Source organism: Paroedura picta, chromosome 3 (genome assembly GCF_049243985.1).
Source record: "Paroedura picta isolate Pp20150507F chromosome 3, Ppicta_v3.0, whole genome shotgun sequence".
NCBI classification, from domain to species: Eukaryota; Metazoa; Chordata; class Lepidosauria; order Squamata; family Gekkonidae; genus Paroedura; species Paroedura picta.
In genome coordinates, this window is record NC_135371.1 from 170,332,191 (window position 1) to 170,579,159 (window position 246,969).

At 50.9% G+C, this 246,969-nt stretch overlaps 10 protein-coding genes, 1 long non-coding RNA gene and 1 other non-coding gene across 18 annotated transcripts; 6 read left to right on the forward strand and 6 right to left on the reverse strand.

Annotated features, from left to right (window-relative positions):
* The first annotated feature begins 737 nt into the window (after nt 1-737).
* On the forward strand, nt 738-9,588 carry LOC143833528 (RNA-binding protein 3-like). 4 transcript variants are annotated; one of them, XR_013229658.1, is made up of 9 exons: nt 738-884; nt 2,487-2,605; nt 2,767-2,873; nt 4,237-4,342; nt 4,450-4,525; nt 4,606-4,673; nt 7,493-7,582; nt 8,970-9,044; nt 9,188-9,588. XR_013229658.1 is itself a non-coding variant. In XM_077329443.1 (7 exons), exons 2-6 carry the CDS (start codon nt 2,503-2,505, stop codon nt 4,670-4,672), a joined length of 459 nt encoding a protein of 152 aa, XP_077185558.1. In that variant the 5' UTR covers nt 738-884; nt 2,487-2,502; the 3' UTR covers nt 4,673; nt 5,081-5,736. The 4 variants fall into 4 exon arrangements, 2 of the variants coding, with proteins under 2 accessions (XP_077185558.1, XP_077185561.1); XR_013229659.1 differs by having other exon boundaries at nt 4,609-4,673; XM_077329443.1 differs by lacking the exons at nt 7,493-7,582; nt 8,970-9,044; nt 9,188-9,588 and adding an exon at nt 5,081-5,736.
* Nucleotides 9,589-11,935: 2,347 nt separating this feature from the next.
* Nucleotides 11,936-23,840, forward strand: LOC143833529 (cold-inducible RNA-binding protein-like). Its single transcript, XM_077329447.1, has 7 exons — nt 11,936-12,102; nt 14,388-14,498; nt 17,639-17,745; nt 20,113-20,206; nt 20,299-20,377; nt 22,343-22,406; nt 23,053-23,840. The coding sequence occupies exons 2-6, from the start codon at nt 14,396-14,398 to the stop codon at nt 22,404-22,406; spliced, it is 447 nt and encodes a 148-aa protein (XP_077185562.1). The 5' UTR covers nt 11,936-12,102; nt 14,388-14,395; the 3' UTR covers nt 23,053-23,840.
* Nucleotides 23,841-37,506: 13,666 nt separating this feature from the next.
* On the reverse strand, nt 37,507-41,543 carry LOC143831448 (lysozyme C-like). Its single transcript, XM_077324440.1, has 4 exons — nt 41,342-41,543; nt 40,189-40,347; nt 38,424-38,502; nt 37,507-37,784 (listed from the first exon to the last, which is right to left on the reverse strand). The coding sequence occupies exons 1-4, from the start codon at nt 41,487-41,489 to the stop codon at nt 37,700-37,702; spliced, it is 471 nt and encodes a 156-aa protein (XP_077180555.1). The 5' UTR covers nt 41,490-41,543; the 3' UTR covers nt 37,507-37,699.
* Nucleotides 41,544-44,924: 3,381 nt separating this feature from the next.
* ABT1 (activator of basal transcription 1) lies at nt 44,925-49,922 on the reverse strand. The gene is made up of 4 exons (XM_077329448.1): nt 49,670-49,922; nt 48,479-48,754; nt 47,812-47,987; nt 44,925-46,607 (listed from the first exon to the last, which is right to left on the reverse strand). The coding sequence occupies exons 2-4, from the start codon at nt 48,744-48,746 to the stop codon at nt 46,269-46,271; spliced, it is 783 nt and encodes a 260-aa protein (XP_077185563.1). The 5' UTR covers nt 48,747-48,754; nt 49,670-49,922; the 3' UTR covers nt 44,925-46,268.
* A 12,175-nt stretch (nt 49,923-62,097) lies between these two features.
* On the forward strand, nt 62,098-66,786 carry LOC143831449 (uncharacterized). Its single transcript, XR_013228878.1, has 3 exons — nt 62,098-62,388; nt 64,164-64,438; nt 66,191-66,786. It is a non-coding gene; the product is annotated as an uncharacterized LOC143831449 (long non-coding RNA).
* Nucleotides 66,787-70,018: 3,232 nt separating this feature from the next.
* LOC143833531 (metabotropic glutamate receptor 6-like) lies at nt 70,019-110,962 on the forward strand. Of its 2 annotated transcripts, none has more exons than XM_077329449.1 (11): nt 70,019-70,189; nt 86,952-87,481; nt 94,319-94,535; nt 96,405-96,540; nt 96,634-96,788; nt 98,738-98,878; nt 101,690-101,890; nt 102,845-102,984; nt 105,436-106,371; nt 109,496-109,721; nt 110,876-110,962. In XM_077329449.1, the coding sequence occupies exons 1-11, from the start codon at nt 70,084-70,086 to the stop codon at nt 110,929-110,931; spliced, it is 2,844 nt and encodes a 947-aa protein (XP_077185564.1). In that variant the 5' UTR covers nt 70,019-70,083; the 3' UTR covers nt 110,932-110,962. The 2 variants fall into 2 exon arrangements, with proteins under 2 accessions (XP_077185564.1, XP_077185565.1); XM_077329450.1 differs by having other exon boundaries at nt 109,496-109,736; nt 110,876-110,954.
* On the forward strand, nt 76,081-76,152 carry TRNAA-GGC (transfer RNA alanine (anticodon GGC)). Its single transcript has one exon. It is a non-coding gene; the product is annotated as a tRNA-Ala (tRNA).
* Nucleotides 110,963-114,969: 4,007 nt separating the features above from the next.
* On the reverse strand, nt 114,970-123,343 carry LOC143833532 (outer kinetochore KNL1 complex subunit ZWINT-like). Its single transcript, XM_077329451.1, has 10 exons — nt 123,166-123,343; nt 121,724-121,823; nt 120,690-120,801; nt 119,893-120,059; nt 117,847-117,903; nt 117,584-117,735; nt 117,091-117,247; nt 116,835-116,974; nt 115,487-115,646; nt 114,970-115,234 (listed from the first exon to the last, which is right to left on the reverse strand). Exons 1-10 carry the CDS (start codon nt 123,183-123,185, stop codon nt 115,142-115,144), a joined length of 1,158 nt encoding a protein of 385 aa, XP_077185566.1. The 5' UTR covers nt 123,186-123,343; the 3' UTR covers nt 114,970-115,141.
* A 1,223-nt stretch (nt 123,344-124,566) lies between these two features.
* On the forward strand, nt 124,567-139,394 carry WDR13 (WD repeat domain 13). Of its 3 annotated transcripts, none has more exons than XM_077329453.1 (10): nt 124,567-124,728; nt 127,617-127,703; nt 129,366-129,606; nt 131,223-131,332; nt 132,539-132,669; nt 133,538-133,845; nt 135,186-135,366; nt 135,460-135,601; nt 136,042-136,160; nt 137,607-139,394. In XM_077329453.1, exons 1-10 carry the CDS (start codon nt 124,658-124,660, stop codon nt 137,789-137,791), a joined length of 1,575 nt encoding a protein of 524 aa, XP_077185568.1. In that variant the 5' UTR covers nt 124,567-124,657; the 3' UTR covers nt 137,792-139,394. The 3 variants fall into 3 exon arrangements, with proteins under 3 accessions (XP_077185568.1, XP_077185569.1, XP_077185567.1); XM_077329454.1 differs by lacking the exon at nt 124,567-124,728 and adding an exon at nt 125,740-125,850; XM_077329452.1 differs by lacking the exons at nt 124,567-124,728; nt 129,366-129,606 and adding an exon at nt 126,301-126,375.
* A 144-nt stretch (nt 139,395-139,538) lies between these two features.
* On the reverse strand, nt 139,539-156,540 carry SUV39H1 (SUV39H1 histone lysine methyltransferase). Its single transcript, XM_077329455.1, has 6 exons — nt 156,326-156,540; nt 149,338-149,483; nt 147,713-148,378; nt 145,065-145,211; nt 144,247-144,376; nt 139,539-142,885 (listed from the first exon to the last, which is right to left on the reverse strand). Exons 1-6 carry the CDS (start codon nt 156,342-156,344, stop codon nt 142,749-142,751), a joined length of 1,245 nt encoding a protein of 414 aa, XP_077185570.1. The 5' UTR covers nt 156,345-156,540; the 3' UTR covers nt 139,539-142,748.
* Nucleotides 156,541-161,411: 4,871 nt separating this feature from the next.
* Nucleotides 161,412-183,355, reverse strand: WAS (WASP actin nucleation promoting factor). Its single transcript, XM_077329457.1, is given in 13 exon segments — nt 161,412-162,151; nt 165,259-165,367; nt 167,661-168,071; nt 168,073-168,089; nt 168,631-168,784; nt 170,294-170,336; nt 170,506-170,683; nt 172,571-172,621; nt 174,395-174,436; nt 175,713-175,809; nt 176,784-176,870; nt 178,408-178,548; nt 182,836-183,355. Coding segments are annotated over 13 exon segments (1,497 nt in total). The 5' UTR covers nt 182,950-183,355; the 3' UTR covers nt 161,412-162,098.
* A 2,483-nt stretch (nt 183,356-185,838) lies between these two features.
* Nucleotides 185,839-227,014, reverse strand: SLC38A5 (solute carrier family 38 member 5). The gene is made up of 16 exons (XM_077329458.1): nt 226,785-227,014; nt 208,986-209,202; nt 207,084-207,168; nt 206,050-206,165; nt 205,509-205,582; nt 203,708-203,800; nt 203,359-203,440; nt 199,217-199,299; nt 197,175-197,233; nt 195,282-195,425; nt 193,671-193,750; nt 192,262-192,362; nt 191,905-192,029; nt 189,992-190,136; nt 189,680-189,783; nt 185,839-189,109 (listed from the first exon to the last, which is right to left on the reverse strand). Exons 2-16 carry the CDS (start codon nt 209,075-209,077, stop codon nt 189,005-189,007), a joined length of 1,488 nt encoding a protein of 495 aa, XP_077185573.1. The 5' UTR covers nt 209,078-209,202; nt 226,785-227,014; the 3' UTR covers nt 185,839-189,004.
* Between the last annotated feature and the right edge of the window lie 19,955 nt (nt 227,015-246,969).

A 246,969-nucleotide genomic window follows, 5' to 3' on the forward strand; every position in this document is an offset into this window, starting at 1 on the left:
AAGAACCAACTCTTCTTCTTCAGTAATCTCAGGGCTCTCTCAGCCTCACCTCCCTCACAGGGTGTCTGTTGTGGGGAGAGGAATGGGAAGGCGACTGTAAGCCGCTTTGAGCCTCCTTCGGGTAGGGAAAAGCAGCATATAAGAACCAACTCTTCTTCTTCAGTAATCTCAGGGCTCTCTCAGCCTCCCCTCCCTCACAGGGTGTCTGTTGTGGGGAGAGGAATGGGAAGGCGACTGTAAGCCGCTTTGAGCCTCCTTCGGGTAGGGAAAAGCGGCATATAAGAACCAACTCTTCTTCTTCTTCTTCTAATAGTAATAAAGATAATAGCCGCAACACTTCCCCTGCTGTCGGCTACGAGCCTTACCCGGGTGCCAGAGAGGAGGAGGGAGGCCCTGAGTCCTGCCCCGTCCGGCTTCCCTTCCCCAGAGGCTCCCGGGGGAGGCCGCGGGCGAGCCCTTGCAAAGCCTGGCCGGGAAAATGAGGCTCCCGCTCGGGCTCATTTCTTCACTTCCCACGTGGGCGCTTCGAACAGGAACCGGAAGCGGCGGCCACGTGGAGCTCCCTGATTCCAGGCGCCAGGGCGGAAGCTTGCGCGCGCCGAGGAAGACCCCGGATGATCACATGGTGAGAGTCTCTTGGGCGGGAGAAAGTGGAAGGTAATGATTTTTTTTTTTGTTCCCTCCCTTCTTCTCCTCCCCCCCCCACCGGCACAGCAGTTGGAACGTTGCCACGCCCCGGCGCATGCGCAGTAACAACCTTGTCGCTTGGGGCGGGCGGGTTACAGTCACGTGACCCCCGCGGTGGGCGGTCCTCTATATAAGCGTCGCGCGGGCGGTGCCTCGGCCCGCATTTCCAGCAGCTCCCGCCCGGGTAACATAGTTTGGTGAGTAGGGAGGGAAACGATCGCTAAGCCTTCCTGCCCCCCCCACCCTTTATTAGTATGCTTGCTGTTGTTGTTCCTTTCAGACCAATTTGTAAACGTTGGCCTCGGCGGCCGTTAGGGAGCAGTGACGTCGAAAGAAAAAAAAGGGGAGGGGGAAAGCGCGGGGCCCTCAGAGCGCACGCGCGGAGGCAGAGGCCGCGCGGGCGCCAACGGCTCTGCGCATGCGGCCTGGAGTAACAGCGCGGTTCCCAGCACCGAGAAAGAAGACGGTGTGTTTTTTTTTGGGGGGGGGGAGACGCCGCCCTCTGCGCGTGCGCGGTGGAGGCGCCCATAGTTTGGGGCTTGAGGCAGGGGCGAGGCGAGCGCTTCCTCCGGATTGGCGGGAAGCGCTTCTTCCTCTCGGCCGCCATCTTCGGCTCTCCAGACGCTTCCTCCGCTGCGAGCTCGGGGTGAACAAGATGGCGCTCGAGGCGGGGAAATGGAGGCGGCCTTGCTGGTGGACTCGGGCCGGTTTCTGCGGGGGCTTCCTCGCTCCGTTTCCCGCCCCAAGCAGCAGTCCCGGCTGCCTTGCCACGTGGGGTCAAATGGCACGGGGCCGCCCCCGCAGACACGAGGCTTTCTTGTCATGGGCGGATGTGGACGCAGTAGGCCCAGGCCTCAGTGCCCGCGGAACTCCCTGGAGTCCAGGGTGGCTCGTGGCACGTTGGGAAATCCTTGGAAATGTTTTTTTTTTGGGGGGGGGGATAAGCCACAGATTCTGCCTTTTAATGCAGCCACTTTCTCCTGGGGAGGTGATCCCTCAGCAGGAGATCGGGTGTAGTCCCGGGTGATTTCCAGTAGACGTCTGAGTTGGTAGTCCTATGATCTCCTGAACTGAAACTCTGGGTCACAGCTGGGATTACTTAAGAGCAAAGGGAAGAGCCTTGGAAGCCAATATCTGCATGTTGCTGTCTACATTCATAAATGTCAGGTTGCATTCTAGGTTATGTTGCATCTTTTCCCTGCCCAGTTCTGCTAAAGAGCTCTGGGCTATGTTTATGTAGTCTTACTACCCTGCGAGGTGGGCTGGCCCATAGGACTCCCAATGGAGACTTGTGTGTGTGTATATATATATATAAACTATAAGTGGAAGCACAACTTACAGCTATGTGGCCAGCCTTCCTTAGAACTCTTAATTATTGCTTAAAATGTTTTTTTGGAGGGGAAACTTCAGTAAACATTCTCCTTAATGGATCATAATGGAATGTAGACTTGTAACTTGAAGCATGACTAAAATAGAGGATCACGTATGCTGTCAATAATATGGTACCAAAACAGAGGAACCTAAATGCCTTGATGAGGCTAGGAAGTGGTCGTGGCTGCTGCTTCTGCCATGAAACACTGGAGGGCTGAGTTCTGTCCTGTGGCGGATTCAGAAGTATCATGGCAATAGCTAGCTGTAGACAAGACCAGCTTTCTTGAGTTTTTGGGGGGGCTTAGTTCCACAAAGCAATGTGGTACATGGTTCTCTAAACATCTAGACTTTAATTCTCTCATGCATAATTAGTTGGCTGAAAGAACACTGTATTTCTGATTCATATACCTTTAAAAATTGTTCTGTAGACTTCTGTTCACCATCATGTCTTCTGAAGAAGGAAAGCTGTTTGTTGGAGGGCTCAACTTTGACACTGATGAGCAAGGTCTGGAGCAGCATTTCAGCTCCTTTGGTCCTATTTCTGAAGGTAAGAATATTAAACTGCTCTATGTGACTCAAGGTTCAGTCAAAATCCTTTGACTTTGAAAAGCTAACCCTAACCTTGAAAAATGTTGTTGGTCTCTGAAGTGCTATGGGAGTCTAATCTAACTCTTCTATAAGTAATTTTTGCTACTTTTGTGTTTCTAGTTGTAGTGATCAAGGACAAAGAAACCCAGAGATCAAGAGGCTTTGGTTTTATCACTTTTGCCAATCCTGAGCATGCGTCAGATGCCATGAGAGCCATGAATGGAGAGGTAAAGGTTCTTGAAATGTCACATGTTCTATTACTCTTGATTTCTTGAGTCAGTAATGTATGACAAGCTGATTGATCAAAAATTGATTTCTCTAAAAATAACCCAGAGAAGCTCCAAATATATAAAGTAGAGATTCAGATATACAGTGGTGGCAAACCTACACATAAATTTCTATTAAAATTTCCAAGTATCTAAAAATATCATCATGTTTTTGTTGTCTATGTGCCATGCATTCAAATATTGATACCGGTCTTAAGTTTCTCAATCCATTGGTTTATTAGAGATGGGCATTTTTGTAATGCTGTAAGTCCAGTCTTTTAGCTGTAATATGGGAGGTGTAGTGTCTTTTTTCATTGTTGGTTAGCCTCCAAGGGACAAGCAAATAGTTTAAAAATACAAGAGGATCCTCAAAAACAGTGAACCATAGTATAAAATTGATAATATCTTGTGAATTAGAGCAACGACAATTCGACACTTTCCTGAACACTGCTAAAGATTCATTGGTGTCCAGTATATCCTAAATACAATCTTTTTCCTGTTTTGGATTCAGCTTGGATTCAGTGAGAGCAGATGTGTCACCTCACCCCGCTATTAATGCAAGTCTTCTGTGAAAGATAGTTTTCTTCCCAGTCTGGGTTAACCCATAATGTGAAAATGAATCTGTTTCTAAAATAGTATTTACAGTATTTAGCCCATGGAAGAAATGAGATGAGTTGCAGAATATGCATGTATGAATGTTGAGCTTCTGTTTCAGATAGAAAGACTACTTTCTTATGTCCTCATTAAAAAAGTAGAAGCATCAGATAAGTGAAAAACTAGCACAGAGCTTGCTATAGTCCTATCCTAACAGCTGGATTGTTTATTCCCTCTTCCTCTAAGTTGGATGAGTCCCGTCACTCTACCTCTGCCATCCAGCATGTGCCACTTCAGGACACTTAATTTCTCTCCATTCCCTCTACTTCTGAAATTTCATTGAGTGGCCCAAATTGTGGCATATGTTTTGCATTTTACCTAAAATCTCCCCATTTTGGCCTGTTCTGTCCCGCAAGATGAATGTTAGGCAACCCAGAAGGATTATAATGCATGCATGCTTAAAAGCAAGCCTACTAAATACTGCATTCCTTCAACGTTTTTAACCACTTTGTTCTCAAATTGAATGTGCAGATCAGCTAAGGAGGTACATAGGCATAATCTAGAGTTAACTATAGTGACGGTGGGGGTTAACTCTCACCCTTGTGCTACAGCCAGGATATAAATAAGCCAATCTTAGTCCACTTGTTGCATTTGAAGGTGATGGGAGGTTTGCGCTTAGATATCCCATGACACCCTGGAAGCCCTAATTAAAACATTTTTCTGTGGTTAGTCTGTAGATGGGCGCCAGATCAGAGTGGACCACGCAGGGAAATCGTCACGTGGATCCAGAGGTGGCTATTTCGGTGGAAGGGGGCGAGGCCGTGGCTATTCCAGAGGTGAGTATGAAAAGATAGTGATCCGTAGCTGACTGGCTGTGGATTAATTGAGGGAAAGATTGATTCATTGGTGGCTGCTCACCAGTAAGATATTTTTTTTCCTGTAGGTGGTGGAGACAGAAGCTACAGTGGTCGCTACGACAGCAGAAGTGGGGGTTACGGCGGTTCCCGGGATTACGGCAGGTAATTGTGGCAATGAGCTCTGCTTCAGAGATTTTGAATTCTCGCTGAGCAAGTGCAAAACACAGATCCTTTGCTTTCAGAAGTCAGGGAGGATATAATGACCGCTACTCTTCAGGAGGCTCTTACAGAGACAACTACGACAACTGAGGTAGGTGGCTTTTTTGGGAAGGGAATTGCAACCTTCCTACTTGTCCAAAGCACCCATAACTTGCAGTGTTCCTACTTGCCTAGGTAGTGGCTGTAGCAGTACCTGACGTAAGTGGAGCCTAGATTCAAAGACAGTTTTCGAGCACCCGATTGACCCCGTCTAAACATGGCAGGCCTCAGTTCAGATTACCGATACGTTACTTTAAATGCATGTTGGACCTTAAAGAACTGTTAGCTTCACAATTGTGCAGCCCAGCTGTGGAGTGCTAATTGGGGGAGGGCCTTGAGATTCCTAGCCTCACTAATCTAAAAAAGGAAAGGAAAAAAAAAAGTCTAGGAGTGGTGAAATTGCTGCAAACATGTCCGTATACTTGTGCCTTTATGATTGTACCTGCTTCTTGTCCTCAGCTCACACCGAGTAAAAATCCTTCCTGAATCAAGATCGTCCTTCCAATGGCCGTATTTATAAAGATTTTTGGAGCTTCGCTGAATCTTTAGTTACCTACTTGTATCTTCCCCTATATAGCTTTTTTTGTCACATGCAGCCTGAAAGCTTCCTCTACAAGATTGCCTGTTTAGACTTTGCTCAAGAGTTTTTTTTTTTTTTTTCCAAGAGTGGTTTTTAAAGCGTTTTTTGAAATCCGGTTTTATTTGTCTTTCTCAGCCCGAAGTTTTCTTTTAACTCGACTTAAAATGGGGCCCTAAAAAATTTAAGATGATAGTAACCTGGAAGCTGAGCAAAATTTCCTTTGGGAAAAAAAGTGCAATGCACTTTTTGGAATTCAACTCTTAGCATCACAAGGGAGGGTGACGAAGGCAAGCTGCTTTGGTATCACTGAAAGGGTTAAATGGTTCACATTGATCATAATAAAAGCCTGTTTTACTGTATAGTAAACATAGGACTGATGCTTGGAGAGGTTCTTGAAAATGTTTGTTTATATTGTCCTTTTTTTACTGGAAGACGCGTACATAATTCCATTGACATTGTATTTGAAGTGGATAAGGAAGTTCCTGTACTGAGTTTTTTGGCTTTACGAAGCCCATTAAAATGCCATCTGAAACAATTCTCTGCTCGTGACGTTTGACATCACATTGCACCGCACAACTTAGATAGCTGAGTGGCCAGTAAGAAACAGGCCTCATCTAGGGAATACCCAGGGTTGGTTAACAGGTAATGAGCTTGATAGGCACCCATTCCCAAAAAGCTGGTAGAAATGAAAACTGCCAGGCTGTGCAACACAAGGCAGAACCAATGGGAAGTCTGCCTGCTCTTTGAAGTATGGCCTATGCCAGGGGTGGCCAAACTGGCTCTCCAGTTGTCCATGGACTACAATTACCATGAGCCCCTGCCAGCATGGCCACCCCTGGATGCTTATTTCCATAATGTTGATTGATCTGATTGTGTCGGAGTGACCTTGTATCAAAGCCACTCATGATCCCAGTGGACACAACTAAAGATACCCCACCCATATGCATCTGCCAATAATTGATTCCCTAGAAGGTTGGGAGGTTTATCTACACCACGGTGCTGTCCTGGGGACTTGGTTTCATGTTAAATGGGCAGTGGCCGAAACAATTGAGGAAGTGGTGGTGGTTGTGTTGCAAACACAGATCTCAGCGGAGTTCCTCAAGACGGTGGCTGAAGATCTTGAGTGCCCTGGTTTGGCCTTCAATCAGTGACTTTAACTGTTGTGATTGTTGAAGGTTCATCACTCTTTTTCTGGTTTGGGAGCCGGTGCTACAGGGAATAAGACGAGGGGTGTCGAGCGCGAGTGTGTGCAAGGGCAAAAAGCCCTGCAACCACACCAGGCGCTCTTAGGATTTCAGTCAACAAACCAGCCTTGGTGTCCCTGGCCGCAATTGTAATACCATTGTATTGCTGTTGCTAGGAAGGAGAACCTGGGAAGGAAGTTGCCTCCGGGTTTATACAAACGTTTCCTAAAGTTGGGGGGCATGTCCCGCTTGGTTTGGAGATGAGCTGGTAGAGGAGGAAGCTCTCGCAACCTGGGGATCCGAGGCTTCTTCAGGGTTGAGGTGGAACTGATGTCTGGGCCTAGACGGGCCTACCTGTAGTTAGCTCTGTCCTGTTCTTACACTGTGAGAATTCTCTGCTAGCGTGTGGAAGCCAGTGTTCCTTGGAGACCCCCGAAGTGTGTTGTGCCTCCTTCAGTGCGTGATCCATGTGAGACGAAAGCTGCTCTTGGCTAGTTCATTTGTGGAAATAGTCCTGTATTTCGAGGTAACTCTTTTGCTCATGTCTGCATCTTCTCTCCCACAGAGCTCCATTCTTATGGCCACAGCAAAACTACTGGCTCTTATTGCTTTTGACCAAACTCATTGGGCTAATCCTGGGGTCTTCATAGACCCCCCAGGAGAACTCTTGTCCGAATCTGCAATTTTATCCTGGGGGAGGGCCTGGCTGGCTGCTGTGACTGACTCTGCTTTCAAAAACCAGAGGGGAAAGGCAACCAACCAAAGGATGCTTGGATTCTTCCAGCTGTCACGTCCAAGACCTTATAATTGTGCTTTGTGCAGAACTTGGACCTTTGGGGAGGTTTCTCCCAGTACAGCATGGTTTGGGTACGGGAGGCTTTTGTTCCCACTTTGATAAGCCAACTTTTCCACTGTGGTATGTGGTTTTTGGATGAGAATCTAAACCTGGGATGAAAAAAAAAAATGACCATATTAACTTGGGGAAATCTCAGGACTGGGTGAACAGCCTCACCTAGCCCTGGAGTATCCTGTTAGACATTAATCTCTAAAAAGTAAATCAAGAATTCGAATGAACTCGGGTCAGTGACACGGACTTGTTTTTGGCAGGTGAGAAGAGGCAGAGATTACTCCACCTTGCAGCGAAATGCTGGAACGGGAATGAAACCGCTTCTCCGGATCTTGAAGCCATGCTATGAAGTAAGTGGGTCTTGATTAACGGGATGAACCTACCAAGGCAGCATGGTATCTTGGCTGCAGTTGTGTCATCTGGTTCATGGAAGGGAACGTCCCAAGGTTGCCAGGGGCCTGATGCAAGCAGGTGAGCATCATAAGTAAACTTAAGGGCTCATCACTATTGAGAAGAACGGAGGCCACTGGAATTTGGCCTCATCTGTTGGAAGCTCCCTCAAGAATATTATTTGATTTACTACCTGCCACTCCCAAGCGGCTCGTGGCGGGTTACCATGTCTGAATAAAACCCCAGACATAAAAACACAATTCATTAATCAAAAACAAAAAGGACGAGGCGGGGGGGGGAGTTTCTATCTAGGAAGCTAAACAGGATCAAATTTGGCTGGTATTTGGCTGAGAGACTTCCAAATAACAGGGGTGTGACTTGGAGTCAGGCAACAGCAAATCACGTCTGCCTTGAAGAACTTAAGCAGGGTTGCCGGAAGTCAGTTGCGACCTTTTAGCACTTTCCGCTACCATGGCACAGCGGTTATGCCGTGAATAGGTATGGGGGAGAGCGAGGTTCAAATCTCCCATCCATCAATTGTGGAAATTTCTAGTTGGCCAAAGCCATGATTCTGTAGCCTTTCTCCGCCTGATCGATTTCATTTATTTATTTAAATCCCGCCCCTCCCAGCATTGGCAGCTTGCAGCAGCTTCCAGCAATAACCCTTAAAAACACGGACAATAACCAGGTTGGCTAAGATGATTTTAAAATGTCTTAAACAATTGATCCTACAGCTGTATGGGCAGACTATATCAGTCATTGTCTAGGTTATTCCAGGGAGGCGGCCCAGAGGTGTTTGGTTAAGTTGTCTAGGTGTTCATTGGACCCAACCAAATGCCTGGCGGAAGAGCTCAGTTTTAAGGCCCTTTGGGACTGGCCGAGCTCCGTAATGGCCCTCAGCTGTTCCGGGAGCTCTTTCTACCAGAACGGGTCCAGGACAGAAAAGGCCCTGGCTCTGGTTGATGTCAGATGTACACATTTAGGCCAGGGATCACTAATGTGTTCCTACTGGATGGGTGACCTTACTGTCCTTGGGAGGGCTGGGGGGGGTATAGTTAGCCAAGCGGAAGAGACGAGGCCTATGTATACGGAGCCTTAAAATCCTTGGAGAAAAGGACAGGATAGTGGTGAGCTAAATTGCATTCCCTGTGACGCTTCTGTTCCAATATTGCGAACGTTTCCCGACATGGTGCACACTGCAAACATGCTTTAGAACTGGTCCTTAAATAAGCATCACTGAAGCCATCCAAGTTTTGTCTAAAATTAGAAGCCATTGTGTGCTCCTCACAGCTGTGTGTATCTGCAGGCAGCCTCTCTGCATACTCAACAGCAATGACTTTTTTTCAGGGCTGCCTGTAGCTGCTGGCTTGGTCCGTAAGAGAAGGAAGACCTGGGAAGACACCAGCTCAGTTGCCTGAACAGGTTTGTTGCAGCTACCGTGTTGGGTCGGCGACAAGCCTTCAGTCTGCCTAGCGGATGGTCGATGTTTCCCGTATTGGAACTAGCCACAAGTGCTGTGAACAGATGCACTGAGATACCCATTTTGCTTTCTTTTTCCCTCCCAGGTTGGTTGGTCTGCTTCCCAGGACTGATGCCGCAAGAAGACTCAATAGCAGCCCGGTGCTTAGGAGACATCACGCTGCTCACGAGGCACTGGCTAAGTGTAAACAAAAGCCAGACCTCTTGTTTTGAACTCTCTTACGATTGTAAGTGCGGTTCACCAATTCGGATGATCCTAGCACCTTAGAGCAGGATTTCCAGCATTGCTTTTTCTGTAAGCCGGTCTATAATATTATAGCTAAAACTGTGCTGTCTATGAAGAATCCTAGCATCTAAAACCTTTAAAATGCAGCAAAATGCACTGTAGAATAAAATAATGCTAATTTTCAGTCATCACCTCTCCTGTGGCATTTTGCACTCCCAAGTTATTAAGTTTATGGATTCTTCTAATAAAACAATGATTTCAGTTCTGTGTTTCTTGTTTCTTATAGCAATAGGGAACGGAAAACAAAAGACTTGGAAAGGTTAGGTGTCTGTACAACTTCGACAATAGGTCATTGTCTGCACCTTTAAAAAAAAGGTTAATACACAAAGCTCATAGGTCATTACTGGAAAAATAACATGTGCATCATGCATTCCTCGGCCTTAGACATGACATATTTCAGCCCCCACTGGGGTCTTTCTCAGAAAATTAATTTTACACACAAACTGAGGAAGAAAAGCTCTGCACAAAAACGTGTATTCGTTTGGTTTCCTATTCTGAATACGTAAGTGCGTGTTACCATTCGTCAACAACACCCAGCTCCCCTGGATGGCTTGGAGGTTTTTAGCATGCATAGGTTTTAAAACCATTTAAATCTTTTCCCCACTACCAAGGTAAGGACAAAACACGAAACCCATCCCTTAACTTAAAATGCATTGGCATGAATAAAACTGGTGTCATTATCAGAGCCATCCATTACTTGTTTTGCTAAAGGTGTGTCAAAGTAATTCAATTTGGCACATCTTTCAGGACTATAGGAGCTTTCTGTGCCCGAGGTGTTCACACAGCTGCTGGAAGGGAGCATGTTGGGCCTCCTGAACACATTCAGAAGTGAGGCAATTGATAACTGTAGTTGGCACATGAAATCATGTGGGAAAACAGTTCATTAGATGAGCATGTCCCAGGCTGTTTTAGGTACATTGTAGCTGGTAGCTGTTCACCAATTGATAAAGGTGTTGCAGAGCTTTGGCATAAGCTTAATTTTGAAATCTGGAAATTCCTGAGGGATGAGTTCTGAAAATGTTCCCGTACCCATGTCATACTGGGTGAGGTTTATAGATAAAATGATTACTACTGTAATGTTCTGGATGGTATCCATTTTGATATCTAACCACTGTGCTCTTTGTTGGCCTGGTTTCCTTTTTTTCACTGACCAATCCAGTATTGCTTTCTCCAATGAATTAAAATCAGAATTGGAAGGAGCTCCAAGGTCATCTAAACCAATCCCCTGCACAATGCACAAACTCAAATGTCTGCCTACCCAGTAGCCCCAATTTCGTGTCCAAGAAGAATTGGTTCTTATATGCCAGTTTACCTGAAGGAGTCACCAAAGCAGATTACATTTGCCTTTCCGCTCCCCACAACAGACACCCTGTGAGGGAGGTGAGATTGAGAGAGCCCTGATATTGACTTTGTTGTGCCATCTGCCTAAATTCATAAAACCAGCATTTCTAATTGATCATTCACCTCCCAAGGAAGCCTGTTCCACTTAGGAACCGCTCTGGGGAGCTTCCAAATGTTTTAGCTGGATTACATGACAAGCCTAGGATAATGAAATACAGTCCCCAATTAAACCCCCCTAAAGAGTACAAAACCATACAGTGGAAATAAGTCCATCCTAGCAACCCAACAACCAGCCAGGGCAGCTAGGGGGGTATGACAACCGACCACACCGATGATGGAGCTGGTGTGGGGTCATACTGGGGGAGCACTGGCCTCATTGGTAGACCTTGCAGAAAAGCTTCATAATGCTGGCCCTGTGAAAAGCTAAAAGCTCTAAGGCCCCGTTCTGGAATGAAGATCATTGGGTGATCTTGTGTGGGGAGCTGGGAGGATAAAAAAGTGCGAACCACCGATAACCACCCTGTGCTGTTTAGAGGGATTTTTTTTTTTGAGAGACCTAGTGCAGTGCTTATGTCACAGTGCCAGTCTGGGGTTGAAGGGGGCCTGAGTTCCAAGTCCTTATTGACACAAGGTTTGTTGAGCGACCAGTCGTTTCCAGCCAATCCAACCTATTTCTCACAGCTGCTAAGGGGATAAAATACTGCCTTGCTCAGACTGCACTGTGAGCACTGTGTGGAATTATGGGGGGGGCCTCCCTTCAAATACTAAGGCCAAAATGGAGCGTGGGCAAAGGAGAGCGATGAGGAGGATCCAGTGCCTGGGGAACTTGCTTTGCGAGGAAAGGCTGAGGGGTTTGGGAATGTTCAGCCTGGAGGGTTTAAGAGGGGACAGGCTGTCACTTGGATGAGGGCAGGGAGCAGTTCCTGTTGGCAGCAGGGGACAGAACCCCCAAGGTAGACCTGGCCACCGTGCAGAGAAAGGCCTTTAGGGGGACCGCAGCCTGTGCGTTGCTGGCGACTCTCGTGTGCAAAAGGGCGACTGGTGGCAGAAGGGGGAGGGCGCCGCCGCGGGAGGGGCAGCATTCCAGGGTGGAAACGGCCGTCTCGCGCCAGAGGCAGGCGGGAAATGAGCGGGGTTGGCGCCTGCGCAGGCCAGCTCGGGGGCTGGTGGGCGGGCGTGGCCTCTATTGTGCCCTGGCCACGCCCCCTCCGCCGCCGGCCAATCGGGCGCCGAGCTCCGCGGACCGAGGCGGGGCTTAAAGCGCAGCCTCGCTTTCATTCTCTTCGCCCCTTTCTCTTGCCGCCATCGCGATAGCCTCCTGCTTCAGCCGCTAACGGGTCTGCGCGCATCTCTCCCTCCGAGCCCCCTTTGTTGGTGAGTGCCTCGCCCTTCTTTGCTTCTGGTCAGGGGGGGGTGCCGAGGCGGTTTCCAGGGGGGTCAAAAACCGGTCCTGAGGGGGGCAGAACCGATAAAAAGCCGCCCTTTTTTTGTCCCCCTCTGCCCGAAGATGGGGGAGGGGAGAAGGGAGCGACGCTACACAAAATGGCGGCGGCGGCAGGCCATAAAGAACGGGCGGGCCTCTGAGCGCATGCGCCGGTGGGTTTAAAAGGGGGAAAAAAAGGCCCACCGCGGCTCCTCGTGAGGCGCAGTGCGCGTGCGCCGGGCGGTTACTAACGCCTAGGGAAAGTTGGACGGCGGAGCGCGGAATTCTTCGCAGCGTAGGCGCTGCGGGGTGGGGGAGGGGAGCGAACAGCGCGCGCGCTCTGTGCTGCGCCTGCGCAAGGGCTCCTAGCTGGGCGCGGGCGTTCCAACGGGCCTCTTCCACGCATGTCTGCAAATTGGGAGGGGGGGCTCTCCCTCCCCCCCGCTCCAGGAACGTGAGAGCGCGGCGCGGTCGCCTTCCCGCATTCTGCTCAGGCCACGTGCTCGCGGCCATTTTATCCTGGGGAGGGCGGAAGCCGCCTTGCAGGGAGGGCAGCGTGTGTCGCGTTCCCGTCTTCGCAGCCTGCAGAAGCGTCCTTTCCCGCCCGTTTTTGGGCGCATGAAGCATTAAAAAAACAGAATCCGGGTCTCAAGGGTTCGCGTCTTCCGAAGATTGCAATAACTTCGCCTCCATTTTTTTCCCCTCATTTGAGAAATTAAGGTTTTAGCATCTTGGCCGCGGAGCGCTTTGTGTGCTTCGTTTGGCTCGATAGGCACCCATTCCCTGGCCATATAGTGGGAAATATTAAATTACGTAGGTTTTTCTGTTCCTTCCCGGTTTATAAATACGTTTCCATGGAAGGAATTTCCACCGGGATTTGTAAAATTTGGGAGTTTGTGTAAAGGATTGCCACTTTAATTTCTGAACGTTTTTGGGATGATATTGATTTAGTGATGGAGCTAAGAGCCGCAGATTTGAGGAATTCCGGAACCTTGTGTAACACAAAATGGAACTGTAATTACCCAAGCCAGTTAAGATTGGGTCTGTCCCAAGGCTCTTGTGGTGCGTGCGCCATCAAAGGCAGCTTAATGGGTGGACCCCTTCCCTTTTTTGGACTGCTCGCTTGGGCAGACCCTTCCAGATAGCCGTGGCACAATTCACTTCCCGCCTGATCATAACTCTGGGCGTTTTCATGAGTATAAATTCTCTGGCAGCTGCTGGAAAGGTGAAGAAATCTTATCCAGGTTTATTGGGGGTGGGTAATGCCCTGCGAAAGATAAGAGCCTTATTGGCAGTTACAGAGCTGAGAAGATAGTGGACGTGACTTGCGAGGGTGGCCAGCATCACTGAGAATTTCCTGTCTCTGAAAGGCCATCCTTGCAAATACACAAAAATTAGGAACCTGTCTGGGTTTTTTTTTTAAAAAGGGGATGCGGTAATTGATATTTTTAAAAACGAGTGTCCGCTTGGAACACTATGAAGGGAAGAATGCAAAATAAGGAACATTTTTATCCTGAGGTAACTCAGGGGGAGCAGTCCGCCTTTCTGTGAAAGGTTCTGTGTAGTCTGATCGTGTTCATGCTTTCACAGAAGTAACTCCTTTCGAAACAGTTGGATCATGGCCAAGAGGACTGGTTCCAATCACAAACTTGTCATGAAATGTGTCAACGATAAAATATGTGCTAATAAAGATTTTTTTTCTTGGCTGATTACTATTAGGAAAGCATGGCTAGAGCTGCAGCCAAACTGTGAGGCCCTATGCATCTTTAACTGGGACTCCCACTGATTGTACTGAGATTACAATTACAGATATATCCGCACAACCTACCCCGGCAACTAATAGATAACGGTTCACATTCTGGATGTCTCTACTGTGAAACATGTCAGAGACTGAGCAGCCTGCTGCTGGGAAAACAGATGAGGGTTCAGACATGAAAGCAAAACTGCAGATTCATTTGTTATCCCTGTGTGGGTGTGAATATACAGGGATTTTCTTTTCTTTATAAAGAAGTAGATGACTGTTGAAATTGAGCTGGGTGGGCCTTACACCAGACTTATACACTGGTCTGATCTGATATGCCAAGAGAGAGTGAAAGAAACTTGATCTCCAAAAAAGCTCTCAGATGTTGAAATGAGAGGTAAATAGTGGTCTGCTACATTGCTGGGAGTTTTAAAAAGGTATGCTGGGGTGCTGTTTAGAATGCCCGGATTTAAACGTGCAATTCTTTGTCTGCAGATTTCACAATGGCATCAGATGAAGGAAAGCTCTTCATTGGAGGGCTCAGTTTTGACACCAATGAGCAGAACCTGGAGCAGTTGTTCTCCCCCTATGGAGACATTGCAGAAGGTGAGGAAAGGTGTCATCAGTGTGGGCTGTATCTCAGGGGATTGTGACGGTGCCTCAGCTGTGTTAGCCAAGATTTCTGTATTATGACACATGGCAGGGCTTTGCCTTGCATAATTAAGCTAAGCACTACACCAGGGGTAGTCAAACTGCAGCCAGCAAGGGCTCATGGGAATTGTAGTCCACGGACATCTGGAGGGCTGCAGTTTGACTACCCCTGATTTAGGCCAATTTTTAAAAAATGTACATATAAAACCATAATTAAAGGGAAAGTTCAGATTTTCTCAACGTGCAAGGAGGCTTCTATTTTAAAAAATAGAGGAAACATTTGACCCTAAAGTGTCAGTCCTGAAGTAGTGTGTGCATACGCACACACTATGAAACAAAAATACGCTAAGTATAGTACATTGTATATTACCTCCTTTCCTAAAGTTGTACTGCTATTTATCAGTTAAGTACCCATCATGGACTCTGGGGAATGGTAGAGGACACGAAGGCCTGGAGGATCATTGTCCATCGGGTCACGATGGGTCGGACACGACTTCACACCTAACAACAACCCATCATTTGTTGGTCTTGGTTTTATATTAAAGTAGATAGGTGCAAAATAGTTGCCGTTTTCTTTCACAGTTCACAAGTGACTAAATCCCCAAGCTCACTTAAAGTGGCACCCCGTTCACCAAATGTACTCAGCCTTTGCCGCCATTCTTCTCTGATAACCTCACAAAGAAGCTACCTAGAAGAGTTGGTCACTTGTGACCGGCTGACTTTCACTTTATCAACTTGCTTTCATTTTTAGCATTAATGTTCTTTGTTGCTGTGTGTAAGAATCTCAGTCCCTTCAGCAGTATTGTCTATTATATTAATGTTTATTTAAAACAACGGTTCCCAACTTTTTTGAGCCTGTGGGAACCTGGAAATCTGACTCTACTTTGTGGGTACAGTCACAAAATGGCTGCCACAATTTACCTTCAGTCACAGTAAAGATCCTTGAATTGTAGTGGGTTCCACAGGGCCTGTAAAATGGGCCATTGCTAGTTGCTATAGGTAAGTGCTCATTATATGGCAAGCTCTGGGATATGCTTTAGAAAGTTCAAGGTAGCTTTTTAAAATCCTTGCTTCTCTGTCTAATCTATTTGAACCTCGTTGGTATTTTCTTACTGGTTGCCCTCTTTTTGAGACCAGTAGCACCTTTAAGGCCAAGAAAGTTTTATTTGAGGTATAAGCTTTCGTGTGTATATTCACTTCTTCAGGTAGAAAGATTGTATCTGCAGAAGTGTACAGGCACATGAAAGTTTATACCTTGAATAAAACTTAGTTGACCTTGAAGGTGCCACTGGACCCAAGCTTCGTTCTGCTTCAGAAAGCACAGATACCCACCTGAATCGACTCTTCCCACTCGACCTATTGCTAATTCAAGCATTGTGCAATTCCCATTCCCAAGTGTGTTCCTTCGAATACTTTACTTCTGTTGTGCCCTGCTTTCATTCTAGTGGGGAACAAAAATAGCTTACATCATTCTCCTCACAACAGCCCTGCGAGGCTTGCAAGTCTGGCCCCAAGTCACCTAGCAAGCTTCCATCTCAGATAGGGGATTCAAACCTGGGCATCACAGATCCTAATCTGACACTCTGTAAAACATTGTTCTTAACCACACTGGCTTTCCGTAGCATGATCTAACAGTCCTGACTTGCGATAATTTGGGGCTGTCTGTACATGTGAGTAGTGATTTGAATATTGCCTCTGAGGAAATTGGAAGTCTCTTTAAGGTTAATTCAGCCAGCCTGCCAGATTATGTAGAAGGTCACATGATAACCCTCCAACTGTATTTACAGCTAATTGTTTGCTTCCAGTTTGCCACTTGCTGGCATTCCATCCTTTCATGTCCAGACCTGTTGTGTCCATTCACACAGCATGTCAAACCAGACTACTATGTGGCTTAGAGCTGATGTTTCCTAAGCAGCACCTAGCTTCCTCACCAGCCGGCTTGCTCATTCTGTTTGAGAGTGACTATTGTGCTTCAGAATGTACAGGAAGCAAATGTGACTGCATCCACCTTTCTCAACATTTTTGCCATTAAGAAACACTTGAAACATTCTTCAGGCCTTGAGAAAACCCTCAGAGTGGCAGGATCATGCAGAATATGGTGGGGAAGCTTAGCTGTGTCCCTGCACACCTGGGGCCCCTCCCTTTCCCACCTCCTCCAGGCCCATCGTTGGCCATTTTGGGAGGGGGGGAAAGGGTCAGCATGACCATATATGGTCATATCACCCAATAAAATTTTATCATATATATATATATATATATATACACACACACACACACACACACACACACACACACACACACATTATATATATATATAATGTATATAATATATATATATATATATATATAATGTATATTTTATATATATATATATATATATATAATGTATATTTTATATATATATATATATATATATATATATATATATATATATATATATATATATATATATATATATATATATATAATGTATTAACTCCCACCCATTCTGGGGCCAGTAAGTAACCCCAGGGTTTCACGGTGCCCTGGTTGAGGGAGCCTGACCTAGTGTGTAAGCAACTGCATACTAAATGAGCTAATCAGTTAATTTTTTTAAAAAGCTTGCTTTGTGCATAAGTAGTGATGCCCTGTTCTGTTAATTGACCCCATCAGACTTATATATTGCAGTAATAAATATTGACTAGTGAACCTTAGTTCTTGGGTGCATCTGAAGAGTACCAAGTAGGGTTGTACATTTCAGCCACTAAAGCTGCCATTCATGCCCAAAGCAAGCCAGCGCCACAGGGGCTTGGAAGGGTGGCATGCAACCGGCGCACGCATGCAGGTGCAGAGCTCTGTGCATGTGGGCGCTGGGTTGCACGCTGCTCCTTCCCCCTGTGGCACTGGCTGCTTCAGGCATGAACGGCTGCTTCAGCGGCCGAAGTGCACAACCCTAGTACCAAGGTTCTCCAGGGACTTTAGCTCTTGATGCAAATTAGTTGCTAATTCTGACACCTGTGTACAGCGAATGGCAGCATCCAGATTCCAGATATTTACGTGCTCTTGGTTAGTTAAAATGTCTGGCTGATAACCTTGTTCCCTTTTCCTGCCAACAGTGGTTGTAGTGAAAGACCGGGAAACCCAACGGTCCAGGGGCTTTGGGTTTATAACCTATTGCCGTCCTGAGGATGCCAAGGATGCCATGAGGGCCATGAATGGAGAGGTGAGTGAGTGAGTGAGCCCCCTCTGCAGGGATGCTCACCAACGTGCATCGTGGGTTGTTTGGGCTCTTTTGTGTGTCCCCTTCCTTCCCAGTGGCACCATAACTTAAAGCAGTGTTCAGGCTTGCAGAACAGGCTTCCATGATAATGCACTCCCGAGCCATTTATTGCTGTTACCACATCACTTACGGGCCACGGGTGTTTACTTACACCTTTCTGCTCTGCTCTGCGTGGGCTGAAGAGTGACCTTATATGAAATGATTCCCCTGTGCTTTTCTGAATCTGATGGTGCCTGCCAAGCACAGCTGTTCTTGAACTGCCTCCATTGCAAGTCCGAGGGCCCAGCTAGATGGGATGGCTTCCCTAAGTCCACCATGGGGAGCAATGCCTCTGCCGTTTTAATAATGAAGTTCCTTTTGACAAAATCTGCAGGGGCCCAAATCCAGTACCACAGTGGGGTTGGAAGAGCTGACATTCTTCCCACCCACTCCCTGGTGTGTTTTCAAGAATCTGTATCCCCACCATGGGGAGAGACTCCTCCCTTGCATGCTATGGTCCCAGTAACTCCAGGGCAGTGGTTCTCAACCTCCTTACGGCCGCGACCCCAACTGCAGCGGGAGCGGCGCGCACACGGGGACAGGCACAGGAGCAGAACAGTATAGAGGCAGCATGGAGGCGGCCATTGCCATGGCTCTGCCGGGCCGCCTGCTCCCGCCGCAGCCACCAAGCTGAAGTCCCCACTGCTCCAGGGCCCTCCACAGGTTTTGTGAACGGAAAATTTCATCCCAAAATGGAAGAGACATCCCCATGGTGGACTCCGGAGTGCCATCTACTTGGGCACTTTGTTTTTACAGAAGCATGTTCATTTAGGCTGATCACCCTGTCTGTTACAGTTGCCCAGGGCTAGCAAAGTATATAAAATGTTCTGAAGTGAAGGTCTGCTAGTGGAAGTCAAATGTAAAGAAGAGAAACCTCTAAGTATAATATTTAAATATTTAAATATATATATATATATATATATATATATATATATATATATATATATATATATATATATATATATATATATATATATATATATATATATATATATATATATATATATATATATATATATATATATATATATATATATATATATATATATATATATATATATATATATATATAAAAAAAAATAAAACAGAAAAGCCCTGCAACATGTCGCACAGTGGCTAGTCAGCAGAGATGTTGCGTCTTGGCTCTGGGATTCACAGTTTAAGGCCTCTGAATATGGAGGAGGTTCCCCTCAGTCACCAGATACTTCTCCATGGATCTGTCTAATCCCATTTTAAAGCCACGTGTTCCTGTGGCCATCACTACATCCTCTAGCAGTGAATTACACTTTTTAATCATGCTCTGTGTAAAAAAAGTGTTTTATTTTGTCCATCTCGAATCTACTGGCTGGATCTGATGCCGCCGGATTCTAGGATTTTGGGAGAAGGAAAAATTTCTTTGTCTCACTCCCTCTACCCCTTGCATAACTATATAACTCTATTATCCATCCCACCTCTGTTTTTAAACCATAAAGTCCCAGACTCCACAGCTTTTCATTCTAGAGAAGGTGTTCCCACCCACCAGATGTCCCTGCCCTGCCACTCTGCCGCTGGCTCACCTTTGGTGCTCTCCAGCGGCTGCCATGGCTGGGGCTCCCCCTCGGCGTGGCACTGCACAGCTGCTGCTGGCAGCTGCTGCTAGTGGACAGCAGGAAGTCAGGGGCGCCGGCAAGAAAGCACGCGGAGCAGGGGCTCGGGCCGTGGCGGCGATGTCCCTTGGCAAAAGACTACCCCCCCTCCCCCAGGCCTCAGTAAAACTGTCAATCGTTGACCAGTCCCCAGTGATAAAAAGGTTGGGGACCACTGTCTTAAAGCACATGCCACAACTGTGACATGCCAGTTATTACAATACATAATTAAAAACTCCCATTCACCCTCAACCTAATAAAATGTCTGCAATGTAAATTTCATGGATTTCTGGTAAGTTAAAGGGCCTCCTAGAAGCTTCCAAGGGTGGCACCCCAACTCACCTTGGGGAAGCGTGGGTAGCCAAGGATAAAGTGTGAGCCCTCATCAATGCCACCTGGGCCGCCCTTAGCGAGGGAACACTTCTAGGGAGATGGCAAATGGAAGACCATTTTCTCTGTCGAGAACATTTGAGTTGCAGTTGTCCTGCTTCAAAACATCAGTCTTTAAAAGTATCCATAAGAGTTTTCACAGGTAAAGAGGAAACAGTTTTTGTTGTCTTTAACCATGGGACTTTATTTTGGAAGCATGAGGGATATTGATCCCAGTGACTAAAATTGCACTCTCCTTGACTTTTCTCTTCCTAAGTCCGTGGATGGCCGCCAGATCAGGGTCGACCAGGCTGGGAAGTCATCCCGTGGCTCTTCTGGAGGCAGAGGACGTGGGCGTGGATTCTCTAGAGGTGAGCTTGCTTTCAGCACGTGCCCTTCGGTGTGTGTTGCCCGGCTGCACAGGAACAGCAAGGCTTAATAAACCCTTGTGGCTTTGTTCCAGGAGGTGGAGGATACGGAGGTGGCCGGTACGACAACAGGAGTGGTGGTTATGGTGGATCGAGAGACTACTACGGCAGCAGGTAAGCCATCCTGGCAGACTCTACAGCCCCTCACAGTTTGGGTCTCTGGGGACTCCTCGAAAATTGCCTGATGGTTGCAGGTATCAGGCATCGCACTGCATCACGGATGTGAGATGTTTGGGAGGGGTGCTCAATTGAGCAAGTTGCAGTATCTAAGCCACTTGACTACCATTTGTGGATTTGTTTCTTAAAAATCCTGTCGGCCATGCTTTTGTTTTGAACACCTCTGTTGCCGTAAACCTTTGTATTGAAGTTCAGCCTTACCTAAGGGGGCATTTCAGCTGAGTATGCTTGGGGCATGCTCAGGCATCTCTTCATCCACTTGTCCTCTTTTAGGGTGGACCCCAGCAATAATCTCTGCTAACTGGCTTCTGTTTCTCATGTTGCTGCTGAACTGTTCCCTCATGCTCCTGTGGTCCCCCATTCCCCAGAAGCAGCATTTTAAGGAGTTTAGTGGTGGCTGGGGGGCAGCAGGGAAATCCCATTAATTTGAAGGGATTTCCATTAGCAGAAATTAGCACCCTTCATGTTGGAAGTGCTGCTGGCTTTTTAACATGGGGGAGGCACACTTCAGATTGCAGCACTGCAGTAGATCCCGTGTTTTTTGTCTACCGATCGGGCGGGAGTAATATTAATTTTAATAGATTTTTGAAATTTGTTAGACAATCATTGGTGGATAGGGCCATATAAGATTATGTCAACTCATCCCTCCTGCCGAAATGGCCAGTGATGGGCCTGGAAGGGCTGGGGAGCAGAGGTACCCAGCTGGGTGTGTACATACAAAGCTTTGCTTCCCAGCCATATTCTGCATGATTTCACCACTTCCGGGGTTTCTTGAAGCCTGGAGGATGTTTCAGGGGTTTCTCAACGGTACAAAAAGTTGAGAAAGGCTGGTCGAGGCAAATACTGTGGCCTCATTATTCTCCATCAGCGGAACATGGTATTCCTTCCGCTGGAGCATATTTTTCCCAGGGGTGCTCCTAAGGCAAGACCATGCAGGTATTTCTAAACCCATCCGCTCTGGTGGAGGGCACACCCCCTGTCTCATGTTGTGTTCTGGCCGTATGTTGCAGAATATAAGTGTTGTGTGGAAAGTTGTGCAAACCTTCTGTGCCCATGTAGCTTACAGGCTTCAAGTGGCATTTCAAAAATTCCCTGCTCATTTCTGTGGCGCTCCTTAGGATATACAAAAGCCACCTTGGAAAACCAGTGTTTCCTGTCATTTCTCTTTCCTTGCCCTGACTTGTGTTTGCTTGGCTGCTGCTGAAAGAGGGTGGCAGTGCATAAGAAGTTTGCACTCGCTGATTGGGTTCCTGATTGGGTTAGACCCCGGTTCATTGGTGCCTGAGAAACCAGGGAGAAGCTGTAAAGTTCTGCATAACCCATACAACAGGGGTAGTCAAACTGCAGCTCCCCAGATGTCCATGGACTACAATTCCCATTCCCAGCAAATGCTGGCAGGGGCTCATGGGAATTGTAGTCCATGGACAGCTGGAGGGCTGCAGTTTGACTACCCCTGCCATACAATGTTAACAAATAGTTATAAGGAATAGGGGTGTATTTGCTGCTCTTCCATCTTACAGGGGTTAATGTGAGGTACATAGACCAAGCATTTCCCCCAGAACATTTCCCCCCAAAAGTGACATAGCTAGGAATATAGATTCAAGCAGGTAGCCGTGTTGGCCTGAGGCAGCAGGATACATTTTGAGTCCAGTAGCACCTTAAACCTACGAACGCTTTTAGCTGGGAACCGATAGTAGTTTTTGATTTGCATTCTGCCAGCTTAACTGATGATATAAAGAGACAACAGAGATGAAACTGGTGTAACAACACAACGTGGCTTGTATATAAAATGATCTAATAATGTAATACCTGTGGAGGTTCTGTGTACCGTCATTTGCATATGCTAAGGAAAGTCTAGACCTCCGCGACGGCCTAAACCGATCTTCTGTGCTTTTGCTGTAGGAATCAGGGAGGCTATGGAGACCGTTACTCTGGGGGTTCCTACAGAGACAACTACGATAACTAGGTATGTGTGTGCCTTGCGGTAGGCCTGGTGGGTTTAATTGTCATCCGTTCCTGGTCCTGTGGCAGCTGCGTGCAGCGTAGTGCTCAGAGCCTCCAACCGCCTGGTCTTAACTTTGCCAGAAGGTTTCCCATCCTCATCAGCGTTTCTATTCTCAATGCATGTGGTGAGTTGGCCCGCTGCCTGAATAAAGGAAAGCTGAGACAGTTAAACCCGTCCACCAACTATTTTTTTTTAAGGGACACTGTTGGTCCTGCCTATAAAATTCATGTCTGCAGCTTTTTACGCACGGGGACCTTCTCCGAACCGTAAGTTTGTGGGAATTAAACCTCCGCATTCCTACTAGGGTTGTGCTTTAATAATAAAAATAAATAAGTGTGCAGGTGTTCACTCTGCAACAGTGCCCCGAAAGAAGAATGCAAGCCAGGAAGCAAAGTCTTGCTGTTCAGCTACGTGTTTTTGTGTTCCTTTATTTTTTCTCCACCTCACCCCTCCACCCCCCGCCCCTTGTTCAGATTAGTTGACCAGCAGCATTTCTAACGCTGAAAACGAGTTTGCCCTGGGCAGGGAGGAGGGAGACGACTTTAGTTGAAATGCTATCCATGTTCTTCAGCATGCTTTACGATTTGTACCTGCTTCTTGTCCTCAGCTTACACCGAGCATAAATCCTTCCTGAATCAAGATCGTCCTTCCAATGGCCGTATTTATAAAGATTTTTGGAGCTTCGCTGAATCTTGTTTAGTTCTCTACCTGTATTTTCTCTCTCCTCCACCCCTGCCCCCTTTTTTTTTTTCTTTTTGGGTAGTCTTTATCACATACAGCCCAACAGCTTCTGCTACAAGATGGCCTGTTAGAGCTTTCTGGAGGAAAACGTTTTAATTTGCCTTTTTTTTTTTTTTTTTTTTTTTTTTACAGGTGTGTTTCCGCTTTTTTTTTTAAGTAACTTTTATTGGGTTTTTTCTCCCCTCCACTTCCCCAGATTTCTTTTAACGAGCTAAGATTTGGGGCTCCAGCCTACGTTTCACCTACAATTTGCCCCCTCCTCCTCCCCCCCTCCCCCGAGTCTGAGCAAGGCGTAAAAGATTCTCCTTGTTTTTATAAATGCATTGATAACCTTGTAGTTTTGTAAAAGTCCTATGGTGTAGCAAGGAAGGGGTACGGTGGAAGGCAGACCCCCTTGATTGTAAAGGGAGACTCGTGTGTTTGATCTTCAGAAATCAGAATTTATACTGTATGATGTACCTAGAACTGAAGCTTGCGGATCCAGCAAGTGGTTCTTGAGAGAAAAAAAAACCAACAAAAACCCCGTTTGTTTATATTTTTTTTTAAACTGGAAGACACACATGTAACTCGATATTGTACTAAAAGTGGTTAAGGAATTCCTGTATTCAGTTCTTTGGCTTCACGAAGCCTATTAAATACCCTTCTGAAAATGAATTCTGTTCTCGCCGTTTTAACACTCCCGACGGGTTGGTTTCGTGGCACAAGGTAGAGCCACAAGGACGGTCAGATTAAACGATGGAACGTGGATCTCTTGGATGGCAGGCACCGGTTAGGCAGCCCTTGTCTTTGAGGGAGTCATTTCAGCACTGACTGGCTCACTGTATGCATTGCAGTGAATTCTGGAGCGCACCTAGTCTAGGCTGCTCTGTGTTCACACAGGACAAAAATGGGCCTGCTTGTCCACCTTGCAAACTGAATACATCTTGGGATATAGCCCCACCACCACCACCACATTTTGCAAAAGGATGTCTGTAATAGTGGGTGAGTTATTCTGGGAATCTTGTCGGCAATTTCTGCTGGCCTCGAGGGAAGAAAGCAAAAGTGTGTGAAGAGATGCTCAGAAGTACCTGGCAAAACTACCAGTTGGAGAGGTGGTTAAAGCAACCTTTGGTGGTCCAACTCCTCTCCCTATCTCAGGGGAGAACCCTGTCTGCCCATGTTATTTCTCCCAGTTTCGCTTCATCCTATTATGCCATGGTGACACTCTACGTTCAAAGGCACTATACCTCTGAATCCCAGGGCTAGGAGGCAACATAAAGGGAAAGGCCTTGGCGCCTCTCCCCTGTTGGCCCCACAGAGGAACTAGTTGGCCACTCAGACTGGACTAGGCAGAACCCTGGTCTGATCCAGCAGGGCTGATGTTCTCATGAAGGCCTCAGCCTCTGTGTCTTGTTATTGGCCTTCCAGAGGATCTGATTGAGACAGGATCCTGGACTGGATGGACCACTGGTCTGATCAAGCAGGGCTGATCTTGCATTTTTATGGAGGCCTCAGCATCTCTGCCCTGTTATTAGACCTCCAGAGGAACTGGTTGGTCACTCTGCTAGGCAGGATGCTGGACTACATGAGCCAGTGGTCTGATCCAGCAGGGCTGTTCTCATGAAGGCCTTGACCTTCCTGCCCTGTTGTTGGCCCTCCGGAGGAACTGGCTAGCCATTGTGTGAGGCAGGATGCTGGACTAGGTGGACCATTGTCTTCCTTCAGCAGGGGCCTTCTGCTGTACTTATACGGTGATTAGTTCCAGATGGAGACAAAAGCACAACACAGAAACTTGGCAGTCTGTGTGCAGTTTTTCTACTGTAGGGCAATCGCCATTTGGGAGGGAAAGGGTGAATTTGATCACAAAAATGAGATTGAAATAACTCCTTAGTGCTCCTGTTCCATTTGGTGAGTCCTTGCAATGGACTTTACAATGCAGAATGGGGATTTGGAAGCCTAACAGTAAATTTCTCCACCATTTGGGGGGGGGGGGCAAGATTTCAGAGTCCTGCAGAGCTTTCTCTGCAGTGACTAAAACCCGGAATATAAATGCATACGATGCGGGAAGCGTTGAGCCCCCCTCCTACAACACTCCAAAGCAGTCGGTTCTAACACCAGTTGCCGAACCCCGCCTTGGCACTGGATGCTTCTTTGCAAGGGGAGCAAATCCCCAGCCCTGTGTTCGGCTCTTGCCATTATAGCCCGCCTGCTCCTGTCTAGTCTACAGTAAGGCTTATTTTGTGTCAAAAGGGAGCTCTTGTGTGAACGGGGACAAAACGGTGGGTGTAGAAAGGATTTCCCGCCGTGGCTCCTGGCAGCCTGTTGCCTGCCGTAAAGAACTGTCCGCGGATGCTGGAGGGTTTGCCGTCCCTGGTTCTGCCTCAGGTAACATCTTCTGCTTGTCTGTTGCTGTTTTTTATAGTTGTTAAATGCTTTTACTGTGGCTGGCAAGAGCAATCTGACCAGCTTGCCTTGGCGTGTTCCATGTGGGTTCTGTTAAGGTTGCTTTAGTGCGGGAGCCCCTGACATTGTGCCCACTGGCACCACGGTTCGTGCTGATGTCCCTGGGTACCTACCAAGTGCTTATGTAGTAGGGCTCTTAACCCTGCAGGGCCACTGATGACCCAGCTGGCTATGGCGGGTGGAAAATGGGTTCAGAAGCATCTGCCACCACTGTGTGTTGTTTGACTCTTTCCCAGTGTGCTTTTTAAATTGTCCTCTGCATGTGTTTCCCACTTCCTGCGGCAGCCATTTTGAAGGGTGGATGCCGCTTCCTGTGACAGCTGTGGTTGCGCCCACCACTCCATTCTAAAGGCTGGGAAAGATTGGACACTTCTGCTTTTATCGGAGAGGCTTCCCGCCCCGCTGCAGCCCTGATGTCCCAAGTGCAGCATGGGCTTTCTGGCGGTCTGAAGCAAGCTTTTGCTTCCTGTCACAGCGGTGTTTTCACACAGGCTAAATAATGCGGTTTCAATCAACTTTCAGCAACTCATTTGCAAGCTCTGTTTCATGCAGCAAAAACCAGTTGCAGAAAGCATGGAATGAAAGCGTTACTTAGCATGTGAGCATTTTTAAAAACTTCCCTAGGTAGAAATAAGGAGTATTGCCAGGTAAAATCACAAGCTTGGATCCTGCCAGAAGCTTCCATTCTGTGCAGCAGCTTCCTTGCTTTGCCTTCTATAGCAGACCCAGATATCCCCTAACAGACCCCCCAAGAACAGTAGGGGGGGGAGACTAGAGGTCTGCGGCAGGAGGGGGGCAGTAAGGACAAAGTTTGCTTTCTGGGATCTTGCCCAGTAGCATGTCCCTAATCTGACAAACGTTAAAACAGTTTGCCAGTTGAGGCCTTTGGCCATGAAGTCAACAGCCAAATTGCATCAAAACACAAGGAGAGATTGGGGGGGGAGTGGACAACATAAGCGACCATGATCCGTAGTTTGCGGAAGTTCCCACAGCCCAAAGTAGCAGTTGTGAATCTTGCTAGAGGGTGGTGCATATGAGGTCTTTCAATGAGTGACAGATATCCCCAGGAGCACCTTGTGTGATCCTTTTAGCACAGTGGCACCATTGAGGCCAAACGTGGGCTCACTATGCCGTATCCACTAGTGCAGGAGTCCTCGAGGTGGTGCAGGATCAGAGCTGGCCTTGGGAAAGGCCATGTCCAGTGTACAAAGAAGAGAAGACCCCGCAGGGGGCAGCAAGACGACAGGATGTTGAGGTCAGCATCTTGCTCTCCTGTCCTCTCCTTGTCAGGTTTCCAAATTGCTACTTTTACGGTAATTTCCCTCTTGTTGGGAGCGCTCAGTCTTCCCCTCTTTCTCACCTAGAGATGTACATCCTTAGGAACTTCTCTCCCTGTCTCCCCTCTTTCCTATCAAGTATGTTAATTTCTAAATAAACCTTTATCTACTCTTTAATCAGGTTGGGCACCACTGCGGTGATCATTGCTCTGCCAGCAGTTGGAAGGGGCCGTATGGGCCATCTAATCCAATTCCCTGCTAAGTGCAGGATCAGCCTAAAGCATCCCTGGCAAGAATTCGTCCAGTCACAGCTTGGAGGTTATCGGTAAGGGCAAAGTCCACCACCTCCCTAGGTTGCTCATTCCATTGCTGAACTACTCTTAATATGGGGGGAAGAAGCCCAATATCCAGGCGGCCCCTTCCTGCCTGTAATTCAAACCCAAGTCCTTACCTGCTGCCAACAGGAACGGCTCCCTGCCCTCTTCTAAGCGACCATCTTTCAAAAACATGATCCTGGATGCTTTCGGCCCAGGAAGCCAGAACCAAGGCTTTCCTTTTGAAAATACAAAGAGACGAGTTAAATACGCCAGCTTGGTGTAGTGGTTAGGAGTGTGGACTTTAAATCTGGCGAGCCAGGTTTGATTCCGCTGTCTCCCACATGCAGCCAGAAAGGGAAGGTGAATGTAAGCTGCTTTGAGACTCCTTTGGGAAGAGAAAAAGTGGCACATAAGAACCAACTGTTATTCAGTAATATCAGGGATCTCAGCCTCACCTCCCTCACTCTCACAGGGTGTCTGTTATGGGGAGAGGAAAGGGAAGGGCAATGTAAGCCGCTTTGAGACTCCTTCAGGTAGAGAAAAGCGGTATATAAGATTTCAATAATCAGGGCTCTCTCAGCCTCACCTCCCTCACAGGGTGTCTGTTGTGAGGAGAGGAAAGGGAAGGCTAATATAAGCTGCTTTGAGAGTCCTTTGGGTGCAGAAAAGCTGCATCTAAGAACCAACTCTTCAGTAATATCCGGGCCCTCTCAGTCTCCTCTCCCTCACAGGGTGTCTGTTGTGGGGAGAGGAAAAGGAAGGCGAATGTAAGCCGCTTTGAGACTCCTTCAGGTAGAGAAAAGCAGTATACAAGAACCAATTCTCTGCGTCGTGCTGTGTGTGGCCCTGGGGCCTGTACAGCTGAGAGCAGAAGGAAAATGCTTGTAAAGCTATTGACGCAGTCCCTTTTCTCGTGAGAGGAACACATATTTTTAATAGGTGAATCGAAGGCAACTAGCTGTGTAGTCTAAGGCGAACTTCCATGTTCAGAGGCACTAAGCCTCTGAATCCCAGAGCCAGGAAGCTACATCAGGGGAGGAACGCAGCCTCTTTGCCTTGGAGTTGGTCCTTCAGAGGAACTGGTTGACTCCTACGTGGATCAGGTTGCTGGACTAGATGGATCCCTGGTCTGATGGAGCAGGGCTGTCCTTATGTCATTAAAAGTAGGATCAGAGGGATGCGTGAGCCATGTACCACAAAGGTAGAAGGCTGACCCACCCTGGTTTTGGAAAGAACCTGCTTCAGTACAGGTTAACGTTTCCCCCTCTTCCCTGTCTCTATGCTCTGTCGCCAATAGATTTTGCCGCTTCCCTGAGCTAGAATTGTAACATAACTTTATTCGACAGGTGGAAGGGGAACTCTGGATCCCAGAAGTGAATTTACTGCAAGGCTGGCGTAGAGAATGGACTTTCCCCTTCAGGTACCTTCCTGGCTTGTGCGCATATTGGGTCACCTTCAAGCTGGCATTTCTGGGCCAGGGGTCCAGCAAGGTTCATCGTGGGCTTGGGGAGGGTTTCGGTAGCAGCACCCCGCCCATGCAAGAGAAGGGAACTACTCCTGGGTAAGATCACACTGGGCTTGGTCTTCGGCGTATACAAGATACCTGTTTTCAAATGGCATCGTAAGAATGTATACAGATGGGAAACGATCCATTATATAGACCTTTCTCAACTTTTTTTTTACCGTTGAGAAACTCTTGAAGCGTTCTTCAGGCTTCAGGAAACCCCAGAAGGGGCACGATCGTGCAGAATACGGTTGGGAAGCAGAGCTGTGGACATGCCCACCCGGGGCCCCTCCCCTTCCCTCTCCCTCCAAGCCCCATCATTGCCCATTTTGGGGGGTGGGGGAAACAGGTCGACATGACCATATATAATCATTACACCGCAAATGTTTAACAAATGTAAACATTGGTGGACAAAACAGGTTTATGGATCAGAGATCAGAGCCAGAAGGTAGCTTTATATGTTCAGGGGCTAAAACAACTCCCTCCAACCACACACAAAATGAAGGAACATCCCCCAAGACGAGTCCCCAAGGAAGTGGTGCTCTGAGAGATGGCCAGCAGTTTCTCCCCCTCCTTGCCTCGTCTCCCCATGCTGGGCACCTGCTTCACTTTGCCTCTCTGGGCTTGCCTTGGCCCACACGGGGAGGAGGAGGAGAAGAAGAAGAGTTGGTTCTTATATGCCCCTTTTCTCTACCCAAAGGAGGCTCAAAGCGGCTTACAATCCCCTTTCCTCTCCCCACAACAGACACGCTGTGGGGTGGGTGAGGCTGAGAGAGTGCTGATATTTCTGCTCGGTCAAAACAGTTTTATCAGTGCCGTGGCGAGCCCAAGGTCACCCAGCTGGCTGCATGTGGGGGAGTGCAGAATCGAACCCAGCATGCCGCATTTCTAACCACTATAGGGAGGGACTGACATAACCAAAGAGAGGAAGCCGAGCAGCCCCTTCTTCCTACAAGAGGTAGGATCTGGAGGAGGGACATTCTGTCAGGGATGTTCAGGGCCTGGGTTGTCCTTTGTGAATTATAAGGTTACCAACTTCAAGATGGGGCCTGGAGTTTTTCCAGAAGAAGAGGTGTGTGCGTGTGGGCGGTGTTAATCCGCTTTTTACTACCCGAAGGAGTCCCAAATGGCTTACAAGCACCTTTCCCTTCCTCTCCCCAGTACAGACACCCTTTAGGTAGGTGTGCTACATGCACTCTGAATTATGCACTTTCTGAATGACAGATAATCGTTCCTCTGGAGGAAATGGAAGCTGCAAAGGGTGGGCAGGCTTTCTCGACTAGGGTTTCATGAAACCTTGGACTTTCATAATGGCTTTGCAAGGGTTTGCGAAATGGGTTGGAACATTTATTGGGTGATACGAACATATATATGGTCATGTTGACCTCCTTGCCCCCCCATCCCAAAATGGCTGACGATGGGCCTGGAGGTGGTGGAAAGGGAGGGGTCCCCAGTAGGCGTGGACAAAGGTCTTGCTTCCCAACCATATTCTGCCTGATCATTTCTCGATCTGGGGTTTCTCAAAGCCAGAATATTTCAGGGGTTTCTCATTGGTCTCTCTGGCTTCTTCCTGGGCCTCCAGGGAGGGTGGTATATAAATATATAATAAATAACAGTAAAATAAGTTGAGAAAGTCCGAGTTAGATGGCTCACAGAATGAGCGATCCTGCTAGGGCAGCCAAATTTACCCAAGTCCCTGAACCCCTTCTAAGTTCAGCGGCATCACGAGAACTCCAAAGGAAAGGAGGCGGGAATCTCCTTTTGGGGCTGGCTTTCAGTCGTCTTGCAGTTGGACCCCTAGCCTTTCTGTGCCTGCAGACCCCTTTGGAATCCTGACATGGTGCCAAGGTGCAAAATGGCTGCGGCAAGAGGCGGAGCCATCCCCAAACCGACATTTGTTCACACAATAAAAATCCATGCATTGTGGTGGCAGCTGCTGCCAAAGCAATGTTCTGGGTTTTTTTAATCCCCATGTCCAATCAGAAGCTGTTGCTATTATTATTATTATTATTATTATTATTATTATTATTATTATTATTATTATTATTATTATTATTCAATTTATTACCCACCATTCCCAAATGGCTCATGGCGGGTTACAAAGTCCAAATAAAATCCCCAATAAAACTCCCATTAAAGCCTCAGACATAAAACACACAGGTCTATAATCACAAATCAAGGAAAGATACGGCAGAAAAACAATTTGCGGGGCAAATGCCACAACCTGGCCCTAACTTTCTTAAAGCCCTTGGCAGGCACCAGGAGGTAGTAGGCTCGCTCTGGGGCTCCCACAGGCTCTGCCGTGGAGACCCCTGTCTACGTTACAAGACCAGTTTTCTTCCCAAGGGAAGTTCTGAGCGTCCTGCGACATTTTACCCCTTCTCTGCTTGCTCCCCGCAAAAACAACTCTCCAAGTGAGGTAGGGCAAGTGGCTCATCCAAGGCCACCAAGTGAGCTGGGTTTTTTTTTGTTAAATATGTATCAAGTCATATGACCAAACACGGGCATGTCAACCCGCTATGCCCCTCCCCTAAATGGCCAGTGATGGGCCTGGAGGAATTGTAGCCCACAGACATCTGGAGAGCCACGATTTGGACACCCCGGTTCTAGGGCAGAGGTAGTCAACCTGTGGTCCTCCAGATGTTCATGGACTACAATCCCCATGAGCCCCTGCCAGCAAATGCTGGCAGGGGCTCATGGGAATGGTAGTCCATGAACATCTGGAGGACCACAGGTTGACTACCCCTGCTCTAGGGGACCGTTTGCATTTTCCCTTGAATATTATTATTATCATTATTATCATTATTATTAATTCAATTTATATCCCGCCACTCCCCAGAAGGCCCGCGGCAGGTAACAGCAGTCTTAAAACCCATTAAAAACTCTCATTAAAAGACTCTAAAAATCACACAACATGGCGGGCAAAAACAACCCACTCCCACCCCTATGCTCAAAGGCGATGAAAATGGAGCAAAATTGATGTCCACTATGGGCTCCTATAGGCCCCGGGGGGAGGGATGCCAGTCTCCATGGGAGACCTGGGGATCCCTTGGAATCACTGCTCATCTCCATCCTATAGAAATCAGTTTTCTTGGAGAAAATAGATGGTTTGGGGGGGGGGGGGCTCTGGCGTGCCCCATTGAGGTCTGTCCTCCCCAGGCTCCATCCCTAAAGCTGAAAACCCTTCTCCCCCCTCCCAACCCCCCCCCCAGATGGCTCAAGTTGGGGAAGCTGGCACCCCTAATATGGGAACAAGTACACAAAGGCAATTAAGAAATCAGAAGCCAGGATAGGCAAAAGCTCCTCAGATAATCGCATCACCATTTTGTTTTAGCTGCTATCTTTGTATTTTAACTATTGTTTTCAGTTTGTTTTAATAATGTGTGTGGGGGGTGGGATCCTGATGTTTAAGGATTTTAAAATATTTTTCCTCACGTGTGTTTTAAGTCGCTAGCCTTGTGAGGACAGAGACAGATTTTAAATTTTGCAGATCGATGAAATAAATTGACATGCCGTTTACGCCGCACAAGAAAAACCAAGAAAAACGCTGGGGCTGGACTCCGAGGAAAGTATCTGCACTCAGTGCCCTTCCTCTGACCTCTCTTTCAGCGTCCCCGTGGTGGCGACAGGATGTAGAGAGAGCTGACCCAGCTGTGAAAACCTTGGAAGAGGAGGTGGACGGGTCGCGCGGACCACACGGAGCGGCCTTATACTGAACTAGACTCGTTGGTTCCTAACGGGGTCGGTGTTGTCCCTTCAGACTTGCAATGGCTCTCCAGCGTCTCAGCACAAGGCCGTTCACATCACCTGCCGCTTTTTAATGGGAAATGCCAGGGTTCAAACCAGGGACCTTCTGCATGCCGAGCAGACGCTCTACCACTGAGCCACAGTCCCTGCCAGGCTCAGTATCCTCCTCTGAGCTGGGTGATAAGAAGCTCAGAAGAGCCCTGCTGGATGAGACGAATAGTCCGTCTAGTCCAGCATCCTGTCTCATATGGTAGCCATCCAGTTCCTCTGGAGGACTAACAAAAGGTCAGAGAGCCTGGGGCCTTCGTAAGAACATTAGAAGAGCCCTGCTGGATCAGGCCAAGGGTCCATCCAGTCCAGCAGCCTGTGTCACACAGGGGCCAACCAGTTCTTCTGGACAGCCAGCAAGAGGGTAGAGAAGCTGAGGCCTTCCCCTGATAGAGGAACTGGAACGGCCACTGACTGGGACCGGATGCTGGATGGCCTAGATTAGGGGTAGTCGACATGTGGTCCTCCAAATGTCCATGGACTACAATTCCCATGAGCCCCTGCCAGCAAAGCTGGCAGGGGCTCATGGGAATTGTAGCCCATGGACATCTGGAGGACCACAGGTCAACTATCCCTGGCCTAGATCACTGAATTGATCCAGCAGGGTTTTTCTTACGTTCTTAGTTCTTAAGAGTTTCCGGGTATAAGCTTTGGAGAGTCAAAGTCCCTTTCATCGGACACAAGCGGAGCTCTCTGAACCCTTCTATGGACAGACGTTTATATAGTAAACCAGTATTGTACAAAAGTTAGGAACCTCTCTGGGGAGTACTTTGCCCTGGGGCAGCTCTGCCGTGGCTCACAGTGGGCAAGCTCTCCCTTCAGTAGGAGAGGCTTGGGTTTCCCCCTTGGTTTTCCCATAAGCTGGGCCACCGCACAGTGGTTGTGCATGGTTGTGCCGCTGATGGGTGTGGTTGGAGGTGCAAGGGCTCTCGTTGGAGGATGTGGCCCGGTAGTGGCTGCCAGCTCTCCCAATTTTTCCCAAGTCTCCATGGATCAGCAATCGACTCCAGGGCTTCTTCCTACAGCGTCTTTTCCTCCCTCGCTGCTTCTACTGTTACATCCACGTTACCTTTGCCAGGTATCCATTTCCCGCCTTCTCCACTTTCTCCTGGCCACTGTACATTCTGCCACACCACAAAGCCCAGGAACGTGGAGCTCCTTGGCACATGCATTGGCGATGCGTGTTATGGAGGGCAGCTCTCTCTGCCAGAGGAGGCACACATGCAAAGAAACAAAAGGAGGAGAGGATCAAAGGGCGCCAGTCTCATTCAGAGGCCATGAAAACATAACCCTGCTGCAATCCATACTCCTGGGAGCCAAGAGGCACGTACCCCTACTGCGACTGGGAAGCCAAGGTGGAAAATACCTTTTATGTGGATTCAGCTTGTCTATTCTGACAGATACTTTTGAGGAACAGCAGGGTACCAGCCCTGACAGATATCCTGAAGGGTGTAAGAACTCAAAAATAGGATGTAAAGATCCTCTTTGGTGACCTCAGTTATTGATCCACAGGAGGGCGATGAAGAATCCAGGTGACAAACGGAGCAGTCATTTGCATGCTACCTTATTTTTTCACCTGGATTTCCATATACGTCCTATGGATCAAAACCTCATGTCAAGCAGATGAACCCGGGGAATATTGTCCCTTTGTTCATTGGAAGACAATGTGCCGAACTTAAGTCAGGTAGCACAGAGGAAGACAAGGTGACCTGGCGTTAGGACGATTAATTATGTTTTCTTGAGTTGTGTTAAGAAAACCCATATGTAAGCAGCGCCCATAGAAAGTGTGTTAAAGATAACTAAAGGTAGACACCGGAATATTAAGATCTGAGAAAATGACACTAGAAGGTAACCCAGCGGCAAAGTAGGCGGTATTGGTTTCAGGAAGCAGAATCTCCTGGACCAAAAAGGAAACCGTTTGTTTTCAACTTAAGTTGATATAATTTTTGATTTACTCTTGGCAGTAAATCAACCCTGAGTTTTTGGTTGCAAATTTATTGCAGTGACAATTGCTGGAAAGTTGTATTTGTATTTGTTGAAAATCGTTTGTATTTTCTACGGCATCTTTTGTGTTTTGTTGAGGAAGATTGTGTTTGTCATGTTGCTTGTAATTGTGTTTTGGAAGCTTTTCAGAAAGCTTTTTTTTTTAAATTTAATAATAAAAATCCCCCTCCCATATGTTTCCCCACAACTTTGCGAATTTCTGTCCTCATGAAGCACTTGGCCAGGGACCAGGAAGAATTGCCATCTCAGAGAACCCACCCCCACCCCCACCCCCCAATTCTTACCTTCTCCTGCCATGAATCACATAAGAGAATAGTCCTGATTTAGGGAGACAGCTGTTCCTGAGCCAATGGAGGACCACAGGTTGACTACCCCTGGTGTAGAGGTTAAGAGCGATGACTTTGACTCTGGGGAGCCAGGCTTGATTCCCCACTCCAACACATGCAACCAGCTGGGTGATCTTGGACCAGGCATAGTCCTGATAGAGCTGTTCTCACAGATCAGTTCTCTCAGAGCTCTCTCAGTCCCACCTACCTCACAGGGTGTTTGGGAGAGAGGAAGGAAAGGCAATTGTAAGCCACTTTGATACTCCTTTGAGTAGTGAAGAGTGGGGTATAAAAACCAACTCCTCTTCTTTGTGATATCAGCAGCTGTTACAACCAATTGGGGGTGTCAGTGTCCAGGCATGATTTGAGGATCTTGAATTATAGCTCATCTCCAGACTAACGAGATCAGTTCTCCTGGAGAAAAGGGCAGCTTTGTAGTGTGGGCAACATAGCATTATACTCCACTGCGGCTAGTTCCTCCCCGATCCAAATCCGTTCTTTAGGGTTGTTGGTCTTGTGGTTTCCTGGAATTACAACCAATCTTCCAACTACAGTGATCAGTTCCCCTTGATGACAGCAGCTGCTTGGGAGGGTGGCGTCTGTGGCCGGGAACAGTGGCAAAATTCTGGCCTCCCTGCTTAAAACATCAGCCGAATTGTCACCCTGTTGCAAACCGACATCTGCACTGTCAACTAGAAAAGTAAATGGGGCTTTGAAATTATTGGACTGGTTAGGATATATTAATATATATTTTAATGTGCTTGTTATTGACATTTTATTGCTTTATATAAGTTTTTACCTACCATGAGCCTTTGAGGAACAATGGGTTATAAGTAAAATTTCATTTTTGTTATGCCCCATTGTGGCACTTCTCTTCTCTGGACTCTGCCAACTCCAAGCCCCACCCACCAAATCTCTAGGAATTTCCCAACTTTAAGTTGGCAACCCAACAGTCTCTGATTTCAGATTGTGAGTTGGTCATGGCAGCCCCTCCTGGGCAGTTCAGCTCCCCAGACAGCTCCCTTGCTTTAGGATGCTTAGGGCTGATCCTGCGTTGGGCAGGGGGTTGGACTAGATGGCCTGTATGGCCCCTTCCAACTCTATGATTCTATGAAATGATTTCCTGCAGCTGCTTGACTTGCCAAGGCAGCCAGCTTATTCAGCAAGCAGCCTGTCCGCAGGTAAGCTGCACACAGTTCCCGGTACTTTTTCCACCCTCCGTCCGTCCTTAACGTTCGTCAGATTTCTATTTTGAGGATAGTAATTGTAAAAGTTATTTTCGAGTCCTTAATATCTCAAGGCCAGGATTTTGTCACTTGATTTCAAGCTTGTTTTCAGAGTAAAATTGGACAAGTGCGACTTTGAAAAGTACCATTTTCAGGATCCTCACATATTGGCTGCAGGTGATAGAACACGCAGTAATGGGTTTAAACTACTTGTAGAACAAAATCGGCTAGATATTAGTGGTGGTGGTGGGAATTCAGAATTCAGCGGTGGGATGGGCTGCCAAAGGAGGTGGTGGTGAGCTCCCCTCACTGGCAGTCTTCAGGTGGTGGCTGGACAGAGACTTCTTCCAGATGCTCAAGGCTGATCCTACGTTGAGCAGTGGGTTGGGTCTGTAGGGCCCCTTCCAACTCTAGGATTCTATATTGTCCTCACTAGGTGGCACTGCAGGACTAAATTTAAAGTTTAAGCAGCCAGCCAGGCTGCTTCCTGGATTTTTGTTCTGGGAACCTGAGTCTGCCTTGGCCAATTTCCCCTGGGGAGAAATCTCTATGGCCTGAGATCAGCTGTAATGGTGGGAGATTGCCAGCCACTACCTGGAGGTTAAGCAGAACAAAGATCCAGAAATACAGAGGTTGGCAAGCCTAAACAATTGAGGGGCATGTAAAGATGATCTTCCTTTACGGGACTGCCAAATTCCAGGTGGAGCCTGGAGTTCTCCTAGAATTGCAAATGTGCTTAAGGCTACAGCAGATCATCCCCCAAGCAGGGGGATCTAGAAGATGAGCAGGAAATGCAATAACGGAGCCCCCCTAGCACCAATAGCAGAACCTCAGCCCAGGCTAGCCTCATCTTGTGAGATCTGGGAAGCGAAGCAAGGTCAATCCTGGATAATATTTGGATGGGGGGGCCCAAGGAATGCCAGGGTTGCTCTGGAGAGGCAGGCAAGGGCAAACCACCTTGAAACGTCTCTTAGCTTGATAACTATGCAGGTGTGGCCAGGCAGTTGTTCTTCAGATGCCGTGGACTACAATTCCCATGAGCCCCTGGCAGGGGGTCATGGGAATTGTAGTCCATGGCCATCTGAAGAGCAACTGCTTGGCCACCCCTGCGCTGTGGGGTTGCCAGAAGTCAGCTCTGAATTGACTGCAGTTTCTACTGCCACCACCGTTCTTAGCCGAACAAGAAGAACCAAAGAAAAATGTGCTTCAATTTGCAAGTTGTGAAATCTAGCCCCTTACAGAATTTTGATTTTTTTTCCCCTTGATTTTTCGATAACACCCCTTTTCTCCCATCGTGGCCTTTAAACCCTTCAAATATGCAGAGCTGGTAACTGATTACTTGCAGTTCTCTTACATGGAACTGTATCCCACGGCCTTTCCTCTCAGAAACAAACCCCCAAAAGAATAATTTCCCCCAAAAAACACAGCATTTGTGGCTTCATATTTGCTTTATTAATAAAAAATATCCTGCAAAATCATTTGGGGGGAAGATTTTCTCAAGCCACACGAACTCTACCACCTGGGGACACACAATGTTGGCGTGTTCCCATTGGCAAATCGAATCGCCAGTCCATCATTCTCTGGCAGCGGCTTCCCCAGCGTTGACCTTTGGCCTCCGGCATTTACAAGATGTTTCTAGGATCACTGTGCCAGCAGCCCTGGACGTAGACGTCAACATCTCCCTGGCAATACCGGTTCCAGGCCACCCTGCCAACAAAAGAATCTGGTTTAGAGTCTGCCATTCTTAACCTCTGTGCCACGCTGGCTCTCTGGAAGGCCAAAACTCCCTAGGCCAAAACTTGGGTTTGGGAGCACTGAATGGGCTGAGGGACCCCATCATAAACCTTTCATTTCTCTCCCCTCAGGTGTCTTCCTGGCCTTACAGAGCAGCTTTGACACTGAAAATGACACAAACTGGTCTACTTTGTTCTTTCGCCTCTATATTATAACTAATGTCATCATTTTTTAAACGTAACAGTGGTTTGTTAATATTTGGAAAGGCCTGTTACTCTTCTGTAATTTCCAGCACCTCACTGCCTGGCCATTTGATGAGAGCAGCAGGATAGGGAGAGAGTCAATCAGCAGGTAATGTAAGTGTCCAGGATGTTTTCCAACCAACAGAACTAACAGATTTTGCCACCAAGAAGATTGCATAGATAGGTTTTTGTGCACACTATTAAAGCCAATCACTGCAGTGGGTGGGAGAAGGCAAACCAAATGCTAGGAGAAAGATACTTTCAGTGGGAGAGGGAAGAGAATCAAGCGATCCTGCCACTATTCTCTTTGGGAATTTCCTGCACACTCCTGTTACCACCTCCTTCCCTTCCTGGCCTTGTTCCCTCTTACCAGGGGGTCAGGCCTCGAGCTTCCAGGGCGATCATCTTGGCACAACGGATATCATCTTCGATGTTGTCATCCAGAAGTTCTGGAATGCAAGAAAGAAATGTCGATACAGCTTGGCCATTGCACAACCTCTAGGGGGTATGGGCTACCAAACCTGGGCTCTGAAATATCTCAAGATTTTAGGGTCGGAGGTTGGAGAGGGTGGGGTTTGGAGAGAGGAGGGTCTGCAGCAAGGGATACGGCAGGGGTGGCCAGACCGTGGCTTTCCATGGCCTACAATTCCCATGAGCCCCTGCAGCACATGCTGAACCATATAATGAAATTCTATTCAAATTATTATATAAAGAAAATTACATACAGTTTATACTTTAAAATCATCTGAGAATAATAGAATCATAGAATAATAGAGTTGGAAGGGAGCTCCTGGGTCATCTAGTCCAACCCCCTGCACTATGCAGGACACTCACAGCCCTATCGCTCATCCCCTGTCACCTGCCACCCCCTTGAACCTTCACAGAATCAGCCTCTCTGTCAGATGGCTCTCCAGCCTCTGCTTAAAAATCTCCAAAGATGGAGAACCCCCACCTCCCAAGGAAGTTCCGCTGAGAAGCCGCTCTGACTGTCAGGAACTTCTTCCGGATGTTTTGCATTAATTTCATCCCCTTGGTTCTGGTCCGTCCCTCTGGGGCAAGAGAGAACAATTCTGTTCCCTCCTCCATATGGCACCCTTTTAAATACTTGAAGCGGGCTATCAGATCCCCTCTCAATCGTCTCCTCTCCAGGCTAAACAGACCAAGCTCCCCCAACCTTTCTTCATACGTCTTGGTCTCTAAACCCCTCACCCTCTTTGTTGCACTCCTCTGGACATGTTCTTAAAGGTAAAGGTATCCCCTGTGCAAGCACTGGGCCATGTCTGACCCTTGGGGTGATGCCCTCTAGCGTTTTCATGGCAGACTCAATACGGGGTGGTTTGCCATTCCCTTCCCCAGTCATTACCATTTACCCCCCAGCAAGCTGGGTACTCATTTTACTGACCTTGGAAGGATGGAAGGCTGAGTCAGCCTTGAGCCAGCTGCTGGGATCGAACTCCCAGCCTCATGCGCAAAGCTTTCAGACTGCCTGTCTGCTGCCTTACCCCTCTGCGCCACAAGAGGCTCCTGGACATGTTCTTAAAACATGTTAAAACCAAGCACGCCACCTGTACGAACAGTGGTTCCATTCACAGCATCGCAATTTTCAGGGGGTCATACCTGTATAGAGGGAACTCGGACAATATTGAATCAAGTCGTCTCGGTGTTCCTTGGCCCCAGCCAAAGGCCTGGCGGAAGAACTCTGTCTTACAAACCCTGCAGAACTGGTCCTCAGCTCTTCAGGAAGCTCATTCCAAGAGGTCGGGGCCAGGACTGAAAAGGCCGTGGCCCTGGTTGAAAGTAAGGATACTTCTTTTGGGATAACCAGTTTGTTGGAATTGGGCGATTTTAGCGTCCTTGGGGGGGCAGGTATGGTCAGCCCACGGATCTCTTTGTTCCCTACTGCAGGGGTAGTCAACCTGTGGTCCTCCAGATGTTCATGGACTACAGTTCCCATGAGCCCCTGCCCTACAGTACGTTGGCTCTCAAAACATACAGGAACTGGGCCATTGGATGGATACCAATTAAGATGAAGGAGAAAATTGGGTGGGGGGAGAGAGGATATCTTGTCCTTTGTTGACTCCAGCACGTTTGTGGTTGCAGTTGACACCTACACACACATACACACACACACTTACTGCTACAGGAAATCTGGCAGGCATTCTTTGTGCCGGGAGTCCTGCCGTCATCACACCAATACAGGCTATTGATCTGGAAGATGCCGTAGTCGCGGCTGTCGCCGTTGTCGTGCACGACGTCCGTTCTGTATCCGCTCTCGTGTTGGGCCAGGCAGACCCCTGCGGAAAGAGATGGCGGGCAGGTGATTGGGGGCAACCAAAGGAAACCCCATAGCCGACAGTAGCAAGAAGAAGTCAACACATGACACTGCCTTACACTGAACCAGGCCCCTGGACCTTCAAGTCAGTATTGTCTGCTCAGACTGGCAGCTGCTCTCCAGGGTCTCAGGTCAAGGTCCTTCCCATCTCCTATTGCTTGGTACGTTTAACTGGAGATTCCGGGGATTGAACCTGAGACTTTCTACATGCTAAAGCAGAGGCTCTGCCACTGAGCCAATGTCTTTCCATCCCTTTCTGCCTGGTCCTTTTCACTGAAGATGCCAGTGATTGAACATGGACCTTCTGCAGCCAAGCAGAGGCTCTGACACTGAGCCAAGGTCTCAGGTCAAGGTCTTTCCCATCCCCTCTTGCCTGGTCCTTCTAACTGGAGATGCCGGGGATGGAACCTGGGACCTCCTGCCTGCTAAGCAGAGACTCTACCACTGAGCCAGGGTCTCAGGTCAAGGTCTTTCCCATCCCCTCCTGCCTGGTCCTTTTAGCTAGAGATGCCGGGGATTGAACCTGGGACCTCCTGCATGCCCAGCAGAGGCTTTGCCACTGAACCGGGGTCTCAGGTCAAGGTCTTTCCCATCCCCTCCTGCCTGGTCCTTTGAAATTGAGATGCTGGGGATTGAACTGGGGTGTCCTGCATGGTGCAGAGGGTCGGACTAGATGACCCTGGAGGTACCATCCAACTCTATGATTCTATGTCCTTCTACAAGCCAAGCAGAGGTTCTGCCGCTGAGACAGAGTCTCAGATCAAGGTCTTGCTCATCCCACCTAGTCCTTTAAACTGGAGAGGCCGGGGACTGAACCTGGGACCCTCTGCACGCCAAGCAGAAACTCTACTGCTGAGCTAGTCCCTCCCCAGCTAAAGCATCATCCCCAGCCCCAGCTAGGTGAAGGATACAGAGTTGATCGTGGAGTGGACAAAGCCAGGGACGAGTCTACTCACAGTCAGCCACTTTGCGGCCTACGAACCCGCTGAAGCCATGTTGCAGTAGGACCCTCGCCAGCTCACACCTCCCAAATACTTTGCCCCTAACCCCGGGCAGTGCCAGGGCTGCCAGGAAGACAACCCCCAGGAACAGAAGACTCTTCATCTCTGCAGAACTCAGCAGATGCCTGTGGCTGTTGCCCACCTCCTGCTTTTATGTTGGCTCCCAAAGAGTTACCTCACGAGGGTGCAATGGCTCATGACTCGCCGGGTGGCATCCTTACACAATCCAGTCTCACTTCTGCCTTGGCCCAAGCCTGTGGTTTTCGATTTGGCTGCCCTTGTGAGAAAAACTCCCCGGGGCCTTCCTTCATGACACGACCCTTCCCAAAATTTGCGCCTGACAAGACTGTGCGGAATTCTCTTCTTGCATAAGTGAAGCCGTGGGCCGCCCTTCCCCAGCGCTAGTCGCCATTCCACGCCGACGTGTGACCTTGTAGACCAGAATTGAGTTCTAACTAGTCAGAAAGGCTGAGCACATTTGCGAAAGGTCGTGTCAAAGGTTTTAGGCCTGGAAAGGATGGTGGCCAATGTCCAGGAGATAGTGAAAGACCAGGGGGTTGCACCGTGTGTGGATATGACACCGCGGACAAGAACTCCCTGCGCAAGGAAGCCCTGTATGATTAATCCATTCGCTGTTAGTATAATAGAATCAGATTCGTAAAGTCGGAAGGGATCTCCAGGGCCATCCAGCCCAACCTCCTGCACTATGCAGGACATTCACTACTACTTGCTCACCCACAGTGACCATGCCCAGATGATGCCGCCCCCCCCCCCCCCCAAAAAAAAAAAAACATAATCCCTGGCCAATCTGGTCTGGAGGAAATTCACCTCCCGACCCCAAAGTGGTGATCGGCATTTCCCTGGGCATATAAGAAAGGACCACAAGAGACAAGCAAGGGACACGGTCCCTTCTGCCCACCCACCCACCAACTGCCTACGTTCACAAAATCAGCATTTTTGTCAGATGGCTCTCCAGCCTCTGCTTAAAAACGTCCAAGGAAGGAGAATCCACCACCTCCCGAGGAAGCCTGTTCCACTGAGGAACCGCTCTAACTGTCAGGAACTTCTTCCGGATGTTTAGCCGAAAAATCTTTTGAATTAATTTCAAGCCATTGGTTTTGGTCTGACCCTCTGGGGCAGGGGGTAGTCAAACTGCGGCCCTCCAGATGTCCATGGACTACAATTCCCAGGAGCCCCCTGCCAGCTGGCAGGGGCTCCTGGGAATTGTAGTCCATGGACATCTGGAGGGCCGCAGTTTGACTACCCCTGCTCTGGGGCAACCAAAAACAACTCCACTTCATCCACTATGGCAGGGGTAGTCAACCTGTGGTCCTCCAGTTGTCCATGGACTAGAGTTCCCATGAGCCCCTGCTACCCCTGCACTATGGGACAGCCCTTCTAGTTCTTGAAGACAGTTATCTTATCACCTCTTAGTTGTCTTCTTTCCAGGCTAAACAGGCCAAGCTCCCTGTTTACTGAAATATTGTATTCAGCTTTTAGAACCTTTGGTGACAATCCACACGAAGTTACAGAATTGCTGTAAATATCCTGTTTTAGAGGTCACTCTGCTAGCCACCCAAAGATCTGGTAAACCTCCATTTCAGAATCTCCCCTCCTCAGTATGTCAGTTGTCCCTCAGAGGCACTAGAAGTAGATCCTCCTGAGGGCAGTCTACCTTGATGGTGCACTTTCTCTCAAGGGTTCTGGGTAAGGTTGCCACCTTTGGGTTGGGAAATACCCGGCCGTTTGTGGGTTGGAACCTGGGGTGGATGGGGCTTGGGAAGGAAGTAGTCCAGCCTCCATGGGAGCTTTTTTTCCAGAGGAACTGATCTTGGTCATCAGGTCAAATGTAAAAGGAGATCATCAGGTGCCAACTTGTAGGTTGGAAACCGTAGAGCCCACTTGGTGTAATGGTTAACTGTGGTGGCCTCTATTCTAGAGAGCTGGGTTTGATTCCCCACTCCTCCACATGCAGCCAGCTGGGTGACCTTGGGCTAGTCACAGCCCTGATAGAGCTGTTCTCCCAAAGCAGTTCTATCAGACCTCTCTCAGCCTCACCTACCTCAGTGTGTCTATTATGTCTTTTGACCCTCCTTCGGGTAGTGAGAAGTGAGGCATAAAAACCAACTCTTCTTTTTCTAGTTCCCAGTGAAGTTCGGTCCCTGTTCCTAAGTATTCTAAGTGAAGTTCCGTCCCTGTTTTAGCTCATGACAATCTTAGGTCATATTTACCACCACCGTCTTGAGTGCACAGTGTGGAGCCATGTAAAGAGTTTGGCTTTAACCTCCTCGATCTCAGTCCGAAGGCTAAAGCCTGTGGCCGCCTGAGCCCTTCCCCAACTGGACAACCAGTTTTGGTACGAAAGATTCTTCTGTCCCTCATGAAGAGAGCTTTGATTCTCCAAAGCTTATAACGTGGAACTCCTGTGGATCTTTACACTGCTAGTGGACTTGAATGATGCTGTTCTGCATGCAGATATATGCCTGAAACATGACAAACAATTGCTATTTAGCTCCGATCTCCAGCTGCTAAACCAACATGGGTCTTTCGTTCCCTGGAGGGAAAGGATTATACAAACCCAAAGCTAAAAGCTTGCTGTGAAGATTATGGACAAAGGGACCTATGCTCTTGTCCGAATAGCATATGGTCACTGAACAGCACCCACAAGGATGGTGGCAATGAAACTGTCTCATTGGATTGTCTAGCAGATTCCTACGGAGGCAGAGACACAGAGATCTCATCTCCTGAGAAAAAGCAGAACATTGGGTTAGATGAGGCAGCGGTCTGCTCTCACTTCTAAAAAATATGTTCAGGCTTGAAATGTGCCCCAAATCCAACGGCAATGAATCATTAATCATCAGTTACTTAACACTCTTTTGAGCTCTTCCAACTCCGTCCTGAAATGGACCTGATTTAGGAGCGCCATCTTGAAGAAAATGGTTAACTTTGGGTGAAGGACTCCTGTTTTTAATCTGTTCTAAATCCGCTGCTCATTAATTCCGCAGAGTGCCCACAAGTTTGTCTCGTGAGAAAGGTAGAAAAGTACTTCTTTATCCCATGCATGCTTTTGTAATCCTCCCTCGCAGGGGTAGTCAAACTGCGGCCCTCCAGATTTCCATGGACTACAATTCCCATGAGCCCCTGCCAGCAAATGCTGGAGGGCCGCAGTTTGACTACCCCTGCTCGTGTCACCCTGAATAACGTCTCCAAGCTTAAAGGTTCCGAACTTCCGAGCATCTTTAACCTGTCCTCACACTCTGTTGGTTGCATACTGTGGCACACCATGCTTTGGTTGCAAGAACCAACATCAGTTTCACATGGATTGTTGATCCTCAAGCCTTTAGCTTACAATAGCTACCAATGTTCAATCTGTGCCCAGGCTACAAGACAAATGCTGAGCAGTGAAGACAACTGTACTAACGCCAGCCGCTGCCTTCATCCAACCAGTGAAACTGGAAACTACTTTAAAATCATTCATAATTTGCTCGATTTCCAGTCTTTCTGGATAACAGCACCAATGCGACAAAAGCACCCCAGCACCAATGCGACAACTGATTTTTATTGACGATTCCATGCTTATTACAAGGTTTGGACAACATCTTAAGATGTTTAACAACCCCAAACGTAACAGATTTTTAAAAAGTTATCCTTTCAACCCAGGAAAATGTAGACCAGGCAGTGTTTAAAATATTAGCCAAAATCTTATTTTCTTAAGACAGTGGTCCCCAACCTGCGGGCCGTGAAGGCCATGGCACCTGGCCGCGGCTCCCTCTCCACGCCCCCCCCCCCCCGCAGTAAAAAACTTCCCAGGCTGCAAGCTTGCGGCCCGGGAAGCTTCTTACTGCGGGAGGGCGGGAAGAAGGAATCAGGCCCGATCCACGGGCGCGGCCCGATGCGTGGGCACGGCCCGATGCCCTACTGGTCCCCAGCCTCAGAAAGGTTGGGGACCACTGTCTTAAGAGGTTCAGGTGGGCAGCTGTGTTGGGCTGAAGCAGCAGAACGAAGACTGAGTCCAGGAGCACCTTTAAGACCCACAGAGTTTTATCCAAGAAGTGAGCTTTCACGTGCAGGCACACTTTCTTGTTATTGTTGTTATGGTTTTATTTAATAGTAATAATGATGTTTATTGTTATTGGCTTTATGTTGTGACCTGTTGGGAACCCCCTCCCCCCCACGAGGCAGGGTGGTATACAAGCTGCAAAATAAACCTTGAATAAAACTTTGTTGGTCTTAAAGGTGCCCCTGGACTCAAACTCTGTTCTGTTTTCTTAAAGCCATACTTCAGAAGAATCCAAGTTTCTTACTTGATGCTTCTCACTCTGGATCAGTGGTGCATAGGAGGCTATGAGACCGAAATACTCTGACATTTCAGACTATACAAAGTTTGGGAAAAATAGAACTAGACCTGCTCTTTTACCTGGACACACCTTTGAAAGAGAAGAGTTCACACATAATATTGGCAACTGCATTCTAGAGAATGTCAGCAGATCTTCCCCCACCTGGCAAACACCCACCACCCCACAGACCAAAGGAAGAAGTGAAAAAGTTATGTTCCCCCCAGGGGAAAGATTTTATGCTGCTCATGCAAAATCACACAGCATCCTAAAGAGGGAATCTGCACAGCACAGAAAAAGCAGCATTTTTTATGTCCTCAGAATGTCTGTAAGATATGACCACATAAGCAGAGTTTTTCTGCTGGGCCTGATTGTGTCCCACATCATAGAATCATAGAGTTGGAAGGATCCCAGGGTCATCTAGTCCAACCCCCTGCAGAATGCAAGAAATTCACAACTACACTTCATGAATCTGGTATCAAAGTGTGAGAACGTCCACAATCAGACTGGCAGCCCGAGCCAGTTCTGTACTCTTGAAGGCCTAGTAGCTACTGCTTGGTGTTGAAGATCTTTGCTAGCAGTGAGCGGTTGGACTGGGATTTCTCCTGGATCTCAGCAGCCCTGGCCAGCCGCTGCTGGAGACGCTTGTTCCCCTTGCTGGTCTGGATTTCCTCCTCGGTTTGACGCTGCACGAAGCCCCAGCTCTTGTCCTCTTGCTGTCCCTGTCTGTCCTTCTTGGAAAAGTGTTTGCTCTTCTCCACGTTCTGCAGGTAGAAATTCGTCTCGCGTTTGGCCTGCGAGACCTCGGCGCGCATGCGCTGCTGCTGCACCTGGCGCTCGTACGCCAGCCGCTCACTCAGGTGCGTCCACTTGAAGCGGTGCAGATACTGGGGATCAAAAGGGAAAGGGTGTTAATACCTTATCAGACATCGAGAAAGAAGAGTTGGTTTTTACACTCCGCTTTTTACTGCCCGAAGGAGTCTCAAAGTAGCTCCCAATTGCCTTCCCTTTCCTCTCCTCACAACAGACACCCTGTGAAGTAGGTTAAGACTGAGAGAGCCCTGATATTACTGCTTAGTCAGAACAGCACTATCAGGACTGTGAGCCCAAGGTCACCCAGCTGGCTGCATGTGGAGGAGCGGGAAATCAAACCTGGCTCGCCAGACTAGAAGCTGCCACTTGTAACCCTACTGGCTCTCAGTATAGGTAAAGGTAAAGGTATCCCCTGTGCAAGCACCGAGTCATGTCTGACCCTTGGGGTGACGCCCTCTAGCGTTTTCATGGCAGACTCAATACGGGGTGGTTTGCCAGTGCCTTCCCCAGTCATTACCGTTTACCCCCCAGCAAGCTGGGTACTCATTTTACCGACCTCGGAAGGATGGAAGGCTGAGTCAACCTTGAGCCGGCTGCTGGGATTGAACTCCCAGCCTCATGGGCAAAGTTTTCAGGCGGCTGCCTTATCACTCTGCGCCACAAGAGGCGCCACAAGAGGCTCTCAGTATACCAATCCTTGTTTCCTCTTTTCTTGGACCTGAGAAATAGAAATAGAGCCAGGGAATTTTTGTGCCTTTTGAAAGATCCTTTCAAGAGCAGATTAGCAGTCAATGAGTGCATGATCTAACACAGAAGTGGCCAAACTGTGGCTCTCCAAATGTCCCTGGACTACAATTTCCATGAGCCTCTGCCAGCATGTGGCCACTCCTGGTCTAAACACATTAAAGGCACAGAGATCTGTATTCCCTTTTCAGTGTCTTAGCATGTGTTACAAGCCTACAACATGCTTCTGACTTGGGTGGCCCTATGAATTCATGACTGCCCAAACCTCCAGTGTTGGACTGGCTGGGCCATTGGCCTGATCCAACATGGCTTCTCTTCTGTTCTTAATTGTAACATACCCTCACTGTAGAGATACAGTACAAGAAATGCCATGAGGTGCCTGCCCAATTCCAAACAGCTTACCAAAACAGTTCAGCTGGGGATGAAAGATTTGAGCAGCATGGCTGGGAGGGCCCCATCTGTCCCCCTTCCTCTCTACCGCTTAGGCATCTAAGAAGCACAGCAGGAAAACCTGACTTCCTCCAGCAGGCCCACCTTCATATTCCACAGGTCATGATGGAACCGGCTCCTTTTACGCACTCCCATCGGCGTGTTGTGCAGGCTGGCAGCAACCAGCTTCGCCACACGCTTGTCCCGGAATTCCACCCAGCCTTCCGTGAAGTTCTTGGCGTTGGTTCCAGCTTTCTTCTTTTTCTTCCGTATAAATCGCTCTGAAGGACATGGAAAGAAATCTTGGCAACGATTCAAGGGCAAAAACTAAGCTGGGCCATGATCTGGGCAGCTACACAAGCAGCTCATTTTAAGAAAATGTACATCAAAATTGCAAGACGCCATAATCCCACTGTATATCGCATTGGTCAGACTGCACCTTGAGTACTTACTGTGTGCAGTTCTGGAGGTCTCACTTCAAATCAAATCTCCAATATCCACTCAGAAACCTTGCTGGGCAAATGCCCTCCCTAGCCTCACCCTCTTCCTAAAAACATGTGATGGGTGCCAGAAAGGTTGTCAGAGGATGCCATGGAGGCCAGGGGCACCATGTTGTAGAACTGCACTGCAGTATTGATCCCATCTGGCTCCTGTTGGCATAAGATTCACTACACTACCCCCCTCCCTCTGTCTGTCCATCTATTCATTTATTTGACTTCTATACTGGCCTAGACAGCAAGCCAGTTCCATCCCTTAAGGAACACACACTCACCTTCAGGCTGCAAGAAAATTCGTCCCACCTCACCGTAGCCACTCAGGAGGTTGCGGACATGCCGGGGCCTGAAACGGGGAGGGATGTGACCAAGGTAGATTATGCCAGGCACGACATTTCTGGTGACACCTTGGCTAGTAAGGTCCATCTCCACACCACCTTCTTCTTCCTTGTTCTCCACTCCTTCTCCTTCAGCATGGTCCATTACGTCACTCATCAGGGCCAATTGCTGCTTCTCTTGACCCTTGTCTTCCAAAGTGTTGGTCATTGTTAATGCTGTGCAATGTATAAGGGGGAAAAGCACAATGAAAGGACACCAGACTCAAACATCATTCTGCAGCTTCAGACCAACATGGCTACCCACCTGAATCTACCTGAAGGAGCATGCCTGCATACAGGAGCTTGTACCCAGAATTAAACTTTGCAGGCCTTAAAAGTGCCCCTGGACTCAAACTTTGTTTTGCAGCTTCAGCCCAGCTGAATCTAGAAGAAGAAGAGTTGATTCTTATATGCCGCTTTTCTCTACCCAAAGGAGTCTCAAAGTGGCTTAAGTTCGCCTTCCCTTTCCTCTCCCCACAACAGACACTCTGTGGGGTGGGTGAGGCTGAGAGAGCCCTGATGTTACTGAAGAAGGAGAAGAGTTGGTTCTTAGATGCCGCTTTCCCCTACCCGAAGGAGGCTCAAAGCGGCTTACAGTCGCCTTCCCTTTCCTCTCCCCACAACAGACACCCTGTGGGGTGGGTGAGGCTGAGAGAGCCCTGAGAGAACTGTTCTGTCAGAACAGTTTTATCAGTGCCGTGGGGAGCCCAAGGTCACCCAGCTGGCTGCATGTGGGGGAGTGCAGAATCGAATCCGGCATGCCAGATTAGAAGTCCGCACTCCTACCCACTACACCAAACTGGCTTCATCTACTTGAAGGAGCATGAATGCACACAGAAGATTCCGTTCAGAATTAAACTTCGCTGGCCTTAAAGGTGCCCCTGGACTCGACGTTTGTCCTGGTGCTTCAGCCCACCTGAATCTATCTGAAGGAACGTGCGTGCACACAGACACGTCTATCCAGAATTAAACTTGGCTGGACTCGAACTTGGTCATTCCTCCCCTCCTCCCTCCCACCCAAGCCCTGAAGGCGCCCACTGGCCCCCCATATCGCCCCCACCCTCCGAGCTCTTCCCCCTGAGCGTCACGTACGCAAAGCGGCCCCTTCCCCGCCGCCGCCGGCCTCCGAGCACCCGCTGATCTCTCCACTCTGCACGCTTCCTCCGGCCACTTCCGGCCCCAAGGAGGCAGACGACACGGGAAGGCTAGAGTGGCGCACGACTTCCGGCAGAGCAGCATAGAGTTAGGAACCCCACGGTGGAGTTTCAGCGGCCACAGGCACCCCTGCGCCTTCCCGCTTGAAAGCGCGGTTATTGTTTGCATTGCGGTTGGAGGGGAAGGGGCATTTCCGTTGTAGACCGGAAGTGGTTTCTGGCAAAAGCGTCTCTTTCTCTCGGACAGAGACCGCGTTGGGGGCGTGGTTTGGACGAGACGTTGGTGCGGGTGGGCGGGGCTACCGCGCGCCGCCCTGGCGTAACGGTAGAGCGCGAGGGCGCCTTCGTCTCGCCGCCCTGGCCCCTCACGTGATGTTGCCCGCTGAGGCGAGGGAAAAGGCGGGAAAACGCGCCCTTCCCTTAGACTTCATATGTAGACATCACATCGCAATCTGGTCGCTTCGTTGGTTTATTTGGCATTATAATAGTGAACAACTTCGACGAGTCTCTCCTTTTTTGTGTTCCCAAAATAACCTGGGTTTCTGTCAGTCACGCTTGTCCCGTGGAACACACAAATTACTCCCTAAGCGTTTTAACAAACATAAATCCCCCTTGCATTTCCTTCCAGCTACCCCAAAATTAATTTAATTCTTATTTACCTCTCCGCTTTCCCCAACGGGGACTCAGCAGCTTACATCATTCTCCTTGTTTTATCCTCACAACAACCCTGTGAGGTAGATTCAGGAAGGCAGCCCTCTTGGTTTGAAGCAACACACCGATGATTGAGTCCAGGGGCACGTGTAAAGACCAAGTTTAAATAGTTTAAATCTGGGCAAAAGCTTTCATGTGTGTGAACACAAGCTAATGTAGGAATGGCTTATATTAATACAAATATACCCCCTTCAAGGATCGCTGCCTTGTTGTGGCAAGGGGGCTTGCGTAGTTCAGTGAAGCTATGAGCTATGCCGTGCAGGGCCACCCAAGACGGACAGGTCATAGCTGAGAGCTCTGACAAAAGGTGATCCACTGGAGAAGGCAATGGCAAACCACTCCAGTATCTTTGCCATGAAAACTCTATGGACAGTTCCAATAGGCATAACGATATGACGCCGGAAGATGAGCCCCTCAGGTCGGAAGGTGTCCAATATGCTACTGGGGATGAGCAGACGGCTAGTACGAGTAGCGCCAGAATGAATGAAGCAGCTGGGCCAAAGCCGAAAGGACGCTCAGTTGTGGAAGTAACTGGTGGCGAAAAGACAGTCCGATGCTGTAAAGATTTTTATTCCATAGGAACCTGGAACGTCAGATCCATGAATCAAGGCAAGCTGGACGTGGTTAAACAAGAAATGAGAAGACTGAACATCGACATTTTAGGAATCAGTGAACTAAAATGGACAGGAATGGGTGAATTTAATTCAGATGACCATCAGGTATACTACTGTGGACAAGAATCTCGCAGAAGAAATGGAGTAGCCTTCATAATCAATAAGAGAGTAGGAAAAGCAGTCTTGGGATACAATCCCCAAAATGACAGAATGATCTCAGTTCGAATCCAAGGCAAACCATTCAACATCACAGTGATCCAGGTCTATGCCCCAACCACTGCTGCTGAAGAGGATGAAGTTGATCAGTTCTATGAAGCCCTACAACACCTTATAGAAGCAACGCCAAAAAATGATGTGCTTATCATCATGGGGGATTGGAATGCTAAAGTAGGAAGCCAAAAGATAACTGGGATAACAGGCAAGTTTGGCCTTGGAGTACAAAATGAAGCAGGGCACAGGCTGGTAGAATTTTGTCAAGAGAATACAATGGTCATAGCAAACACTCTTTTCCAACAACCCAAGAGACGACTCTACACATGGACATCACCAGACGGTCAACACAGAAATCAGATTGACTATGTACTCTGCAGCCAAAGATGGAAAAGTTCTATACAGGCAATAAAAACAAGAACAGGAGCTGATTGTGGTTCAGATCATGAGCTTCTTGTTGCAAAATTTAGGCTTAAATTGAAGAAAGTAGGGAAAAGCACTAGGCCACTCAGGTACGAACTAAATCATATCCCCGACGAATATACAGTAGAGGTGACAAACAGATTTAAGGAATTAGATCTGATAGACAGAGTGCCTGAAGAACTATGGACGGAAGTTCGCGACATTGTACAAGAGGTAGCAACTAAAACCATCCCAAAGAAAAAGAAATGCAAGAAATCAAAATGGCTGTCTGAGGAAGCTTTACAAATAGCTAAGGAGAGAAGGGAAGTGAAAGGCAAGGGAGAAAGAGAAAGATACACCCAATTGAATGCAGAATTCCAGAGAAAAGCTAGAAGAGATAAGAATGCCTTCTTAAATGAACAGTGCAAACAAATAGAAGAAAACAATAGAATGGGGAGGACCAGAGATCTTTTCAAGAAAATTGGAGATATGAAGAGAACGTTTCATGCAAAGATGGGTATGATAAGGGACCAAAATGGTAGGGACCTCACAGAAGCAGAAGAGATTAAGCAAAGGTGGCAAAATTATACAGAAGAACTATACAAGAGCGAGCTTTACATCCCTGATGACCACAGTGGGGTAGTTACTGACCTGGAGCCAGACATCCTGGAATGTGAAGTCAAATGGGCCTTAGGAAGTCTGAGCAACAATAAAGCTAGTGGTGGTGACAGCATTCCAGTTGAACTATTCAAAATCTTAAAGGACGATGCAGTAAAAGTGCTACACTCAATATGCCAGCAAATTTGGAAAACTCAGCAATGGCCACAGGATTGGAAAAGGTCAGTTTACATTCCAATCCCAAAGAAGGGCAATGCCAAAGAATGTTCAAACTACCGCACCATTGCACTCATTTCTCATGCTAGCAAAGTTATGCTCAAAATCCTACAAGCTAGGCTCCAGCAATATGTGGACCGAGAACTTCCAGAAGTACAGGCAGGATTTCGAAGAGGTAGAGGAACTAGAGATCAAATTGCCAACATACGCTGGATCATGGAAAAAGCTAGGGAGTTCCAGAAGAACATCTACTTCTGCTTCATTGACTATGCTAAAGCCTTTGATTGTGTGGAGCACAACAAATTGTGGCAAGTTCTTAAAGAGATGGGAATACCAGAGCATCTTATTTGTCTCTTGAGAAATTTATATGCAGGTCAAGAAGCAACAGTGAGAACTGAACATGGAATCACGGATTGGTTCAAAATTGAGAAAGGAGTTCGGCAAGGCTGTATACTGTCGCCTTGCCTATTTAACTTGTATGCGGAGCACATCATGAGAAAGGCGGGATTAGAGGAGTCACAAATTGGGATCAAGATTGCAGGGAGAAATATCAACAACCTCAGATATGCAGATGATACCACTCTAATGGCAGAAAGTGAAGAGGAGCTAAAGAGCCTGTTGATGCGGGTGAAGGAGGAGAGTGCAAAAGTTGGCTTGAAACTCAACATCAAGAAAACAAAGATCATGGCAGCCGGCCCTCTCAATTCCGGGCAAATAGATGGGGAAGAAATGGAGATAGTGACAGATTTTATTTTCCTCGGCTCCAAGATCACTGCAGATGGGGACTGCAGCAAAGAAATTAAAAGACGCTTGCTCCTAGGGAGGAAAGCTATGGCAAATCTAGACAGCATCCTAAAAAGCAGAGACATCACCCTACCAACAAAAGTGCGTTTAGTCAAAGCTATGGTATTCCCAGTTGCAATGTATGGCTGCGAAAGTTGGACCATAAGGAAGGCCGAGCGTCAAAGAATTGAGGCTTTTGAACTCTGGTGCTGGAGAAGACTCTTGCGAGTCCCTTGGACTGCAAGGCGAACAAACCGGTCAGTCCTAGAGGAGATCAGCCCTGACTGCTCTTTAGAAGGCCAGATCCTGAAGATGAAACTCAAATACTTTGGCCACCTCATGAGAAGGAAGGACTCCCTGGAGAAGAGCCTAATGCTGGGAGCGATCGAGGGCAAAAGAAGAAGGGGACGACAGAGAATGAGGTGGCTGGATGGAGTCACTGAAGCAGTAGGTGCAAACTTAAAAGGACTCCAGGGAATGATAGAGGACAGGAAGGCCTGGAGGATCATTGTCCATGGGGTCGCGATGGGTCGGACACGACTTCGCACATAACAACAACAATACAAATATATTAAGAGATGCTAACCTCCAGGGCTGGAGATGGCAAGCCAGGTGTTTAGAATTAATTTATATAGTAGGAAAATGCCCTGTATGTTCAACAGTGAATAGCAAAAGTAGATAGCTGCTATTTGTGTTAATTGTTTAGTTTCTTACATTAATATAAGAAATATATTAAGAGATGCTGACCTCCAGGGCTGGAGATGGCAAGCCAGGTTTTTAGAATTAATTTGTATAATAGAAGAAACATCATGAGTAACGTCCCACTAGCAACGTCCTACTAACACATTCTTGAGTTAGGTGATAAAATATATTTTAATTGGTTTGTCAGGACAAAGAGGAAATAAGTGTATACGCTTAGGAGGAGGTTGGGAAGATTTTAGGGAAATAATACTATGAATATATGTACAAATACTGGTTGCATTTTGGAATTCGGGGGCTTCTTTTTGGTGATTCTGGCAGATGCTTCTTTTATACCACAAAGATCTTTGTCTTCTCACATTCTTATTGCTTAATCAATGAATGATTCAGTTTGATGATTGAGAACATTTCTAGCACCAAGTCAGAAGTCTAGAAATTTAAAAATGATGCCAACACTTTATACCCTGAATGAAACTTTGTTGGTCTACTTAAGGTGCCACTGGACCTAAAATTTGCCCTGTGAGATAGGTTAGGTTGCACTCCCAAAATCTTCAGGTATTTTGCATCCCACAGTTGTCACCCCTAAGGAAGGCTGCGGGATCTTCCAGTCAACTTATATGACATGGGGTGGATCTGAACCTGGGTCTTTCAGCTATTCTTAATCATTACAATCACACTGGCTCAGGTAGTGGATATTGTGGAAGACTAACCCTTACTATGACTAAAATCATAGTACACTGGACAATAGTGAACATTGGCCTTCCGTGGAGATACATTTCTCTGCAGTTCTCTCCTGTAGAGAAATGCCCTCAAACTCCTACACACACACAATGTTAGACAAGCTAGCTACTTGTGATAGGGAAGGTACTCTTTAGATTCTCCTTCGTTTTGAGAGCAACTTGAATGTGAACTGAATCCACTTAAATGTTAGTTTCCCTTTCTTGCAATATAATTCCTGGGGGTTTTATTTACTGTAGCCAGTATCACACTTCTATGACTGGGCAAAACTCTGCTATATTAACCACATATCCTGATACACTTTGCATAAAATCTCCCTTAGCTTTGTTGCAAAATAAGAGTTGTCACTAAAGTTGCCAGCCTCTAGGTGGTGCCTGAAGTTAATTACAGCTGATCTCCAGATTGCTGAGTCCATACATAGGAAGCAAACAAGGAAGGAAGGATTTAATTTATGGGTTCGAAGGAAGCCAGGAGCACTGGGAGTTCAATTAGCTCTTTATTATGAGCTCAGCATGGTGGCATTAGAGGCAAAACAGAGCTGAGAACCCCCTGAAAACCCCCAAGTTATATTTATTTATTTATTTATTTATTTATTTATTTATTTATTTATTTATTTAGATTTATATACTGCCCTCCCCGAAGGCTCAGGGCGGTTTACATTAAAACTAGTCAACGATACATGAAACAGTCTTCGTTAAAACATACAGTAATTAATAACAGTGGTTGTAACCATATAACAGAATGTAACAGTATAACAATATAATAAAATAATATAACGATGGAAGTTATATACAGTAGCAAACGATGGATCTTCCCATTGTGCGCTATTGGTCAGTTTTGGTTTAAACTGACTGGATCCCGGAGATGTGATCTAGCCATGCATTGGTCAATTACACTGCCTGCTTGAAGGCAGGAAGGAAGGAAGGAAGGAAATTGATAGTGGACAAAAAAACAAGGAAGGAAGGAAGGAAGGAAGGAAAAGGAAGGAAGGAAGGAAGGAAGGAAGGAAGGAAGGAAGGAAGGAAGGAAGGAAGGAAGGAAGGAAGGAAGGAAGGAAGGAAGGAAGGGGACGGACAGACGGATGGACGGCTTTGGGAGTTGGGCTCTATAGCATTGCATCCATGCTGAGTTCTCTCCCCAGGTGTCCCCTCCAAATCCTCAAGAATCCCCCAACCTGGAGTTGGCCACCCTCATTGTATCCTGCTGCGAAAATAAGTTTTGGTTCATTTAAGAAGGGCAGGCAGTACACACCGGGGAAATAAAGAGCAGGGCTTTGGATACAGCATCTGAGTGACTTGGTGCCGATCACGCGGAGACCTAGAGCAAACTTTCTTCTTTTTAAAAAAACCTCACAAGTAAATGGCGTGTGGAACAGACGCTTTTAAGCCAAATGATGAAACTACAGAGGTCCTCATTAACTGCAGCCCTGGTGTGATTCTCTTAGAACAGGGCATGCCTATAAATAGTTCCACTCAAGGGGCTGCATGGCGGAGCTTGGGGAGCGGGGAGAAATTACTCAGGCTCCTGAAACATGAAATAGACAATGACTATTAAAAGATTTTAATGGCAGCTTTAGAGAATTAATTAGCCCTGGGCTAACCTCAGTGGTCTTTCTCTGTGTTAGATGCAATCAAATTAGCATTTTAATGAAATCGTGCCCATCAAAACGATTCTGCCAAAGAGATCTCCTCCGTTCCCGGGGATAAGTGAAGTGTAACAAGTCAAAGAACTGTTGCACGCAAATGAGTCGCGGAGGAGCGTCAACCCGCTCACTGGTTTCCGAGCCAAAAAGGATCCCCTGGGCTCTGCATTGGGAGCCAAAGTACTCCAAGGGCAAAAATTGGGGTCAAATGCCTCTGAGTCCACCTTCCAAAACAGCCTCTCTCTAGGGGGACTGATCTCTATTCCCTGGAAGAAGAAGGCTGGGGAATCCAGGAGCGGGGAATCCAATCCGGCTCTCCAGATGAGAAGCCACCGCTCTTAACCACTACACCAAGCTGGCTCTCCGGATCCGTTGTGATTCCAGGAGATCTCCAGCCAGCACCTAGAGGTTGGCAGCCCTACATTGCATCCCACGGCAGTTGTTTGCAGCTGTGCCCACCCCGTTGGGTCAGAATTCAAAAAGCCCTCGAAAATACAGGAGAACCCTTGACACAAAAGATGAATTCCCCTAACGCTGCTCATTTCTTTGCCCTCAATAGGTGGAGCCCGGCGACTGTCTTTCCTGCCGGCCATTTCCACCTGCTGAATCAAGCTGCTTGAAAAGAGGGGATCCAGCTGTGCAGCCTGTCAACAGCACCAGGGCGCTTCCACGCTTCACCAGGAGCTGGCTTCCCGGCCTGCTGGCCCGCTGCCGTAATGAGCATCATGCTCTTCTCACACGCATTCTGCCCTTTGTGAATTCGATTGCAAGACTATTGGGATGAGATATGAATGCGAGAACTTTGAAAAGGGAAAGCAAGCGGTCACTGGGCAAAGAATTATGCTGGGGGTCAGTTTATTTCTCACGATGGTGGCCAGGCCCCCAGGGGTTGGGGGGAGGGTAGGTAGGGATGCCAGCCCTGGGTTGGGAAAACTTTGAGATTTTGGGGGTGAGGAGCCTGAAGAGGGTGGGATTTGGGGAGGAGAGGGACTTCAGTGGGGTATAAAGCCACTGATTGAACTTTCCAAAGTGGTAAATTTGCGCCCAGAGATCAGTTGTAATCAGGGCCGGTTTATTCATGTAGCACATGCTAAGGGCCCCGTGCTTCCAGGGGCCCCGTGTGGTGCCTTCCCCCTCATGGATCAGGATCATAGCCTCTCTCCTCTCCCTTCTCCCCTTCTTCCACTTCAAGGACATTCAGAGTGACACCCTTTCCACTGTTAACGTCGCAATTGTACTCTGCTAGGGCCCTGCGATTCCGTAAACCAGCTCTGGTGCTACGGGCCCGGCAAATCCTTAAAGTTTGTAAAAGTGGAGGATCTCCAGTCTCCACCTGGAGGTAGTTACCAGAGATTTGGGAGTGAAGCCTACGGAGGACAGGGACCTCACTGGGCACATAGAGCCCCCCTCCCAGCCTCCATTTTCTCCAGAGGAACTGATCTCTGTAGGTCTGGGAGATCCCCAGGTCCCTCCTGAAAGTTGGCATCCCTGCTTCTCACTCAGGAGTTCCCATCTGGCTGCGCTACTTCCAGAGGTGTTAGCGTACGAAATGGGGATACTAAATGGAATGCTTCTCATGGGCTGTTTCTGCATTTGCGATAGCAATTGGCATTTTTTAAAGGTCACTGTTTTTGTCCATTTCCTTACTACAATTTGCTTCTTCAGGCACCGTCCCGGATTGCCCCCTCACTTCCCCGCATCTAAGGAATTAAAAAAAAAATGGATTTCCTCTTTCCAAGCGGCGTCTAACAGGGTCTAATTCAGGGCTGCCCAGTGGAGATATGTGTGCAATCAGGTTTTTTAGTCATTTGGGAATGCCCTTTTCCTCGTTCACCTCAGTTTGGCCACCACTGCTCTAGAGCATTTCAGCAGGCTGAGGCCCTCCCCCTTCTCCAAGCTTAATGCCCCAAATCTCCAGGTATCTCCCAACCCAGAGCTGGCAACCCTATAGAATCATAAATAATAGAGTTGGAAGGGACCTTATGGGTCATCTAGTCCAACCCCCTGCACTATGTAGGAAATTAACAACAGATCCCCAGAATGACCTGTTTTGTTCCTTCACTGTTTCATTGCTAGGCTTTAAGAAGAAAATCTGAGGCAAATTTTGAGGCAAGGCAGTGTAATGTCCAGCGGGACTCCTAGCTTCGGTCCCCCTATCATTTTTCAGCCTGTGAACACCTGAGGAATTCTGACAGAAGGTGGTGGCAGCAGCCACAAAACAGCTGTCCAAAGAGGCAGAGCCAACTGCAAAATGTCAGGGAATGAGGTTATGCATAACTCTAATAGCACCTCTGGCATTTTCCATGTTCACTTTCCAAGAAAGGTGCCTGTGAGCTTCATAGTACCCATGGGCACCGTTTTGGGGACCCCTGCTCTAGCAGATTCCACAGCGCTTTCAAATCGGATGCTACAAGTTGGCTCCCTGGCTAAACAAAATTCAGCGGCACACCAGCCGGCCATAATAGTGTGGAGAATCTCAGAGTAAATAATATTTAGCATTTATATAGGTCTTCACACACATTATCTCAGTAATCCTGACAACTGCTGTAAAATAGGTCAGTAATATTGTCCTTATGGGGCCGAAAGCCACTTAGCAAATGCATCGCTGAGGGGGAATTTAAACCGGGCTGTTTCTGGTTCACGTTCACAGCTGCTATGCTACGCCGGTTCTCAAGCCATTATTCGGTTCGGTGCCTATGAACAAACCTGTTGGTGGTGTCATCTGTATTCAAATAGCACACATCTAGCAGGGATTAAAGCAAGCTGTGGTTTCTAAAGCACAATTTAGCATGTCTTCTGGGTGTAGGCTCAGTTAAATTCATTCCCGGATCAAGTTATACATATGGCTTTACCTTATACTGAGTTAGATCAAGGCGGGGCGCCGTGTTAGTTTGCTTGCAACGGTGGAAGAGAGCAAGATTCCAGCAGCACCTTAAAGACTAACAATATTTGTGGCGGGGGAGGAGCTTTCGGGAGCTCACTGCTTTAAGAAAGCAGGTCATGGTTCTAGCGTGGATGCTAAATCCGTGGGTGCAGAGGTGGATACGGACCATGGGAGTGATTTGAGCTCTTTATTAGGAACCCAACATGGTCCAAGAAATACTGAGGGCCATTCCGCACCCAGGAAATATTGCAAAATGCTTACCTCTCGCTGATGCCATTTTGGGGGGTGTTTTGCATGACGTTGTCAACATCCAGCGTCCCAGCAGCAAACCTCAAGCAACATCCTCCATTTTAAATCATCACTTGGGGAATCACAAAAAGTGGATTCCCCAAAATATGTAGCGCAAGCAAAGAAGAGCAACCAGCAAGCTACACGTGAAGGAAATGTGTGGAGCTGAAGTAGCACTATCTCTGCCTCCAGTGCCCGCCCTTGCACCCGCCTCCCTCTCCCTTCTTCTTCTTTTTTAAACAAAACTGCCTGGAGCAACGAATAGGTGTTAAATCCTCCAGGAAGAGGGGGAAAAATCCCCACCAGTTAACACACAAAGCATGCCTCTCTAACCCCGCCCCCCCCAAATAAATTGGGATCAAGATTACTTAAAGCTTCAAAGCACATAAATCCAAAGGGGGTTGCAGTAAAATAAGCACTATGCACCTATGCTTAGATGCATAGGCATACCAACGGAGAAGTTTTACTTTAAAAAGAAATCTTTGCATCGCGGCCCCTTTAAACCATGGAGAAAGGTCATTGGCTGCCTGGATTGATTGACAGGTAGAGTAGAGTTGTGTGTATACCGTGTTCCTCTCCTCCGCCATTTCAAGCAAGCATGTGGAGTGATTAGAAGCATGAGAAGGCAGCAGAGGGAGGTGTGAAATGCAGAATTTTTTATAGAGTTACGTCATGGTGCTGGAATAACACTATTTTTTCTGATGTGCGGAATGGCCCTGAACTGAACCAACAAAAAAAACCCACATATATATACAAGCAAACAATGGATCTCCCCCCCCCCTCCAGTGCACACTATTGGTCAGTTTTGGTTTAAACTGACTGACTCCAGCAAAAGGAATCTAGCCATACATCAGTCAATTACATTGTAAGCTCAGTCCTCAGCAGGCCTACAGACATAGCCATGAACATGTGCTTTGCAGGGGATATGCTTTGGCCCCCAACATCTTCAGTTAAAAGGACCAGGAACGAAACAGGGATGTGAAGGAGTCCATGGAGCACCACTGTTGTTGTTGCTTTTAACACATGGGAGCCATCTTTAATCTTGACTACCCAACTGGTTTCATAAGACCCCTTTCAGAGTCCAAACTACGGTCCAGATTTCTTCCCCAACTCCCCAAGAGAGAGAAAGACAGGAGAGGTGCATGTATCCAAGGTACGGGGACCTAAGCACTGGTTGAGGGGGACACAGGAGGACCCTGCAAAGTAGGCCAGCTGGTGGCCCTTCCTCGGTGGTGGGTTGGCATAGGAGAGGCATGGGATGTATGGGCAGGCCAGTGAAGGAGACAGAGAAATGTGGGGTGGGCAGGCTGGTGAGATGTGTAGGGTGGATGGGAGGCGATCCATGGGGTGGGTGCAAAGGAGGAGGGCTGGAGGATATGCAGGGGGTAAGTGGATTAGATGTGCAGGACAAGGGGGGATGCATTGCCTGGGCTGACCAGTCAGCAGAGGAGATGCATGAGCAGAGCAGGCTGCCTGGCAGAGGAGATGTGCAGGGTGGGCAGAAGAGACACACAGGACAGGAGGATGGAGGAGATGTATTGGGCGTATCCGCTTGCCCCAGGTACCAAATAAGCTTGGTACACCTCTGTTCTGCAGCAGGTCGTGGGTCAGGAGTTGTCCGTAGGGCAGGGTAGCGGCTTTGGGGGCGTAGCTTTCCTTGCCAGATGTTCTCAGACAAGACCTGACTCCTGTTCCGGTCCCATTTCTGCCCTGTAGGTTTCGTTAGCCGTCACGGGTCGATTACGGGAGCAGTGGGGTATAAACTGAATTATACAATAAATAAAACATAAAAATTATAAACAAATAACCAGGGACACGTTTAGTGTATGATAGTAGAAAGATAGATGATAGCCAGGCAGGCAGGCAAGCAAATAGTCTAGTGCTGAAGGCAGGAAATTCGGACTCCCAATTGTTTATAAACCGGGAAATGTTTAGTGCACGATAGCAGATAGATTGCCAGATAAATGATAGCCGGCCAGCCAACCAACCAGCAAGAGAGAGGGAGGGAGGGAGGGAGGGATGGAGGGATGGATGGAAGGAAGGAAGGAAGGAAGGAAGGAAGGAAGGAAGGAAGGAAGGTAGGTAGGTAGGTAGGTAGGTGTGTGGAGTGAAGTGGAGAAGGAAGGGAGGGAGGGAGGGAGGGAGGGAGAGAGAGAGACAGAGAGAGAGAGAGAGAGAGAGAGGGAGACAAAGAAAGAAAGAAAGAAAGGAAGGAAGGAAGGAAGGAAGGAAGGAAGGAAGGAAGGAAGGAAGGAAGGAAGGAAGGAAGAAAGAAAGAAAGAAAGAAAGAAAGAAAGAAAGAAAGAAAGAAAGAAAGAAAGAAAGAAAGAAAGAAAGAAAGAAAGAAAGAAAGAAAGAAAGAGGTAAACCACCAGGTTTACACTGCCTCAGTTTCCTTTGCTTGGAAAAAAAAGAAACCTTATGTGCCGGCCTCATTAACATTTCTACAGTTCACCTTGATGTCTTTCATAGGAAGAGGCCCAAGGATTATTGTGACTCCAGAATTCTCCCTCCTTACCCTGGGTGAAGTCATAATCCCCTGTGACATCCCAGTATGCGACGGCGCGATATGGCAGCGATGGGACATGGGATTATGTCTGGTGCACCCACAAAGGCGCCGACGCTGGGAGGAGACGGCATGTCGAGGGAATCGTATTAACCATCCGGGGGCGGAGGATGATGCTAAGAGGAGAAATGGGAAATGGGAGTGGTGGCAGATATGGAATTGCTGTGTATATTTCATAACATGAGGCATACGGCTTTCACATTCCTGATTTGTACAGACCACACTACAGGCTCCCTTGAGCCGGCAGTTCCTCCAATTGCTGTCCCGTAGGCCTGCTAACCTCCAGGTGAGAGCCAAAAATACAAAAAGGGGTACCCCATGTGTCGCAGTTATACAAAAGGAGAAAACCCACCGTGTAGAAACCACACAACAAAAGTGCGTCAAGTCAAGGCTATGGTCTTCCCAGTTGCAATGTATGGCTGCGAAAGTTGGACCATAAGGAAGGCCGAGCGTCAAAGAATTGAGGCTTTTGAACTCTGGTGCTGGAGAAGACTCTTGCGAGTCCCTTGGACTGCAAGGCGAACAAACCGGTCAGTCCTGGAGGAGATCAGCCCTGACTGCTTCTTAGAAGGCCAGATCCTGAAGATGAAGCTCAAATACTTTGGCCACCTCATGAGAAGGAAGGGCTCCCTGGAGAAGAGCCTAATGCTGGGAGCAATTGAGGGCAAAAGAAGAAGGGGACGACAGAGAATGAGGTGGATGGATGGAGTCACTGAAGCAGTTGGTGCAAACTTAAATGGACTCCCGGGCATGGTAGAGGACAGGAAGGCCTGGAGGATCATTGTCCATGGGGTCGCAATGGGTCAGGCACGACTTCGCACCTAACAACAAAGATACCACACAACGAAGTAAGAGTTCATACAATATGAGAAAAGTGCTTTAAAAGCACCAACACAGCATTGTAACACTCCAAAAGTGTGTAAGTGTAGGAATGCCACTGGGAATCCCAAATCTAAAAGAACCAGTAAAGCCTGCATTTCACCTACCTTACAGTCTTTCGCATGTTTCATGCAATAAAATCATGAAGATTCTCATTAGGACAGTTTACGGAGATCAGAAACCCAGGGAAAATGACTGCTTTGGAGGGCAAAGTTTATGTTTTTACTAGGGACAAAGCCTGTTGCATTCAGGAATGCAAGGGGAGCTAGATTGGAGGGAGGTGGAAGAACTCTGCAGATGGCCTCTCCCTCCCCCTGGAACCAGGCAGGGAACTCACCAGCTTGGAGAGAAGTAGAAGGAGGTGGGGGTGGTCGGGGGTAGGGACGGAAGGTGATTGGCCGGCTGCTGGACAGACAGGCAAGCCGGTTGGAGGAGGAAGCACTCAGAGGCGGGACAGCTGACCTGAGTGGGTGTCAAGCGCTGAGTGGCACTTAAGCCATGAGACCAGCTCCTCCTCCTAGCCTTTACCAGAAATATTAAGTGGAACAGATTTATTTATTTATATTTATCTCCACATTTCTATGCCGGCCTTCCCTGAGGGCCCAGGCCAGCCCACAACTTATCATAATAAAACAATAATTAAAACATTATCAACATTGGAAAATTGATTGGCATTCCAAACAAGCAGAACTCATTGCCTTCTCTCTGATAGCGAGGGAGGGAGGGAGGGGGTGGTGGGGTGCTTTGCCTTTGAGGGGCCCTGCAGTTGTTTTCCTTCATGCTTCTTGCATTGTTCTTTCCCCAACCCTGGGCATCCTCCATCTCTGTCCCCAAATCTCCATGAATTCCTGAACTCGGAGCTGGCAACATAGTCACCAGCTGTGAGCTGAGAAATACATAGAGATTTTGGGGGTGAATCCTGAAGGGGGTGGGTTTTGGGGAAGGGAAGGGAGCCGCCTTCCAAAGCAGCCACGTACTCTGCCCCCTGGAGGTCTGTTCAGCAGTGGAATAGGCTGCCGAAGGAGGTGGTGAGCTCCCCCTCACTGGCAGTCTTCAAGCAAAGGTTGGATGCACACTTTTCTTGGATGCTTTAGGATGCTTTGGGCTGATCCTGCGTTGAGCAGGGGGTTGGACTAGATGGCCTGTCTGGCCCCTTCCAACTCTATGGTTCTATGATTCTAGGATTCTAAACCGAGGAGAGCTTTGTGACCTGGAGGTTGGCAACCCTCGCTGGCAAGTCTCAGATTAACGGAGGGACCGGCCAGTGCAGCCGCTCTTAAAGCCGTCTTGCTGATTTAGTCAACCCCAAACGTTTTATCTCCGCTTGGCTCCACTTGGCATCCGTCTGACCGCTCCATCTAAACGTCTTGCTCTCCGGCTGAAACGTTTACCCTGGTTATTCTTCCTTGGTTTCTTCCTAACGAAAGGATTGAAGCAGCAGCATCCGGGAGCGGCAGGTGAAATCGCCATTTTACCCCTTTCGCCAAAGGTCTTCTTAAAGCAAGGAAGACGGGACGTTGGCAATTAGGCCCCGTGATTAGGACGTCTCTGGGGCGGATCGTTTCCCCTCCTCTTCCGCACGACCCCTCCGAGTCTGATGCCAGGCGCTCCTTTTTAATCCTGCCCTCCCTCCCGCCCTGGTATCAGTAAGCGAGACAGCTGCCTCCTTCCCTGCTAATACAGCCAAATCCTTTCCCCAGCTCCCTGGCTGCAGGCAACGCCAATTTTGCGATCCTGGGCCCAGCAAATATTAATTACGTTGAGCTGGAGAAACAGTTGGCCTTTTATTGTAATTAAGCGGGATGATTTAATTGGAGGAGGGGGGAAAGGTGACGGGAGGGGAGAGGGGGATTCAGACAGGCTGGGGTGACCCAAGGTCTCCCGAGAAACCGGTCATCCACCTGGGTTGAACCTGGGTTGAACCTTTGTCCCCTGACGCCCCGGTCTGGCTCCTTGGACTCACCTTGGTCTCCTGGTTTTACCTCCATCCTTTCCCCTGCTGTTCTGTCTTTTCCTGTGGATCCTGTCCTTTTATACTAGGATAATTTCGCTCTCAACCTTTCCATGACAGCCGAAATGCCCCCCTCAGAACACCTCTGGCAGGGTTTATTTCTATTTATTTATTGATGTTTCTATTTATATGCCACCACTCACCACAGGTCGTCTCGTTGCCGATTCTCCGATGGAGAGTCCAAACAGGAGTCCAACAGGTGTAGTACAACAGGGAGTTCAAACTGAAGTCCATATGAGGATCCAGTGACACCCCATTTTGCAAAGCGGCTTCAGCCGTGGCGCCAACAGGAATAATACAACGCCTATCAAGTTCCTCAAAGCAATAATAACAAAGAAGAATTCTCCAAAATGAACAAATCTACTGCATCGGCGAATTAAGAAGAAAAAGAAGGTTGTTTTTTTTATACCCCGCTTTTCACTGCCCGAAGGAGTCTCAAAAGTGGCTTACAATCACCTTCCCATCCTCTCCCCAGAACAGACACCCTGTGAGGTAGGCGAGGCTGAGAGAGCTCTGACAGGACTGTTCAGTTGGAACAGCACTATCAGGGCTGTGACAAGCCCAAGATGGCTGGCTGCATGTGGAGGCGCGGGGAATCAAACCCGGCTCGCCAGATTCAGAGCTGGCACTCTTAACCGCATCTGCATTTCCGTACAGATGACCCTACAGAGGCTATAAAGCACTCCAATTATTATAGAAGCTCTGTATGTTGGAGTACTTAAATTGTGAATCCTGCTTAAGGTCTAGTGCAGGGGTAGTCAACCTGTGGCCCTCCAGATGTGCATGGACTACAATTCCCATGAGCCCCTGCCAGCAAACGCGTTTGCTGGCAGGGGCTCATGGGAATTGTAGTCCGCGAACATCTGGAGGGCCACAGGTTGACTACCCCTGCTCTAGAGGAATACATGGCTGTCCCTGATGAAATGGAATGAAACCAAAGTAGTGCTCATCGCAGGGTACAATCAGAAATTAAAAGAATCAGTCTACAAACCAAGATTAGTCAATCCGTTTTAACCATTTTTAGGACCCCTTATTGTGCACGGCCTGTCCCGTGCCCAGTTCTTGTATTTCGTTTTAACCCCAAACTCAAGCTCTCCTGAGCCGATCTCTGCCAGTCACACCTGTCAGCGGCACCCTTCCCGCCTCGGTTTTTCTAACAAACGTGCCCGTTTGTAACCTTTTCCGCTTCTTCCTCCAGAAAACAGGCCAAGCCAATCTCCGACAGTCAGCCTTCGTCATCTCACAGCGGAGAGCAAATCTCAAAGGCCACGGGGCGAGGAGAGAGCCGGAGAGGTTGCGAACCACCCACGGCACCTCTGTTCCATCCGCTCTCCCTCGCTCTGGACACCTCGAGAAAGAGCGCTCAGGAGAAGAGAGAGAGACAGAGCAGCACAGAATTTAAGAACGCCCAGGCAGAGGCTTGCACTTGTGCGGAAATGGCCGGGGAGGAGTCAGGGGCCACGATCCAAGTCATAGGGGAAGAACCCACGTCCCAGTTATTCACCCAGCACCATGGAGTCAAGGTTTCTGAATAGGGCATCTGGCCACTGACAAACTGTATCCCCCTAATCGTTATCTAGCAGGATTTCCTGAGGCCCAGAGAATTTAATGAAAGAGGAGAGTTGTCAAGAGATGTCCCCAGGTATTTCCCCACTGCTGAGTAAGTGGGGAACTTACACCCCAAGCAGAAGCATAAACTTCTGGATTTCTGGAACGGGGGGCACAGGGTTGAACTGGGTCCAGACCCCCACTTAGCAAACTGAATGGTTTCGAAATAAGCGTGGTGTTTCGCCATCTTTCTCTCTCTTTGCTTGTCATTCGCACAACCCCCCTGCAATGTAGATCATTGCTCTTCTAGTTTTAGACTGGAGGAACTGAGGATGAGGGAGTTTCTAAACCCTTGCTGGGAAGTCGCTGGCTGAGATTTGAATTTGCCTCTTCCAGGTGGATGCTCAGCATTTTGGAGGGGGCTTGCTTGGGGGCCTGTGAAGGCCTGGTTGGTCTAGAGATCTGGGACCATGATTGGGCCTGTGCCCCCCCCTTGCTCCACTTCTTACCCCAGATTTTGTGGGGAACGGATTTAGGCTCTGATCTTCCAGCAGCTCAGTGGGACGCGGCTTCTACGCCTCACTTCAGCAGTGGTAAAAATAACTTCACAACACGGCAGACGAGACGGAGAGCCGAGCGGATTCCTGCAGAGGTTTAGAAGTTGGGTTTAGCCGAGTTCTCATTGTCGCGCATTCAGAAGCCAGGTTGCCAGCCCCAGGTAGAGAAATACCCAGAGGTTTTGGGGTGGAGCCTAGGCAGGGCGGGGCTTGGAGAGGGGAGGGGCGGGCTTACCAGGGTGTAATGCCAAAGTCTACCCTGCAAAGCAGCTGTTTTCTCTGGGGAGACCTTCTCAGTAAGCAAAACACTCTTCTCAGATATCACGGGATGACCGCAAGAGTCTGTCCAGTCTAGGAAACCAGATGCTGGGCACCTGACATGTGTCTATAAGGGTTACCAGCCTCCAGGTGGGGCCAGGAGATCTCCTGGAATTACTGCTGATGTCTAGACAAAAGCAATCGGTTCTCCAGGAGGAAAAAGCAGCTTTAAACAGTTTTACAGCCGGTTGAGGCCCCTCCCCTCCATAAACCGTACCCTCCCAAGAACCTACCTCTAAATCTCCAGGGATGTCCCAAGTCAGAGTTGGCAACCTTAAGTCATGTCATCCCCACCTGACTTAGGGCAACGGCAGCACAGGACCCTCAAGGCAGGCGAGAAGCAGACTGGTTGGCCAGCACCTCCCTCTGCAGAGCCTTCCTTGGTGGCCTCCCACCCAAGAACTGTCCCTGCTTAGTCCCTGTCTGTGACCTGACAAGACTGGGCTATGCCATACCACTGGGGTTGCCAGCTCTGAGCTGGGAAACAGTTGGAGCTTTAAGGGATGGAGCCCAAGGAGGGCAGAATTTAGGGTGGAGAGGGACTTCAGTAGGGCATAATGCCATAGAGCTCACTTTCCAAAGTCCCAGTGAACTGGTCTCCATCACCTGTTGTAAAAGTGGGAGGTCTCCAGCCACCACCTGGAGAGATTGGCAACCTACAGGCCACTGTCCCTCTCTGCTGTGCATCTTTGCATACTTGAAGCCACAGAGCCCGGTGTGTCCTATGTCCCAGGATACAGTGTCTTCCTTTCTCGTCTCCAGCCTTTCAGTTCTCTAGCAGAACGGTGATCTTTTTCACTAAATCCTCAGTCTCCTTACTCCGGCACGGCACGCCCAGCAGCCAGCCTCTAAGTCTCTCCATCCATCCATCCATCCATCCATCCATCCATCCATCCATCCATCCATCCATCCATCCATCCATCCATCCATCTATCATACTTATATACCGCCCTCTGGGGAAGCTTCTGCATCCCATCGCCCCCAAACAGCAAGGAGAGGGGTTTGGGGGTAGCAGTGGTTTCACCTTCCATCTTCTAGGGTTGCCAACTTTGGGGTGGGAAAATTCCTAGGGATCTGGGAGGGGGCAGAGCCTGGGGGTTGTGGGGCTTGGGGAAGGAAGATCTCATCAGGATAGAAATGCCACATTTCCCGCCTCTGAAGCTGCCGTTTCCTCCAAGGAAACCTATATTGCCTGGAAATCAGTTGTAGTTACAGGATCTCTACACCTCTCGGCCCTTTCTTCCTGCTAGCATTGCCCAAATTTTACACCCATACATAGCAATGGGGGGATACTATGGCAGAGGTAGCCAGAGGGTGGCTCTTCAGATGTCCATGGACTACAATTCCCATGAGCCCCTGCCAGCATGCTCAGCTGGATTTAATTAATTAATCAATTAAAATTTCAATTTATATACACTGCTGCTCTTCCTATGGGTCCCCAGTTCTAGTCTATTCAAATGAGAGAGTGTAATTAGGATCAGTGAAGATGAAACTCAAATCCTTTGGCCCCCTCATGAGAAGGAAGGACTCCCTGGAGAAGAGCCTAATGCTGGGGGCGATTGAGGGCAAAAGAAGAAGGGGACGACAGAGAGTGAGGTGGCTGGATGGAGTCACTGAAGCAGTAGGTGCAAACTTAAATGGACTCCGGGGAATGGTAGAGGACAGGAAGGCCTGGAGGATCATTGTCCATGGGGTCGCGATGGGTCGGACACGACTTCGCACATAACAACAACAACAACAAATTAGGATCAGACTACAAAAAGTTGGGGGGGGGGCGTGTCACCGAAGGACCTTCTGTACCATTTGAGAGATCCTACAAGCCCGTTCCCCAGGGGGAAGACCTTTCCCAAAACATCGGCATACCCCAGAGCCATTGGGGAAAATATAGAGACAGGGTTACTAATTCCTGGATTGGTAATTCCTGGAGATCCGGGGGGGGGGGGGAGGTATGAGGAAGGGGACCGTGGCAGGGCGTGCGACGCTGCAACCTCTACCCTCCGAATCTGCCGTCTCCTGCAGAAGTCTGTTGTTGGAAGCGCAGCAGCAATTTTGAGACAATGATTTCAGGACCCAGAGCCCTGAAAGCGTTTTCTGCGACCCCGGGGGCTCTGAGCATGTACAGAGTGCATTCCCAACAAAAGCCAGCAAGGATCAGAGAGGGCTTCCAAATCGGAAGGACGGTCTTCCCAAGCCACTGCATGCCTTTGACTGCCTAGTAAGATCTCCCCCTACTCCCTTTAGTCACCTGGAGGTTGGCATTATGCGACGCTGCAACATTTACCCTCCGAATCTGCCGTCTCCTGCAAGGGAACAGAAGTCTGTTGTCGGAGGCGCAGCATTGATTCCGGGATATCGCCAGGCCCCACCGGGAGGTTGGCAACCCTTGGGGGCTATTCCCTCGCCCGCCCCCCGCGACCGAGGCCAGCGAGGGGGGTCGAAAGGAGCGAGCGCGGAGGGCGGCGCAGGAGGAGCTGCGGTGCGCGGCGCAGGGAGAGGGGGGCGGCCACTGGACGGAGCCGAGCGGGGCGCGGCGGGCTGTCAATCACTCAGGGCTCCTGCATGGGGAGGGAGGGAGGGGGGGGGCTGCAATCCTCTCCCCGGCCGGGCGCATTAAGGCGCGAGGATTTTGCGAGCGGATTTCCCCGCCGTCGCTTCGCTGCCGTCCCTAATGCCACCATCGGGCGCCCGGCGGGCTGGGCAGGAGGGCGCGCCGCAGAGATGCCCCGCGGAGAGTCCCCAGGGGAGGCGACGGCCGACGGGGAGCCCGCGATCAGGTAAGGCGCAGATCGGATTGGTCGCGAAGGCGGGAAGCCGGGGATCCTCTGAGCTTATGCAGAGCGCCGGCGCTCTTTCACGATTTCCCATTGGCAAAAGGGAGTAGGGGGAGATCTTACTAGGCAGTCAAAGGCATGCAATGGATTTGGAAGCCCCCTCTGATCCTTGCTGGCTTTTGTTGGGACCGCACTCTGTACATGCTCAGAACCCCCGGGGTAGCAGAAAACACTTTCAGGGCTCTGGGTCCTGAAATCATTGTCTCAAACGAGTCTCTGGGACGGGGAGAAGGAACAGCTGCACCTGTTGAACTCCCGTCTCCTGACCTGGAGCTGGCAAAGAGACTGATTTCTTCTGTCTTTGGCAAAACAGCAAAGGGAGCTGGGGGATGGGTCTGGAGGGCTCTGCTAGCTGGGACGAGGCACCACGCATGGCCTGACCCACAGTGGGTCTCGGGCATCTGGCGACGGCCAGGGTGTGTGTGTGTGTGGGGGGGGAGTGGTTCTGGGGAAATATTATGGCCAGCTGAGGAGACCCACAGGGACACGATCCATCAGGTGTAATCTTGCACAAGGTCCATCAGGGGTAGTCAAACTGCGGCCCTCCAGATGTCCATGGACTACAATTCCCAGGAGCCCCTGCCAGCATTCGCTGGCAGGGGCTCCTGGGAATTGTAGTCCATGGACATCTGGAGGGCCGCAGTTTGACTACCCCTGATGCTCTCGACCAGCTCCTGTCCCTTTCAGTGCCGTTTGCACAGCAGAACCTCCTTGTGAATCATGGCCAGTATTTTGTGTGGACGGAGGTGCAGGTAACTCAAGTCAGCCTTCAGGCAGTTGGCAACTGGGACAGCTGCCTGCTCTGCACAGTGCTGAGCCTCCTTGATGGCTGTTTCCATACCAAGGTTTGGCACCACTTGGAAATCCTAAGCAGAGTGGGGTTTGGGGCAGGATCTGTGGCCACCAGTTTTTCCTTCCTGGGCTTCTCTTTCTCAGTCTCTGTCCCTGCTCCACACAGGGGCTGTGGCTCAGTGGCAGAACCTCCGCTTGGCATGCAGGAGGTCCCAAGTTCGATCCCCGGCATCTCCAGTTAGAAGGACCAGGCAGGAGGGGATGGGAAAGACCTTGACCTGAGACCTTGGAGAACAGCTGCCAGCCTGAGCAGGCAATACTGACTTGGATGGATCGAGGGTCTGATTCAGTATCAAGAGGCTTCCTGTGTTCAGTTTGCCTGAGGGTGGCATCGGCCAACACACGGACTTTCATACTGAAGGAGAAGGAGGTCTTTCTTATGTTGTTGTTGTTGTTGTTGTTATGTGCGAAGTCGTGTCCGACCCATCGCGACCCCATGGACAATGATCCTCCAGGCCTTCCTGTCCTCTACCATTCCCCAGAGTCCATTTAAGTTTGCACCTAGTTCTGTGTGGGCTGGAGGACAGTTGCAAAGAAAACTCTCTCTTCCTCTTCCAAAAGACTAGAACTCTAGAGCATCTGACAAAGCTGATGATGGATTCGGGAGGGACAAAAGGAAAGACATCTTTACACAGAAAGGGATTAAAATGTGAAATTCACAGCCCCGGGATGGAGTGATAGCCTCAGGAACAGACAGCTTTAAAAGGGGATTAGATAGATTCATGGAGGGCAGATCTATCCATGGCTACTAGCTGGGGTGGGTGAGGGGAACGTTCAAATTCAGAGCCACCCACCCTCTGAATCCCAGAGAAAAAAGGCAACATCAGGGGAGGGTTTTTCGACCTCTCTGCTCTCTTGTTGGAACTGGTTGGCCCCTGTGTGAGATGGGATGCTGGACTAGATGGACCCCTGGTCTGACCCAGCAGGGCTCTTCTGAGGTTCTCATGAAGCCCTTGGCCCTCCTGCCCTCCAGGGGAACGGGTTGGCCACTCTGTGAGGCAAGAGGCTGGACTAGATGGACCCCTGGTCTGACCCAGCAGGGCTCTTCTGAGGTTCTCATGAAGCCCTTGGCCCTCCTGCCCTCCAGGGGAACGGGTTGGCCACTCTGTGAGGCAAGAGGCTGGACTAGATGGACCCCTGGTCTGACCCAGCAGGGCTCTTCTGAGGTTCACATGAAGCCCTTGGCCCTCCTGCCCTCCAGTGGAACGGGTTGGCCACTCTGTGAGGCAAGAGGCTGGACTAGATGGACCCCTGGTCTGACCCAGCAGGGCTCTTCTGAGGTTCTCATGAAGCCCTTGGCCCTCCTGCCCTCCAGGGGAACGGGTTGGCCACTCTGTGAGGCAAGAGGCTGGACTAGATGGACCCCTGGTGTGACCCAGCAGGGCTCTTCTGAGGTTCTCATGAAGCCCTTGGCCCTCCTGCCCTCCAGGGGAACGGGTTGGCCACTCTGTGAGGCAAGAGGCTGGACTAGATGGACCCCTGGTCTGACCCAGCAGGGCTCTTCTGAGGTTCTCATGAAGCCCTTGGCCCTCCTGCCCTCCAGGGGAAAGGGTTGGCCACTCTGTGAGGCAAGAGGCTGGACTAGATGGACCCCTGGTCTGACCCAGCAGGGCTCTTCTGAGGTTCTCATGAAGCCCTTGGCCCTCCTGCCCTCCAGGGGAACGGGTTGGCCACTCTGTGAGGCAAGAGGCTGGACTAGATGGACCCCTGGTCTGACCCAGCAGGGCTTTTCTGAGGTTCTCATGAAGCCCTTGGCCCTCCTGCCCTCCAGGGGAACGGGTTGGCCACTCTGTGAGGCAAGAGGCTGGACTAGATGGACCCCTGGTCTGACCCAGCAGGGCTCTTCTGAGGTTCTCATGAAGCCCTTGGCTCTCCTGCCCTCCAGAGGAACGGGTTGGCCACTCTGTGAGGCAAGAGGCTGGACTAGATGGACCCCTGGTCTGACCCAGCAGGGCTCTTCTGAGGTTCTCATGAAGCCCTTGGCCCTCCTGCCCTCCAGAGGAACGGGTTGGCCACTCTGTGAGGCAAGAGGCTGGACTAGATGGACCCCTGGTCTGACCCAGCAGGGCTCTTCTGAGGTTCTCATGAAGCCCTTGGCCCTCCTGCCCTCCAGGGGAACGGGTTGGCCACTCTGTGAGGCAAGAGGCTGGACTGGATGGACCCCTGGTCTGACCCAGCAGGGCTCTTCTGAGGTTCTCATGAAGCCCTTGGCCCTCCTGCCCTCCAGGGGAACGGGTTGGCCACTCTGTGAGGCAAGAGGCTGGACTGGATGGACCCCTGGTCTGACCCAGCAGGGCTCTTCTGAGGTTCTCATGAAGCCCTTGGCCCTCCTGCCCTCCAGGGGAATGGGTTGGCCACTCTGTGAGGCAAGAGGCTGGACTAGATGGACCCCTGGTCTGACCCAGCAGGGCTCTTCTGAGGTTCTCATGAAGCCCTTGGCCCTCCTGCCCTCCAGGGGAACGGGTTGGCCACTCTGTGAGGTAAGAGGCTGGACTAGATGGACCCCTGGTCTGACCCAGCAGGGCTCTTCTGAGGTTCTCATGAAGCCCTTGGCCCTCCTGCCCTCCAGGGGAACGGGTTGGCCACTCTGTGAGGCAAGAGGCTGGACTAGATGGACCCCTGGTCTGACCCAGCAGGGCTCTTCTGAGGTTCTCATGAAGCCCTTGGCCCTCCTGCCCTCCAGGGGAACGGGTTGGCCACTCTGTGAGGCAAGAGGCTGGACTAGATGGACCCCTGGTCTGACCCAGCAGGGCTCTTCTGAGGTTCTCATGAAGCCCTTGGCCCTCCTGCCCTCCAGGGGAACGGGTTGGCCACTCTGTGAGGCAAGAGGCTGGACTGGATGGACCCCTGGTCTGACCCAGCAGGGCTCTTCTGAGGTTCTCATGAAGCCCTTGGCCCTCCTGCCCTCCAGGGGAACGGGTTGGCCACTCTGTGAGGCAAGAGGCTGGACTGGATGGACCCCTGGTCTGACCCAGCAGGGCTCTTCTGAGGTTCTCATGAAGCCCTTGGCCCTCCTGCCCTCCAGGGGAATGGGTTGGCCACTCTGTGAGGCAAGAGGCTGGACTAGATGGACCCCTGGTCTGACCCAGCAGGGCTCTTCTGAGGTTCTCATGAAGCCCTTGGCCCTCCTGCCCTCCAGGGGAACGGGTTGGCCACTCTGTGAGGTAAGAGGCTGGACTAGATGGACCCCTGGTCTGACCCAGCAGGGCTCTTCTGAGGTTCTCATGAAGCCCTTGGCCCTCCTGCCCTCCAGGGGAACGGGTTGGCCACTCTGTGAGGCAAGAGGCTGGACTAGATGGACCCCTGGTCTGACCCAGCAGGGCTCTTCTGAGGTTCTCATGAAGCCCTTGGCCCTCCTGCCCTCCAGGGGAACGGGTTGGCCACTCTGTGAGGTAAGAGGCTGGACTAGATGGACCCCTGGTGTGACCCAGCAGGGCTCTTCTGAGGTTCTCATGAAGCCCTTGGCCCTCCTGCCCTCCAGGGGAACTGGTTGGCCACTCTGTGAGGCAAGAGGCTGGACTAGATGGACCCCTGGTCTGACCCAGCAGGGCTCTTCTGAGGTTCTCATGAAGCCCTTGGCCCTCCTGCCCTCCAGAGGAACGGGTTGGCCACTCTGTGAGGCAAGAGGCTGGACTGGATGGACCCCTGGTCTGACCCAGCAGGGCTCTTCTGAGGTTCTCATGAAGCCCTTGGCCCTCCTGCCCTCCAGGGGAACGGGTTGGCCACTCTGTGAGGCAAGAGGCTGGACTAGATGGACCCCTGGTCTGACCCAGCAGGGCTCTTCTGAGGTTCTCATGAAGCCCTTGGCCCTCCTGCCCTCCAGAGGAACGGGTTGGCCAGTCTGTGAGGCAAGAGGCTGGACTGGATGGACCCCTGGTCTGACCCAGCAGGGCTCTTCTGAGGTTCTCAAGAAGCCCTTGGCCCTCCTGCCCTCCAGGGGAACGGGTTGGCCACTCTGTAAGGCAAGAGGCTGGACTGGATGGACATCAAATCAGATCCGAAACCAGTCTCTTAGGCACACTTCTGAAGTTGTGCGGTAAAGTCATTGCGTGTGTTATGTGCCCTTGTATCACTTCTGACTTATGGTGATCCTATGAAGGAGCAACCTCCCCAATGTCCGATCGCTGCCAACGTCTTGGGCTGGCTGTACATTTGATCCACCTTTGAAAGCCGCAAGCAAGGTGGGAGGGAACACCCAAGGACACACGTGTGCTCTTTCTCTTCTTCTCTCTCTCACACACAAGCATCACTGGTCAGGGCACATTCGTGTTGAGAATTGTGGAGGTTTGCCCATCGTGGATGGAAGCGGTCCTGTGAATGCCAGGTGGGGGCCGTAGCTGAACTGAGAGGGGGGACAAAATCCCCTCTGGGTGTGGGGAGAGCCCGGTGGGTGGCACGTGCCAGAGGAGACCTCAGAAGACAGGACAGGACGGGGACCTGGATGCTCTTGATTGGCTGTTCGTCCAGCCATTGGAGTCATTCCATCCCAGAAGGCCCACCAAGAACCTGAAATCAGCTGCAGCAGAGTCAGAAGTGCAGGAGAAGAGAAGGTTGCCAGTTCTGGGGCAGGAAATCCTTGGAGGATTGGGGGGTGGAGCCTAAGGAAGGGGAGGGGCTTCAGCAGAATGCAATGCGATGGAGCTCACCTTCCAAAGCAACCATTTCCCCCCAGGGGAACTAATTCCTGATACCTGTAGATCAGTTGTCATGCCAGGGGATCTTCAGCTCCCTCCTGGAAGAGGTGGCGTCCAGGGAACTGAAAGATTCCGCTCCATAACTATCATCTTGGCAGTCATCTACCCAAAACAGAAATCCTTAAAGACCTGTGATATTTATTCCAATATGAGCTTTTATGAGACAGAGCTCATGTTAGCTTTTCAAGGTGTTCCGGAAGTTCTTTGGGCTGATCCTGTGTTGAGCAGGGGGTTGGACTAGATGGCCTGTATGGCCCCTTCCAACTCTATGATTCTATGATTCTGGGAGGGGTTGTGGCTCAGTGGCAGAGCCTCTGCTTGGCATGCAGAAGGTCCCAGGTTCAATCCCTGGCATCTCCAGTTAGAAGGACCAGCCAGGTGGGGATGGGAAAGACCTTAACTGAGACCCTGGCTCAGTGGCAGAGCCTCCGCTTGGCATGCAGAAGGTCCCAGGTTCAATCCCCGGCATCTCCAGTTAAAAGGACTAGGCAGGAGGGGATGGGAAAGACCTTGGCCTGAGACCCTGGCTCAGTGGCAGAGCCTCTGCTTGGCAGGCAGGAGGTCCCAGGTTCAATCCCTGGCATCTCCAGTTAGAAGGACCAGCCAGGTGGGGATGGGAAAGACCTTAACTGAGACCCTGGCTCAGTGGCAGAGCCTCTGCTTGGCATGCAGAAGGTCCCAGGTTCAATCCCCAGCATCTCCAGTGAAAAGGACCAGGCAGAAGGATCTTGACCCCAGACCCTTTGCTCTGCTGGTGCTAATCTGTAAAGCGGAGCTCTTCTGCCAGGTCTTTGGTTGAGGTCAGATCTCTCACCCTTGCCTAGTACCTCCCAGGGTGTCTGCTGTGGGGAGAGGAAGGGAAGGCATTTGTAAGCCACTTCGAGACTCCTTCGGCTAGTCAAAAGCGGGGTACAAAACAACCAGCTCTTCTTTTCTTCCCCTCCTTCCATCTAGCCGTTTTCCGGCTCTGCCCCCCAAATCCCCTCGCAATTTCCCTACCTGGAGCTCGCAGCCCTCTCCCGGTGCTTCCAGCTGTACCAAAGTGGGTAGCCGTGTTGGTCTGGAGCACCACAACAAAATGAAACCAGAGTCCAGTGGCACCTTTAAGACCAACAAAGATTCATTCAAGGCGTGAGCTTTCGAGTGCTTGCACGCCTTGAATGAATCTTTGTTGGTCTTAAAGGTGCCCCTGGACTCTGGTTTCGTTTTGTTGGCGCCGTGGCGTAAGGTCAAGGAATCCTGTGGTGCAGGGTTCAGAATTACGACCCGGTGATGACAGCCTACCTGTCAGGCTGCCGTTTTCTCACTCGCGAACTCGTGGCGCTCTGGGTCGCTGGCTTGGACTGGCAACAACTCTGGTCTTGGGGAGAAAGATCCCCGTCCGGACTCACTCCGCCAGAGATCCTTTAACTCAGAGGAGTGGAACTCATGGGTCACGTGGGCCGGATCGGAACAAAATGTCACTTTTGTTGGGCAGGCCCGTAAAACGTCATGCCAAGTACCGGAGATATAGGGGCACAGGCAAACCCAATGATTGGTGTGATATTTTACTCAAAATACCAACAAAAGCAGCTGTCAGTAAAAGCCATTAATTTACTGGGGGACCCGCAAAAGCCCCCATAAATGTATGTAATCCTATGCAAGACTAGGGCCCATTCTGCACACATAGGATAATGCACTTTCAATGCGCTTTGGAAGCTGGATTTTCCTGTGCGGAACAGGAAAATCTACTACGAAAGTGCATTGAAAGTGCATTATCTATTGTGTGCAGACTAGACCCAGGTCCCCCCCCCAAAGGATACCTTAAAAGGGAGAGTGCCTTACATTTCCATACAAGTGAATTAATTATTTTTATATACAGTGATTTTAGGAGACGAACTGTCTTCCTTGCAAGTAAATAGTTTTTCGGCAGCCCCGCCCATATATATGCTCAGCCTCAGCAGCCGCGCATGGCTACGATCCATCTCTTGCGCTTTGTTTCCTCTCTTCCCCTATCCTGCCTCTGAGGATCTTGAGGGGCCACATGGATGCCCCCCTCCAACAGCCCAACACCAACCCTGTAAGGTGGGCCAGCTTTATCAGTGCCATGGCAACCCCAAGGTCACCCAGCTGGCTTCATGTGGGGGAGCAGGCAGGTCCCACCTTTAGGCTGGCCTACCCAGTTTTATATGTGCCTCTTGTGGCGCAGAGTGGTAAGGCAGCAGACATGCAGTGTGAAAGCTCTGCGCATGAGGCTGGGAATTCGATACCAGCAGCCGGCTCAAGGTCGATTCAGCCTTCCATCCTTCCGAGGTCAGTAAAATGAGTACCCAGCTTGCTGGGGGGTAAACGGTAATGACTGGGGAAGGCACTGGCAAACCAGCCCGTACTGTGTCTGCCATGAAAACGCTGGAGGGCACCACCCCAAGGGTCAGACATGACTCAGTGCTTGCACAGGGGATACCTTTACCTTTACCCAGTTTTATAAGACATCAAACCACTCTTTAAAATCACGAAACAGTATTACAGCAACCCCCCCCCCCCATTGGCATTAGAAGCACCAGCGGACACTGTGCTGCCCATCTAACACCATGTGCTCAGATCTCCAGCCAAGGCACCCCTGCAACCTTTTGACTGTAGCCATTAAAGTGCCGTCAGATGAAAGCATCGCGTCCCCCAGAGCTTGGAATATTGTCGCTTGAATGCTTGGGAAATGGGACGTCACCATTTGAACAAAAGCCCTGCCTGGCAGGAGGACGTGTGAATCGCACAACAAAGCATTTCCACGGCCAAAATGCTCCTGAAGCCGCAAAGGGGTCCTCTTCTCTTCCTCCCTCCTCAGACAGGTTCTGGCTTTCTCAGCACATGCCCCCACACTCTGCTTACACAGCTCAGCAGTTCAGCAGCAGCACAAAATTGCCGGGTTGTTAAAGTTGCCGGCCTCCATGTGGGCTCCGTGGCTCTCCCAGAATGACAACAGATCCCTCAGTGACAGCTCCAGAGGGTAGACTGTGTAGTATTTGACCCTGCCAAGGTCCCTTCCTCACCCAAAAATCAGCCCGCTCCAGGCACCAAATCTCCAAGAATCTCCCAAGCTGGGATTGGTATTTAAAAGGCTGCCATGTAGAGGATGGAGCAGAGTTGTTCTCTCTTGCCCCGGAGGGACGGACCAGAACCAAGGGGATGAAATTAATTCAAAAGGAATTCTGTCTAAACATCCGGAAGAAGTTCCTGACAGTCAGAGCAGTTCCTCGGTGGAACAGGCTTCCTCGGGAGGTGGTGGGTTCTCCACCTTTGGAGATTTTTAAACAGAGGCTGGAGAGCCATCTGACGGAGAGGCTGATTCTGTGAAGGCTCAAGGGGGTGGCAGGTGACAGTGGATGAGCGATAGGGTGGTGAGTGTCCTACATAGTGCAGGGGGTTGGACTAGATGATCCAGGAGGTCCCTTCCAACTCTGTGCTTCTATGATTCTATGGTAGCCCAGTGTGTTGTTCTCTCCTCCCCATTTGGGGTTACGGTTGATTGATGCCCTGTCCTCTATACCCAGCCCAAGGACCGATACCTATTTGGTATGCCACCCCCTAAAACAGATATGGCAATCCCGTGTCAAATAAGGTAGCCAACCTCAAGATCTGGGGTGTCAAACATAACGCCCACAGGCCAGAATTGGCCCGGCCAGGGCTGTTATTGAACCCACAAGCAACTAGTCATGACCTTTATTGCCAGATTATGTCCCTATATAGAACATTATGCTCCTATATAGGACAGTACGATCTAGCAAGAAAAATCTGGCTCCCTGGTCTCAAGGAGATTAAACTGACCTCAACCACTGCCAGGATTTTTCAGTTTTGGCCCCTGTCCTGGTGGAACGCTCTGCTGAATGAGATCAGAGCCCCACGTACCTCTGAAATTTCCACAGGTCCTGTAAGACAGGGTTGTTCCGCCCGGCCTAGGGTTGAGGGGCCGGAAGTAACGCCCAGAACCGCTGGCCAATCTGTCCTATTCCGCCAGGCGAAAACTTTTACCGAAGCTTTCAATATGACCTCCCGCTGCCATGAGAATAAGCGCTATAAGCGGTTTTAGAAGAAGAAGAAGAAGAAGAAGAATAAGCGCTATAAGCGGTTTTAATATTTCAACATTTAATATTTAATTTGGCATTTTAGTGTTTCAAGGCTCAGATGTCAAATTTAGTACGAATAGTTGAAAGTTTATTATATATTGGAATTTAATGTGTATTTTGAGAACTTTGTAAGCCGCTTTGAGTTTTTGAAGGAAGCGCAGAATGTAAATATCAGAATAAGTAAATACACTGATCCAGTGCTAAGGTGTAATGGGCAGAGGAAGAGGGGTGGGTGGGCATCAGGGGGACACGGTAAAGACGTACTGAAAGAGCGTTAATGTTTTAAGCATGTTTGTATGTTGAGTCAGAACGTAATATCATTAATTAGGTTTCCCTGTGTCCTTGATAAAGTTTATTCCCCCATGCCTTGCATTAGGTTCTATGGCACCCCTGGCCCTTCCCAGCAAAGGGACATTTACATTGGATCTGGCCCTCATAACAAATGAATTTGACACCTCTGCTCTCGATCCTCTGGAGATGATTCGGAAACAGTAGCTGACCCAATAGGCTACCGCCAAACTCTGCCACAATCACATCTGATCTCCAGACAACAGAGATCAGTTTCCCTGGAGAAAGCGGCTGTTTAGAGCAGGGGTGGCCGAACTGTGACTCGCCAGACGCCCATGGACTACAATTCCCATGAGCCCCTACTGCTGGCAGGGGTCCATGGGAATTGTAGTTCATGGACGTTTGAGGAGCTACAGTTTTGGCCACCCCCAGTTAGAGGAAGGATTCTAACCCATGTAGGTCCCTCCTTTCCCCAGATCCTTCTGGTCCTACTCTCCAAATCTCTAGCTTCCATGTCTTCAATTATCAGTTCCAGCAGATTTCAGCTCAGCTGAGAGCCAGTTTGGTGTAGTGCTTAGGAGCGCGGACTTCTAATCTGGCGTGCCGGGTTCGATTCTGCACTCCCCCCACATGCAGCCAGCTGGGGGACCTTGGGCTCCCCACGGCACTGATAAAATTGTTCTGACCGAGCAGGAATATCAGGACTCTCTCAGCCTCACCCCCCTCACAGGGTGTCTGTTGTGGGGAGAGGAATGGGAAGGAGAATGTAAGCCAGTTTGAGCCTCCTTCGGGTAGAGAAAAGCAGCGTATAAGAACCAACTCTTCTTCTTCTTCTTCTTCTTTTCCTTGACCGCCCGCAGCCCCTCTGAGCAGCAGCCCACCAGAACTTTCCCCATAAATTGATAAGCCAGACTTCTTACCCCGTAAATTGATAGGCGTGCTCAGATTTGCACCCACTTCAGATCTGCCTCCCTTCACTTTGGCAGATGCATGTTTAAGGTGGGGCAAGCAGGGTGTGTGCCCTGGGCGTCACATAGGGGAGCACCACTGGCCCCTTTGCAGCTGGATGCCAGTTGGCACCTAGCACACTTGCTGAGTCAGCTGGGATGGCTCCTGCTGCCTAGACTCGGGAGGGCCCTGGTGCCACAGCCCCAGGAGGGCACCGGACCGAGATGGATCCTAGATCAGGAGAAGGCATCTTTCGTTGGGTATGTATGAGATGCAAAAGACACAGAATTCACAACCCAGAGACACAACTGTGAAGGTGAGCATCACGGTCTACACCAGGGGTTCCCAACCAGGGGCCCGCAACCCCCCCGGGGGTCTTTGAGAGCTCTGGGAGATGCAAGGAGATCTTCAAAACCAAGCATGATACAGGAGGAGACATACAAAGATACAAAACCAGACTGGTTGCTGAAGGATGCTCTCAGAAGCATGGAGAAGACTATGATGAAACCTTCGCACCAGGGGTTAGACATACTTCAGTGAGAATGTTCTTGAGCAGAACAGCAGCAAGGAAGTTGCATGTGGAGAATCTGGACATAAAGCAACTCCTTCTGTTGCTTTACAGGCCTAGTCTCTTTCTCCACAATGGAAAAAACGGTAAATGATCAATCAATTGTTTGACTGGCTCCTGCATGTTCTGCGCCCACTTCTCTGAAGGAGTGTGTCACCACTTCCAGGGTTTTGTGAAGCCTAGAAAATATTTCAGGGCTTCCTTCATGGTCAAAGATTTGAGAAAGGGTGGTCTGTGGGCTGAAAGAGGCTGCAAGATGTTGGAATGAGAAACTTCCTCACATGCTATCCAAAGGAGGATTTGTGCAAGGCGGGGCAGGACACTTCCTATACTCATAGAGCCAAAAAACAGACTTACATTCTGACTTATGTGGATGACCTGTTTTTAGGCTGTGACGAAGGACTGTAATGAAATAGTTCAATGTCTGAATCAAGAAGAAGTGAAACAATTAGGACACATCAACTGCTATTTTGGAATACAAATAGATTGAGAGGACGGTGGAAGCTGTCTTCTCAACCAGAAGCAGAAAATCTTTGCCTTTATGTACATGAATACAAAAGGAACTAGAGCAGCAAGTCCTCTTATGGAAACAAACTACCTGAACCAGCTGTCATGCCCCTGTCAAGTGCCCAATAAGCAGCTCCATTGCGAACAAGAAATCTCTTTATTGAAGGAAATGGTGAACAAAAGCAGGGGTTTTCCTTGCTGAAACTGGCAACCAAAGCTACAAGCATGCTTTTATGCAACCCTTGTAATCCCTCTCACCTTCCCTTTTAGCTCCCCACAACAGACACCCTGTGAGGGAGGTGAGGCTGAGAGCCCTGATATCACTGCTTGGTCAGAAGGTCAACTCCTTGCTAAAAGATTCCCCTGCCTGGGAACTTTAGTTGGAGTGGCTTTGTACAAATTGTACTCAAGCAGGAAATCTCCAATAAAACAGTGAGGACATAGCAGGAGGCTATTTGAAAAATATCAGGAATTTCCTCATCTAACTATGCTAAATACACGTCTCCTCCGATGCCCCCTGCAGGACATTCTTCATATCCTTTTGAATCATGCACAATACAGATCTTGCCAAAAACCCAACAACTGGGACCCTATCTCTGTCTCCTCTTGGCTATCCAGTAGGTCAGTTCCAAAATAAACCTACGCTTGAATTGGGCGGTGCACCTTGAACTGGGTTGTTCATTCCTCCGGCCATAAATTGGAAACAACTGGATTGCACTTCCCACACACAGAGGGGGCACAGTCTTGTGTAGCTGGTGTCTCATAAGCCACTTGTTGGGATGGGGCATGGGTCCACCTCTGGACTGTCGGTCATTCTCCAGTAACCCAATATGGGGGGGAGGCGGGGGAGAGAGAGCCATTAATGGAGGGAGCTGAACTGGAGAAGGGGGGATGATTGGATGGATGGATAGCCAGAGACAGATTTGTCCGGGATTGCCGGAGACTCCAGGGCCCCTCCCCGTGGCCTCATTTCTTCCCGGAGCGGCCCTGTCCCTCTGCTTTCTATCCTGCCACACTTTTTCTCCGGCCTTGGATGTTCCGGTCCTGAAGCCGCTGAGCGTGTGTCTTGGGTCAGGTACCAGGAAAAGCTTTCAGAAACCGATTCTGGACTGTCATTCATCTCCTCCCTCCCCTTTTCCCTCTCTTTAAGTAAAGCATTCGACATCACCGTCTTAGTCCTGGTTGATGTGTGTCTCTGTGTGTGTTGCGGGGGGGAGGGTGTCAGCTTCCTGTGGCCCAGAGGGGCACCGGACCCCCGTCGTGCTCTGGTTCTGCTGAGGCGGGATCCGGAATCCAAATCTGACGAGATGAGCCAAATAAGACTGGCCTCATACATTGCGGCACCAGAAGGGCAACCAACGACACCGGAGACGGGTGATTGTAGGTTGCCAGCTCTGGGATCGGGAATTCCTGGAGATTTGGGAGGTGGAGCTTGGGGGGGGGGATCTCAGTGTTGCATAAGACCAGAGTCCTTCATCAAACTCAGCCATTTCCTCCAGGGAAACTGATCTCTGTAGACAAGAGAGGAAGTTTTGATTCCAAGAGATTTCCGGCTCCACCGGGAGGTTGGCACCCCTAACAATTGGGATTTTCTGCCTTTAAAAAAGCCAAACAGCCACCTGTAGGAGGGGGCACGGAGATACTATGTCCCTCTCCCCATGGAATGCATTGATGCTCTCAGGAAGCAGCAGGATTGCGTTAGGAAAAGGCACAGGCAAGGGTTAGAGTGCAAGCTCTGAGTTCGAGATTTAAGGAGGTGGAGCCTGTGGAAGGCAGGGTTTGAGAAGGGGAGGGGCCTGAACAGGGTACCATGTCATAGAGTCTGCCCCCCCCCCCCAAAAAAAAACTGCTGTTTCCTCCAGGGGGACTGATCTGGGTCATCTGGAGAGGAATTGTAATAGTGGGAAATCTCCAGGTGCGACCTGGAGGGTGGCAACCCTAGGCAAGGAGTTCCGCAAGTTTGCATCCCAGTCGCTTTAAATCAATCAGTCAGTCTTGGGCGTTGCCGATAATGAATCTTCCGTATCAGAAGCCATCTGAGCCCAAAGGGGAGAATCCAAAATGGCGGCTTGAATCTGTCACAAGTAATTTAGAGGGGGGAAATCCAAAATGGCGCCACGAATCTTCCGTTTCATAAGTAATTTGGAATATTCCATTTCCCAAGTCATGTAAACCCAAAATGGCGTCCTCCAATCAATATGATGCAAGTAGAGAAGAAACCATAATCTGCCTGTATGGCTTCCCTCCATTGCAGTTGGACATATATAGATCGTTGTGGTGGATTGGGATCCGGCCAGCTATAAAAAGGGTCTTGCCGGATCAGGCACAGCGTTCTGTTTCACACCGTGGTCAACCCATTGCAGGTTCCCAACCTCCAGCCGGGGCCTGGAGATCTCCTGGCATTACAACTGAACTCCTGACTCTAAAGATTAGGTCCCCTGCAGAGAAGGGCAGCTTTGGAGGGGGGATGCTACGGCAGCATTTCCTCTGACCAAACCCGACCCTCATCAGACTCCAGCTCCCCAAATCTCCAGGAATTTCCCAACTCAGAGCTGGTAACACTTCTAGCACTGGTGTTCAGAGACGTGCTGTCTGAAGGTCTCTTTCATCACCATGACAGACCTCTTCTCCATGAATATGGGCGCTTTGACCAGCACTTTTAATGCACTTTGCAAAATCCACTTGCAAACAGCCACCAAAGTGGATTGAACCTGCAATATCGAGCATGTGTGAAAGCACCTTGAGTCTAACCCAGGAGAGGCCCATCTACTAGGCCAGTGGTCCCCAACCCCCGGTCCGGAGACCGGGACCGGGACCGGTCCATAGATCAGTTGGTACCGGTCCGCGGCTCCTCCTCAGCTGCTGCGTTGGGGGCTGCCCTGCCACTCTGCCCCCAGCTCACCTTTGGTGCTCTCCAGCGGCTGTCATGGCTGGGTCTCCCCCAAGGCATGGCACTGCACAGCTGCTGCTGGCAGCACCCCCCCGGCGGGCGGCGGGAAGTCAGGGGCACCGGCGGGAAAGCAAGCGGAGAAGGGGCTCAGGCGGCAGTGGTGACGTCCCTCCCCCCCCCGGGCCTCAGTGGTGACTCCCCCCCCCCCGGGCCTCAGTAAAATTGTCAAGTGTTGACCAGTCCCCAGTGATAAAAAGGTTGGGGACCACTGCACTAGGCTGCTCTCGGTGATCGCTGACTGTTGCCATCTCCAGGCTGAGAAATACCTGGAGATTTTGGGGGTTGGAGCCTGTGAGCAGTGGAATTTGGGGAAGGGAGGGTGTTCAGTGGGATGTCCTGCCATAAAATCCACTTTCCAAAGCTGCTGTTTGCTCCAGGTGGTCCGTTGTAATCCCAGGAGGTCTCCAGTCACCACCTGGTGGTTGGCAAGCCAGTCAAGGGGGCCCGGGATGGAGGGAGCCCCAGACAGTCCTTTCACCCACCCCATGCCAAGCCACAGCAGGGAAACTGTCCCCCCACCCCCCTTTGTGTTATGGGGCAGCCCATGTCCAGGGTAGCCCCTCCTTACGTCACCCGCCTCGTCTGACTGTGGGGGCAAAAGCTTTAAGATGGACCATGACATGTTTTGCTCTGTACAATAACAGAATTAACACGGGATTTGTCGCCATGTGGTACCACCATGTGGTATGTTTTAGGCATACGACTGCCCAAAACATGCCAATAATCTCAGGACAGACAAAAGGAAATACTACTTTACTCAAGAGGGATTAAAATGTGGATTTCGCTGCCAGAGGATGTCGTAATGGCCGCGGGGATAAACAGATTTAAAAGGGGATTAGATAGATTCATGGGGGATCAGTCCATCAGTGGCTACTGGCCAGGGTGGCTGAGGGGAACCTCCACATTCAGAGGCACTGAGCCTCTGGATCCCAGAGCCAGGAGACAACATCAGGGGAGAGCCTCTCGACCGCCCTGCCCTGTTATGGGCACTGGTTGGCCTCTGTGTGAGGCAGGATGCCGGACCAGATGGACCCCTGGTTTGGTCCAGAAAGGCTCTTCTGAGGTTCTTACAAAGGCCTCAGCCTCTCTGCCCTGTAGTTGGTCATCCAGAGGAACTGGTTGACCCCTGTGTGGGACAGGATGCTGGACTGGATGGACCCCTGGTTTGATCCGGCAGGGCTCTTCTGATGTTCTCATGAAGGCCTTCCAGCTTGGTATAATGGTCAGGAGCACAGACTTCTAATCTGGCAAGCCAGGTTTGATTCCCTGCTCCTCCTCCACATGCAGCCAGCTGGGTGACCTTGGGCTAGTCACAGTTTTGATAAAGCTGTTCTGACCAAGCAGTAATATCAGGGCTCTTTCAGCCCCACCCACCTCACAGGGTGTCTGTTGTGGGGAGAGGAAAGGGAGGCGAATGTAAGCTGATTTGAGACTCCTTCTGGTGGAGAAAAGCGGCAAATAAGAACCAACTCTTATTATTATTTTGCAACAAGAAAATATTAATAAACAATACAATTAGACCCATATGAACCTTGAACATTATGTATTATCTGTTGTGTACATTTTTATTGGCCTATGCTGACGGGTCATATTGGTCTATGTGCTAATTGCATTCTTCATTAATATATCCTCGTTGCAAAATACAATGTATGGCTGACATTATTCAGTTTGGTCGCCGGATTCACACAGACCTCCCAGTTCCTGTTTGCTTAGTGCATGGTCCGTGTTTCCTTCGTAGTTTGCTTGTTTCCCCGCCAACCCTCTCTAGATTATAAACCTATTTTCTTCCAATTCCCAGGCTGTAAGCATTGCGGGATCCCGGCAAGACGCACCATGGACTCAGCCAGCCTACCGCTGTTCTGGCTATGGTCGCTCTGGGCCTTGAGCCCTCACCCTAGCTGGGTTTGTGGCCAACAGGCAACGCAGCCCCATTCCATCAGGATCGAAGGGGACATCACGCTCGGGGGGCTCTTCCCCGTGCATGCCCGTGGCCAGGCTGGCGTGCCGTGTGGGGAAGTCAAGAAGGAAAAGGGGATCCATCGGATGGAGGCCATGCTCTACGCTCTGGACCAGATCAACAGCGACCCCGACCTCCTTCCCAACATGACCCTGGGGGCCCGCATATTGGACACTTGTTCTCGCGATACCTACGCCTTGGAGCAGTCGCTGACGTTCGTCCAGGCGCTGATCCAGAAGGACACGTCCGACGTGCGGTGCTCCAATGGCGAGCCTCCAATCATCTCCAGGCCCGAGCGGGTGGTGGCTGTCATCGGGGCCTCGGCCAGCTCTGTCTCCATCATGGTGGCCAACGTCCTTCGCCTCTTTGCTGTGAGTAGAGCGAAAGATCTTCCAAGGAGATTGTCCAGGGAATGGGGCAGAAGGGGCTGGTTGAGTGTAAGGTCGTCAGCGATGGATGGGGAGATATTTTGGAGGGTAGAGTCGGCTTGTCCGGTCCCCTCTGGTCACTGTTGGTGAGTGGGTGGGTAGGGCTACGTGTTCCAGAGGGGGAAATGTTGGAATATGCAGATCTGTAGTGGGCCTGATTCAACAGAACATGAAGAATATCCTTCAGGGGCTATCAGAGGAGACCAGGCCTCTCTGCCCTGTTGTTGGCCCTCAGGAGGAACTGGCTGGCCACTGTGTGAGACAGACTAGTTGGACCACTGGTCCGATCCAGCAGGGTTGTTTTGATGTTCTCATGAAGGCCTCTTTGCCCTGTTGTTGGCCCTCAAAAAAAAACCTGTTTGGACACTGTGAGATGGGATACTGGACTAGATGGATTACTGGTCTGATCCAGCAGGGCTCTTCTGAGGTTCTTCTGAAGGCCTCGGCCTCTCTGCCCTGTTGCTGCCCTCCAGAGGAACTGGCTGGCCCCTGTGTGAGACAGGAGACTGGATTGGATGGACCACTGATCTGATCCAGCAGGGTTCTTCTGATGTTCTTAGGAAGGCCTCGGCCTCTCTGCCCTGTTGTTGGCCCTCCAGAGGAACTGTTTGGCCACTGTGTGAGGCAGGAGGCTGGACTAGAGGGACCTTCACTGGTTTGATTTAGGAAGGGTTCTTCTGGTGATTTAGGAAGGGTTCTTCTGGTCTTGGCCTCTCCTATTAATGCCTCAGCCTCTCTGCCCTGTTGTTGGCTCTCCAGAGGAACTGGTCAGCCAGTGTATGAGATGGGATGCTGGAGGAGATGGATTACTGGTCTGACCAAGAAAGGCTCTTCTGGTGTTTTTATGGTGTATGTTTGTATGACAGAGATACACAGATGGGGCTATCCGGCAGAAGATGAATGCGAAATGGATACTAGAGAGATGAAGTTTTATTTTACTTTTCAGGTTTCGGTTTGTTGGTAAGATTTCTCTCCAAAACGAGAAAATATTCGAAACAAAATACATGCACACACACAGTTTCCTTAAAGTGTCAAAAATTCAAAATGCACTTGGCAGGGGCTCATGGGAATTGTAGTCCATGGACATCTGGAGGGCCGCAGTTTGACTACCCCTGCTTTAGAGGGTGGACTCCATGATGTCACTGAGGTCTCTCCACAAGCCCATGTGTCAGATTTGACAATGACAGGGCAGGTCAAGCGGAGACCAAAACAGGGAGAAGAAGCTGGAGGAGACTGTGGGGAGAATCATTTTTTTTGAGCGGGGACAGGACTGTAATCCTTATTCGGGTGCTGCCAGTAGGCAGTTGCCAGCTCCAGGTTGGGGAATCCCTGGCGATTTGGGGAAAGATCCTGGAAAAGGCAGAATTTGGCGAGGGGAGAGACCTCAGGAGCAGATGAGACTGTACAGGCCCCGCAGCCCTGACAAAATGGCTGTTTTCTCCCAGGGAAGTGATGCTTGGGGACCTGATGCAATTCCCAGAGGTCTGCTGCCACTATCTGTAGGATGCAAGGAACAAGAAAAGAATCGACATGGTGGCGTATCAAGAAAGTAAATGTATTATTGTTGTCTAATGTCTTCTTTCTAATATTTTCAGTTAGAATCATAGAATCATAGAGTTGGAAGGGGCCATACAGGCCATCTAGTCCAACCTCCTGCTCAACGCAGGATCGGCCCAGAGCATCCTAAAGCATCCAAGAAAAGTGTGTATCCAACCTTTGCTTGAAGACTGCCAGTGAGGGGGAGCTCACCCCCTCCTTAGGCAGCCTATTCCACTGCTGAACTACTCTGACTGTGAAAAACTTTTTCCTGATATCTAGCCTATATCGTTGTACTTGTAGTTTAAACACATTACTGCGTGTCCTCTCCTCTGCAACCAACGGGAACAGCATCCTGCCCTCCTCCAAGTGACAACCTTTCAAATACTTAAAGAGGGCTATCATGTCCCCTCTCAACCTCCTTTTCTCCAGGCTGAACATTCCCAAGTCCCTCAACCTCTTCATAGGGCTTGGTCCCTTTCAAGAATTAAGTATTCAAGAATTTTCAAGAATTAAGTATTCAAGAATTTTCAAGAATTAAGTACCCGCTTTCAAGAATTAAGTATTAGAAGCTGGTGTGATCCTCCGTGACATTTTGAGCCAACGGCCAATTTATACTATAAGATGAGTGAGAAGCCAGTACAGAAAAATTACAGTGATTCATTCTAATGCTTTAAGAGGGTTTAGCCACTGAAGAAAGCTTTGTTCTTGAAAACGGGTTTAAAATATCCGGAGCCCGTTTTGGCTACACCTAACTGAAAATATTAGAAAGAAGACATTAGACAACAATAATAAATTTATTTTATCGATACACCACCATGTCGATTATTTTGTCATTCCTTGCTGTCTCATGGAATCGACTTGCCGTCTTTTTCCGCTAGCCGGAGGATGGCAACTAGGGTTGTGCGTGGCGGCATCCAAATCAGCCATTCCAGGCCGACACAACCTGTTCCACACCTGTGTTTGTGTGGCGAGTTACGCACCGGTGCCCGCAACTCTCCCCCCCATGGCACAGCGCTGGCTGCATCGACCTGGAACAGCCGATTCGGACACCACCGCACACAACCCTAGGCAACCCTTCTCAGTAGGGCCTTGGTTCAGACTGGTCTCTTGAGGGCCCCTGCAGTGCAATCCTATGCTGAGCTCTGGTCCAGTCCCTTTAATTTTGGTGGGTTTGCACAGTCTGGTTCCACACTAGTGATATGGTTCAGTTTGCGTTTTTAAAGGGTCGACTTTTTTGTCCATTTCCGCACTGAAATCCACTTCTTCAGGCACAGACCCAAATTACCCTCTCACTTGCCCTGCAGCAAAGGAATCCCCAGAAAACCCAATTGCATCTTTTCAAACAGGGTCTAATTTGAGGCTGTTCAGTGCAGAAATGCATGCATTTTCACACTCTTTCTAAGTTTTTAAAAAAGCAGCAGCGTTATAATATTAGAACCCAGGGGGTTCTTTAAAAACTACATTCAGGACCCTTTGGAGGGAGAGGGGGAGGCGATCAAGGGCACAGAATGGTAGGATTAAGGGGCACAACGAAAGCAAAGGTACAAGCAGGCACCGGTTTGCAAAAATACGCATTTTTTGAAAAGGGGACGGGGAGCAAAGCGTGATGGGAGGCTGCCTTCATCGGACTCAGTGCAGAAAGTATATCACGAATTTCAGCCCGGGAAACGGGAGGGAAGCCCAAATGCAGAAAGGCCAGAGTCGATTTGCAGCACACAAAGGAAATTCAAAGTGAGGCTAAGGCAAGGCATGCCTCCTAATGAGAAACAGTCCCAGGGAAAACACCATTTTGTAGGATGTAGGATTGCATCTAAAAACGTCAGGGTTCCCAGGTTCTTCTCTGTATCTCACACACAAACACACACACACACACACACACACACACACATCCAGCCGATTCCCCCGCCCCCTTCCTTCACACCACCTCCCTGTTGTGAAAACCACAGGGAAGGATCCGTCCTTCCTCTCCGTCATTTGATATTATTACGTGTGACCCACTTTTTCTGAGTGCGGAGAAGTGAGGCTGGCCTCGCCTTCTCAGGAGAGAGCATTTGAGCTTTATGGTGCTTTGGTAGCCTCGGTTTTATCGTGCAATGCCCCAGCAGAGCTCAAACAGAGAGAGAGATTTTCAGAGGGGAGCCCTGTAGGTCCGCAGTAGAAGAGAGAGATTTTGAGGCCGGTAACACCTTCGAGATTTGCGGGAGTATTGACCTTCGAGAGATAAAGTTCCTTTCATCAGAGACAAAAGAAAGAGAGATGCCCACCCTACTCCCTCTCTCTCTTTCAGCCCCTAAAACAGCTTTTCTCAACTTTTTTTTTTACCATTGAGAAACCCCTGAAACATCCTTCAGGCTTCAAGAAACCCCAGAAGTGGTGTGATCATATGGCTGAGAAGCAAAGCTGTGGACACGCCCACACAGGGCCCCTCCCCTTCCCAACCCCTCCAGGCCCAACATTGGCCATTTTGGGAGGGGGAGGTTGACATGACCATATAATGGTTATATCTCCTGATAGGCAGGATTCTTACAACTACCTCCTCACCCACAGTGGACTCAATTCCATATCCAGATCACGCCCCCTCCCTGAAGACCAGAGTCCGTGGCAGCCTGGCCTGGGCCCGTTCCGCACACTTAGGATAATGCACTTTCAATGTGCTTTGGCAGCTGTATTTTCCTGTGCGGAACAGGAAAGTCGACTTCTGAAGTTCATTGAAAGTGCATTATCTATTGTGTGCAGACTAAGTTCCCCTTCTGATCCCAAAGTGGCGATCGGCATTTCCCTGGGCATGCAAGAAAGTTTCCAAAGAAACTTGCTGGCTGTAAAAAGTCCCCCTCCCCCCGTTTTTTGGATATTTATGGATGTGTGTGGATCTGTAATTGACCTCTGAAGATCTCTTTTGCATCAAAACTCATCTGGTCGTTTTGTTATGGGTGTCCCCTCATAGCGTTCTTGTGTATTTCTGACTGAGATTTTAATGTGTTGTTTTTCATGGACCTTTAGCACAGTGCAATAAAATGTGTATACACTATGTTTTTATGATAATGCTTTTGAGACTTCTCAGCCTCCTGGGTTCTTAACTTGTTTAACAGGCTGGGTTTGTTTCCTTTTCCTTTCCCTTCTTTGATTGCAACTGATCTTCTGGCAAAAGAGGTCATTTCACCGGGAGAAAACACCTGCATTGGTAGGCGGACTCATAGCCCACTGAATTCCCCCCTTCCCCAAACCTAGCCCCTCTTAGGCTCCACCCCCCAAATCTCCAGGTGTTTCCCAATCCAGATCTGGCCACAGTAATCTTATGCCAGTTTGATGTAGTGGTTAGGAGTGTGGACTTCTAATCTGCTGAACCAGGTTTGATTCCCCGCTCCCCCACATGCAGCCAGCTGGGTGACCTTGGGCTCGCCACAGTACTGATAGAGCTGTTCTGACCAAGCAGGAATATCATTGTTTTCTGTTCTTGGTTTGCTTATTCTGCTACTGAGTGGCCATCAGTTTGTCTCCCAACCTCCAAGTTAACAGTCCTAAATCAGCTCCCTGGAAAAGCTGCCCGGGTCTAGGATCTCAACCTGAACTTGGGGATTTCAGGAGATGCAGTCTGACTCAGCAGCTGAAGGGAATCCTAAAAGATTCTCAAATCACACGCGTTAGCCCATCTGCCTCTTATCCATTCCAACGTAGCTAAACTCATTTGCCTGTAGGGGTTGACTGCTTCAGGTTGGGAAATACCTGGAGATTTGAGGGGTGGAGCCAAAGGAGGGTGGAGTTTGGGGAGGGGAGGGACTTCACCATTACCATTGTGTATAATACCTAAAGTGGCCATTTCCTCTTGGTAAACCGGTTTTTATTACCTGGATATCAGTTGTAATTCCGGGAGATCTCCAGTCGCTGCCTGGAGGATGGCAAACAGACTGTGCCTGCAGACTTGTGCTGAGTGGCCACTGCCACACACACAGACACACACACAAAACACACACTCCAGCTTCAGCCGTTCCTGACCGGCGCTGCTGTTCATTTCGCTAAAACACCCCTAATCCCCGTCGCTAATCGCTCTAATGGGTCTTCTCACAGACCCAAAGAGGGAACGAAGCAGAGATTCGGGGAGGGGGGAGGAGGCAGTGGTTCGGTTCTACCCCGATGGATCTGGGTCCGAAAGGCGAACCTTGCTTTCTAAGCAGAAGAGGGGCTGGAACCCAAGATGCTCTCTTGGGTGGGGCCACCAGGAATGGAGTCGGGGAGGGGCGTCAGTCTGAAATGTAAGGAGAGGGTCACAGAGTTGTATGAGAGAGCCAAGCTGATCACTTCCATCCACTTTAATGGCTCTCTGACCTTCGTTTCCTCTCTGACCTTCTGTTCAGGGGGAATTCCTTGGGCTGGGCTGGTCCTAAAATGGAAGCAGGCAATGATGCTGGTAGAAAACAATATTCTAAGCCTCGCCTTCTTCTCAGGGAATTTCCCCCCCACACTCACTTTTCCTATGAGGTAGAGGTTCGGGCAGAGAGACAAGGGTTGCTCAAGTCCTTCCACGGACTGGGGTGTGTGCGTTGGGTCCCTGCTCATGCTCATCCAAACCCAGCACATGCCCCACTCTGATCCAAGTGGCCCCCAAAAGGTGTCGTGGATTCTCCTTGGGATCCCAGTCCTGGGATCCAGGTAGACTTTGTAACAGAAGAAGAAGAAGAAGAAGAAGAAGAAGAAGAAGAAGAAGAAGAAGAAGAAGAAGAAGAAGAAGAAGAAGAAGAAGAAGAGCAGCTGATCTCTAGTTGCTATTTCCATGATTTTTGAAGGGCTGCAGCTGCCGGCTTCTACTAGAAGAGAGCCTCATGTGGGGATTTTCTAGGATTTTTATGTTGTAAGCCGCTGCGATTCTCTGGAAAGCAGCGGGGTATAAGTCTAATTAATATGTCTAATTAATAAATACAACAACTGCTAGATAATCAGGAAGGAAGTGTGCTCAAAGGATCAGGAAGCCTCCCCCTGAGCCAATGAGGACCCTAGAGATTATTTGCAAAATACCCGGAAGTTCCTAATCTAACTATGCTAACTGCACATCTCCTCCGATGCCCCCTGGTGGATATTCTTCATATGCTTTTGAATCATGCACACTACACTACAGAGGGTGTGTAGTACTGATTCAGTATAAGGCAACCCCTTGGGTGTTTCTCCCACAGCTTGCGTTTGTGCCCTGCAGCACGCCCAGGGCGCTGCCAGTAAAACCGCCCCTGATCTTTTCACCCCCCGCCCCAGATCCCTCAGATCAGCTACGCCTCCACAGCCCCCGAGCTTAGCGACAGCAACCGCTACGACTACTTCTCCCGCGTGGTGCCTCCCGACTCCTACCAGGCCCAAGCCATGGTGGACATCGTGAAGGCCCTCGGCTGGAATTACGTCTCCACGCTGGCCTCCGAGGGGAATTACGGCGAGAGCGGGGTGGACGCCTTCGTGCAGATCTCTCGTGAGGCCGGTGAGTGGCGGGGCGGGGGGGTGACTGAGAAGGTCCGGGGAGGGGAGGGAGAGACTGGTCCTACCTGGAAATTCAGCCAGGGAATCTCACACAGGGAGGCTGACTGTTCGTGGAGGCATGGAGGAAAAGAGACTCGGATACGGCGCAATTGGGAGATTTGGTTAATACAGCTGAGTTTTGCCCAATCACGGAAGCGGGAGACTAATAAATACATCTTCCAAGAAGCGTATTGCATAAAAGGGAAATGTAGCTTTGTTCAAGTCGATTCAGTTGACGTTCAGGTTAAGTTGAAAGGAGAAAAGACTAATCTGGAGAGGACTTCAAATATCATAGATGGGCAGCTTGTCCAGCATCATTCATGTGGGAGAAAGTGGGGCATTGTCTCTATGGGAGAGACCTGCAGAGACTTGTGTCTCCAATGGAAGGCCATGTGGAGAGAGGGAGAGAGACATTCATCTCCAATGGAAGGCCATGTGGAGAGAGGGAGAGAGACCTGTGTTTCCAATGGAAGGCCATGTGGAGAGAGGGAGAGAGACCTGTGTTTCCAATGGAAGGCCATGTGGAGAGAGGGAGAGAGACCTGTGTTTCCAATGGAAGGCCATGTGGAGAGAGGGAGAGAGACCTGTGTCTCCAATGGAAGGCCATGTGGAGAGAGGGAGAGAGACCTGTGTCTCCAATGGAAGGCCATGTGGAGAGAGGGAGAGAGACCTGTGTTTCCAATGGAAGGCCATGTGGAGAGAGGGAGAGAGACCTGTGTCTCCAATGGAAGGCCATGTGGAGAGTGGGAGAGAGACCTGTGTCTCCAATGGAAGGCCACGTGGAGAGAGGGAGAGAGACCTGTGTCTCCAATGGAAGGCCACGTGGAGAGAGGGAGAGAGACCTGTGTCTCCAATGGAAGGCCATGTGGAGAGAGGGAGAGAGACCTGTGTCTCCAATGGAAGGCCATGTGGAGAGAGGGAGAGAGACCTGTGTCTCCAATGGAAGGCCATGTGGAGAGAGGGAGAGAGACCTGTGTCTCCAATGAAAGGCCACGTGGAGAGAGGGAGAGAGATCTGTGTCTCCAATGGAAGGCCACATGGACAGAGGGAGAGAGACATGTGTCTCCAATTTTTAACGTGATTTATAATTGTTTTATTAATATTGTAGGCCGCCTTAGAAAATGGATTTAGAAAACTTTCCCACACAGATACGTCATCACAGGTTCCCCGGTCAAAATCACCATCGGAAAAAATGCAACCCTCCCGTGTGCCCTGGAGCAGACGAAAAGATACAGGTTCCCCCTATGCGGGAAGAAAGTAGCTCCGGGAGAAAAAGGAAGGTTTATTGCTCCTTCCTCGTCACCTATCCAGCCATCTTTCTGCTTCCGCACATGTTGGATAATGCACTTTCAATGCACTTTAGAAAAAGATTTTTCAGTTTTACACACAAAAATCCAGCTGCGAAAACACACCGAAAGTGCATTACCCAACGTGTGCAGAACTGTATTCAGTTCAAATAAAACTGTATTATGTTCAAATAAAAGGAATCCCCTAATATGCACCCAGGACCCTGATACGCATCCCAAGAATCCCCTCGGGATTCCATTTATTTACTTATTTATTTATATTTTGATTTATCTCCTGCCGCTCTTGAGCAAGCTGGCTCATGGCGAGTTGCACATTAAAACCATCAGATCACACTAAAACAAAGTTTAAAAAAACGAGCCCCTTACAGTAATACAAACTCCAAAGTTGGCGGGACGCGGGACGTGGGGCACAGTCTGAGAAGCAAAGGTCAAGCCTGAGCTGGGAGGGAGGGGCTGGGAGGGAAGGAGTCTCTGGTCCAGGTAGGAAGGACATCGCTCCCTGAAGCTCTCTTGCCCCCTGGCAGGTGGCGTCTGCATCGCCCAGTCCATCAAGATCCCTCGAGAACCCAAACCCGGCGAGTTTGACAAGCTCATCAAACGCTTGATGGAGACCCCCAACGCCCGCGGCATCATCATCTTTGCCAATGAAGACGACATCAAGTGAGCGTGCTGCCCTCTGCGAAGCACACGGGGAGGGAGGGGTGGGGAAGGCGAGGCAAGACGCTCGCTCTCTCGTTTCTCCCAATGCCACAGGCGAGTGCTGGAAGCTTCGCGCCGTGCCAACTTGACTGGGCAGTTCCTGTGGGTGGGTTCGGACAGCTGGGGCTCCAAGCTCTCCCCCATTCTGAAGCTGGAGGACGTAGCCGAGGGAGCTGTGACCATCTTACCCAAACGAGCCTCAATCGAAGGTGAGCAAGGAGAGTGGCGCCCCCTACCCATGCAACCGGGAGGCTGGCCCAAGGAGGAGGAGAGGGAGATAGGAGAGGGGATTCGGGGTTGAGGGGGAGGGTAGAAGGAGAGGGGGGGGCAGGGAAGAGAGGGAGAGATGGAAGGAGAGGGAGGTGGAGAGAGGGGGAGAGGGAGAGTGGGAGAGACAGCAAGATGGAGAAAGAGAGGGAGAGGGAAAGGGAAGAGGGAGAGACGGAGAGAGGAGGAGGGAGAGATGGAGGGAGGAGGAGATGGGAGGTGGGAGATCCAGGAAATAAGCGAGGGGATAACCGAGAGGAAGATGGGGAAAGGAAGAGGTGGAGATGGAGAGAGAGAGGAAGGAGAGGGAGAGAACGGGGAGAAGTCATAAAGGAGACAGAGAAGAAGAAAGAGAGATGGAGAGAGGAAGAAGCAAAGATGAAGAGAAGGAGAGAAGGAGGGGAGAGGGGAGGAAGAGGAAGAGATGGAGGGAGCAGGAGATGGAGAAGGGAGACAGAAGGGAGAGCAGGGGGGGAAATGGAGAGAGAGAGATAAGAGAGGAAGAGGGAGAGAGGGAGAAGTGAAGATGGAGAGAAAGGGAGAGGAAGATAGGGAGATAGAGAGAGAGGGAGGTGGAGGGAGTGGGGAGATGAAGAGAGGGAGGGAGAGGAGGAAAGGAGGAGAGACAGGAAGACAGAAGCAGCATCCTTTAAAGCAGGGGTAGTCAACCTGTGGTCCTCCAGATGTCCATGGACTACAATTCCCATGAGCCCCTGCCAGTGCTGGCAGGGGCTCATGGGAATTGTAGTCCATGAGCATCTGGAGGACCACAGGTTACCTACCCCTGCTCTATTGTACCCGGCGGGATTGAGAACCGGGGCCGCAACAGAACCACTATTACTCCATCAGTATTTCTCACCAAAGTACACCTGTTGACAGTGTCCTTTGTAAGGAGATCATCCCGGCCTGCTGTAATCACTTCGTGATTGCTCTGTTTGCGAGCATGAGAGGATGTTGGCGGGCATCAGGGACTGTTCGCTGGACGAGCCACCCGAGTGGCCGCAGGCGTACATCAGCAGTATGGGAGGAGACGTCTGTCCCCTGCTGGGCCCACGTACCCACTGGCTCAAATCTTGCTGGTAGCAGTGGGAGCCCTAGAGGCTAAACCTTGCTTGGAGCAAGAAAAGACATTGAACTGCCCTTGAAAGACGAGAAAGAAAAGATCATCTTTCACCACTTCAAGGGATACTAAGTAAACAACCTCTTGTGGCGCAGGGTAGTAAGGCAGCAGTCATGCAGTCTGAAGCTCTGCCCATGAGGCTGGGAGTTCGATCCCAGCAGCCGGCTCAAGGTTGACTCTACTTCTCCCAGCACTTAACTGTCAACCCTATTTAAACCACCCCTGTATACCCGGGTTGACTAAAAGCCTAAAAGCCAAGTCATAGAATCATAGAGTTGGAAGGGGCTACACAGGCCATCTAGTCATACTAGCTTGGGCAAAATAATTGGTTTCTGAAGGACGGAGGTCAGGCCTACCCAGCCAGCACTTCTCATTAGGGAAAGGAAATTCTGGGAGAACAGGGTCAGGTTGCCAAAGAACCAGAAAAGCCACCTACCTGGCCTGCTCCTGTGCCTTAGAATCATAGAGTCGGAAGGGACCTCCTGGGTCATCTAATCCAACCCCCCGCACTATGAAGGACACTCACCATCCTCTTGCTCATCCACTATAACCTGCCACCCCCTTGAGCCTTCACAGAATCAGCCTCTCCATCAGATGACTCTCCAGCCTCTGTTTATAATTGTTATAATTTCTGACGGGCTGAAATCATCTGGGAGATCTGAGCTTTTTGAAGCACAGAGATAAGCATGACCCGCCAATCCAGGTACAGAGTCAGCAGCAAAAGCCACAGCGACCCCCTTTCTCACCCGCTCTCCTTCCTTTCTCCCCCAGGATTCGACCAGTACTTCACCACACGCTCCCTGGAGAACAACCGGCGCAACATCTGGTTTGCCGAATACTGGGAGGAGGATTTCAGGTGTAAACTGACCCGGCCGGGGATGCAGCCTGAAGAGGGGGCACGGAAATGCACGGGTACGGACGGCAGGGGGTGCTCAAAGCAAGGAGGGATAGATGTGGAGAAGGGCCTGCCGGTTACACGCTAGAGTTGCCACGTCTCTCTTTGGAACTTCCTGGAAATTTGGAGCAGGGTTTTGATACCATACAGCCCAGCCTCAAAAGCTGCCATTTCAAGCGTTATCATGAGGGACAGCGTGGTGTCCTGGTTAAGGATGGCGGCCTCTAATTCCCTGCTCTTCCGGTTTGGTGTAGTGGTTAGGAGTGTGGACTTCTAATCTGGCAAGCTGGGTTTGATTCCGCACTCCCCCCACATGCAGCCAGCTGGGTGACCTTGGGCTCATCATGGCACTGATAACACCCACCTCACAGGGTGTCTGTTGTGGGGAGAGGAAGGGAAGGCAACTGTAAGCCGCTTTGAGACTCCTTCGGGTAGAGAAAAGCGGCATATAAGAACCAACTCTTTTTCTTCTTCAGAAATCTCAGGGCTCTCTCAGCCTCACCTCCCTCACAGGGTGTCTGTTGTGGGGAGAGGAAAGGGAAGGGGGTTGTAAGCTGCTTGGAGTCCCATGAAGCCAGCCAGGTGACCTTGGGCCAGTCCCAGTTCTCTGAGAGCTCCCTCAGCCTCACCTACCTCACTTGGATGCATTTGTGGGGAGGTGGAAGGAAAGTGTAAGCCACTTTAGGACTCCTTATGGTACTAAAAAGCAGGATGCAAAAATGCACGTTTTTTTCTTCTCCTCTAATGGGAGGAGATTCGAGTTCAGGATCCCCTTCAAGGCTGAGGTGATTTTCAGTGTATGTGTTTCCGAGAGACACAACTCCTTTCCTCTGAAACGAGCGCTGAGGTATCTCTATTCTGACGTGTCCTTGACGCTCGAAAACTCATATCCCGAAAATCCCGTCGGCCTCGGAATTGCCACTGGAGTGGAATCTGTGCCCCTGGAGATCAACCTGTGGTCCTCCAGAGGTCCATGGACTACAATTCCCATGAGCCCCTGCCAGCAAACGCTGGCAGGGGCTCATGGGAATTGTAGTCCATGGACCTCTGGAGGACCACAGGTTGACTACCGCCTGGCTCCCACCTCTCGCTTCCCCCGGAGGACGGACTCACCCGTCTCCTGAAGATCAGCTGTGATGCCAGGAGAACGCCAGGCCCTGCCAGGAGGTTGGCAAGCTTGCCCTGCACCCTCTCGCTCACCGCTCTTCCCTCCCGCCCTGCCGTGCAGTAATCCCTGGGGCTTTGAGGCCACGGGGACGGTATCAGGGAGCTGCAGAAGCGTTGGGTTCATTTCACAGCGATACAGGAGCGGAGAGGATTAGAGCCCTCAAATCCCTCCCGATGGCAGGGCGGGAGGGAAAAAGATGCCAGCTCCTCCTCCCCATCCCCAATAACCCCCACGATCCCCCCCCAACCTGCTGCTCTCAGCCCCGCCCAAACGCACCGGGTCGCCAGGAAGATCCCCAATCAGACCCCCAATTGGTTTTTCATCAGCACTGCCAAGGCCCCAGTTCTCCTCGCCTCCTTTCCCCTCCTCTCCAGCACGCTTCCTGCAACACCCGCTGTAGCCGCTAATTGTGCAGGCCTGCCATTCACACGTCTGACGGCTGGCAGGGGAGCAGCACGCCGGGTTCCGGCCCCACACGTTGCCCGTTTAAAATGCATGAAGCGAATTGATTCCAGCAGGCCGGGAAAGAAACGCTGCAAAGATTCACCAGCGCCTTCCTGTCTAAAATAACCCTTTTGCTGAATATGCACTTGGGCTGGTTGGGGTTGAATAGGAGACTGTTTCCTGAAACGTGGCTGCTTTCTTGCAATTCAGGAGACCAGTCAAGTGGCTGATATCTTTGGGTTCCGTGAAGCGTGTCTCTGTTTCTGCGGCTTTCGAGTCTCTTTGCTTGAAAGCCGGATTGCCAGCCGCTGAGTGGAGATCTCCTGGGATTGCAGTGGAACTCCAGAGTACAAGAGATCAGTTCCCCTGGAGAAAGGGGCAGCTTTGGAGGGGGCCCTTTGGAGATCTGCCAGCTGTGGGATGAGAAATGCCCAAAGACTTTGGGCGTCAGTGGTCCCCCCTCCCAAGCAGTGGTCCCCCTTTTCTCCAGGGGAACTGATCTCTGCAGTCTGGAGAGGAGCTGGAATTCCAGGGGATCCCCAGGCCCCACCTGGAGGCTGGCATCCCTGGCCCTCAGTGGGGTCCAAGGCCACAGAGTCCCCCCTCCCAAGCAGCCCTTTCCTCCAGGGGAACTGATCTCTGCAGTCTGGAGAGGAGCTGGAATTCCGGGGGATCCCCAGGCCCCACCTGGAGGCTGGCATCCCTGACTCTCAGTGGGGTCCAAGGCCACAGAGTCCCCCCTCCCAAGCAGCCCTTTCCTCCAGGGGAACTGATCTCTGCAGTCTGGAGAGGAGCTGGAATTCCGGGGGATCCCCAGGCCCCACCTGGAGGCTGGCATCCCTGACCCTCAGTGGGGTCCGAGGCCACAGAGTCCCCCCTCCCAAGCAGCCCTTTTCTCCAGGGGAACTGATCTCTGCAGTCTGGAAATCAGAGAGCCAGTGCAGTGTAACAGCTGGAGTTCAGACTTGTGCCACAGAAGCTGGCTGGGTGACCTTGGGCCAATCACATGCTCTCGGCCTAATCTACCTCACAGGGTTGTTGTGAGAATGAAACAGAGGAGAGGAGAAGCATATAAGCTACTTGGGCGGGGGGAGTCAAAGTATAAATGAATTAAAGACATAATTACAAAATACAGTCATCGTAATACCAGGAGATCTCCAGGACGCATCCATAGGTTGGCTACCCGACGTCCGACCCCTCTCCTCTGCCCTCCCAGGGGAAGAGCGGATTGGGCGTGACTCCTCCTACGAGCAAGAGGGGAAGGTGCAGTTTGTGATCGACGCCGTCTACGCCATGGCCCACGCCCTGCACAACATGCACAGGGAGCTCTGCCCGGGCGAGATCGGGGTGTGTGACAAGATGGACCCCATTCACGGCCGCACGCTGCTGAACTACATCCTCTCCGTCAATTTCAATGGTGAGGCTAGCAGGGGCCCGCCTGGTAGGAGGGAATTCTGGTCGGTTAGCCCGCCCCCTGGCACATAGGGTAATTGGCAGAAGGGCGAAGCCAGCCAGCGTGCCCCGTTACTTGGGCCCCCATTTGTGGCCAGAGAAGCATAGAATCATAGAATCACAGAATCAAAGAGTTAGAAGGGGTCATGCAGGCCATCTAGTCCAACCCCCTGCTCAATGCAGGATCAGCCCAAAGCATCCTAAAGCATCCAAGAAAAGTGTGTATCCAACCTTTGCTTGAAGACTGCCAGTGAAGGGGAGCTCACCACCTCCTTAGGCAGCCTATTCCGCTGCTGAACTACTCTGGCTGTGAAAACCTGTGAGACCTGCAGGTAGTCATGGCATTTGCTAAATGACAGGGAATGTGCAGTTATCCCGGGTGGAGGGGGGGAATTATATAGGAAAATGTGGCCTTGTCTACTTACAGGGCCATAGAGTTCCTCGTAATTCCTAGAGTTACCCAGAAGTGATGTGGAATCTCTAGGAATCTCCAGAAACTCTATGGTAAGATGGCAACCCTAAGCATGGCCTGTAAATGGTAAAGAATTTTCCGGTCTATGCCACCGGGGGGAGTGGGAGCCTCCCGAGTGGGAGCAGAAGTGAGGGGAGGTATGCCGAAAGTGGGGACACTTCAATGCTCAAGCAGCCATTTAGAATCATAGAATCATAGAGTTGGAAGGGGCCATACAGGCCATCTAGTCCAACCCCCTGCTCTACACAGGATCAGCCCAAAGCATCCTAAAGCAGAAGTCACGTCTTAAGGAGGACAGTCTGGAGATCAGCTGTAATCCCAGGAGAACTTCCAGACCTTCCCTGCCACTACCCTCTTGGGGCAGCCAAATATCTTGCAGTGGCCAAGGACGAGGCCTGCACGGACAGACGTATCAGCGACCCGCTTGTATCCCTTCCTTTGTCATAGGTAGCGCCGGAACGCCCGTGATGTTCAACGAGAACGGGGATGCGCCCGGACGCTACGACATTTTCCAGTATCAGCTGACAAACACCACAGCCCCCGGGTACAAGGCCATTGGGCAGTGGACGGAATATCTCCGCCTGAACGTGAGTGGCCTGGCACGGTATTGGAGGGTCTTGTGCAGGGGTAGTCACACTGCGGCCCTCCAGATGTCCATGGACTACAATTCCCAGGAGCCCCTGCCAGCGAATGCTGGCAGGGGCTCGTGGGAATTGTAGTCCATGGTCATCTGGAGGGCCGCGGTTTGACTACCCCTGGTCTTGTGGAACGGGACGAAAATGTTGTGGCAGGGAAGCCCCATCCCATAGACACTTCAGTGAACTCGTAAGGTCCTGAGTCTCGTTGAAACCTGTGGGCACGGTTGGAAATTGGAGAATTACAAAATGGCTGCCATGGTGTCACTACATCACTACAAAATGGCTGCCATGGTGACTGGGATCCGAATATTTAAAAAGGCATGGAGGGGGTGGGGGGCAGAACGCAACTGCTTAAAACAAGGATGGACAAACTGTGGTTTACCAGATATCCATGGACTACAGTTACCATGAGTCCCTGACAGCACATGCTGGCAGGGGCTCATGGGACTTGTAGTCCGAGGACATCTGGAGAGCCAGTTTGGCCACCTGGGGTTAAAAGAATTAAATAGTTTTATTGAGAAGAGAGATAAACTTTGTAGAGAAATAGGAGAGAGAGAGAATCCTAATTAATTGTCTAACTGGTCTGTTAATTATGTCTATTATGGAAGCAAGATGGGACAAAGGGACAAAGGAGCAGGATTTCTCCAAAAGAGCCAATCAGGACACAGGAGGATACTATTTGACAATATAAGGAAGTTCCTATCCTATCGATGTTAAATATACATCTCCTCCAATGCTCCATGCAAGACACTTTTCATATTCTGTTCAGTCATGCACACTGCAGAGCTTGCATATTCCAATACAAAATGTTCTCACCTGGATCAAACCGTAATGCACTGGGAGGTACTAGAAAACATGAACATCTATGCTGAGAATCCTCATGTATGCCTCAGTTTCCAAGAAGAGAGTTTGGTTTCCAGCCCTGAACTTAAATGACAAAACGGACATAATTTTGTTGAGAACAAGAGCTATGGTGTTCCCAGTATTCTCCTGAAACTCACTGCTGGGATGAACAGTAGTGGGCAGTGCTTGGTCTTTTCTGACATTAGTCATCTCACAAATAAGTCCCCTGATGCATTTCCAAGGAATTGCAGAATTCCATTCAGCGAATCATTGCAGAATTTCGCTCATAGACACATTGCAGAATTCCACACATAGAATTATTGCAGAATTCTGCTCAAGGAATTCCACTCAAAGAATCATTGCAGAATTCCGCTCATAGAATCATTGCAGAATTCTGCTCATAGAATCATTGCAGAATTTCGCTCATAGAAACATTGCAGAATTCCACGTGTAGAATCATTGCAGAATTCTGCTCATATAATTCCACTCAAGGAATCATTGCAGAATTTCAGTCATAGAAACACTGCAGAATTCCACTCATAGACACATTGCAGAATTCTGCTAATTGAATTCCACTTGAAGAATCATTAAAGGATTCCACCCAAATAATCATAGAGTTGGGAGGGGTTCTACAAGTCATCTATTCCAGCCCCCTGCTCAATGCAGGATCAACCCAAAACATTGCTTACAAGCATTTGTTCAGCCATTGTTTGAAAACCACCATCTTACTAGGCAGCCAACTCCCCTGCTGAACAACTCTTACTGTTAAATTCTTTTCCTAATATCCAGTTCGTTATCTTTCCACCCATAATTTAAACCTGTTATTGAGTCCTCTCCCCTGCTGCCAACAGGAAAGACTCCCGACCCTCCTCTAAGTGACGGCCTTTCAACTGTTTCAAGAGAGCCATCACGTCCTCCCCCACAACGTCCTTTTCTCCAGACTGAACCTTCCCAAGTCCCTCAACCTTTCCTCGCCAGGCTTGGTCTCCAAACCCCTTATTATCCTCATCGCTTCCTTCTACACCTACTCCATTCTGTCCAGGTCCTTTACGTTCTTTACAGTAGCGATCCCCAACCTGTGGGCTGCGGACCACATGTGGTCCGTCGACTAATTGGAGGTGGGCCGCGAAGGATGCCTTCTCCCCCCCCCCGGCCCTTTACTTCATCCCCCCTGGTCCTTTACAACACACTTTGGGTGTCCTTGTCTCCCATCACTCCCAGATGGGACTCTCTCGTTGCAGAGAAACAAGCTCAGAGTTCCCATTGATTTGTCATTGTCATGAGTCAAAATTTCCATGAAAATAAAATGTTCCTTATGTTCATTGTTGTGGCGTGTCTGTATCTTATTTTGAAGGGAGGTTTAAACATTACCATAGCGATCAGAGAGCGTTAGGGCAGTGGTTGAGAGGAGAGGAGTAAACAACCCCCCCCCCCACCGGGCCTCAGTAAAATTGTCAAGCGTTGACCAGTCCCCGGTGATAAAAAGGTTGGGGACCACTGCTTTACAGCATAGTTGCAAAATCACCGTAGTATGGCATTCTTTCCTGTCGTTCGTAGATCGAGGAAATGCAGTGGTCTGGTGGACAGAAAGACATCCCCTCTTCGGTGTGCAGCCTCCCGTGCAACTCAGGAGAACGGAAGAAGATGGTCAAGGGGGTCTCCTGCTGCTGGCACTGCGAGCTGTGTGACGGCTACCAGTACCAGCTGGACGAGTTCACCTGCGAAATGTGCCCTTTTGACATGCGCCCCAACCTCAACCGCACGGCCTGCCGCCCGACGCCCATCGTCAAGCTGGAATGGAGCTCCCCCTGGGCCGTCCTGCCCATCTTCTTAGCCATTATGGGCATCCTCGGGACGGTCTTCATCGTCATCACCTTCATCCGATTCAACGACACGCCCATCGTCCGGGCTTCGGGCCGCGAGCTGAGCTACGTCCTCCTCACGGGGATCTTCCTCATCTACACCATCACCTTCTTGATGATCGCCGAGCCCGGGGTCACCGTCTGCGCCTTCCGCCGCCTCTTCTTAGGCCTGGGCATGGCCATCAGCTATTCGGCCCTGCTGACGAAGACCAACCGCATCTACCGGATTTTCGAGCAGGGCAAGAAGTCGGTGACGCCGCCCCGGTTCATCAGCCCCACCTCCCAGCTGGTCATCACGTTCAGCCTCATGTCGGTGCAGATCGTGAGCGTGGTCATCTGGCTGGGGGTCCAGCCCCCGCACAGCATCATTGACTACGAAGAGCAGCGCACGCCCAACCCCGAGTTCGCCCAGGGGGTGCTCAAGTGTGACATGTCGGACTTGTCCATCATCTGCTGCCTCAGCTACAGTATCCTCTTGATGGTCACCTGCACGGTCTACGCGATCAAGGCTCGCGGCGTGCCCGAGAACTTCAACGAGGCCAAGCCCATTGGCTTCACCATGTACACAACCTGCATCGTCTGGCTGGCCTTCGTGCCCATCTTCTTCGGCACGGCCCAGTCAGCAGAGAAGGTGGGAGCAACGAGGCTGAGGAGCATGATATCAGGGGAAGGGGGGTTAAGGGGCAAATTCGTTCCAATGTTGGTGATTCCCGGCTTCAGAGAGGCACGCCTGGCCTCGACCAGGGCCGGGGGCTTTTCAGTCCTGGCCCCGACCTGGTGGAATGAGCTTCCAGGTGAGTTGCAGGCCCTGCAGGAGCTCACAGGGCCTGCAAGACGGAGCTCTTCCACCAGTTCTTTGGTTGGAGCCAGGGTAGTGAGGAAGATCACTGGAAGATCATGCCCCCCCTTCCCAGGGCTGGTGTTAGCACCTGGGCAGTGCCAGCTAGGCCCCCTCTCCCTCCGATAGTGGGCATTAGTCTTGGGCGAGGGGCTTGTATTATTTATCGCCTGTTTGCTGTGTATTTTTATATTGTATTACTATGTCCTTTTAATGGGGGTTTTAATGGGATTTTTAATGAGGGCTTTGTGACCCGCCACGAGCCATTGTATGGGAGTGGCTGGATATAAATCGAATGAATGAATGAATGAATGAATGAATGAATGAATGAATGAATGAATGAATGAACAAATCAGGAAGTATCCAGGAGATAAATGAACAGTCTGTGTGTTCACAAAGTGCCAACAAGGCTGAACTGACTCATGGTGGCCCCGTAGAGTTTTCAAAGCAAGATAGACATTCAGAGTTGGTTTGTCCTTGCCTGCCTCTGTATACACCCCTGAATGGTGGGTCTCCCACGGCTGACCCTGCTTAGCTTCCAGGATCGGTGGTCTCCCAACCCAGAGCTGGCAACCTGAAGAAATACCTGGAGGCTTTGGGGATGGAGCTGGGAGTGGGCAGGAATTGGGACAAGAAGGGACCTCAGTGGAGTATAATGCTGGGGAGTCCCTCCTCAAAAGTTCTCCAGGGGAACTGCTCTCTGTAGTCTGGCGATGAGCTCTCATTCCAGGAGATCCACAGGTCCCGCCTGGAGGTTGGCATCCCGATCTGTGATCAATTGTAATTGTGGGGCATTCCCAGGTGCCACCTGGAGGCTGGCAATTCTACCCAGGCCCCCGCCCCCCGCCCCTTTGCTATTGCCAGCATGTGGCTGCCGGCCCTAATGGGAACTGTATGTGGGGAGTGGCCAATTTTGTAGGGTGAAAGTCAGGAAGGGGAAAAGGTGGAGGCAGCTCCCCCCCCTCCCCTCCCACAGCTGTTCAACCTTTACCAGGGTTTTGTGAAACTGAGGTTTCTTGAGAGCCCTGGAAGGGTTTCCCTGAATGGTTAGGAATTAAATATTTAATATATTTTTAAAAATTGTTACAACATTTATGCTTCCCAGCCATATTCAGCTCAATTGCGCCACTTCTGGGGTCTCCCGGAGCCTGAAGAGTGTTTCACGGGTTTCTCAAGGGTAGAAAAGTTGAGACAGGCCCATCGATACGCCAACCAAAATGATAATTCTCATTTTGTTAAAAAAAAAAACAACCACCACCCAAGAGGACGTTCCTGGAGAAGTCTGACTCTAAGATCTGAAGTGAACAAATGGAAGCCTTTTAGGCCAGAGGTAGTCAACCTGTGGTCCTTCAGATGTCCATGGACGACAATTCCCATGAGCACATGGGAATTGTAGTCCGTGAACATCTGGAGGACCACAGGCTGACTATCCCTGTTCTAGGCTATATTTCACACGCCAGGCCATACTGTTTCAGTTCTCAGCGTTGGGACCGGACTGAAAAAGAACTGGCACGCCGGAAGAGAAACTAGCCTAGCAGCTTCCCTTTGATGCGTTCGTTTTGGGTAAAGTCCCGGGGATTGCTTTCTTTTTTTAAATGGTCACGTCTGGTCCCCAGCCGGCAGTCAGAAAGAGGACGAGATGAGCCAGAGGCACCTCAGGTGGCTTTTCGACCGCTCTGTTCTTGGCATGAAAGGTTTGGAGAGAGATGTGAGAAGAACTGCAGATGAAGGGGACAGGGGTGCCAAAGGCAGGGGGGGGGATCGGTTTTATTCAGATCCTGCTTTCCCGACAACCGTGTCACTAAGAGGAGAGGGAGATCAGGTTGAGGTAGAGATGCCAGCTGCTTCCCCACTCGGGGCCAGCCTGGGCCTAGCTGGTTCCCACCCTGGAAACAAACCACTTGAGCTGCTTTGGGACGGTGAGGGCCATGGGCAACTTCCACAGCCAACTACCCACATACCAGAGGGACCACCTTTCGCCCTATGCCCCCCACAGGGCCTTACACTGGTCGTTCCCAGCCCCAGGGGGGCGCGCTTGGCCTCAACCAGGGCCTTTTCGGTCCTGGCCCCTCTCAGAGGAGCTGCGGGCCCTGCGGGAGCTTTCAGTTTTCTGCAGGGCCTGCAAAACGGAGCTCTTCCGCCAGGTCTATGGTTGAGGCCAGCGTGGCAATGAAGATCTGACGGGCTCCCCCCCCCCCCCAGGATTAAGACATTAAGACATTCACTTATTGAAGATCTGCGTTCCTCCTCCCAGTTCTTGGTGGGGTCGGAGGGCTTCTCCGTTATGGTTTTATTGTTGGAATCTGATATGTATATTGTTCGTCCGGATGGTTTTAATGGGGCTTTTAATGGGGTTTTTTAATTTTGGACGAATCCGCAACAAGCCAGGAGCCAGAAATGAGAATGGCGGGCAATAAGTCTAATAATTGTTGTTGTTAGTTACAAGGTCGTGCCCGATCCACCGTGACCCCAAGGGCTTCCTGTCCTCTACCATTCCCCGGAGTCCATTTAAGTTTGCACCGACTCCTTCAGTGACTCCATCCAGCCACCGAATTCTCTGTCGTCCCCTTCTTCTTTTGCCCTCGATCGCTCCCAGCATTAGGCTCTTGTCCAGGGAGTCCTTCCTTCTCATGAGGTGGCCAAAGTATTTGAGTTTCATCTTCAGGATCTGGCCTTCTAAGGAGCAGGCAGGGCTGATCTCCTCTAGGACGGACCGGTTTGTTCGCCTTGCAGTCCAAGGGACTCGCAAGAGTCTTCTCCAGCACCAGAGTTCAAAAGCCTCAATTCTTTGACGCTCGGCCTTCCTTATGGTCCAGCTTTCACAGCCATACATTGCACCTGGGAAGACCATTGCCTTGACTAGTCTAATGATAATAATGATGATGATGATGATAATACCCCTTTCTCTCCCTCTCAGATCTACATCCAGACGACGACGCTCACCGTCTCCATGAGCCTGAGCGCCTCCGTGTCCCTCGGCATGCTCTATGTGCCCAAGGTGTACATCATCATCTTCCACCCGGAGCAGAACGTGCAGAAACGCAAACGCAGCTTCAAGGCGGCCGCCACGGCGGTCAACGCCTCCACGCGGCTCTCGCAGAAGGGCGCCCAGAACGGGGAGAGCAAAGACGAAAAGCCGGACAGTAAGTAGCCAGAAAGTAGGTATCGAGGCCTTTTTTTCTTGCTCTTTGATGGTCCCACCCGCTGTGCCTCCGACTGACCTCAGCCTACCTTGTGAGTACCGTCTCCCCCCCCCCAGTCCTCCTACCTGGCCCCCAGGTACCCCCATGACCTTTCCCAATACCACCGTGCCTCCCAATTAACGCTACCAGCCCACATATTTTCATTGTTAAACATGCATATTGTCCAAATTTCAGCGTAGATATGACATATTTTAGAACAGGGGTAGTCAAAGTGCGGCCCTCCAGATGTCCATGGACTACAATTCTCATGAGCCCCTGCCAGCGTTTGCTGGCAGGGGCTCATGGGAATTGTAGTCCATGGACATCTGGAGGGCCGCACTTTGACTACCCCTGTTTTAGAACCTTAAGAAACTATAGTCCCTAATAGGAAAAGGTGTTCAAAAAAGGACGCGGACAAAAGGGAGAGGGTGAAGAGGAGGGCGGTGAGGAGGATACGGGGCCTGGGGACCAAGGCCTCTGAGGAAAGGTTGAGGGACTTGGGGATGTTCAGCCTGGGGAAGAGGAGGTGGAGAGGGGACAGGACGACTCTCTTGGATTTGAAAGTTCGTCACTCGTAGGAGCCCAATTTAAAGAGTACTTTCCGTGTCACAAATGGCCAGCTTGCCCAGCAGTATGAAAGGGGGTGTCTGAGGGCCTTGTTTCTACAGGAGACACCTGCAGAGACCTGTGTCTCCGTGGCAGGCCATGTGGAGGACATGAGAGAACAAAGTGATAGAGGAGGAATGAGAGGGCAGTCCCAAAAGGAGAAGCATCCCATTCAAAGAGATTATATACACCCTTAGACTGATGTAGCGTCCCCAAAGTCCACTCTCTCCAACAGGGGGCGCCTGGTTGGGGATGGGAGGGAGGACGGCAGGAATCTGACGTCCCACTAGGACTTCTGCGTCCCCTAAACTCTATGGAAGACCGCAGTGGCCACCCTCTGAAATATTTCTTCATGGAGATTGAATCTCTGGAGAGCTATTATACCTGGAGACGGGCAAGCCCAGAAGATCTCCATATTTCCGGTGGTCATCCCGCCCGGGGTCCCAGCGTGCCCCACCCGTCTTTCGGCCCACCCGTCTCTAACGCTGCTCCTCTTCCGTCCTTTGCAGGCCTCACAAAAGTGACCTACATCAGCTACACAGAACTGACCATGGTGCCCACATGACTGGCGACGAGGGGCACTTCCTTCGGGTGGGGGATGGGGACGGGAAAGGGGAGGGGTGGGCGGGAGAAGATTTGTGGACGGGGGGCCTCAGGGGAAGGGGACGGGAAGGCCCGCGTTGGGGAAATAAACCTGTATTTTTACAACCCTGCCTTGGTGCCTTCAATCCCTCTGGAGTGGGGAGATGTCTTGAGAATATGGTGACCAACTACTGCACTGGTGGAAAACTCAAAGGGGAAGATGAGTAAACACCTGAAGCTGCTGTCTACAGAGTCCCTTGGTCTATCAAGAGCAGCTGCAACCCTTTAGAGCAGCAGTGGTGTCCCAGGGACCCAGGCAGAGATCTTTCACATTGTCCACTACCAGGACCTTTTAGCTGGAGATGCTGGGGATTGAACCAGGGTCGTTCTGCACGCTTCACAGGACTGTATGCAGAAATCAGCGTATGATGTTTTCCCCACAGCACTAAGAGGGGGGTTATCCCACCGGCAATAGCTGCCAATTGCGCCCCTGTCAAAGCAGCAATTACAGAAGACACTTAAAACAGCAGCAACTCAACAATGGCCCAAGAGCTTTGGGAGTTCCTGGGGTGGTTGGTTAATGCAGCAGAGGCTGTAAAAGCAAATTGATTCTGTGTGAGGGGGAAAACCAAAAGACGTGGGCTCGGAAGGGTATGATTCGCACTGGCGACTCCCCAAATAATTTCAAAATGCCGAACAGCAGTAAAGAAATGCTGTTTTGCATCTACGGCGTGTTCCCAGATCCTCTAATTAAAAAATAAATAGCGTCTTTAGATTGAACCCTCAGCCAGAAATGAAATCCACATTGAATATTAGGGAAGTTCTTAATACAGAGGTATGAGGATTCTCCTCTCCTTCCCCTCCCTTTGCGGCTTTGTGTTCGCTCAGACGGGGAAAGATGTTCTAAAAAGGAAGCGGCTTTTGTGGACACATACAGAGGGAAGGTTTAAAGAACAAAATGTAAAAAGACCCCGGGGGCAAACATGAAGCGCACTATGGAAAATGCTAGAGGGGAAAAAAATTCTCAAACATTAATGCGCTGGGTATGTTTCAGGAGGCGGGTGATGTAGAATGCTGTTAAAAGCCAGTATATTGCAGGTCTCTCGTGGGCAGAAAAACAAGCTATATTTAAGAAGAAAAGATGCTGGATAATTCTTAGCCGGTCCCTTCATGTAGAACATTGGGGCTCTGCCAGCATCCCGGGAGCCTGGGGGAAAGAAATGTGTTTTTCCTTCCTCATATGCAGCAGGAACGCTTCCAGATCCTGTTGTGAGCATTGATCAAACTTACACAATGAGGATAAACCACACAATTGTTTGTTCATCGGCGTCACAAAAAAAGAGGTGCAAAGGTCATTTTTCCCTACAGACTCAAGCGACTCTGAAATTGAATAGCTAGTTTGTCCTGAACGTCTCACCTGCCAACCAGGTGTCCTCCCGGACCACAGAATCCTTCTCCCCCCCTCCCTTCTGTTGGCGGAGTTTAAATATGCAAGAGAGCCGAGCACCGAGCTGCTGAAAAGGACGAAATAGTTTTATCATGAAGAGAAACTACTTTGTATGGAAAGAGAGGGAGGAGAGAGTCCCGTCCAACTGTTCTTCTGCACTAGTTTGTTCGGTTCCCGAGGCAAACGGGGAGGAAGCGTGATCAAAGGCACAGGAAGTGAGAGCATTTGAAAAAATATAAGGAAGTTCCTAATCTAAATAAATATATTAAATATACAGCTCCTCCCGTGCCCCTGTAGGATATTCTTCGTGGGTTGTTAAATCCTGCATGCTAGAAGAAGAAGAAGAGTTGGTTCTTATATGCCGCTTTTCCCTACCCGGAGGCTCAAAGCGGCTTCCAGTCGCCTTCCCTTTCTTCTCCCCACAACAGACCCCCTGTGAGGTGGGTGAGGCTGAGAGAGCCCTGATATTCCTGCTCGGTCAGAACAGTTTTATCAGTGCTGTGGAGAGCCCAAGCTCACCCAGCTGGCTGCATGTGGGGGAGCGCAGAATCGAACCTGGCATGCCAGATTAGAAGTCCGCACGCCTAACCACTACACCAAACTGGCTCTCCTGCTACAGATCTTCCATGTCCCAACAGCCTGGAGGAGAGGGGGTTGAGAGGGAACATGATGGCTGTCTTGAAGCATCGGAAAAATTGTCCCTCGGACGACAGCAGTGTGCAGTTTCTGCTGGCCGCAGAGGACAGGACAGGACCTGCTATGGGTCTAAACCAGTGGTTCCCAACCTTTTTTTTGCCGCAACCCCAATTTCGGCCCCGAAGCCCAGTGGGGACCCAGCCGGAGGAGCTGACAACTAGCGCTGTGGAAGCACTTCTGCCAGTCCCCCCAGCCATGGGCATGGGCGACCCCCCCACAGGGCGTCCCCTGCTTAGCTTGAGATCTGAGAGGCTTGAGCTAGCCTGGGCCAGCCAGGCCAGGGAAAAGAAGCAGTGGCAATATGCAAATGTATGACTGCTCCCGTTTTTCTTATCAGTTCCCCCTTCAGAACTTGGAAATGCACCCTGAAAACTGGCTCGTCCCCAGTGTTGATGAGTAGCACCCCCCCACACACCGAAAAACAAACCACTGCCAGGAGATGCTGCCCAGCTCTTTGCTGCTGTTTAAATATTTCATCTTGTGAGCCCAAGCAGAAAATGTTCGCTTAAGGCTGCCCACTCCTGCAACTCCAGCCGATTTAATATTTCAGCAGCATTCCCTCCGCTGCTCTTTAACGCAGGGATAGTCAAACTGCGGCCCTCCAGATGTCCATGGACTACAATTCCCAGAAGCTCCTGCCAGCGTTTGCTGGCAGGGGCTTCTGGGAATTGTAGTCCATGGACATCTGGAGGGCCGCAGTTTGACTACCCCTGCTTTAACGCTTGCCGAAGCCATGTCTGACACGTGGCAGGAGGAGGGGGGAGAGACACGCTCCGGTCTGGATCTTGAGGGGCGGTTTGCAATAGCGGCTTCTGGGGAAGTGCAGCCGTTTGCAGAACTGACCCACGGGATGGGCCAAAGACGCTGGCCTTTTTTTGGGGGGGGGGGGAGGGTTGTTTTGCCTTCCTTTGGGCACAGAGCTCAGGTCCCTGGGGGAGGCGATGCAAACCGGGGAGCCATCAGCAAGGGAGAGCGTCCGACTGTTGAGAGGCAAAAAGGTGGGCCATCTTCCCGACAGGGTCAAGCTTTTCTCCTGCACAAGCTGCCGCTGGGATTCTGCAAGCAAAGGCAGTTGTGGTGAAGAAGAGGCATTGAGACAGGGGTCCCCAACACGGGCACAGTGGCACATTCCGGCTTTTGCCCAGTTGTTTTGTAGTAGTTCACTGCATCTCTGATGGCTGCCATTTTGGGCCTACACCCCTTGCATGGAGGGGGCAGGGAAGAGAGACCTCATGCATGAGAAGCTGTTTTCCTGAGCCACCAAAGCACCCCTCTTTGCTTCCAGGGGCAAGAATTTAGCCGGAGCTCTCCTTAAACTTCTGCATGCCCCAAAAAAGCCATCATGGTGAGGCTCAAACTGCAGAGTGGCCCCACAGCACCACCCTGTGGCCGCATGCAGAACTGCCACCAAAACCAGCCCCTTCTGCCCGGCTACATAAAACCTAGGCCAAGGTTTGAGTCACTTTTACAAACTGCACACTCCTTCAGAGACATTCAAACAGACGTCCTCAAGACTTACGTAGAGGTAGAGAGGGGTGGAGCTGTGAAGAACGGCCAGCCCAGGGTTGGCCAAACTGTGCCTCTCCAGATGTCCATGAACTACAATTCCCATCAGCCCCCATGGCAATTGTAGTCCATGGTCATCTAGAGCAGGGGTAGTCAAACTGCGGCCCTCCAGATGCCCGTGGACTACAATTCCCAGGAGCCCCTGCCAGCATTCGCTGGCAGGGGCTCATGGGAATTGTAGTGTACAGGCATCTGGAGGGCCGCAGTTTGACTACCCCTGCTCTAGAGAGTGCAGAACCCATCTGATCTCTGGGGAAGAGGCAGGAGCACCGAGACAAAGCTTTCCGTGCAACCCCCTAAGTCAGAACCAGCCATTCTGAACCTTGTTTTATTGAACAGATCATTAGAAACCTCCACCCCTCCAACACACTTCAGAAACTGTGCATGGTGGGGGAACGGGACAACAACAACAACAACGCCGCCACCCCCCCCCCCCAAGATCATAGCAACACATCTTTCATGTGCTGCTGGGGGGGGGCGGGTGTCAGACAGCTCCCCTTGCGAGGAAAGGAGCACTGAAGTCCACAGCACTGAGGTATTCCAGCCAGTCCTGCAGGGTCGGGCGCTCTGGAGAGGGCTGGAAGAAAGAAAAGAGGAGGGGGGCAGAGGCATCAGGGGCAAGGAAAACAGCAGGGGCTCCCAGCAACCGGACCCGGGGGCTCTTGAGCTTTCAACTGCTCCCAATTTGCTTTAGAGCAGCGCTTCTCCACGGCGGGACGGAGGGGACTGAACTGAACTGGCAAAATACCCTTTGGGTCACCTACACTGCCCCGAAGGGAAAAGCAGCTTCAGGGAACGCCGACTCTGGCCCAGCTGACCCAATACGAACCTGATAGAGGGTTACATCGATGGCACCGTGATGACACTTGATGGAAAGGAGGCAGATCCCCCCGCCGGAGGGATAGCCGGGCTCCACGCGGAGGGTGCAAGTGGACGATGGCTTCAGGTAATGCAGCAGCCTTTTCTCGGGCTCCCAGTCGATGGCAAAACTGGGGGGGGGGGGGAGATGGAGAGAAAAAAGCCAATAAGGGGATGCGTTCTTATTTATTTACTTGATTTCTATACCGCTCTTCCATATGGCTCAGGGCGGTTTACATACAGCATGGGGGATACATGGAACGAATTAATATATAACATAAACAAATAAAAGAACAACAATAATCTAAATATCACAATCACAGAATCGTAGAGTTGGAAGGGGCCATGCAGGCCATCTAGTCCAACCCCCTGCTCAACGCAGGATCAGCCCAGAGCATCCTAAATCATAGAATCATAGATTCATAGAATCATAGAGTTGGAAGGGGCCATACAGGCCATCTAGTCCAACCCCCTGCTCAACGCAGGATCAGCCCAGAGCATCCTAAATCATAGAATCATAGATTCATAGAATCATAGAGTTGGAAGGGGCCACACAGGCCATCTAGTCCAACCCCCTGCTCAACGCAGGATCAGCCCTAAGCATCCTAAAGCATCCAAGAAAAGTGTGTATCCAACCTTTGCTTGAAGACTGCCAGTGAATAAGACAATTTCAGTGATCTTAAACAATTCAACAGGAATGGAACTTAGCTAAAGCCCTTAAAGAGGTCAGACTGGTTCAGGCCATGGAGGAGATGTTGTCGGTCTCAGGCAAATGCCTGGCGGAGGAGCTCCCTTTTGCAGGCCCTGTGGAATTTTGGGAGTTCGGACAGGGCCCTGATCTCTTCAGGGAGCTCGTTCCACCAGGTGGGGGCCAGGACAGAAAAAGGTACTTCTCTCGACTCTGAGAGAACCGTGAGTGGCCTGAGGTTACCCAGCTGCCTGCATGTGTGGGAGGAGGGGGAACAGGGAATCTAGCCCGGCTCCCCAGATCAGATGGTGCCACTCTCAGCCACAACCCCACGCTGTCCCTCAAGAGCTTTGGAAGGCCAAGCAGAGGCTCTCCTTTTCAGCCACTGTCCCTCCTCATCTGGTTTCCTCATCTGCTTTAGGATGCTTTGGGCTGATCCTGCGTTGAGCAGGGGGTTGGACTAGATGGCCTCCTTCCCACTCTATGATTCTATGATAAAGGAACTAGGGGGCTGCATACAAAGCACCTGCTGTCTCCCCCATCCCTGCATGTTTAAGTTGGGGAAATCCGCCCTCCAGAGGCCTGGAGGAGAACTACAAGGGGGAGGGGGGCGCACGGCCTGAAGACTCACCAGCCCTGCAGCACCTCGATCTCAGCCAAGAGTTGTGCTTGCTGCAAATAGCTGCCCCGCAGCTCAAGGAGAATGTCCTTAACGGTGCCTGTGCTGCTGAGGGGGAGGGCGGTAGAGAGGAGGAAAAAGGGACAGTCGCTCTGCACAAGGGCGGGGGGAGGGGGGAAGGAGAGAGAAAAGATGGTCCAACTGAGCCCGCTTGGATGAGCCAGCCCAATCTCCCCACTTCCCACCGCACACAGCTCAATCCACTCACTTCCAACGCAATGGCGCCGCCCTCCCTCCAGTGTAGGCGCAGCTTCAGGCGATGGGGCACGGTGTGAGCGGTCAGCTCCAGCTCCAGGTCGTTCTCGGAAGCGTGAGTCAGCCTCACCCCCTGCAGCGTCTCCATGAAGTGCTGGAATTCAGAGATCCTGGGCGGGGGGACGGGACGAATCAGGAGGAGAAGAGAATTCTGATGGGGCACGCCCTCCAGAGCCCTGACGGTGAACTCTGCACGTGCACGGAACACACGGCCTCCTCTAGCCCTAACCCTTCACGCACCCTGCTAACTACCGGCAGACAGCACTACAGGTAATAAGTCTTCATTGCCCCCTTGACAGTTTTACAGGCGAGGGGCTACCCCAGCACCAAAGATTCTGAATAAGGAATGTGGAGGTGCGGAGCGTGCCTGCCATTTTAGGCGCTGGTGTTTTTCAAAGCCCCCCTTCGCTGGGTGATCTTGAGCAGCCCCGACCCCAGACACTCACCCCTGTGCCCTCTCCCGCCACTCAGCCGCCTGGCGCTCCTGCTCTTCCAGCGCCCCCTGCAGGCGCTGCACCTCCTCCTGGTGCTTCTGCAGCCTGCCCTGTGCTTCCGCCACCCGGCCTTCCATCTGCTCGTGCAGCTTCCGCAGACGCTCCTGCCAAGGGAACAGCATCCTGGATCAGCTGATTGCCCACCTCCCCCTACCCCACCCCACCCACCAGAGTGGGAGAGAGTTGCTTCATCTCTCTGAACAAATGCCCATCACCTCTTCTTTGAGATGCTGCTCTTGAGCAATCTTTGCTTTCTCCTCCACTTCCGCTTTCTGCAAAAGGGAACATGAAAACTGAAACAAGAGCAGGTGGAACGGAAACACCCAGGCCAGGCTAACGAGCAATTGAGAATGGTTATTTTATCTGTAATCTGTAACCATTAATAAAGCCGAGTCCAGTGGCACCTTTAAGACCCACAAAGATTTATTCAGGGCGTGAGCATTTGAGAGCCCCAAATAAATCTTTGTTGGTCTTAAAGGTGCTCCTGGACTCTGATTGTATTGTGCTACTTCAGACCAACACGGCTACCCATTTGCATCCATTAATAAAGCCGGTAAGGGGTGCTAGGAGGAGCTGGGACTCACCCCCTAATCACTGATCAGGTTGACTGTCCCGGCTGCCCCATTCGTGATTGGCTGTCAGTCCAATGAACGGCCAATCAGGAAGGATGTCCTGCCCCTTAAAAATGTTAACATTTGAACAGCACAAACGTATATTTAACAGCACAAACTTTCACAACTAATGTATAAAAGTATAGAATGTTTGGTTCCTGTCGCATTAACGTGACATTCAGCCTGGGATTCAGCTTTACTGCACGGTGGACTCAGTTTTATTTCAGGGGGAGCTGTTGGTGGTGGGAGGGGCCTCTGAGCTCCGGTTGGTGGTAAGCTCACTTACCTCCACTAAAGAGCCTGGTGGAAGAGCTCCCTTTTATAGGCCCTGCAGAACTGTTTTAGCTCTGGCTAGGCCCTGATGGTGCCTGGGAGCTCATTCCAACAGGTGAGGGCCAGGACAGAATTGGAACGGTTCATATAGAAAAAGAAGAGTTGGTTCTTATATGCCGCTTTTCCCTACCCGAAGGAGGCTCAAAGCGGCTTACAGTTGCCTTCCCATTCCTCTCCCCACAACAGACACCCTGTGGGGTGGGTGAGGCTGAGAGAGCCCTGATATTACTGCTCAGTCAGAACAGCTTTATCAGTGCCGTGACGAGCCCAAGGTCACCCAGCTGGTTGCATGTGGGGGAGCGCAGAATCGAACCTGGCATGCCAGATAAGAAGTCCACGCTCCTAACCACTACACCAAACTGGCTCTATAGGACAGGGGCAGTCAACCTGTGGTCCTCCAGATGTTCATGGACTACAATTCCCATGAGAATTCTCATGGGAATTGTAGTCCATGAACATCTGGAGGACCACAGGTTGACTACCCCTGATATAGGCCATCTAGTCCAACCCCCCTGCTCAATGCAGGATCAGCCTCATCCACCTAACCTACTAGGGCCTAGTCCTGACGAGAAAGAATTATTCTCCTGGAAAAACTTAAAGTTTCACTGAAATGCATCGGACTACTGACTATTTGTTATCCTCCCCCCTCTTCTCTAGCTTCCTGTTTCTGGGAGAAAGCGGAAGTCGATTCTGTTTTGCATGGCAAGCTCTGCAACGTCCCCTTTGAGATATTCCATGGCGACCCAAATCTCCCCCAGGGAAACTGTAGGGACGGTGCCCCTGACAGCTGCAGGGAAAACAAAGAAGGGGACCCTCTAGCCAAGTTGGGAAGAATCATAGAGTTGGAAGGGTCCACACAGGCCATCTAGTCCAACCCCCTGCTCAATCCAGATCTTAATAGATCTAAGAGCAAAGAGGGCTGTTTTATGAACTGGAAGCGACACAAGAAATATTTAAATGCAGGAACACCTTGCTTTTCTAGCCTGAGGACAACTTTTGCATTCAGACAGAAAACGTCAAGGAGTGAGGTTTTGCAGAGAGCTCGTAGTAGCTCTTTAACATTCAGGATGTCTTTTTAAATGAACATTTCAATTAAGAATATATCTTTACACACACACTGCTTATCAGAGGTTCTGCCAGGCAAAAGCCCCACCTGGTTGGCAGTCCGGCTCCCACAGGCACCACGTTGGGGACCCCTGATTTAAGGGAGGTTAGGGTATGTGGGGCGTTACTGGTTCGTTTTGGCTGCTGAACACTGGAGATCTCAGTGGGTGTTCTCTTCCCCCTCCCCATGGCCCCGAATCAAGAGGAACGGACCTTGGCTCGATAACGCCCCAGTGTCTCCTCCAAGAGCTGGGCCTTGCGGCTGCCCTCCTCTAGCTTGGCCGCGATTTGCGGCACGGCCTCCTGGATGGCCGACACCTTCTCCTGGTACTCTGCCTTCAGGGCCTTCCACTGCTGCTTGGCTTCTTGCATCTCGTTCTCTGCAACGGAGAAACCCAGGGAGAAAAGTCTGAACTTTACGCTCAATGCCAGAGGCAGGAGCCGGGAACCCTGGGCCCCAGGCCAGCCACACGACGGGGAAGCCTGACTGGGCGAGCCCAAAGTTGAGAAGTGGAGGGCTGCTGTCCCTTTAACAGGAGAACCCACCACAAGCCATTCCGGGGTGGCAGGTAAGACAATGAATGAATGAATGAATGAATGAATGAATGAATGAATGAATGAATGAATGAATGAATGAATGAATGAATGAATGAATGAATGAATGAATGATAGCCTGGTCCATCTAGGCCAGGGCAGAGACAAGCAGAGCTGGTTTGCCACTGGCTGCCTCTCCGTAGCAACACTGGACTTCCTGTGTGGTCTTCCCATCCTGATATCAACCAGGGCTTCGGAGACCTTATGAAGTCAGGCTAGCCTGGGCAACCTCCACCAAAGTATCAGACTACTTGCAAAGACAGGGAGGTGCTGGAAAAACCCACTTAGCCAACCCCACTTTGGTTCTGTTGGTTAAGAGCCACATGGGGGCGACTCCCAACCCGGAGACACAGCGCCCCTCCCATCAGATTCCGCACCCGGCCGCCAACCCCCGGCAAAGCAGCGGCAATACTCACGGACGCGCGAGAAAGAGGCGTCTTGGTTCCCGGGGCCAGCGTCCAGGAAATCCAGGAGGAACTTCACCACTTGCAGCTGGCTGAGCAGCAGCTTGTGCGTCTTCCTGGTGTTCTGGGATCCAGGCGGCAAAGGGAGGGGGGAGAGTCAACACACAGAAGGCACAAGGAGCTCCCCACCTCTTACCACCACTTGGAGCTGCCCACAGCTGAGGCCAACATCCGCCAGGGCACAGACCCCTGAACCTTCTTGAGCCTGGGGGCACCTTTGGAAGTCTGACCCAGAGTGGCAGGCACAGCCACAAGATGGCTGCAGCGAGAGGAGGAGCCACTGGGCCATAGAGAGCCAGTTTGGTGTAGTGGTTAGGAGTGCAGACTTCTAATCTGGCATGCCGAGTTCAATTGTGCACTCCCCCACATGCAGCCAGCTGGGTGACCTTGGGCTCGCCATGGCACTGATAAAGCTGTTTTGACCAGGCAGTGATATCAGCGCTCTCCCACCCCACAGGGTGTCTGATGTGGGGAGAGGAAAGGGAAGGCGACTGTAAGCCGCTTTGAGCCTCCTTCGGGTAGGGAAAAGCAGCATATAAGAACATCTTCTTCTTCTTCTTCTTCTTCTCCCTCTTCTCCCTCTTCTTCTTCCTTCTTCTTCTCTTCTTCTTCTTCCTCTTCTTCTTCTTCCTTCTTCTTCTTCCTTCTCTTCTTCTTCTTCCTTCTTCTTCTTCCTTCTCTTCTTTCTTCTCCTTCTTCTTCTTCTTCAAACATGCATGAAGAAGAAGCCCACATGCATGCAAAGAAGGGCTGCTTTTTAAAAAATACTAACTGGGAAAGAAGAGGGAGTGAATAAGACCAATACTACAGCAGCTGCTGCTGCACAGGCATTTGCGTCTACACAGACCATCGGATGCTCTGCTGGAAAGGTCCACTTTGAGGCCCCTCCAACTTCCGCAAAAACAATTGGCAGGTGCCTTGGCACCCAGGCGGCACCATGTTGGGTACCTCCTGCTCTAGGAGCTCAGAAGGGAACTGCCACTCACCACTGCATGCTCAGCCCAGACCTTGGTGGGCAGCTCAGCCCCAACTCCATTTTCGGTGCGGTCCTCAAAGGCAAGGGCGTCCTTCAGCCGAGCCAGGAGCCTGAAGAGGGTGGAAAACAGTCGGAACGTCAAGAGACACTAGACTGGCACATTTCCATCTGTGTATATATATGTTTGAGCAGCTGGCTAGAGGAGATCTCCAGAAAGGGAGGGTTGTACACAGGGACAATTTCCTAGGGCAGCGGTCTCCGCCGCATGGATCAGGGCCCTCAAGCAGGTCATGGCGCTCCTCCTGAGAAACGCCAGCTCCCATAGAGCTACTGGCTTGAGTGGATCTGCGGCACAGAGACCAAAAACTCCAAGCCTTCTCTCAGCTGTTGTAGCACACTTAGAAGAGCAGCCAAACAGCCAAGTGGGAGAATTCTGATGTAGAGCCACCCCAATGACTGGCATGCATTTCCTGGCCCTAGATCTTTGGGTCCTAGCCTCAATACCAGTGCAGACATGATCTGTTCCCTGCCCTATCGCCTACTGGCCTGTGGAAGCTAGATGCCAACAGGCGGAATTCCCGCATTTTACTCACCAGGCATTTTACACTTCTCTGTAGCCTCACATTAACAAAGCATATCTCCTAATACACATTGAATAGTGGATATAGTTGTCAACGTCAGGTGGGGCCTAGAGTCCCTCTGGAATGTCATAAGAACATCAGCCCTGCTGGGTCACCCAGTGGTCCATCTAGTCCAGCCTTCTGCCTCACACAGTGGCCAACCAGTTCCTCTGGAGGGCCAATAACAGGGCAGAGAGGCCGAGGCCTTCCTAAGAACATCAGAAGAGTCCTGCTGAGGGAGTCCAGTGGTCCATATAGCACAGCATCTCAACGCATGCAGTGGCCAAGCAGTTCCGAAGGGCCAGCAACAGGGCTGGAGATGCCAACACCTTCCCCTGACGCTGCCTCCCGGCATGGAGATTCAGAGGCTGACTGCTTCTGAACACGAAGGCATTGTATTTTTAACTTGCATGTGCTATCCTGAGCCTTTGGGGGAGGGCAGCATACACACTCAAGGATAAATAAATGGACATATAAATAGCCATGGGCCGGTCACATCCTCCCAGCATGACCCACTTTGCAGGATGTTTGCAAGGATAAGAAGAAGAGCAAGAGACAAGTCACTTTGGGCCCCCTTCAGGGATAAATAAGCCAGTCTCGTCCTGCTGCAGCATAAAAGGCCATGGCTATTCTAGGGCGGATTAATACCCCGTCCCCCCCCCGTGCTGCTTCCAGCCACATAAAGTAGTGCCCCCCACATTGCGTCTAATGGATGAGTCCATGAATCCCCACACGCTGTGCATTGGAAGATACCATTATCCCAAGAGGGGGGGAGGGAGAAAAAAATTAAACCAGCGTCCTGTTCTACAAGGCGTCGTCCCGACTAACTCACCCGACGGCCTTTTCTTCCATTTCGACGCTTCTCTCTGTATTTTCCCCGACCCCAAAAACAAGAATTGTTTCCAACCCCCGCCTTCTCCCGCTCTTTTATTCAATTCCTCCGCCCGCCCAGCGCTCCAATCCGCTCTCGCGATACCGAACAAAGCCCCGCCTTAAGGGCGCTTTGCTGCAAAGTGATTGGGCAGGAGCGATTAGACGGAAGCCGAAACGGTTACGCCGTTGGCAGCCATCTTGAGAGGGTCGGAAAGCCTCGGCTGCGGGGCTTAAGAGAAAGGAGGCCGTTAGCGAGAAGGAAGGCGGGGCCTCGGCTGTTGTCAGGGAAGCAACGGCCGGAAGTTTTGCCTTCCTCACTTCCGGCTCCTGTTAAGCCATCCCTCCCGGCTCTGGAGTGCCTGGAGGATCAGAATACCCAGAACTCCTTGCAGGAGGCGACCCTCCTGATGCAAATAAGGGGAGGGGCTGGAGAGGCGGTTGCCAACTCTGGGTTGGGGATCACTGGAAACTTTGGGGTGGGCAGGAATTGGAGCAGGAAGATATTTCAGTGGGGTGCAATGCAGGCAAATGACAATAGCAGTGAATTCACCCCCCCCCCCCGGGCCATCCGTAAGCTTTGAGTTATTCTTCTCCCCAATGTTCTGTTGTTCATAATGTTATAATTACTGTGTTATTATATACTGAGTTATTTGTACAGTGATCTCTGTTTGATGTAAACCGCCCTAAGCCTTCGGGGAGGGCGGTATATAAATGTAATAAATAAATAAATAAAATATTGTCTCACCACTATTGTCATTTGGCAACTGAGGCCACTCCGCTCTCCGAGAAGGACAGGTGGGCTCATATGCTGGACTTCTTTTTGTGCACAAGTGAGCCCTGACTCCGGAAACCTTTTCTCCTGCCTCCAATTTTAAACCTTCAGGTGCTCCTGGACTCTGGCTCTTGTCTCCTGCTGCAGACGGACTAACAGGGTGACCCATCTGCAGAAGTGACCATGGACTACACTTAATGGCAGGGGCTCATGGTAATTGTAGTCCATGCACATTTGGAAACCCAGTTTGGCTACCCCTGCAAGCCAAGGGTGGCCAAACTGTAGCTCCCCAGGTGTCCAGGGACTACAATTGCCATGAGACCCTGCCAACATGATAACTGGCCATGCTAACTGAGGCTCATGGTAATTGTAGTCCATGCACATTTAGAGAGCCTCAGGTTGGCCACCCCTTTCCGGGGCCCAGCTTCTATTCCAGGCGAACCTTCGCCTCCAGCCTCCCCTAATCAATAAAGGATGAGGCCGGCCCGGAATAGCTCCCAGCGGGCGGGCGAGCGAACTCCGGAATAACTCCGGAATAAACCGGACGGGCTGCTCCGGAGCGCGACGGCCGCCCCAGCCCGCTTCCCTTTCCACCCGCGCTCCACCCCGCGGCAGTGCAAGGCCCGCGAGAGCGGCCGGCCCAGTGGCGAGGGCTTCCCGGGCGCGGCTCGCCTCGGCCATGGCGCTGGGGCACGAGAGGCGGTCGGGGAGCTGGCACAGCACCAGCAGCCAGGACTGGAGGCGCTTCCTGTGAGTGGCTGCATGGGAGCCCGGGAGAGTTGGCACCGGCAGCGATCCCGGGGTGGAGATCCCAGTAGCCAGCCAGGCGAAAGCCACGCGTCGGCTTCCGCCGCCGGAGACTTCCAAGCCGGTGGGAAGAGAGGGTGGAAGAGCCCCAGCGAGGGGAGGGAGCCTTCCTTCCAACCGGGGTGGGATGGGATGGGGGGAGGTCGGTCTAGGCAGGGAGGGCAGGGCCAGGCCAAGCCCCTTTGCTTCTGGGATGGAAGAGGGGATTCTGGTAGATGTAGTTTTTTGTGCGCGCAGGGGGTTGGGGAGTTTTATTTTTATTATATTACTATGATTATATTGCTGCTATGAGTTGGCCCTCAAGTGAAGGCCTGTGGGGTTTTCAAGGCAAGAGGCGTTCCGAGGTGGCTTGCCGTTGCCCGCCTCCCGGAGGCAACCTTGGAGTTCCTTGGTGGTCTCCCATCCAAATGCTAAGCAAGGCTGATCCAGTTTACCTTCTGGAATGAGATGAGACCTGCTAGGCTGGGCCACCCGGGTGAAGGGGGAGATGAGCAGAGGTGGGCTCCCTTTGCCTGCCTTTGCATAGCAGTTCCCTTGACGGTGCCCCATCCAAGTACTAGTCCGGACTGACCCTTTGTGGGATCTCAAGAGTGAATAGCCTGGGCTATCCAGTTTAGGGAGAAATGGGGGCGGAACCAAAGCTGAGCTGCAGTTGGGGTGGCGAGGGGAACCTCTGCGGGGCGCAATGCCCCGGACCCCCCCCCTCCAGAGCGGTGATCTCTGTCGCCGGGAGATCTCCCGGTCCCTCCTGGAGGTTGGCAGCCCTATTCTCCTTGCCGGCCCCCTCTCCGCCAGGAAGCAAAGCGCGCTCTGGCGTTGGAAGGGAGGCTGCAAAGCCGGCGCTCAAACGCGCCGCCGCCTCCCGCTTGGCCTGGCAACGGATCGGCCTGAACGTGTGAACGCGCCGTCCGGGGATTAGGAGGAGGAGGAGACGGTGGCGGCTGTCAAAGGGCCGCATGCGCAGCTGGGCTGGGCCGGCCAGGCTCCACCTCTCCCCTTCCCCCTCCTCTTTTGGGGCTCTGCCGTCGGCCATCGCGGAGACGGAGCGCCCGGGAGCCGCCGCAGGTACCCTCCCGGCCCCTTCCCCCGAAGTCATGCCGCCCCCCGACCCCAATCCGGCCCTGAAGCCGGGAAATTGGCCAGCAGACCCTCCCCCCCCCCGCGCCCCCCTCCCGACACTCCCCCCTCCCCAGGGATGCTGTCGCCATGGCGCCCCCGCAGCGCATCCTCCCCGCGCATCTCCATCCTTGGAGGACCGCGGCCGCCCTGCCTCCCGTTGCCATGGAAACCGGCCCTCGCCACCCACCTGGCCGCCTTCCTTCCCCCTCATGGCTTTTCCCCAGAGCGGCCCTTAGGAACCCCCCCTCCACCCAGGGTTATTTGCCCCATTGGACCCCCTCCCCAAGGGCAGCGGCCTCCCACCCCCACCCCCACCCCTGCTTTGGCCCAGTTTATTCCTGGTCTGTCTGGGGAGAGTCTCTTGGCAGCCCACCCGGCAAAAGGGCCCTGCTGCTTCACTTCGGCTGCCCAATGACCCGGTCCGTGGCACCTTTCCGAGGGTCTCCAGTTGCTAGGGATGCCAGCCTCCAGGTGGGGCCTGGGGATCCCCTGGAATTCCAGCTCCTCTCCAGGCTGCAGAGATCAGTTCCCCTGGAGAAAAGGGCTGCTTGGGAGGGGGGACTCTGTGGCCTTGGACCCCACTGAGGGTCAGGGATGCCAGCCTCCAGGTGGGGCCTGGGGATCCCCTGGAATTCCAGCTCCTCTCCAGACTGCAGAGATCAGTTCCCCTGGAGAAAAGGGCTGCTTGGGAGGGGGGACTCTGTGGCCTTGGACCCCACTGAGGGTCAGGGATGCCAGCCTCCAGGTGGGGCCTGGGGATCCCCTGGAATTCCAGCTCCTCTCTGGACTGCAGAGATCAGTTCCCCTGGAGGAAAGGGCTGCTTGGGAGGGGGGACTCTGTGGCCTTGTACCCCACTGAGGGTCAGGGATGCCAGCCTCCAGGTGGGGCCTGGGGATCCCCTGGAATTCCAGCTCCTCTCTGGACTGCAGAGATCAGTTCCCCTGGAGGAAAGGGCTGCTTGGGAGGGGGCAGGCCTTGGACCCCACTGAGGGTCAGGGATGCCAGCCTCCAGGTGGGGCCTGGGGATCCCCCCAAATTGCAGCACATCTCCAGGCTACAGCCCCCCCGGAGTAAATGACTGCATTGGAGGGTGGTCTTTACAGCAATGTATCCCACTCAGGTCCCTGTCCTCCCTAGGCCCCACCCCTGAGTCACCAATTTCCCAACCTGGATCTCATGACCCTACCCTGCCATGCCCCCCCAGTAGCTAGGGAGTACCTGGCCAACAGACCCATTGTGATTCCCTTGTATGCCCAACTTTCTCAGCCCCTCTTCCAACCTGCTGGGGGCAAGGATCAGGGCAGCGATCATGGGGAAGGAACGGGCTTGGAGCCCCAAGGCTTCTCTTCGGCTGTCAGCTAGCCATCAAGCATGATGGGAGAACATTCTGGCCAGGGCATGGAGATGAGGACACCCCGGCCCGACAGGGTCACACCTTCCTCCCCCCCCCTTCAAAACAGAAGGCTACCCCAAGGTTGGGTGGTCACAGTCCCCTCAATTGAGGAGGGCCCCGGGTGCGGATTGATTCCTCGCGGCTTCTCAGAACCATGTCCAAGAAGCTGGTCTGCAGCGTAGGAGGGCAAATGGCGCCCTTTGAGTTTAGGAAGTTAACGCCTCAAACTCCACTGCCGAGGTGTGTGGCAGCAGGATGCTTTCACACTTTCTGCACAGCTCTCTGGCAGTGACTCCCCCTCTTCCTTTGCTGCTGCAGGCGCCCGCCGAACAGCCCCCCCGAGCGGCCGGCGGCAACAAGGGGCATGGCCGCGGTCTGGCAGCAAGTTTTGGCTGTAGACGCGAGGTGAGTCGGAGGACGGGGAGGGGAGGAGCGGGAAAGGTGTCGGGGATTGCCCCCCCCCCCGGGGGGATGGTTCAGAAAGTGAGCGCCCCCCTCCCCCCGATTCAAGTTTGGCGTTTGTGCTCACAGGTCCACTCTCAATCCAGGGCAAATCATTGGGCAGAGCTATTCTCCAGGCACTGTACGTTCAGCCCGTTGCAGGAATTAAAATCAGCATTCTGACATGGTTGGAGAAGCGTGCATGCATGCGAACGCTTAGATCCAGAATTAAATCTTGGTGGTCTTAAACATGGAGTAGATGGCCTTAAATTGGACTAGAAGCGTGCATGTGCAAAAAAGCTGATGCCCAAGATTAGCGATCCCCAACCTGTGGGCTTCGGACCACATGTGGTCCTTCGACTAATTGGAGGTGGGCTGCGAAGGACGCCTTCTCCCCCCCCCGGCCCTTTACTTCATCCCCCCCAGCCCTTCACAACACACTTTATTGTTGTGGTGTGTCTGTATCTTATTTTGAAGGGATGTTTAAACATTACCATAGCGATCAGAGAATGCTCGGACAGTGGTTGAGAGTAGAGGAGTAAACTACCCCCCCCCCCACCGGGCCTCAGTAAAAGGCGTTGAGTGGTTCCCTGGTGAGTGGCCACAAGGTAGGTCAATTAAACCAAAATGATGAGTCCATGCAAGGCGAAAAATGTCAATTAGGGATTTTACTAATGTAATCAAACAGCTTCTGCCTTAATGCAAACAAAACTTGTTGTCATCTAGGGAATGAATCCTCCTTAAGTCTTCATTCTCAAACATTTAAATAAATAAATGCATAATTTTTATCACGTCCACTGAGCTGCAAATAGGCAAATGCTCTCAAAAGATGTTCCAGTGTCTTTTGCAACATCTTTTGAAAGTATTTGCCTATCTGTTGCTTCGTGGACATGATAAAAAATTTTAGTTCTCCAGTCACTTTTCAATGGCGGGAAATTCAGTCCTGCCTTCGTTTCGATACAGCCCTGTAATATCATAGAATCCTAGAGTCGGAAGGGGCAAGACAGGCCATATGGTCCAGCCCCCCTGCTCAATGCAGGATCAGCCTAAAGCATCCAGGAGAAGTCTCTGTTCAGCCACTGCTTAGAATCATAGAACTATAGAGTTGGGAGGGGCCAGACAGGCCACCTGGTCCAACCCCCCTGCTCAATGTAGGATCAGCCTAAAACATCCAGGATAAGAATCTGTCCAGTTGCTACTTGAAGGCCACCAGTGAGGGCGAGCCCCCCACCTCCTTAGCCAGCCCATTCCACTACTGAACTACTCGGACGGTGCACTACTCTGACTCGCCTTGCTGCCCCTGCACGGTTACAGGCAAAAACATTTTGAACCATTATCACCCACCGCCTCGGACCACAAGGAGACGCAGGAGATAAACATTTGGGCGGGTGAAAGAACAAACGGGGCGCTGCTGCAGGGGATCTTGTACGGAAGATTCTCTCCGCTCAGTTGGCGCTAACCTAGAATAATGTTTTGATTTCAATTCGTATGACCCCCGCTCTCCAAAGCGATAGGAGCCTCCCCCCCCCCCTCCAACGTTGTCAAGCAGAGAGGTGTGGGCTTTGCCAGGTTTCTAGCTTCTTGGGCTTCCGGAAGCTGACACACCGACCCCCCCCCCCATTGCAGGTACAACGCATACCGCACCCCGAACTTCCCGCAGTTCCGCACGCAGTACATCCGCCGGCGCAGCCAGCTACTGCGGGACAACGCCCAGGCTGGCTACGACCCCACGATCCGTAAGCAGTACCTGCGTCTGCGCAGCCAGCTCTTGGCCCAACGCTACGGGCCCCTCTCTGAGCAGAGCAGTTTCCGCGCCTACAGCAACAGCATCGTCCGAAGCAGCCGCACGACGCTCGACCGCATGGAGGTAACCGCGGCTGCCGCGGCCCCGGAATCGGCGCCACGCCAGCCTGCTGCTCGGGGCAGGGAGCGCCCTGTACTTCAAGGGCGTTTGCCAGGGGGTTAATCCCAGGGGAGGAGAGGACAGCGGGCGCATGGCTGAGACGCTGCAGGTTAACGTTCACTGGGAGGAGAGAACGACCCCTCAAAGCGCACTGCTCACCGTACAGGATTCTCTAAGTGTCCGCTCCATGCAGCAAAGCATCCTTTGCCAGCGTCCTTTATTAATTTTATTTCTTAATCAGATTAGATTTGTTAACCGCCCCTCTCGGGCCAGGTGGCTTGTGGCAGTTTGCAACAAAAGAAAAGTTGTTGTTGTTGTTATGTGTGAAGTCGTGTCCGACCCATCGCGACCCCATGGACAATGATCCTCCAGGCCTTCCTGTCCTCTGCCATTCCCCGGAGTCCATTTAAGTTTGCACCGACTACTTCAGTGACTCCATCCAGCCACCTCATTCTCTGTCGTCCCCTTCTTCTTTTGCCCTCAGTCGCTCCCAGAATTAGGCTCTTCTCCAGGGAGTCCTTCCTTCTCATGAGGTGGCCAAAGTATTTGAGTAGACAAAAGAAAAGTAGACAACAGTAAAAGAACAATAATCAGTCGATAGGAAAAAACAGGCCCCCTAAAACCTACTTACGGTAACTCGATAGGCCCATCCTGACTCCATGCCTCAAGGTGCTTAGGTGGTTGGAGGAGGGTCCATACACATCTTCCTTACCCGGACCTCAACCACACTCTTGGCGGAAGTATTGCAGGCCCTGCAGAACTGAGCTCCAACAGGGCCTGTAGCTCTTCCAGGAGCTTATTCTACCAGGGAGGGGCCAGGGTCGAGAAGGCCCAGGCCCTGGTGTACTTTATGTGGGTCAGGGATCAAGACCTTGCATATCTTGTGAACGTGCAATTTACAGGTCCAAATAAAATAGACTTCAAGGACTGGCTTGCCTTAATTCTGATTCCAGTAGTCAGGTTTAAGTTTAAAAAATTTAAAAACCACTTAGGATAGGCTTGAGAAAAGGAACTAGAAAGGGAAGGTCACTGAGCAGGACAGGGAGATAATCTCTCTGCCCTCAGAGGCTTTTTAAGATGTTGCTAATGGATCAACATCATGAGGACTAGAAAACCAGCTAATGAAAAGCCCATCGGCTCCCATGCTCTTGCCCCAGGGCTAAGATCACAGGGGTCGCCACAGGGCAAGCAGCTTGGGGGGGGGGGCGCTGCAGCCACTGTTACCGCTCCTCCTGCAGGCGGAAAAATGCGAGATCGGCATGGTGGGACAAGAGGCAGAACTGAACTGAGAAACCCTGGAGAAAAAACAATTTATATACAATCATGAACAAGGGATCTTCAGGCCATTGATCAGTTTCGGTTTAATTTCTTTGAAAGAACTCTTGCATAATTTTACGGTTGGGGGTCACCACCACATGAGGAACTGGATTAAAGGATCGCTGCATTAGGAAGGTTGAGAGCCACTGGTTTGGCAGTTCCTCTCGCATAATAGCTCCCTTCCGTGAATCCCTGCCCGGCTGGGGCATTGGTCCTGCCCTGATTCCTGCACTCAAATGCCTCCGCTGTCTGTTGAATCCTAGGATTTTGATGACGACCCAAGAGCGCTGGGTGCCCGTGGCCACCGCCGCTCCGTCAGCCGGGGGTCCTATCAGCTGCAGGCTCAAATGAACCGAGCCGTCTACGATGAGAGGTAGGGGACCCCTCTCCCCCCCCCTGAGACTTGATGTGGGACAAAAGTGGCCAAGGGAAACCACCCCCTAGAGAGCCTCTTTGTTGCATGCTGTTCATTTTCTTCAAGTAGCGAAGGGGTTCCTCAATCTTTTTGAACCTGTGGCCCAGGCCCTTAGCCACAATGGCAGGTAAAGGGTGCAGGCCCCATAGAAAACTAAAAATAAAAAAATAGAAAAATAAAAAATGATGGCTGATCACCCGTGTCCTCATCTGCCTCACCCCAATAAATGTTTTCGGGTTCTGGGCCTGCTGTGGGCGCATTTGAAATTCTGAGGTGGCACAAAACAGCTGCCACAGGAGAGCCAGCCCCAAAATGCCCCCTGCAGCTGAATTCCAGTCACACTGTGAGGCCATTTGCACTGTGGTGGCAGATGCTGCCAAAAATCCACGTTGCCAAATCTTCCATGGCCCATCTGAAGCCCGCTGGGGGGTGGGGGGTATCCTCACCCGAAAAGCCAACCTGGTGTCGCAGTTCACAGCGGCAGCCTCTAATCTGGAGAGCCAACTTCGATTCCCCAGTCCTCCACATGCAGCCGGCTGGGTGACCTTGGGGCCCTCCCAGTTCTCTCTGAGCTCCCTCAGCCTCACCCATCTCACAGGGTGTCTGTTATAGGGAGAGAAAGGGAAGGCGATTGTATGGCTACATGAAACAAATGAGGCCTCCGGGGTGACTTTGGGCTAATCCCAGTTCTCTTTGATCTTTCTCAGCCTCACCCACCTCACAGGGTGTCTGTTGTGGGGAGAGAAAGGGCAGGCGATCGCAAGCCACTTTGAAACTCCTTCTGGCAGTGAAAAGCGGGAGATAAAAACAAGCCTTCTTCTTCACCCACTTTCTAAGCCAGGGGTAGTCAAACTGCGGCCCTCCAGATGTCCATGGACTACAATTCCCAGCAGCCCCTGCCAGCAAACGCTGGCAGGGGCTGCTGGGAATTGTAGTCCATGGACATCTGGAGGGCCGCAGTTTGACTACCCCTGTTCTAAGCACTTGGTGGCCACCAGGAAAGTAGTGAGCGGGCGCCCCATCAGGGACATGAATGTCGCATGTGACCTAACAGTCGTCATTCTCAAGATGCCTAAACTCAGTCCAGGAGTGCTGATCCCACCTTATCTATTAGAAATGTCGCTCGGGGCCTGCCCTCCTTTACCTTGGCGTCTGGTTTTCCAGAACCCCGGGCAGCGTCGTCCCCACTTCGGTGGCAGAAGCCAGCCGGGCCATGGCGGGGGATACCACACTCAGCGAGAACTACGCCTTTGCCGGCATGTACCACATCTTTGACCAGCACGTGGATGAGGCCGGTGAGTAGAGCAGCCGTTCTGTAGTGGGGGTGGGGGGCAGGGGGCTGGCTGCATCTCCCTTTCAGAGACTTGGGTAATGTTCGTGGCATGTGTGGGGCGAGCCAGGGGGACAGGAAGACCTTTCCTTGCAGATTGGTAGCTGACAAGGGCCCTTTGTAAGTTTTAATTTGGGATTTATATTCCACCCTGTCTTCGGGAACCTAGAAAGGCTGGGCTACCCTCATCTCATCAGATCTCGCCAGCTAAGGTTAATAATTAGAAGCCCTCTGCTTGGCTTTTTGCATGAAAGGGGTGGGGCTGATTTGATTATTTGTGGTTTTGAGGACTAAGATTCATTCATTCATTCATTCATTCATTCATTCATTCATTCATTCATTCATTCATTCATTCATTCTGGACCAGGCTTTCTCAACCACAGTTTTGTGAAATCCAGGGGTTTCTAGATGGCCCTGAACGGGTGGGCATTTTCTTTTTTTATGTATTATTAAATTTTTATTTTTATTATCTTTCTGTTTTTAAAACCATATACTTTAAAACCAATTCGACCCACCCATCCCTTCCAAAATGGCCAGTAACGGGCCTGGATGGGGTGGGAAGGGGAGGGGCCTCTGGCATGCGTGTCCGCATCTCTGCTTCCCAATCAGATTCCCGATTCTGGGGTTTCTCGAAACCTGAAGAGTGTTTCTCAATGGTGAAAAACTTGAGCAAGGATGGCTTAGACTGAATTTGTCAATAGAATTTCCTGTGATAGATTTGCAGTCATTCTTCTACTGAATATTATTTCAAATTACTTAATTGTATTTGTTTCTTGGAGGGGTGTCCTGCCCACAGCTGGCTAACTCTCCCCCCCTCCCCCCTTCCTCGCCAGTGCCCAAAGTCCAGTTCGCCAACGACGACAAGCACCTCCTAGCCTGCTGCTCGCTGGACGGCACCATCTCCGTGTGCCAGCTGGTGCCCACCCCTCCGGTGGTGCTGCGTGTCCTGAAGGGCCACAGCCGTGGCGTCTCGGATTTCGCCTGGTCGCTCTCCAACGACATCATCGTCTCCACCTCGCTGGACGCCACCATGCGCATCTGGGCCACGGAGGACGGCAAGTGCATCCGGGAGATCCCCGATCCGGACGCAGCAGAGCTGCTGTGCTGCACCTTCCAGCCCATGAACAACAACCTCACCGTGGTGAGCTGAGAAGGGGGCCTCGGTTGGAGGGAGAGGACTAGATGGCCTGCGTGGCCCCTTCCAGCTCTGCGACTCCATGATCCTACGGCCTTTTCAGCCAGCAGGCCATGAACTATAACACGTTGGGCTTTTGTTCTTCTGGATGCCCCCTCCTCACCCTCCCCTTCCATCCATGATGGGAAGCTTGATACAGTAGATCCAGCATGGTCTATTCTAGTGGTTAAGAGCCGGGGCTTCTAATCTGGAGAGCTGGGTTTGATTCCCCGTTCCTCCACATGCAGCCAGCTGGGTGACCTTGGGCTAGTCACAGTTCTGATAGGTCTTTTCTCACAGAGCCATTTTGTCAGGGCTGTCTCAGCCCCACCAACCTCACAGGGTGGCTGTCGTGGGGAGAGGAAAGGGAAAGCGATTGTAAGCCGCTTTGAGACTCCTTCAGGTAGAGAAAGGCGGGGTATTAAAAAAAAATCAGCACCTTATTTAGAGCAGCCATTCTCAACGGGGGCATATGGCCCCCTGGTGGGCCCTGGCATGTTTTAAGGGGGCCACAGACTGGAAAATCTGAATAGGGAGCTCATAGGGTTGATGGCATTAGAGATGCTAATTTAGCCTGCCATGGCTAGATTTACCAAGTGGATGAATAGAAAACCATCTGAAGAATTTCATGAAAGCTGGGGCTTTTTTCTAAAGCTTGCTGACTTGTAGTGTATTAGGTTATTAAATTATTGTTTCAACTTTTCTTCCTTTCTTCTTTTATACTGATATATAAAATAAATGTCTGGAGGGCCCTGGTAACTGAACAGTTGAAATTCCCTTTTGATCACATATGACAATATCAATTGCTAGAACGCTCAACCTTTATCAAGGAAAAGAAAAAGAAATCACGCAATCCGTCCCTTTGCGTGTGCTTGGATTAATGCATTTGAGGGGGTGGGGGAATGAATGCCCGTGCCTTCTCTTGGCTGAATGTTCTAGAAATCCGTCTTGCATGTAGTTCTCTTAGCTTAGGTGCTTCTGGCCTCAGATCTAGTTGTTCTTCTGCTGTCGGCCAACATGACTACCCTCTGAAAGAATCCAGATTGATTGGTTTTGCAGGTGTGGGAAGGGAGGTGAGAAGGAAGTACATTACCTATGAAAGCAATTCCTTTCTAGGCATTCCTGCTCCCTAGAAAAGGGCAGAAAGGAGACAGAAGGCATCAACATAAAGGCAGGGGCTCATGGGAATTGTAGTCCATGGACCTCTGGAGAGCCACCATTTGATCACCCCAACAATATGTGTTTTTGTTCTCCATCTCCTGCTTTAAGTGGTGGTACGAAACTGAGGTCTTTATCTCGCCCGCAAGGTGGGGAACGGAAAGCACAACCTCCACGTGGTCAACATCTCCACGGGCAAAAAGGTGAAAGGCGGCTCAAGCAAGCTGACGGGCCGGGTCCTCTCCCTCTCCTTTGATTCCCCCGGACGGATCCTCTGGGCGGGGGACGACCGGGGCAGCATCTTTTCTTTCATCTTCGACATGGCGACAGGTAAGCCCCGAGCGGGTCTGGCGGTGGGGGGGGAAGGGGCCTTGGAAAGGCACAGTCCGGCTATGTCGCAGCTGACCGCTTCTCCTCCTAAAGGCAAGCTGACCAAGGCCAAGCGCCTGGTGGTGAACGAGGGCAGCTCCATTACCAGCATCTCAGCCCGCTCCTGGATCAGCCGAGAAGCGCGGGACCCCTCCCTCCTGATCAACGCTTGCATCAACAAGCTGCTGCTGTATAGGTGAGAGCACAGAGAAAGCCCTGCTCTGCTGGCATGCAGCACAATGTCGCATTAACGCCTCCATGCGCGGTATAGTGGTCTTACAGGGTGGAAAACAGGAGAACTAGCCCCAGGTTCTGGTTAAGAGTGGAAGCCTCTAATTTGGAGAACTGGGTTTGATTCCCTCCTCCTTCACATGCAGAGAGCTGGGCGACCTTGGGCTAGTCGCAGTCCTGTTAGAGCTGTTCTCACAGAGCAGTTCTGTTGGAGTGCGCTTAGAGCCAGCTGCCTCACAGAATGTCTGTTGTGGGGAGATTCAAATGGGTAGCCGTGTTGGACTCTGATTTTGTTGTGGGGAGAGGAAGGAAAAGCGATTGCCAGTGCTTAGTGAAAAGCGGGGTATAAGAACCAACTCTTCCTCTGTTTGGTATCTGATTCTGCTACTCCCCCCCCCCCAACAGGGTAGTGGACAACGAAGGGACACTCCAGCTTAAGAGAAGCTTCCAAATCCAGCAGAGCTCCCATCCGGTCCGCAGCATCTTCTGCCCACTGATGTCCTTCCGGCAAGGCGCCTGTGTTGGTACGGAACTAAGAGGCCTAACTTTTAATGGCAAAGGGTTAGGGAGGGTGGTGGTTCCCATCTCCTGGGACTTGGGCAGTTGCTGTGGCTCAGTGGCAGAGCATCCACTTGGCCTGCAGAAGGTTCCCGGGTTTGATCCCCAGCCGCTCCAGGAAAGAGCAAGCTGCAAACGATGAGAAATCAGGGCTCTCTCAGCCCCACCTCCCTCACAGGGCACATGTTAAAGGGAGAGGAAGGGAAGGTGATTGTAAGCCGCTTTGAGACTCCTGGTAGAGAAAAGCGGGTTATAAAAACCAGTTCTTCAAAAAGGCACTCTCCTCAGTAGGGAGGGGCCTATGGGCACAGAAATCCCAAACCTGGATAATGAAGCACTGAGGGAGGCCAAGGTTGCTGCACAGGGGCAGGCCACCTTTGCTTGGTTATTGTAGGGATTCCCAACCAGGGCTCCTTGGAATCCTGGGACTCCGTAAGAGCTTCCCAGGGGCTCCCTGGATTTCCCCCTATATCCTAATGGAATAGGCTGCCTAAGGAGGTGGTGAGCTCCCCCTCACTGGCAGTCTTCAAGCAAAGGTTGGATACACACTTTTCTTGGATGCTTTAGGATGCTTAGGGCTGATCCTGCGTTGAGCAGGGGGTTGGACTAGATCAGTGGTCCCCAACCTGCGGGCCGCGGCCCGGCACCAGGCCGCGAAGGCCATGGCGCCGGGCCGCAGCTCCCTCTCCCTGCCCCCCCCGCAGTAAAAAACTTCCCAGGCCACAAGCTTGCGGCCCGGGAAGCTACTTACTGCGGGAGGGCGGGAAGAGGGAATCAGGGCCGGGCTGCGCCCGTGCAGGCCGCGCCCGCGGCCCGCGGGTGCGGCCCGATCCGCGGGCGTGGCTCGCGGGTGCGGCCCGATCCGCGGGTGCGGCTTCCGGGCGCGGGCCGATCCGCGGGCGCGGCTCGATGCGCGAGCGCGGCCCGCGGGCGCGGCCAGAAGCATGGGTGTGGCCCGCGCGGGCGCGGCCCGGTGCCCTGCTGGTCCCCAGCCTAATAAAGGTTGGGGACCACTGGACTAGATGGCCTGTGTGGCCCCTTCCAACTCTATGATTCTATGATTCTATGAATGGACTCGGCCACAAGCTATTCCCAAGGCAGAGAACCAGCCACTTCCACTGGCAGGGTATTGGCATTCTCCTGTGTTTACGGCACTTGAGAAAGGGGGTGGAGCCCGGATGTCTACTCCCGCCTCCAACCACCTTTCTCTCACCCCCTCAGTCCTCCTCAGGCACGGCACGGAGACGTGGCCTGCTGGCATCACTTCCGGCCTGGTTCCCGGGCTCCTCCACAGTCGAAGGGTTGGGAAAGGCTGGTCTATTGCCCGCAGGGGTTACCCTAAGCCGGCTGCAGTTTCCCTCAATGTAGTTCCAGAGAGCTCTTCTCTAATAACATTTTTCCCTTCCCCCAAGTGACTGGTAGCGAGGACATGTGCGTCTACTTCTTCGACGTGGAGCGTGCCACCAAGGCCATCGTGAACAAGCTGCAGGGCCACAGCGCCGCCGTGCTGGACGTCAGCTTTAATTGCGACGAGAGCCTTCTGGCTTCCAGCGACGCCAAAGGGATGGTCATTGTCTGGAGGAGAGAACAGAAATAGCAGCCCTGCCCTGTCCCCCTCCGGCAAGCGGAGAAGAGTAGACATACCGAACGGGTCGCGGAAGGGAGCCGCTTAGAACAGCGGCCGGGAGCCCTGAACAGGAACAGGGGGGCCTGGCTCTTCTCTTCCTCTTGATGGCAGTTTTGCACCCCCTGCACGTAGGAAGACGCCGAGTGCATCGCTACCTTGGAACAGCAGTCATTGCTTCCCTGCTTTTCAGCTAGCGGAGCTTCACGCAAGAGGAAGGGGACTCAAAAGACTACACGCTACCTTTTGTTCGCTGTTTTCTCACTCGTGACTTTCCCCGGATGTTCTCTCCTGTTGACGGCAGCTACAGTTGCCAGAGCTGTCTGAGGAAGAGGGTTGGTGGATCTGCAGCTGACGGTTAATCGACGAGATCGGATCTTGGAGGTGTGGGACTTCTCTTCTGGGGTCTGACGGCCGCAGTTCGAAAGCACAGCCTGCCCTGTGAAACAGCTTTGGTTACCCGGTCCCTCCCAGAATGGCAAGGGCTAGCATTGCATCACAATGAGGACCAGCTGCCATGCCCCGTCAGGTACCAGACTGAGCAGTCTGCTCAGAAGGATCAGCTGGCGAGATCGATCTACGTTTCGGGGCTTGCAGACTGCTGAAGCTTTAACCCACCTCCCACCCACCCACCCCTTAGCATGAGAAAATTCCAGCTGCTCGTCTCTGCCTAGGGCTTTCTTCCCCACCCCGTCTCTCGGAAACAAACTTCCAGTGATTGTATGGCTTATCCATTACTGAAAGGAGACAGTTAACATAGGGGCTAAGCGAATGCTACGTAGAAGCAAGTCCTGATGGTTTTGAATGCCGCTGCTGCTAGGGGTTGCGGGATTCACACAACCTGCGGCTGGAATACTCAAAACGCTTCTAGCAGCTGGAGCCTAAACACGGACGAGGCCAAGTTTATTAAGATGCTGCGGAAGCGGCACGAGGAAGATACAGCCGTGTGCTGTTCTGGAATGTACAGCGTTGTAATAAGGGGTCGGGGGCAAGTTGTAACGAAACTTCTCTGTCTTGTGGCTGTGTTAGTGACTTCCCTACCGTTTTGTTTTTCTCGAGTGTGAACCAGGGAAAGGGGTGTCAGTTTATGCAGCACCAGGAAAGGTGATAGATGCTGTGTCCAGGTGCTTAAAATCTAATTAAATGAGGGAGATTTCAAGATTCCCTGTTAAGCGTGAGATCAGCAGAAGGGACCAAGAACAGTTGAAATACGCGCGAATCCCACGTTTAGGCTAATGAGCAAGCTGCAGAACCTTTTGCAAGGCTGAGGTCTGTGATGCCACAGGGGATCAGAAAAATCACAACAGCTTGCTAATTGGGGTGATCCAATGTTTGCCACCGATGTTTGTAAAACAAGCAATGCAATTGTTCCAGCTCAAGGAAATTCTTTGCATGGGCGAGGGCACGAAAAACAGAGAACCAACTGTAAAGGGACGGTTTAAAATGGCATAGGAATCCCAAAACTATTTTCCCCACAGTATTTATGTAGGTGATGCAGCTGTATTTCTAATGAATTGCTAACGGCAGTTTATCTTAATTCTAATTTAGAAAAAAAATAAATTGATGATGTCTTTGACTGATACTAAAGGTTTATTCCCCCCCCCCGAAAGCATGAACCTGCACTTTCAGCAGTGTGTTCTATGGTTGCAAAACATTGAGTGCATACCAGATTGTGTGTTCCCAGTATGGGTCTACAGTTTTGGCACACTGAGATTTTGAGATACTAGCAGTCAAAGAACTAGGACCAGTTCCAGTTCACAGAAGCAGGGAAGAAGTTGACCAAAATGAAACCGGCGCACAGGATGACTTCGGAAGAACAGGAGTGTCCGAACGGTGGCTCTCCAGAGGTCCATGAACTACAATTCCCAGGAGCCCCAGGGGCTCATGGGAATTGTAGTCCATGGACCTCTGGAGAGCCACCGTTCGGACACTCGGATATATAGCCTTGCTCTCTGCCATTTTGTGGTGGCGATTGTGCCCGCTGCCCTGTGTCAGAATCCCAAAGGTGCCAGCGAGCTTGCAAAGCTAGGTTTCCCAAGTATGAACGCCCAATTTCCATTTGCTTGTAACCGATGGATAATAAAACTGGCATATAAGAAGTTCTGTTTACCCTTCCACATTGAAAATGAGCACCACTATGACCATTTATGCACTGGGAACTTCACTGCCCCAGCTTCCATGCAAGAACACAAATCGGGGGCGGATAAGGTGTACCGGGCCAAATGTTCCCCCATGTGGGTGCAGGAAGAGGTGGGGCAACCTTCCATGATTAAAACTGCAGCCCGGCATGAAACCTCCAGCGCGTAAGTCTATAAGAGCTGTTCTCTTATGTCTTGCAGCACGGAAGGAATAGCGATGTTATAAGCCCCTTCATGCGCTCTCTCCTCAAACTGAATGTCTTGTCCTCAATGGCCACAAAACTAATCTTGTTTCTAATTCAACCCCACTGAAACCTAACATAGGAGCAGCACAATCTCCATTAGCTCTCTGTTTACAGGAGCCGAATTGTCATTTCACTTATATCCTGAGATGTGGGAAGATCCGCTTCAGGGCAGAAAGGGAGAGAAATAATCTCATTGCTTCAGAAATATTCAGGGCAGCCAATTGAATGTGGGTCTGACTGAAAAAGAGATGAACGCTAGGAGATTAAAGGCCTAATGTAGCCTTTTATTATTATTCTCAAATTTTTAACCCCTGAGAACCCCCTGAAACATTCTTCAGGCTTCAAGAAACCCCAGAAGTGGAGCAATCGTATAGAATATGGTTGGGAAGCACAGCTGAATACAAGTTCACCTGGGACCCCTCCCTTTCCCACCCGCTCCAGGCCCATCACTGTCTATTTTGGGAAGGAGGGCATGTTAACATGGCCATATATGGTCACATCACCCAATAGATGTTTTAACTAATTAAAAAAAATATATATAAAAATAATCAACTCCCATTCATTCGGGAAACCCTTCCAGGACTGTCAAGGAATCCCAGGGTTTCATGAAACCCTTCTTGAGAAAGCCTGACCTGATTTATGGAAGGGGCCATGGTCAAGTGGTAGAGCGTATCCCTGGTGGGCACATGGTTCCACATCCATTCCCTGGTATCTCTAGACGCTCAGGTGGAGAAGGATGTGCTTGAGGCCCTGAAGAATCACTGCCAATTCTGAGCAGACAACCTTGACCTTGAGGGTGTCCAATTCAGTACTAGGCAACTTAGAATCATAGAATAACAGAGTTGGAAGGGACCTCCTGTGTCATCGAGTCCAACTCCCTGCACTATGCAGGACACTCACAATCCTCTCGCTCATCCACTGTCACCTGCCACCCCATTGAACCTTCACAGAAGCCTCTCTGTCAGATGGCTCTCCAGCGTCTGTTTAAAAGTCTCCAAAGATGGAGGACCCACCATCTCCTGTGGAATCCTGTTCCACTGAGAACTTCTTCCAGATGTTTAGACTGAATTTCCTTTGAATTAATTTAATCCCATTGGTTCTGGACCGTCCCTCTGGGGCAAGAGAGAACAACTCAGCTCCATTTTCTACATGACAGCCTTTTAAATACTTGAAGAGGGTTATCAGATCCCCTCTCAGTTGCCTCCTCTCAAGGCTAAACAGACCAAGCTCCCCCAACTTTTCCTCATACGTCTTGGTCTCCAAACCGCTCACCATCTTTGTTGCCCTCCTCTGAACACATTCCAGTTTGTCTACTTCCCGTGTTCTATAAATAAAGCAAAAAATGCAACACCCTTAGCAACCCTCACTCCTCTTTTCCAGTACTTGAAGACCAATAAAATACACCGCAAATCAAGCGAAAGCCCCGAAGGCTGGGTAGGACTTCATCAAAAGTTAGCCAACCTCAATGTTGCCCTTCTTGCTAGCTTGGAAACGGCTTCCGGTTTCCATTCTCCACCCGCCGTCGCACCACTCAAACCATCTGAATTTTTGTTTCGGTTTTTTTTTTTTTAAGAAACGATACAAAAAAGTGTTAAGTCGCGAACAGAATAAAAAGTCCAACAGAATAATGAATCCAACCATCTAATTAATACCATCAACCCAACAGTCGGAAGCTTCGCTGCAGCTCCCAAAATAAGCTGCCCCGAGAAGCTAGATCCTTGCCCCGACTCACCTCTGCAAATAACGTTTTAAAAAATTGTCCTTTTAGGGGAGGGGGGGGGGGGAAATACATTAGTTAAAAGAGGCGACGATGGCGTGTCTGTTTGCATAGGACAACTCTGAGAGAAGCAATAAGTGCGACTTCAAGTACAAATTACTGTGGAGACTCTCCCCTGTGCTACGCTACGCTGAGAGGAGGTTCCATGAATGAACAGAGATGGACAGCAGTCGTACGGAGCACACTGAGGTAATGCAGAGCTTGGGCCCTGCCGAATCCATTAAAAAACCAAGTGGCTGGATAGGGGTGGGGGGCGGGGGCAGTTTCCCACCCCTCTGTAAGGCAACCAGGAAATGTTTCCCATTGAGAAAGCGGGACCTTCTACCTCTTGGGAAATGGCAACGAAGAAAAGAAATGAGCCAGAGTTCTCTGCCCCGCAGCACCTGCAATCAAGCCTTCCTAATAATCAACTGAGGTGGAGAAGACGCCCGTGGCAGATTCATGGTGGGTTCCAGGCTGTTGTCCTTGCAGCCAGCATCTCAGCAGCGAGTCAGACAAGTCAATGGAATCACCTGCCCATTAAAAGTCCCTCGTACGCCGTTAGGACGCTCCTGCTCGGCCACGAGATGCCACAATGCGGAGGCAGGACGGCGCAAACGGAGGCGGGTCGTTGCCCTCCGCTGTCGTTCTCAGTCCCGATCGCCCATTTTCCTAAGCAGGGACAGTCACTCTTACCCTCCAGGCTGCCGTTTGTGCAGCAGCTGCCAGTTTGTCTCTTGCCTCCCAGTTCAAGCGTGGCCAGACGTCTCACGAGCAAATCTGCCAAGGCGCTAGAAGAGGTATTTTCGGCAGGACTCTGTGCCGCACTTACACTCGATGCGCATGCGCTTCTTCGGGGAGCCGGTCAGGCCTCCCACGAGACTGAAATTAGTGTCCATCCGTGTGCTCTCCGCATTGACCGGGTCCACTGTGCGGGGGTGGGGGGTGAGAGGAGGAGGAAACCGGGCAAAATCAATATAAAATCAAAACACTACTTTTGAAGAACTGGGTTTTGTGTACCTTGCTTTTTATGACCCGAAGGAGTCTCAAAGCGGCTTACCATCGCCTCCCTTTCCTCTCCCCACTACAGACACCCCGGGGCTGAGAGAACTCTGCGAGAAATGCTCTCTGAGAACAGCTCTTTAAGAACTGTGACTGGTCCAAGGTCACCCAGCTGGTTGCAGGTGGGGGAGTGGGAAATCAAGCCTGGTTCTCCAGATTGGGGGCTGCTGCTCTTGATCACTACATCAAGCTGGCTCTAGCATACCTGTCATCATAACTGCATAGCATAGTGATTACAGTGTTGAACTATGATGTGGGAGACTCGGGTTCAAAATGCCACTCTGCTATGGAAGCTTGCAGGACGAGAGCCAGTTTGGTGTAGTGGTTAGGAGTGCGGACTTCTAATCTGGCATGCCAGGTTCGATTCTGCGCTCCCCCACATGCAACCAGCTGGGTGACCTTGGGCTCGCCACGGCACTGATAAAACTGTTCTGACCAGGCAGTGATATCAGCGCTCTCTCAGCCTCACCTACCCCACAGGGTGTTTGTTGTGGGGAGAGGAATGGGAAGGTGACTGTAAGCCGCTTTGAGCCTCCTTCGGGTAGGGAAAAGCGGCATATAAGAAAAAAAAAATGAACGGGGGCCAGTCACACATTCTCAGCCTAACCCCTTTTGCGGGGCTGTTGTGAGGATACAAACCGGGGGGAAGGAGAATGATGTAAACCACTGGGGTTAGATTAAATAAGCAAATAAATGAAAATAAATAGTTCTTCTCCCAACACATAGTCCCAGACAGCCCGGTTGTTTATTTGCCCCAACAGACTTGTTCTTAGCAAAGCCCAGCTTTCTTGAACAGTGACTGGCAGAATGAAGAAAAAGAGCTGTTTTTTATAGCCCCCTTTACTTAGGGCAGAGAAGCAGCTTATGACCATGTTTCCCCACAACAGACCCCTTGTGAGGTAGGTGGGGCTAAGAGAGTTCAGAGAAAACGGTGACTGGCCCAAGGCTGTCCAGCCAGCTTCACACGGAAAAGAGGGCAATCAAACCTGGTCCCCCAGATCAGTCTGCTGCTCTTAACCACTACACCTCACTGGGTCTCACATCAATGCCTTCTAATTACCCGGCCTTTGCAGAGAAGCAACCACAGCTACGTTATGAATAGAGTGTTTTGAGGCAGACAGAATCAAATTGGGTTCGACAGGACTCTGGTGTCCTAATATTTGCAAGCCAATTGCATTGCGCAAACTGCACCAGGCCCTAAGGCCCTTCCCGGTTTCTGCAGGTTACCTTGCATGTTGTAGTCAAAGGTGAGCTCCTCCCCGATGCGGATCGGTCGTGTGGCGAAGAAGGCAATGCGCGGCAGCCGCTCATCCAGGTTTTCGATGAAGACGTTGTACACCTGGAGGTTGGGGTTGCACTGGAAAGCAGAGAACGAGGAGGAGAGAAATCAAGCCAAATCCTGGATTAAGGCGGCATTGTTAGCCAGCCCAATCTCATCACATCTTGGAAGATAAGCAGCCTCTCGGGAGGGCGGAATATAAATTGAATGAATGAACGAATGAACGAATGAACGAATGAATGAATTAATTAATTAAGTAGCCATGTTGGTCTGAAGTAGCACAATAAAATCAGAGTCCAGTAGCACCTTTAAGAACAACAAAGATTTATTCAAGGCGTGAGCTTTCAAGTGCAAACACTCTTCATGTCTGATGAAGAGGGCTTGCACTCGAAAGCTCACGTCTTGAATAAATCTTTGTTGGTCTTAAAGGTGCCACTGGACTCTGATTTTATTGAATGAAGGAAGGAAGGAAGGAAGGAAGGAAGGAAGGAAGGAAGGAAGGAAGGAATGAATGAATGAATGAATGGATGGATGAATGGATGGATGGATGGATGGATGGATGGATGGATGTCGGCCGTGGTTAGCGCTCCAATGGGAGCCTGCCGAGGAAATCCAAGGTTGCTCTGCAGAGGCAGGCAACAGACAGCCACCTCTTGCCTTGAAAACCCTATGGGGTTGCCCTAAATCGGATGCAACCCAACCGCACTTTCCACCTATGCCGTGCTAAGAAATACCACTCCCCCCAGTGGCGCCTCACTCTACTCACACTGTGGTTGACAAAATGCGAAATGTTGCCGTAATAGGCAGCGTCCACCGTATAGACGTCCTCTACGTAGTCCAGGTCAAACAGGTAAGTGGCACCCTGCCGGTCATAGATCTGACCCCGTCGCTCTGCCTCTTCTGAGGTGATGATCTGGGAGAGAAGAAGGACAGTGAACACCGGATGCTGAAGAGATGCTTCCGCTTCCTTGGCCCGCTTCTGTGAACTGCCCTTTCAGTTCCCTGTATTTCTGGGCCCATTGCTTCTACCATCGTTATTACTGGTGGATTTATAGACTGCCTCTATTAGATGGCCCTGTCCAACTCTATGGTTCTATGATTTCCCAGACTAGCTTTATCCCATCAGTTCCTGGCAGCTAAGCAAGGTAGACCCCTGAATCGTACTTGGATAAGAACCGCCCTGAGCCTCAGGGGAGGATGGCATATAAATATAATAAATAAATGCCTGGGGTTTTCCTGTGTAGAGACTGGCTATGGCAAGCCACCTCTGAACATCTCTTGCCTTGAAAGCCCATGGGAGTGCCATAGGTCGGCTACAATTGATGACAAAAACAGGATCTTCAGCAAGCATCTCCATTAGCATTTTATTGACAGTTCTCTACTTACAAACCTTAAGCTATTCTCACCTCACCAGAACAGAGAAGATGACAAGTGATTCCTTAAATTTCAAGGATTCTTTGAAGTGGTTCCTGCAGCGAGTCATGGTAAATTAGACCTTCTTCTGTGTGATTTTTAACCCTCCCACTCAAGTGTCTTTGTGCTGCAGATGTTCGGTGGATGGTTCAAAAGAATCGCACTATTGATGCACAAGTTTCATTTTGTGAAGCAAGCTATGTTCTAAAAAATCAACCAACAAGGATACCTCGCCCCTTATGTGGAATATCCACATAATGGGCGAGAATCTTTGCTCCCTGCTCCATCCCTCCACCTTAGCTGCTAGCATGTCTGCCCTTAGCTGCTAGCATGTCTGCTGGTGGGGGCGGGGCCAGCCCAGCGTGACACATCACTGTGCATCACTGTGCTGGCCCCACCCCCACCAGTCTCCCATGGCTGCCCCAATCTCCAGAACTTCCTTGGAAGACTGGCGGCAGCAGCGGTAGCGGTTACGCCAGAGCACTGAGTGCGCCTCAGTGCTCTGGCGCTGCTGCTGTGATCCATCTACTGGTGCGGTCCCTGGGGGCGGGACTACAGATATTATGTGTGTAGATTTCCGTTGGAGGGGACGTGACAGTAGGTGTTCCACATCAATAAACATTAGGTGGGATTTTCTCATTATGACCTCCTTATTGAGGGAAGTAATAACGTACAATGGAGGTATTGCATGCCATGGAGGTATAATAGAAGAGTATCTTAATGCTGACCACGCACAGTAATCTCTTACTCTGATATAGTAATCTCAGGACTGTCCAGCAGCAGTTCAGGACAGGAAAGGAGGAGAGAAAAAAGATTTTAAGGAGACAAAATGGGCGTATTAGATGACTATTTCAGAGTGTTAACAAGCAGATTCATCCAGTATCTTTTCTGTTCTTCCTACCCCACCTGAATTAGCAAAGAGGCCAAGCGCTTCTCTGTGTTTACATTGGGCCTGGAATGCAGAAGGCTGACTGCTATTATTTACATAAAATGAAGGATGGGATCATTCAGTGGACACATGGTTGACACCAGGGAAGCTGCCATTCGGTTAGCAGATTCCTTCATTAAGCGATAACGCAGGCTCCTTAAGAAACGCTGCCTGTCTATCCTATTATCCTCCCAATGCCCCACCAGTCTCCGATAAAGTGGCCTTATCAGCTACCATTTTATGAACACTAACATACATGGGATTCCAACCATGAACTAGGCCAGGGTTCCCAATGTGGCGCCTGTAGGTACACGCAAGCATTTCCATGTGCTTCACAAAAGTACATGAAGATAAGCATAAGCAGTCACTGGATTCCTTCAGAGAACTAAAAGAGGTTTCTGTAAACAGAATCTTCCCTTTCAACCATTGATCATCTTGTGTGTGTGTGTAACCCTTCCCCCCTTGGGCTTCACCTGTCTGTGTATTTCTATCCCCAATCCCCTTTCCTTTGGTCTGCATGTTCTTGGGTCCACCTCTGATTCTGTGATTTTAGACAGATTGTGAGTGGGTGGGCACAAGGGATTGTGTCGGTGCTTATCTCCTGTGGCCCTTTCTTGCATGCCCAGGGAAATGCCAATCGCCACTTTGGAGTTGGGAGACAAATTTCCTCCAGGCCAGACTGGCCAGGGATTCTGGTTCTGGGGGAAGTGCATAATCTGGGCACGAAATTGGGGTCACTGTGTGTGGGCAGTTAGTTGTGAATTTCCTGCATTCTGCAGGGGGTTGGACTACACCAACCCTGGAGGCCTCTTCCAACTCTTCTATGATTCTCGTGGCAGCCGCTTTACTGTGGTGCTGACTGCCCTACTTCAAAATGGCAAACGTGCCCAGACATCCAAAATATCGTCAATCCCAGATTAGACTATCTGTTATGACCACACGCTAACTGTCCTCTCGGAAGCACCTATTCTTTTACTGTGCAGAGGCAGGATGGCTTCCCTTCTTGCATCTTCACCCTTTATTCTCGCCTACGGGGTCACCGCCTGTAAACCTCTCCCGCCCGCCCTTCCTACCTCTCCTACATATTCCATGACAAAGCTGTTTTTGCGGATCTTCTCCAGCGTGCGCACGCCCCAGCCGCGCCCGTTCTCTGTCCGGAAAATGCAGAGGTCGTAACGGATGCCTTTCTGCACCACGCGGTTGGGGCACTCGAGCCCGCAGCTGCAGCGGGAATTGCACTCATAGATGGGCATGCCGGCCTTGATCTTCACTTGGCCCAGCTCGTTGTAGGCAAACCTGTGGTGCGAAGCCCCTGGGCAACAGCCCCCTGCGGCATCCAAAAGGCAGTCCCGGCATTCGCAGCCCACGGCCACCTGGTTGAGAATGATGCCGTCCCCGACCTTGTACTCGTTGATGTAAACGAAGTCCCGGGGAGGCCCATCCAAGTCCACTTCGTTCTCCACCACAATGCGCCCCTTGTGGTTGCGTTTGGCGTTGAGCTCGTACTCCCACTGCTGGAGGGCCTGCCGCTGCTTGGCCTTCTGCACCAGGTAGTTGGTGATGCCTTGGTCGAGCAGGCGCATGTTCTTTCTGACCTTGTCTCCCCGCCGGATCAACGCCTGCTCCAGGTCCCGGTGGAACTGCTTGAGGATACTGATGCAGCGCAAGTTCTTGCGGGGCTCCCAGGTGTTTTCCGATTCGGAGTAGCCCCGCCACTTCACCAGGTAGTATTCCTCGTCCTGTGCAAAAGGTAACCATGCCCCGTGTCAGCTTGAAACATGACAAAGAATCATAGAAGCATAGAGTCGGAAGGGACCTCCAGGGTCATCTAGTCCAACTGCCTGCACAATGCAGGGAATTCATAACTACCTGCCCACCCACGGTGACCCCAATCTCGTGCCCAAATGATTCCCTTCCCCCCCCCCCCAAAACAAGAATTCCTGGCCAGTCTGGCATGGGGGAAATTTGCCTTGTGACCCCAAAGTGGTGATTGGTATTTCCCTGGGCATGCAAGAAAAGGCCAACCAAGGACACAGTCCCTTCTGCCCATCCACTTACAATCTGACCAAGTTCACACAATCAGTAATTCTGCCTGATGGTTATCTAGCCTCTGCTCAAAAACTTCTAAAGAAGGAGAGCCCACCCCACCACCCAAGGAAGCCTGTTCCACTGAGGAACCGCTCTAACTGTCAGGAACGTCTTCTGGATGTTTAGCCAAATATTCTTTTGAATTGATTTCAACCCATTGATTCTGGTTGCCCTCTGGGGCAACCGAAAACAACTCCGCTCCATCCTCTGTGTGACAGCCCTTCAGATCCTTGAAGATGGCTATCCTATCACATTCTCCTCCCAGAGCAATCACGACTGAAGCCCCAAGACAAGGACAGAACCCAAGAATCCGGAGCAGAATTGAGCAATCCTAAATCTGTTTACATTAGATTTTACATAACACCTTCCCCACAATTCCAGTTCTGTAACAACTTTAGATTTCCCGCCACAAAAGGGAGACTCGTTCTTCGTTTCAATTCTGCCGATAATAATGAGAAGCGGGAAAGTGAGGGGCGTGGAAGCAGAGGCAGCCCCCCACCAAATTGCCAATACTCTGTACAGAAACCGTCAACTGAGAACTAGGAAGAAAGATGCCCAGTCACATAAAAGAAGGTAATGCAAAAGCTGCGGGAAGGCCTGAGAAACTCACCCGGACTTTCATGTAGTCACACAGATACTCCACTTCAAAATCATACAGGTTTTTCCTGGTGACGCTCAAGGATGGGCAGCATACTTTTTCCAAGCGGCACATATCCTGGAGTTGGGACCAGGTGGATTTGCAACAAACAGAGCAGGCTAGAGGGGGTGGGAAGGAGGAAAAGGGGCAGATACAAAGTGTTAGAAGAAGCACTGAAAAGATGGGTTCTCTGGCCTTATCAGGCCTCTAGCCTAGGGGTCTGTGGTGGACCCCTGCAGGCCCTGTTTCACCCAGCATCAGAACCCAACAGACCTCTCTCCCCTTGCTCCCTCTTCCTCTAACCAGGTCAGGTTGAGTGAAAGCTTTTTCTGAGGTCCCCAGAAGTTATTTTCCTGGAAACCTTCTAGCCCAGTGGTTCTCAACCTGGGGGTCGGGACCCCTTTGGTGGTCGAATGACCCTTTCACAATGGTCGTAGCAGGGCAAGCAGCTTTGCTGGGGGGGGCGCCATCCACACAACAGCCTTGCGGGGTAGATTGAGATAGAGCATTCTTCTGTCTGGAGCAGCGGAAAAGAGCGAGATCGGCATGGTGGGACAAGAGGCAGAACTGAACTGAGGAACCCCAGGAAAAAAACAATTTATCTACAATGGTGAACAATGGATCTTCACGCCATTGTTCAGTTTTGGTTTAATTTCTGTGAAAGCATAATTTTATGGTTGGAGGTCACCACAACATGAGGAACTGTATTAAAGAGTCACGGCATTAGGAAGGTTGAGAACCACTGGCTTAGCCTTTAATAACTTCACATCTCTTTTCCCTTCTAGGAAGGGGGGGGAGAAGAGACTGGACCACTCTACTGACTTTTGCTGGACCTATTAGCATTTCATAATAGATAGCTGAAGTGAGAATGGCCTGAACTGCCTTCCCTCTTTCTGCCTGTCCTCTGGACCAGGGGTAGTCAACCTGTGGTCCTCCAGATGTTCATGGACTACAATTCCCATGAGCCCCTGCCAGCAAATGCTGGCAGAGGCTCATGGGAATTGTAGTCCATGAACATCTGGAGGACCACAGGTTGACTACCCCTGCTCTGGATGCTTAGGATGCTTAGGGCTAATCCTGCGTTGAGCAGGGGGTTGGACTAGATGGCCTGTATGGCCCCTTCCAACTCTATGATTCTATGATTCTATGGACAGAGAGAAAAACTGTTTAAACCTCCTGGTAAAGGTTTCACACAGGCCAGGTCTCTATCTCAAAAATGAATTTCTTCACAGGATCGTTAGGGGAAAGGAAATCTCGGGACGTTGTGCCAGAGGCACTTTTCCAAGGCTGGTTGCAAGGAACAGCAGGTAAAACATCTATAGGAAATCATCTCAGAGGGCCTCCGTTACACGCCCAGATCTGTTTTCACATGTCAACTCCATTCCAGTTTTCCACTTATCCCAGGCATGTGCTTTCCATCTTAGCGCTTCACTTATCTGCATCTCCTGTTTGCTTTTGTCCTCTTTCACATATGCACTTGGAAGGTATGAATCCCTTGACAAGTCAACAGCCGGCCCAGTTTTATAGACCACTCACTCGTACAAATGAGGAAGAAGAAGAAAAGTTGGCTTTTATACCCCACTTTTTTCAACCACGAGGAGCCTCAAGGTGGCTGACAATCGACTTTCATCTCCCCACAACAGGCAACTTATGAGGTGTTCAAAGAGAGCTGTGTTCTGAGAGAACTGTGACTGGTCCAAGGTCACCCAGTTGGCTTTATGTGGAAGAATGGGGAATCAAATCCACTTCTCCAGATTAAGAGTCCACCACTCTTAACCACTTCTGAAAGTAGCACAGGACTTGTGCTTGTACAATTCTGATTCCCATTACGGCTCTCAGCTGGCCCATCTGGGAACCCCTACATATGCCTAATCCAGTTTATATGTATCTTTCTTTATTTAAAAAGCCTTTATTAACTGCCTTTCTACCTTACAGAACTCAAGATGGCCTACAATACAATGCAAAAACCATACAAGTACAAAAAATAGCCATGAAAGTTCTTTTCCTCCAAGAAGCTAGAGCTGTGTACAAGACTTGCTGGTTTTATCTGCACAACAGACCAGCAAGGCGGGTTAGCCTGAGAATGTATGTCAGCCTTCCAGAGTTACTCAGTTAGTTCCATGGCAGTGAGGGTGACTGAACTCATGTCTTTCAAACACACTGGTACCGAATGTTAATGGATGGGCAAACAGTTAGGGGCGGAGAGCAGGCAATCTGAACAAATACACCACCCAAATTGTATGACCGCTCTCACATCCCAAGCAAAGAGACATCCCACTTGTTCAAGCGCTAAGAAACAGCACAGTTTCCTCCATTTGCAACATGGCAAGAAAAAAATGAGGAAGCAGCTTGTTGAGAAACACCCTCCCCAAAGAATCTGCTTTTCTAGGGTAATTCATATTTAAAAACCACTGTGATTAACAAACATTGAAGTCAGGGGTCCACAAAAACTCAGGTCACCTGACACAGTTCTGCAGTTCATTCATTCTGCTATTCTATTTCCAAGAAAATCCTGATCAGAGAAGATGTAAGGTGGCAGTAAGAGATTCTTTATTCTATTCATTTATATCCTGCTTTTCTTCTGCAAAATAACTTACACTGTTCTCCTCTCCGCCCTGATATCTTGACAACAACCCTGTAAGAAAGGTTAGCCGGTGGGTGGGGAAGGTGACTGACCCAAGATTGGCCAGCATGCTTCCATAGCCGAGTGGAGATTCATACCTTTCATCTCCCAGATCCCTGTGCTATACCGCACAATTTACATGTACCCCACTAAACCACCCCATGTGGGAGAAGAGTGAGATAGCAAACAACACAGAGAAGACTAAATGAGAACTACGAATGGGGAAGCAGAAAGTTACAAGATCCCTTTTTAATGTCGTCCATCCTATTGATTATGTTCCTCCTAGAACTCTTCCAAAGGGGACAACTCCAAAACGTCACCTTTCTAACAGTTAAAAACTTTCCTGCTTAAGGCTGCAATCCCATACACACTTAACTGGTGTAAACATGCTTGAATAAAGATTTACATCTTAATAAGCATACACAGGAGTACAAGTTTATTAGTGAGCGATTTGTAGTCATTAGTTGGACCCAGTAACCTCAGAATTTCTTCTCACTTTTCAGTAAGTGCCGTGCACAAAGAGGATCTCCAGCTTCAAAACCTCCTTTAGGAATTTGATATTCTTTGGCTCAGGTGAATTAAGCCCAGGCAGACCAATAAATCAGACAGACCTGAAGCTTCATGAAGTCTCTGGGAACTAGCTTTAAAAAAATAACTTTCAAACATTCATTCTTTTAGAGCACAGAATACTGAAAGCACTAGGTGCAAGGTTAGCATGCGCATTCACATAATGGATGGGGTCAAAGGATCACAGATTACCTTTTATGACTAGCAGGTAGTAACCTGCTCAATTTCTTAGGATGGAGGTTTTAAATCAAACACAATATCAGTAGAGCCCAGCTGGATCAGACCAGGGGTCCATCCAGTCCAGCATCCTGTCTCGCACAGTGGCCAACCAGTTCCTTTACAGCAGTGGTCCCCAACCTGCGGGCCGCGGCCCGGTGCTGGGCCGTGAAGGCCATGGCGCTGGGCCGCGGCTCCCTCTCCCCGCAGTAAAAAACTTCCCAGGCCGCAAGCTTGCGGCCCGGGAAGTTTCTTACTGCGGGAGGGTGGGGAGAGGGAATCAGGGCCGGGCTGCGCATCGCGCATGCACGGCCCGCGGGTGCGACCCGATGTACGGCCGGGACCCGGGTGGGCGCGGCCTGATGCGTGGGCGCGGCCCACGGGCACAGCCCGATGCGTGGCCGTGGCCCGCGCAGGCGCGGCCCAATGCCCTGCCAGTCCCCAGCCTCAGAAAGGTTGGGGATCACTGCTTTACAGGACCAATAACAGGGCAGAGGACGAGGCCTTCATAAGACCATAAGAAAAGATCTGCTAGATCAGACCAGTGGTCCATCCAGTCCAGCATCATGTCTCACACAGGGGCCAACCAGTTCCTCTGGAGGAACAATAAAAGGGCAGAGAGATGTTGCCTCCTGATACTGGGATTCAGAGAGTACCTGCCTCTAAACGTGGAGGTTCCCTTTTATCACGAGGGCTGGTAGCCATTGATAGACGTAGAGAAGAGCTAGAGCCCAGTAGTACCCCAAAGACCAACAAAAACATAGGAGTCATAGTTACAGTGTGGTGTAGTGGTTAAGAGCAGCGGCTTCTAATCTGACAAGCCAGGTTTGATTTCATGCTCTTCCAACATGCAGCCATCTGGGTGAACTTGGGCTCATCAGAGCACTGACAGAACTGTTCTAACTGAGCAGTCCTGTCAGAATCTCTCTGAACCTCACCTACCTCCCAGGCTGTCTGTTGTGAGGAGAGGAAGGGAAGGCGATTGGTTAAGACGTTTTGAGACTGCCTCAGGCAGTGAAAAGCAGGGTATAAAAACCAACTCTTCTTTTTCATAAAGAAAACACATTAGCAATTTCCCCCCCAAAATCGACTAAAGTTATTCTGGAGGCCAAGCTGATGACAGAGGTTTGACAAAGGCCATTTAGCTGAGCCACCTCCTTAGTGCTGAAGGATCTTCCCCCTGCCCCCCAGTGATCCTAAACAGATTAGCATTAGTGGTTACAAAAAGTCAAGGCTGTCACATAGAATCATAGAATAATAGAGTTGGAAGGGACCTCCTGGAAGGGACCTACTGTAGCCTGACACCCCCTTGAACCTTCACAGAATCAGCCTCTGTGTCAGATGGCTCTCCAGCCTCTGTTCAAAAACTTCCAAAGATGGAGAACCCACCACCTCTTGAGGAAGCCTGTTCCACTGAGAAACTGCTCTGTCAGGAACTTCTTCCGGATGTTTCGACGGAATTTCTTCTGAATTAATTTCATCCCATTGGTTCTGGTCTGTCTCTCCAGGGCAAGAAAGAACAATTCTGCTCCATCCTCTGCATGCATCTGTCTCTTCTCCAGGCTAAGCAGACTAAGCTCCCCCAACCTTTCCTCATACGTCTTGGTCTCCAAACCCCTCACCCTCTTTGTTGCCCTCCTCTGGACACACTCCAGTTTGTCTACATCCCTCTACATCAAGTTAAGTCATAGAGAAACAAACTCTACATTAGTTTCAAAAGGCAACCATGTCGTTCTGCATTAGATTAGCTAGATCTGAGTACAAGATCACCTCAGAGACCAATAAGGTTTTGGGGTACAAGCTTTCAAGAGTCCAAATTCCCTTTCGTTAGGTATCTGACAAAGGCAGCTTTGTCTTTCAAAAGCTTAGTCCTTCCAAATCTTGTTGGTCTCTGAGGTGATATTGAACTCAAATCAAACTCAGCAATAGAAAGGTGGAGTCCAGTAGCACAATTAAGGCCGACAAAGATTTACCGTATTCTGGGTATAGGATTTTGTGTGCATGCACACTCCTTCCGACAGGGACAAACTTCGCGAGACTTACTTGTGAGAACTTTGATTCTGGGTATAAGCTTTCTCGTGCTTGCACACCTGTTGGCATCTGAGGAAGCATGCCTGCACACCAAATCTTATGTCCAGGACAAAACTTTGCTAGTCATAAAGGAGCCACTGGACTCAAACTTTGTCCAGCTGCTTCAGACCAACACTGATTATGACTGAGCCCTTAAGACAGAATTGTGGGCAGAATCGTATGGATGGTTTAGGGAACCAAGTTTAATGGGTCGGGCAGACAAGGCCTTGAGGGGCTAAACCACAAGTCTGAGCAGCATGTACTTCTGGTCCATGGAAAATTCACTTCAGTTAGATTCAGGCATATTAGTCTGAAGCAATAGAACAAAGTTTGAATCCAGTGGCAACTTTAAGTCCCACAAAATTTAATTCTGGGTACAAACTTGTGTGCATGCACACGTCAGATACATTCAGGTCGGTGGCCCTGTTGTTCTGAAGCAGCAAGATGAAGTTTGAGTCCAGGACCACGTTTAAGTCCAACAAAGTTTAATTCTGGGTAGAAACTTTTGTGTGATAGATTCAGGTGGGCCGCAAAAATCCAGGGGCATTTTTACGACCTACATGCTCAGTCCTTCAAATACTGCTTAGTGGGCCTGCCACCAGCAAGCTTATGCCCAGAATTAATCTTGGCTGGTCTTAAAAGCTGTCATTGGACAAAAGTCTGTCTGCTGAAGTTTGTCCCCATCAAAATTTTGTCTGGGCAACTTATGTTGCCCTGAGCCTTCGGGGAGGGCGGTATATAAATCTAAATAAATAAAAATAATAAAAAATAAAGAAGCCCGGGGGGGGGGTGTTGGATTATATGGGTCCAGGCTGGAATAGGGGAGTTTAGGGAGAACGAGTGAGGAGACCGGGGTGCGAATCCCGCGCCCTCAAGATCTTTGCATGACCTTGGTCCTCCTTCCCTCCCTCAGAGAGGGTTGTTGTGAGGCCGAAACGGGAAGAAAGTAACATTAGGCGGCTTTCCGAGAGAATCCACCCTCAACGGTAGAAACACGCGGGAGCGGCTGAGGCCAAGGAGGACAGAGTCGGCGTCCCTGAGGGACGTTTATTTTAAACGTTAATTTTATTACGGAAAAAGAGAGAGAGAAGGGGAAGAGAAAGCCGGCTTCGCCCGGAGGTTTATACAACGGGCTTTTCGGGGCCACACGCCCGTCCTTTCCCGCCTTCGCGGACAGAGAGGACGGCGGCGGCGGCCCCGCCAACGCGCCTCAGGCTCGGACTTTTCTCCCTCTCGCGCGCGCCGGCTCTGTAACGGTCGCGGCCGCCGCTGCCACCTCCCGCCCTCCGAACGTTGCGGCGACGGCCGCCGATTGGCTCCTGCGCTCGCGACGGGCAGCGCTTCTTCCCCTCTCAACCCCCCGGGCCGTCCAACTCCCCCCCCCCACCCCCACAACACACACACTCCCCGCCGCGGGGCGCGCGCGCACGTGCCCGCCGCCCTTGAACGTTCCACGCCGCGCCTTCCACTCACTCCCTCACTCACCTTTTAAATTTTCCGCCATTTTGAGTCCCCTTCTTTTAAAAAAAAAAAAAAAGAATTATTTATTTATTTCAATTTCCCTCCAGTCGCTGAGGCCGCCAGAAACTTTTCATCTCACCAGAGACGGGAGGGAGGGAGAAAAAAAAAAAAAAAGTGGGTCGGCGCCGAGCGACCCTATCGCGCCGGCCCATTGAGGCTCGCTTTTGGAGCGACGCGCTCCTCGGCCAATGGGAAGTGCGGGAGCGCGGCGGAGTCCCGCCCCCGAGCGACCCAGCAGGGCCCGCCTCCCTTGACCTCATTTGCATGGGCTCCGCGGCGCGCGGGCCGCCGACTCTTGCCGGCGGCGGGAGAGGAAGTCCCGTTGGACTCCACGTGTTTGACTTCCGTGTAAGCGGCGGCCCGTGCAAGGGAAACTGACAGCCGACCCGGCTGCCCCGCGATTGTTTTGCAAGAGTTTGCTTTTTGCAACAGTTTGCTTTTGCAAGAGTTTGGCGCAGAGAGTTGAAAAGCGGAAGGGGAAAGGGCTGACGCCTTCCCCTAAAAACTATCTCTTTCTGTCCAGGGGTGTCGAACCCGGCCCTGCCTCCCAGTTAGTGATCTGTTTGAAAATACTGATCTCTGAAATATTGTATATATGCCATCAACGATTCATCGTGTGGTTTTAAGACCGGGGAGAACAGATTGTAAAAGGGCTTTGAGATGGGGGAGGGGGCGGAGGAGTTCAAAGCCCCACTTAGGGACAAGGCACCCTATGGGATAGGGATACCAGTCTCCAGGTGGATGCTGGGGATCCTTGGTTTTACAGCTCATCTCCAGGTGATGACGCTCAGTTCCCCTGGAGAAAAGGACTGCTTGGGAGGGGGACTCTGTGGCATTGGACCTACTGAGGGTCAGGGATGCCAGCCTCCAGGTGGGGCCTGGGGATCCCCTGGAATTCCAGCTCCCCTCCAGACTGCAGAGATCAGTTCCCCTGGAGGAAAGGGCTGCTTGGGAGGGGGACTCTGTGGCCTGGGACCCCACAGGGTCAGGGATGCCAGCCTCCAGGTGGTGCCTGGGGATCCCCTGGAATTCCAGCTCCTCTCCAGACTGCAGAGATCAGTTCCCCTGGAGGAAAGGGCTGCTTGGGAGGGGGACTCTGTGGCCTTGGACCCCACTGAGGGTCAGGGATGCCAGCCTCCAGGTGGGGCCTGGGGATCCCCTGGAATTCCAGCTCCCCTCCAGACTGCAGAGATCAGTTCCCCTGGAGGAAAGGGCTGCTTGGGAGGGGGACTCTGTGGCCTGGGACCCCACAGGGTCAGGGATGCCAGCCTCCAGGTGGTGCCTGGGGATCCCCTGGAATTCCAGCTCCTCTCCAGACTGCAGAGATCAGTTCCCCTGGAGGAAAGGGCTGCTTGGGAGGGGGGATTCTGTGGCCTTGGACCCCACGGAGGGTCAGGGATGCCAGCCTCCAGGTGGTGCCTGGGGATCCCCTGGAATTCCAGCTCCTCTCCAGACTGCAGAGATCAGTTCCCCTGGAGGAAAGGGCTGGGAGGGGAGACTCGGTGGCATTATACTCTACTGAGGTCCCTCCCCATCCCAAATTCTGTCCACTCCCAAAGTCTAGAGGCATTTCCCAACCCAGAGCTGGCAACCTTGCTATGGGACTTTGGGTCAATAGCACACTCAGCCTGAGTTGGGAGGAAAAGAGAGAGGGTGAGGAAGTACTTAAGACATAAGATACGGCTGTCAGTGTCACCCAAAGTGTTAGTAGCCTGTGGCATTCACAGAACTAGGGTCGGCAGCTCTGGATTTGGAAATACCTGGAGAATTCAGAAGTGGAGCTGGGAGTGGGTGAGATTTCAGGTGGGGAGGGACCTCAATGTAGTATAATACTATGGAGACCACCCTCCAAAGCAGCCAACTTCTCAAGGCAAACTGATCTCTCTTCAGTCTGGATAAGAACTATCCTTCCTGAGGATCCCCAGGTCCCACCTGGAGACCAGCCACCCTACAGAAAAGACACAACTGTCATCTGACTTTTACACAGAGCGAGGTCCCCCAACCAATAAGCTGCCTTGTGCAAATCGTCAACAAAACTTACTTTCCGTAAAGACATAGATGACCTTTGTAGGTGGAGTAATCCTCTCTAAAGGTAAAGGTATCCCCTGTGCAAGCACCGAGTCATGTCTGACCCTTGGGGTGACGCCCTCCAGCGTTTTCGTGGCAGACTCAATATGGGGTGCTTTGCCAGTGCCTTCCCCAGTCATTACCGTTTACCCCCCAGCAAGCTGGGTACTCATTTTACCGACCTCGGAAGGATGGAAGGCTGAATCAACCTTGAGCCGGCTGCTGTTATCGAACTCCCAGCCTCATGGGCAGAGCTTTCAGACTGCATGTGTGCTGCCTTACCACTCTGCGCCACAAGAGGCTCTCTACTGTCATGTAATCCTCCCTAAGAAGATCAGAGTATGACAAAGAGTGTCTGCACTCAAAAGCTCACACCCTGAATAAATCTTTGTTGGTCTTAAAGGTGCTACTGGACTCTGATTTTATTGTGCCTCTCTACTGTAGAATCAGAAGGCTTCTGACCAGGAGGTGGCGTTATTCCAAATCTGAAAATCTCGCAGCTCTTCCAGACGGTTCATCCCAGTTTATTCATTGGACGCTATCAAGGAGAGAAAATTTTTTTCCACCGATCTTATGTTGCCTACTCCAACAGGGGGAAAGGAGTGGTGGGGCTTAACGTTAGCAAGTGGTTTCCACCTTGGAGCAATCCCCTGCTGGAGGAACAGGGGAGCTACGAGCTGCCCTGAGGTATAGACCTCAAGCCAAGGATGGAACTTAACGTGGCCCTCTCTGTTAAAGGGGATTTCTGTGAGCAGTGTACTGATCTAGATCAGGGCACCAACGCCCAAGGAACCACAAATTGGGCTCAGGAGGTATTGACAGCTACCGTTACTTGCAGTGCTCCATCATGCTTGTTTCCTGAGAAGTAAACCTTGTGGAGTTTGATGCGCACAGAAGCGTTGTTGCAAAGGGTAGTAAAATGGTACCATCTGATTTCCCCCGTTTTTTCCTGGGCCTGGGTCCCAAGCTCCACCTTGAGGCCTAGATTTTTAGCATTTCCCCCATCCTACATTCCTCATTCATGACCTTCTGGGTCCCTCCTCCCACGCACACCCCTCCAATTTTTTAAACTGACTGTTGTTATATAGAAATATAAATAAATAAATAAATATTGCTGTAGTGTTAAAATACTATAATGCTATAGCAACTTATTTGTTTCTGTTAAGGCCCGCACAAGCCCTATTAGCAGGCACAAGTGAATACCAAGAAAACCTGAGATTGGTCTTTTAAAATAGCCAGCTGCAATGTTGCTATAGTGCTAAAATTGTTGTTGTTGGGTCCGAAGTCATGTCCGACCCATCTCGACCCCATGCTAAAATACTATAACGCTATAGCGCCTTCTGTGTTTTTCTTAAATGTTGGCATCGCCAGTTGAAAGTGCCAGACAGTGGGAGATTCTGCCTGAGACCCTGGGAAAACCACTGCCAGTTTGATCTTGATGGATCAAGGTCCTGATTGAGAAGAAGGCAGCTTCACTTGTGTTCAGCCCCTTCCCCACCACCCTCATATGGATGCCCTGTGGCCACTACAAAGAAGTTAGTTTTCATACCCTCCTTTTCACTGCCAAATGGAGTCTCAAACTGGCTTACAATCTCCTTCCCTTCCTCTCCGCACAACAGACACCCTGTGGGGTAGGTGAGGCTGAGAGAGCTCTGGGAAACTGCTGTGGGAGAACAGCTCTGTCAGGACTGTGAAGAGCCCAAGGTCACCCAGCTGAATGCATATGGAGGAGGAGCAGGGAATCAAACACTGGCAGATTAGAAGCCACCGCTCTTAACCACTACACCCTGGGTTAATGATTCCTCATCTCCATGTAGTCATGGAAAACCATAGATCTCCAAGGGGATCTTTTAGGGAGAATTCTCAGCATCTTCAACAGAGTCCCTGAGATTCCTTGAGGGAAGCCATGACACTTAAACCGGTACAGAACCAATTTTACCATGTGTCTAGTCCCTTTGTGGTCACACACAGTGGCTTGGATCCCACGACTTTAGACCCCTCATGACACTCTTCAGCCATGATAGAAGCTTTCCTCTGCTGTGGTGTTCACCCCCCCTGCTGCTAGAGCTCCTGCATGCATGAGATCAGTGCTTATCAAGCCCTGATGTAGGCTGAAGTGTTAGTGGTAGAGAAATCTACTTTTTTCATAGTTTCCTCGGAATTTCCAGTGTACGGACAGAAGAAACTATGAGTGGAATAGAATCCTAGAATAGAAACAGAATTCCTGCAGAATGCAGGAAATTCACAACCAGCTGCCCACCCACAGCCACGCCAATTTCATGCCCAGATGATGCCCCCCGCCCCCCAAATAAAACAATCCTTGGCCAGTCTGCCTGGAGGAAATTTGCCTCGTGATCCCAAAGTGGCAATCGGAAGAAGAAGAGTTGATTTTTATATGCCACTTTACCCAAAGCAGCTTATAGTCACCTTCCCTTTTCTCTCCCCACAACAGACACCCTGTGAGGGAGGTGAGGCTGAGAGAGCCCTGATATTTCCTGCTCAGTCAGAGCAGTTTTATCAGTGCCGTGGCGAGCCCAAGGTCCCCCAGCTGGCTGCATGTGGGGGAGTGCAGAATCGAACCCGGCTCACCAGATTAGAAGTCTGCACTCCTAACCACTACACCAAACTGGCTCTCTGCATTTCCCTGGGCATCCAAGCAAGGGCCACAGGAGCCAAGCACTGACACAGTCCCTTCTGCCCACCCACTCACCATCTGCCTAAGTTCACAGAACCAGCATTAAAAAGGTTGACTCTCAGAAGGAGAGAGCGGTGGGTACCCAGAGCCCAAAGGAAGGGAGCTGGGATCCTTGAGACAGATGCTCAACTTTTCAACAACAGGTGGGCCCTGAATTCCCACCATAGAGCAGACAAACTGAACTTTCTCCCGTTTCTACTATACCATTCAAAAGTAATTGGGATGGCTCCCTGTTGGCTTGCCATCTTCCAAGTTACTGCTTTTGGTTTTAACGTTTCGGCCAACCGGTACATTAAAAAATACTTTAATTCACAGCGACTATTTCTTTACAACGGCACAAACCGAGTGTGACAGAAAGATCCCGCAGCTTCTTTCCTCTCAGATCGTGCCGCCATAGAAGCGTTCAGCCAGGTTCGAAGGCAAACAGGTAATCCCCCCGTCTTAAAACTGGGAGGCGGCTTTTTCCCAGGGTAGAAGCAAGAGAAAACGTTCTTAGCCAAAGAAAGGAAGGTGCAAGGAATCCAGACAGGTAGGATTTCTGGATGAATTAACAAAGCACAGGTGGTTTTCTATGACAGGGGCTTCGCTTTACATTCCGGTCTTCTTCCTACCTGGCCTCCAAAAAGGGGACCACTTAAAAAAATAAAACCCAATGATTATATGGCGAGGGGAAAGAAAAGGCAATGAAGGGGGCTGGCTGGAAGATAATACGACCTTTAGAAAGTTAGCAGCGGAAGATTATCGATGGCATTTTCGAGAACAAAGGTGTGAAAAGGGTTAGGGTTACAGCCTCGCACTCTATAACTGGCCACGGCGTCCAGGTGTGCCGAAGAGAACAAGCCGTCTGCTCCTGGATCTCTGCGCTGGATGGGGTAGGGAAACGGGTCATGGGATGCTGGGGATGATGATCAGAGTGCCTACAGCAATCCAGACAATGGCCGGATTGCAGGTAGGGATTTTCTGGTGCCGGACCCCTCAGTCTTCCCATTCATCATCGTCATCGTCGACTCCGTTATCTTCGTCTTCATCTGTGGATGCAGAAGAACCAGTCAAAAACGCAGGAGGAAGCTAAGGTGGGAGGTGGGAGGAATGTAAGGTGGAAGGAAGCGAGCGGGAGGTGGGAGGAAACTGAGGCGGAAGGCAAGAGGAAGCTAAGGCAGAAGGTGGGAGGAAACTGAGGTGGGAGGAAGCTAAGGCGGAAGGTGGAAGGAAACTAATGCGGAAGGCGGGAGGAAACTTAAGCGGAAGGTGAGAGGAAGCTAAGGCGGAAGGTGGGCGGAAACTGAGGCAGAAGGCGAGAGGTAGCTAAGGCAGAAGGCGAGAGGAAGCTAAGGCAGAAGGTGGGAGGAAACTGAGGTGGGAGGAAGCTAAGGCGGAAGGTGGAAGGAAACTAATGCGGAAGGCGGGAGGAAACTTAAGCGGAAGGCGAGAGGAAGCTAAGGCGGAAGGTGGGAGGAAACTAAGGTGGGAGGCGAGAGGAAGCTAAGGTGGAAGGTGGAAGGAAACTAATGCGGAAGGTGGGAGGAAACAGGCGGAAGGCGGGAGGAAGCTAAGGCAGAAGGTGGGAGGAAACTAAGGCAGGAGGCGGGAAGAAGCTAAGGTGGAAGGCTGTCCAAAGGAACCTTACAAATAGCGATAAACGTGCATTCTGGGTACATCCAGACAGTCTTACAGCCAGAGAATTCTTACAGGGTGGGAGGCAAATGAGTACATGGACGATCGGCCGTCAGGATTTATTTTCTTTGCTTCATTTTGTCATGATTTTCACGCGCACCTTTGCCAGCATTTCTTTTTAAGCAGGAGGACTTGTCAGCCCTAACCACTAACTCTGTTTTAGTCAACTGCACAGAGAACTCACTTCTGGAAGATTTCTGACAGGATTCGCTCGTTTTTGCCTCAGCTCCTTCCTATTCCATGCAGACAATTTACACTTGATCGACTATTGACAGATTTCCCGCCAAGCCTGAGTGCCGAGTGGAGGGACAGGACAAATAATTGGTGGGACCAGGACCCTTTTTGCACCACCGTGGCCATGAGCCTGCACCCGCACCTCCAAAATTGTTACAGATGAGGGATTTCAGCTTGATCTGGGCCCTTAGTGTCAAAGTATTGGTCTTGGATGCCTGTTGGTAGCTTCTGTTTAATCCAGGGGTAGTCAAACTGCGGCCCTCCAGATGTCCATGGACTACAATTCCTAGAAGCCCCTGCCAGCGAATGCTGGCAGGGGCTTCTTGGAATTGTAGTCCATGGACATCTGGAGGGCCGCAGTTTGACTACCCCTGGTTTAATCCATGCGGCTATGAATCATAGAATCATAGAATTATAGAATCAGAATCATAGAGTCATAGAATCAGAATTATAGAATCATAGAATCATAGAGTTAGAAGGGGCCAAACAGGCCATCTAGTCCAACCCCCTGCTCAACGCAGGATCAGCCCAATGGGCTGCTTTCATGGGTGCATGCGCATGCTGATTTAATCAGGGAAGATGCATGGAGGGTGGAAACGTTTAATCCTTGGACACAAACCTATTTCCCCCAAACATTCAGAGGACAACATTCCACGCAGCTGAAAAGTGATTCAAATATCATTCCTCTGGTTCAAACTAGAATCACTTCCTATCATGAGAAACAGGTCCGTGATCCCCTGCTCTGTACTTTATCAGTAATGATGGCTTTTAAAAGGAGCCAGTGTGTATTTCCAGATAGGAACCTGAATGGCCAGACTAGCTCAAGATCAACAGTGCTTAGGCCAGGCTCTCTCAACCAGGGTTTCGTGAAACCCTAACCCTGGGGTTTCTTGATGGCCCTGGAAGGGTTTCCCAAATGGGCGGGAGCGAATTAATATTTCATATATTTTAAAAATTTGTTAAACATTTATCAGGTGATAGGACCGGATGTGGTCATATTGGCCCGCCCTCTCGCCCTCCCCTCCCCAAATGGCCAATGAAGGGCCTTGAGGAGCTGGGAAGGGGAGGGGCCTTGGGTAGGCGTGTCCACAGCTCTGCTTCCCAGCCACATTCTGCACAATCGCACCATTTCTGGAGTTTTTTGAAGCCTGAAGAATGTTTCAGGGGTTTCTCAATGGTAAAGAAGTGGAGGAAGGCTGGCTTAGAAGCAGGGTTGGACGGGGACCGGAGAGGAAGGCCAGGCTTGCTACACAGAGGCAAACGGCAGCAATCCACCCCTGAACGTCTCTTGCCTTGAAACAACCACAAAGGATCACTCTACGCTGGGTTGTGACTTAAGGGCACTGAATTGTAATTTCCAGTTTCTGAAGAAAAATACTTGAAATGGTATATTCCCTTGTCCGGGACTGCCCTCAGCTGGAGGCCCGGCAGAAGAGCTAGATCCGCCGGGCCTGCAAGACGGCGCTCTTCCGTCAGGGTTACGGTTGAGGCCGGTCCCAGTGAATATACCCCCCCCCCCCCCCCGCAGGCTGTTTTGAAAAGGGAAAATCAATATGGATGTCCTCAACAGTTTGGTTGTTTTTAACTATTTTTAATATTTAACTGTTATGTTATTGATTGTTTTACCGACTGCTTGTAAACCAACCAGGGATGGCTGGGCCAACAGGGGCGGGTTATAAATTTGGCAAATAAATAAATGGAGCTGCCGGCACATAATAATTTTGTTTAATGTGGATTTTACTGTATGGATTTTCTTCTTATGTAACCCGCCGTGAGCCAGTTTTCAAGAGTGGTGGGCTATAAATCCGATAGATAGATGGATGGATGGATGGATGGATGGATGGATGGATGGATGGATGGATGGATGGTAGGTAGATGATAGGTAGGTAGGTAGGTAGATGATAGATAGGTAGGTAGATGATAGATATGTAGATAGGTAGGTAGATAAATAGATGATAGATAGGTAGGTAGGTATGTAGATAGGTAGGTAGGTAGATAGATACATGATAGGTAGGCAGGTATGTAGATAGATAGATAGATAGATAGATAGATAGATAGATAGATAGATAGATAGATAGATAGATAGATAGATAGATAGATAGATAGATAGATAGATAGATAGATAGATAGATAGATAGTCACTGAAGAATTTTGCTCTCTGAATAGGTTGCAGCCCCTTTTCAATTCCCGCCCCCGCTACCTGTACGCAACACTCTTCCGTGCTCACCTGAGGAGTGGATGGCTTTGCATCTCTTCTGCATCACGTGCATGAGAGCCCCAACCAGGCCTTCCTCACTCTGCGCTGGTGGCGGCGGACTGTCCAACACGTCGGGCGTCTGGAATGAACGGAGAAGGGATAAGAGAGGGTTGGCTTTGTCAGTCAGGCAGGCCCTTTGACTTCTTCTTGGATCCGGGGGTCCCCAACCCTTTGGAGTCTGCAGGCACATTGGAATTTGGACACGGGTGGGGGTGGGGCACAGCAACAAAATGGCTGCTGCAAGAGGCCGAGCTAGCCACGAAATGATTGCCACTGATTAAGGACAGTAATACAGTGTAGGTCATTCTGACTTGCTGGCAGCACAGCCAATCAAATCTCCAGTGGCCCGTCAGAAGCCTTGCTGGGCAAAAGACCCCACCTACTTCCTAATAAAGAGCCTCTTGTGGCGCAGAGTGGTAAGGCAGCCGTCTGAAAGCTTTGCCCATGAGGCTGGGAGTTCAATCCCAGCAGCCGGCTCAAGGTCGACTCAGCCTTCCATCCTTCCGAGGTCGGTAAAATGAGTACCCAGCTTGCTGGGGGGGTAAGCGATAACGACTGGGGAAGGCACTGGCAAACCACCCCGTATTGAGTCTGCCATGAAAACGCTGGAGGGCGTCACCCCAAAGGTCAGACATGACTCGGTGCTTGCACAGGGGATACCTTTACCTTACTTCCTAATAATTCTTACTGGGCATCTGGAGATCGGCAACCTTAATAGGGTGGTATAGAGTTGCAGGGGAAGGAGGTAAACTGATCAGGAGGGAGAGGGAAGAAACTGGAAACAAACAAACAAATAAATAACATTTATAAACCTGGGAGTGACATAGGTACGTTGGAGTTAGTGCTCTGGTTTGTGGGTAAAACCTCTCTGGTAGAATTAGCCTCTTACCATAGAGTTTTCCCCAAAAACCAGAGCATCTGATGTCACCAAGTAACTTAGGACAACTGGGTGTAATGGCTAAGAGCAGCAACTTCTAATCTGGCGAGCCGGGTTTGATTCCCTGCTCCTTCACATGCAGCCAGTTGGGTGAACTTGGGCCCATCTTAGTTCTGTTAGAGCTGTTCTCACAGAGCAGTTCTCTCAGCCCTACACGCTTTGCAGAGTGTCTGTTGTGGGGAGAGGAAGGGAAGACATTTGGAAGCCGCTTGGAGACTCCTTTGGGCAGTGAAAAGCGGGATATAAAAATCAATTCTCCTTCTTCTAGGCATGTCACATTTATTTCCGACTTCTTGACTGTTTGGGAGGGTGGAAAGGGCCACCCAAAACCGGGACTTCGGCCAGTGCCCGGGGGTGTGTGGGTGCGTGGGATGTAACATCCTTAGGGTGGTCCCACTCAGGGGAAGTGGTTAGTCCTCGCACTTTTTGCAAGTGGGTTATAACACTGACAATTCCTAGGCTGAAACAAGATGGGTTTCACAAACCTCCCCTTGTGAAAAAGATTCCTAAATGTTCAGTCTTTGCTGTGTTGGCCCAACCTTTGAGCTCCAGGGCAAGTACAAACTGTTCTGCACTGTCTGTCCAAGTCTCTCTCTCACTGATGTGTGGGTTGAAACTCCACTCACCTTAACCACCGCCTCTTTGGCACCATCTGATTTTGCAGAAGTCATTTTCAGCAGTTCTGTCTGGTGCCTGCCAAGTGTTTTTAGGAAATGGGCAGGGCCAGGTGGGCAGGTTTTCAAGAAACGTGTTTGGCAGCAGCTGCCACCATTGTACAAAATTTTCACTGTGTGGCTGAAGGTAAACTGTGGCAGCCATTTTGTGGCTGGTCCTGCCTCCCACATTAGACATTTTGTAGCAGCCATTTCATGGCAGCCATTTTATTTTATTTTATTTTATTTTATTTTATTTTATTTTATTTTATTTTATTTTATTTTATTTTATTTTATTTTATTTTATTTTATTTTATTTTATTTTATTTTATTTTATTTTATTTTATTTTATTTTATTTTATTTTATTTCTTCGATTTGTATCCCGCCACTCCCCAATGGGCTCGTGGCAGATAACATGGTCTTAAAACCCCCATTAAAACACCCCTATTAAAAGACTTAAAAACCCATAACATGGTGGATGATCTCCCAACCTACTTCCCCATCCCAACTGGTCCCTCCTCCTACAACAGCCATTTTGTAGCAGCCATTTTGTGGCTGCTCCTGCCTTCAATGGCAGCCATTTTGTGGCTGGTCCCGCCTCCTACAGCAGCCATATTGTGGCTGCATCACACATGCTGTAGCAGAATTCCCAAAGCATCCACAGACCGTTCCCGGCTCTCGCCAACCTGAACCTGGGAAGATGACCCCTCTCAAACCCCAATTTTGGCAGCCCAGTTCACACAGCACTATCTGTCCCCTGAGCCCCTCCATCATGTCTCACCTTATTGAGTTGTATTCCTTGGCGTATTTGATCCAACAATGCTCCACGCCCAGAGGAGGCCGGAGGAGGAAGAGGAGGTGGGGTCCCTGTGGCTCCAGGGGGAGGAGGGGGTGGAGGACAAGATCCAGAACTCTGGAAGGAAGGCGGGGGAGGTGGAGGAGGAGGAGGAGGAGGAGGTGGTGGGGCTGACCCAGAAGAAGGTGGGGGAGCTCGGGCGAAGCGGGGAGCTGATGGGGGAGTCCCCCACTGAGTGTTGGGAGGTACCCGAGCCGGTTGCGGTGGTGGGGGGACAGCTCCCCGGTTTGATATGGGGGGAGCACCAGGCAGTGGGCCTGGGACAGGTGGTAGAGGGACACTTCGGGAATGCCCAGGGGGTGGGGGGACGTAGCCGGATCGATTAGGCGGGGGGGGGCGGGGGATGCGCCGGACCTGAAAAGAAACAAAGAGGAACGCTCAGATCCCATTTCACAAGTGACTGTCTGTGTATATTAGCACCTTAGTGCCTCGTGGCACCTTTCCCAATATTTCAGAAAGTTGGTGGGGCCAGGTGGGGTTTCTGCCCAGCAAGGCTTCTGATTGGCCAGTGGAGATTGAACTGGCTGTGCAGATGTGTAAATGTTGCCTTGGCAGCAGCTGCCACCACAGTACAAAGATTGCCGCTGTGTGACCGAAGGGAAACTGCAGCAGCCATTTGCCTCCTGAGACAGCCATTGTTGGGACAGGCGCTTAATGGCTGCACCCACCACGGCGTGTCAGAATTCCAGATGTGCACACAAGCTCAAAAGGTTTTGGAAATGCCCACGCGGGCAAGCCATTTAATAGTAGGAGTGGTGCTATTGAAGCCTCCAGGGGGACACCAGACCTCATAGATGCGGGGCGGCCAAACTGTGGCTCTCCAGGTGCCCATGGACTACATTTCCCATGAGCCCTTGCCCCCCATCACAGACATTCTCCTATCCCAGTGGCTCACCCTGCCTTCTTAGCTCCTCCTTCACGGCCTCCAGCCCGCCCTGGCCTTCAATGAAGTCGTAGATAATCTTGGAGGTCTCTGCATCAGTCAGCTGGGCCTCGCTGATTCCCGCCCGGGAGAAGAGCGTCTTCAGGTCAGGGTCTAAGTTATTCACCTGAAACAGAAAGTTTGACGTACACAGAGAAGTGTGCATTTGTGCTGCAAGACCCTGTTGCCGTCGTTTGCGCTATGCCTGCCTTCTTGAGCCAAGACGCAGGAAAAGATCTTGCTACTGAAGCCCTGGTGACATCTAGATTAGACTACTCCAATGCATTCTATGTGGGGCTGCTCTTGAAGACTGTCCGGAAATTGCAATTGATGCAGAATGCTGCAGCCAGGTGATTGCAGTGGGTGAGAGGCACCATGTCATTCCAGATTTGTTCTATGTGCACTCGCTTCTGATCTGATCATTTCAGTAGACTGGGATTGATCTTTAAAGGCCTCTCCAGCCTGGGACCAACACCCCTTAAGGACCACCTTTCTCCCTATGAATCTTCTCATTTGCTCTGCTCATTTTTGGAGGCCTCTGCTATTTGGAGCCTTGGCAGGAAACAACCAGAGAACGGGATTTCTCCCTCGTGACGCCAAAATGTTGGTTTCACTTGGCATTTCCCCTATGATGGTTATTGGTCCTCCTCCCCACTTCAGATATTGCTTGCTGATCTGTTCTCATTGCATGTATTTGCATTTTTTAAAATTGCATATGTTTTTTTATCTAACTTATCTTTCAATGCATACCCTCATCCTTCCCGGCATGCCGGCTCAGGGTGGCTTCCAACATTCAAAATTCATCACAAACATGGTCCAATCAACAACATGATAAAATTAAAGGTAAAGGTATCCCCTGTGCAAGCACCGAGTCATGTCTGACCCTTGGGGTGACGCCCTCCAGTGTATTCAGGGCAGACTCAATATGGGGTAGTTTGCCAGTGCCTTCCCCAGTCATTACCATTGACCCCCCAGCAAGCTGGGTCCTCATTTTACCGACCTCGGAAGGATGGAAGGCTGAGTCAACCTTGAGCCGGCTACTGGGATCGAACTCCCAGCCTCATGGGCAGAGCTTTCAGACAGCATGTCTGCTGCCTTACCACTCTGCGCCACAAGAGGCTCTTTCTAATTCCTTAAAATTAGAAAGCTCTAAAGACCCGCTCCCTGTCCAGTGAAGAGGCATGTGAAGGGAGACCATGATGAGGAGCCTGGAGCGACAAATTTCAGGAGGGGAAACAGCTGAAGGGCCCCTGGAGCCCGTATCATGCTGGAGTAAAGGAAAACATTGAAAGATTTTCCCTGATGCGTTCTGCACTAGGAGGAATGGCGGAAGACAGTGTATTCTTCTGACTCCGCCAGCAGGCCTTTCTGTGGAGGGTTGCCAACTCTGGGTTAGAAAACACCTGGAGACTTTGGGGCTGGAGGCAGGAGTGGGTGGGATTTGGGGCAAGGGTCGCCCTCAGTGGAATATAACACTACGGAGCCCCCCCTCCAAAGCACCCATTGTCTCCGGGGGAACTGATCTCCGTCACCTGGAGGTGAGCTGTAATTTCAGGGGATCCCCAGGCGCTACCTGGAGGTTGGCACCCCTACCTCAGGCTGCCAAGTCTCCTGTATAAACCCAAGAGGTACATACATCAAATCCACTGTTGGGATCCCAACCGATGTGCTGGATATGCCTGGAAAGGAATCACAGAAGAGATCCGTTGAGCAGAGACGCCCAGCCAATAGCCAACAGCAGCCGCTCACCTGTCCATCATGGAGACGGTAGAACCGCGCTGCCTAGAGAGGCCTTGTGCCATTCAGTACCCGGCCTTCTCCATTGCTCCCTCTACTGGAGGCACTCACTTGAACCCGCTCGGAGCTCCGATGTCGGCCTTCGAAATCTTCTTTTTCCCCTTCTTCTTATCCACGGCAGTAGGGACGGGGAGGCCGCGGTAACGGGAGAAGGTGATATCTGGATTCTGGATGTCAACAGTGGCCAGGGATGGAGCCAGTGATGGGGAACTGGGCTGCCTGCCCGGACCTGTTGTGAGCATCAAATGATTGTTTGGATTATATGATGAGATTTTGAACTAAAGGCAAGGAAACCCAGGTTGAATCTGCACTTACTTTATTTATTCCGTTGTGGATGCAGCTGAATCCAGATCGATTTGAACTCGGGTCTTCCTCTATCCCGCCCCCCTCCCCATTGAAACAGAAAAGTGTTCTGCATGTGGTTAGGGAGAAGGGAGGGGAAGCCAAGCGCAGCAGGAGACACTTTCTTTTCTTGAAGGGGTGGGGGGAGAGGATTGGAGACAGCAGAGGAGGAGGGAGGAAAAAAGAGGCAAATCTCTACCAAGAGAAGTTAGGGCTTCTGGAGCTGGAGCTTCTGCTGAGAGAAGTTTGTGCTTCCCCTTTAAGGCAAGCTTGCAGCCTGGGAACAAGGAAGCCTTTGAACTGAAGCCTTGGCCAATCAGGGCTTCTCTACCACAGAGGCTCAGCAGCAAGTTCAGAACCAGCAGAGAGCTGCATGCTTTCTCATGCTGATTTTTCAAATATTGAGGGGTATATCCACTCCAGGATATTGCGAGGAAAAGGTAGGGTCACTCCGGATCAATCCTGCTTGTTGCAGAGGGAAAATTTAAATCGGACAAAATCAGAATGGAAATCGCATTCAGTGGAGACAGCAGGGACTTAATCAACCTGGGATTGGAATAAAAGCTCCATGCAGATTCAGCCCTATTCTCTTTCCCACAGGGTAATTCCTGCTCTCTCATGAATCTTTTTGGTTCTTTCCTTCCTTCTTTTAAATATGTTTTTATTTGGTTTCAGAGGCCGCATCTTTCTCCAGCACTGGAACTCACAAGCCCCTGAAAAACCAAAACCTGTTTGACTAGTTTTCCTCACAGTTGTCCCGATGCCACGTCAGCTTCCAAGCCTCTGGGTACTGAATGTGGTAGCTTTTATTGTTTTTATTAATACTTTCCGATCTGATCGTGTATCAAAATGAGCTGAACTGAATTGAACAGTCCTATCTCACATAAGAATATAAGAAGAGCCCTGCTGGACCTGGCCAGTGGTTCATCAAGTCCAACATCCTGCCTCACACAGTGACCACCCAGTTCCTCTGGCCAGCCAACAACAGGGCAGAGAGGCCAGGCCCTCGTAAGAACCTCAGAAGAGCCCTGCTGGATCAGACCAAGGGTCCATCTAGTCCAGTATCTGCTCTCACACAACCACTTCCTGTGGAGGCCCAACAACAGAGTATAGAGCTGTGATGGCGAACCTCTGGCACATGTGCCAGAGGTGGCATTCAGTGTCCTCTCTGTGGGCATGCATATTGTCACCCCAGTACAGAGTTTGCTGAGTAATTCTGCACAAGGTCCAGCTTCCTGGCGGCCAAAGGATGGGGAAGGACTCTTCTCACGTGATCCTTGGCCTGGAAAGCAATTGGCTGGTTCGGGTCGCTCAGCTGGGCTGGCGTCTGCAAGCCTTGGCAGGAGCGGGAAGGCAGCACTGAACGGAGCCTGGGGAGAGCCCAGCCTAGCCAGAAACCCGCTGGAGATGCCACACCCCACTGCCCACACGCCCGGCCCTTCCGCCTCCCCTCAACGGAGCGAAGGTGAAGAGGGAAGGGAAAAGTGCGGGAGGGGAAGAGGGGGGAAACAACCACAAAGGGATCTGTTATTGTGTTTTTCTTTTAAGACAAAAGATGTCAACGTGCGAGTTGTTTTTCCTAAACTCTTCAGGCTAAATTGCCGCGTTGGCAGTTTGCAATAAATAAGAGGGTTTGGGGTTGCAGTTTGGGCACTGGGGCTCCAAAAGGTTCCCCATCACTGGTATATAGAGGCTGAGGCTTTCTCTTGACATTGTCTCCTGGCTCTGGGATCCGGAGTGTGTCGTGCATCGGCCAGAGCTACAAGGAACTTACCGTTTGAGTTACTTCCAGAAGGCGGGCTCCGCGGAAGGGTTACTCTTCTTTCTAACAGAGGCAAAGAGGCCAGGCATTAGAGGGATTTCACCTTTAAACACCTCTAGGCTTGTGCCTGGAGGATCATTGTCCATGGGGTCGCGATGGGTCGGACACGACTTCGCACATAACAACAGGCTTGTGCTAGAGCCTCTTGTGGCGCAGAGGGGTATGGCAGCCGTCTGAAAGCTTTGCCCATGAGGCTGGGAGTTCGATCCCAGCAGCCGGCTCAAGGTCGACTCAGCCTTCCATCCTTCCGAGGTCGGTGAAATGAGTACCCAGCTTGCTTGGGGGTAAACGGTAATGACTGGGGAAGGCACTGGCAAACCACCCCGTATTGAGTCTGCCAAGAAAACGCTGGAGGGCGTCACCCCAAGGGTCAGACATGACTCGGTGCTTGCACAGGGGATACCTTTACCTTTACCTTTAGGCTTGTGCACCAGGGGCCCAATCTGGACCAATTTGGCTTTTGGCGCCCTTTAAAGTCAATGGCGCCATTGACTTTAATGGGGATTCCGGTATTCCCGCCTCTCCCAGGGCCTGGGGTGGGGTGGGGGTTTCAGTTACAGCCTCCAAACTTTCAGGGTAGCTCTGGGAGGCTCTTCCCTGACCCCCCTCTGAATTTCACAATGATTGACACACGGGGTCCATGTGCAGGGGTTCCGAAAAAGGGTGCCCCATCTGTTCCATTCTATCCAATGGGACACTCTCCAATGAATAGTATGGAGAGAAGGGGGAACCCTCTTTTAGAACCCCTGGATGTGGACCCGGTGGTCCAACTGTTCTGAAATTCGGAGGGCGGTCAGAGACGGGCCTCCATGAGCTATCCTGAAAGTTTGGAGGCTGTAACTTGAACTCCCACCACCCAGGCCCCGAGAAAGGTGGGAACGCTAGACTTCCCATTAAAGTCAATGGCGCCTTTGATTTTAATGGGTGCCGAAGCCAAATCAGTCCAGATCGGGCCCTGGTGCACAAGCCTACCGTGGATGTTTCTCTGACTACAGATCTTAACTTTTCTAGGACTAGAGCCATGGACGTAAAGCGTTGGCACCCCCCAATTGGAGCAAAGAGCACCTCCATTTCAGGACGGAAAAACAACTAGGGGGAAAAGCAGAAAAGCGGCCGCTTCCCTTCATGCAAGGGTTGCCAACCTCCAGGTAGGGCCTGGAGTTCTGTCTTGGATTGACAAGTGATCTCCAGGTGGGCGGAGATACATTTTGGGGAAGAAATGGCACCTTCAGAGAGGGAGATTTATTTATCGTATGGCACATGCAGTGTAGCCAGGAGGTTCGTGGATTACCTGGCGGCCAAGCAAGGGACGTTCAGGGCTGATTTGTCATCTCCTGTCTCTGTGTCGTGACCCCTAGTGATCCTTGGAGGAACGGCCACCCAAATTGTTGGTAGCCTCTCATCCATACACTAGTTGAGGTTGGCCCTGCTTAGCTTCTGAGATCTGATGGGATCTGTTTTACCTGGGCTATCCAGGACAGGATTTAGAGAGCAAAGAAGCAGATGCCCAGCAGGAGTGGCCAAACGGTGGATCTCCAGATGTCCATGGACTACAATTCCCATGAATCCTGCTGGCAGGGGCTCATGGGAGTTGTAGTCCATGGTCACCTGGAGAGCCACCGTTTGGGCAACCCTGAATTCTAGAGGGACATCACGTCCTGTTGAGCTCTCTACCCTCCCCAAGCTCTATTGTCCCCTGACACATACTCCCAGTTTCCAGGAATTTCCCAAGCCAGTTGGCAACGCTAAGTATGAGACGACAGAAAGGGAGCATACCTTCATTGACAGGAGGCGGTGGAGGTGGTAGCTCTCTTTTTTCTGTGACAAAAAGAGAGATTTATGAAGAGGGGAACAGGGTTCAGGCCCCTGATACACATCCCCAATTTCTCCAAGTGGCGAGGTGTTCCACAGGTAACATGTATCTACGTTGTTTCCCTTTGTATGAAGGGAGGCACTGGAGAATTTGGGGGCGAACATGCTTTCCAATAGCATCTGAGTCAAGGCAAATAGTGACCGTTCCTATGTTCCCTTTCCCCAATTTTTTATCCTTTTACGGATTACTGCCTCACCAAGGAAAGCTTCAATAACAGAAATTATGCCATCGGGTCGGGGAAGCCCTGTAGGGTTCCACCAAAACCCTGATGCGATGATGTCACTTCCTGGTTTGCCCTGTAGGTTGCCCTGTAGGGTTGCCCCGTAGGGAAGCCCTGTAGGGTTCCACCAAAACCCTGATGGGATGATGTCACTTCCTGGTTTGCACCAGAATTAATGGCAACTGTCCCTACTTCCTCCCACTGCCCTGAGCAGCAGTGGAGGTCAAGGGCTGCCAGCACAAGGAGTCCCACTAGAGCACGGTTGGCCAAATTATAGCTCTCCTGATGTCCATGAACTACAATTCCCATGAGAACTGTAGTCCATTGGCATCTGGATAGCCATGGTTTGGCCTCCCCTGCACTAGAGTGTGAGACCCAGTTGTCATTTGTAGTGAGATCCTACAACGTTGGTGATGTCACTTCCGGGTTCCTGCAGGAAGTGGCATCAATACATGACTGGCATCCTTTCCTCCCCCCATGCCCCGCCCTCAAAGTATCCTGAGAGTGGGGGAGTTCTAGACAATGAGGCGGTAAATTGGGGGTACAAATCAATGAGGTGACAGGGGAGTGATCAACTCCCTTGCTTTTTCGAGACTTAATAGCAGGGTTGGGAGGCCTGATTCACGTGGACCGTGGACACTGCGAGGGTGATGGTGGATTAACCCTTTGCCGTTTCCCCATACAAATAGTCTCCACCCCCAAGCTGTCCTTTGGCCCATGGAAGAAATAACAGAAGCAGCAAAATAGCTTAAACATCCCCTCCCATGAGTCCCTGCTCCATTAAAAAACTACCCTTTCAGCTGCTTTGAGGAGACAAGATGGCTGCTGCTGTGCCTTTGTTAGTTCGGTGAAGTTTGCCCCTCGAGTGGCCCATGCCATATCAGGACGTTCTTCTCCAGAGTGGCCATTTTGAAGGAAAAGCATTATGACACTTTCTTAAGAGTACGGGACCTCTTGGGAGCATGTGCCTCTTGTTTTTTTTCCCCCGAGTCCCCACCTACCTATCCTCTGGTTCCTTTTCTGGATCTTTTCCTCCACGGTTTGCTGAAAGTCAAGAGCCTCACCCTCATTGGCAAAGCTGAGCCCCACTTGGCAGTCCTGCAAGCAACCAGAATACAACATTATTATTATTATTATTATTATTATTATTATTATTATTATTATTATTATTATTATTATTATTATTATTATTATTATTATTATTATTATTATTATTATTATTATTACTATTATTACTATTACTATTATTATTTAATTTTTAGACCGCCCTTCTCCAAATAGGCCTCAGGGCGGTTTACAACATAACAGTTAAAACACAATAAAATCCCCATAAAAACCCCAATTAACAATCAACAACAAGTCACATATAACATATAAGTGGCTGTGGTCACAATTCTAATCATATTTACCCAACTTCCCCCAAGTTCAGCCTGGTGATGAGAATAATATTCAGAAGATGGTGGCGCCAATGCAATGGATCTAAAAATGATCTCGATGTTAGAGATCTCAGTATTGGAGGGGATCCTCTGATGGATTAGTGGGAGAGCTAAAGAACCTCTGACATCCCCCACAATGCTCCCCCATCACAGCTCAAAACACTAGTGATACTTGTTGTTGTCGGCAGCCACTCAGTTGTGTCCAACTCTTGGCAACCCCATGGCCCAGCCTCCGCCATGATCCTTGATCTCGCACCATCTCCCTTAGCCATGCAGTTTTCTGGCTGGTGTCCATTTTGATTGTGTCTAACCACCTCTTCTTTGTCGGCCTGGTTTCCTTTTTCCACTTACAGTAGATGGCAGTAATAACTGAATCCAGTCGTAGTAACAGAACCCAGCCAGGTTTTTAGGTGGCAATGCCTCCCCGGTCCAGTGTCTTCTCCCTATGGCAAGCTACAGGGGGTAGCCGGATGGTGGTTCTCCAGATATCCATGGACCACAATTCCCATGGGCCTGCTCCAGCACATGCTAGTAGAGGCTCGTGGGAATTGTAGTCCTTGGACATCTGGAGAGCCACAGTCTGGCCACCCCTTCACTCAACACGTATACATGTATACCTCCAGTGCCAATACTCACATCTCCCGGGAAGGTGTGGAAGTAAGAGGTGGTGGCATTGTAGACCAGCTGGTTGTACAGTTCCTGCTCCCAGATCATCTTCCTATCCTGCAACAGACAGTCGGCCACACAACGGACAGTTGGCAGATTGTGCTAAAGTTCTGTGGTTCTCAAGTAGATCTCCCAGTGGAGGCAGGAGTCCCCCACCCCCAGGCCCTGCCACCTATCAGCTAGCTGGCTTGGGGACTTACCCAGAAAAAGATAAGACACCCAGTCAATGATGCAGTGATGCGTCTACATTACTTCTAACTTTACTTGGAAGTGTTGTCATCACATTGGTGATGCTGAGGCGACACTCTGGTATTCGGGGAAAACTCTATGATAGTAGTCAAACTTTCCATAGAGTTTCCCCCCAGAGTGTCACTGCATGATGACATCACTTCCAGGTAACATTGGAAATGAGATACTGTCGTGTACCCACAGCTGGGATATATGTCTTCCGTCGAGGGAGCCCGCGAAGGGGCCTACATTCCTCAGGGGGGATCTCCCAGACTCCCTTCCCCATCCCTTGTTCTTTCTGCCCTCTGAAGTTGCTCCTGTTATCTTTCATGAATGGTACTGTTTAGACCTGTAAGAAATGTAAATGACCTTTCCTGGCTCTTCGTTTCCTGGTGCTAAAACATTTGAAGAATGGTTTCACTTTGTAGTTTAGATTACACTGCCTTTCCGTGGGAATGCCTTTTGGCGTGCAATCCCCAGGGAAGCGGGAGGCTAAGGGTATATCGACTCCTGGAAAACTTCATGAGATGTATTCAGCAATGTATCCTCTACAACAGGGGTAGTCCAGATGTCCATGCAAACGCTGGCATGGGCTCATGGGAATTGTAGTCCACGGACATCTGAAGGACCACAGGTTGACTACCCCTGCTCTCCAATGTCAAGTTCCTGTAGATGTTCCCCTAGATTCCCAAGAAAGCTACTTTTTACTCATCTCTTGAGTCTGCTTTGGTGTCTTTATAGGCGTGTATCCGAGGGTCATCTTGCTGCAGGTTCAACTGGGCCTCCTTGGTAAGTGCCCCCATCCCACCTATTCTAAATTTGTATTGCCCTGTCTGAAGTAATAGAAAAGTGCCAGAGTCCGGCAGCACTTTAAACCAAATTTGTGGCAGGCTTTCATGGGTCACCACTCAGTTCTTCAGATAACTGCAGTGAGCAGTGACTCCCAAAAGCTTCTCCCTCCCCACAAATTTTATTAATCTTTAAGGTGTTGCTGGACTCTTGCTCTTTTCTACCGCTACCGACAGCCTATCCAGGCTACCCATCTGGAGTATGAAGTGTTTCCATCTATTTCTGTCATGCCCTAGAGCAGGGGTGGCCAGACGGTGGCTCTCCAGATATCCATGGACTACAATTCCCATGAGCCCCTGCCGGCAGGAACTCATGGGAACTGTAGTCCATGGACATCTGGAGATCCCCCGTCTGGCCACCTCTGCCACAAAGGATTTCATTCTGTTTCAACCTAAGCAGTGCCTTGCATGAGATTGCAGAAGCACAAAACGGTGGGATAAAATCATATTAGTGAACAAGACACTAACGGTCCATCAACCTCTGATGGAGACGGGAGGCAGGGCCAGGCTGGTGGTACCTTCAGATCGTAGAAGCGGATGAAGTACGAACGCCTGGGGTTGTCCTTCACGAAGCACAGGACTCCCGAGCCTTGCTTGGACCAGATCCTGCTGCTCTGGGGCAAGGCCAAAAACAGCTGGGCTACCGTGGTGACCAGCGTCTAGGAGGAAAGAACAGAGTGCATGTTACCATGCTCCCTAGGCTCATGGCACAAAGGAAGGAAGAACCAGCAGAAAATGTTGATCCGAGAGTCACAAGCATGCATTGCCTCTGAAAACCACCAGAAAGTCTTTTTCCTTTTCCCTGCCTACTGGCTACCTTCCTTCTCCATCCCTCCACAGCTGCCTTTTTAGCATGTTCTCATCACCTGACAACTTGGGGCTCCTCCCCTCCTGGCCATTTTGGCAAGGGGGGGGCAGGTTGACATGGCCATATATGGTCAAAACCCCTGGTAAATGTTTAACGAATTTTTAAAGCATATTAAAAATTGTATTAACTCCCACCCTGGTTGAGAAAGCCTGGCATAAATGAAGATAGGATGCTATAGGATGTTCACCTGGAGATGATAGGGTTGCCAACTCCAGGAAATAGCTGGAGACTTTGGGAATGGATCTGGGAGTGGGCAGGATTTGGGGCAGGGAGGAACCTCAGGAGGGTCTGGTACCACGGAGTCCCCCCTCCCAACCAGTGTACCAGTGTGCCAATGGCCCCCTCCCATTTTCTCCAGGGGAACTGATGTCTGTTGCCCAAAGATGACTCGTAATTCCAGGAAATCTCCAGGTCCCACCTGGGGATTGGCATCCCTATATTGCAAGAGCTCTCAAGCCACCACCTGGAGGCTGGCAACCCTAGTTATCAATGAAGGAAATGGTCTTACTTTATAATCTTCAGTGTGATTTCACTGTTGTACCACACCTGTTAGACTTCTGTTTGGACGAATTCTTTGATCAACACCTGTTGAATTTCTGTATACAAATTTAGACCCCGATATTTTTATCCCCCACGTTTGCTTCATTCTGCTTTATATTACAACCTGCTTCCCACTGTTGGAGGCATTATTGTTCGATCTTTAGAGCCGCCACCCCTAAATTTGGCAACCCTAGTTAACAAGGAGACAATTTATTTTTTCCCCCAGCAGGGCCAGGCCCGGTTATGACCAGCAACTCCCACCTGGTTCTTGCGGCCTGTCATCACTGCCCGAGTCCTTTTGGGGAAGTGGTTTTGTTGTTTTTTCCCCTCCCCATTTCCTGCAAATGAAGCCGCCTAGAAGCTGTGAGCTTCTGGAATCCCCCTCCACACTTCAGGTTTCTAGTCCGATGCCCTCGGCTACTTTGGTCACAAAGATGGAGCATTCGAGAGACGTCTCAATCAAAAGCATCCCTCCTCCTGCACTGCTGGCTCTCCGGTTTTTCAAACAACTTTGCTGCTTTGGGGGGTAGACGCTATGCATTATACCAGGGGTAGTCAAACTGCGGCCCTCCAGATGTCCATGAACTACAGTTCCCAGAAGCCCCTGCCAGCATTCTCTGGCAGGGGCTTCTGGGAATTGTAGTCCATGGACATCTGGAGGGCCGCAGTTTGAGTACATCTGCATAATACCCTTCAAAGGCCCCGCCTCTTTGCCAAACCCTGCCCTCCACAGCCCCCCCCCCCCAAAAAATCTCCAGGTATTTTCCAACCCAGAGCTGGCAACCCCACCATTTAGATCTATGAGTACTTAAATCAATCAATGTCCTTCAAATTAGGTTTATAACATTATATGTGGAGCGGAAAAAATAGAGAGCTAAAATTTCTTCCCATCCCATAATACCAGAACTTGGGAGCCCCCAAATGAAATTGAGGCAGATGGGATTCTGAACAGACAAAAAAAAAAAAAGACTTTTCAAACTGAAATTGTGGGATTCATGTCCAAGGGTATAGTGATGGCACAAGGATAGATGGTTTTAAACAGAATGTAGACAAAGTCATGGAAAATAGGTTGATATTAGCCATGGTGCCAAAAAGGGAACCTCCACCTCCAGAGGCAGTAAAACTCTCAATGCCAGGAGGAAAGAGAGTTGGTTCTTATATGCCGCTTTTCTCTACCAGAAGGAGTCTCAAAGTGGCCTTCATTCGCCTTTCTTTTCCTCTCCCCACAACAGACACCCTGTGAGGGAGGGGAGGCTGAGAGAGCCCTGAGAATACTGGAGAAGAAGAGTTGGTTCTTATATGCCGCTTTTCTCTACCCAAAGGAGTCTCAAAGCGGCTTACAATCGCCTTCCCTTTCCTCTCCCCACAACAGACATCCCGTGAGGTGGGTGAGGCTGAAAGAGCCCTGATATCACTGCCCGGTCAGAACAGCTTTATCAGTGCTGTGACCAGCCCAAGGTCACCCAGCCGGCTGCATGTGGAGGAGCAGAGAACCAAACCCGGCTCGCCAGATTAGAAGTCTGCACTCCTAACCACTACACCAGGGGTAGTCAAACTGCGGCCCTCCAGATGTCCATGGACTACAATTCCCAGGAGCCCCTGCCAGCATTCGCTGGCAGGGGCTCCTGGGAATTGTAGTCCATGGACATCTGGAGGGCCGCAGTTTGACTACCCCTGCACTACACCAAGCTGGCTGAGGAGGGGATGGCCACAGCCTCTGTGATCTGTTGTTGGCCTTCTGGGTCAACTGGTGGGCCGCGATGTGACAAAGGATGCTGGTTTAGAAAGACCACTGGCCTGACTCTGCAGAGCCCCTCTTACAGACCTATGATAATCCAGCTGCTACTTCTATGGATGTATCCTGAGCTCTAGTATCACCCCTCAATTGGATGATGGCATGAGTGGGTAAAATACTGTCAAGTTGCAACCCTAGAGGCGGTGTGCCCCTGCAGAATCTTTTTGGATGGTCTCCCTTCCAAGTACAGACAAGGGTTGGCAGAGTGGGGGTGGAGGACTTACCAGGAGCAGAAGGGAAGCCCAGGCTGTGTTGCCAGTGATATGATGAGGTCACTTCCTGTGACGTCATCACATTGTGTGCCAGAAGTGACATCATCACAGTAAAAATCACTCCTATGCTAGAGTTTTTGCCCACATACCAGGTCACTGACATTATGACATCACTTCCAATATGTATGATGTCACTATGTCCCTAGTGGGCTTCTCTCTTGCTGCTGGTTAATTCCCCCACTGGTCCACTGATTGGTGGCTAAAGGTGCAGGTCTACCAGTCTGGGTGGGGGTCCCCACTCTTTCCAGACTCACCTCCAAACTTACCTTTAAGAGGAACACAACCCTTGGAAGTGACGTCCTCTGGAAAAGCCGCCGGGGTCATTGTTGTGGGAGGGATGCTCTGGTTGTTGGGCGAAACTCTATGGTCTGAGGTAAATTTTACCATAGAATTTTGAACAGAAGCCAGAGCTTCGCCCCCCGATGTTGCTGACGTGTCATCATCACTTCTGGGTGGCACCAAGTCACAGCACTCCTCCCCACTCCCGGAAAGCTCCCCCACCCCCATTGGCAGCCCTCTTGGTGGTGGAGGGAGGGCCTGGGGTCCAGGCTATACCCTTCTGCCTTCCCTCCCTACCAGCATTACTATTCCAGTATTAATAAAGGTAAAGGTGTCCCCTGTGCAAGCACCGGATTATGTCTGACCCTTGGGGTGACGCCCTCCAGCGTTTTCATGGCAGACTCAATACGGGGTGGTTTGCCAGTGCCTTCCCCAGTCATGACCGTTTACCCCCCAGCAGCAAGCTGGGTACTCATTTTACCGACCTCAGAAGGATGGAAGGCTGAGTCAACCTTGAGCCGGCTGCTGGGATCGAACTCCCAGCCTCATGGACAGAGCTTCAGACAGCATGTCGGCTGCCTTACCACCCTGCACCACAAGAGGCCTTCCAGTATTAATAGAAGCCCTCTTCTCATAGCAATTATCCTCAAAAACACACTAAGTGGGGGATCAGGCCGAGTCGCTCCCTTCCAAACCAAACCGCTCTACTTCCCCAGATTTTAGAACAACACCTTCAAGGGCCAGTTCCAGGTGTTGGGGGTCAGACGGTGCCCAGAGGGGCCCGTCTGCCCACTCCCAGGGTCCCCTACCTGTACGTTCTTCTCCCCCTCACAGGCTTTCCCTCTTCACACCACCTATGCCCCTTTCCCCGAAAACAGTGGCTGGGATTGCCCGTGTCACTGGGCACCAGGAATATCACAAGTGTGTGCCACCGACATGCCCTTAATCAATTATTATGGGCTGTCGGGAACACGGGTATAGACAGGTGGCAAGGGAGATGCGTGGGTAGGCCTCTCCAGAAGTTCTGGGCTCCGGCAGCTGCCCATAAGAGGGTATTTTGATGCCAGCCCTGGCACCTCAGCCCACAACTAGCCCCTTCCCCATTTGTAAGCTCCTGCTCCTTTACCCCGGAGCCCAGGAAAACCTCAAGGTCCTACCGAGGCCTTGCTTCCCATGATAGTGAGAGCGTTACCGTGCACTTCCTGCCCAAGAGTTCGAACACTTGCTGGTTCTCGTGGTCTTTGAGTAAGAAGGAGGGCACGTTGTCCGGCTGCCCCCGGACTGCTGGCTTGGACCTCTGGTTCATCTTTGGTCCCGTCCGATTAGTCAGGGGCTCTCGGTCGCCGCTCCACGATCTCGACTGCGGGGAACTTCCGCGTTGTGAAGTCTTTTCAACAGGAAGCTCAGAAACCACCGAGACAGAGACAGAAAGAGCTGGGTTCCCCGCCGGCTTCGAAATCCCAGTCACACCCAACCCAGAGGAGGCTGAGAGCTCAACGGATGCCAGGCCTGTGTAAGGTGCAAGCTGGTACTCTGAACCGACAACCCACTTCAACCAAGAGAAATCCGCAGGGGTCTTTTGGCCACGGAAATTTCGGTGTTCAAAATGAATTCTGGAACTCCTGGAAACATAATATTTGTTTATTCTGCATTAACACACTCTGGGCATGGGCTTTGTTCTGAAAACTCCAAACCGTGGCAGTGAAACAGTACAACACGCAAGTCGTTCGGTAGTAGAGGACTCAATGGGAAACAGGTCCGCTAGGTCTTCCCTGGCCATTGGCATGGGAGGGGAGGCAGCCTAAAACGGGAACTGCTTTGGAAATGCAGAAGTGGTTCAACATCCGAACAAGCTGTTCGAGGGGCACGTTCTTACATACGCAGGTGAATGTAGAAGAGTTGGTTCTTATATGCCGCTTTTCTCTACCCGAAGGAGTCTCAAAGCGGCTTACAATCGCCTTCCCCTTCCTCTCCCCACAACAGACACCCTGTGAGGGAGGTGAGGCTGAGAGAGAGCTGATATCACTGAAGAAGAAGAGTTGGTTCTCATATGCTGTTCTTCTCTACCTGATGGATTCTCAGTGGCTTACAGTCGCCTTCCCGTTCCTCTCCTCACAACAGACACCCTGTGAGGGAGGGGAGGCTGAGAGAGCCCTGATATTACTGAAGAAAAGTTGGTTCTTATAGGCCGCTTTTCTCTACCCGATAGATTCTCAAAGTGGCTTACAGTCACCTTCCCTTTCCTCTCCCCACAACAGACACCCTGTGAGGTGGGTGAGCCTGAGACAGCCCTGATATTACTGAAAAAGAAGAAGAGTTGGTTCTTATATGCCGCTTTTCCCTACCCGAAGGAGTCTCAAACCGGCTTACAGTCACCTTCCCGTTCCTCTCCCCACAACAGACACCCTGTGAGGTGGGTGAAGCTGAGAGAGCCCTGATATTCCTGCTCGGTCAAATCAGCTTTCTCAATGCTGTGGCGAGCCCAAGGTCACCCAGCTGGCTGCATGTGTGGGAGCAGGGAATCAAACCCAGCTTGCCAGGATAATATATCAGGGGGGAAATCTGAGGCAGTCTTCCTACCTACTCTTTAAAAAAAATTAGCCTGAGTTTCCACACATGCCTACACAAATATAAACATAGACATAACGGTTTAATACTCTGTCGTAGGTCAAAATCCAAGTCCACTAGCACCTTAAAAGATAAACAAAATGTTCCAGGTATAAACTTCCGTGAGTCAGCGGGTTTTGCTTTCTTTTTACTGAATTTTATTGAACATTATAACAAATACTGTGTCCTTACATCGACTTCACATTTGGATTCGGTGTTCCCTCCTCCCCTGAAACCCAAGCCCCCACGTCAGGCTGAAGGAGAGCCCTTGAGCAGACACCCAAAGCCATCCTGAGGTTTTTCGTAGACTGAAAAAACGAGAAAACCTAGGGGGAGAGGAAGGAACAGAGGAAATGTGTTTATGAAATATGCGCGCCATGTTGGGAAAACCTGTCTGGCTGGGCAGCAGAGGCGCGCACAGCCTATGTGCTCAGAAAATGGAACATCCATACCAGCTTTTAGCTTGGCCACCCGTCTCACCTTGAACTCCCACTGCTTCCCTTTACAGCTTCACTCAAGGATGGTGTAATTGCCCTGGTGTCTGATAGTCCAACATACTGCCTTTGAAGGTCACCTATTTGGTTCATGCAAAATAGCTGCAACCAGCAGCCAAACAGGTTTGAATCAGCCTCCCCACACACACCTGTGTGTGCTCAAACCTGCTGCTGATTCAAGCCCATTGTGTCTCTGGGGTCAACGCTGATGAACACGGAGGGTAGGATTTTATTGGCAGCGTTCGTTTGCGAGTGGTTTATGATTTGTGACTACTTTAACAGTCTACTTAAACTGCCTGCCGCAAATGGAGACATTTCACGGCGAGGAGAAGGGTGGGCAATAGAAGCCAATCCGTCTCTGTGAGAACACATGAATTTGCAAAAGGCCAGGGATGTTGAACCAGGTAGCTAGGAAGGGATACAGTGAGGCAACATGGCTCCGCTGGTGGACCTCCTGATGGCCCCTAGCATTTGGCCACTGCATGGCATCGTGGATGGCCCACTGGTCTGATCTAGCATGGCTTCTCTTATGTTCTTAAGGCTGCTGGTGGACCTCCTGATGGCTCATGGGTTTTGGCCACTGTGTGGCACAGAGTATTGGACTGGATTGGCCATTGGCCTGATCCAACATGGCTTCTCTTAAGCCTGCTGGGGGACCTCCTGATGGCCCCTGGGTTTTGGCCACTGTGTGACACAGAGTGTTGGGCTGGATGGGCCATTCGCCTAATCCAACATGGCTTCTCTTAGGTTCTTAAGACTGCTTAAGGCAAACCTCCCGATGGCATATGGGTTTGGGCCACTGTGTGACACAGAGTGGTGGACTGGATGGGCCATTGGCCTGATCCAACATGGTTTCTCTTAGGTTCTTAAGGCTGCTGGTGGACCTCCTGATGGCTCATGGGTTTTGGCCACTGTGTGGCACAGAGTATTGGACTGGATGGCCCATTGCCCTGATCCAACATAGCTTCTCTTATGTTCTTAAGGCTGCTTAAGGCAAACCTCCTGATGGCACATGGGTTTGGGCCACTGTGTGACCCAGAGTGCTGGACTGGATGGGCCATTGGCCTGATCCAGCATGGCTTCTTAAGGCTACTGGTGGTCCTCCTGATGGCACCTGAGTTTGGCCCCTGTGGGACAGAGTGTGTTGGACTGAATGAGCCTTTGTGCTGCAATTTAATGACACTCACGTATTCCGCACAACGGGGACCTACAGTGGCTTACGTCACCATGATGCTATCCCAGAGAGGGGAGCTATTATTAAAGGAAACGAGAGAGGGAGGAACCATTTTTTCCTACACCCTATTTATTTTTGTACAAAATAGGGCCAAGGGTTGCTGAGCCATACAGCTGCTAGAGTTCAGCTGAATGCTGCCTAAGTTTGGAAATATTTTAATTTGGGGAGGACACGCCTTTCTGCAAAGGAGCTCTTTTGCCTTCAGCAGTTATTTATTTACAGATTCAGTTTACGAGCTGCCCATCCTCCAATGGGCTCAGGTTGGCCGACAACAAGAATAAATAGAATGTAAAATTGTTAAAATTAACAGATTTCAGAAGACGAGCCCAATGGTCTTGCAGACACTCTGGACCTGGACTTTTAAGTGCTTTAAAGCAGTGGTCTGCAACCTTTTAAAGGCTGCGGACCAGCTGCGGTGGGGAGGGTGATCTCCTGGCGGTGCATGCGCAAAAGTGCCGCGCATGCACAATTTCGGCAACGCATGGCGCAAATGCACATGCGCGGCCGTGCTTCCCTCCCCCCCCCACAAAAAGAAGCTTGCCGGGCCGCAAGCTTTTGCGGCCGATTTGCTTGCGGCCTGGGAAGTTTCTTACTGCAGGGGGGGAGGGGGGCGGGGGGAGGGAGCCGCGGCCCGGCGGTTGGGGACCACCGCTTTAAAGGACAAGAGCCAGACCTTGAACGGATTACGTAGTCAACTCGGTGTAGTGGTCGGTGTGTAATTCTAGATCAGGTGTAATTCTAGATTGCCACATCCCTGGAGGTGGGCATCCCTAAACACACCCTTCATTTTGACTCCCTTAAATGGGAATGTGGCTATAGTTTGATGTGAACAGGCCCTGCATCTAGTGTGGATCTGGGAGCCTTTCGGTCTGGCCTTGAGGCGCAAGAAGAGGCCACATGGAGCAGAATAATCAGAGCTGCCTTAGTCCATCTTGCCTCAGAAACTGCTCAGGGAGGGCAGAAAATCTGAAAAGAGGTGGAGGCTCATGCAACTGTGCCCCAGAACCTGGAGATTCATCAACCAGCCCACATACCAGGGCCCAAAGCAGGGCACAATTTCAATCCTGACTCCTAAATAATGCTGTATTTTTTTTTGGGGGGGGGCACTAATTTCCTGTTGATGCGGCCTACTGCAACAGGCTGTGCGAAGGTAGTTTCCACATCTCTGGGCAGGGCTGGGCGCACCCGTGCTCCTCAGGGCACAGGCGCCTTACCATTAAGCATCGTGGCTCATGGAAAACATTCGTTTCACAAAGCTGTGAAGGGTTAGAGCAGGGGTCCCTAACGATGCCCGCGGTGCCTGAAGTTAGGCCGTGGCAATTGTTTTTCTGGCTGGCTCCGCCTCCTACGGCAGCCATTTTGTGACAGCCATTTTGTCGCCAGGGCAACCGTGCAGTGTCAGAATTCCAAATGTGCCCGTGGGCTCCAAAAAAGTCAGGGACTCTTGTTAGAGGACAGTTTCGCAACGGCTGTTTTGTGGCGGGCCCCTCCCCAGGGGTTTTCTGGAATTGGGTGTGTGTGTGGGGGGGGAAATACAGGTGAGATGACCATATAGACACCCCCACCTAAGTAACATGAGTCACAGTTGTCAAACAGGACAATCTGGGGATAGCTGAACAATTTCAGTCTACGGACGACGTGGGAGCCGATGGGGGAAGCCCCCGTCCCAAAGGATAGTTGTCCGCTCTGTCACAGGACGGAAAGGGGAGCACTGTAGTGTAGCAGGAAGGAAGCGTTCCTGGACAGCCCCAGGAGAGACGTAACTTCCCTCAGACAGGACAAAAAAAAAAGGACCCGCCACCAAAATAAAGGACCCTCCTCCTAGGACCTCAGAACCCGTGTTTCAAAAGTTCCTTCTGTAATCTGTGATCTGCCAGAGCTGAGAAGACAGCCCTGTGTAGTACATCCCAGACCTCTCCTCTCGGTCAGAGGAAACCCGGAATCCGGCTGAGGACTGCGTGCGAGGTTTGCACTATGATCTTTGGTCCGGTAGCCAGATCCAAATCAAGTCCTAATGAATAAATTAAATTCCGGTGGGGAGCCGTGTGGGTCTGAAGCAGCAAAACAAAGTTTGAGTCCGGCAGCACCGTGAAGACCAACAAAGTTTGATTCCGGGTATAAGCCGGGGGTGACCAAACGGTGGCTCTCCAGAGGTCCGTGGACTACAATTCCCATGAGCCTCTGCCAGTGTGGTGCTCATGGGAATTGTAGTCCACGGACCTCTGGAGAGCCACAGCTTGGACGCCCCTTTTTTGTAAGCGGATACCCAGAATTCAGCTTGTTAGTCTTAAAGGGGCGGTTGAACTATTTGGTTCTTCGACAAATACACCTTTCTCCGTGTTGGAGAGTCTAACGCTTTAGGCACAGTTGGCATTGCAGTAAGAACAAGCACATGGAAGCCAGGGCTGAGGTAACAGCAAGGGCAGAGCCCTGCTTCCATGGCGAGTGACATGGGGGAGACGGGCTGCTGTCGAGACCGAAACTGAAAATAAGGTAGGACCGGCCAGGGATTCTCTCCAGGACGGGGCAAAAAAAAAAAAAAAGAGAGAGAGAGCAAGTGCTGAGAGGCAGTCCCAAGGTGCTGGAGAGTAAACGGACCCACGTAGTTTTAGCGTGACGAGCCACGTGGCCACGGTGCCACAGATGAGAGGAAACGTGGGACACTCTGTGGACACCACAGAGGATGAAAGCGCTTGCCGGCTGACCATGTTATCATAGCACCAAAGCCGACCAATGGGGAGAGGTTATGCTGCATCTATGGCAACGGGGTAGCCTGTCGTCTGAGAAGCCGTTTCATGGACGCCCGAGCCCGGAAGGCCTCCGGAGAGGCCCCCAGTGCTGTTCCAGGGCACTTTTGCGATCGCCGTGGCAAGACAGGCTGCCATTCAATACTTCCCTCGCGGTGAGGAACTGCGGCATCTCCAGGATGAACAAGGATAAAGAGGCGGTGATGTTGCCCTCTCCCCGGCACGGAAGGGTTCTCCCTGGTTGGAACCACTGTGTCTCTTGGGGCGGGCAACAGAGGGCTAGTGCCCCCCGACACTGCTTTTTCCTGTTGTGACCCAGTCAGCAACGATGAAACTGAGACTCATCACCATGAAAATGAAGCCAAGAGTAGCAAAACAGGCAGCCTGGCGGAGGGAAGAAGAAATGATAGGTGAAGTGCTGCCTTTACACTGGCAGTTATCAAAACAGGGGTCATGATGCAGGAATCCCCAACACAGTCCCCTCTCCAAAGCAGGTACTTTCTCCAGTGGAACTTATCTCTGCAGTCTGGAGAGGAGCTGGGATTCCGGGGGATCTCCAGGCCCCACCTGGAGACTGGCATCCCTGACCTTGGGGTCCAAGGCCACTGAGTCCCCCCTCCCAAGCAGCCCTTTTCTCCAGGGGAACTGATCTCTGCAGTCTGGAGAGGAGCTGGAATTCCAGGGGATCCCCAGGCCCCACCTGGAGGCTGGCATCCCTGACCCTCAATGGAGTCCAAGGCCACTGAGTCCCCCCTCCCAAGCAGCCCTTTTCTCCAGGGGAACTGATCTCTGCAGTCTGGAGAGGAGCTGGAATTCCGGGGGATCCCCAGGCCCCACCTGGAGGCTGGCATCCCTATCCACGACTCAAGGCCCCTCCAATGGCACCAAACGTCTTTCCTATTCCCAAGCAGCCCTTCCTACAACGTTGGCCATCCTTCCCCCAGTATCCAGTACCTGGATTTTAGATTTGGAAAGCAGCGACTCTTTTTCATTGGGGACAAGACGGATGTAAAAAATGCTGGGAAGGATGAAGATGAGGCTGGGGGCGGACGTCGCTCCTGAGGGGAAGAAGAACACGAGTCAGGTAGGGTCCAGCTAAGTCACAGGGGTGGGGGTTCTTGATGTTGTTACTTTCCTTCTTTGGTGTTATTTAAATAATATTTTTCCAGGATTTTTTTGTTTGTTTCTTTGGCATGCTGCTCAACGACCCCAGCGAAGACCCGAGATAAAGAAGACTCCGTAACCAGGAATGCAGCACCCACTTACCGATGACTCCAAAGATGTCCTTGATGTTCGGCACGAAGATGACAAGGATGTTGACCAACACGAGGAGGCAGGTGGCGATGGCGATGTGACGGCTCCAGCTGAAGTCCTTCTTGGGGAAAAGTAGCTGCTGGATGGCTCGACGGATCTATAGGGGGGCAAGAGGAGGACCTAGGCTGATGGACGAATTAAAAACCCACAAATCACCAGGCCCAGACGGCATGACTCCAAGGGTTCTGAAAGAACTCCAGTGTGAACTTGTGTCTCTAAAATATGCATGGGGTGGACTAGATCAGGGGTAGTCAACCTGTGGTCCTCTACATGTTCATGGACTACAATTGTAGTCCATGGACATCTGGAGGACCACAGGTTGACTACCCCTGGCCTAGATGACCCAGGAGGTCCCTTCCAACTTTATGATTCTGTGATTCTAACATTAACACCTGCTTCAGTTCCTGAGGCATGGAAGGCAGCGAATGTAACCTCCATCTTTAAAAAAGGTTCCAGAGGAGATCTGTGAAATTACACACCAGTCAGACTAATGTTGATAGTGGGTAAAATGGTGGAATCTGTAAAGACTGAATTAGTAGGCACAGAGATGAATAAAAGCTGTTGAAGAGGAATCAGCAGGGGGCTCTTAAGGGACGATCTTGTCTAACCTGTCCTTTGAGGGAGTGAACAGGCACCTGGACAAGGGTGACCCGGTAGATGTGGTTTACCAAGAAATTCAGAAAGCTTTTGATAAAGTTCTTCATCAAGGGCCCCAGGTCTAAATAAATAAAAGAGAGTCCTTCTTGTCCCAAAGAGCCATTAACATGTGGAAATCACGGCTACAAGGGCCACTTTGGTGTAGTGGTTAGGAGTGCGGACTTCTAATCTGGTGAGCTGGGTTTGATTCCCTGCTCCCTCACATGCAGCCAGTTGGGTGACCTTGGGATCGCCACAGCACTGAGAAAGCTGTTCTGTATCAGGGCTCCCTCAGCCTCCCCTCCCTCACAGGGTGTCTGTTGTGGGGAGAGGAAGGGAAGGAGATTGTAAGCCGCTTTGAGCCTCCTTCGGGTAGAGAAAAGTGGTATACAAGAACCAACTCTTCTTCTTCTTCAGTAATATCAGGGCTCTCTCAGCTTCCCCTCCCTCACAGGGTGTCTGTTGTGGGGAGAGGAAAGGGAAGGAAAATGTAAGCCGCTTTGAGACTCCTTCGGTTAGAGAAAAACAGCATCTAAGAACCAACTCTTCTACAAGTACAGACACCTTCAAGAAGGGACTGGATCAGCCTTTCTCAGCCAGAGTTTCTTGAAACCCTGGGGTCTGTTGACGGCCTTCAAAGGTTTTCCCGAATGGATAGGAGTTAATTCATTTTTAAAAAATGTATTAAACATTTATTTGTTAGAATATGACCATATATGGGCATGTTGTCTCGCCCTCCCACCCCAAAATTGCCAGTGATGGGCCTAGAGGTGTGGGAAGGGGAGGGGCCCTGGGTGGGTGTGTCCACAGCTCTGTTCCCCATCCATATTCTGCACCATTGCCCCACTTCTGGGGGTTCTCAGAGCCTGAATCACATTTTAGGGGTATCTCGACTGTAAAAAAGGCTGGATTAGATACACCACTGGGGCTGAGACCCATCAGTGGCTATGAGCCACAAGATCTAGATCAGGGGGAGTCAACCTGTGGTCCTCCAGATGTCCATGGACTACAATTCCCATGAGCCCCCTGCCAGCGTTTGCTGGCAGGGGGCTCATGGGAATTGTCGTCCATGGACATCTGGAGGACCACAGGTTGACTACCCCTGATCTAGATACCTGGATTTTACTGTGTGAAATGAAAAATGGCGACATCCGCTTTCAAAGAGCCGCAGAAGTGGATTGGAAGGGCACCGTTGAGTCCTTGGGGGACAGAGAAGGACCGTCTCTTACCGGGAACAGAACCACCGGCACCGTGAGCGTCACCGCGAGCAGCACAGCCAGCCGCACGCTAAGGATGAGCCGATCGAGAGGGTCGACTTTGATGTACGTGTGCAGCATTTCAGCTTCCACGTTCCCTGCCAGAGAGGAGAAGAGACACGTCCGAACACTGAGGAGAGGCGGGGACTTGGCTTAAAGAGGGAGGAGTCCCTGGATTCTTTAACAACACGTCCTCTCTTCCCTCCGAGCAGAGAGGTTGGTTTATACATCCAAACAGCATTAAATAAAGAAAACAAATCATTTTAGCAAGCGAGATGTCAACAAGAACTGCCTCCCGCACTCTCACCTGCCGAAGGTTTTGCCCCTTACCGTAAAAGGTGAGGTAGCCGAAGACGGCTGTCAGCAGGTACATGACGAACATGGCCAGGATGGAGACGTTGGCTACATTCTGCATCCGACGCTTGGAGGCCCTAAGTGAGACACAGGCGGATCGTGAATGGCGTTACAGACCTGCCAGGCCTCAGCCCTGTCCTGGATGGCCCAGGCTAGCCATTTGCTCTCGGAAGCTAAACAGGGTCGGTCCTGGTTAGTACTTGGATGGGAGACCACGAGGATTATTATTCATTATTTATTGTAGAGAGAGGAATGGGAGAGGAATGGGAAGGCGACTACTGTAAGCCGCATTGAGCCTCCTTCGGGTAGAGAAAAGCGGCATATAAGAACCAACTCTTCTTCTTCTTCAGTAATCTCAGGGCTCTCTCAGCCTCCCCTCCCTCACAGGGTGTCTGTTGTGGGGAGAGGAAAGGGAAGGCGACCGTAAGCCACTTTGAGACTCCTTCGGGTAGAGAAAAGCGGCATATAAGAACCAACTTTTCTTCTTCTTCTTCTGTACGGCTTGTGTGATGTAGCAAGGAGAGCCTAAGATTGTCTGGCAGCCAGGCAAGAGACGTTCAGAGCTGGTTCTCCCTTGCCTACCTCCGCATCATGGCCCTGGTGTCCCTTGGAGGAACTGCCACCCAAATCCTTGGAGGTCTTTGATCCTAATACTAGCCAGGAACATTAGGAAGTGGTCTGTCACTGCCTGCCTCCAAGTCACGGTTACGGTATTCCTTGGAGGTTGCCCTCCCAAGAGTTAGCCAGGGCCGACCCTGTTTAGCTTCTGAGATCCAAACACCAAGAAAGTCCAGGGTCGCTATGATGTGATCAGGTTAGTGTGGGCCAACCAGATCAGGGCTTCTTTCTAAGACTATCAAACAACAGGAGGTGGTGGGGTCTCTTTGGAAATTTTTAAGCAGAGGCTGGATGGCCATCTGACGGAGAGGCTGATTCTGTGAAGGCTCAAGGGGGTGGCAGGTGACAGCGGATGAGCAATAGGGTTGTGAGTGTCCTGCACAGTGCAGGAGGTTGGACTAGATGACCCAGGAGGTCCCTTCAAACTCTAGGATTCTATTATTCTAAATTCCATCTAAACATCCAGAAGAGGTTCCTGACAGAGCGGTTTCTCAGTGGAACAGGCTTCCTCGGGAGGTGGTGGGTTCTCCATCTTTGGAGATTTTTAAGCAGAGGCTGGAGAGACATCTGACAGAGAGGCTGATTCTGTGAAGGTTCAAGGGGTGGCAGGTGACAGTGGATGAGCGACTGAGATGTGAGTGTCCTGCATAGTGCAGGGGGTTGGACTAGATGACCCAGGAGGTCCCTTCTGTGATTCTAGGATTCTAACAACAACTGGGCAACCTCTGCCTTTTTAACGTCCTTTCACACCTGCGCTGTTGACTCACCTGCGCAGCTCAGTGTAAATGGGAAGCACCTCCGGATGGCAGACGAAGGCAAACGCCAAAATGGGGATAGCATACGCCGTCTGCAAAGGAAAGGAAAGATCAGCCTGCGCTCGGTTCTGATGCCCTGCACTGCCTAAAGCCTCGGGCGAGAAACAGCATGGCTGGCACACGCCTCTTTTCTTTGGTGCCTAAATATCTCTTTGGTTAGCCATTCAGTAGTAAAAGTACCAGTTGCAGATTGCAGAAAATAAAATATTACATCCAGATTATATGTCTACATTTTTTGGGGTACTGTGGAAGAAATATATAATAAACCTAGAACCTTCTAGTAGATTAACGATATAATGTTATCTCCTATTAATCGAAATCATTGTCCTAGACAAGACTGTCCTTTATCAAAAGGTCTATTTCTAAGTACTGAATCTTATTTATTTATATTTATATTCCGCTGCTCTCAAATGTCTTGCGGCGGTTTGCGCCATCCATAAGTACAATAAACCCCATAAAAACCCATTAAAACATAATTAAAACACAATACACAATACCAAGATGGTGGATAATAACTATATAACCCACTCCCCTCCCCCTTGAGACAATAAGTTAGGGACAATCAGGCTATAAAAGGAATACAGTTTTGAAATAAGTCTATATTTGCAGTCTTCAAGCAAAGGTTGGATACACACTTTTCTTGGATGCTTTAGGATGCTTTGGGCTGATCCTGCGTTGAGCAGGGGGTTGGACTAGATGGCCTGTGTGTCCCCTCCCAACTCTGTGATTCTGTGATATATGCAGATGATGTCTTATTATTATTATCATCATCATCATTGTTTGGTGTAGTGGTTAGGAGTGTGGATTTCTAATCTGGCATGCCGGGTTCGATTCTGCGCTCCCCCACATGCAGCCAGCTGGGTGACCTTGGGCTCGCCACGGCACTGATAAAACTGTTCTGACCGAGCAGTGATATCAGGGCTCTCTCAGCCTCACCCACCTCACAGGGTGTCTGTTGTGGGGAGAGGAATGGGAAGGCGACTGTAAGCCGCTTTGAGCCTACTTCGGGGAGGGAGAAGCGGCATATAAGAACCAACCCTTCTTCTTCTTATTATTATTATTGTTTTTAATGTATCCAGCGTGTTCAATAAAAAGCTAGGTTGGAATGTTCTGAGCTTTGGAGCAGCATGTTTGGATAACATATCAATAAGCATAAAGCAGGCTTAAATTGAGATTAGTACTGATAGTTCCTTGAAACACAAGAATAAGACCCTTTGTGGCTTTGAATGGTCCCCAAAGGGAGTTGGATACTTCAAGATATCCTGCCCATCCTGCAAACACCACTTCCCTTCATAAAATAATTCTCACATCTCTAATCAACAAGCAACGTACTTTTGACAGGTCTTTCCTATATCCTCGTTTTTCTAGCTTGTAAGTTCTTTTTTCTTTGGGGGGAGGTTTGGTTCCGCATGTGTTTTACTACCCCTAGTGGTCAATTCGATATTACACCAGTTTATGTCTCCAAAATGTGTCTCTCCAGATGTCCATGGACTACAATTCCCACGAGCGCCTGCCAGTGCATGCTGGAGAGCCACAGTGTCCCCACCCCTGCCTTATGCAAACCTCGGAGCTGCCGGTGAAGATCTTGGCAACGCAGACGTCGTCTTTGCGCTCCGTGGTGGCGTTGTGACCGTTGTAATAGACGGGGGACTCTTCGTAGTATGTCCCATTGAAGGAGCAGGTGATCTGGAATTTCTTGTATATCACCTTTGGGAAGGGAATTAAAGACACTGATCATTAGGATCGGAATGGAAGAGCAGAAGAAGCAGTGATTGCAGAAACTGCTCCTGCCTACATTTTCCTTTCTACCCAAATTGATATAACATAGGCGTAGAAACGAAAATGTTGGCAAGAACCACTTCTATTTTTCCTGCTTTATTATGTTAAGTTGTATTGGTGGAGGTAAGTCAGCGTTGTCTGCCCACTCAGGGTGACCCCAAAGGGTTTTTAAAGCAAGAAATATGCAGAGGGGGTTTCTCCTTGCCTGCCTCTGCATAGCAACCCTGGACTTCTTCAGTGGTCTCTCATCCAAACGCTATTTATTTTATTTACTAGGGGCCCAGCCCGTTGCATTCAGGAATACATGGGTTGCTAGACGGGTGGGGTGGGATGGAAGAACTCTGTGGATGGCCTCTCCCTCCCCCCAGGACCTGGAAAGGCTGGAGGCCCCCGAGCAAGGAACTCACCGGCAGGGGCAGCTGTCATGCAGCAGGGATCTGCAGCCTCCGAGCCTCGGAGGGAAGTGGAAGGAGGAGGGGTGACCAAGGATGGGAGACGGAAGGTGATTGGCTGGCTTCTAGACAGACAGGCAAGCCAGTTGGAGGGGAAGGCACTCAGGGGCGGAATAGCCGCCCTGAGTGGCTGAGTGGCACTTAAGCCATGAGACACACTCTTCCTCCAAGGCCTTATACCAGAAATATGTTATGTGGAACAGATTGTAAGGTGTGTGTAGTGTAGCCAGGAGATCTGCGGATCATTCGGCAACCAGGTAAGGGACATAGGGAGGTGGGTTGCCACTGTTTGCCTCCACGTCAGGACCCCTAGCCTTCCTTGGAGGAACTCCGTCAAATCTTTGGGGATCACCCACCCAAATACTAGTCAGGGTTGGCTTTGCTTAGCTTCTGCAATCTGACAAGATCATGCTTATCTGGGCTATCTAGGTCAGAACATCCAAATACTAACCAGGGTTGAACCTGCTTAGTTAGGGCATATATTCAGATATCCAGAGCAATATTCAGGTTTTTTGGAATACTGGCAATCTGGTAGATCCAGGAATATCTCCCAGACCTGGACCCATTCCGCACATGTTGGATAATGCGCTTTCAATGCCCTTCAGAAGCAGATTTTCCTGTTCTGCACAGGAAAATCCAGCTGCAAAAGCACATTCAAAGTGCCTTATCCAACGTGTGCACATTGAGCCCAGGTTTTCCTCAATTTCACAGGATGCCTGGGCAGCAGAGAGGAGGGAGGGAGAGAGCTAACTTTCTCAAGCAACTGAATCAGATCATACCAACCCGGCTTTGTTTCCGAGATCTTACAAGATCAGGCGAAGCCTGGACCATCACACTGGGTTATACTCACTGGACAGCCAGCATGGGATAGTGGTTAAGAATGCTGGGCTAGATGACCCTGGGGGTCCCTTCCAACTCTATGATTCTCTGACTAGGATCTGGGAGATCCTGGTTCAAGTCCCTGCTCTGCCATGGAAGCTTGCTGGGTGGCTTTGGGCCAGTGACAAACCCTCTGCCCAAACCTACCTTGCAGGGTTGTTGTGAGGATAAAAGGGAGGAAAGGAGAACTTTTGTTCCCCACTGGGGTGAAAGGTGGGTATGAATGAAATAATTCATTTAAAAGCTTGGGAACTTTTATCTGCTATAAAATCTGGCAATTTGGGGGAGGGGGAATGTTTCTCCTCGAGAGTCCAGGGAGTAGGGATGGGATTCCATGTCGACTCACCGAGACGAGAAAGAAAAACATACAGGTGAGCGAAAGTCCGCTGGTGTACCCCAGGTAGCCTGTAAGGAGGAGAAAGTAAAGAAAGGGAGCTGTCGAGATTTCCTGTAGAATCTGCTGAAGGTTGAAGACAGAATCCCCAGGTTGAAGACAGAATGCCCGAGATCACTAATGGCAAACAGAGGTGGTTTGACATTGCCTACCTATTTGTAGCCATCCTGGACTTCCTCTGTGACAGGAGTGGCCAAACTGTGTCCATGGACTACAATTCCCATGAACCCCTGCTCTATGATTCCCCTTCCAAGTGGAAACCAGGGCCAGCTGGGCCATCTGCATCAGGGCCCCCTTAGCAAGGAGGAGTGAAAAAAATGTTCTCTCTCCCTCTCCCAATCTCTCTCAATCTCTCTTGTTCAGCCTCTCTTGTCTTTTCTAATATTCTCTCCTGATTTCCTGCATGGAACACCCTTTTCATAATAGGTGAGAGAGCACGGTTGACCAAACTAAAGAGTAAATAGGTAGGAACAGGCCTAACGGCCTTTTCTCCTCTGGCATCAGTACACGAATTCCCATTCTGCACATGTTGGATAATGCACTTTCAATGCAGCTGGATTTTCCCCACACAAAACAGGGCTGATTCTGCACTTACTTTGTTTATTTCTTTGTGGATCCTGCTGAATTCAGGGGGGTAGGGTAGGGGGAGAGGACTGGAGACAGCAGAGGAGGGGGAATAAATCCAAGAGGCAAATCTCTGCCAGGAGAAGTTAGGGCTTCTGGAGCCTCTGCTGAGAGAAGTTAGGGCTTCCCCTTTAAGGGAAGACTTGCAACCTGGGAACGAGGAAGCCTTTGAACTGACACCCTGGCCAATCAGGGCTTTTCTACAGCTTGGCAGCAACAAGTTATTTTGGGACAAGCAGAGAGCTGCACCTTTACTCATGCCAATGTTTCAAATATCGAGGGTTATATGCACTCCAGGATATCGCGGGGGAAAGGTAGGGCCACTCACTTGTTGCAGATGAAAAATTTTAAACGCCCCAAATCAAAATGGAAATCGCATTCAGTGTAGACAGCAGGGACTGAATCGACCTAGGATTGGAATAAAAGCTCCATGCAGATTCAGCCCAGGAAAATCTACTTATAAAGTGCATTGAAAGTGTATTTTCCGACAGGTGCAGAATGTTCACCCAGGCTAAGATGCAACAATCTCAGTTCCTTCTTTCCTTCTAACTCCTTATGCCCCTCGCAGAGCTCTTGGCTCTGCGAATCTAACTAGGTTGGTGATTCCTGGCCCACGGGAAGTGCGCTTGACCTCGCCCAGAACCAGGGCCTTTTTGGTTCTGGCCCCCACCTGGTGGAATGAACTCCCTGAAGAGCTATCACAGTTCCGCAGGGCCAGCAAGATGGAGCTCTTCCACCAGGCGTTTGGTTGAGGCCAGGGCAAGGAAGACCTTCCCCGAGGCGTTGGGTCGAAGGGACCATCGAGTCTGTTGGGGGGTGAGACAGTTGGTCTCTGGGAGTATTATCACCAATGTTGTAAACCGTTGCAAACTGGCTGGACCACGAGTGGTGATCAATAAACAAACAAACAAATAAATAAAGTTACTGCGGCTGGTAGCACCTTAATTTTCGGTGCCTTGCTTTCTCCACTCCTTTCCCTCCTGCTACCTTTGTGCAAACACGCCAGACTCTTGGTAATAGCCCCAGAGTGGAGCCAGAACAACACGCACCCCCAACGGCAGGCAAACATTCTGCGAAGGGCAGTGATGTCCGCTCTTCTACACACAAAGATTTCTAGGCACTGCTCCGAAAGGGGTCGTTCCTGGAAGTGGCAAGCTTTGTAAACAACATAGATCAAGGCCACACCCCACCTTTCCAACAGAGGGCAGCAAAGAGTCGCTAGCCAATACACTGAAAAATTATCGCGCATGGCCATGAACTCTGAGCTAGAAGGCCAGCTGCCCTACGGTGATGCAAATATCCGTGTGCACCTCCACCTGAGAGCCGAGGCGACTTCTCCCAAGCGCACCTGGGAGGCCGTTTCCGCTTACCCAAATGTTTCATCAGAGCTAGGGGCAAGATGACAGAGACGCTGACAATGATGATCAAGACGTTCCCCTCCATGTACCACTCACTGCAAAACAAACAAATAAGCTCAAGGTCACAGTGGCCAAAGGATGCTAAGGAAAAAGGGGAGCAGGGCACTAAACCGGGAAATCCTACTCGGGTGTCTGTAATAGGGTTCATGGATGCCAACCTCCAGGAGGGAGCCGGAGATCCCCTGGAATTATAGCTCCTCTCCAGACTGCAGTGATCAGTTCCCCTGGAGAAAAGGGCTGCTTAGGAGGGGGGACTCTGTGGCCTTGGACCCCACTGAGGGTCAGGGATGCCAGCCTCCAGGTGGGGCCTGGGGATCCCCTGGAATTCCAGCTCCTCTCCAGACTGCAGAGATCAGTTCCCCTGGAGAAAAGGGCTGCTTGGGAGGGGGGACTCTGTGGCCTTGGACCCCACTGAGGGTCAGGGATGCCAGCCTCCAGGTGGGGCCTGGGGATCCCCTGGAATTATAGCTCATCTCCAGGCAACAGAGATCAGTTCCCCTGGAGGAAAGGGCTGCTTGGGAGGGGGGACTCTGTGGCCTTGGACCCCACTGAGGGTCAGGGATGCCAGCCTCCAGGTGGGGCCTGGGGATCCCCTGGAATTCCAGCTCATCTCCAGACTGCAGAGATCAGTTCCCCTGGAGAAAAGGGCTGCTTGGGAGGGGGGGCTTTTCCCAACCCAGAGCCAGCATCCCTCAGCTCACCCCAAATCTGATGGACACATAAGGTGTACGTGAAAACATCCATCATTAAAACTCTGGGGTTTGGTACTTTTGTTTTTTAAAAAATGTCAATCGTTTATTTTTATGTTACATTAAAAATCTCCACTGTGGGTTTCAAAAGTTCTGAAATTGTCCAGAAAATGACGGAGATACCACGATGCAACCCTGGAGCGTTACGCTTGTGGTTGTGGCCGTACCACGCAGAGCATGGCTTGCTAGAAAAGCGCACAACTCTTCCCTGGCCTCCTGGATGTTTGCGGCTGGTGTCCCCACGTCCTTTAAATTTTGCCGCTTGACAATGACTTCCATTATGGATTTCCGTTGCATATTCCGTTGCTCATCTTAAAACATTTTCCCTATGGCTGCTGCATGAAATGTTTCCACATCGAAAATACTCGTCTGGATACCCGCAATTCTCAAGGGTTGGCCAATTCTTGTGGTCTTTGAGGTAACTTTTCCGCAGACCCAAAGATCCTGGGGGACTAGAAGACTCTTTTCCTGGACAAGCTGACCTCCCCTGAGGTGGTCTTGCTACGTAACAGGTTGAGCACCATCCAGCAGCTACGGCTTCATATATGCTCAGGCATAGCCAGGACATGACGATGTAACCTTAAACGTGGAGACTATCTTTATCTCTTTGAACTCGAAAACACTTTTCCTTATGTGGGCACCTTTTCTTTGTATACATACCCCCCCCCCCCGGGAGGTCTTGCAAGCCTCAGGAGAAAGTACCAGCCGTGAGCAAGCCTGCCTTCTTCTCTTTTATACACGTTTATCTCACTCAGGGACGCATGCAGTGGCTTGTGCCCCAAGACATCAGCCTCAGGAAGAAGCCAAATTCTGTCCCTCCCGAGGCCAAAGGCTTAAACATTGTTAAATCGTTAAAGGGGAAGTCGAACTATGAAGCCACCAGAGGAATTAATTCATTGGAGTTCCCAACCAGCAAGCGCTTTTGAGGATTTTCGAGAAAAAGTCATCGGGGTGCCGCCACAAAATGGCATCCGTGTGGGCAAGTCCAGTCACAAAATGGCTGCCTTGTTAGGTCTGGCTCGTCACAGAATACTGAAAGGTTCCCCGAAATAAATTGTTTCTAGAGAAAACCAGGTCCTCTGGAGCAGAGGTAGTCAACCTGTGGTCCTCCAGATGTCCATAGACTACAATTCCCATGAGCCCCTGCCAGAAAATGCTGGCAGGGGCTCATGGGAATTGTAGTCCATAGACATCTGGAGGACCACAGGTTGACTACCTCTGCTCTGGAGGAAACAGGTGACAATGGAGGAGTGGTAGGAGAAAGAGGGTATTTATTTCTTGGATTTAATTCTCCTCACACCGGCTGTTTTTCCCTCTCAAAACTCCCCTCTCCCCAGCTGTTTCCAGAGTTGCCAACCTCCAGGTAGCACCTGGAGATCTACTGTTACCGTTGGTTTCCAGGTGGCAAAGATCATTTCCTCCGAAGAAAATGGCAGCTTTGTAGGGGCGACATTTGTGCCATTCTACCCAGAACTGGCAACCTTATTTTACCCCGCTAGGATTCCAAACCTATGTTTACTTTGCCGTGGAGCAGAGACACGGCCGTTGAGCTCTAATGTTTACACATGGCTACGTCAAGTGCAGCCAGCTCCAATTGGGGTATAAACAGTCCGGGGAGAAGTTACGACAATTTGTGAGGGGGAAAAGTCCCCTTCCTTCTGGCCATTTCTGCATTCGCGTTTGTGACGCCAGCAGAGCAGTGGCCCGGGTCCAGAATCCTCTTCAGCAAGGAAGGCATGCAAACGGGGCGGAGAGCCCCGAACGTATCCATTTTTAGAAGGGGAAGCGAGCCAACTCGAACAGCTGTTTGCCTCCATAAAAACGACTTTGGAAGTCTCGCTGGGGAGCTGGCTCGGAGGGAAGGCCGAAGGGCAGGGGTGGGATGGGGGGAGGCCCTCTCCGGTTTCGTCCCAGGTCACTATGGCCCTCACCGGGCTCCGCAAGGGAAGGTCAACAGGGGTTCAGGCTCTTAAATCATCAACAAAACAGCCCTGTAAAATTTCGCAGCTGACCTTAGGCTGCTATTCTCGGGTGGTTTTTACTGACTACGTATGAAGCGTCGGGTTTTAACTGAGAAATCTGTTTGGAACTGTCAACCCGCCCGATGAGGAGGAACTGGAAATCAGCCGAGGCCGAGGAAAGCTTCTGAGGCAGTGGGAACTGATCAATGATCTATTCTGATAATGCTTCAGGAAAGGTTGGACAGCGATGAGTCTGCGGTAGAGATGGGGTGACCAGCTTGGAAATTGGAAAACTCTTGGAGATTTGGGGGAGGGAGGGCTGTAGGGGATGGGGCTTGGGGCAGGAGTAGGCAAGGTGTAATGCCATAGATCAGGGGTAGTCAACCTGTGGTCCTCCAGATGTCCATGGACTACAATTCCCATGAGCCCCCGCCAGCATTTGCTAGCAGGGGCTCATGGGAATTGTAGTCCATGAATATCTGGAGGACCACAGGTTGACTACCCCTGCCATAGATTATACCCTCCATTTTCTCTAAGCAGTCACTGCTGCAAAAAACGTACGGAGCAGAGGGGCATTGGTGGCTCTTAGCCACAAGGTTTAGATGGAACATTCTGTCCAGGGCAATGATGCTCTGCTTGGGGGGGCCACAGTGGGAGGGCTTCTGGAGTTCTGACCCTACTGGTGGACCTCCAGATGGCGTCTGGGTTTTGACTACTCAGTGACACAAAGGGTTGGCCTGGATGGGCCCTTGGCCTGATCCAATATGGCTTCTCTAATGTCTGGGGCAGTGATGCTCTGTATTCTTGGTGCCTGGGGGGCAACAGCAGCTGGATTTCTGGAGTTCTGGCCCCACTGGTGGCCTCCTGATGGCCCCTGAGTTTTGGCTACCAGAGCGCACTGGATGGGCTATTGGTTTGATCCAATATGGCTTCTCTTATATTCTCATGTCCTTGGGCAGTGGTGCTTTGTATTCTTGATGCTTGGGGGGCCACAGTGGGAGGGCTTCTGGCGCCCTGCTAGTGGACCTCCTGATGGCCCCTGGGTTTTGGCTACTATGTGACACAGAATGATGCACTGGATGGGCCCCTGGCCTGATCCAACATGGCTTCTCTTATGTTCTTATCTTGGTCATCTCGAGATCAACTGTAATGGAGGAAAATCTCCAGGTGTGACCTTGAGGTTGCCAACCCTGGTTAGAGAGATGGTCTCTTTTCTTTTCGGAACAAGTCTGCCACACAAAGTGTAACGTAAAAGAATCCATCCCTCTGTTTTCTCTCCACCCTGGTTTAATAGCCATAAGTCTGGTGTAAAAGTCATTTATTTTATAGAAGGAAGGCAGGCCAGTGGGGAGCCTGGAATTGAACCGGCTATTGCTCTGCTTACCCGGTGCCTTCCTTCAGGCCTAAGAAGGTCTGGATCACAAGAGGCAGTTCCGATTTGACGATGAACAAGTAACTGGACATTGCTGTGGAAAGAGACAGCTGTGAGGACTGGCTGAATTTTCCTCTCTTTTTTTGGCCTGTTGAGGAGGAGAGGCGGATGGACGGGACTCCAGGACATTCCGCCAAGGGAAACTCAAGGGGGCAAGTCAACTTCCTTTGCACAGGTGGTCACCTTGAAATAATCCCTCCCCCCCCAAAAAAGAAACTTCATCAGAGAGCAGCCCCTGACTCCTCCCCCCCCCCTTGGACCTGACAGGGGAAATGGTCTGTGGGTAAAAACAATCCCTTACCTCCTATGTTGTGCATTGAGATGATCACGGCGGCTACCACCTTGCCCCCGTGACCAAATGCCCGGAGCCCCAGCTGTTCGTACGCTCTGATTCCTAGACGAGAAAGGGAGAGTGCAACGTGTAACAACAACAACAACAACAACAACAACAACTTAATTCTTGTAGCCCGCCCTTCCCTAAGGGCTAAGGGCGGGTAACAACAAAACCAAACAGAATTAAAGATTTGTTCAGTTTGGCCACCCGGTGGCCGAGCCGACTAAAATCAATGACCCCGGACTGCAAAAAAACTCTCAATGGATACTCTGAAACGGATCGACCCCCATAGTGTGTGTACTTGCCTCTTCCATGTTACCAACCTCCAGGTGGGACCTGGAGCTCTTCCGCTTTTCAACTCATCACCTTAAAGACTAACAAAATTCGTCGTGGAAGATGAGCTTTTGTGAGTCCATGCTCACTGCAGTGACTCACAAAAGCTCCTCCCATGCTACAAATTTTGTTAGTCTTTAAGGCAGTGGTTCTCAACCTGGGGGTTGAATGACCCTTTCACAGGGGTCACGGCAGGGCAAGCAGAATGGCCAGGGGGGGCACCATCCACACAACAGCCTTGTGGGGTAGATCGAGATAGAGCGTTCATCTGTCTGGAGCAGCAGAAAAGAGCAAGACTGGACGGTGGGACAAGAGGCAGAACTGAACTGAGAAACCCCGGAAAAAAACCAATTTATTTACAATCGTGAACAATGGATCTTCATGCCATTGGTCCGTTGTGGTTTAATTTTTGTGACAGAACCCTTGCATAATTTTTTGGTTGGGGGCTCACCCCAACATGAGGAACTGTATTAAAGGGTCGCAGCGTTAGGAAGGTTGAGAACCACTGATTTAAGGTGATCCTGGACTCTGGCTCTTTTCTACTGCTACGGATGGACTAACACAGCTATCCATCTCGGTATCTGAATAAAACTGCAGTGGCTCATGAAAGCTCCTTCCCTGCCCCAACTTTTGCAAGCCCTTTAAGGCGGGGGTAGTCAACCTGTGGTCCTCCAGATGTCCATGGACTGCAATTCCCATGAGCCCCTGCCAGCATCTGCTGGCAGGGGCTCATGGGAATTGTAGTCCATGGGCATCTGGAGGACCACAGGTTGACTACCCCTGCTTTAAGGTATTTATGGACTCTTGCTCTACTGCTATACAGGCCAGCACAGCGGCCCATCTTGATCCACAGCCTTTACTGAATCACTTCCAGGTTCTTAAATTTATGTATGTTGTTCAGGTCCAGGGATTGCAGTAAACCTCTCCTGCTTCCTCTCCCCACAACCAGAATGTATAATTTGCAGTGATGCTCAGTCGTTCCAAAGTTCTAGAATCATAGAATCATAGAATCATAGAGTTGGGAGGGGCCAGACAGGCCATCTAGTCCAACCCCCTGCTCAACGCAGGATCATAGAATCATAGAATCATAGAGTTGGGAGGGGCCATACAAGCCATCTAGTCCAACCCCCTGCTTAACACAGGATCATAGAATCATAGAGTTGGGAAGGGCCTGACAGGCCATCTAGTCCAACCCCCTTCTCAACACAGGATCATAGAATCATAGAATCATAGAGTTGGAAGGGGCCATACATGCCATCTAGTCCAACCCCCTGCTTAACACAGGATCATAGAATCATAGAATCATAGAGTTGGGAGGGGCCAGACAGGCCATCTAGTCCAACCCCCTGCTCAACGCAGGATCAGCCCAGAGCATCCTAAAGCTTAGGGTTTCTTCCTCTTTGGGTTCCTTCTTCTTCCGGATTTCCCAACTTACCCACAACTCCGGCACATTCCAGCAGCAGATGAATGGAGTAGGAGGACAGCAAGGCGATGCTGATCAGAAGCACCCTAGGAAGAGGAGGGCAAACGTGGCGTCAGTCCTAAACGCCTCTGCCAGCAACAGGCATGCAGTCTAGACCAGGGGTCCCCAACACAGCGCCCACAGGCACCAACATGTTTCCTGGTGTCTGCCGAGCGCTTTTAGAAACGGGCAGGGCTACGTAAGGGTTTTTGCTCGGCAGGGTTCCTGATTGGATGTGCAGATGAGAAGGCACCAGGGTAAACAGAAGTTCTGCCCAAAATGTTGAAGAGTGACTATTTAGAGTCATATATAGCCTCGAGCCCTGACATTTTGTGGCTGGGTTCACGGCCTGTGGGAGACACTCTGCAATTGCATCCACTGCCCCTTGCCAAAATCTCAAAAAAAAGTCGAGGCCCCCTCATTTAGATGTTTTGGTTCTCCACGCCCCAACTCCAAACCCAACCCGAGGGCTTTGAAGACCTCCTAGGAAGAGGGCCCTGGGTGTGGCACTCACACGAAGAGGATGATTCCGGTGGTGCTCATGGCATAGGCCAAGCCCAGGATGCCGCTGCCCATGATGGCGTTGCTCAGGTTGAAGACGGACATCCCAAATGACGTCTTCCCTTCGAACTGCAAGCCAGAGAGGAGACAACAGACAGGTCAAGGGATGCAGCTGGGGGAGGGAGGGAGGGAGGAGCATCAGCACGAAAGAAAAAGGGGGTGGGGATTGGAAGGCATGGGGGAAAGGAGGGAAATCTGATTATGGGTATGGCCTTTTGCATCCATTGGGCAGGCAGCTTGGCCTTTCAACCACTGGAGTTTGGTATCTTAAAAGGACACACAGGGAAAGATCTTGGGAGTAGGCAGCCACGTTGCCATCCACTTCCCAGGCGCTGTCCAATAGGGCCCTGCAATATGCCTGCAACATGCTCATAATTGCTGTGCAATACGGGGGGAAGAACGTGGAAAAGAAAAGCACACCCAATGCTGGTAAGGTAAAGGTATCCCCTGTGCAAGCACCGGGTCATGCCTGACCCTTGGGGTGACGCCCTCCAGTGTTTTCATGGCAGACTCAATACGGGGTGGTTTGCCAGTGCCTTCCCCAGTCATTACCGTTTACCCCCCAGCAAGCTGGGGACTCATTTTACCGACCTCGGAAGGACGGAAGGCTGAGTTGCCCTTGAGCCGGCTGCTGGGATCGAACTCCCAGCCTCATGGGCAGAGCTTTCAGACTGCATGTCTGCTGCCTTACCACTCTGCACCACAAGAGGAGAAAATCCTGCAGGAGAAGCTCTTCGTGGAGGGAGAAGCCGTGTTCCACCAAAGACAGGAGGAGGAGAAGGCAGAGGTGACGATACCTCCATTGCTTTGTGCAAGGTCTTTGCCGACCCCGTAAAACTGAAGGAGGCAGCACCATATATGGCCAGCTAGGAGACTGCGAACTTCTTTCCCCTGGAGTTCCAGGAAAGCAAATCTCCCATAGAGGTTTGGGGGCCAAGAATACTATCGAGGAGGGGATGGGGAAACCTGCACATAGGGGCCACTCACGTCAGTGAACTGGTTCAGTTTCTTGGCAACGTTGTGGGGCAGGAACTCCTCCTGTTCCATCATGGTAGACTCTTCTCCTTCGTAGCTGAAAAGAGGAATAGCATCAGCGGGGTGGACAGAAGCCCCTTCCGTCCCGCCCCACCCTGGAGCCGCCACTGTTTCTGTGTAGCCTCCACAAGAACTCCACGCTCAGCCTCAAGCACAAAACCGTCTGCTTGTTTCGTATCAACCGGGCGGCTTTACCCTGAGCACAATATTGGGATTGCTGGGAGAATGTGAAAAAGGAGAGAGGGAACAGATGGGGGAACTTGTGCTGCAGGTATCTGTGGCCAATGAATATGGGTGGGGTTGTGTATGTGGAACTGTCGAGGACCAGAGCTTGAGGTCTGCACCAGGATTGTAATCCTGTGCCGCTGATTGGCTCATGCCTGACGGGTCTCCCCGCAGGAGCCAGTAGATTCAAAGGTGACCGCCGCACCCCTGATTGGACAGCGCGCGGCCAGATCCACTAGGGATCCAGTCACTTTAAACCAACCAGGTAGCCAAACGCCGTCGGAAGTTCTTTTGTTCGGACTTGTATATGTTGGACGAGGGGTTGTTTGGGGGTTTTCCGTTCAGGGTACAATTTCTTTTTTAATTTATCATTTGATTTCTAGACCACCGCTCCCAGAAAACTGGCATATATATAAAAACATAATTGCACAAAATCCTATAGCAATGAAATCCCCAAATCTTATCCCAATAAAATGAAATATAGATGAACTGTAAAAACAAAACAAGATGGCGGTGCAGCTAAAAAAAAATCTCCCAGCCTCCAATGCAGTTGATTCAGCGAGCTGATCCAATGAGCTGAGATCACTAATAAAGACCTGAATGATTCCACAATGTCAGCAGGTTATTATTAACCCATATTGACCCATAGATTTAACACCGGCGACAAGGATGGGTTGGTGGTGCTAGGTAGGCAGTCGTGGTAAGCAATCTCCGCTGGAATCACTGTGGCTAAACAGCAGAGACACAAATTCCACCCTCTAATAATGCAGAGGTCTACACTTAATCCTGGGGCTTTCAGAGCGGTTTTCTCAAATGTAGCGAGTTATATCCGCTCCTGGATATTGTGGGGGAAAGGCAGTATCATCGCGGATCGATCATCGACGTTGCAGAGGGAAAGTTTGAAGCACTAAATATCAAAATGGAAACTGAATAACGTGTAGGTGATTTTTAAAAAAATTTGTAGTCACTGGGGATAAAAAGCCCAGTGCAGATTCAGCCCAGGTGAGGACTGAGAGGAACAGAGGGGGTTTGCCCTTGCTTGCCTCTGCAAAGCAACCGTGGACTTCCTTGGTAGTCTTCTGCCCAAGTACTAACCTAGGACCAACCCAGCTTAGCTTCTGAGATCTGATGAGTTCAGGCTTGTCTGGGCCCTTCCGGGTCAGGTCAGGTCAGAGCCATTCAGAGATGGTTTGCCGTTGCCTACCTCTGCACAGCAACTTCCTTGGTGGCCTCCCATCCAACTACTGCCCCCAGGGCTGATGCTACTTCGCTCCAGAGATCTGATTCGATCAGGCTAGACTGAGCCTTCTGTGTTAGCCTGCAGCAGTAGAACGAAATTCGGACAATTGCTAGGGCAAAGTTTACCGCAGCGAACTTGGACTCAGCTCTGGAGAACGTTGTCATTCTTCCCGGTGCGAATGGACTCAAATTTTGATCTGCAGAAGGCATCCTGGAGTCTTCGCTGCCAACTCCCTGAAAGGCTGTCCCCAAACTATCCTCTTCTTGGAGAAATGGAGACCAACCGGTGCCTCCCAGACGTCCCAAACAGAATTCCTCTTTTCCACCCTCCCCTCCTCAGCTGAACGCTCCTCTTTTCCCCCCCCGGCGTGCACTCCCACGCTGCCTTACCCATCCTCCAGCGTGGCCGTCTTGTCACTGTCAGGTATGGTGCCGTTGAGGCGTTCGGTAGAGTCCTCCTCACCCATCTTTTGCATCTCCATCTCGGAGGTGTGGGGTACGCTGGCAGGGTTCGTGGGTACGCAGCCTCGGCGGGGTGTGAGAGTTTCTGTTAAATCACGCAGCAGAGGGGGGGGGCAACCGCTAGGCGCCGGGATCAGCAACACACCTGGGGGACACGGAGCAGGAAAAGACAGTTTGCAAAGCACCGCAGAGGGCTTGAAACAAAGGTGGTTCTTGGAATTGAGAAATCCGTGCGTTCGACTTGCAGAGGGGATGGGTGTGTCGGGGAGGGGGGGCTGCACAGGAACGCATGGCTCCCGAATTTAGTTGAGTTCAGCGCATGCCAAGGAACTGGCAGCGATTCCCACCTCACGCCCGAGGGGAAGTCTGTCCTGACAGAAGGTGGGTGAGGACGGATGTTACCCAGTCCACCCACCCACCCACTCACCCACCCTCTGCGCAAGAGCTAGCATGTTATCCCGTCTGGGGGTTCTGCATGGCCTCCCTCCCTCGACACCAAAGTGCTGCAACGAGGAAAAGCCAGAACGGCGCTTGGGTGAGAACACTGATCAGTCTTATTCACTTTGCATAATTTATTCCGCTTTCTACATTCGGGCTTTCAAAAATACAAGAGTGGGGAAGGGCGGAGTTTGGTGCCTGGGTTTCCCCAATGTTCCTCACTTCATCCCCCACCGTTCCTCCTATCCAAGCTAAGAAAGGGCTGTCTCAGGCACTCACCCCCCCCACAAAAAGTCGCTAACCCTTTTCATTGTGGAGATATAAGGGGAAAGGCATCTCTCTTCAATGCAAAGGTTGACAACAACAGGAGAAGGAGGAAAGGGGAATAACAGACATCAACACCCAGGGAACAACAAAAATGATCCCCAGTTTCCATGGTTTGAATCGAACACAGGACAGCTGAAGACTGCTACAGGAACGGTGAGGACCGAGCATCTCTAGGGTTGCCTCCAGGTTGAGAAGCTGCAGATCTCCCAGAATTACAACCAGGCAACAGAAACTGGTTCCCCTGGGAAAAATGGCTGCTCAGGAGCACGGACTCGATGGCATTGTACCGAACTAGGTCCTGCCCCACACTCCTCCCTCCACCCCCAAAACCTCCAGGCCTTCCAACCCAGAGCCAGCCACCCTGGCAACACCTACCTCCTGCAGTGCCCCCAGCTGGGCACAGTGAAGGTTGCCGATGTTTCAACCCAACCACCTTGAACAGCTACTTATCATGCAGGACACGGAAGGTGAAAATGCTTGTCTTCAGGCCGTGGAAAGAAAATTACCTTCTCCGATGGCCGCAGGTCAAAAGGCCGTCAAAAGAACACTGGCAAAGACCGGCTGGGCGAGGGCAGGCAATTCTTCCTCGGACAAGGAGCGATCGCACCAGTCCTTTCCCTAACCTCGTTCCTCCACCGCCATCCATAACTGAAGCTATCGCCTTAAGCCACGCAAGGTCAAACCTGCTTCTCCCCCCTTCTCCTTGGTTACTCAAGGTGTAAGGAATGCGTCCCATCCCGTCCCCCGCACCAATGCAGCAGTTGCATTTGGATCCCTGGTGCCAGGAGTAATTAGACAAGCCCTGCCCTTATAGGCCTGGCTCTCCATGTTTGAGGAGTTTGAGTAGATTTAACCTTTCGCACACACCCCCATTCTCCAAGGAGTTGACGGTCTCCAGGTGGGATTCTCGTGGAATTCTAGAGTTGGAAGGGACCTCCTGGGCCATCTAGTCCCACCCCCTGCACTGTGCAGGACACTCACAACCCTCTCGCTCATTTACTGTCACCTGCCACCCCCTTGAGCCTTCACAGAATCAGCCTCTCCGTCAGATGGCTCTCCAGCCTCTGTTCAAAAATCTCCAAAGATGGAGAGCCCACCACCTCCCAAGGAAGCCTGTTCCACTGAGAATCATAGAATCATAGAATGACAGAGTTGGAAGGGACCTCCTGGGTCATCTAGTCCAACCCCCTGCACTGTGCAGGACACTCACAACCCTCTCGCTCCTCCACTGTCACCTGCCACCCCCTTGAGCCTTCACAGAATCAGCCTCTCCGTCGGATGGCTCTCCAGCCTCCTAGAATTACAACTGATCACTAGAATACAGAGGGAATGTCCTTTTGACGAAAAGGGCCGCTTTGTAGGGTGAGTTTTAGGGATGCCAATCCCCAGGTGGGACCTGGGAATCCCCTGGAATTCCAGGTCATCTCCAGGTGACAGAGATCAATCCCCCTGGAGAAAAGGGCTGCCTTGGAGGGGAGACTCTGTAGCATGATACAACACTGAGGTCCCACCCTGTTCCAAATTCTACGTACCCCTGGCTCCGCCCCTGAAATCTCCAGGTATTTCCCAACCTGGAGCTGGCACCCTCAGGCCCTGGGGAACTAGTCTTGGTTAAAGCTCCCCTGGGCCCTGATCTCTCTTGGCAAAGCAGTCCCGCCAGCTCAACTGTGAATTGAGGATCATCCACCATAACAGCAAACTGGGTGATAATTTAGAACAGGAGTGACACCTTAATAGCTGGCGGGTGGCAGGAGCACATTGTTTGGATGTAGCTTGGACGGGGGCCCAAATGAACCAAGATGACCGATAAGTGCTAATTTTAGCCCTGGCGTGGCAGAGTCTCCCTTTGAAGTCTCTTTGCGGAAGAAATTCCCCAGTAAAAAGACTTTGATGAGAGAGACACTCCGTGAAATTGCTGGATTGGGATTGATCGGAGATCTTGATTCCTTTCAACCGACCTCGGTTGAACAATCGCTAAGTGTGTAAGAACACCAGGAGAGCCCGTCTCTGGGGAGAAAGACCGAGCGTACACAGATTGCACAAATGTCAAGTTCTGCATTTAGGCAGAAATAACCATTTACACCAATATAGGGTGGGGGAGACTTGTCTTGGCAGTAGCATGTGCGAAAAGGTTCTAGGAGTCTTAGTAGACCATACATTGAACATGTGACTCGGTGGCTAAAAAGGCAAATGGGATTTTGGGCTGTGTCAAACGGAGTCTCGCGTCCAGATCAAGGGAGGTGATGCTACCGCTTTACTCTGCTCTGGTTCTGCCTCCCTTGGGGTCCTGTGTTCAGTTTTGGGCACCCCAGTTGAAGAGGGATGGAGACAAATTGGAGCATGTCCAGAGGAGGGCAACAAAGATGGTGAGGGGTTTGGAGACCATGACAGATGAAAGAAAGGTTGGGGGAGCTTGGTCTGTTTAGCCTAGAGAGGAGACGACTGAGAGGGGATCTGATAGACACCTTCAAGTATTTAAAAGAGATGGAGCAGAGTTGTTCTCTCTTGCCCCGGAGGGACAGACCAGAACCAATGGGAAGAAATTAATTCAAAAGAAATTCCGTCTAAACCTCCGGAAGAAGTTCCTGACAGTCAGAGCGGTTCCTCAGTGGTACAGGCTTCCTCGGGAGGTGGTGGGTTCTCCATCTTTGGAGATTTTTAAACAGAGGCTGGAGAGCCATCTGACGGAGAGGCTGATTCTGTGAAGGCTCAAGGGGGTGGCAGGTGACAGGGGATGAGCGAGAGGATTGTGAGTGTCCTGCTTAGTGCAGGGGGCTGGACTAGATGACCCAGGAGGTCCCTTCCAACCCTATGATTCGATGAATTAAATAAATAAAGAATACTGCTGGGAAAATTACAGGGATCTTTCTGAGGAAAAGTAACAAAGCACTACAATGATTTGGCCTTTCCAAATATGCCGTCTGCAATCACTGTGGGAGCGGGAATCCCCGGAGCTTAAAAACGGGATGGGTTAATCCTGCGACGTGCGCCTGGGAAAGAATTCCTAGGGCTGGGCCCAGCAGGAGAAGCCAGGTGAGCGCCTTGATCTGTTAACCACATCCTTAGCTCAAAGTTATGTTCCCACAGACAAGGGCAAAAACCCCTGGAATGAAACCCTCTGGGTTTGCAGCCAGGGCTTCTCGGTCCCCCCACAGTCTCCGGAAAGAGAGCACGATCTCCAGATAATCCGAGGAGAAGGGCCGGAAGCCGCCGTGCCCAGCCTCCCTCTTCGGCCGCTTTTTCAGTCCAGCATTTCTATTTTTGCCATGCCGCGGAGGGTGTGGCCGCAAGCCCAGGTGTGTCTGCGGGGAGGTGGTAGAAAGGTGAGGCCGTCCAGCGGCTGATGTGGTGGAGAGAGGACGGCCCCGCCCTGCCCACGGAGAGTCGATTCCCAAGACGCTCCCACAGGTGGAGTGCTTGGGAAGAAACGTGAGCCAAGGGTATGAACCGCCGGGCCTAGGCTGGCGTCGCCCACTGTGGCCCAGGAACATCCTAGAGCAGGGGTAGTCAAACTGCGGCCCTCCAGATGTCCATGGACTACAATTCCCAGGAGCCCCCTGCCAGCGAATGCTGGCAGGGGGCTCCTGGGAATTGTAGTCCATGGACATCTGGAGGGCCGCAGTTTGACTACCCCTGTCCTAGAGATTTGGGGGGTCACAAATCACACCTTCCGACGGAGAGCTTAGGCCGACACGGCACATTCCCACACATTCTCCCAACCAGAGCTGGCCAATGTGAGAGGCCAGCGTGGTGTAGTGGTTAGAGCAGGCAGGGGTTTCCTGATGGCCCTGGGAGGGTTTCCCAAACGGGTGGGAGTTGGGTAGGTTTTTATACATGCTTTAAATGTGTTAAACTTTTATCAGGTGATAGGACCATATGTGGCCGTGGCAACCCGGCCCTCGTCCCCAAATTACGGGCCTGGAGGGGGTGGGGTGGGGAGGGACCCCCGGTGGGCGTATCCGCCGCTCTGCTTCACAAGCATATTCTGTGTGAGCGTGCCACTTTCAGGGTTTCTCAAAGCCTGAGGAATGTTTCTCAGTGGTAAAAAAAAATAGAGAAAGGCCGGATTAGAGCGTCTGTCGGGCAGGCATCCAAGAGGGGCAGGTTGGCGTCCCGACTCCGCCTCGGATGCGTGCCAAATGCCCTTGGGGCCAGCTGCGCTCTCTCAGTCTAACCCGCCTCACAGGGCTGTTGTGAAGACGAAGTGGAGGAGAGGAGACCGGCATAAGCCACTCTGGGTCCCTCTCCGCTGGGGAACAGGGATGGGTTATCAATGAAGTCAGGAGATCAACTGGCCTAGAGAAAAACGTCCTCGTTCTCTCCCTACGGCATCCCTTCGAAGGTACTTTGCAAATGTCCCAACCTGGATGGCCCAACCTTGCTGGATCTCATCACCTTTCGGAAGCTGAGCAGGATCGGGCCTGGTTACTACTTGGACGGATGACTACCCAGGAATGTCGGGGTCACTACGCAGAAGGGGGGCAACGGCAAACTTCTTTGACTCCAGCCTCGCACAAGGGTCACCGTAAGTCAGATGCAACCTGAAAGCCCTTTGTGTGCGTGAAGGGTGGGCAAGCTGCTCCCGACTTACAGTGACTCAGTGGATGAATGACCACCTAGACATCTTGGAGGTACTAGCAGAGGGCTGCCCATCTCTACGCATTAAAGGTAAAGGTATCCCCTGTGCAAGCACCGAGTCATGTCTGACCCTTGGGATGACGCCCTCCAGCGTTTTCATTGCAGACTCAATACGGGGTGGTTTGCCAGAGCCTTCCCCAGTCATTACCGTTTACCCCCCAGCAAGCTGGGTACTCATTTTACTGACCACAGAAGGATGGAAGGCTGAGTCAACCTTGAGCCGGCTGCTGGGATCGAACTCCCAGCCTCATGGGCAGAGCTTCAGACAGCATGTCTGCTGCCTTACCACCCTGCGCCATTATTAGAGGCTATTAAAGGAACGTTTCTCTTCAGAGCCCTTGAGAATCCTAGCTAAGGGGCAAGGGCCCTGATGGGAGAAAGGAAAAGGCCTTCTGCACCTGCTCAGAGACACTCTTTGCCAGCTTAACGCCAACCTGGGTTCCAGGTTTCAGACACAAGGCTGGCTTGGACTCCTGCTGTACCTGGGACACTTGCGGGGGGGGGATGGAGTGCAGCCTCGGCTCACAGTACCTGTCAGGTGAGCGATTATTGCTGGGGGTTTGAGTCCTGGATGCAAGAAACGAGCGTCAAAGCCTATTGTGAACTCAAGAGGCAAACTGCTAGAGGCCAGTTAAGATATTCCTGTTTGTTCTCTGGGCAAGGACGACCAGTTAAAGACACCCAGGGCAACTTCTCCCTGTCAGCTGGAGGTGCCGGGGATTGAACCTGGGACAGCCTGCGGACCAAGCAGAATCCCTGCCACGGAGCCACTGCGCCTCCTCTCGAACCCAGACCCCGTGTGAATCGGGCCATCAAGAGGGCGCCCCCAGCTCTGGCAACGGGGAAGCCCGCATGGCCGTCACGTGGGCCGCTATCGCTCACGGAATCTCGATCTCCACGGAAAAGCAGGCCATGCCTGAACGTGGGGCCACATCATGCTGGGGCCTGCCACTGTTTGCTCTCCCTGTTGACAGAGCCCTGCCAGGCACGTCGGCAAACTTCACGCCTCCCCGCCCCGCCCCAGCGGCGAAGAACCAGGAAGGCGGCACCGTCCCGAGTTCAGGGAAAAAACGGAGCTGGGGCCAGTTTGAGACACCTGCTTGGAGCCAGGTGGAGGGGAGGCCATCTTGGTTGGGCTGCTGGACCACCTTTAATGAGAAAGGCGGGGGAGGGGATGCCATCTGTATAGTTCTCCCGGAGCTGTCAGTACCATCAATCGGAGTACCATTTCAGGCTGGCATCTGGGAGGAAGCTTGCCACCCTCCAGGCAGGGCCTGGAGATCTCTCGGGGTTACGACTGATCTCCGGACAATCAGTTCCCCTAGACCAGGGGTAGTCAAACTGCGGCCCTCCAGATGTCCATGGACTACAATTCCCAGGAGCCCCTGCCAGCATTCGCTGGCAGGGGCTCCTGGGAATTGTAGTCCATGGACATCTGGAGGGCCGCAGTTTGACCACCCCTGCCCTAGACAATATGGCTGCTCTGGAAGGGCTGACTCAGCTGAGGCCCCTCCCTTCCTTACCAGGTCCTCCCCCCACCCACAAATATCCAGGTGTTTTCCAAGCCAGAGTTGACAACCCTGCAGGGGAGGGGCTTCATTCGGTTGGATCTGGTCCCGTTTGGGCAATCTGCACTGGAACGTGAACCCGGGGGGCTTTTGGCTTGGTTTCTTGGGCTATCCACCATTCTCTCAGAGCTCTCTCAGCCTCACAGAATAGATTCTCTCAGAGCTCTCTCAGCCTCACATAGAATAGCTGGTTCTTTATACCCTGCTTTTCTCTACCCAAGAGTCCCAAAGCGGCTAACACCTTTCCCTGCCTCTCCCCACAACCGGTCCCCCTGTGAGGGAGGTGGGGCTGAGAGAGCTCAGAGAGAAATTGCTTTGTGAGAAACAGTGACTGGCCCAAGGTCCCCCTGCTGGCTGCATGTGGAGGAGTGGGGAATCAAACCTCCAGATTGGAATCTCTTAACCACGCTTGCCCTGGTTGATCGGCTGGGCAGTTACATCCCCTGCCCTTGGACCAAAGGAATACATTCCAATCTCCCCATTTCAAATTCCATTACATTCTTCTACAATCTGCCATTCAATTCCATTATTCCAAACACGACATAAAATAAGGTATGGCCCTTCTGTGGGACAGTTAAGAATGCAGATATAAAAGCCAGCTTGGTGCAGAGGTTAAGAGAAGCGGCTTCTAATCCGGCAACCCAGGTTTGATTCCCTGCTCCTCCTCATGCAGGAGATATTGGGCTAGTCATAGCCCTGATTGAAATGTTCTCAGAGTGGCTCTGTCAAAGCTCTTTCAGCCTCATCTATCTCACAGGGTGTCTGTTGTGGGGAAAGGTGATCGGAAGCTGCTTTGAGACTCCCTCAGGTAGTGAAAACTGGAATACAAAACCAACTTTTCTTCTGAATTAGGTTAGGGTTCGTAGTGAGATGAGAATCCGATATCCCTGTTGAGTCCCTGGGGATTCCGTTATTTTAGAGTCGGCTTCGGGGATCGGATGACCCCAACAGAGAATCTTTTTAAAATTTTCTCTTCTACAACACAGTATATCCGCTGCCCTCTCTGGAGAACGTCAGCTCTTGCAGGCAGTGGGTCTGAGCGCCTGAGGCCAGGGTCTTTTCCATCGCTCCAGATCCCCCCCTCCCCCCCATCCTCAGTGGGCATGCAAAACATCAGCCAAGCCAACCCGGAGACATCTGCAGCTATTCTGGTCACAGAAACGCTCCAATTGCTTCCAGCTGCAACCCCGTTTGCCCTTCCATTTTCCCCGTGCAAATATGTACTCTGGACGGGAAGGTCTTTTTGGTTTCTTTTCCGGACTGTACGGGGAGGGCTCCGTCCTCCAGCTCCGCAGCTTGCGGAAGAGTGAAAAAAAACTGGAGGAAGTAGAACACCCCAGAAGGGGGGGTAAGAGAGATTTTCCCCAACAACCAGGGTTGCCAGCTTCCAGGCATGACCTGGAGACCTCCTGGTATCCCAGTTGATGTCCACATGTCCACTATGCAGAGATCAGTTCCCCCTAGAGAAAAGGACAGGGGCTGAGATCTGACGGGCCTACCCTGCTGAGGTTTCTCCACCCTCCCCAGGGTCCACTCTCCAGGTCTGAACGAATTTCCCAACCTGTCCATTGAGGTCCCACTTCCAGGAACACAGCAGGGGGGGGGGGGGCGGAGACAGCTGCAGAGAACTCAGATGCTCTCTGTGCACTCCAAGCCTGGGGAAAGTTTGCAGAGAGGGGGATGACAGAAGGGGCTGATTTATGAATGGAATTGATCGCCCCCTGGGATTCCGGGAAATGGGAGCTGCTAGGATCGATTCCAAAATGCACGACAGGGGCGCCAAAGCCTCTGTGCAGCGCTGGCTTTCATTCATGGCCAGATCAACTGTTGTTTTTCTAATTTCTGTTTTAAAAAACGGCCAGGGCTCTGAGCCCACAGCCGCACACAGACGTGACAAAAGGAAGTTTCTCGGTGCACGCAATACCTCTGGGCTGGTTGATGTGCGTCCACCTGTCACCTGTCCTTCTGAATGTATGCAGATAGGAAAGGGCCGCTAAGAAGGGTGTTTCTTCCTTTGCATATAGGGTTGCAAAATCTGTGCTGGGAAATACCTGGAAACTTTGAGAGTGGAGCTGGGTGGGGGTGAGATTTGGGGCAGGGAGAGACCTCAGCGGAGTATAAGGCTATGGCATCCCCCCTCCCAAGCAGCCCTTTCCTCCAGGGGAACTGATCTCTGCAGTCTGGAGAGGAGCTGGAATTCCAGGGGATCCCCAGGCCCCACCTGGAGGCTGGCATCCCCGACCCTCAGTGGGGTCCAAGGCCACAGAGTCCCCCCTCCCAAGCAGCCCTTTCCTCCAGGGGAACTGAGCTCTGCAGTCTGGAGAGGAGCTGGAATTCCAGGGGATCCCTAGGCCCCACCTGGAGGCTGGCATCCCTGACCCTCAGTGGGGTCCAGGGCCACAGAGTCCCCCCTCCCAAGCAGCCCTTTCCTCCAGGGGAACTGAGCTCTGCAGTCTGGAGAGGAGCTGGAATTCCAGGGGATCCCCAGGCCCCACCTGGAGGCTGGCATCCCTGACCCTCAGTGGGGTCCAAGGCCCCAGAGTCCCCCTCCCAAGCAGCCCTTTCCTCCAGGGGAACTGATCTCTGCAATCTGGAGAGGAGCTGGAATTCCAGGGGATCCCCAGGCCCCCGTGGAGGCTGGCATCCCTGACCCTCAATGGGGTCCAAGGCCACAGAGTCCCCCCTCCCAAGCAGCCCTTTTCTCCAGGGGAACTGATCTCTGCAGCCTGGAGAGGAGCTGGAATTCCAGGGGATCCCCAGGCCCCACCTGGAGGCTGGGCTCCCCAGATCACCCTTGGAGGCTGGCATTCCTGAACCTTGATGGGGTCCAAGGCCACAAAGGCTCCAAAGCAGCCCTTTTCTCCCTGAACTCTAGTGGGGTTCCCCCTCCAAAGTAAGGGATCTCCAGGTCCCACCTGGGCACCGGCATCCCTATTTCCACATCAACTCATGTGTCTGAATAGTATCTGGGAGACCCAGGTTCAAATCTTCCCTTGCGCTGTGGAAGCTCGCCGGGTGACCTCAGACCAGTCACGCTCTCTGCTTAGTCTACCTCACACGGTTGTTGTGCGGATAAAACAGAGGACGAGTCGGTTCACACCTCCGGTTCATGCCTCTCGTTGCCCACCCTCATGCATGAAGGAATCAGGTGCAAAACAAGTGAAGGAAGCACGAATTTCCAGCCTCAAGGACCAAAGCACAAGGTTGGAAACGGTTTAGGTTTGAAAATAAGCATTCTATTGGTTAGCTGGAAGGAGGGCATGACTCAAAGCTGAGGAGGTGAGAACAAGGCCTATTCTGCACACGTAGGATAATGCACTTTCAATGCACTTTAGAAGTAGATTTTCCTGTTCCGCACAGGAAAATCCAGCTGCCAAAGCACGTTGAAAGTGCATTATCCTACGTGTGCAGACGAGGCCCAAGACACAGGGGGCTTACTCCCTGGAAAACGTCCTTAGGCCGACAGCCTCTGCCAGGATCTCCTGCCGCCCCTTTTAAGGTTAGAAGCGTCTGCTCTGTTTTCCCTACATGAAATCCCCTCTTCCCCAAACGCTATTATTTACGGGAACGAAATGGAAATTCTTTTAGGGGATTAGAGGAAGGTCTGCTACTGGGCCTGTGAGAAAGAAAAGGAGGAGAGACAGACTTCAAAGAGGCCCATTCCCCCCCCCCCCAGCTCAGTTCAATTACTTTTTACGGCATTTAACTGGCACGAAAAGAGGTACGGGCGTGGCCCAAAGGAAGACAAACGGATGATCCCAGAGAGAACAGACAGGTACGTAGTCAAAAAAGTGCATGAAACCAACCTGGAAAATCCAGGCAATCAGGATTCTGGCTCTACAGACAAGATTCAGGTCTCCTTGATCATATGAACACATGAAACCACCTTATGCTGAATACTATCAAATGTCAGAGGGAAAGCAGCTCTCCAGGGTCTCAGGTCAAGGTCTTTCCAAAATCTTCCTGCCTGGTCCTTTTAACTGGAGATGCGGCTGGGGATTGAACCTGGGACCTCCTGCCTGCCATGCAGAGGCTCTGCCACTGAGCCAGGGTCTCAGGCCAAGGCCTTTTCCATCCCCTCCTGCCTGGTCCTTTTAACTGGAGATGCCGGGGATTGAACCTGGGACCTCCTGCATGCCAAGCAGAGGCTCTGCCACTCAGCTATGGCCCATTTCATTCAATCATCCTACAACAGGGCACATTTCCCCACTGGGACACCGAATAAATGTGTTCATGTTTGACGGAGTGTCAAACAGGGGAGACTGCCATTGCAATGTTTTGGGAAATGACCATGCCTTCACCGCGGTTTACAGTGTGACCTTATGCCTGTTGACCCTTAAGTAAATCCCAACAAGTCTTATTAACATTGAATCATTACAGTTTTGATTGTAATCTGCTCTCGCTTCCAATATCTGTCATTTAATATATTAAAAAATATCCCGCCCCTCGGGTTTCCCCAAAGAGCTGAGAACGACACTCTTGAACAGGGGTAGTCAAACTGTGGCCCTCCAGATGTCCATGGACTACAATTCCCAGGAGCCCCTGCCAGCATTTGCTGGCAGGGGCTCCTGGGAATTGTAGTCCATGGACATCTGGAGGGCCGCAGTTTGACTACCCCTGCTCTTGAATGACAGAGCTGAGAATGATACACCTCCTCTGTTTTACCCTCACGACAGCCCTGCGAGGTGGGTTAGGCAGAGAGAGAGAGACTCATCCATGGCCCCTCAAGGCATTTCGCGGAGCGTATGGAGGACTCAAATCTGGGTCTCTCCCACGCCAAGCCGCAGTGCCAAGTTATCTCCCTAAGCAAGGAAACGGTTTCACAACTCTTCAGACGGCAGACGTCTCTTTAGCCTTCTTGGCAAGTTGGTGCAAACGGATATTTCGGGAGCTTCCAGCGGTAATTAGATCTTGTAATCATGCAAAGGAATGTGGATTTTAAAAAGGATGCATCTGTTAATCGCTCTTTGTGCATGCCTGTGGGTGAAATTAGTGCAAGGACGGAACCAGGAGGAGAGGTCTAGTCCAGGTATCTTCCCAAGGTGTAAAAAAATGCCATCTTCTTTGCTGCCCCCAAGCATCTCAGTTGCAACATTGCACTATTATTTGCTGCAATCCAATATCCATGGAATATACAGAACAAAGTTTAAGTCCGGGGACACTTTTAAGACCAACAATGTGTAATCCTGGGTAAGCTTAGACTTGAAGTAGCTTGCAGAGGAAGACTTGGTACTTAAATGCTGCATTTCTCTACCCGAAGGAGTCTCAGAGCGGCTTACAGTCGCCTTCACTTTCCTCTGCTCACAACAGACACCCTGTGAAGGAGGTGAGGCTGAGAGAGCCCTGAGATTACTGAAGAAGGAAGAAGAATAGTTGGTTCTTATATGCCGCTTTTCTCTACCCGAAGGAGTCTCAAAGCGGCTTACATTCGTCTTCCCTTTCCTCTCCCCACAACAGACACCCTGTGAGGTGGGTGAGGCTGAGAGAGCTCTGAGATTCCTGCTCGGTCAGAACAGTTTTATCAGTGCTGTGACAAGCCCAAGGTCACCCAGCTGGCTGCATGTGGGGGAGTGCAGAATCAAACCCAGCTCACCAGATTAGAAGTCTGTACTCCTAACCACTACACCAAGCTGGTTACAATTACCCTCCCCACAACAAACACCCTGTAAGGCAGGTGGGGCTGAGAGAGCTTCAGGAGAACTGTGACTGGCCCAAGGTCACCCTGCTGGCTGCACACAGAGGAGCGGGGCATCAAACCCGGTTCTCCCTATTAGAAGCAGCCACTCTTAACCACAACTCCGAGCTGTCTCAAGTGCTCAAAACCAGAACACATTTTTTCGGCTTCCTTCCAGAAACAGCTTAGACAGCTTCCTTGCCCAACTACATACAGGAAGAGCCACTGTTGCAGTCCCTGGCAGCAATTACAAATAAAGATGTTCAAAAACGCGCCCGGAAGATTCATTCCGGCAAGTTATCTGGGTGAGCTTATTGCACCAAACCAAAACAGAAGTCCGATGGCACCTGACAGCTGGCATTCCCAACATGGCACCCGTGGGTGCCGGTAGCACCTGCCAGCACCTTTCCTGGCACCCACTGAGTGTTTGGTTTTCTTTAGAAAGTGGGATGGACCAGATGGGGCTTTCGCCCAGCAAGGTTCTGATTGGCCACTGGAGGTATGCCTGGCTGTGACGTTTTTTAAGAACTGTTGCTCGTAAACCTGGGTGTAAACTGCACGGAGCTTTTATTCCAACCCCAGGTCGATTCAGTCCCTGCCTTCTACACAGAATGCGATTTCCGTTTGGATTTGGGGCGATTTTAATTTTCCTTCTGCAGCAAGAAGGATTGATCCGGAGCGACTCTACCTTTATTGTGTGATATCTCAGACTGCTTTTAATCCTGAATATCCATTTGGGAAAGAAAGCTCTGTGGTAGAGAACCTCTGATAGGCTACACCTGGTCATGTGACACGCTCGCCTTAAAGGAAAAGCCCCTAATTTCTCTCAATTTCTGTCAGTCCTGGATTTTTTCGATCCTCTCTCCCTCCCCTCCAAGAAAAGAAAGAGGCTCCCTACCTGGCTCCTATCCCCCCCCCCTTCAAGAAAAGAAAGAAAGAGGCTTGGCTCCCCCCTCCCCTTCTGAACTACCTTAACCACGTGCAGAAGACTTTCCTGTTTCAATGGGGAAGAGGGGAAGGAGGAAGACCCGAGTTCAAAGCTATCTGAATTCAACAGGACTGACAATGGAATAAAGAAAGTAAGTGCAGACTCTGCCCTGGGGTGGTCCTCTCCGTCCGGGCACTGACCCTCTTGAGAAGTCATAACAGAGGAGGAGAGAAAAGTGCAACGAAGCAGAGGAAATACAGCAGAGGATCCAAGCCCAGGGACTTCCGCACGGGGAGGGTGCGTGGGCTTCTTCCAAAATGGGGTCTTGAGCTCGTCTCCCATCAGTCAGCATAAAACAGCCAACATAATTAACCAGCAAAGAGCACGCCCGTCACGCCTTGAATAAATCTCTGTTGGTCTTAAAGGTGCCACTGGATTCAAATTTTGCAGTGCGACTTCAGACCAACAAAGCCACCCGCAGCCGTCTTGAGTTTCCTCGGAAACTAAGCAGGGTCGGCCCTGCTTCGGATTTGTGTGGAGCCCGCCAAGGAAGGCCAGGGTTCCTATGCAGAAGCAGGCAACGGCCAACCACCGCTGGACATCTGCTGCCTTGACCTGGACGTCTCCGGCCAGCCTGATCTCACCACATCTTTGAACCTAAGCGGATTCTGCCCTCGGAAATACTATTGGAGCAAGCGACTTGGCATGCCTGGCCACTAGGGGCGCTGCATCCTTCAATGCGGGTATAGCGTTATCTCCCGTTTGCCTCTCTTTTGTCTTAACCCGGGAGCCGCTCTCGACCCCTCCTCTCTATGGCTTTGTCCTCTCCCACTCCCACATGGCCTTCCATGGAGAGCCATCTCAAACTCCCACGTGGGTGATGCCAGACAAGCCTGCCCGTTTGGGCTCTCCTTTTTTGTTCTTGCACTATACTTCTTGGGAGCTTTATTTATTGACCTCTGTATCACGGTTCTATGACCAGGCAAAACTTTGCTATACATAGAATCATAGAGTTGGAAGGGGCCACACAGGCCATCAAGTCCAACCCCCTGCTCAACGCAGGATCAGCCCAAAGCATCCTAAAGCATCCAAGAAAAGTGTGTATCCAACCTTTGCTTGAAGACTGCCAGTGAGGGGGAGCTCACCACCTCTTTAGGCAGCCTATTCCTCTGCTGAACTACTCTGACTGTGAACATTTTTTTCCCTGATATCTAGCCTATATCGATGTACCTGTAGTTTAAACCCATTACTGTGTGTCCTTTCCTCTGCAGCCAACGAACCAAACCTCCAGATAAATACCCAGATGGCAGGCGACTCCGGATGTCCAGGGTCGCCCTGTAAAAGCAGGCAGAAGTGAAACCGGTCTGGCTCGACTTGAAAACCCAGCAGGGTCGCCATCTGTCACCGTTCCCATTAGGGGCAAGGCCTTGTGAACCACTCTTGTAGTGTGATGTTAGTAACCTATATTGCGATTTTGAATTTAACTCTCTGGTCTCAAGGCCAAGGTATTTGCCAGCACAGTTTGCCACCTGCAAGGACGCTTTCACGCTTGGAGGGAGCCGGATGGGACCAGCAACTAGCCTCTTTTAATTATTTCTTTTCACAACTGGGAAAGTGTCTGCCATTCATTGCTAACATGGACAGTTTTATGGTCTGAGGAAGAGTGCAGGCACTCAAAAGCTCACGCTTTGAATAAATCTTTGCTCCTCTTAAAAGGTGCTATTGGACTTTATTTTTGTTATTTTGTGCTACTTCACAAGATGTCCTAGTCCCATTGTATACGGCACTGGTCAGACCACACCTGGAGTACTGTGTGCAGTTCTGGAGGCCTCACTTCAAGAAGGACGTGGATAAAATTGAAAGGGTACAGAGGAGAGCGACGAGGATGATCTGGGGCCAAGGGACCAAGCCCTATGAAGATAGGTTGAGGGACTTGGGAATGTTCAGCCTGGAGAAAAGGAGGCTGAGAGGGGACATGATAGCCCTCTTTAAGTATTTGAAAGGTTGTCACTTGAAGGAGGGCAGGATGCTGTTTCTGCTGGTTGCAGAGGAGAGGACACACAGTAATGGGTTTAAACTACAAGTACAACGATATAGGCTAGATATCAGGCAAAAACTTTCACAGTCAGAGTAGTTCAGCAGTGGAATAGGCTGCCTAAGGAGGTGGTGAGCTCCCCCTCACTGGCAGTCTTCAAACAAAGGTTGGATGCACATTTTTCTTGGATGCTTTAGGATGCTTTGGGCTGATCCTGCACTGAGCAGGGGGTTGGACGAGATGGCCTGTGTGGCCCCTTCCAACTCTATGATTCTATGATTCAGACTGACAAGGCGACCCTCTTGGATTTATTTCTCCAATGTTTTTGTGAACTGCAACTGAACTCCAAAGGACTGATTAGCTGCTGGAGCAAAGAATGATCATACGGCATCACACGGCTGAATTTGGATATTATGACACAGTTTACTCATTTGCCACAATTCACTTTTGCCTTATGTCTCTACACTTCTGATGGTTAGATTCAGACGGGTAGCCGTGTTGGTCTGAAGTAGCACAATAAAATCAGAGTCCAGCAGCACCTTTAAGACCAACAAAGATTTATTCAAGGCGTGAGCTTTCGAGTGCAAGCACTGTTCCTCAGACTTGCTTGCACTCGAAAGCTCATGCCTTGAATAAATCTTTGTTGGTCTTAAAGGCGCTACTGGACTCTTATCTTTGTTGAACTTTTGTTTGGCCAGAGTTTGCAGAAGGAGAGACCCACAGGCAGACTGTTCCACCACAGAGAAGAGGAAAAACAGAGATCAGTGGGAGAGATTTCTATTAGATCCGCCATGCAGCAGGAGGAGACCGACGCAAATAACTTGGCCCTCCTAGGAAACAGCTTGGGTGGGAAACTGGGTTGCAAAGGATGTTTGCTGGGGAGGGGGGATTCTGGGACCCCTGCACAATTACTCTTTCCAACCCGGAACTGCCCTTCTGGTTCCCAGAGAGAACGACCCCTGAAAGACTTTTGACACGTTCCACGCCACAAAATCGTCTTCTGTAAAATAGGCATCCCCCTCTAAAACGCATCTCAGGCCCACCCACGTTCCTGCGGGGGAGAAAGAGAGTCGGTTTACAAAGGTGCCAACGTTCGGGCACAGCCTGGTGATGGCCCAGAATGACAGCTGATCTCCGGCCTGGTCAGATCAGATCCCCTGGAGAAAACAGCTGCTTGGAGGGCGGAGGGTGTTCCAGGGCGGTCTCTCCCCACTGCAGTGCCTCCCCTGCTCCAGACCCACCCTCCCCAGGCTCCACCCACAAATCTCCCGGAAACGCCAGATCCGGAGTTGGCAACCCTAGCCCAGGCTGCCGTTCGATGTGCAACAAACCGACGGGGCGGCCCCTCTGGGATGCCACTCTCCCGGCCGTCCCTCAACGTCCCACCGCGCCGCCCAGAGAGGGCCCTCCCGACCAGGGCCGGGGCGCGTTGGCGAGGCGGGCATTCCAGCCTCTCGGCCTCCAGCGAAGGGGCATTCCGGCCACTCGCGCTTCCCCCGCCCCGTCCCGTCGCTTCCCCGGGAGGGAGCCCATGTGGCACTGGCGGCAGCCCCTGCGGAGGGACCGTCCCGACAGCCGCTGGCCGAGAGGGGGCAAGAGCCTGCAGCCCAGGAAGAGGCCGATCCGGAGGAATGCCCCCTCCCCGTCCAGGCCCTGCGGCGTAGGGGCCTTCCCCGCTTCTTTTCCAGCGGCCTGGCCACAGGGAGGGGGCTGCCTTCCCTCGCCGTCCCCACCCTCCCACTCGACAGCCGCGATCTCCCCCCAAACGCAAACGCCCCTTCTTCTCCCAAGGCGCCCGCCCGCCCCCTCCATCTCGGACTCCGGATTGGGAATCGGGTTAGCGGCGGGGGGCGCTTTTCTCTCCCCCTGCCCTCCCCTCGGCCCCGCCGTCGGGGCTCTGGCCGAGGGGCTCTCCCGTCGGGAGGTGGCTGGAGCCCCCGCCGGCGCAGCAGCCCAGCCCCGACGGCTTTGCAAAGCCGCTTCTGGCAGCGCGGGCGGCGCGAGGCTGATGCAACCGCCCCGGTGGCTTGCAAGGGGCCAGCGCGCGCGCCTTCCCCGCCTCGCGCCCAAGCCCAGCGCGCGCCAAAGTCTCGCTTCTCGCCCCGCGCGGCGCGCTCACCTTTGGCTTGGCGGGTCGGGGGCTTCTTCGGGGGTCTCTCCCCGCACGGGTCGAGCTGCGTCCCGGGACCAGGCGCGGAGCGTCAGAGGCTGTGCATTCCCCACGCACACACACACACACACAAAACACGCCCGGCCGCCGCTCAGCCAATCGCGCGCCGAGGAAGTTGCAGGCTTGCAAGGAGCAAATCCGGGCGCGGCGGGCGCTTGGGAAGGGAGCAGGTGGATCGCGGGGTCAGCTTCCCCCCCCCCCCGGGTCCGCGATCCTTCTGTCAAAAGGAGGGACAACTCGTGGGTTGCATTGCGCTTGGGGACGCGGCGGTTTCACGTGCGCGCACCCTAAAGAGTGCGCTTTGCATCCGCTTTGGCTGGGTGTGAAATGGGCAAATCCGCTTGCGGGCCGTCGCTGAAGTGGGGCGGAAGGGCGTTATTTTAGGGGCCTGGAATAAGGGGGCTTAGATAATAGGCTTTCAGTGTAGATTTTCCTGCCTTGCGCAGGAAAACCCAGGTGCAAAAGGACCGTGAAAGTGCATTATCCAGCATGGGTGGAATGGCTCTAAAACCCCTCAGGGGCTCATGGGAATTGTAGTCCATGGACAGCTGGAGGGCCATAATTTGCCCACCCCAAAACTCTACCCTCTGGGGTCAGCTTGGCGTTTTGATTTCTAAGTTAAGAATAAGATGATGAAGAAGTTGGCTTTTATATCCTGCTTTTCACTGCCCGGAGGCTTCCATTCACCTTCCCTTCTTCTCCCCACATCAGACACCCTGGAAGGTAGGTGGGACTGCGAGAACCCTGACAGAACTGCTCTGCGATAAGAGCTCTGAGAGAACTGGGACTGGCCCAAGGTCACCCAGCTGGCTGCATGAATCAATCCAGCTCTCCGGGTGCGGCTGGGCTGCGGCTCTTGACCAGGACACCAAGCTGGCTTTCTCTACATCAGGAGCCTTCCATGTGGGGAAATGTCAAAATGTGCATGCCAAGAGATTTCAGGTCCTGGCTGTAGCTTGAGAGGCGCTTGATGCTTTTTGAAGTAAAGGCAAGGGATGTTCCAAGATTGGACTTGTCCGGCCCATCCAGGTTAGAGCAGAGACGTCCAGAGGTGATTTGCGATGGCCTTCATCACAACCTTGGTATTTCTTCGTTGTTTCCCATACAAGTCCCAGCCAGGTCTGACCCTGCTTAGCTTCCAAGACCTAACTGGATCGGGCTAGCCAGGTCAGGGGGATTCGAACCTGGGTCCGTGAAAACGTCATTTGAGTTGTTAAAAGAAACTGTCACCATATCTTCGCAACTGCCTCTTCCAGAGGGCATCAAGGTCTAGCGACCAACGTCTGCTTAAGATCCCTGGCCCTAAAGAGCTCAAATGGGCCCTCAACCAGAGCCAGGGTCTTTTTGGCCGTGTCCCAAGTGGAATGCTCTGCCAAATGAGATCAGGGTTCTGCAGGACCACAGATAGTTCCACAGGGCGGCGCTATTCCACCATGCCTATGGTTGAGGCTGGAGATTTGACATCTGATTTCTCTGCCTGCCCCTGTCAAACTATACTCCTTGGGGAGGTTGTACCATGCCCCCCCATCCCAGGTTTTGAATCTTAAGGGCCATTGTTGTTAGTTGTGAAGGCGTGTCTGACCCATCACGACCCCATGGACAATGATCCTCCAGGCCTTCCTGTCCTCTATCATTCCCCGGAGTCCATTTAAGTTTGCACCGACTGCTTCAGTGACTCCATCCAGCCGCCTCATTCTCTGTCGTCCCCTTCTTCTTTTGCCCTCAGTCGCTCCCAGCATTAGGCTCTTCTCCAGGGAGTTCTTCCTTCCTTCTCATGAGGTGGCCAAAGTATTTGAGTTTCATCTTCAGGATCTGGCCTTCTAATGAGCAGGCAGGGCTGATCTCCTCTAGGACTGACCAGTTTGTTCGCCTTGCAGTCCAAGGGACTCGCAAGAGTCTTCTCCAGCACCAGAGTTCAGAAGCCTCAATTCTTTGACGCTCGGCCTTCCTCATGGTCCAACTTTCACAGCCATACATTGCAACTGGGAAGACCTTGACTAGAGGCACTTTTGTCAGCAGGGTGATGTCTCTGCTTTTTAGGATGCTGCCTAGATTAAATATAATAAAATAAAGATATATGTGAAAAAGAACACTTGCAAAGGAGACAAAGCATGTTGGGCTTGTTGATTTGGTATTCAGCCGGAGATCTGGTCCCTATACCCTTTGTCCGAACTGGATTGTTACTAGGGTTAAGATGGGGGTACAGAATCATAGAGTTGGAAGGGATCTCCAGAGTCATCTAGCCCAACCCCCTGTCGAATGCAGGAAATTCGCAACTACTTGCCCACCACAGTGACCCCAATTCCATGTCCAGATGATGCCCCCCCCCCCAAACCAGAATCCCTGGCCAGTCTGGCCTGGAAGACATTCACCTTTTGATCCCTAAGTGGTGATTGGCATTTCCCTGGATTCTGGGACCAGCTTTCAGCAAAACTGGGAGACCTTTTAGGGTAAGTGCTCCAGAGATACGCAGGGATCTTTATTACACTGCATATTGTTTCCGCTGCAGAGTTTTTAATTGTGTAATCCGCTTAGCAACTCAGCAATCAAGCCAGGCTGTAATTGAATGAATAACTCCCTGGCTTGTCTGTCTATTGCCTGCACTGGATCAAGGCACCAGGGTGACCTTTGCTGGCTTTGAAGGTTGCCTTCCTTTTGCTCCTGAATGAGCTAGGGTGAACGCTCCCAGAGCAGGGCTCCCCAACGTGGCGCCTGAGTGATTAAGAAAGTGGGCGGGACAGTGTGGGGCTTCTGCCCAGGAAGACTCCTGATAGGCCATTGAAAATATGATTGGCTGCACAGACTGGAAGCTGCTTTGACACTCAGAGAAAAGCATGATATAAAACCCTTCTTCTTCTACTAATACTACTACTACTACTACTACATCCATCAGCAGCTTTGGAAGGCATATTTCTTGGCAGGGGTGGCCAAACTGTGGCTCTCCAGATGACCATGGACTACAATCCCCATGAGACCCTGCCAGCTGTAGTCCATGGACATCCGGAGAGTCACAGATTGGCCACCCCTGTTCTATGGAATCACGGACCAGGTGTGCTCCCTTCCCTTCCCAAACTCCGCCCCCAAATCTCCAGGAATCTCCCAGCCTCTCTGAATTGCATGGGTCTCCGTGCTGCTGATCTTGGATGTAAAGCCCATTCTTGTGTTCAGGGTCTCTTTCCTAGCCCAGGCAGCTGCAGCGGCCTCCAAATGTTCCCTCGGATTCCCGCACTCCTCCAGGCGCCAGGCTTTGGAACGGGCTTGTGCCTGACAATGGCTGTAATTATGCCTCCCTGCTCATTAGCTGTAATTATAAACCTTTCCCCCCAAGCAGCTTGGGATTCCAGAGGGCTGAGGATTAGGAACATAACCCCCAAAGAGCGTCAAAGATACTAGAAGACGGGGAGGAGTTCTGGGGGGGTGGTGGAGGCAGCCCGCGTCCGGTTTGTGGCGAGAGAGGGGCCCGAGGAGCAGGGAGACCCGGGTTCGAATCCCCACTTGCCAGGAAACTACTTCTCCCTCCGCAGTCGAGCTTACTCCGTAGGGTTGCTGTGAAGAGAGAAGGAAGAAGCGTGTGGGAGGCCTAGAGTCCCTTGGAGGAAGGGTGGGAGAAAAATGTCCTTTTTGGGAAAAGCAGATAATCTGGTTTGATGCCATCGCGTCTCACAGCCGTGAAATGGAAGACACAGCTCCCATTGTGGGCCCTTGATTGTAGCGCCTGACTGCATCCTATGCGTAACCATGTTGAGTTTCAACAGGCTGTCAGAAAACTGGAGAGGGGAAGTACAATAGATAGCTTTAAAATGGGATAAGACAGATTCATGGAGGTGACTGAGGGGAACCTCCGCATTCAAGGGCAGTCAACCTCTGGATTCCACTGCCAAGAAGCAACGTCAGGGGAAGGCCTTGGTATCTCTGCCCTGTGGTTTGCCTTCTAGAGCAGGGGTAGTCAACCTGTGGTCCTCCAGAAGTTCATGGACTACAATTCCCATGAGCCCCTGCCAGCAAATGCTCCTCAAAGAGAGCAAATGCTGGCAAGGGCTCATGGGAATTGTAGTCCATGAGCATCTGGAGGACCACAGGTTGAGTATCCCTGCTCTAGAGTAGCGATCCCCAACCTGTGGGCCGCGGACCACATGTGGTCCTTCGACTAATTGGAGGTGGGCCCCGAAGGACGCCTTCTCCCCCCCCTTGCCCTTTACTTCATCCCCCCCAGCCCTTTACAACACACTTCATTGTTGTGGCGTGTCTGTATCTTATTTTGAAGGGATGTTTAAACATTACCATAGCAATCAGAGAGCGTTAGGACAGTGGTTGAGAGCAGAGGAGTAAACTACCCCCCCCCCATCGGGCCTCAGTAAAAGGCGTTGAGTGGTCCCCGGTGATAAAAAGGTTGGGGACCATTGCTCTAGAGGACCTGGTTGGCCACTGTGTGAGACACGATGCTGGACTGGGTGGACCCCTGTTTTGATCCAGCAGGGCTCTTCTGATGTTCTCATGAAGGCCTCGGCCTCTCTGCCCTGTTGTTGGCCCTCCAGAGGAACTGACTGGCCCCTGTGTGAGACGGGAGGCTGGACTGGATGGACCCCAGGTCTGACCCAGCAGGGCTCCCCTGATGTCCTTAGGAAGGCCTCGGCCTCTCTGCCCTGTTGCTGGCCCTCCAGAGGAACTGGTTGGCCTCAGTGTGCGACAGGATGCTGGACTAGACGGACCCCTGGTCTCATCCAGCAGGGCTCCTCTTATAATAATGCTATGAAGCAATGCATTTTTTCAGTGTCGGTTTTAATTGAGCAAATCTTTGCTCTGAGTTTTAAACGTTTATAATCCCCCTCTGAGCAGAGAACGGGGTGTGTGTGTGTGTGTGTGTGTGTGGAGTCAGTTTGGTTTTCCAGATTTACCCCATCCCACCTTCATACAAATGCTAATAGACAGGCTTTCTCTTCCAGGGTTTTGTGAAACCCTGGTATTTCTCGACAGCCCTGGCTTTCTTGAATGGGTGGGAGTTAATTGACACCAAGAGCACCACTGCCCAAGGACATAAGAACAGCCATGTTGGGCCAGGCCAGTGGCCCTTCCAGTCAAACACTCTGTCGTACAGGAGCCAAAACCCAGGGGCCATCAGGAGGTCCACCAGCAGGGCCAAAACTCCAGAAGACCCCACACACTGTTCTCCCCGAGCACCACGAACACAGAGCATCACTGCCCCAGACAGAGCGCACCATCTCTGCCTCGTGGCCAAGAGCCACGAAACTTCTTGTAGTCACCATGGCTTCCTGCAGGAGTGAATTCCACATGTGAATTAGGCAGCAGGAGGTGCTTAGAACCTGGGCTGAGACCTGGAGTGGTGCTGCCAGCCAGAGTAGGCAATACTAGCCTTGAGGGTCTCAAGTGTGTTCAGGGCTTAGGATCCAAGCCCTCGAGTCTGCTCTGTCTGCTCCGAGGCTGTTCCCGCCCAGGTGAGTGTTGCAAGGCCTGGGAAGAAAGGGCCTGAACGTCAAGGGAGCCCCGGATCCAATGAAGCTCTGCTGATATCTGGCCTGCCAAGGATCCTTTCCCCTGGCAGCTGCTTGCCCCAAGGCCTTTCCCAAGAGCAGGGCAGGCCGATAACAAAATCAGCCACCGGCAGGTCTCTCCCCACCCTGTGGGAGTCACACTTGGGCTTCCTCTCTCCTGCCAGCTGTGGCACAGAGCAATTTCCTCCTTTGCAAGGCTGGGGGAGCTGCAAAGCACAGACAAGAGCATGGAGCAAGGGCCGGCCGGAGGGGTGTGAACTCAGAGATGGGAAACCCCTGGAGATTTGGAGGCAGAGCCGGGGGAAGGCAGAGCTTGGGGAGACCACATCAAAGTCGCAAGATATCCTGGTCCCTCAGTATAATTGGCCAGACCCAGCATGGATGGCTGTGTGGTATTCTGGAGGCCTCCCTTCAAAAAGGATGGGGACAAAATGAGAGGGTGCAGAGGGGAGCGATGAGGATGATGTGGAACCTGGGGGCCAAGCTCTGCGAAGAAAGGCTGAGGGGCTTGGGAAGAGGGACAGGATTGTATTTGAAAGGAGGTTGCTTAGAGCAGGGGTAGTCAACCTGTGGTCCTCCAGATGTTCATGGACTACAATGCCCATGAGCCCCTGCCAGCATTTGCTGGCAGGGGCTCATGGGCATTGTAGTCCATGAACATCTGGAGGACCACAGGTTGACTACTCTTGGTTTAGAAGGAGAGCAGGGAGCAGTTCCTGTTGGCAGCAGAGGAGAGGACCTGCAGTAATAGGTTTAAACTATGGGGAGAACGTTATAGCTTACAAGCTCCTTTCCCTTTCTCTGCCCACAACAGGCACCCTGTGAGGTGACTGGCCCAAGGTCACCCAGCTGGCTGCATGGCGAGGAGGGGTGGGGAATGGAACCTGGTTCTCTAGATTAGAGGCTGCTGCTCTTAATCACGACGCCAAGCTGGCTCTCTTTAAGCTTTCCCACTGCCCATTCTCCCAACCTGAAATGGGCCTCCAAATAGCAGCTCTTTCCTCCAGGGGACCTGATCTCTGCAGTCTGGAGAGGAGCTGGAATTCCGGGGGATCCCCAGGCCCCACCTGGAGGCTGGCATCCCTGACCCTCAGTGGGGTCCAAGGCCACAGAGTCCCCCCTCCCAAGCAGCCCTTTCCTCCAGGGGAACTGATCTCTGCAGTCTGGAGAGGAGCTGGAATTCCGGGGGATCCCCAGGCCCCACCTGGAGGCTGGCATCCCTGACCCTCAGTGGGGTCCAAGGCCACAGAGTCCCCCCTCCCAAGCAGCCCTTTCCTCCAGGGGAACTGATCTCTGCAGTCTGGAGAGGAGCTGGAATTCCGGGGGATCCCCAGGCCCCACCTGGAGGCTGGCATCCCTAAAGTGTGTTCTTCCATGTGCTACGATTGACATGCATGCACCCTGAGGAAGACATGCACCCTTTTGAGAGAGTGTGCTGGAAAAGGAATTGCAATCCTTAAGAACCCCACACATCTTTAAAGAAATAGCATCCCTGGAAGGAACCCGATGACATATCGGTGCAAATGGGGCATAAGCCGTTTGCAGACGTTGCTTTTCTTTCTGTTAGCTCAAAGGAGAGCTTGTTGGAACTTTTCTCTGACCCCCCCCCCCCCCGCCAATGCCTGGCCTGGCCTGGCCTGGCCGTTCTCCTTCGCCAGCCACCCTTGTGGTACTCACAGTTTTGTTCCTCCAGAGGAATATGACCTGTGGCCAAGGCCCTGCCATCCACCGTGCTCTGTGAAGCCTCAAGGGGAAGTCTTTTGACAGCTGACATGCAACCAAGATTCCAGCCAGACCCAGATTACAAACATCTGGGGATTTCTGAAGCCAGAAAAGATGGTGTGTGTGGGGGGGCTTCCCCCGGGGTCTCTGCTCAGCAATTAGCAGGCCGTGGGGGCAGATAGGAGCTAGCCAAAGGAAGGGGGGGCTCAGAGCTCTCCTGGTCTCTCGAGGGAGGGGTGCTATGCAGGGGGAGGGAACGGGCAAGGCTGGGTGGGGTCACTCCAAACTCTGGGCTTCTGTCATCTGCCGCACAGGAAGACTCAAGGCAATTTCAAGCAGCAGCAATTTTTGAGAAATGAAAATGCAGCAGATGAAGCCTGGCCAGAAGGCTGCCCCGCCCTCCTCTGGAAAGCCACACCACCCACCCCAGCTGTTTGAGGACAGGCCGGTAGCCACTTGGGGTGAAGGCACAGCCGTCTGTATATGCCCAAAGGCTCTCTCTCTGACAGGAGCCCCCAACGTTGTGCCCCTGAGTGCCACAGAGTCTGCACAGCTTGGTGTAGTGGTTAGGAGTGCGGACTTCTAATCCAGCGAGCTGGGTTTGATTCCTCGCTCCCCCACATTCAGCCAGCTGGGTGACCTTGAGCTCGCCAGGGGACTGATAAAGCTGTTCTGACTGAGCAGGAATATCAGGGCTCTCTCAGCCTCACCTCCCTCACAGGGTGTCTGTAGTGGGGAGAGGAAAGGGAAGGTGAGTGTAAGCCGCTTTGAAACTTCTTCTGGTAAAGCGGCATATAAGTACCAACTCTTATTCTTCTTCAGTAATATCAGGGCCATGAGTGCAGATTTTTGTTTTTTTTTAAATTAGCTCACTGCTCTGGGTGCCTGGGAGCAAGGCAGTCTTCCCTGATTGGCCAGGGCGTTAGTTCAAAGACTTCCTGGTTGCCGGTTGAAAGGCTTCCCCTTAAAGTGACTGTGCTCCAGAAGCCCTAACTTCTCGCAGCAGAGATTTGCCTCTTGTTATTTCCCTCTTCTCTGCCGTCTCCAATCCTCTCCCCCCACCCCTCATTCAAGAAAAGAGACTCCCGCTGAGCTTGACACCCCTCCGCGTTCCGAGCTTCCCCAATCATGTGCAGAACACTTTCTGTTTCATTTGCTTGGGGGGGGGGGGATAGAGCATGACCCGAGTTCAAACTGATATGAATTCAGCAGGATCCACAACGGAAAAAACAAAGGAAGTACAGAGTCAGCCCAGGATCCGCAGCCTGGATGGCCCGCGCTAACCCAATTGCATCCGATCTCAAAAGTTGGGCTTTGGCTAGCATTTAGATGGAAGAACACCAAGCCGCCTTTGAAGTCTCTTGACTGGGAAGCCCTGCTGGGTCACCATTCGTGGGTTACAACTTGACTGCACTTTTCTCCACATTTCTATTTGGGGACCTGTAGTCAGGTCAAGACTGTCTAGCAGCCCAGCCGAGCTCCCTTTGCATCTTTGGCTCCACCTTATGGCCACGACGACCATGGCAAAGAGCGGATGAATACGGAGGGGTCCAAATGCCCGGGGCCCTCCGGGGGCCCCCCAGAAAGCAGAACTGGCGTGGAAGAACAAACAAACTTCTCACTCATGTGACGAAGGGAAAACTGGTGACCGAAAGGAAGTTAGTTCTCGCCAGAGAGATCTGCTTCTCTGGACTCCCTCCTCCTCCGACGCCTGGTAGTAAGGCCATGGAAACAATCCAGGGTGGCGGCTGTATGCATGGATTCCCAGAGGGCTCTCGGAGAATTTGGCAAACATTGTTATCAACCCCTCGCCCAGGTTCGAGGTGGCGTACTGTGTGGCGGCTTGCACATCGAGATAAAGATGCTTTGGATAGGATTCGGTCGCCTTTGTATGGTATTTTTTTTTTCCAGGAAATGTTTGGGTGTAGAATACATAGAACGACTGCTGGGCTCACATTTGCAGGGAGACGACTTCCCGCCTTTTCCATGACCTCTTGCCAAAACGACTGGAAATTGTTACCGTGGCCACATCTCCCCCACCACCTTCAGTCGCCTTCTGACTTTTACCCAGTATTTGTATTTCTGTACGGTTTCAACCTGTTGTCCATCTAGACTAGTCTCCTGTCTCACACAATGGCCAGCCAGTTGTTTTGGAGGGCCAACAACAGGGAAGAAGAAGAATTGGTTCTTATATGCCGCTTTTTCTACCTGAAGGAGTCTCAAAGCAGCTTACAATCCCCTTCCCTTTCCTCTCCCCACAAGAGACACCCTGTGAGGGAGGGGAGGCTGAGAGAGCCCTGAGATTACTGAGGAAGAGTTGGTACTTATATGCTGCTTTTCTCTACCCAAAGACGTCTCAAAGCGGCTTACAATCCACTTCCCTTTCCTCTCCGCACAACAGACACTCTTTGAGGGAGGTGAGACTGAGAGAGCCCTGATATTACTGAAGAAGGGTTGGTTCTTATATGCCGCTTTCCCCTGAGAAAGCCTGTTCTACAGGCTATGGGTTTCTGAGGGTGACTGCCTCTGAATATGGAGGTTCCCTCTAGTCACTGTGGCTCGCAGCCACTGATAGACCTCTCCGCCATGAAGCTGTCAAATCCCCTTTTAAAGCTCTCTGTGCCTACGGCCATCACTACATTATCCGGCGACAAATTTCACGTTTTCATCACCCTCTGCATAAAGGACGATTTATTTTTGGCCTTCCAGGATCAGCTCTGATGGATGTCTTCCAGTTCTAGTATTTGTGGAGAGAAAGCTCCCTTTGTCAACTCTCTCCTCCCCGTGCCTCTGATCCACATAATATATTTCTGGTAAGGCCTAGGAGGAGGAGCGTGCCTCATGGCCTAAGTGCCACTCAGCTCTTAACAACCACTCAGGGCGGATGTCCTGCCCCTGAGGGCCTCCTCCTCCAACCGGCTTGCCTGCCTGTCCAGCAGCCGGCCAATCGTTCCTGACCACACCCCCTCCTCCTTCCACTTCCCTCCGAGGCTCGGAGGCTGCTGATCCCTGCTGCGTGAGAGCTGCCGCTGCCGGTGAGGTCCCTAACAGCCTGCAGCCTTTCCAGGTACTGGTGGGAGGGGGAGGCCATCCGCAGAGTTCTTCCACACCCAATCTAGTGCCTGTTGTATTCCTGATTGCAACAGGCTTGGCTCCTAGTCATTTTATAAACCTCTAACATGTCCTTTTCCTTAGTCATCCTTTTTCTAAACTGAAATGTCCCAGACTCTTCAGTCTGTCCCCAGAAGCCAGGTGCCCAGATCCCCTGACCATCTTAGTTGCCCTCCTCAGTACGTTTTCCAGATCTGCTATGTCCTTTTCAAGGTATGGGGACCAGAACCGTACACAGTCTCAATGGCTCCGCCCTGTTTTGTCCGTTTGCTGCGTTCTGCATCTCAAGTTCTCTGGTCAAACTGTGCCCAGGCACACTTGGGGAGAGCTCCGAGACACCCCCCCCCCGAAAGACACTACGAACCCAATCAAGAAACAGCACCTGCTTTATTTAGACTCTCATCCCTTTGTCACATTAGCTCTCGAAACAAAGACGCATTAAAAACGCCTGGGGCCTGGAAGGAAAACCACACACGTCTTTTGGTTGGAGGGAAATACATTAGAAGAGGGTCCAAAATGGGAAGGTGGGACGCATACGTGGGACGGAACTCGGCTGAAATAAGGAGGGGCCCTTCGCAAACCCAGCAGATGTAGGATTTTGAGGTTCGAGGCCAAAGCCCACCTGCCCAGACGGCTGCGGTTTCAATTCCTGCGTCAGCTTTGCCATGTCAGAGAGAAAGCCCCGGTCCACTGAATCCGATTTGGAATAAACAAAGGCAGCAGAAGAATCACCCCAGGCCAACACTGGAGCCCCCAAGGTTTACAAGAATGCAGTCAGCAGACCCACAGGGATGAACAAATTAAAAGATTCGTGCGACATCTCGAAACGGCGGAAGAGGTTATGATGCCCGTGGCATTTTTTGCTTCCATTAATTAAAACCCGTCTTAACTGGGACTCCTTCTACACACGCTTTACGTTGATGCTATGCTCCATTTCTGCAGGGTTGGCTTTACCGCTGCCCTTTCTCCCATGGATCTCCTCCCCGGCCACCCTTACTAACGGCCCAAATCCTTCCCTTCCAGTGGTCATTTCTCCAGGGTTTGTGTGGAAGACATTTCCGTGGCTAACCCTGGCCTTTCGCTCAGAACCGGTCGGTGGGAGGAGCAGGCGGGGGGAGAAAAACCAAGGCAAGCCTGTCATTCCATGCCATGGGTGGGCAAACTCAAAGACTGGAAGGTCACTCACCCAGTGGAACAAAAATACGCACTTTCGGCTTCTGCCAACTTTCAAGAGGCGAATATGACACCCAAGGCATTTCTGTAACGGCATTTCCATCTATGCTGGCATGGAGATTTGGGGGTGGGGGTTTGTTTGCTCAGGGAGACCTAAAATGAATTCAAAGCTGAGATCTGGTGACTTGATCTGGGGGCCATTTTCCATTGGATGCTACCCATTGCTCCAGGTTAACCAGAAGTCTTTGTCTCCGCCTAGAGATCTCCTGGGAGACTGCAAGACTCAAGTAAGGAACCTTCTGCTTCCAAGACCGAGTAGAACCAGCATCCTGCTCTGTGTGACGTTTGCCCTTGGGAGCAATCTCTCCCCAGGGTTCTGCATCACCTTTGAGGTCCTCCTGTCCCCTTGACTGAGGGGAGGGCTACATGGGTGCTTCCTGAAGATGCTGTCAAGGCAGGAAATATTTTTTAAAAGGAGAAAAGCACGCAGCCGTGTCCTATCTCACCAGGGGACTGAAGCAAGAATTAGCCAGTCTTGAATAGGAGATCTGAGAGCGTGGACAGGTGTGGTTCCTGCAACACCAAATTGGGTAAGTCTCACTGAGGTAAGTCTCACTGAGCTTAAACTACTTGTAGAACGGTATTGGCTAGATATCAGAGGGGAAAATTTAAGGAGGTGGTAAGCTCCTCCATGCCGGGCAGTCGTTAAGCAGCAACTGGGTAAGAAAGGTTTATCATGAATGCTTTAGGCTGATTCTGCACTGAACAGGGATTGGGACCAGATGGCCTGTATGGCCCCTTCCAACTCTATGGTTCTATGACTGTAGCTCAGCAGGCCTTATTTCCTTGTAAGTGTGTTTAGGACTGCAGCCCTATGAGAATAAATGCTAACCTTTAAGGTGCCAGGACATTCTTGCTTGAGATTCTTTAATCACTGAAATCTAGGACAAAGGACAGATGCATTGCTGGACCCTGCTGAAATCAAGTGGGAATTAAGCGTACAATAAGTCTGCATTTGTTTTAGCACCACATCGGCTTGGTGTAATTTCCTTGGTTCCTTGCTGATTCTCTACATAAGGTAGCTCTCTATTCCATTCCCCTTCTGTTTTTTTTTTTTTTCTCTGTTGATGCAACACAGATCGCTTTTAGGTCAAATTAAGTTAAAAGGTTTTAGATGGTATTCTGTCCCTCAAGATATGGCAAGGATCACTAGGAATTATAATGGCAAATGTTGGAAATTGCAGAATATAAATGCATCATTTTTATTATATATGGTGGACCTCCCAGAAAGAAAGGAAATACTGGGTCATAATTCATGATGAGATGCAAGATATATTGAAAGTTAAATTTGTGCAAGACCCGAAAGTTATTCTATTAAATATGCTACCACTTAATATTAAAATGTATAACGAGCTTCTTAAATACATGGTAACAGCTGCTTCAAACCGATCAGTCCTAGAGGAGATCAACCCTGACTGCACTTTAGAAGGCCAGATCCTGAAGATGAAACTCAAATACTTTGGCCACCTCATGAGAAGGAAGGACTCCCTGGAGAAGAGCCTAATGCTGGGAGTGATTGAGGGCAAAAGAAGAAGGGGACGACAGAGAATGAGGTGGCTGGATGGAGTCACTGAAGCAGTAGGTGCAAACTTAAATGGACTCCGGGGAATGGTAGAGGACAGGAAGGCCTGGAGGATCATTGTCCATGGGGTCGCGATGGGTCGGACACGACTTCGCACATAACAACAACAACAGCTGCTAGGATCCTTTAAACATCAGGATGGAAACAAGAATTCTTACTGGACACTGTGGACAGGTTAAATAAACAGATGGACTATGGGATGATGGCAAAACTTCCATGTTTGATGCATAATAAACAAACATCAGAATTCAGAGGAAAATGGAGTTCAATATTAAATTATAGTGAACAGTGAAAATTGAGGCAAAAAGAAATAATTGATTTTTAGACTGGTAGATGCTAACTTTAAGAAAAATGGCAAAATCTGGGAAAATTGCAGCCGCACGTGGTATGTGATATTAAGCCATTAAAAATTAACTTCTACCCATTTGTGAAACCCTGGGGTTTCTTGACAGCTCTGGAAGGGTTTCCCGAATGGGTGGGAGCTAATTTTTAATTCATTTTTGTAATATGTTAAACATTTATCAGGTGATCTATATGGCCATGTCAGCCTGTTCCCCTTCCCAAAATAGCCAGTTATGGGCCCGGAGAGGGCAGGAAGGGGAGGAGCCCCGGGGATGCTTCCCAACCATATTCTGCACGATTGCACCACACCACTTCTGGGCTTTCTTGAAGCTTGAAGAATGTTCCAGGAGTTTCTCAATGGTAAAAACAAAAAAACTTGAGAAGGGCTGTATTAAGGTGAGGTAAAAGAACAAGTTAAATAGTCAAATGCCAGCTTGATGTTTTATCTTTTCTTCGAACAGCAGCTCCGCAATACATAATACTTCTCGTTGTTGCATGAATAAAACATTTCTTATTCTTTAAAAAAGCTAGAAGGGTCCCCTCCAGCCTCAGTCTCCTCTGCTAGCAGGTGCTCAACGATCATAAAAGGGCAGCCTTGCAGACCTTGTGTGTCTTTTCTGCTCTGCCTCTGCAAACACCTCCAAGGACTCTTCTTGGTCCTTGCCAGGCCATGCTGAAGCAGGCGGGCACAGGAGGGTAAGGAAAAGTGTGGGGGACTGTGGGGGGCTTCCGGGCCACAAGGGGTGCCTCAAATAAGACCGAAGCCATCTACATCTTGCATTTTCACCAGCACCTCTTCCCTCAATGAGCCTTGAGTTAATTGCCAAACAACAAGGCCCCAAGCATTGACATCATACCTGTGAAACTGCTGAGATGTATACCGATCTAAACCACTACAGCTTTGTGACCCTGATATCCTGCGTTGAGCAGGGGGTTGGACTAGATGGCCTGTATGGCCCCTTCCAACTCTATGATTCAAAATGGACATTCCTATTATAATACTATTTTTTTAAATATAGCCCACCCTGCTCAACACTCAGGGAGGGTAACCTGAATAAAATAATAATATGTACAAATAGAATACTTTTTAAAATTAAATAATTAGGTTCTAAAATCATTAAAACGTAGTTAAAGCTGCCTGCCTTGCAGTTTTTGACTGCTGGTGTCAGTCGGGATCTTAATTGTTGGAGGGAGGTGGGTTTTCAAGCAGGAAGGGCATCATCTTCGTGACCTTATTTCCTGGCCACAACCATTGGCCTGGTGGGAATTGTAGTCCATGGACATCTGGAGGGCCACAGTTTGACTACCCCTGTTCTAGGATCTTAAATAGTTCAGAGGGCCTTACAGGCCCTCTGAACTATTTAAGATCCTAGAGCAGGGGTAGTCAAACTGCGGCCTTCCAGATGTCCATGGACTACAATTCCCATGAACCCCTGCCAGCGAACGCTGGCAGGGGCTCCTGGGAATTGTAGTCCATGGACATCTGGAAGGCCGCAGTTTGACTACCCCTGTCCTAGAGGGTCCTCATGTCACCAGGGAGAGCATTCTACCAGGCTGAGGCCAAAATGGGATTAATTTAGGGTTTCCCCCTAAGAATCTGAGTGTATCTAGAGCAGAAGCGGAGCAACATCAAAGAAACAAGGCTAAATTGGTATTCGCTTGATGTTTTGGCACAACCAGCTGCAGAAGCCACCTGCATCTTTAATCTCGAAACCTGCGCTAAATCTTGGCCCGAACCTTAAAGCACAGGAAATCAAGGCCTAGAAAATAAATATCCAGCACAAAAATAACGCCCAAGTGGAGGCAAGGGCGGAAATGCACACCAGCAACACAAAAACAAGAAGTCAGGAGAAGCCAGGCGGCAGAAATCATGGAAGATGGTGCGTACAACCCAGGAGGCGGAATGCTTACAGTAACAGAAGCTACTGCAGGGTTGTCGGAACTGTCAAGGAAGCTGAGAGGCACGATAGGCGCAGAAGCCAGAGGAAGGCAAAAGACTAAGACTGAAAAATCACCAATGTTTGTATTTTAGCACTCGCCTATGGTGAGCAGGGCTCCCCAATGGCAGATACCAGAAGGGGGTACAGGCAGCGACACAAGGGTGACCTGTCACTAGCAGCACTACGAAAGTTCTCTCCTAGCCTTACAGCAGGCAGCCGTGGCACTAAAAGACAATTAGAGCAACACAGAGGGTGCTGTGGACACTGTGCAAGCATGCTCTGCTTTTCCCTGTAGCCCCAAATGGAGACATGCGCCTGGGAACGGGGCTACCGAGACACACCAGTGGCCAGACGACAAACTGTACACTAATTAAAAAGCCACCAGGACGGTCTGTAACCTAAAGGGACGCTTGAGAGTTTAAGAATCCGTTTCATAGAGGAGGGTGGGGAATGGTCCTCTATGTCCCACCCCACGGATTAGCTCCATGCTTCTTTGCACGCGTATGGAAGAGATGCCTGGTGGCAAAATGAAAAGGTAGCTGGTGGCGCCAGCAGAAGCACGGAGAGGGAAGAGAAGCAAAGAAGGGAAGGGAAGCACCAGGAAATCCAGCACGGACCGCCTCTGAAATGGCGCTCCTGGGGAAGAGCGGACCCTCCCCAAAAAAGCAGGGGTGGTCAGCCCAAACGATTCTGCTTCCACCACCAGGAATCCTCTGCAGGATCCAAGTTGCAGAGTCGATCCCCAGAGGCATCGAATTCACAAAGCAACCAGTGTCCCTGTGTCTACCTGTGCTAGGGACCCGGTTAAGGATTTGCCCCTGTTGAGCTGACCGTCTCTGCAACATCCAAAGGTTCTGTTTGCTTCCCCAGGTGCAGGCGATGTTTTGGTCTGTGCACCTGTACAAGGCAGCTCGTGGAGAGCCGGAAGAAGAAGATTGCTTTAGATCAGGGTGCTCAACCTGTGGCTCTCCAGATGCCCATGGACTACAGTTCCCATGAGCCCCTGCCAGCTGGCAGGGGCTCATGGGAACTGTATTCCATGGACATCTGGAGAGCCTCAGGTTGGATACCCAAGCTTTAGATAGTGACCAAGGCCTACTTTCCTTCCGCTGTCTATCAGGCGTTGCAAGATTCAGAAGGCTCCTCTGGCTACAGAAACACCGGAACGAAATGACTGTACACAGCAGAGGACATGATGGATCAGATTATTATTATTTTTAAAAAAGGAAATTTGCCCTTTGTCTCCTTCCTGGGAAACAGGCCCCCGGCTTTGATCCAAAAGGGAAGTCTGCTGGGCATGGGAACACGGTTGTCGTCTGAGCCCATCCTATCCTCCTGTGGAGGGGAGCTATTCAAAACGCTCCACCTTGCCCCTAAAACTGGGGCTGTAAGGAAACCAGCCACGGGCCCCGCTGAGACACGGCCGCTGAAACAATGCCGTGTAGGAAGCGGATCTCCAAGGGGGCTCTCTGATCCGCTCTTTAAAACCGGGCCAGCGGCTCTCTGTTTGTTTGGGATTCAGCTGCTGCGAAGAACGATCCGCGTGGGGAGGGGATTAGAATGCTGCTTACTTCACTCTGTTCTGCTACGTCACACGAACCAGTGGTTCTCAACTTGGGGGTCAGGATCCCATTGGGGGTCGCGGCAGGGCAAGCAGCTTGGCCGGGGGGTAGATCGAGAGAGAGCCAGGGTCTCAGGCCAAGGTCTTTCCCATCCCCTCCTGCCTGGTCCTTTTAACTGGAGATGCCAGGGATTGAACCAGGGACCTTCTGCCTGCCAAGCAGAGGCTCTGCCACTGAGCCAGGGTCTCAGGCCAAGGTCTTTCCCATCCCCTCCTGCCTGGTCCTTTTAACTGGAGATGCCAGGGATTGAACCAGGGACCTTCTGCCTGCCAAGCAGAGGCTCTGCCACTGAGCCAGGGTCTCAGGCCAAGGTCTTTCCCATCCCCTCCTGCCTGGTCCTTTTAACTGGAGATGCCAGGGATTGAACCAGGGACCTTCTGCCTGCCAAGCAGAGGCTCTGCCACTGAGCCAGGGTCTCAGGTCAAGGCCTTTCCCATCCCCTCCTGCCTGGTCCTTTTAACTGGAGATGCCAGGGATCGAACCAGGGACCTTCTGCCTGCCAAGCAGAGGCTCTGCCACTGAGCCAGGGTCTCAGGTCAAGGCCTTTCCCATCCCCTCCTGCCTGGTCCTTTTAACTGGAGATGCCAGGGATCGAACCAGGGACCTTCTGCCTGCCAAGCAGATGCTCTGCCTCTGAGCCTGGGTCTCAGGCCAAGGCCTTTCCCATCCCCTCCTGCCTGGTCCTTTTAACTGGAGATGCCAGGGATCGAACCAGGGACCTTCTGCCTGCCAAGCAGAGGCTCTGCCACTGAGCCAGGGTCTCAGGCCAAGGTCTTTCCCATCCCCTCCTGCCTGGTCCTTTTAACTGGAGATGCCAGGGATTGAACCAGGGACCTTCTGCCTGCCAAGCAGAGGCTCTGCCACTGAGCCAGGGTCTCAGGTCAAGGCCTTTCCCATCCCCTCCTGCCTGGTCCTTTTAACTGGAGATGCCAGGGATCGAACCAGGGACCTTCTGCCTGCCAAGCAGATGCTCTGCCTCTGAGCCTGGGTCTCAGGCCAAGGTCTTCCCCATCCCCTCCTGCCTGGTCCTTTTAACTGGAGATGCCAGGGATTGAACCAGGGACCTTCTGCCTGCCAAGCAGAGGCTCTGCCACTGAGCCAGGGTCTCAGGCCAAGGTCTTTCCCATCCCCTCCTGCCTGGTCCTTTTAACTGGAGATGCCAGGGATTGAACCAGGGACCTTCTGCCTGCCAAGCAGAGGCTCTGCCACTGAGCCAGGGTCTCAGGTCAAGGCCTTTCCCATCCCCTCCTGCCTGGTCCTTTTAACTGGAGATGCCAGGGATCGAACCAGGGACCTTCTGCCTGCCAAGCAGATGCTCTGCCTCTGAGCCTGGGTCTCAGGCCAAGGTCTTCCCCATCCCCTCCTGCCTGGTCCTTTTAACTGGAGATGCCAGGGATTGAACCTAGGACCTTCTGCCTGCCAAGCTGAGGATCTGCCACTGAGACAGGGTCTCAGGCCAAGGTCTTCCCCATCCCCTCCTGCCTGGTCCTTTTAACTGGAGATGCCAGGGATCGAACCAGGGACCTTCTGCTTGCCAAGCAGATGCTCTGCCTCTGAGCCTGGGTCTCAGGTCAAGGCCTTTCCCATCCCCTCCTGCCTGGTCCTTTTAAATGGAGATGCCGGGGATTGAACCTGGGACCTCCTGCCTGCCAAGCTCTGCCACTGAGCACTAAAATGGAAATTCATTTTACAACAGGAACCCCTTTGAGAAAGAGGAAATGATCAAGCAAAGGAGAACAGTATAGAAAGACGTACATCAAGACGTGAAATGGGATCCAAGGATTGTTAAGAAAGAAAAGCCTGCTGGTCGAGCAATTCTCTGAAAGGGGCGCCAAAAGCTAAGTTCCGTGGTTGCTGGTCAGACTTGCCTAGTTAAGCCAGAGCACCTTCCAGAAACTCCTCTCTTGGAAGGAGAGAGCTGCAGGTCTCTGGTTTTTAAGATCCTCAGGACAGAACACTCTTTTTTTTTGGGGGGGGGGTCACTGTACCCAAGGGCAGGGGTAGTCAACCTGTGGCCCTCCAGATGTTCATGGACTACAATTCCCATGAGCCCCTGCCAGCGTTTACTGGCAGTGGCTCATGGGAATTGTAGTCCATGAACATCTGGAGGACCACAGGTTGATTACTCCTGCCCAAGGGCATCTGCTCTGCTCTGCTTCTGGTCTCATCCCTATGGTATAAGGCTGTTAAACTTTCCGGATTAAAATCAGAGTCCAGGGGCACCTTTAAGACCAACAAAGATTTATTCAAGGCGTGGGCTTTCCAGTGCAAGCCCTTTTCCTCAGACACTTTCAGTGCTTGCACTGGAAAGCTCACGCCTTGAATAAATCTTCGTTGGTCTTCAAGGTGCTCCTGGACTCTGATTTTATTGTGGTGCTTCAGCTGCTCATTTGAAGCTTTCCAGAGTTGACCTAATCCATGCAGCCGTGGAATCAAGAAACCCAGTTTGTGTAGTGTGAAACTGGTTGTGTCGGTCTGCAGTAGAAGAGGTGGATTTGAGTCCAGCAGCCCCTCGAAGATCATGGCGTGAGCGTTGGAGAGTTAAAGCTCCCCTATCCCCTACCTGAGAAAGGTAACTTTTACCTGCTCCCCACCCAATCATGTTGATCTCTTAAACTGCTGAACTTGAATCTTAACAACACCTGTATGAAGCTGCCCAAGGGCTCACTGCTTTTGGGAAACCACTGCATTCTACTAACAGCCCAGACAGGCATAAACGCTGTTTTTTTTTGGAAGGCACGATTGCCCCGTCATCCCCGCTCTTCAATACGTACTCCCAAACTTCTTTCCTCCTATGCTATCAATGGCTACTAATCATGGCGACTGAGGAGAACCTCCACATTCAGAGGCACTCGTCCTGTGAATCCCAGAGCCGGGGGCACTCTTGGTGAGCCAGCTTGGTGTAGTGGTTAAGAGCAGCGGCTTCTAGTCTGGTGAGCCGGGTTTGATTCTCCGCTCCCAAACCTGCAGCCAGCTGGGTGACCTTGGGTACGGCACAGCACTCATAGAGCTATTCTGACCGAGCAATAATAAAGAAGAAGAAGAAGAGTTGGTTATTATATGCTGCATTTC

Bases quoted from the DNA above. Each gene is read 5' to 3' on its own strand.
- LOC143833528 (XM_077329443.1), top strand. From the start codon at position 2,503: ATGTCTTCTGAAGAAGGAAAGCTGTTTGTTGGAGGGCTCAACTTTGAC. The intron at 4,343-4,449 runs GTGAGTATGAAA...TTTTTCCTGTAG, and splicing joins AGGCCGTGGCTATTCCAGAG to GTGGTGGAGACAGAAGCTAC. The intron at 4,526-4,605 runs GTAATTGTGGCA...CTTTGCTTTCAG, and splicing joins GGTTCCCGGGATTACGGCAG to AAGTCAGGGAGGATATAATG.
- LOC143833529 (XM_077329447.1), top strand. From the start codon at position 14,396: ATGGCATCAGATGAAGGAAAGCTCTTCATTGGAGGGCTCAGTTTTGAC. The intron at 17,746-20,112 runs GTGAGTGAGTGA...TCTCTTCCTAAG, and splicing joins TGAGGGCCATGAATGGAGAG to TCCGTGGATGGCCGCCAGAT. The intron at 20,207-20,298 runs GTGAGCTTGCTT...GCTTTGTTCCAG, and splicing joins TGGGCGTGGATTCTCTAGAG to GAGGTGGAGGATACGGAGGT.
- LOC143831448 (XM_077324440.1), bottom strand. From the start codon at position 41,489: ATGAAGAGTCTTCTGTTCCTGGGGGTTGTCTTCCTGGCAGCCCTGGCA. The intron at 40,348-41,341 runs GTGAGTAGACTC...CTCTTTCCGCAG, and splicing joins AGGCCGCAAAGTGGCTGACT to GGGTCTGCCTGGCCCAACAC. The intron at 37,785-38,423 runs GTAAGAGGGAAC...TTTTGTTGGCAG, and splicing joins GCTCGAGGCCTGACCCCCTG to GGTGGCCTGGAACCGGTATT.
- ABT1 (XM_077329448.1), bottom strand. From the start codon at position 48,746: ATGACCAACACTTTGGAAGACAAGGGTCAAGAGAAGCAGCAATTGGCC. The intron at 47,988-48,478 runs GTGAGTGTGTGT...CATGTCCTTCAG, and splicing joins AATTTTCTTGCAGCCTGAAG to AGCGATTTATACGGAAGAAA. The intron at 46,608-47,811 runs GTGGGCCTGCTG...TTTGATCCCCAG, and splicing joins ATGACCTGTGGAATATGAAG to TATCTGCACCGCTTCAAGTG.
- LOC143833531 (XM_077329449.1), top strand. From the start codon at position 70,084: ATGCCACCATCGGGCGCCCGGCGGGCTGGGCAGGAGGGCGCGCCGCAG. The intron at 96,541-96,633 runs GTGAGCGTGCTG...CCAATGCCACAG, and splicing joins GCCAATGAAGACGACATCAA to GCGAGTGCTGGAAGCTTCGC. The intron at 106,372-109,495 runs GTGGGAGCAACG...TCTCCCTCTCAG, and splicing joins CGGCCCAGTCAGCAGAGAAG to ATCTACATCCAGACGACGAC.
- LOC143833532 (XM_077329451.1), bottom strand. From the start codon at position 123,185: ATGGAAGAAAAGGCCGTCGG. The intron at 117,736-117,846 runs GTGATGGGCATT...TTCCCTTGGCAG, and splicing joins AGCAGCATCTCAAAGAAGAG to GAGCGTCTGCGGAAGCTGCA. The intron at 117,248-117,583 runs GTGAGTGTCTGG...CCCCCCGCCCAG, and splicing joins TGGCGGGAGAGGGCACAGGG to GATCTCTGAATTCCAGCACT.
- WDR13 (XM_077329453.1), top strand. From the start codon at position 124,658: ATGGCGCTGGGGCACGAGAGGCGGTCGGGGAGCTGGCACAGCACCAGC. The intron at 135,602-136,041 runs GTGAGAGCACAG...CCCCCCCAACAG, and splicing joins AACAAGCTGCTGCTGTATAG to GGTAGTGGACAACGAAGGGA. The intron at 136,161-137,606 runs GTACGGAACTAA...CCTTCCCCCAAG, and splicing joins CCGGCAAGGCGCCTGTGTTG to TGACTGGTAGCGAGGACATG.
- SUV39H1 (XM_077329455.1), bottom strand. The intron at 148,379-149,337 runs GTGAGTTTCTCA...CCTTTTGCACAG, and splicing joins GTGACTACATGAAAGTCCGG to GACGAGGAATACTACCTGGT. The intron at 144,377-145,064 runs GTGAGTAGAGTG...TCTGCTTTCCAG, and splicing joins CGCATTTTGTCAACCACAGT to TGCAACCCCAACCTCCAGGT.
- SLC38A5 (XM_077329458.1), bottom strand. From the start codon at position 209,077: ATGGAGATGCAAAAGATGGGTGAGGAGGACTCTACCGAACGCCTCAAC. The intron at 199,300-203,358 runs GTAAGCAGAGCA...TTTGTTTTGCAG, and splicing joins GGCCTGAAGGAAGGCACCGG to TGAGTGGTACATGGAGGGGA. The intron at 193,751-195,281 runs GTTTGCATAAGG...TTTCCTTTGCAG, and splicing joins TCTTCACCGGCAGCTCCGAG to ACGGCGTATGCTATCCCCAT.